Source organism: Crassostrea angulata, chromosome 2, assembly GCF_025612915.1.
Source record: "Crassostrea angulata isolate pt1a10 chromosome 2, ASM2561291v2, whole genome shotgun sequence".
Taxonomy (NCBI): domain Eukaryota; kingdom Metazoa; phylum Mollusca; class Bivalvia; order Ostreida; family Ostreidae; genus Magallana; species Magallana angulata.
In genome coordinates, this window is record NC_069112.1 from 2,295,794 (window position 1) to 2,544,344 (window position 248,551).

Below are 248,551 nucleotides of genomic sequence, written 5' to 3' on the forward strand. Positions count from 1 at the left end.
ATAATTCCCCAAATCATGGAAATCTTAATCTGTGGGGGAGGGGGGGGGATTATACCTATACTTCCAAAAAAAACAAATCTTACTTACCAAAATAAAAATTTTCCCCAAATCATGAACTCTAACTTCTCAATCTTTCAAGGAAAATGTCGGAACAATTATCTTTGATGCGAGAAAAAGGGGGGGGGGGGCTGAACCCTCTATGATGCTATGTCCCTAATGGTTAGATCTAACTTTGCAAAAAAAGGGGGGGGGGGGATAGCCCCCCCCCCCCCCAGCAAGCCCATACATACGGAGGAGCTGCAATTAATTCTCTATAATCGCAATTGCTCTGTCAGTATACTATGACGTCATAAAGGTGTAACGTTATATATACTTTTCCATGACGTTATAGATTTAAACCTCTATACGATACATCATGTGTTTTTCTCCAACTCCATTAAAATTGACGTATTTACATGTACTAATATTAAAACATGTTTTTGATAAAATTTTAAAGGAATTACTGTTATAACATATCATTGATTCTGTTAACAAATCTATGTGAATTAAAAAGATACATTACAGTCTGAATGTTTACTTTTGATGTAATAGCTAAATATCAAGGTCTAGGCTAATACAGGGTATTTGCGAGTGGTAAAATGCAGATATAAGAAATAAACAACGATTATTTAGTGAACATGGCGCGCATCATGGAATATGCCAACAGAGCAATTGCTATTCATAACGCCATGTTCACTAAATAGCGTTGTTTATTTCTTAAATAATTAGCAATGATACACAGATATAACGTCTGACAATAACAACAAAAAACATCAAACAATTTTATTATGGAACTTAGAACTAAGTTTGTGGAGATTGAGGTATGATCACCTTTTGACTGTTTGTAATCCGTCTCCAATTCAATCTTTTTCTTTCTCTTTCTCTTGAAGTAAATACATTCAAGAAATGATTCATTTCATTTAACATAAAAAATTTGGTAAAAAGAGCTGTGTGCTAAAATTAATGTTAAGATAATGAAATATTACATACATTTTGCAAAGTTTATATTCAGCAATTAAAAAAAAAAGAAAAAAAAATAACGTCAGAGGTTGATGTGTTTAAGTCAAAAAGTCATCAATGTCTTGTTGCTATTTTTAGCAAATTGAGGCCCAAGAGAGGATTTTGTTGTTGGAGAAGCAGCTTGAGGATGAGAGGCGCCTGAAGGAGAAACTGGCGGAGAAACGCGACCAGACGGCTGTCTAAATAACACAGTGTGACGGGGGCGAAACGGGGGCTCATCAACCCTTGTTCTTTTACCCTATAACAAAAAATATCTTTTACGTTTGTTGGGTAATTTTCTGGGCTGTAAAATTTTGTTTGAAAAAAAGTTCTTTTCTGTTTGGCGATAATTAGTATAGAATAAAGTAATGTATACTAGTCTAATGACATGGGGATTTTTTAAATCTAAAGACAGATTTTATAACCGTGTCCAAATTCCTCTGTCTCAGGGGTATTGAGCCCCCCCCCCCCCCCCTCGATTGTCACACTGTGTATTCTTGGACTGACTGCCTCGGTCTCTTTGCATGTTAGCGTATCATCCTCACCATTACCATCTCGTCTCTCATCTCCTCATATATAAACAACTTTTTTTTCTTTTCTCTAAAAAATTTACAGGAACTACAAATTCAAGAGGAGATGTTACGGAAGGAGAGAGAATGGATCGAAGCCAGAGAGAAGCTGGCCAAGTTCCGTAAACAGCGGTACAAGGACACGGGCCACGATAGCGACTCATCATCTGCCTTCTAATGCCGCACGCTCCAGCTTTAACTGTATAATGCGTATAGTGCCTGTCACGTGTCTTGTGATGTCATAATGGCTTCCATGTCAGCTGTCCTTGTGAAGGTCAAGGTGACAATCATCTAAGTGATTGAGAATTTGAAGGGAGTGATAGTGTTTGAGATCTGGGTTAGGGTTGCATTTCTGTGGGTGTGATTTTTCAAGATAGATGTGTAAGTTTTTATACTTAGAATGATTAATGATGATAATGTATTCAGAGGACAGAAATTTGGAATTGAGAAGAAAGAGACTCAGAAAGAAAGGACTCTCAATAATCATATCATATGTATATGTAGCTGCTGATTAACTGTTAAACCAGTTATGTCGCATATTGTACCGGATTTTACAGAATTGTTTACCAACCGTGCAAACATTTATCTATTTTGAATAGAAGCAGTTGTTATTCGACACTTGATTATTTTTGGATTTTTCTCTGCAAGCAGACTTGTTTTTTTTAGAATATAAACTTGAAGTTTTCCGAATCTGATAAATTAAATCTACACTGTTTTAAGGTAGCCAATTGTGATATGGTGTTACAAATGATAGATGATATGGTGTTACAAATGATAGATGATATGGTGTTACAAATGATAGATGATATGGTGTTACCAATGATAGATGATATGGTGTTACAAATGATAGATGATATGGTGTTACAAATGATAGATGATATGGTGTTACCAATGATAGATGATATGGTGTTACAAATGATAGATGATATGGTGTTACCAATGATAGATGATATGGTGTTACAAATGATAGATGATATGGTGTTACAAATGATAGATGATATGGTGTTACAAATGATAGATGATATGGTGTTACAAATGATAGATGATATGGTGTTACAAATGATAGATGATATGGTGTTACAAATGATAGATGATATGGTGTTACAAATGATAGATGATATGGTGTTACAAATGATAGATATGCAATACTTATATACAATATAAAGACTGATATAGCTTACTTATTCTTTGATATGTATATGTATTTGTACTATCCATGTACTGCAGATGTTGTATTCAAGTCCTGTTTTTATGTCGACTTAGAAATATGCTTTATCAGCACAGTTTGAGTGAAAATTAACCAGATTTCTTCCCCTGTCTGTTTTGTTGCTGTTTAGAGATTTCGATTCACGCTTGATTTTAGTCAGAGTTTTAATTGATAATTTCATGAGAAAAACGTTGATTTGATTTCTGTGTTTGATGCCAGGCTTCCACTAACCGAGTAAATCCGCGAGTATTTGGTGTGTACCACGCTAGTCCTACACATATACCCAGTGCTGCGTATTGAACTGTTTTATGTGTGTATTTTGTATTAGTCGTGTTTAGTTTTTGATAAAAGTGATATATATTTTATTCTGTTTAATATTATGATTATTGTATAATTATTATGATGACAACTGTGTAATTTTCTACATTCTCTATCATGCACAATATATGTAGTAAACTTTTGTTTCCTATATAGAATTGGTATATTGTATGTATACTGTCCATATATAACATGGCCATCCCCTCACCAGGTGTACACTACAGACCATATATAACATGGCCTCCCCCTCACCAGGGGTACACTACAGACCATATATAACATGGCCTCCCCCTCACCAGGTGTACACTACAGTCCATATATAACATGGCCTCCCCCTCACCAGGTGTACACTACAGACCATATATAACATGGTCTCCCCCTCACCAGGGGTACACTACAGATCATATATAACATGGCCTCCCCCTCACCAGGTGTACACTACAGACCATATATAACATGGCCTCCCCCCCCCCTCACCAGGGGTACACTACAGACCATATATAACATGGCCTCCCCCTCACCAGGTGTACACTACAGACCATATATAACATGGCCTCCCCCTCACCAGGTGTACACTACATACCATATATAACATGGTCTCCCCCTCACCAGGGGTACACTACAGATCATATATAACATGGCCTCCCCCTCACCAGGGGTACACTACTATATAAACAGTGCCTGTTTGGGAGGGTAACAGTTGAAATTGACACCCAAAGAAAACCACTGTCAACCGACGCGAAGCGGAGGTTGACAATGGTTAACTCGGGGTGTCAATTTCAACTGTTATCCTCCCAAACAGGCACTATTTATTTTGTTATACTGAATGTCTTAATTTTTAAGAAAATTTTACTGCTTTTATATAGGAATAACGTGAATTCTACAGCGAACCGTATGCGCATAATTTTCGTGCATGTAACATTTTTTATTGTTATATTCAGTAGTAAATTCTCACTATATAACTCTATATAGACGACTAGTCAATAACTATAATATTAGCTCGTCCAAAAAATATTGGCTAGGAATAATACCTTGAAAATATTCCCTCTATTTCAATTAATCGCTGCTGATTTGTTGATTCGTAAACGATGACGTAAATAACTCTTCGCGACTCCAAAACAAGGTGACGTCATAATAGACAGTCAGTCAAGGCAAGCAAACAACAGACGCGCAATGCGACGGTTTGCCTTCATTAGGGATATAAAGAATTTGCTAATAACTTTGAAGTAAAATCAGGTAGAACATCTGTATGTTTATTCTTACGGGCGGCGAAAAATCACCAGTGACCGTTCGATGCTGAGGATATTTTGGAGATGAAATTTGCACAAAATTGAATTCGTGAATTCTTTGTTGAGCTGAGAAAATCACGACGATCTGTTTTTAATTACTTTCTTAAATTTTGGTTTGTTTCTTCATATAACAAAACAAATGTTGACTGTGTTTTCGGGCAACATTGATTATATTAGCCCCCTTGGGACGAAAGGGTAATAGAAAAAATTATTAACTGCGTCTTAACAATCAGATTTCAGTATTTAACATGAAAGTATAACAAAGACCATATATAACATGCCCCCCCCCCCCCACCAGGGGTACACTACAGACCATATATAACATGGTCCCCCCCTCACCAGGTGTACACTACAGACCATATTTAACATGGCCTCCCCCTCACCAGGTGTACACTACAGACCATATATAACATGGCCTCCCCCTCACCAGGTGTACACTACAGACCATATATAACATGGCCTCCCCCTCACCAGGTGTACACTACAGACCATATATAACATGCCCCCCCCCCCCCTCACCAGGGGTACACTACAGACCATATATAACATGGCCTCCCCTCACCAGGTGTACACTATAGACCATATATAACATGGCCTCCCCCTCACCAGGTGTACACTACAGACCATATATAACATGGCCTCCCCCTCACCAGGTGTACACTACAGACCATATATAACATGGCCTCCCCCTCACCAGGTGTACACTACAGACCATATATAACATGGCCTCCCCCTCACCAGGGGTACACTACAGTCCATATATAACATGGCCCCCCCTCACCAGGGGTACACTATAGACCATATATAACATGGCCTCCCACTCACCAGGGGTACACTACAGACCATATATAACATGGCCTCCCCCTCACCAGGGGTACACTACAGACCATATATAACATGCCCCCCCTCACCAGGTGTACACTACAGACCATATATAACATGGCCTCCCCCTCACCAGGGGTACACTACAGACCATATATAACATGGCCTCCCCCTCACCAGGGGTACACTACAGTCCATATATAACATGCCCCCCCCCCCCTCACCAGGGGTACACTATAGACCATATATAACATGGCCTCCCCCTCACCAGGGGTACACTACAGACCATATATAACATGCCCCCCCCCCCTTCACCAGGTGTACACTACAGACCATATATAACATGGCCTCCCCCTCACCAGGGGTACACTACAGACCATATATAACATGGCCTCCCCCTCACCATGGGTACACTACAGTCCATATATAACATGGCCTCCCCCTCACCAGGGGTACACTACAGACCATATATAACATGGCTTCCCCCTCACCAGGGGTACACTACAGACCATATATAACATGGCCTCCCCCTCACCAGGGGTACACTACAGACCATATATAACATGGCCTCCCCCTCACCAGGTGTACAGTACAGACCATATATAACATGGTCTCCCCCTCACCAGGGGGTACACTACAGACCATATATAACATGGTCCCCCCCTCACCAGGTGTACACTACAGACCATATATAACATGGCCTCCCCCTCACCAGGGGGTACACTACAGACCATATATAACATGGTCCCCCCTCACCAGGTGTACACTACAGACCATATATAACATGGCCTCCCCCTCACCAGGTGTACAGTACAGACCATATATAACATGGCCTCCCCCTCACCAGGTGTACAGTACAGACCATATATAACATGGTCCCCCCTCACCAGCAGTACAGACCATATATAACATGGTCCCCCCCTCACCAGGTGTACAGTACAGACCATATATAACATGGCCTCCCCCTCACCAGGTGTACACTACAGACCATATATAACATGGCCTCCCCCTCACCAGGTGTACACTACAGATCATATATAACATGGCCTCCCCCTCACCAGGTGTACACTACAGACCATATATAACATGGCCTCCCCCTCACCAGGGGTACACTACAGATCATATATAACATGGCCTCCCCCTCACCAGGTGTACACTACAGACCATATATAACATGGCCTCCCCCTCACCAGGTGTACACTACAGACCATATATAACATGGCCTCCCCCTCACCAGGTGTACACTACAGATCCTGTTTGACTCCTGTATAACAAACCATTAAACCATACAACTACAGCATGTTCTGTACCCAGAGTTATCTCTCTTGTTTTATTCAACCAATTCAAACATCATCTTTATTCTGCCTTTGCCTACAGATAGTGAACCAACACAACAATCCAGTGCATCGAATTTATTGTGTATGCGGTAAAAAACTGAAACAAAAACAAAGTATGAATTACTCATACGTTCTCAAACAATGTACATGTAAAGACAAAATGCATATAATAATAGATTGTAATGAAAGAATAGAAATACAAATAACAGTATTAAGATAGGGTCCAAAACAATGAATTTTATCATAAATGGGTTTCCATAGAAAAATGTAACAAACGTACGTTTATTTACTTAGACTGACAATGACACTAATGGCGTTCCATACTTTTTAGAGATAATTAGAAATTTACTTATAAGCTGCATTTATATAAAATACAAAACAGTAAACACATAAATGAATAGCCGTGTATGTAATATAAATCAACAGAAAACTACTTACAGTGTGTGGCAGCATACGAATACAAAAAACATGTTGGATGGACTGAGTGTCCTTGTGTGGGTCACACAAACAACAAAACAGGAAGTCAACAATTAGGAAAAGTAACTCTAAATTATATAATGAAAGGATAACTCTAGGTTCAAAAAGGAAAGATAACTGCAGAAAATACATATCAAAATGATAATGGAAGATAACTCTAAATGTATTTAGATAATAATTAGACTTTAGCAAAATACACAATCACACAAAATCTTGTAAACAATACACTCCCCGTCTGATATCTTTAGATATCACTATCCAACATATTTACAAAATAACCAAAATATTCCAAACGAAATACCAAACAGTTCTGATTAACATGAAGCACTGTTACAAATATTTAAATTGCCATCAAGAGCACAGTCTCTGTAACCGGGCGCGTGTATAATGTGTTAACGCCATTCTTGTTCACACGAAGTTGTACTTTACGGACTCTCTTGTCTGATACGCTTGGGAACACTTGATCCACTACTGCCATCTTCCAGTCACAGCGATGGGCTGAACTGTCCTTCAATAAAACGACATCACCGACGGATAGGTTTCTTTGGTGCTGTGTCCACTTTTGTCGACTTTGAAGGGTGACTAAGTATTCCTTACGCCATCGTTTCCAGAAGAGGTCTGCGAGTAGTTGAACCCTTTTCCATTGCGCTTTGAAGGCATCTTTCTCGTCAAATGGTCCAGGCGGTTCTCCTCCTTTGTCCGTTTTCTGGGTCAGAAGGGTATATGGAGTGAGAATAAATGGGTACTCTGGATCAGTTGGAACTGGCACCAGTGGTCTTGAATTAATAATGGCACTAGCCTCAGCTAAGAACGTAACGAGGGTCTCGTGTGTCAACTTCTTTGCTGTACCAGTAATCAACAATGAATCTAGTATCCGTCTTGTAAGGCCTATCATCCTCTCCCATGCGCCACCCATGTGGGATGAGTGTGGTGAGTTGAATATCCATACTGTTCTGTTGTCAAGAAGAAACTTGTTGACAGGTCCATCTTCTACGTTTATAGCGTCAATTCCAAGACTTTCTGTTGAGCCAACGAAATTTGTGCCACGATCTGATCTAAACTCTTTAACACTTCCACGTATAGCGACAAATCTCCTAAGTGCATTAATGAAGGATGAGGAACTCATCTCTTCGATGACTTCAATGTGAACAGCTCGCGATGAAAGACATGAAAACATTACAGCCCAGCGTTTTGCATGAGCCAGTCCTCCTCTAGTTCGACGTGCAAGAACTTCCCAAGGTCCGAAGGTATCCACTCCTACACTTGAGAATGGAGGTCCTGGTGTTAATCGATCTTCAGGTAAGTCAGCCATGAATTGATGTTCTGGTTTTCTCCTCATCTTTCTGCAAGTCACACAGCTGTATATCATCGAGGATACGATACGCTTGGCTCCTGTTATCCAATATCCAGCAGATCTTATTGAGCCTTCTGTGAAGTGGCGTCCTTGATGTTTGGTAAGTTGATGATAATGGCGCACCAACAGTGTAGCTATGTGTTGTTTGCCAGGAATAATGACAGGATTTTTCTCAGTGACTTCCAACTCTAAATTCATCAATCGGCCTCCTACACGCAAAATACCATCATGGTCTAAAACTGGATTCAGCTTTACAAGTGAACTCTTCTTATTGAGAGCTCGGTTTTCTCTGATACTTCTGATCTCTTCTCGAAAAGATTCACCCTGGACCGCTCGAATGATGTGTTTTTCTGTTTCAAGATAAAGGTCAACATCTTTCGCTTTGTTGCAGAAATGCCATCCTCTGCATGGTTTTGTTCCACTCCAACATCTGGCAACATGTTTCAAGCGTGCAATACCTGAAACTAAACTACTCCAGGTTGAGTATTTGGTAAACCTTTCAGTTCCAATGGAGGGTTCTTTAACGTGCAATGTTTTAACAATTAGCGTAGGTCTAATCTCTCTGTCATTCTCTGAGTCTACGAGGTCATACTCTTGTGGCATCTGTTTGTCATGATCAGATATATCTGTTTTGCCTTGGTCTTTACTTTCAAGGAACCATCGTTTCGGACCACAAAGCCATGGGCTGTTTTTCATATTTTCAACTGCGATTGGTCTAGTTGATTGATCTGCAGGATTGTGTTCTGAAGGAACATAGCTCCATTGTTCTGGTGAGGAGACTTTGTGAATCTGCTGTACTCTGTTGCTTACGTAAGTATAGAAACGTTTGGTTCTGTTGTAGATGTAACCAAGGACAACTTTACTGTCTGTATGGTAATGAATGTCTTTAGGGTCAATATCCAATTGATGTTGAATGATTTGAGAGATCTCAACACCAAGCGCTGCAGCACATAACTCCAAACGAGGGATGGTTACTGCCTTCTTAGGTGCAACTTTTCCTTTCCCTACTATGAATCCTTGATGAAAGTTACCATCTTGATCCTCTGCTCTCAAAATAGCAACTGCAGCAATGGCCTCCTCGGACGCATCAGTGAATACATGGACGTGTTTCTGAAGGAGCTTCTCGGTAGGTACGGAAAGGTAAGTACGAGGAATTTCCAGGTTTTCTAAATACCATAGTTGTTCTTTCCACTTCTCCCATTCTTCTTGGTATTGGTCAGGTAAATGTTGATCCCAGTCTGTAGACTCTTCAGTAAATTTTCTAAGCAGTAACTTGCCTCTGATGAGAACTGGTGCAACAAATCCTAAGGGGTCATAAAAGCTATTCAGACAAGAAAGGACTCCACGGCGTGTATACGGTTTCTTGTCTAAGGAGAGTCTGAAGGTAAATGCATCAGATCGTAGATTCCAGCTTATTCCTAAGCTGCGTTGTATGGGAAGAATATCCTTCGATAGATCGAGAGACATCAAGTCCTTTGCTAGGTTATCAGTGGGAAAGTATTTCATGACATCACTGCTGTTGGATACAAACTTGTGAAGTCTAAGTCCTCCTTCTTGCAACAAAGCTTGTTGAGTTCTCTTCATCAGGCTAACGATCTCTTGTGTGGATGGCAACGAAATCAACCCATCATCAACGTAAAAGTTGCGTTCTACAAAACTTCGGACGTCACTTCCATAGGTTGATTCAGCATTCTCTGCAGTCCTCCTTAGCCCATATGTAGCGACTGCAGGTGATGGACTATTGCCGAAGACATGGACGCACATCCTGTATTCCACCAATTGCTTCTGAGGATCGTTATCTAAGTACCAGAAGAAACGTAAGTAGTTCCTATGATCTTCTCGCACTTTAAAGCAGTGAAACATTTGCTGAATGTCGGCCATAACTCCGATGTTATCAAGTCTGAATCGCATCAGAACACCAAGTAGACTGTTTGTCAGGTCAGGGCCAGATAGAAGCACGTTGTTCAATGACACCCCATTACACTGAGCTGATGAATCAAACACCATTCTGACTTGATCAGGTTTTTTTGGATGGTATACGCTGAAGATTGGTAAGAACCAGAACTCTTCATCTTTCTTTAATGGTGGTGCTAGTTCTGCGTGTTCTGCATCCAGAATGCGTTTCATGAAGGTCACTGCGTGTCCGCACTTGACTGGGTTCTTTCTAAGGTTAGTGTCTAAGATCATGGCTCTTCTCAGTGCTTGTTGTCTATTATCCGGAAGTTTACATCTAGGCTCTCGGAACGGTAATGGTGCAACCCACTGTCCACTATTGTCACGACAAAACTCCTTATCCATAATGGCTAGGAATTCTTTATCTTCTACAGACAGTCCTGGCTTGTCATCGTCAGGAGATGTCTGGAAAATGTTCTGTCCAATTGGTTCGTTTCGTTGTGGATGTTTAACCCTCTAGTGCCCAAACCCAATTATGTCAGTCAGAAAATTCTGACTTTTATAAATAAAACTTGCATCATCATTTTTAACAGGAAATCGGATAGTTTAACGCAATATCTCAATTTTTCTACATTTTACAGCTTGTAGCATATATGCTACATTTGGCATTACCACTTCATGTTGCATATATGATACAAATACTCGAATAATTCAAATTGAAAAAACATTTAATTTGCTAAAATATTTAAATAACTGACAACAATTATAAAACATAACAAAAAACAGACTTAAAATTTTTAAGTATAACCAGCAATAGGTCAAACTAGAATAACCAATTGTCAAATCTGAACAACTCATATATATGGCACTAATGGGGAAGCATTGTTGAATGTTTCATTTTCATGAAAAAGCTGTAAAACAGTTTCTGTCTTTGTTAGACAAAGATGAGCACACAGGCACCTGACCTTTTAAATTTTTGTCATAATAGAGATAAATACCCAAATAATAGTAATACACAAGGTACCCATCGCCGCCATCTTGGATTTATTTCAAACTGTCACATCAGGTAAAATTTCTACTTAAAACTCATTGGTTAATTATTTTTTGACCTTTTTAATCTCCCGATCTAAGCTTACAATTAATTAAACCAAAATGGTTCATTACACCTGACATTAATAAAAACCATCCTTCAACCTGCACCTACTGCCCTAGATATGAAACAAAAGGCTAAAGGGGGACGGAATTTTTCTGCATTGCGTCAGATATACTAGTATTTGAAATCGTATGGTCAGGAACCATGAGTTTGAAAATTGGAGTGGAGTAAGAAATCTATCAGGAGGAGCTTCCTCAGGTTTTCCCTTAAAATCAGTGTATGGGTCTTTGTACTGCTGGTTTGAGCAATTCCATTCCTGGTTTTGCAGCTGAGGTACATGTAGTACATCTAAATGGTCTGCATCTTCAGTTATTTCACATAAATTCAATTCCCTGAGAGGAGGATCACTATGATTTTTATACTATTTCTCTCCTTGGTGTAAGCTGCTTCCAAGGGCGGGGGGGGGGGGTGTAAATATTAGGAGTCAGAATCACATTCATGAACAGAGGAAGGCTTTTGATTTTTTTAGTTGATATAAAGTCTCAAAATCATGAGTCAGATGATTCACACTCACTGATAAGAAAAAAAATAAACATTAGAAATAAACATCCAAAGTAGAAATGAATGATTTATTTGCAAAATACAGAATTATTAATGCAAAACCTGTATATTGATATCAGGATAGTTTGTGTTTTATTTAACTGTAAAGCAAGTGTTTAATGCCCAATGTTTCATATGTGATACATAGATTTACCTTAATATTATTCATTGATAAGCAAAAAATAAAAACAATCTTTCGAAATAAATTGTGTAGTATTTACTGTACATAACAATACACATCACAAACAACTGTTTATTTTTCAATATTCAAGTTATTTGCAATGTGTAAAGTGCCCAAAATTTAAATGAGCTGTATTTTCTGTAAATGCCCGGTGTATCATATAATATACAAAAAAATAAATTCCCGATGTATCACATATGCAACACATCATTTCAAATAAATTTTTGCATTCAGTTATGTATTATTTTAGGGATTTTTCATACTCCATTCAATTATTTGATCCTTTTGAAAGATATTTTTTAAGTGTTCTTACAAATACTCACTATGTACTCTAGAAATTGACTGAGGAAACTCTGGCTCTGTACAGTGTTATGTTCTTCATAGAGGCAGCCATGTTTGATAGGGTAAACAAGTCATGTGACGTAGAGTTAGGTTAAAATCCAAAACTAAACTTTGCTAATATGATAGTGGAGAGTTCAAATCAAAGGGAGATAATTTATTATATACAATAATTATCATTAAGCATATTATCCAAGTCCATGTAGCATATATGCTACATGGGGCACTAGAGGGTTAAGGATTTCATCACACTGAATTTGTTTAGGTAGGGTCTCCTTGACAGTGATATTGTTTGGACAAGGGGCAGATAAGGTAGTTCTTCCATCAGACATAACTGCCACTTTGTTTGCCACTACGACATCTGGTCTGTGAGTCCTTCCAAGACAAACTTCGCCTACAATAACCCATCCGAGTTGAAGTTTCTGGGCGTATGGAGTATTTGGAGGTCCAATGCGTTGCTCAAGTATGTGATGTGCATCACCAAGATCACGTCCAATCAAGAGAAGAATGTTGATTTCTGAATCTAGTGGCATCAGGTGATCGGCTATTTCTCGTAGATGGAAATATTTTTCTGCTACTTCTGGGGTTGGTATCTCACCTCTGTTATCAGGAATTTCATCACATTCAATGACTGTTGGTAGGTTGAAGTGACAACTTCCATCAAGAGCTTCTACTACTAGTCCATTGACTCTTCTTCCACTACAAGTTGATTGTCCGCTGCACGAAAACAGTGTGTAGGATTCAGATTCACTCTGAATATTAAAAAAGTCAAATAATTGGGATCTTGCGAGTGTGCGATTGCTCTGTTCATCGATGACTGCATACACCTTAATAGCTTGCTCGCTGTTGAACGACGGATATACACGAACAGGAAGGACCTTTGCGCATGATCGACCACTGAAGGTAGTTCCACAAAGTTCAGTGCACTTGTTGGAAACTTCAGTTTTCCTTCCAGTTTTCTCCCCGCCGTCAGCAAATCTGGGGTTATTGTTTGCCTGAAAGTGTTCTTTATCCCATCTGCCAGCTGCTTTAGGCTCAGAATTTCTTTGTTCAATATGCAACGCTGTAGCGTGACGAGAGCTTCCACAAAGTTCACATTTGATGGTTGCAGTACAATTTCTCGACAAATGTTTTGATTCACAGCATTTATAACAGAAATCCATTTCTCGTAAGAGATCTTTCCTTTCTTGTAAGGATTTAGCTCTGAAGGATCTACAGTGGTTCAGCGAATGGTTTGCTTTATGAATTGGACATCTTGGTTGCCGTTCTTGTTGAGTTGCATCGTCCGTTGCTAGTTCGGTTTTTCTACTGTGAACAGGAAAAGTTCGTTTTTGTTCATTCGTTCTTTTCTCTGTTGTTAATGTCAGAGATCCATCAGTTTGGAAAGCTGGATCATTTTTCACAATGCTGAGTTCTCGAATGAATTTTACAAGGAAGCTGAACGGTGGAAATGGAACACAATAGTATCTCTTGTACTTGGACGCTTGAGACACCCACTTCTCTTGTAGACCTTGAGGCAGCTTACTGATGATAGGATTGACACCGGATGATGAGTCATAGTATGACAGCAGTGTTGCGTATTGCTCGTTCTCCTTTGCTGATTCTATCTCTGTTAAAATGTCAAGCAGATCGTAGAGCATTTTAGGATCTTTTATTGATATTTTGGGAAATCTGTTGAGCTTATCTTTCAACGCCGATTCTATCATTTCTGGTCTGCCATAGCGATCCTCCAAACGTTCCCAAATACGATACAGTCCTTTAACAGGGTCATTGATGTTAGATCCCCTTATGCTACTTGCGAACCTTTTTGATTCTGGACCAAGCCACTTAATGAGCAGATCCATTTCTTCAAATGCTGAAATGTTTAATTCTTTCACAATGTTTGTGAAGCTAGCTTTCCAGGTTTGGTAAGAGTCTGGTTTGTCGTTGAATGAGCTGAACCGTGACATTAGAAGGTCTTTTTTCAGGAGAAATTGTGTTAAGTTCTCTACCACATGGTCACTTGCGGCTACGGGTTCTCTTAACTTTCTGATGCTCTGAGGTGGTAAAGGATTGTCAGGTTTGTTGCTCTGCTCTTTGTCCCGATCACTCATCTTGTCCAGTTTGTCAAATGAAACATAATCACTCATTGCTCCTCGGATCGTGGAATGCTCACGTACATAGTTTTCTGTGTATTCACGTTTTATTTGTCCCAATGAATCATAACTACCAGGAGGATGTTGTTTCGGCAATGACAGACGAGAACTATGAATGTCGAGCTCTTCTATTTCTGCTTCTAACGTATCAATCTTCTTCTGGTGTTCTAAGAGCTCCATTTTGGCTTCTAGTAAGGCTTTCTGCTTGTGAAATTCTCTTTCTTTTTCAACGTACTGATGTCTTACTTTTTCCGTTTTAGGATTTTCAACTTTTTTCAAAGATCGATATGATTTACCAATGCTGTTCGATATAGATGCTTCAGATCTCGTTTCATACTTTTCAGAAAGTATTTCGGCAGCATCAATTAACAGGTCCTGAATCTGACGGTCGAAATTGTTCATAATGCTTAAACACTTTTGGTGCCTAATCATTTGATTGTCTAGTTCTAAATCACTTTCTTCTGTGCAGGTGCGGGTTAGAAAGGAAATGAGGGACTCATAACTATCTCTATATTCAAATTTCACCATCTCCAGATGACTTTCAACTTTCCGTAGATATTTGATATCCATGATGGAATCGTCAAATTCTGTCAGGATTCTTTCAAATTCCTTCCAATCTTTCTTGAGGTTATTCAAGTAGTAATCCAAATTGGACTGGAACATCTCTTGGCCTCTGGGCGTAAGTGTACGTATCCGCCTATCCATATTGTCTGTAGCTGCACACTTTTTTTACTATTCTGCCTTTGCCTACAGATAGTGAACCAACACAACAATCCAGTGCATCGAATTTATTGTGTATGCGGTAAAAAACTGAAACAAAAACAAAGTATGAATTACTCATACGTTCTCAAACAATGTACATGTAAAGACAAAATGCATATAATAATAGATTGTAATGAAAGAATAGAAATACAAATAACAGTATTAAGATAGGGTCCAAAACAATGAATTTTATCATAAATGGGTTTCCATAGAAAAATGTAACAAACGTACGTTTATTTACTTAGACTGACAATGACACTAATGGCGTTCCATACTTTTTAGAGATAATTAGAAATTTACTTATAAGCTGCATTTATATAAAATACAAAACAGTAAACACATAAATGAATAGCCGTGTATGTAATATAAATCAACAGAAAACTACTTACAGTGTGTGGCAGCATACGAATACAAAAAACATGTTGGATGGACTGAGTGTCCTTGTGTGGGTCACACAAACAACAAAACAGGAAGTCAACAATTAGGAAAAGTAACTCTAAATTATATAATGAAAGGATAACTCTAGGTTCAAAAAGGAAAGATAACTGCAGAAAATACATATCAAAATGATAATGGAAGATAACTCTAAATGTATTTAGATAATAATTAGACTTTAGCAAAATACACAATCACACAAAATCTTGTAAACAATACAATCTTATAGAATTTGAATTATCCGAGAAGAACATCTTATGGTCTATGAACTCGTATTTCATGATCAAAATATCTGTGTTATAGACTAGCATTATGGATTTTGTTATCAATATTTTGTCAAAGACTATAGAAATTTTTTAATTTTCTCAAAATGATTGATTATAGGGATTTTATTACCGCACTCAAATCCACTTGGATTAAAAGACTTATTAGGGCTGATACAAAATGGGTTAAGCTTCTAGAATCCATTCTGAAAATTAAAATCCCAGAAATATGGAGGAATGGCACAGATTATTCATATAGTTTATGTAAAACTTTGGGAAATTCATTCTGGAAAGAGGTGTTCATTAGCTGGTTAAAAATACAGGAGCAAAATGTATTAATAAGTAAACCCCAGGTTATAAATGATAATATATGGTACAATCCGAAAATCACAGTAGACAATAAATCAGTATTTTTTAAAAGCTTTGCCAATACAAGATTTATTTTTGTTAGTGATTTACTTAATATTAATGGAACTTTTATAAGCTTTGAAAAATTGAAACAAATAAATCCAATGACAAACTTTATTGAATATGCAAGTTTAAGAACTGTTGTAAGGACCAGACTGAATACACAAGATTTAAACATACCAAACTTACAAATAATAAAAGAATATGGACCTGTTATCCCTAATCATATCCTAATTTTTAATAATAATCGTAAAGGCTGCAAACTTATGTACAACTTATTATTAGATAAAAAGAGAGAAACATGTACATCTATACCAAAATGGAGAGAAAATGGTCATAACTATGCACAAGAAACCTGGCACAAAATTTTTGAACTCCCCTTTAAATCTACACAAGAATCAAAACTACATTGGTTACAGTTCCAAATTCTTCATAGGATTGTTCCGACAAATAAATATCTTTTCAAAATAAAAAAAGCAGAGTCTCCTGTATGTACTTTCTGTAAAAGAGATGAAGAGAGTATTGGACATTTATTCTATGAATGTACTATTGTAAAAGAATTATGGTCTGCTGTTGAAGACTGGATTTTGCGACAGTTTGATTTGTTAATAACATTTGATAAACAATCAGTTCTCTTTGGAAAATATAAAAATAGAGATATTTATAGATTTTTTAACTTGTTGGTTCTTATTGTGAAGCAATATATTTTTTCTTGTAAATACAAAAGTAATACAAATCCAAATATACATGGATTAAAAAATGTTGTAATAGAAAGGCTCTTGACTGAAAAATATATGCTAATGAAAAATTGTTGATATAAGGAGTATGAAAGCCATTGGCAAAATATATGTGATAAGCTATAGCACTGTACTATATATAGTTAAATTGTCTCTTTATGTGTCTCATCTCAATCTTGTTTTGAACTGTGATGTCCTTTTTTCGTGTTTTATCCTTTTTTCCTCCCTTAAGTATCCCTGTAGAACAGGGATCTATCACATGATTATGGTTTAAGTTTTATATTCATATATGAACAATGCCCCAAACCTTTTCCTTGCTCTCTCCCCTTCATTTACTCTCTCTCTCTCTCTCTCTCTCTATCTCTCTCTCAAAATTTACTTTCACTACATAAGAACTGTATAATATAGAATAATCATATACTTAGAAGCTTTTCAAGATAATTATATAAATACATGTACAAGATAAGTCATATATGTATGTATATATGTTGTGAAAGTGAAAAACTCAATAAAAAAAAAAAAAAAAAAAAAAATTTAATTTTGTATCAACAAAATTGTACATTTTGTAATTGCAAATTTGCCATAAATAAAATAACGACGAAAAATGATGCTGAGATGTAGACAATTAATATATTCACTCTGATCTTAGCTAACGGTAGCGATAATGAAAATATTCAGTCTGACCTTGGTTACAGCGGATGATAATATATTCACTGACCTACGTCACAGTTACGATTATTTATATATTCACTCTGACCTTAGCTAACAGTGACGATTATTAATATATTCACTCTGACCTTAGCTAACAGTGACGATTATTAATATATTCACTCTGACCTTAGCTAACAGTGACGATTATTTATATATTCACTCTGACCCTAGCTAACAGTGACGATTATTAATATATTCACGCTGGCCATAGCTAACAATGATGATTATTAATATATTCACTCTGACCTGTGACCTCTGCAGTGTGCATGTGTCGGCTTACTATACCATGTATATTACGTACTGTATTTTTCCATGTATTATACTGGATGTGTGTGATAGTCACATAAAATTTGCATATCAAGAGTTACTGATCATGACGCTTACAAATATGAAGTTTTAATAACAGGTTCAAATAAATATATGTACAAGACTTTGTTGTTTTGTTGTTTACTTATTTCAAGGAAAAGTGGGCGGATCCAGAATATTCCCTCGGGGAGGGGGAGGGGGAAGGGATAATTGTTTTGACCGTGGGGGGTCAAAGGCATAGATAAGAATTTTAAGATTACCAAGGAGAGAGGTTGTTCCAGGTCAAAATGTGACCCTGATTGATTTTTGGGGACAAATGTTAGCAATATCAGGAGTGTTTAGATCCATGGATGACGTCTATTTGTCACTCATTAGATAAAACTCTGCCAATCAGTTAACTTAGAGGTGTATCTAATGTTGTCACTAAAGAAATGTAGTTACTCCATATGGTCAAATGTCCAGAGATTTAAGTTCACGGAATGATCCAGGGTCATCAGTTCACTGGGTCAAATTGTCAATGTCTTATGACTGGTCTGTAAGTTCACGGAATGACCCAGGGTCATAGTTCACCGGGTCATCTTGTCAATGACATGTTTTACTTGATATTTATATTAACTATAAACAGAATCACGACCTTTATTTATTTTGGAGGAGCTGACATACTCCTTAACACATTGACATACCCCCACCCCAAAGATAAAAAAAAAACCCACTGTTTTTGACAAACTTCAATTCCTAATCCATTTGTGGGGGTGGGGGGGGGGGTAAGGAATATAAAAAGGACTTCTTTTTGGGGGTTACTTTCCGACCAATACATGTATCGTGTATTTTGAAGGAATCTGTAAACAATGAAAGCGTTAATTTGAGAGAGAGAGAGAGAGAGAGAGAGAGAGACAAGGGTGAATATGTTTAACAATTTTTGGTTAGTTAAAACGTCAAACAGACCTTAAACATCCTGACATTTTTTATGCAGAGCTCTTTTCGATATATATTTAAATGCTTATACATTTGGGTGTGAAACGGTATTAGCCAATTCTTTTTCTCTTCATTTTTTTTTGGGGGGGGAGGCTTTCATACATTCTCTCATTTCCTTGGGGGGGGGGGGGAGGAGGGGAGAGGTTTTCATACATTCTCTCATTCTTTTTTTTTGGGGGGGGGAGGCTTTCATACATTCTCTCATATCTTTGAGGGGAGGGGGGAGGCTTTCATACATTCTCTCATTTTTTTTTTGAGGAGGGGGGGGGGGGGCTTTCATACATTCTCTCATTTTTTTTTGGGGGGGGGAGGGGGAGGTTTTCATACATTCTCTCATTTCTTTTTGGGTCACTGCGGAGATCCTCACTTTGAGATGTTTTAACGACACAGGTGTCACAGAAAACAACCCATTGATCGGCAGTTATTATGAAAGCATGAAGTGTTTTACGTGTGTATAAACATAAAATCGCACATAGACAAGGTTAAGGTACAGATAAATTATTGAACAGTGAATTATACCATAAACACAATGAAAACACAAACAATATCCCTCTGTCCTGTTGAAAGAGGGCCATGCAAATACACAAACAATACACCGCCTGCATGTCTAAATCAGAATCTATACGATAGAAGCAATCCAGGAACTATTTTCCATACTGTAGTTCATGTAATCCAGTTTGGTAAAGAAACTGAATATTTTAAAATATAAAAAGGAGTTTTTCCTGCTGTTGGCATTTCAAGTGTTTAGAAAAATCATGTGAAGATGTAAAATATGAAAAATTCGGAAAATTTCAACCCAGGATTATGAATAACATTCACTGTTTCCTGTGCGAACAGAATTCAGTGCTTCCAGCTTTTGTGATATTTCTTTTGATTGTCTGCGCAAGAGTTGGATATTCCACTGAAGTGAATTTTCAGCCATATTGTAATTTATCACAATACAATGTACCACCGTCCTTTCTTGAATCATCGTATTCCTACAAGTGTGGTGGTGTTAATGTTGACACTTACACTTGTTATCCGGGGACTTCTCAATGCCTGGAGAGGGTGTGTCATACCATCAGTGAATGGGACAGACTGTTGCGTCATTCGTTTATTACGTCTACAGACTTTGGCGTCATTAACAGTCTTAACAGAAGGGCTTCCTGCATAGGTTGGTGCTGTAAAACTAAAGAATATTTCATGTTCTCAAAAGAATAAAATTTTAGTCTGTTCTCCAGTAGATTAAATAACAAAAACCACATTGTTTATATATAAATACATGCATACTAGTCAATTGTTGTATCAGAACTTTACAATAAATTTTTTTTTCAAGATTAAAGACTTTTGTATAATGATTTAAATATATCAAATGATGGGTTTTTGGTATTCTTTTGTTCAAAATATTCAGTTAAAAGTCTTCAAACAATCTTTTTTTCTGAATGTTAAAATTATAGGGGAGAATAATGCCAAAGCATTTTTCCATTTACACGTGAATACGACTATGTGGAAATAATTTTAATCAGAACATATGTATTTGTTTGATTTATAAACAAAATCTTACAAATAAAAATCAAAAATTGTCATAATGCGTATTTTTATTGTAATGATAAAAAAGTCAGGCGGTGGTAAAATATGTTAATTTGCAGAAACCTAACTTGAGGCCTGACAGGAATGTTTGACAGGAATCCGGTACTCTCAATACTTTGATGACAGTGCATTTTTGTTTTTCAGCTTTACATCAACTGGATGACAGTTTTGCCACAGAAGGTCAAATTACGTAAGTCTTCGATGACTATTATATAGGTCGTCTCTTCAGAAATCAGTAAAATAATAAATTTTTAAAACGATGACTATATATTTTGCACATGATGTACTTTTATCCATATTGAATCCAAAGTGTTCAATATCGATCATCATACAACTCAATAAATGTAATTAAATGCCATAACGTTTCATTCCGTTCGGGATTATCATCATAGCCATCACGTGCTTCATGATCTGTGTGTTATGTCGTCATACGTGACGCAACATGAAACATATGACCAACCATTTATCTTTAAGTCATTAAAATTCTTGAATCAACAATTGAAGTTAAGATGACCTGTAAAATAGTAGATGGTTTTATGTGTATAAGGCATACAAATTTGTGTCATTGTCATAAAAAGAATAAAATAAATACGCAGTCTTTTCTTTTTCTTTTCAGACATCGGACTCTTAATAATTTTAAAGTAAATAATTAAAGAGGCGCCCTGTGCGAATCTAATGGGGGTCCGGACCCCCACCTTGGAAAACTAAATGTATTTAATTCATGCAAACACAAGATTCGTATCCCTCTTTTAAAACACAATCATCCATCGGAACCCCACCGCATGAACTTTCTAGAAATATTTAGTTATTTTACCTTATACCATGCGAACGGAAACAGCTGCTTTGGATCACTGGAGATGTTAAACGTGCCTCTTGCAAAGCCTTGCTATGATTATAAAATGATACTGTTGTTTACTTATTTTCAATATAAAGTTGAAAATTAATATTTTCTTAAATAAAAAAAGTAACCACACACACAGACGAGTTCTTTTAAACTATAAACACGAGTTCTAATTATAAACTATACACACGTGTTCTTTTAAACTTTACACACGAGTTCTAATTATAAACTATACACACGAGTTCTTTTAAACTATACACACGAGTTTTAATTATAAACTATACACACGAGTTCTTTTAAACTATACACACGAGTTTTAATTATAAACTATACACACGAGTTCTTTTAAACTATACACACGAGTTTTAATTATAAACTATACACACGAGTTCTAATCATAAACTATACACACGAGTTCTAATCATAAACTATACACACGAGTTCTTATTTTAAACTATACAACACAACTAACCAATAGGATAATTCATACATGAGCAATGAATGTTTTTCTTGTTGCGGCAGCTGGGTATCAATGTGATAATTGTGGCAAAATTAATTCTAATGCTTTACCATAAACAACTGTTATTCACTAAAGAACAAGAAAAAAATAAAGTAACATCAATTTTATTAAGCAAAAATAAAAACGATTAAAACAGAGAGAGAGAGAGAGAGAGAGAGAGAGAGAGAGAGAGAGAGAGAGAGAGAGAGAGAGCTAAGAGTTTGCGGGTTTTCTATCAGGTCTAAATTGTACATTTCTACTTAGTTTTGAGACTGGATATAGAAGTTGAAAATTAAATGCCATGTTTTCTACAAATATTATTATAGGCTTTAAAAGTTGTACGAGAAAAATCTTACTCTATTCTAAACAAGAAAAATCAAAATAAGACAACCTTCATGAAATCATTTCTATATTATGACGTCACTGTGGTGATAATCTTTTGCACCCTTATTTTTGATATGATTCTAACTATCTTTCACCTTATTTTTAAAGCTCTTAAAAAACTTTAATTTTGGGGGCAAAAAATGCATAAAACCACACATAGTTTTTGACATGAATTAATAAAACAAAGCACAACTGACCAATAAATACACGTGAGTTGTTCTGGCAAACATTTCTGCGAAATATGTAGAAATACAGGATTACTTTAGAAGTCATCCGTGGTCTCAAATCCATTTTTACCTCCCCCCCCCCCAAAGCCCCCGTTTAGAAAAATATTTTCTTCGAGTATATATGTACGTTAAGTAATAATTAAGATGAAATTAAGTAATAATGAAAACTAAGTTGACCGATTAGTACATTAAAAACTAAATATTCGAACTGCTTTATCTAGTTTTGAAAATCGGTATATTCATTATCTGGGACCGAAACGACTCGGGTCGAAATTGCTGGGTGACGAAACGTCAAAGCATCGCTGTGACCATGGAGATGTATGTCAAACAGACGATAGAGGAAAGGAAAGTTTATTTCTATCCGTTTAGATAATTGTCCCCCGTGAAGCAAAAGGTTTGTCATATCATATATTCTACAATGTAGTGTACTTCTTCAACATATCATGCTAGTGACAATTTAGGTGAGATAAAACGCGATATTTTTAAAAATCAACTATACGTATATATATAGGGTAGAACAGGGTAATTTCGAAATTGAAATAAAATGGCTGACCCGGAAACAAACTTTCAAAATCGTGTCATTCATGTATATGTAAAGTTTTGAAGAAAAAAACTGTTGTAACTTAGTTCAAATAAGGGAGGAGGGGGTAAGTTGTTTCAATCCAACAGCTGTATGTTCTTGTGACAAGTCGTTTGTTCAGACACAGACCCCCCCCCCCCCCCCCCCGGCCCCCCCTTTAAAAAAAACATGTTCACTTAGAGTATATATACTTTTAATAAGTAATATAAAGATGGAATTAATTAATGATGAAAACTAAGTTGACCGATTAATACATTTAAAACTAAATATATGAATAGCTTTTTTTTGGGGGGGGGGGGGGGGGCATTTGTCTAAAAAAGTAAGTAACATTTTGTTTTCCTGTTGAAAGACCAACATTTTATGAGAAAACATTTATCAATGTCTTAATCGCTTACCAGAATTTGAAAAAAAATATATAGTTATTGCCACTTTAACATTTGTTACATGTAAGAATATCTATACTACCAGTACATTTTGTCAATTAACTAAAAAATGCCTGCACCAGAGTAACTGCTTACACTTTTGGTATTTTAACAAGTGTAATATGATGTCCATAAACTATAATTGAATTTTACCTGATAAGTAATTATTGTTGAATTAATTAAAACCTACTTTCATTTTCAATATTTTAAAACCAGCCTAAAATAGCAAAAATGAGAGCATGGTGGTGGACATGTTTTGGGGGATCCAAGTCAGTGGGAGTTGTATCAAGTTATATACTTGCAATGATATCGAATGATTAAATGTAAAGAGTGAATATATTTACTGGGAATTTACTTAGAGTATACATAGAAGGTAATACTTGATATTTATAGTTGCAAATATGTTTCCTTATATGAACCTGCAGAATAGCGAATCATTTCAATAATGTGTGAACTTTTTTCATGACATCACAATGATAAAGGCACGTGCTTATCGTTTCACAGTTGCATCGTTAGCATACACTAGTGTCTTTTAATTTCATACATTTTTATACCAGGAAAGATTAAGTAAACTTTTTACATGAATTTGTAAACAATGAACAGATTGTGTTCTACATTTATATGAATAAATCATGTGTACATCAAATAGGGAGGTTGAAAGGGGACTGGGCGATGAATGTTCATTAAAAATGTTTTGTTTTTCCTAAACCGTTTTCCTATACTACAAATGATACACATCAATAGTGATCATTAATAGAATGGTGAATATGGTAGGATGTTTTAATAAACTAATTTAATTAATTTAATACATTAATGTATTTGAATAAAACTGAGAAGGAGGGGGCGGAACAATTGAACATTGAAACAAATAATCGACATCATTCTAATTTGATAGAGAAAATTTGTAGGAATACAAAATTAAATGAATTGGCCTACTATGTGCTTTAATAAAAAATCATATATTTATGCATACATATAATATTCTTTAGATTGAAGTGTGAACCTAAACATTATTTTTGTTCCGTCGATTACTTGAGTAACAGAAAGGCATAAGGCCTAAAAAAAAAAATTGTTTGTTTCCGCTTTCCCGACCGACCCTAGCTATTACCCCCCGACTCAAAACTTTTTTTTTAAGGGTTTTTGATGATAAATCGTTTATTTTCGTTTTTATCCAATTTGGAAAAAAAAATTAATCAAAATTTTGGTCACAAAAATGCTTGAAGCAGTTACTCTTCTCAAATCAGTGTAACTTAAACGTTTTGTTTCAAAATGGCTGTATGTTTCCATGTGTTGTAGATTTTATTAATGCTCTCATCGTTGGCAGAGGAAGTATCTGATATATAATATCATTTTTCAAATTGTGTTTTCTTAAGACCAGCTTAATACCATTTATACCATACTAGTATCTAACCGGCATGTATGGATACTGCAATATAAAAGGGAAAAAAATATTTGAAAAAATAAAAAATTTCCGACCAACCGACCCTACTTTTTTTCATCATGAAAGAGTGAAAGCGGAAACAAACTATTTTTTTTTTGTTAGGCCTAAACCAGTGTTTTATTCAGAGCATTGTATACGTCGTATGCATGTATGTAAACCAAACCAGAATAGATTGTGGGACGTCAAAATAATTAATTTTCTTGGTTTTCAATACAAAAGAGTTCTACATTATGTCAGCCTCCCGTAAATACAATTTCTCACTTCAAACGTGCATTATAGCTTAATTATGTAGTTTATTTTCAAAACAGCATGACCATGTGTGATAATTTAAAACACTTTATTAATATAAATAAAATGTATTTTTGACTTTCCTTCCGCTTTAAGTATTGTACCTTGATATTTCAAATACTCGGATATCTCAAAGTTTTTAAACAGTCCCATCTAGTTCGAGATAATGAAGTTTGACTGTATTTTATACGAACTCTTTTTAAAACGGGCTAAAATACAGACGTTATCAGTTTCAGAGAGCAGTGATACGGAATCGGAAAACCACAGTGTGGTGATCCGGAAAATCAGACCAAACTCTGTAAAACTGACAGTATCAAGAAAGAAAAATTGATAGGTATATAATATGTATATATCATCCATTTTAGTTTAGATTTTTCATCCCTGCTCCTGTAAATATCCAGCCATGCAGTTGGTTTTTTATTTCAATTTTAAAGAAAAGGTTAAGAAAACAATTAAGAAAAACATCAGACAAAATATGTACAAAAATGAACCAAAAAATAATTTTTGAAATATTCAGCATTGTATCATATAAATGTGTATATTATTAAATCACGCACTTGTGCGGAACATCATCAAGTACTAGAATGTAACAGTTGATGGTCTCTTTACAGGTTCTCTGTGTCTGACTGTTGACTGATAGGTTATACCAGTCTGTAGTATGTAACAGTTGATGGTCTCTTTACAGGTTCTCTGTGTCTGACTGTTGACTGATAGGTTATACCAGTCTGTAGTATGTAACAGTTGATGGTCTCTTTACAGGTTCTCTGTGTCTGACTGTTGACTGATAGGTTATACCAGTCTGTAGTATGTAACAGTTGATGGTCTCTTTACAGGTTCTCTGTGTCTGACTGTTGACTGATAGGTTATACCAGTCTGTAGTATGTAACAGTTGATGGTCTCTTTACAGGTTCTCTGTGTCTGACTGTTGACTGATAGGTTATACCAGTCTGTAGTATGTAACAGTTGATGGTCTCTTTACAGGCTCTCTGTGACTGACTGTTGACTGATAGGTTATACCAGTCTGTAGTATGTAACAGTTGATGGTCTCTTTACAGGTTCTCTGTGTCTGACTGTTAACTGATAGGTTATACCAGTCTGTAGTATGTAACAGTTGATGGTCTCTTTACAGGTTCCAAGGCTGTGTCTGACTGTGCTGTGTACTGATAGATCAAAGAGAGAATATATGTGGTATAGTATTCATGTAATATCACCATGTTCATGTAGCTATACTCTGTATTTTTAGGTCACCTGAGTCACTCAGGAGACCCATTGCTATGTCACGTTTGTTGTCGTGTGTCATTCATAGACATTTTAGTATACATCTTTTAAATGGGTATGAGGGCAGTAGTCATTGAGTTAGTCCTTGGGTAAGAACTGTTGCCCGAGAGCATAGGGCGAGGTCAACATCAATTTCTTACCCAGGAACTGACAATATAACTATTGCCCACATACCCATTTGATGATTGATGTGTTAGATGAGGAGAAACATATCCTTGTCGAATGTCAGGGCTGGGGTATTGTCCAATTATCTGCCCGGGGGACAGTCAAACAATCAGCCAGGGATAGGGGAGATAACAAAGCATGGGCCATAAGCCGGTAATTAACATGTATACATTGGTGGGCTCCCATTTTGCACAAATTTGAGGACTAGGTGTGAATTGTATTTTGGGTAGTAATTACAGTCTGTTCTCTACATGGGATAATGACACAAATATACCTATGTTTTATAAACACATTATAAAAAGTTACATTCTGTATTTCATAGGTGAATTGTAAATAAGAATACACTGAAGATATGTGTCACATTTGAAAAACAGTGGTTCAATAGAATCAGACAGAAGGCAAATCCTGTGTCAGCCCTCATTTCTATAACTAAGTTATGGTGATCTGTGTGTAAAGAGAGAGAGAGAGAGAGAGAGAGAGAGAGAGAGAGAGAGAGAGAGAGAGAGAGAGAGAGAGAGAGAGAGAGAGGAGAGAGAGAAAATTAACATAGATTGAAAGTACATGTTTGAGAGTAAGCAGTAATTAATATAGTAAATGTAGATTTTTACGAGTTTGAGAAAAGGTTAATAAAGCAATTAAGAAATAAAATCGGACACTATATTTACATAAATAAACCAAAAAATATGGATCAACATATATGTACATGTAATTAAGCTTTGTGTCATATAAATTATTAAATCCCACACTTGTGCGGGATATCATCAAGTACTAGAATGTAACAGTTGATGGTCTCTTTACAGGTTCTCTGTGTCTGACTGTTGACTGATATACCAGTCTGTAGTATGTAACAGTTGATGGTCTCTTTACAGGTTCCAAGGCTGTGTTTGACTGTGCTGTGTACTGCGAGATCAAAGAGAGAATATATGTGGTATAGTATTCATGTAATATCACCATGTTCATGTAGCTATACTATGTATTTTTAGGGTCACCTGAGTCACTCAGGAGACCCATTGCTATCTCACGTTTGTCGTCGTGTGTCATTCATAGACATTTTACATTTTTAAATGGGTATGAGGGCAGTAGTCATTGTGTTAGTCCTGGGGTAAGAACTGTTGCCCGAGAGCATAGGCCGAGGTCAACATCAATTTCTTACCCAGGAACTGACAATATAACTATTGCCCACATTCCCATTTGATGATTGATGTGTTAGAGTAAAAAATCAGCCAGGTTAAGGGACATAAGCCGGTAATTAACATGTATACATTGGTGGGTTCCCATTTTGCACACATTTGATGATTAGGTGTGCATTGAATATTGATAGCAAGTACAAAATGTTCTCTACATGGGGTAATGTCACAGCTGCATTTTAAAGAAAGTAATAAAGAGAGAAAGAGAGATCGATTACATGTCTAAGAGAAATAGAAAGATGCATATGTTTAACAGAGAAAGTCAGAGAGAGAGAAAGAGAGAGAGAGCAAACAGACATGTTATACAGAGCAATAAGGAGTGATGGATGAGGAACAAAAAAGAATGAGATTAAGAGACCAAGTTTAGCTGAGTTCATCTGAAAAAAAGAGAGACAGACAGAGAGAAGAGAGGGATGATAGCAAGATTACATGTTAGGAAAGAGAGAGAGAGAGAGAGAGAGAGAGAGAGAGAGAGAGAGAGAGAGAGAGAGAGAGACGTTTGGCAGTGAAAGTGTTAGGGATAGAGAGAACAGTTAGAAAGCAAGAGAACAGATTTATTAGGAAATTATGTGGGACAGAGGCTTGGAGTAACAATGAGAGATAAGAAGTTCATGTTTAGCTGTAAAATCATGAGATAGTGAAAGAAAGTAATAATAAAGAAAGAAATTGATTACATGTCTGAGAGAAATAGAATGATGCATATGTTTGACAAAGTAAGTCAGAGAAGAGAGAGAGAGAGAGAGAGAGAGAGAGAGAGAGAGAGAGAGAGAGAATACGTCTGAGAAAAATAGTTAGATGCACATGTTAACAAGACTAAGTCAGTGAGTAAGAAACAGAGACTACATGTCTGAGAGAGTAAGATGCACATGTTTACATGTATAAGAGTAAGTCACAAGAGAGAGAGAGAGAGAGAGAGAGAGAGAGAGAGAGAGAGAGAGAGAGAGAGAGAGAGAGAGAGAGAGAGAGAGAGAGAGACTACATGTCTGAGAGAATAATATGCACATGTTTACATGTATAGGAGTAGGTCACAAGAGAGAGAGAGAGAGAGAGAGAGAGAGAGAGAGAGACTACATGTCTGAGAGAATAAGTAAGATGCACATGTTTACATGTATAAGAGGAAGTCACAAGAGAGAGAGAGAGAGAGAGACTACACTACAGCCAACGCGGTTTGCGTATTTACCGCAAGTCCTTGTGGTGTGAAATTGATCGCGGTTTAGCACAGGTAACTCAGGTAAAACCGCGCATCCTCGCAGTACAGCTTCTCACCTTGGCCACACCGTCGCGGTACTGTGAAACCAGTCCCAGGTAAAACTATTCTTGTTTTTAACGCGAGTTACCTCCCCCCATTTTTTCTCATACGGGAAATATGATTGAGATAATTAATGAATATTAATTCATATTCCTTTATTTTATGAAAGGAGTTGATTGTTACAATTTATTATTATTTTTAAAAAAGTGGTAGAAATTATGGAAGGTGTAATTATGCTAATACAGAATTTTGTATACTATTTTGTATACTCGATGGCGTTACAGATAAATTAATCTTGGCACATTCATCGCTGACAATTCTTGGTTATCAATGAATTTGATTGTAATTATATACCCGGTAATAAACACTTCACCAAAATATCTTATTTCGCCTCAAGAAAGGGATACTAATTAGCGTTTCATTTACAATCTTTCATATCTAAATCTTACCTTTAAAACATATCTTACACTTGGTCATTTCTCTTAAAAACATTTAAAGAACTCGTTTAATGAATAACAAAATACATGTAGATATAAAATGTTTTGAAGTATACTCGCTTATCACCGCTGCGACCCGAGTTCTATCCCCGTGATCTACATTAGTTGAATAGATATGCTGGTTGCCCGCTTGGACACGTGGGTTTTCTCAGGGCACTCAGGCTTTCTTCCATATCGATGACCCCCTCGCGCTAACATCCGTGCCAACGAAGGCTATTAATATAAGTTGTATAAATTGTGTACTAAATGTTTAAAAAAAGGATTCAATCAGTTTACGAAAATGCTAATGTTAAAATCGTGTGTATTTAAAAATTGATTTCCTATCCGGTCTAGCTAAAGTATGATGTTCAGTGGGTCGCCCAGTATTTATGTCTGTCGTTCAAAACCCGGGATTAAAAAATATGAATGAATTCCGGTTCCGGTCACGTAATGGAGTAGTACACGGTAGAATAAGCTCCGCAATATTTTTTGAATTATGTTCTAATTCTGACGTTTAAGCTGGTTTGGTGATATTTGCAAATTGTGTGTAACCTTTGCCTTGCATTAGGTCTGTTTATTGTGATCAATTGTTGTTCTACGAGGATTTTCGTAATTTTTGGATTCAAGTTTGGTTACCTGTTCGTGAGTACTCGTTCAAATGGCGGACAAACAAAAGACCGATAAAAGGACAGAGAAAAAACAACCAGAAAATCCAAAGAAAACGCCAGATAAGAAACTTGTGCAATTAAGTCTTCATAAGGTTCCGGACTCTATTAGAAATGCGTTAGTTTCAGATAAAACAGCACCGAAAAAACAGAAGAGAGTGGACAGCTCGGACAACGATTCCCCGTTGGGGGCCTCGCCAGGTGTGTCAGGTATTTCTGTCGACTTGAAATCTATTCACGATAGTCTGTCTGATATCAGTGAAAACATGGTCAAAAAGTCAGAAATGAAAGTTATGATTACTTCGATCTTAATAGAAGAAATGAAAAATGATATTAAAGAAGAAATTATAACGGACGTTAAAAAATCATTGCTTCAAGAAATCAAAGAAAAAACTACATTAGAGATCAAAACAGCCGTTAAAGAAGAATTCGAACAAAAAATTGAAACCAAAACAAACGAATATGAAAGCCATGTCAAAGATATTTCCGACGGTTTCAATCTCGACTTCGAAACTCTTAGGGAAAAGTTCAGCAACCAGGCACGAGAGCTGAGAAGCATGATGGACAATCTGAAATACATTCAACATACATCAGAAAATGCACTAACTTTAGCTAACCAAAATCAACAATACTCACAAAAAAATAATATCAAATTTCTGAAATGGGAAGAAAAGCAGACCGAAAACCTGCGAGATGACTTATGTCACATACTGAAATCAACCATCAACATTGATCTCGCACCTGCAGACGTCATTGCGATTCATAGGGTCCCAGGAGGTGCCAGGGACGGTCCAAGGCCAGTGATAGCGAAATTCCGCGACACGGAAACAAAGGTCAAGGTGATAAAGAACCGTTCGCAGGACAAGCTCAAAAAACATTTTATAATGTTTGATCATTTAACCCCGATGAACGCTAAGCTTATGCGCGACCTCAAAGACGACCCCAGGATCCACTCAGCATGGCACTTCAATGGTAAAGTGTTCGCTCTCGATAATGACGGCAAGAGACATAAATTCGACATCCTAGATAATGTCAGCGAGAAACTTAAGCACCGGCGCTAACCATGCTAACTTTTCAGTTTTGAACGCGGAGTAACTGTAAGGTTTTGACCTCGGGATCGGGATTCAACGATTGACATTCGGGTTCAATGTTTTGTGTTGTTTGTTTACATGCGTGGAAGTTATGTGAGTGTGAGAGAGAGTGTTCGTCCTTTACAATTAAATTACGTGTTTTTTGGATGCATCTAGTATTGGTAAGTGGCTGCGTAGATTGTTTTCAATATTTTGATCATTTCACTTTAGTTTATATTTTTCTGTTCACCTTTGATAATGGTTGACTCAATTAAAATAGCTACCGTTAACTGTCAAGGGATGGCTACAGTATCAAAACGCCAAGATGTTCTAAATTTCTATAAATCAAAAGGTTATTCTATTATATGTTTTCAAGATACACACTTTATTCCCGAAATTGAAGCACTTGTTGAAGCAGTGTGGGGTTACAGATGTTTTTTTAATTCATATAGATCAAATGCAAGAGGTGTCTCTATTTTTTTTAACAACAACTTTGAATATAAAGTTCATGAAATAAAAAGAGATGAAGGGGGAAACTTAATTGCATTGGATCTAACTATAGAAGACAATAGGGTTACTCTTATGAACATTTATGGTCCGAACACTGATAGTCCTGAGTTTTATGAGTATGTACGTGAAACATTTTTAGAATTAGATAACGATTATTATATACTTGCGGGAGATTTTAATCTTGCACTGAATCCTGTTATGGATACAATGAATTACAAGTCAGTTAATAACCCAAAAGCAAGGGAAAAAATATTAGAAGTTATGGATGACTTACATCTGCTGGATTATTTTAGAATTTTAAACCCTGATAAAAGGGCATATACTTGGCGTAAAAAAAAACCCTTAAAACAAGGGCGTTTAGACTATATTTTGATATCTGAAAGTCTATCAAATTCTGTGGAATCTTACTCAATTAAACCTGGTTATAGATCAGACCACTCCATTGTTACTACAGAATTGAAATTCAATACCTTTAAAAGGGGGCGTGGATTGTGGAAATTTAACAACAGTCTACTTTCAGACATGAATTATGTACAAAAGGTAAAAGAAACAATACAAGACATTTGCAAACAATATCTGGTAAGAGACACAGAGGATATAGATGATAGTTCATTTCTAGATGTTCTACTCATGGAAATTAGAGGTATTACTATTTCATATTCCACTTTTAAGAAAAAGGAAAGAGAAAATAAAGAAAAGTCATTACTCGAAGAAATAGATAAATTAGAGTCTGAGGAAAATATTAATTTACATGCAGTTGAAGAAAAGAGATTATTACTAGAAAACATTAGGAAAGAAAAGATGATAGGGCATATGATCAGAGGTAAAGCTAGATGGGTTGAGGAAGGAGAAAAGCCTACCAGATATTTTTGTAACTTGGAAAATCGTAATTATATTAATAAAACTATCAAAAAATTAGAATTAGAAGGAAGTGGTATGATCTATGACCAGGCAGAAATTCTTACTGAAGTTAAAACTTTTTACAAAAATCTCTATGCAAAAAGAGATTCTGAACTATTGGACCTAGACCTCGAAGATATTATTCAAATCCATATTCCAAAATTAGATACATGTCTCTCAGAATCATTGGACAGAAATATATCTGAAAATGAAATTTATGAAGTCTTAAAAAACATGAAAAACAATAAATCCCCAGGTAGCGATGGATATACTGTCGAGTTTTTTAAATTCTTTTGGGTTGACCTAAAGGAATTTATTCTGAAGTCAATAAATTGTATTTTCTCCAAAAAGGAACTTCCTATTTCTCAACGTTTGGGAATTATATCATGTTTGCCGAAGGGAGATAAACCTAGACAATTTTTAAAAAACTGGCGACCGATTACACTTTTGAATGTTATATATAAACTTATTTCAGGTTGTCTTAGTTCGAGAATTAAATCTACTTTAGATTATCTTATTTCTGACACTCAGTCAGGCTTTATTAAAGGAAGATACATTGGAGAAAATACCAGATTTATATATGACTTAATGCATTTTACTGAAGTTAAGAAAATACCAGGACTATTAGTGTTAATAGATTTTGAAAAAGCCTTCGATTCGATTTCTTGGTCTTTTATTTACAAAGTCTTAAAGTTTTTCGGATTTGGTGAATACATTATACAATGGGTTAAGATTCTTAACACTAATTTCAAGGCGGCTGTTTTACAAAGTGGTTTTTTATCAGACCAACTTTGTGTTGAGAGAGGATGTAGGCAAGGAGACCCTGTTGCACCTTATTTATTTCTTCTTTGTGCTGAGATTCTATCAGCCTTGATAAAGGAAAATAATGATATTAAGGGCATTCTGATACATGGTAAGGAACATAAAATAAGTCAATATGCTGATGATACATCTTTAATTCTTGATGGCTCACCAAATTCACTATTTACAGCTTTTGATACTTTAGAATTTTTTTCAAAACTATCTGGGTTGAAAGTAAATAGCTCTAAAACAAAAATAATTTGGATAGGATCAAAAAAATTTTCAAATCAGGTGTTTCATCACTCTAGATGGAAACTTGATTGGGGTTCAACAACATTTAACTTATTGGGTATCTGTTTTTCTGTTGATTTAGAACAAATTACTGACCTAAACTACTCTTTGCAGATTCCTAAAATAAAAAGTATGATACAACATTGGAATAGAAGAATTCTAACTCCAATTGGTCGTGTGACTGTAGTAAAGTCCTTAATCATTCCAAAAATCAACCACTTATTTATATCATTGCCGACACCCAGAAGGGAGACAATTTTATCTCTCAATAAAGACATTTTTGAATTTGTTTGGAATGCAAAGTGTGACAAAATAAAGCGTTCAGTTATAACTCAAGACTATCAACAAGGAGGGTTAAAAATGTTAGAAATGAACAAATTTATTATGTCATTGAAATGCTCATGGTTGAAAAGATTGATTAAAGGTAAAAAATCATGGATAGATATTTTTGAAGCTATTAATGGTGTACAAATTGTTAACAAATTACTTGATTTTGGTGATGCATTCATATCAGAATGTGTAATTCCAAAAAATAATGTTTTTTGGCAAGATGTTTTCAATTCTTTTCTCTGTGTTATAAAATCTTTTAATGGGAGTTTCGTCAAAGAAAACCTCCCTAGTATTCCTGTTTGGTATAACACAAACATTAAAGTGGGTATGAAAACACTATTTATAAAAAGCTGGTATGAAAAGGGTGTCAAAATAATCAGTGATTTTCTTGATGTGGATGGAAATCTTTTACCACATGATATTTTTCAATATAGATTCAATATGAATGTCTGCATTATGCAGTATAACAGTGTAGTAAGTGCCATATCAAGATATCTTAAATCTTTTCTTACAAAAAATTCATACCAAGGGTTTATTACTCCATACATTCCAATATATTATAAATCTTTGTTGTTGTATAATAAATGTACTAATGTAGTGTATAGACAATTAAACTCTTGTAATGTAATTCCTACTTCCATATCCAAGTGGGAATCAGAGTTAGTTCAATATGGAGCCAAAATATGTGTTAATGATGCTTTTAATGTATGCTTTAAAACAACCAAAGACACTCAGCTACAATGGTTACAATTTAGATTACTTCATAGAATTCTACCTGTGAATCATTACTTAAAAAAAATTAAGGTGGTGTCCTCTGACTGTTGCTCATTTTGTAAACATAAAGTTGAGACAATTCAGCATGTCTTCATAAACTGTGAAAAAGTATCCACAATATGGAGCAACCTAAGCTTGCATATTTACCATGCAACTTCCTTAAGACTTGGTTTTAATGTAGTTAATATTTTGTTTGGTGAACTTCCAATGTCTAAAAACAACAAAGTTATTAATTTAATTATTCTATGTTCGAAACAATATTTGTTTACTTGTTTAAAAAAAGGCAAACTACCATGCCTTTCTGGACTTTTATCTTATTTATTTAACAAATACAAGGTTGAAAAATATATAGCTTGTAAAAATTTTGAAATGCAAAAATTTGTCAATACCTGGCAACCCTGGTATTCTATCTTTGACACTATGATTCAATCTTAGTCATGTTATTGGGCTTAACTAACACTTTGTTCATTAATTACCAATTTATGTGCTTTCATCCGTTCTAATATTCTTACTCTTTATATTTACCATATGATTTTTTTGTTTTTGTTTTTCTTTTGTTTTTTGTTTTTGTTTTTGTTTTTTTTTTTTTTTTTTGGTTTAATTCTTTTGGTATTTTTTCAATTTAAGCAGCCTCTACCAATTAGATTGAGTGTGAGAGAGTGAGCATGCGTGAAAGAATATTTAAAAAAAAACTGTATTGAATTTATTTATTATGTTTCTTGAGAGTAAAATAAAAAAAAAAAAAAAAAAAAAAAAAAAAAAAAAAAAAAAAATATGAATGATCATTTATTCTGGGGTATCCAATTTCGCAGTGTCAGTTGACCAACAGAGGAAGGTGAATTGCGTAACATTACGTATACAGTATGTGTATACAGAATTTTGGATGTTGCCGTCAGGGTGGGTGACCTGCAGCAATAAGTGTGACTTGGGGTCCGCTAAATAGAAGTATATAGTCCGTTCTTTCGAACAGCAACATTTTCTTGATAGAATAATTTTAAATTAATTTCAAACAAATGAAAATTTGTTTTTCAATTTAAATTTAAGGAAATTATTCTGCGTATTCAGAACACAGTGTTTACAAAATACATCCATAAAATTACCTTTTAATGATATACTTTATACTCGATTGAAATACAATTAACAAACAGACTATAATCAGGGCTAATCAGGAATGGAGAGAGTAATTGAGAACACAGCTAAAGTAAATTATATATACACATCTAGTATTTGTACTTTTTAAAATGGTAAAAATGAGATTGTTTGAATGAATGTTAGTTTAGAATCATTATGGGAATCATATGAACAAAGATGTGTGTTTGTGTGCATAAGTAAAAAAAACTTCCTTACGCGATATGTGGTATATTATTTATTCCTCTAGCCATGTTAAAATTAAGAAAGTTTTAATTTTCTATTTTGTTAGAATTTTATTTATTTTGATTTTGGGGAGAGAGAGAGAGAGAGAGAGAGAGAGAGAGAGAGAGAGAGAGAGAGAGAGAGAGAGAGAGAGAGAGAGAGTTGTCTCAACATTTGATAAGATTTCTCACGGCACGTGGTCAGAGCACGGGTGCTGTCACAGACAGGAAGTGTTATGTAATAGTTATACACACCCGTAAACACAGGAATAACTTTTCTATAAATTGTGCCGAACTTATGATTTTCTATATACCTGTCTGATTCAGGCATTATTTTATCTTCATGCAGTAAAGATAGAAGGCGCGTATGATCAGGGACTTTTATATCTACGTCCCTGGTATGATTTTTCTGAAAACGCCCGTTACGAAAACATGTGTTATTATGTGCATTTCAATCAGAATGCTGTTACGGCTACATGTACTACTTTAGCAGTTCACATAAAATATTAGTTATTTGAAATGAGAGAGAGAGAGGGGAGAGAGAGTCTCGGCAATCAATAAAATACTTCACGGCACGTGGTCAGAGCACGGGTGCTGCCATGGTCAGGAAGTGTTATGTAATAGTTACACACCCGTAAACACAGGAATGACTGATTGTCAATGTACCTGTCTGAATTATTTCACTCGATGTGAGTCTCTGGTCCATATCCTCCACCCCCCCCCCCCAATATTACCAAGTAAATCTACTCTCTTGATCTCTCAAAACCCTTGATCCCTCGAAGTCAAACTGCAGTCCCGTTATTCATAATCTGTTGTTCTTTTACTCTCCATACTCCGAAGTGGAGTATATGCAAGCGTTACCTAATTTTAACACCTACTTTGTCATTTAAATGGCTCAAGGCATTAGACGCGGGACCCGTTACGGGGTTTTTTGCAGGTGACACTCGTCCTGCAAGGTGATAGGTGTTCCTTGATTGACCATACCGTTGCCTAGACTATAATTAATACCGATCGTCCTAAATGTACATATAATCTGATTTATTTAAAACGAGAGAGAGAGAGAGAGAGAGAGAGAGAGAGAGAGGCCGGAAAATATTTAATGAGTTAAACAAGAGTCATATTGAGGGGAAAACATACAAGATGAGTTGATGCCTACGGTAGCGACCTTATAATAGTACATCGCGGAATATTTGTCTTCTTTAAATCTGTGGCATAATTTCAACTTATCATATACAAAAAATAATACTTTAAAATATTACTAATTTTCAAGTACACGTATATGCATGATTTGCGTAAAACATTGCTATGTTTGGGACTCTTGAACAACATTAACAAAATTGATGCAGCAATAGTTTTTTAGAAGTTTTTGTTAAAAACAATTTAAAGAAAATAATGAATTTTTCTTCTAATATAATTTATATCTAAATTCTAACAATAATTAAAACAGCGCTTGTTTTCTCCTTCTTGGTTTAATCCCTGATACAGATAACACGCTTGTTACGGTGTCTTACACCATCGCGGTAAAATCGTGGCCCCGCGATCACCGCGATGACAATACCGCGACGGTGTATTGCGGAAAAGATTAAAACACCATCACGGTGTCGCGGGAAAATACGGGATCCGCGTTGGCTGTAGTGTACATATCTGAGAGAATAAGTAAGATGCACATGTTTACATAAAAGATAAAAAGTTTTTACCGGTACATGTTTATTCATGAAATATGAGGGACAGAGGCTTAGAGAAAGAATGAGAGATAAGAAGTACTTGCTTAGCTGTAAAATTTTGAGATAGTAAATGAAGGAGTTATAATGTGTGAGAGAGAGAGAGAGAGAGAGAGAGAGAGAGAGAGAGAGAGAGAGAGAGAGAGAGAGAGAGAGAGATTACATGTCTAAGAGAAATAGAAAGATGCATATGTTTAACAGAGAGTAACTCAGAGAGAAAAAGAGAGAGAGAGAGAAATTACAATAGTAAGATGCACATGTTTATAAGAATAGGTCAGAGAGAGAGAGAGAGAAAGAGAGAGAGAGAGATTACATCTTTGAGAGTAAGATATATTCAGTACATGTACATGTTTAATGGAGTTTGTCTGAAAGAGAGAAATAGATAGAAAGAGAGAGCAAAAATACATGTTTAGAAGAGAAATCTGAGGAGACAGAGAAAAAGCATGTGTTAGAAAAAAAATCAGAGAGAGAGGAGGAATAAGATCTAGAGAGAGAGTGAGAGAGAGAGAGAGAGGGCAAGAGTGCATGTTTAGTATTGAAATTGTGAGAAACAGAGATTGAGAGAAAGAAATAGAAAGAGCATGAGTATATGTTAGGTAAATCGAGACAGTAAATACCCGGTAATTGAATTGAACTAAATTGAGACGTTTACTCTACATCTTATTTTTTTTCCTCTCTCTGACTTTCTTTGCTAGATAATCATATAGTACACTTTCTCAATTATGTACACATCCAAGAGAGAGAAACAGAGAGAAAGAAATGTAGGGATAAAGAGAGAGAGAGAGAGAGAGAGAGAGAGAGAGAGAGAGAGAGAGAGAGAGAGAGAGAGAGAGCACCTCTTTCTCACTCAGCAATCTTATGTTGTATTTTTCTACTGGTTGAGTGTCTCTATAATCAGAACCAGAATGATAGACCGTCAATTACCCAAGTAGAGAAAATATATTAATCTTTAAAAAACCCAAATATATTTCTTTTAAAATTTGACATTGAATCTATAAAACAATAATAATCCTAAAACTCTTTATTTTCATTCAACAGGTTGTGACTCAGACCGCCCACATCATGGACACAGCAAGCTCCCAATACATCACAGCAAGCTCCCAATACATCACAGCAAGCTCCCCGTGCCAAGTACATCTGTGTTCTAAGTGTCCGGGGGACACAGCGTACTATTGTGTATCATGTCCATGTGATCTGTGTCCCCAGTGTAAAGAGAACCATGTAAAAGATCTCAAAACAATAGACCATGATGTTGTGTCACACCGTGATAAAATCAGCTACATCCCAACACAAGAGATCTGTGTGAGACATCCTCGCCATGTTTATACAAAGTACTGTGAACCTTGTCAAGTTCCCGCCTGTAATAATTGCCAAACACATAGAAAACACACTCAGATAGATGTTACAACAGCCTATAAAACAAAGCGACAACAACACAGAGGAACCATTCACACCATCAGGAGTGAGGCTCTCTTTTACAGACCTGTTCTCCTGACAGGAATCAAAGCTGATGTCAAAACCTGTCACACAGAATTCTCCCCCCTTCAATCAGAGATGTTAACAAAGGCCCAGAAACTGAAGGATCTCATTGACTATGTGGTATATGATCTATTGAACAATGTGTTATGTTACTTCAAACACAGATGTAAAAAACAAAAGATAAAAATGATCAGACATATTGTCAGACTAAGGAGATATGAACACAGATATGTACAGCCAGCATTCACATTCAGTGCGCTACAATTCCTCTCCTTCACAAAGACAGCCCTCCCCCAGATACATCTTACACTCCACACCAGCCAGCTCTCCATGACTGAGTCACTCAACAAGGAGGATGTGATGGAGTCACTGAGTGCAATCCAAATCACAGAGAGAGGAAACCGACGCGTAGGAAACCAGTGTCTGCTGAAACTGACGTCTGGTGCTGAGTTCCATCAATCTCTCACAGTGACAGGTGTTTATTGTTGTGATCACATTTCCTGTGTGACATCAGACCGGGTCTGGGTCAGTGGTATAAACAATCTCATGTTGACAGACACAACAGGTGTCCCTCTACATCGTGTGGAGGATTCATGTAGTTATATATCTGGATTACACACAGTGAACAGTGAGAGTGAACTGATTTATATAGATTGGAATTCTAACATCAACAAACTGTCAAAGGATATGAAAACAACCACCACATTTATAGAGAGAACAGACTCTACATGGGAACCACGGTGTGTGTACTGGTCCCCGTCCACTGGGGATCTACTGGTCGGGATGTATAACAGTGATACAAAGACAGGCAAGGTAACCCGGTACAACCAGAGTGGACAACTCACACAAACCATACAGAACGACAACACAGGACGGGGACTGTATAGATCACCTAACTATATAACAGAGAACAACAATGGGGATGTCGTGGTGTCTGACATTATAGACTTTGTGTCTGGTACTGTAGTGGTGACAGAGCGTGGAGGAAGACATCGTTTCTCCTACACAGGACATCCATCAGGATCACGACTATGGCCATGTGGAATCTGTACTGACGCGCTGTCACACATCCTGGTGTGTGATGGTAGAACCAAAACAGTACAGATGATAAATAAGGACGGTCAGTTCCTGTCACATCTACTGACAAAATCACAAGAGATGGGTGTACCATGGAGCCTGAGTTATGATGTCAACACTCACCGTCTCTGGGTCGGATACAACAACAACAAGGTGTGTGTCTACAGGTATATCACCAGACAGGACGCTCTGACAGGTAAGTCTGAGTCATTATCATTCACATTAATTAGATATAGATAACTAAGACACACAGTCCGTGTTAATTATCAGTCAATAAGATACATGTAAGACATGTTTATCTGTGTGATTGTTTGTCAATATAAACAACTCATTGTTACAGGGTTAGCTGTATCTACCAGTCATTGGGATTCAGTGTTTATCTAAAATAAACAGAAAGTAGATACATTATTTTATTAATTAAATGTACAGTTACATGTCATTGTATTTAGTGAATAGAATTAGCAGGTTGCTGTATTTAATAATGAAATATATAGAGTGACACATGTATTTGTAATCGGTTATTTTGTTACATGTTAATTGACTTAATTTAATTAATTAGACAAATAATAGACCAAGTATCATGGTAATCTGGTTAAAGTTTTAATTTGTAGATGTAGCTCTATCATTACATATACTATATGTATTAATTAACAGCTAATTAATGACTTGTTGTAGATAAACACAGACCCCGTCCTGATGAGGAGGCCATGTCCAGCTCAACACCAGCCGTATAATGGAGATAACTTGGATATTGACAGGTTGTAAATGTTTCTGTACAAATCTAGTCTGCTCTCAAAACCACACATGTTGTTTGTCACTTTGTTCAACATCTGCAGCTGAAATTGAGCTGTGTATAATTCACATGGACTGTAATACTGACTCCTGTTTATTTCACACTTTGTGATCATCCAAACATGGCTGTCTGTTGCTGAGTGAGAAACATCATGTTATACAAGTCTTATTTTCTGAATGTGGAATATTATAAAACAAATATCCACATGAAGTCTATAATGTTAAACTGAACAATTGAACATTGTAAATGTTGGATCTATATCAATTCCAAAATGTATCTTTGTTTTGCTAATTGTGCCATTATTATACCCCATGTAATGGAATTGTTAGAGAATAATGACTTCGACCTATCTCAGTCAGTCCTGGATTTTAAGCAAAACTTATATTCAACAGCTGCACAGAATTTTATCATGTTTAATATGAAATTTATGAAACTTTTAAGGTATTTAGGACACAACATGTAGATGTGCTAATTACTAGGAAGTTCTGATTCATTTATCTTTCTAGGAATTTTAGCCCCATTGAACTTAGAATTTTGTCCAAATGTTGAATTTAGCAATGATTTTTTTGTAGGTAGTTAGAACACAATGTGTTGATTTGCACATTTCTAGGAAATTTTAATTACAATGTTTTGTCTTCAAATTTTGAAGCATTAGAATTTAGTATGTTGCTGTTTAAGACAAATGATGAAATATGTGCATAATTGCAGAAAGTTTTGATCCGATAATGTTTTGCTAGTAATGCCCTTTATCATGTTTAGCTAACTGAGCTGAAAGCTCAAGTGAGCCTTTCTGATCACATTTTGTCTCTTGTCTGTCCGTCTGTTTGTTTGTCTGTCCTCTGTCCGTCAACTTTTCACATTTTCAACATCTCCCCCAGAACTACTGGGTCAATTTCAACCAAACTTGGCACAAAGCACCCTTGGGCAAAGAAGATTCAAAGTTGTGAAAATTAAGGAACGTGCCCCTTTTCAAGGGGAGATAATTAGGATTTATGTATCCCAACCTGAGAGAAATTCAAAGCCACCCTATCATCCCTTTAATTAAGGTGGTATGGAACATCTGTCAAAAATGATGTGAATTAAAGTACATTACTATTGAAATACTTTCATTGGTTTAGAATTTTCTTTCACAATATTTTACCATAAAATATGTTTTAGAAAATTTTGGAAAAGTAATAAATTTTTCAAACTGGACTCGAACTCGTGACTTACAGGTCCGTAGTGAGCGCTCTAACCCACTGCACTGCGCTGTAAGGTAACAATGATGGGAAAGAAACTATTTATAAAATTACACTTGATTTATTGTTTATTTCGATAAATAATATGACACAACATGAAGGTGTCCCATACCACCTTACATGTAAATAATGAATTTTAATCAAAATTTTGATTTATTCTATTCATTTAACAAATTTTTCAAAAGAGCGGTCCCCATACAATTCGCATCAGTTGCAATCAGCCAGTACCAGAATTACATGCTTCCAGATTTACTTTTTTGTGTACTGCGTCATCAGAAAGTGGTGTAGAATGCCACCTTAATGCATACTCGGCCATTCATGATGTGTATCGTTGTCAAGTAATGGGAGAACATGGGGTGTTTGAGTTTGCTCACTTTTTCTTTCCTTCTTGTCCAAGTATTTGGTATTAATCATTTAATACTATTATAAATTATTTTTTTTTATTTCTTGCAGACAAGCTGCTTTTTAAACGCCTTCAGGGGGAGACAGTAGAAAACCTTCCAGGATTATCCATAATTCCAATGGAGTTACAGAAGCCAAATAATTACCGGTCATCAACAGACTTTGTGTTCTGTGCGTGAACTCTACATAAACAACGTTTCATGAATGGACTCTGTATCTGTGTAGGTGAACAAAAATAACGCTTCATCAATGGACACTGTTGCTGTGTATGTGAACTCTGCACAAAAATAACGCGTCATCAATGGTCTCTGCGTTCTGTGTACATGAAATCTGCACAAAAATAATGTATCTGTGTGCGTGAACTCTGCATATATAACGCGCCATCGATGGACTCTGTATCCGTGTGCGTGAACTCTACATATATAACGCGCCATCGATGGACTCTGTATCCGTGTGCGTTAACTCTACATATATAACGCGTCATCGATGGACTCTGTTTCTGTATAGGTGAACTCTACATATATAACGCATCCTCAATAGACTCTGTGCTCTGTGTACCTAAACTCTTTATGAATAAGGCATCATCAATGGACTCTGTCTTTTGTGTACGTGAACTCTACTGTAATTTGTTATCATACGTTTTTTGTCAATTTTATCTAAGTGTAAATTTTGTCAGTATATATTATGTTTTACATATCTAAGCTCCTGAAATTTCTGGTATCATTCGGTGCTAGGACGGAGATGTCCATTACAATTGTAGCCAATGTCACATATTGTTTTCTTTGTAATTTTGATTTTTACACAAGAAATCTTGTATGTTTTAATAAACATTATATTCAAAGGGGAATAACTCAAAATGTGTATTTTTCAGTCAGGATGAAAAAACAGTTATTCCCCTTAGATAATTTTCATAAGATTAAGTTTTACTTAAAAATGAGAAATGAATTTGATGGTGTTTATCCGTGACAGTTTTATTGGTAGGATTGATCATTTGGAAAGAAGTGATCTGATAAGCTTTTGATAAGAATTTGATAAGTTTTCGATGGGTTTTTTTATACAATGTTATGTAGTAATTTAAATATATTAATAGTTGATGTTAGTTTTTAATTCATTAAGTTTGAGCTGTGCCTGTGTAACAATTGGTGCATCATATATTGCTTGTTATGCTCAGAAGGTAGGTCACAATGACCCAATTAGAATCATGGTAGTTTATAGTGAAACTATTTTAGAACATATCTATTTATTTGAAAAAATAAACTAACTTGTGTTTTAGAAATGATGTACCATTAATTATACCCCCGCAAACGAAGTTTAGGGGGGTATATTGGTTTCACCCTGTCCGTCTGTCTGTCTGTCTGTCTGTCTGTCCGTCTGTCTGTCTGTCCGTCTGTCCGTCTGTCTGTAGACGCAACTTTGTCCCCCCTATAGAATTTTTTATTACTGCATGGAACAGTTTGAAAATTTGTACATATGTTGAACACCATCTGAAGATGTGCACCTGCAATTTTTTTTAAGATCAGACAAGATTTAATGATTTTATGACAGTATTCATTTTCCTTATTCTATATATTGTACACAAATGTTGAAAAGTAAGGGAGGTAATCCTTACAGATTTTATCAATTAATTAATAGAAAACACTCTAAAATATATTTATATAAATACATCCAGATGGAGTTTTTTGTCTTTATGTCTTAATTAATAAAAAAAAATTATTTTTTATAAGTATTCTATCAACTGACAATGCAAAGTTTTTGTTTGTCATCAAAGACAAGTGTGGCTGAATTCATTTGTCCCAAGGGAGCCATTATCTGAGCCATGGCTCAGATGGAGCATGTGTTTAGGGGAAATTGATAATCTGTAAAATGGGTGATGGTTTTGGGGCTATTTTAAAACTGTTTCATGTAAACCAAAAGGTCTATCATTATAAGGAAATAAATAATATAATTATTAATAAAGAAGTTAAACTATTTTTAGAGTTTGTTTAAATTTATTTGTCAAGTAAATTGATGAAGTGACTCTATTGGGCATTAATTTAAATGAAATTCAAAATTACTGATATGATTGTAGTGTTTTGGCAATTTTAAAATTGTTTGTAATATTAAATTTTCTTTTTTTTTACATATTTTTACATAGTATGGTAATTATGGTAATGTTTTGGTAGTTTATTAAATTTAACAAGCTCATCAAAGAAAATCATAGTCCTATGGGATCAATTTTCTGATATGGAGTTCAATTGTGCCATAGGAGAGAGTGAGGAAAATTTGAAACAACTAATTGCATCTGTCAAGACTCTTATTAGAAAGATATTGAAAGTTTTATCAACAGAAGAGCATTGCTTGGCTACCGGTATTTCTATTCACTGCAAAGGGAGGGGTTATTGTCATTTTGTTGGTTTTTCTTTAAATCAATTAAATTAAAAAAATATATCATCAAATACATACATTTGTAAATGTATTACTGTTATAGATATGTATTTACAGTGAAATTCTGACAATTTTGATTTTAATTTTTCTTTGTTAACTATTGTTTTTTTTTTTTTTACAATTCTAGAATTTTTTTTTGTATGTGTTCCAAACCTTAATTATTATTCAATTCAATTATTTGTCCCATTTGAAATTAGCCTAGCGGGGGTATTAGTCCCATTAGGACAGTTCTAGTTATACCAGAAGTCATATACTCATGTATATATCAATTTGAAAGTAGGTCATGATGACCTCAATTTGTATTTAGCATGTTGTTAATCCTATGTGTTTGTTAATGGTGTGTAAGCACATTTCTCACACTCTGTATCTCTGTTGACCAGATAGATAGGACATCTCAAGTTAATGTCATTTATTTGGAGAAATATTGTACGCAAGTTTAAGCGAGATGATTTTTTTGGTGTTTACCCACACAATAAACCTGATGAAATACATTTATAACGTATATATATAGTATTATGTTTATTTTATTGTGTTTACTCTTACCATGAAAAACATAATACTTGTATACAAATGATGTTTGGGGAAATGTAGCGAGCTGTAGATAAAAGTCAATAAACTTGAAGTAACATGTCTATATTGTTTGTCTTTTTTCATAGTCAGGCAGTATTGTAATACATGGTACAAAATGAGGACACGGATTAATCAGACAGACTTCACCATTGTTAACAGTTCAACGTATTCAGACAATACTAGCGCATCATGGAAAATATGCCAGCAGAGCAATTGCTAATCCTAATGCCGTGTTCACTAAATAATCTTTGTTTATTACTTATATTTGCATTTTACCACTCGCAAATACCCTGTATTAGCCTAGACCTAGACATTTAGATATTGCATCAAAAATAAACATTCAGACTTTAATGTATCCTTTATGACGTCATAGTATACAGACAGAGCAATTGCGATTATAGAGAAATAATTGCAGTTCCTCTGTATAGGCTTACAGTGGGAAAGAACAATGGATATGCAAATATTTTATTATGGCAGCTTGGTTCATCCTTAAGCAGTATTATAAACTGTTAAAACACTGTTATTATACTGTAGTTTTTTAGCTCACCTGAACAAAAGGTTCGAGGGAGCTTTACTAATCACCTGTTGTCCGGCGTCTGTCCGTCTGTCTGTAAACTTTTTACATTTTTGACTTTTTCTTTAACACCACTGGGCCAAATTTAAGCAAACTTCTTATGGAAAGGGGATTTTAAATTATGAAAATAAAGGGCGCAGCCCTTTTCCAAAGGGAGATAATTGTGAAACAGTGAGTATAGGGTGTGTGTCTTTAAAATCTTCTTCTCAAGAACAACTGAACCAGAAATACCAAAATTCACACAAAAGCTTGCTTATATAGTGAAAATTCTAAATTATAAAAATCATGACCCTCAGACCTAAACTGGGGCTTCAGTCGCGTGTAGAAAAGATAATGTTTGAAAATCTTCATGAGAACCACTACAGCAGAAATGCCAAAATTTACACCAAAGATTGTTTCTATAGTAAAGATTCTAAAATATAAAAATCGTGACCCTCGAACCAAAACTGGAGCCGCAGGCGGGGTTCAAATTTTGATTTAGAAATACATAGGAAAAATGTAAAAATTGTCCTCTCAAGAACCATTGCACCAGAAGTGCCAATATTTACACCAAAGCTTGTTTTTATGGCGAATATTTTAAATTGTAAAAATCGAAACCATCGGACCAAAACTAGGCCTCCAGGTGGGGTTAAAAATTTAACATAGAAATACGTTGGACATTTTTAAAAATCTTCTCAAGAACCACTGCAGCAGAAATGCCAATATCTACTCAAAAGCTTGTTTATACATTGAAAAAATTGGGGTCTGACGCGAGGTTCAAAGTTTAACGAATATAGAAAAATATCATAAAAATCTTCTGATAAAGAACCACAATGCTTCAATTTGTGAGATTACTATGCAGGCATCCTTAAATAATGTAATAAATAAAGGCGTGACCACAGGACCAAGACTGGGGCCCAAAAAGACGTTCAAAGTTTAACATAGAAATATATATTATAAATCAAAGGCCTGAAGGCCTGAGCGGCGCATCGTATTGAAGGTAGCTAAAAACATCACTACAAGTTGTTTAATATCGCCATTCTACACATGGGGAAGGTGGCGCGCTTTTCCTCATTCAGTTGGACATCGTCTTATTCGTTTTATCAAGCGATAAAATACGAAATCTGTCCCTAGCTATAGGAAGACAGCAACTTACTCTCATTTTAATATAAATATTTTATATACGAAATTATTTCATTTTTTTACCTTCGATATTCGAACAATTAACGTCGCCGCTTTTAAATTGAAGTACGAACTGTTGTTATGCAAATTATCTCATCGGTTGACTGGTCCTCTGTCCCTATCGTACGTACATCGCATTGCAAGTCTATCGCATCTGCGTATTAATCTTTGTTTTGTTCTTTCATTGATGTTTTTTCAATGTGAAAGGAGATATCTGTTGTAATGATTTGTTGACATTTTTAAAATGAATACTGAATATATGTTCCTGGTTGAAAATACGTAACAATCAGAATGGCACTATATATATTTTGGCGCATTGATACTTGAGTTCTATGACGCCGCTTGTATATAAGCCGAGAGAAGTGGGCTGACAGCGATGAGGCTACATCACTGAAAGCGATGCGCCTTAAAAATGTTTAAAAATTTTCTTTATGAGAAATAAATAATCTACAGTTTGTGAGATTACCAAGCAAGCATTCTAAGATAATGTACAATCTAATTTGTTAAAGCTAACCAAAATTCACGGAAAAATACCAGGCCCCAAAAGGGTTCAAATTTTGATATAGAAATAGCATATGCTACGACATATAATGTTACAAGGAATTGTTGTTCAGATGAGCGATGTGGCCCATAGGCCTCTTATTTTCATAAGCATATAATAAGTCAATTGTTGTCATATGGTTGTGTAATAAATTTTGTTATAAACCTCGCTATACAAGAAAAAATACATGTACAAACTTTAAAAGCCAGGCACTTCAGCACATATAACGTTACACCGCAATCACGCACTTTACAGATGTATCTTTACCCTACAGCCACGCATTTATATACATATACTGTAAACACACGGATTTTGACCACAGGGGCTCGGTTGTCAGACACTGAACTTTATAACAATTTATTCCCGGATAAAAAAATATACATAAATGGTCATTCAATATATGTTCTATGGAATCGAATTAAAATCCACCGTTAAAATCGCCCTTTATCGTCGTTTTAAAAAATGTGTATTATGTGTACATTAACACATAAGTAATCACAGATTACAAAGCTCACCGAGACGAGACATCACCCTTATGAGACTTCACCTTAATGAGACCACCTTTATCATATTAAATGAAAATCATACTTTATGATCTTGGATATTCATGGATTCTGTTTTGACACAATATCGTATATCATCTGTTAAAAAATTGTATGATAATCATAGGTTCATATGTTAATCAATACAATAATATAAAATTAAATATTGTATCCTATCATATTTACAACATATGTCATATAATACAATAAAATACCATAATAAACAATGATGAGATATGATATTGTAACGTATGATATGACATTGTATTGGGTTATACGTTATTGTGTTTGATCAAATAATACAATATCATAATATATAAAACAATATACTAGTATTATATTACAATATCATATTACATAATACATCGTAACATTGAAACATATGATATTATATTGTATAATATAGTATGATATTGTATGATACTGTATCACTTTTGATACATAAAATGATCAAATTGTATCATATGATACAATATTATTTGATACTTCAACATTGTATCATATCAAATGTTACAATAGTATGTGATAAAGTTAAATATTATATATTGTTTTCCCTTGGACTGAAATGTCACATTTTCATTGGTTTAAACGTAGCACGTGATTGCCTCATATATCTCTATATTTGTTCTGTGAGAAATAATATTAGGCAATATGGCCGTCATTGGTCGACGCTTCGCTTACTCATTTCGACATTTCATAGTATTTAATACATAAACCGCATGCCGTAAGTTCTTAAAGTATTTGGAGTAGTTGCCCTTTGAAATTATTTAAAATTAGAGTAGTTGCCCTTAGAATATTGACGTCACATTGTTTTGTCTGGAGCAGAACAAAATGGCAGCGTCGAAATTTGCTCAAATCTCTGCAGAGGAAAGGGAGAAAACATTTAAAATTGAATAGCAACAAAACATTGTAAGTAAACATGGGTGAAGCAAGGATTTTTAAAGAATATTTGAAAGGTGAGATTGAAAATTTTGAAGAGTTTAAATGAGTTAAATTGGACGAGATGTTAGGCATCTTGTATACCAGTATACATGGCTTTACGTAGATCATCGCTATTTGTGAATAAATATGTCACTTGATAGTCCTCGGGAAAACAAAACACCTCTTAGGTTAGTTACTGACTCACTACGGAAATATATTGGGTTGATCAATCTCATAGACGGCTCGGCTTCGCCTCGCCATCTATGAGATTGATCAACCCAATATATTTCCGTAGTGAGTCAGTAACTAACCTAATAAGTAATAATACTGTATTATACTATACATATTGTATCATATGATACAATCATATATTTTACAATATCATACAATACAATTTCATGTGATGTGATAATATATCATATTATAAACCAATATCATATTATACAATATCGTATGATACGATATTATATAATATAACTGTATCATATTATACAATTTCATGTGATATAATTCTATTTACAGAAACTAATATCATATTATACAAAATCGTATGATACAATATTATAGAATATACAATATGGTTTCATAGGATACAATATTATATTTTGCAATATCTTATGTAATAGTGTCATGTGATTAAATAATAAATTAATAATCAATATAATATTATACAATATTGTATCATAATATACAATACTATACATAACGATATCATGATACGATATCATAACATAAAATATCAAAAAAATTTATACAATATCATATCGTATCATATAACTTTTTATAATATTACATATGATATAATATTGTATCATATTTAACAATATTGTTTCATACCATATAAATATTATATCATAGGAATCATGTTACATAATTTATCAACAAACACATCTATCTATCGAGCAGGTTTGAGTGAGGTAGGAGATTTCTTTAGCATCCTTGATAATGGAGATCAGGCTCTGCATCTGAAGCAACCTCTGCGTTTCATTTATAATATAGTTTAATCAACTATGCAAGCTATCATCTAAAAACATGTGACCTGTTAAAAAAAAACTAAACCTCATCCAGCATCCGAAACCTATGGCTCAGATTCAGCATTCAAGCCTGTCAGGTGCATCAGTATACATAAGATGCATCTCCATGCAAGTTTGGTGAAGTTAAGACCAGAAATAATAAAGATATCATCATCAGAGGGCACTAGCAATTAAAACCTTATCCTGCTCCAGCATCTGCAACCTATGGCTCAGATTCAACATCCATGCCTGTCAGGTGCATCTGTATCATAAGACACACCATCCATTCAAGTTTGGTGAAGTTCGGACCTGTAATAACTAAGATATATTTTTTAGCATCCTTGATAATGGAGATCAAGCTCTGCATCTGAAGCTTCCTCTGTGATTAATTCATACTACAGTTTAATCAACTATGCAAGTTTGAAAAAGTACTATTATCTATTAAACATGTGACCTGTTCCAAAAAACTTAACCATATCCAACATCTGAAACCTATGGCTCAGATTCAGCATTCAAACCTGTCTGGTGCATCAGTATCATAATACACACCATCCATGAAAGTTTGGTGAAGTACAGACCTGCAGTAACTTAGATATTGCTATCAAAGGGCACCTGCAACAAAAACTTAAACCTGGTCCAACAACCTTAACCTCCTCCAGCATCCGAAACCTATAGCTGAGATTCAGCACTCAAGCCTGTCTTGTGCATCAGTATCATAAGACACACCATCAATGCAAGTTTGGTGAAGTACGGACCTGCAGTAACTTAGATATTGCTATCAAAGGGCACCTGCAACAAAAACTTAAACCTGGTCCAACAACCTTAACCTCCTCCAGCATCTTGAATTTAGTACTCGGATTCAGCATCCAAGTCTTTCAAGTCCATAAGTAGGCCCAGATGCATCACACATGCAAGTTTGGTGAAGATAGGACAAGTAATAGCTTAGATACAGGACCTGCAACAAAAACTTTAACCAGGTCCTGACGCCGATGCCTACGCCGACGCCGAGGGTATAGCATAAGAATGCTGGAGAAAACGTACCCAGGAGAAAACGTACCCAGGAGAAAACGTACCCAATTTATAGGGTACGTTCTCTCCTGGAGAAAACGTACCCGGGTACGTTCTCTCCAAGAGAAAACGTACCCTATGAAAATAATAAATAATGGTTTTCATGGATATTCTTAAATGAAACAAAATAAAATATACAATGAACATTTGTAGCATTTGTTGCTGTTGTTTTTAAATGCATAGTCACGTACTTAAATTATTCAGACAATAATTTGTAACATACACATACACGAAGATGGCTTGAGCAGTTTAATTAGTAGACAATTAATACACCATAAACGAGACCGTGAAATAATTAGTTTTTATTGCAATCTCATTTGGAGAACTAAATGATGAGTATCTCAAGAAGTCGATATCGCGTTATTTTTTTTTTTTTTGCACTTTCTGAAATTTATCTATAAAACAAAGTTGCTTAATAAAACCAAGTTCACATGAAAACTACTACGAAATGTAACATTGAACAGTCAATTTGCTTCTGACGCCACTGACATGCTGCTCAGGTATTTAATTGATTATCACTATAATTAAAATCAGGGGATCTCGCATGGACAATGACAATGATGACAATGACAATTTCTTTATTCTCTGAACTGCATAAATTACAGTGTTGAGAAAAATCACAAAAAAATTTTGAACAATAATACATATAGTATATACATTGCATGCATTGGAGTTACAATACAAAAGTGGAAAAAAAAATGAAAAAGGGAAAAAAGTATGATAAACGATTAACCTAGAGAGCTAACTCTCTCAATTATAACTTTAATGAATTTACACAGATTAATCAACAATTTTTTATTACTAGTATTAAAGAGTTGTTGAAATTTGTAAACATTTGGTTGTGTGTAGAAACTCAAATCGGTAAGGCTACCGATAAATGGATAATTAGAAGAAGTAGTCAGATAACACTTTATGACAGGTCATTATTAAATTCGTACTAAAATAAAAGTTGCTACAATTATTATAAAGATATTATTCATAAAATGAATATATTTCTATACATCTATGCATTGAAATATGCATTAAAGTAGCATTTGAAAATTATTAATATGTCCAACCCCTTTAAAATCATAAAGTATTAAATTCATATATCTATAAAACTCATTTCTGTATATTTATTATGCAAAATAGTATTTAAAACTATTAAGTAGTATAATTATGATTTTCATAGGGTACGTTTTCTCCTGGAGAAAACGTATCCGGGTACGTTTTCTCCTGGAGAAAACGTACCCTAGAGATTGGGTACGTTTTCTCCTGGGTACGTTTTCTCTTGGGTACGTTTTCTCCTGATACCTAGCATAAGCTCCCCCTGACTTCGTCTCGGTGAGCTAAACAGGTAAAGGGACGACACTCGCCATCGGGGGAGGCCTCAATTCACAGTTTATTTTCAACAATTTATACCCTTTGTCTACCGGTTTCTGGCGAGAAGTAGGTCACAAAATGATCCGATGACTTCATCTTATACTTTATATAAGTATACATGCCGTTTTAACCACCCAGTGACCCGAAACGTCCTCGATACCATTCCATTTCATCGAAAGCAACGGAAGTTTGCATCGAGCAACGCGACGCTTAGCGGCGGCTCTCCATATAAAGTCAGAGATGTTTCGAATGCATACGGTAAGTCCAGAGAAATCGTAAGAACCCGCAAAAATAGATAGCGACCAGGAAAAATGTGTAAACATTGCGGAAAATGATAACAATATCTTGATAACAGGCCAAGCTGGAACAGGAATGACATTTACAGTAAAAAACATTGTCACATGGTCACCATCTGTACCAAGATGGGTAAGTCTAAGCAACATACAGCAACATAAAGTAACACACAGCAACATACAGCAACATAAAGTAACACACAGCAACATACAGCAACTCATAGCAACACACAAAAAAGAAGTTTTAGTAGGGCAGCTGATGGTCACCATCTGTACCAAGACGGGTAAGTCTAAGCAACATACAGCAACTTAAAGCAACATACAGCAACACACTGCATATAGCAACACACTGTAACTCTCAACACACAGAAACACAGAAGTTACAGTTGGATGACAGCTACACAGTGGGGCAACTGATGGTCACCATCTATATCAAGATAGGTACTGTGGAATCATTTAATTTGGTGGGGGTCAATTTTCGATGGACAGATGTTAGCACATACAGCACCAAATAATAACACACGCAACATGTAGCAACGCAAACACTGAAGTAAGTTGAATGACAGCCACACAGTAGGGCAACACAATTTGTACCAAGATGGGTAAGTGTTAGCAACATACAGCAACACCTATCAACATATTTTCTGTATTGTTGTGTAATCGTATAGTGGTTATAACTTTAATTTATACCTGTCCAGAAGTTCAATGATATTCTTAAGTCTCTATAGTCGCTTAAGTTAAGTCAGTCTCAAATCTGTCAGTTTTCTTAGTTTAAATCCAAAACTCCCTAATAATGTAAATGTTCTAGAAAGTTATATCAACGCTCAATCACTCTATTAAATATTTACGAGTATTTCAAAATCACACTAACTCTACTCCAAGTTCCAGCTACATGTAAATGAAAACACTTGTTATGGATCCATAGAATTATTAATGAACAAATGTTATATACACAAATATACAGTTATACAAACTTCCCGTTATCACCATCCTTACCAAGTTACAACGTAAATGTAAGCCTGCCTTAAAGTTAATTTAAAGTCCAAGTAACCCAAACCTAATGCCAACCCACTTAGCACGGACCAAACGCCTTGCATGCTGCACAATAGAAAATTTAAGGGACAATAAACAAAATGCTTGGCGAGGCAATTAATGAACGAGACGGGAAACGGAGACTGGGGCCCACCCTTCTACCCGGGGAAGTGAGTTGACTCGAACCTTAGAAAAGATTCCACGTCAACTGCTGGACTAAGTCAAATCCTGACTTTATATACACCGCGCTCTGGGGGTGTGTTTCTCTTAACCAATCAGAAAGACTATATGTATTAATAACTCGACCCAGCTTTTCCCCACATCATTATGAATAACACAGACATTTTCCGAATGATACTTAAACGAATATCGTTACGTTTTGCTTAAGCAATAGACGAACACGTGCTTGACATGTGACCATGCTAAATATAATCGTATCACAGTTGTATTATTCTCCAGGTATCTCTAACCATGAGGAATACTCCCTGGTCTGCGAGATGATGGACGACAAGAAAGAGAAGATGCTGACTCTCCGCCGAGACAAGTCCATCGCCAAGGACCAGAAGAAACTCGACGAGATGGGAAAGAAACTCCACACGGACGACGAACGTAGGCTCCGTTCATTGATACGTTTTGATTGGACATTTTCATAAAGTTTTGATCAAATGATTTTAATTGGAGTAGTTGATGAAATTTAGATTTAAAAAAATGTATTGAGTTTTGATTGGATGTTTTGTAAATGAGTTTTGATTGGATGTTTTGTAAATGAGTTTTGATTGGATGATTGTTCAGTGGAGTGGTTGGACCATTCACGGACCCTGAGGGAACAGGGGGTGTTGGACGTGGACACACTACTGCTGAGGAGGAAGTTCTTTTTCTCCGACCAAAATGTGGACCAGCGTGACCCTGTACAACTCAACCTGCTATACGTACAGGTAACTTAGAATTATTTATACAACCTGCTATATGTACAGGTAACCTAGAATTATACATACAACCTTCTATACATACAGGTAACCTAGAATTATACATACAACCTGCTATATGTACAGGTAACCTAGAATTATACATACAATCTGCTATACGTACAGGTAACCTTACAATTATACATACAACCTGCTATATGTACAGGTAACCTAGAATTATACATACAATCTGCTATATGTACAGGTAACCTAGAATTATACATACAACCTGCTATATGTACAGGTAACCTAGAATTATACATACAATCTGCTATATGTACAGGTAACATAGAATTATACATACAACCTGCTATATGTACAGGTAACCTAGAATTATACATACAACCTTCTATACATACAGGTAACCTAGAATTATTCATACAACCTGCTATATGTACAGGTAACCTAGAATTATACATACAATCTGCTATACATACAGGTAACATAGAATTATACATACAACCTGCTATACGTACAGGTAACCTAGAATTATACATACAATCTGCTATATGTACAGGTAACATAGAATTATACATACAATCTGCTATACATACAGGTAACATAGAATTATACATACAACCTGCTATATGTACAGGTAACATAGAATTATACATACAACCTGCTATACGTACAGGTAACATAGAATTATACATACAATCTGCTATATGTACAGGTAACATAGAATTATACATACAATCTGCTATACATACAGGTAACATAGAATTATACATACAACCTGCTATATGTAAACAGATAAGTGTGTTTACTGGATAAATCTAACCAGATACATGCTTTTATATAATTCCATTTATTTATATGTATACTCCGTGTGTTGACAGGGTAAATCTAACCTAATCACGGCAGGTAAGACGATCGGCGAGGCGTCACAGGAAGTGATGACAGGCATTGGAGAGACGGCTGACGACACGGACAGGATGTACCAGGTGAGGCGCTCTGATTAGTTGTCTTCGGCTAACTGTGTGATTTCTTTCTTAAAAATTGATATCATTAAGGTAACATCTCATAGAATTAACAATGAATGTCTACAGAAAGACGTTTTTCTTGTGTTTTAAAAACTGTAGATTTCTAATTAAACGCAAGGTATAAACATCACGTAAAATCACATGAAACTTTGGCGTAGCAATTTCATATACTCAAGATTTGATGCAGCTGAATCTTGAAATTTAAGACTTGCATGAAATAAGGAATGTACATTATCATTGTAAATGTACATGTATCATAAGGTTTGATATGAATGGTGTTGTATTTTTAAGAGACATTGCTAGCTCTTGCTAAGGCAGTGGCCAATGCGATGGCCCAGCTCGTCCTGAAGGCCAAGAATGTGGCCAGCACCACCGAGGACCAGGGGCTTCAGAACAAGGTCATCAGCTCGGCGACCAGCTGTGCCCTCGGGACGTCACAGCTCGTGGCCTGTACCAAGGTACGTCTGTTCATCTACTGTACACAGGGTTATTGTAGCCTTGTATTTCTTTCACCCTTCTACACTTGCAAATTTGTCCTGTCTTCAATTTGCCAAGATGTAGTTGTGTTAAAAGGGAGAAGATTGGAGACCTTTGATTTTTCTGAGTCTTAAATTCATCTGCTGACAATGAGGAGAAAAGTGGGCAAAAAAAAACCGGGGGCGAATATTTCCCTGTATACAGATAAACTTGAGGTGTGTAGTAAGATAAGTCGGAGTTTGTAGTTTATCCATGTACATCACAGAACAAACTCATCGACCTGGCGACGGTCTGTACCCTCGCCACATTTCAACTCGAAGCTTATAGCAAGGTACGAGTTATATATCATGGCTTGGAATAATGTATGATTTATCAGGCTTTGTCACAGCTCGCAGCTTGTTCTAAGTTAAAGGTAAATTGACTGACAGAGCTAATAGCTTGTACAAAGCTTTCAGATTGTCTCTGTATATCTCTGTAGCTCCATGACTTTGGTTCGGTAAGAAGCTATGCTGACTGGTAACACAATTTTATTTGGATAACCTTAGTTTGCTGTTAATTTGGATTTGATTTTTATGAAATCTGTTTTAAAGATTGAATATCAGAGTTTAATATTAGCACTAATATTGTAATATGAAATAGATGATATAAATTTTTTCATTTGAATTCTTTATGATTGATACTTATTGGTTGGACTAACCCATTGGTTTGGATCTGATTTTTTCGGGTTGATTCATGAGGTTCAGACTAATCCCTTTGCTTGACAAAATCTTCTGGAAATGATCTAATAGGTTAGAAATACTCAAAAGAATGCGGCAGATTCCTTGAATCGGGATTGATCAAATTGGATGGGATAGATCCTATAGGCTGAGATTGATCCTAAAGGCTGAGATAGATCCTATAGACTGAGATTGATCCTAAAGGCTGAGATAGATCCTATAGACAGAGATTGATCATAAAGGCTGAGATAGATCCTATAGACTGAGATTGATCATAAAGGCTGAGATTGATCCTAAAGGCTGAGATAGATCCTATAGACTGAGATTGATCATAAAGGCTGAGATAGATCCTATAGACTGAGATTGATCATAAAGGCTGAGATTGATCCTATTGGGTAGGATTGATCCAGTAGGATGGAAATCATTATATTTGTTGAGACCTTGGATTTTTATTGATCCTGTATGTTAAGTGCAAATACTGTCTTTGAGTGTGGTGTAGATGGTGGCTCTTATTGGTTGAATTAATCTATTTGTTACAATAAGTCCTATTGGTTGAATTTATCCATTTGTTACAATAAGTCCTATTGGTTGAATTTATCCATTTGTTACAGTAAGTCCTATTGGTTGGAATAATAATCTCTTAGGATGACATCTGCCTGTTGGTACTAACACCGTTTTATATTGTATCACTATATATGTTGTAGGTGGTGGCTCCGACCATCAGTAGCCCGGCCTGTCAGGAACAGCTGATACACGCCACAAAGGGTGTGGCTCACTCTGTTGAGGGAATCGTGGAGGCGGCCCAGCAGTCCCTCCGTGACGACAAGCTTCTGGCCGACCTAGGCACCGCAGCCACCGCGGTTACTCAGGCTCTTAACGACCTGCTACAGCACATCAAGAAGGGGGCAGGGTCGACAGTGGTAAGTGGGATAGTCACTGTTTTCTTTTTCTGTAGCTGTTTATTCTCTCTCTCTCTCTCTCTCTCTCTCTCTCTCTCTCTCTCTCTCTCTCTCTCTCTCTCTCTCTCTCTCTCTGAAATAGACCTGTTACACAACATTTACAAAAAATGAAGAAATTATTACACTGAATGTTTGGTTATAATGACAAACACATTTTAAGGATATTTTGATACAAAGCATTGAGCCTTTAATGATACCAAGATCATGTCATTGAACTCTTCTGTGCAGTGAGGTAGTAAATGTATGTTTTTGATATTCAGGCTGGGGAGTCCCACGAGGACGCAGTGGACACAATCCTGACTGTGACGAACAGACTGTTCAGTAGTGTGGGCGACGCCCACGAGATGGTGAGACAGGCCAGGCAGCTAGCTCAGGTAAGCTCGCAAATATTTCACACATCTTTCATAAGTTCAATTCTATAAAAGTCAATGCTAGATTGGGTTAGCACCTACATGGCTCAGAAATTTAACACTGTTGACTGTTTCAATATAATTACTTGTTTATGATATAATTTTTTTGACCTTGATATCTGTTGTTTTCAGGCGACCTCTTCATTGGTTGGGGCCATCAGGGGAGAAGCTGAGGGCCACTCTGACTCGGACATGCAGAAGCGGCTCCTGGCCGCCGGACTACTCGCTGATGCCACCGCGAACATGGTGGAAGCTGCCAAGGTAAGGAAAAGTTGTGTGCATTGAACAATGAGATGGGAAGTGTAATAGTATACTAGTATACTGTGTTTCTGGTTATGTAGACATTTATAGGCCGCAGAACATATGATGGTAAAGATAAAGCAGCTGACACTGTAGAATGCAATATCATGTTTAACATTTGTAAAGTCAAATGTTATATTTGATACAGAGTTGTATATCACAGTTGACAGCTATATTATGTTCAATCAATTTCAGTAAAGTGTTATATTCTAATATTACAGGGCTCTGCGTCGAGTCCGAACGACTCGGAGCAGCAGAAGAGACTACGAGGCGCTACAGAGGATCTCCGGGCTGCCACAAATATCGCTGCCAGCAACGCCCTCAAAAAGAAACTCATCAGGAGGCTAGAGGTCAGAGACTCATTAAGTGTCATTTAATAATCTTTAAAACCTGTAATTTAATTGCAATAAATGATATACGACATGATGGCTTTATATTACAATCATGTTTTGTGATGAGACTTTACTTGAGTCATTTAGGTGTATTATGGTTACAACTATGCTTTGAAATGTAATTGGATTGTAAAACGAGTATTTTACAATCGTACTGTAATATGCCATTGGACTGTAAGAGATTATATCTATGATTTGTAGAACGCCGCGCGTCGTACCGCCTCAGCCACCACACAGCTGATTAACGCCTCAAAGAATGCAACACCAACAAAACCTCGGAACATCAACTGACTCAACAGTGTCAGGTATGGATTCATAGTTATTTCATCACAACTTAACTTGCACGAAGGTGGAAACGCTTAATACATATCTGGGTCCTAGTTTATGGCCAGTCAGCAAAAGGTCACTGGATCAAATCCTGCATTAGCCACATTATGTTTTCAGCTGTTTCTTTAATTGTCATGGCATTGCCGTATCTTTGTTTCCCTTAAGTATGAAAGTATTATTAGAGTGCTATCTGAGAATATTGTACTGTGTCTCCCATGTTTTGCTCTATAACACTATTTTATTGGCTGGAAGGATGGTATCATGTCCTTCACAAATACTGTTAATGATTGGCTGAGAGAATGATAGTGTGTCCTCCTTGTATTGTTGTATTTTATTGGCTGAGACTATCACGTGTTGTTCTCCTTCTACAGATCATGAATGAACAGCTGCCTCTGTTGATCCAAGGATTTCGGGGATCTGAGACAAACCAGGACAGCGCTACAGCCCAGCTACAACTGATTAATGCCAGCAAGGAATTTATACAGGTATAAAGTACAAATTATAAGAGAGACCATTTGGCAAGAAAAAAATCAAACATTGATAGTACAATGTCTGTAAATCTCGCTGCAATGTTTGGGGGAGAAGTGAAAATGTCTTAAAACTAAGTTTTCTGTGCTATATTTAACTTATTTTGTTGTTAAAGATTATTTTATCAGAACAATATGTTGTGCACAGTCTATTATAATATACACTAGTTTCACATTTCGGTTCACTGGCTGCATTTCTCTTATGACAGCCTGCCAGTCAGCTGGTATCCGCCGCAAACGCCGCAGCCCCAACAGTTGGAGACCAAGCAGCGAGCATGAATATGAACAAGGCAGTGAAGATGATGACCACCGCGCTCACCGAGCTGAGAACCGCCTCTGGGAAGGCAGAGGAGATATGTATCTCACTGGAGGTGGACGCCGCGCTTGATCAGCTGACTGAACTCGACCGCGAGCTGGAGGAGTACCGCAGACCCGCCGACGGCGGTAACCTGGTGCCACTACCCGGTGAAACGGTAAGGCCAAGAGGAAAATGTCAGGGTGATTATATAGTCAGGTCAAGGGTTAAAGGTCATGAATACTCAATGATAGTAGCATGTGTATACATAGAGCATTTGTTAATTGGATTATATGTTAAGTGGATCATTCATATTATGTTCAGGCCAGGGGTTAAAGGTCATGAATATTTAGTGATCGTAGCATGTTTATAGTGAAAAGATCATCACTAGTCTAAATATGTAAGTAAAGGGTGTAAAGTGTCAAATATTTGTTGATTATTATATAAATGGGAGATTTGATATTTTACTTTGGCTTTCTATTGTAATATAGTGGAATGGAGTTGATACATGATACTGTTACGTATTTCAGGTGGAGGCGTCGGCCATGAAACTTGGCTCCACCTCTAAGAACGTGGGATCGGCGATGGCTCAGCTACTGACTGCTGCCCCACAGGTAAACACAGATGAATGTATAATGGAGACAGAAATTTTGTAGAATATATTTAGCATTTCATATATTCTGGTAATAGATATATGATGTAAAAAAAAAATAAGACATCACTAGAAATATGAGATGCAAAAATTGAAACAAGATGACTGATGCAAATGAAAAAGTAACATATTTACCCCCATTTTTGTAATTTTTGTGATATAAGAAAAAACGGAGTGAACAGTATGATATATATATGAGATGATTTTATTCTGTTGTGACTTTTCTTCACACATTCTTCCCTATGGTCATTTCTCAGGGACATGGATTTTATTTATCTAATATATTATATATTTTCACTATATGGTGATTTTTCAGGGCAATGAGAATTACGTGGGTGTAGCAGCCAGGGACACCGTGAACGCCCTCCGCATGCTGACAGAAGCCACACGCTTTGTCGCCTCAGAGACATCGAGGTCAGACGGCAGGTCATCGACAGCGCCCGCGACGTCATCGACAAGTAGACGCATCTACTGGAGGAGACCAAGCGAGCCATTAACGACCCAGAAAACCCTGAGAACCAGGCTCGACTTAACCAGGTGGCCAAGGCTGTGTCGAGTGCGCTCAACAACTGTGTGAACGCCCTGCCGGGACAGAGAGACGTGGATAACGCCATCAGACAGATCACAGACTCGAGCCAGGAGCTGGCGTCCACCAAGGTACGCAGATCTGTCTGTTCCGCAGACAAAGTCTATCTCAGAAATAGACAAAATTTAAGTCGGAAGCAGATTTGATCTCAGAATAAGTGGATATAGAGTCAAATGGCATCCACCGAGATAGTTACATCTATCTTAGAAATAGACGAATAGGCAACCTTATGTCAACAGTAAACAAACTTCATCTCAAATTTTAACTTGGCTCATAAAAAGTCACCTTTTTCACAGAAATAGTTCTCATTCTTTCAGAATTAAATTACTTCACATATGCATAGAAATCCCTATCTCATAAAAGTAATCTTAACAAATTTACTTCATCTATGCATCATTATTAGGAATTGATTGTGCATGAGAAGAAATCTATATCTCATAAAAAAAAATTCTCAAATTTAGATACCCCCTGGTAATCAAAAGATACATAATTGATAGAAATGAAGTTGATATAAATTTCCCCCAATTCTGTTGTTGTACTTTTATATCAGGGTGATATATTAAACATCATACCGCCTCAGCCACCACACAGCTGATTAACGCCTCAAAGAATGCAACACCAACAAAACCTCGGAACATCAACTGACTCAACAGTGTCAGGTATGGATTCATAGTTATTTCATCACAACTTAACTTGCACGAAGGTGGAAACGCTTAATACATATCTGGGTCCTAGTTTATGGCCAGTCAGCAAAAGGTCACTGGATCAAATCCTGCATTAGCCACATTATGTTTTCAGCTGTTTCTCTAATTGTCATGGCATTGCCGTATCTTTGTTCCCCTTAAGTATGAAAGTATTATTAGAGTGCTATCTGAGAATATTGTACTGTGTCTCCCATGTTTTGCTCTATAACACTATTTTATTGGCTGGAAGGATGGTATCATGTCCTTCACAAATACTGTTAATGATTGGCTGAGAGAATGATAGTGTGTCCTCCTTGTATTGTTGTATTTTATTGGCTGAGACTATCACGTGTTGTTCTCCTTCTACAGATCATGAATGAACAGCTGCCTCTGTTGATCCAAGGATTCCGGGGATCTGAGACAAACCAGGACAGCCCTACAGCCCAGCTACAACTGATCAATGCTAGCAAGGAATTTATACAGATATAAAGTACAAATTGTAAGAGAGACCATTTGGCAAGAAAAAAATCAAACATTTATAGTACAATGTCTGTAAATCTCGCTGCAATGTTTGGGGGAGAAGTGAAAATGTCTTAAAACTAAGTTTTCTGTGCTACATTTAACTTATTTTGTTGTTAAAGATTATTTTATCAGAACAATATGTTGTGCAAAGTCTATTATAATATACACTAGTTTCACATTTCGGTTCACTGGCTGCATTTCTCTTATGACAGCCTGCCAGTCAGCTGGTATCCGCCGCAAACGCCGCAGCCCCAACAGTTGGAGACCAAGCGGCGAGCATGAACATGAACCAGGCAGTGAAGACGATGACCACCGCGCTCGCCGAGCTGAGAACCGCTTCTGGGAAGGCAGAGGAGATGTGTATCTCACTGGAGGTGGACGCCGCGCTTGATCAGCTGACTGAACTCGACCGCGAGCTGGAGGAGTACCGCAGAGCCGCCGACGGTGGTAACCTGGTGCCACTACCCGGTGAAACGGTAAGGCCAAGAGGAAAATGTCAGGGTGATGATATTGTCAGGTCAAGGGTTAAAGGTCATGAATCCTCAATGATAGTAGCATGTGTATACATAGTGCATTTGTTAATTGGATTATATGTTAAGTGGATCATTCATATTATGTTCAGGCCAGGGGTTAAAGGTCATGAATATTTAGTGATCGTAGCATGTTTATAGTGAAAAGATCATCACTAAAAATGTAAGTAAAGGGTGTAAAGTATCAGATATTTTTTGATTATTATATAAATGGGAGATTTGATATTTTACTTTGGCTTTCTATTGTAATATGGTGGAATGGAGTTGATACATGATACTGTTACGTATTTCAGGTGGAGGCGTCGGCCATGAAACTTGGCTCCACCTCTAAGAACGTGGGATCGGCGATGGCTCAGCTACTGACTGCTGCCTCACAGGTAAACACTGATAAATGTATAATGGAGACAGAAATCTTGTAGAATATATTTAGCATTTCATATATTCTGGTAATAGATATATGATGTAAAAAAAAAATAAGACATCACTAGAAATATGAGATGCAAAAATTGAAACAAGATGACTGATGCAAATGAAAAAGTAACATATTTACCCCCGATTTGGTAATTTTTGTGATATGAGAAAAAATGGAGTGAACAGTATAATATATATATATGACATGATTTCATTCTGTTGTGACTTTTCTTCACACATTCTTCCCTATGGTCATTTCTCAGGGACATGGATTTTATTTATCTAATATATTATATATTTTCACTATATGGTGATTTTTCAGGGCAATGAGAATTACGTGGGTGTAGCAGCCAGGGACACCGTGAACGCCCTCCGCATGCTGACAGAAGCCACACGCGGTGTCGCCTCAACCTCAGAGACATCGAGGTCAGACGGCAGGTCATCGACAGCGCCCGTGACGTCATCGACAAGTCGACGCATCTACTGGAGGAGACGAAGCGAGCCATGAACGACCCAGAAAACCCTGAGAACCAGGCTCGACTTAACCAGGTGGCCAAGGCTGTGTCGAGTGCGCTCAACAACTGTGTGAACGCCCTTCCCAGACAGAGAGACGTGGATAACGCCATCAGACAGATCACAGACTCGAGCCAGGAGCTGGCGTCCACCAAGGTACGCAGATCTGTCTGTTCCGCAGACAAAGTCTATCTCCAAAATAGACAAAATTTAAGTCGGAAGCAGATTTGATCTCAGAATAAGTAGATAAAGAGTCAAATGGCATCCACCGAGATAGTTACATCTATCTTAGAAATAGACGAATAGGCAACCTTATGTCAACAGTAAACAAACTTCATCTCAAATTTTAACTTGGCTCATAAAAAGTCACCTTTTTCACAGAAATAGTTCTCATTCTTTCAGAATTAAATTACTTCACATATGCATAGAAATCCTTATCTCATAAAAAGTAATCTTAACAAATTTACTTCATCTATGCATCATTATTAGGAATTGATTTAATTTTTAGCTCACCGAGACGAAGTCAAGGAGAGCTTATGCTATACCCTCGGCGTCGGCGTCGGCGTCGGTGTCGGCGTCCGGACCTGGTTAAAGTTTTTGTTGCAGGTCCTGTATCCAAGCTATTACTTGTCCTATCTTCACCAAACTTGCATGGATGATGCATCTGGACCTACTTATGGAATTGAAAGACTTGGATGCTGAATCTGGGTCCTAAATTTTAGATGCTGGAGGAGTTTAAGGTTGTTGGACCAGGTTAAAGTTTTTGTTGCAGGTGCCCTTTGATAGCAATATCTAAGTTACTGCTGGTCCGTACTTCACCAAACTTGCATGGATGGTGTGCCTTATGATACTGATGCACCAGACAGGCTTGAGTGCTGAATCTCAGCTATAGGTTTCGGATGCTGGAGGAGGTTAAGATTTTTGGAGCAGGTTAAAGTTTTCGTTGCGGGTGCCCATTGATAGCAATATCTAAGTTACTTCTGGTCCTAACTTCACCAAACTTGTATGGATGATGCGTCTTATGATACTGATGCACCTGACAAGCTTGAATGCTGAATCTGATCAATAGGTTTCGGATGCTGGAAGAGGTTAAGGTTTTTAGAGCTGGTTACAGTTTTTGTTGCAGGTGCCCTCTGATGATTATATCTTAGTTACTACTGGTCCTAACTTCACCAAACTTGTATGGATGGTGCGTCTTATGATACTGATGCACCTGACAAGCTTGAATGCTGAATCTGAGCAATAGGTTTCGGATGCTGGAGGAGGTTAAGGTTTTAAGAGCTGGTTAAATAAAGTTTTTGAAACAGGTGCCCTCTGATGATGATATCTTAGTTATTACTTGTCCTAACTTCACCAGAACTTCCATGGATGGTGTGTCTTATGATACTGATGCACCTGACAGGCTTGAATGCTGAGTCTGGTTTCGGATGCTGGATAAAATTAAGTTTTTAGAAACAGGTCACATGTTTAATAGATGAAAGTACTATTTCAAACTTGCATAGTTGATTTAACTGTAATATGAATGAATTGCAGGAGGTAGCTTCAGATGCAGAGCTTGATCTCCATTATCAAGGATGCTAAAAAATAAATCTTAGTTATTACAGGTCCTAACTTCACCAAACTTGAATGGATGGTGTGTCTTATGATACAGATGCACCTGACAGGCATGGATGCTGAATCTGAGCCATAGGTTACGGATGCTGGGGGAAGTTAAGGTTTTAATTGCTAGTGCCCTCTGATGATGATATCTTAGTTATTACTGGTCCAAACTTGCATGGATGATGCGTCTTATGATACCAATGCACCTGATGGGCTTGAATGCTGAATCTGAGCCATAGGTTTCGGATGCTGGATGAGGTTTAGTTTTTTGGAACAGGTCACATGTTTTATAGATGATAGCTTGCATAGTTGATTTAACTTTATTATAAATCAAATGCAGAGGTTGCTTCAGATGCAGAGCCTGATCTCCATTATCAAGGATGCTAAAGAAATCTCCTACCTCACACAAACCAGCTCGATAGATAGATGTGTTTGTTGATAAATGATAAATTATGATTTCTATGATATAGTTTGTATGATATGAAACAATATTGTTTGATGTGATACAATATGATATCATATGTTATATTATAAAAGTTATACGATACGATATGATATTGTATCATTTTTTTTTTAATTTTATGATATTGTATCATGATATTGTTATGTATAGTATTGTATATTATGATACAATATTGTATAATATTATACTGTATTTTTAATTTATTATTTTATCACATGATACAATTACATAAGATATTGCAAAATATTATATTGTATCCTATGATACAATATTGTATATTATATAATATTGTATCATACAATATTGTATAATATGATATTAGTTACAGTAATATAGAATTATATCACATGAAATTGTATTATATGATATTGTAATATTATATAATATTGTATCATACGATATTGTATGATATGATATTGGTTTTTATGATATATTATCATATCACATGAAATTGTATTAAATGATATTGTAATATATTATTGTGTCATATGATACAATATGTATAATATAATAATGTATTTTATAATATTTTACTTTATCACATGATAGTGTATCATTTGATAAGATACAATGTTGGAATCAAATTATATTGTATTATATGATATAATATCATATAATGTATCAAATATGTTTCAGTGTCATTCAATACAATATCATACTATATTATACAATATAATATCATGTTTCAATGTTATGATGTATTAATAACAGTATCATGTAATATGATATTGTAATATAATACTATATGGTATAATATTTTATGATATTGTATTATGTGATCAAATACAATAAGGTATAACACAATACAATGTCATATTATACGTTACAATATCAAATCTCATCATTGTTTATTACAGTATTTTATTGTATTATATGATATATATTATAAATATGACATGATGCAATATTTAATTTTATATCATTGTATTGATTAACATATGAACATATGATTATCATAAAAAATTTTATCAGATGATATACGATATTTTGTCAAAACAGAATCCATGAATATCCAAGATCATAAAGTATGATTTTCATATAAAATGATAAAGGTGGTCTTATGTAGGTGATGTCTCATAAGGGTGATGCTCCGTCTCGGTTAGCTTAGTAATCTATGATTACCTATGTTTCATTCCTGTACATTGTAGTACCCGAGCACAGACCGCACGTTCCAGGAGATCCAGATCGAGATCAACAACGCCGCTGTCAATCTCAACCAGGCCGCCAGTGACATCGTCACCGCATCTCGTGGCACACCTAACCAACTCGCCGAGTCATCTCGCGAGTACAGGTCGTCTTATCATCAAATCTGGACTCACCATGGCAGGTCAGTGAGAGCGAGATTCCAACAAAATCAGATACTAAAAGTTTAAGGTTTGATCAAAACAGACGCGAGGCTTAAGGTGTGACATTACTGTAGAATGTAGGTACCTGTGATTGATTTTGATTGGTCGGTTTCCAGGTCTGTCCAAGGATGGAGACACACAGAACCAGATTGTGGGCGGACTGAAGAACGTCTCCATGGTTTCCAGTAAACTGCTGCTGGCCGCCAAGTCTGTGTCGGTCGATCCAAACGCTCCCAACACCAAGAATCTGCTCTCGCAGGCAGCCAGGTAAGCACTCAAATATTACCTTTATGTAATCCAATATTACATTGAGTTACTCTACATAGTCTAATCCTTAAAGGGGCATGGTCACGATTTTGGTCAAATTTTTTTTTTTCTATTTTATAATTTACAATGCTTCAGTAAGGCAGTTTAAATAGGCAACCAAAATTTGAGTGTCATTCGTTGAGTTATAAGTGAGTTACAGAGCTTACAATACTTTGCCATGTAAACAAAGCTTTTGTTTACATTTTGAATGTTGAAGTGAAATTTCCAGTTTTAGACCTAAAATAAATGTGTTAACCATTAGGAACTTTTAATTTATGCTTAGAATGAATAAGAAGATAGACAAATTAGCTAGAAAAAGATTTTTTACAGGTAAATTGAACCTATGTAAACAAAGACATGGCCCGAGCCTTGTTTACATGACATAGAACTGTGAGTCCTGTATCTTGCTTATAACTCAATGACTGACTCTCATATTTCATTTGATCATTAGAAATGCATTCCTGAAGCATTGTAAATAATAAAACAGAAAAATAAAATTTGACCAAAATCGTGACCATGCCCCTTTTAATGTGTTTGAGTTTTATCTTTAACTTTTTAGCTCACCGAGCTGAAAGCTCAAGTGAGCTATTCTGATCACATTTTGTATGTCGTCCGTCTGTCTGTCTGTCCGTCTGTCCGTCTGTCTTTTTTCACATTTTCAACATCTTCTCAAGAACCACTGGGCCAATTTTAACCAAACTTGGCACAAAGCATCCTTAGCCTAAGGGGATTCAAAGTTGTGAAAATTAAGGACCACGCCCTTTTGCAAAGGGAAAATCTTCTTCTCATGAACCATAAGACCAGGAAAGCTGAAACTTAAGTGAAAGCATCCTCAGGTAGTATAAATTCAAATTTGTGAAAATCATGACCCCGGGGGTAGGGTGGGGCCACAATGGGGGTCGAAGTTTAACACATGAATATATAGAGTAAATCTTTAAAAATCTTTTTTTCAGAAACTAATCAGCCAGGAAAGCTGACACTTGTGTGAAAGCATCCTCAGGTAGTGTAGATTCAAAGTTGTAAAATTCACGACCCCCGGGGATAGGGTGGGGCCACAATGGGGGGTTGAACTTTTACATAGGAATATACAGAGTAAATTTTTAAAAATCTTCTCATGAACCATAAGATCAGAAAAGCTGAAACTTGTGTGGAAGCATCCTCAGGTAGTGTAGATACAATGTTGTGAAAATCATGACCCCGGGGGTAGGATGGGGCCACAATGGGGGGGGGGGGGGGGTTCAAACAAACTTTTACATAGGAATATATAGAGTAAATCTTTAAAAATCTTCTTCTCAGAAACTAATCAGCCAGGAAAGCTGAAACCTGTGTGAAAGCATTTTCAGGTAGTATAGATACAAATTTGTGAAAATTATGTCCCCCGGGGGTAGGATGGGGCCACAATGGGGGGTTGAAGTTTAACATAGGAATAAATAGAGTTAATCTTTAAAAATCTTCTACTCAGACACTAATCAGCCAGGAAAGCTAACACTTGTGTGGAAGCATCCTCAGGTAGTGTAGATACAAAGTTGTGAAAATCATGACCCCCGGGGGTAGGGTGGGGCCACAATGGCGGGTTGAAATTAAACATATATTATATATAAAGAGTAATATAAATATAAAGAGTAAATCTTTAAAAATCTTCTTCTCAGAAACTAATCAGCCAGATGATTCTTTATAATTGTTAAGACTTTGGCCCCAGGACTGATTTTATTATACCTATTGTTCCTCAGGTGAGCAATGTGGCCCATGGGCCTCTTGTGTTAAGTTTATAGCCCCGGAGTCAATAACTATGTGTAGTTTTGTAAAGCATGAAATAATTAAATTGAGTAAGGATTTTAGGGGTTTTGTTTCAATTTTATTGTTTGATATTTTAAACTTTTACTACATTTTGTCTGACAGAGCGGTGACGGAGAGCATTAATCAGCTGATCAACGTCTGTACTGTGTCGGCTCCAGGACAGAAGGAGTGTGATAACGCCCTCAGACAGATACAGGTCAGTAACACCCTCCAATGTGTATGTAGTTTATATAACCAAGGGCAGAAGGAGTGTAATAACGCCCTCAGACAGATACAGGTCAGTAACACCCTCCCATATGTATGTAGTTTATATAACCAAGGGCAGAAGGAGTGTGATAACGCCCTCAGACAAATACAGGTCAGTAACACCCTCCAATGTGTATGTAGTTTAAATATAACCAAGGGCAGAAGGAGTGTGATAACGCCCTCAGACAGATACAGGTCAGTAACACCCTCCAATGTGTATGTAGTTTATATAACCAAGGGCAGAAGGAGTGTGATAACACCCTCAGACAGATACAGGTCAGTAACACCCTCCAATGTGTATGTAGTTTATATAACCAAGGGCAGAAGAAGTGTGATAACGCCCTCAGACAGATACAGGTCAGTAACACCCTCCAATGTGTATGTAGTTTATATAACCAAGGGCAGAAGGAGTGTGATAACACCCTCAGACAGATACAGGTCAGTAACACCCTCCAATGTGTATGTAGTTTATATAACCAAGGGCAGAAGGAGTGTGATAACGCCCTCAGACAGATACAGGTCAGTAACACCCTCCAATGTGTATGTAGTTTATATATAACCAAGGGCAGAAGGAGTGTGATAACGCCCTCAGACAGATACAGGTCAGTAACACCCTCCAATGTGTGTGTAGTTTATATATAATGAAGGGCAGAAGGAGTGTGATAATGCCCTCAGACAGATACAGGTCAGTAACAACCTCCAATGTGTATGTAGTTTATATAGCCAAGGACAGAAGGAGTGTGATAACGCCCTCAGACAAATACAGGTCAGTAACACCCTCCAATGTGTATTTAGTTTATATATAACGAAGGGCAGAAGGAGTGTGATAATGCCCTCAGACAAATACAGGTCAGTAACACCCTCCAATGTGTATGTAGTTTATATAACCAAGGACAGAAGGAGTAAGATAACGCCCTCAGACTATTATTACGATAAGAGTGAGAAAGAAGTTGTAGAGTATAGCTTTACGACACTGTTGTAAGTAAGATTCAGAAAACACATAACTTATCCTTAAAAGCCATCTTTTCATCCTTCTGATTTTACAGATGAATTACTCCTTCATCCTCATAGCAAAATAATTATTTATAGTGGATTCCTTAGATTTATACTCCTTTCCTCTTAAGCCCTTTCCCTCCAAACTGAAAATGAAAATGTTAAAGATATGTATTTTATTATAAAGATTTGAGCCGTGTAAGAATATATGCTGTACAATGCTTCTCTATGCTCAGTATGCTGTATTTTTTTTAATGCTGTGATGCTGTATTATTGCAGATGAAAAAATCTATGCTGGAGAGTGCCAATGAGCCAGTGACCGACCTGTCGTATTTCGAATGTCTGGACTCCGTCATGGAGAAATCTAAGGTAGGTAACTCATTCCTCGCCTGTATCACAATGTCTGTGGCGCGAAGAGTGAACTCTCAGAATGTATCCAAGAACTAAGTCGCATGATGGCTGACTGTCGGAGTAGAGTAGAAAGTAATGCTTTATCAGTTTTTGACTTTTTTGTGTAGAGAATGAATCTGTGAAAATCTCTTTGTCTTGTATATAGAATGAAGTTAAGGTTTGTTTTCATTCGTCTTCATGTTACTTACAAACCTTTGCAATAAAAATTCATATCTTTGTTAATGGCTGAATAATGTATAACTAGAATTTTCCCAAATCCTACTAGATTTATAATTAATTTTGTTTTTTTTAATTTAAATCTTTTAACATTTACAGCCATCTATATTATGAATTATTTATGAATGCCAATATCTGATTGGCTAATCATTTCTAAACTTTTTTGAATGCTATTGACTGATTGGCTGATTGTAAATCAATTGTTTTGAATGCTGTAAACTGATTGGCTGTTTGTATAATACTGTTTTGAATGCTATCGACTGATTGGCTGATTTTGTGAGGATTTTATCACAGGGCCAAGTCTGGGTAAATCTCACCTTCTCTTGTATCTCTTCTATTTTTGTTGTACCCAGAAAGCTTATAACAGACGTGCGCAACACCCCACCTCCACCCTCACCCCCATCCCCCACCCTCACAAAAAATCTTGGGTTGATCACATCGTTTTATATTTGCTCACAGAACACATAATCACAAACTATCCTAACCTCTGAACTTCACTTGTATTTCAAATGAAACACCCAACCTTCTCAAATGAACTTTTTTTTTTTTTTTTTTTTTTTTTTTTATTCAAACTTTCAGGTACAAGTTATTTACATCTTCTTATATGTTTAGTTTACAGTGCATACACATCACATATTCACTTCATTTGAGATTTAGAATATACGTATAATATAAACGCAGTCACATAAAAAAGCACACGTACAGACAGGTGTATACACCGACAGACAGACATATATATGCACAAACAATCTTGAAAAATTGCTTTTATCACCCATGAAAGTTGGAGTATTTTTAGTTATGAGGTGGGGGGGGGGGGTGAAAGAGGGTGGAGAAAGAGAGGGGAACACTATCTATCAAAAACATATGCAAGAGGATACATAAAAGTAGACTTATATTTTTTTTGTTAATATTTGCTTACAATTTCCTTGCAGCTATTATAAACACATTTTATAACAAATCGCAAATAGTTTGCCAATACTTTTCATACTCAGCAAATTTACAATTCTTCAACAACAGTAGTTTCTCAATATGTATTCTATCAGTGACTGTTTGTTTTAACATGAGCGTCAAGAGGTTTGGGACATTCTTATACTTACTGGCAAAAATAAATTGTTTTACTGTAAGAATCAATATGTTTTGAAGTCTATACATATTTCTGTTTTTGAATTTACCAAAAAGTATAGTTTTTTTTATCAAATGTCATTAAAAAATTAAACTTGCTTCTTAACCATTCTTCAAAGTAGAGCCATATTTCTTTGACATGAAAACAGTCCACAAATAAATGTTCTATAGTTTCTATATCTTGATTACAGAAAGAGCAGGCTGGTGAATCAATTATATTGAGTTTGAAAAGGTACTCATTTGTTGGCAAAATTCTATGTAAAAACTTGAATTGCAACCATTGAAATTTGGATTCTTTCGAGGTTTTAAATGGGAGTTCAAAAATATTATTCCATTCTATTTCTGTAAAAGCAAATCCACTTTCTGTCCACTTCTTTACTGAACGAATTGACTCTTTTTTGTTATCGATGAGTACATAATACATATCCTTACATCCTTTGCTTTGTTTGTAAAAAATACTGAGAGAATTTGGAATAAATGGTCCATATTCTACCTTATTATTATTTAAGGCTTTTAATCTTTCAAAAACTGCTCCTTTCAAACTCCTCTATTCTAGAAAATTGGTCTTAACATTTGAGTTTTCAAGAGTTTCAAGGCTTACAAAATTGCCTTCTTCTGTCATCAAATCTTTAATAAATTTATAACCACAGTTGAAATAATTCTTAATAAAAATTGATGAGTTATTAATTTTAATATTAGGATTAAACCATATATGTTCATTAAGTACTTTTATGTCATTTTGGCTATAGGACATAACAATTTTAACCCAATCTAATAAAACTTCTTTCCAAAACTTGTTACTTATCTTATTGCTAATATTGGTAATAAAGTCTGAACCTTTTTCCCATAGGGTTTCTATTTTTAATCCTATTTCTGATTCAAAAAGTTTTACCCACTTTGTATTAGAGTGGATAAGTCTTCTTATCCATGTAGATTTCAATGCACAAACAAATTCCATATAGTCTATCATTTTTAATCCCCCATATCTATAATCTTGAATTATAAAGTTTTTCTTTACCTTATGGACCTTGCCTCCCCATAAAAAAATGTAAATTTCTTTCTCAAACTGTTGAAGGTATTCTACACTAGGTATTGGTATAGTTAGGATTAAGTGGTTAAGTTTTGGTATTATCAGTTTTAATCACAGTCAATCTTCCAACTGTTGTAAGATTTCTTAATTTCTATTGCTTTATCAAACGGGTTACTTCCAAAAATTTTGATGGGTAATTTAGTTCTACCATTTCATTCAAATTAACAGAAAATTTAACACCGAGTAGATCAAAAGTGGGATTGTTCCAGTCAAGCTTCCATCGCGAGTGGTGAAAAACTTCTTTTGAAAATTTTTTACTTCCGATCCATACCATTTTAGTTTTGGAGAAATTAATTTTTAGACCAGATATGCATGCAAAATAATCAAGTTCTCTTAAAATACCATCCATGGACTGAGGTGATCCATCAAATATTATTGAAGTGTCGTCAGCATATTGCGAAAGTTTGTATTCTACACCATCAATTTCAATTCCACGGATTTCTTTATTATTTCGAATCAAAATCCCTAGAACCTCAGCACATAGCAGAAAAAGAAATGGGGAAATTGGGTCACCCTGTCTACATCCTCTTTGAGGAAAAAAATAATCAGAGGCGATTCCATTTTGTATAACACAAGATTTAATATCACTATAAAAAGTTTGGATCCAGTTTTTGATTGAAATCCCAAAATTAAAAAAAATCCAGTGTTTGGTATATAAATTTCCAAGAGATAGTATCAAAAGCTTTTTCAAAATCGATTAACATTAGAAGGCCAGGGATCTGATTTTGTTCAGTATATTGCATTATATCATATATCATTCTAATATTTTCTCCAATAAATCTACCTTTTAAAAACCCAGTTTGGTCTTCATTAATTAATTTATATAATACAGTTTTTATTCTCTTAGCAATGCAACCTGAAGCAATTTTATATAATACATTAAGAAGACTAATTGGGCGCCAGTTTTTTAAGAACTGTTTTGGTTTTCCTGCCTTTGGTAAACATGTTATTACACCTAGTTTATTTGATTCTGTAAAGTGTCCTAACTCGTAAGTATTGTTTATGGCTCTTGTTATAAAGCTGCCTAAGTCGTTCCAAAAGAATTTAAAAAATTCGCTTGTAAACCCATCAGGCCCTGGGCTTTTATCGTTTTTCATATTCTTCAAAAAGTTATAGACTTCCAATTTATTTAATGGGCCTTCAAGAAGATCAGATTCTTGTTTATTTAATTTGGGAATGTCATACAACTTTAATTTTTCGTAAATGTTTTCAGAGTCTATAGTTTCCCTCTTCTGATAAAGGTTATCGTAGAACATTCTTAATTCATTTAGTATTTCAAATTGATTAAAAACAGTGGAGCCATCTTCTTTTTCAACTTTTGGTATAATTTTGCTCGAAAAATTTCTCGATTCAAGGCTAATGAAATATTGTGATGGCTTTTCACCTTCCTCTATCCACTTTACTTTTGATCTAATACATTGACCTTGCAATCTGTTTTTTCTAATAAGTTCTAATTCTGTTTGTTTATTTGATAATTAATCTTTTGTTTCTACTGTAAAATTCTGTTCAAGAAGTAAAATCTCTTGCTCTAATTGTTTTTCTCGTTCTGTTGTTTTCTTTTTCTTATAAGTTGAATAGGATATTGATTTTCCTCTAATTTCCATTAGTAATGTGTCTAGGAATGATTGGTCACTTATAATAAATTGTATATTATCATCTATTGTTTCAATATTTTCTAAATTGTAAACTGGGCAGGCATACTGCTGTTTTACATTTTTTATTTTTTCTTTGATTAGATATACATATTCTTTGTCTTTAAGAAGAGAGTTGTTAAATTTCCAAAAACCCTTTCTTTTAAGAAATTCATTTGTTCTTACATACAAGACAACTGGGCAATGGTCAGAGCGGTAACTGTTTTCATATTTTACATAGAGAGATAAGTTAAGTAAAGATTCTGATATAAGAAAGAAATCAAGTCTAGCCTGTTTAATTGGGGTTTTTTCCTCCAAGTGAATTTTTTTTAGAGTTGGATTATGCTCGCGATATACATCTTTCAGAGTAAGTGTTTCCATAATTTTTAAGACTTCGAGTCTTGCTTTGGGATTATTTAAGTTCTTATAGTTCATGGAGTCTAAGTCCTTATCAAAAACTAAATTAAAATCACCACCAATAACTATATGCTGGTTAGAGTAAATATCTTGAATATTATTAAGGACGTTTATGTAAAAGGCTGGCGAGTCCGAATTTGGTCCATATATATTTATCAATAAAAATGGAAGACTTTCTATGGTAACATCTAATAAAAGAAAATTACCATCACTATCTTTATGTTCATTGAGTATTGTTATATCACAGTTATTATTGATTAGTATAGCTACTCCTCTAGAATTTGATTTATATGAGTTAAAGTAGGCTTTATAACCCCATAGTCCCTTTATCAAGCTTTCTTCCTTTTCAACAAAGTGAGTGTCTTGAAGAAAGTATATATTATAATTTTTTGATTTTAAGACTTTAAAAATGTCCCTCCTTTTATTGATATCACCTAAGCCTTGGCAATTTAATGTCAATATGCTTAGATAGCTTTGATGCACTTTATCATCCATGTCTATATAAATGCTTTATAAGGATTACGGTTCCCGAAAAGAATAGAAAGGGGGCAAATAAAAGGGAGAAAAAACAGTTAAAAGGCAAAGGTTTGGAATTGCGAAAGCACATCACGCTTGCTAATTTTACAAACACTAAAAAATAGTTGACTGCATGAAGTTGACCAAAAACAACCTTTTTTTTGTCAACTTAAAAAAAAAATCATACAATAGTATAAATAATTAGAATCGGTCGTGAGGAGTTTTATATGTATAACTTATTGTCTGTTTTTTTAAAAACCTTAAACCCTATGCTGCGCATACTATGTGTTTAAAAAAAAGTACCTTGATTTTCTGATGATTTGAGCTTGTTAATATGACAGCATATTATAAAAATCATACCAAAATTATGTGAGATATATTAATGTTCATGAAATACAATTATACACATGCACTCCCCCTTGCGTTGCGTTAACTATAGAATAAGAAAATAAACAACACTTACAATTACTAGTTGACATGTTTGTAAAGTAAAAAAACAAACCGGATATGATAACTATAAACAAAAATCCAAATAATTATGAACAGTCAGGACAAATCCGGAAAAACTCGTCATAGGTAAGTTATATAGCAAAAGTTAAACAAACTATATTTACAGTCTAAATGAAATGAAAAACGTGTAAAATATTTACAATAACAATAAATCGGTGAGTTTAGGCTTGTGAAATATAGATGTACTATCTATACTATCTTACAGTACAGCTTTTTCAGTAAAAATATTAATTAACAGTAATCGCGCATATCGTGGAAATATTAGTATATTATAATTGGATGCTACAGCGACTAAGGCCTGTACATGTATGTAAAATTTAAATAAACACAGTGATCCGATAGTTTGAATAACAAGAACAACACATACATTTGTTTTAAACTTTGACTATGTTGTCCGTCTCAATTGACTGGGGTTCAGGTAGAACCCGACATGTTTCTTGCGGCACTTAACCCGACTTCATTAATATGTTTGAAGCGTCTAGGTCCGATTTTGTTGCCGTACCATCGCGAAACGACCACTAATGTATTCTTTACGTCATTGTCGATGAGCGCTTTCAGCAACAGTCTCCCGACCCCGTGTTCCCCGTCATCATCGGATCCGTCGTGCGTTGTTCCGTCGTTACCCGTGAACCGGAACGCAAAGATATTATGACTAGCACTGGCGATACTGTCTGAGCGCATAACTTCAACAAAAGACCGTCTCACCTGTTTATAGGAGTCTACTGGTACCGCGTGGGCCGCAAACCGGTTCCCATTGTCCTCTGTTGTCTTACCCGGAGTGATCGCAATCTTGACCTCTTCTCCGTTGATGATCTCTTCAGCCGTTGGACGGGATCCAATTTTGTCTTTGTATACTAATTTACTCTTAGTAAAGATGAGTTTGGTACCTTTTAGCGTGGTTTCAATATTACGCTGTGCGTATTGTTTTTGGACTTTATATAAATGTTTTCTCCTTTCTCTAAGTTCCTCGGGCTGATGTTGAGAAACTCTGATTGGGGACTTTTTGTCCTTGAGGACTTTGATATGTCTCATGACGATTTCTTTATGTGCTCTATTCGCAAACTGAACACAGATAGGTCTTGGGAATTTTCTTTGCCTGTCATACTCCCCCATTCTGAACAGTTTATAGATCTGAAGGTTGTCAACTGTTTCTGCAGCTATATTCATCTCCGAGCTGAACACGTGACTTATCATCTTGGCAAGATTTTCTGATTTGCCCATCTCTGTTCTCGATTCCTCGACTCCGCTTATTATAATATTGTCTTCCATTGATCTGGCTTTAAGTTCGGTAATTTGGTCATTTTGAGTTTTAATACAGTACTCTAGTCGAACAACGTAGTCTTTCATTCTACTAAGCTCTCTTTCCGTTTTTTTCTGCAGATCATTGATGATGTACATTGTATCATTAGCTTGATGTTGAACATTTTCCAGCCTTTCTTCGATACCATGTTTTCCACTTATCTCATTTGTAACTGCGTCAAGCTGTCGTCCCTGTCCATCTATTCGCAATAATAGATTGGCCAGCGTATTCTGTATGTTAGATATTCCCTGCATCACATCTCTCATTTGGAAGTTTTCCATTTTATTTTCACCAGTTTTTTCTTCATTGCTGGATTGCCTGTCCACAGGGTCTATTTCTCCAAGGCCCCGCTTTTTTGAGTGGTTTGACGGGTTCGACATTCTTAACGGTACTTAACGGTACCACGGTTAAAGACACAATACACAAGACTCTAGTGTGATTATTATTCACCCGAAACTCACGCTCCTTGAAAACAAAAACTTTGTTTACCTTGTTCTATTTGTTTATCCAGTCTTTTATGAAACTCTCTGAACGCTAACACAAATTATAACACATAATATTCACTTTCCAGCATATTTCAGTTCACAGAAAATATTAATTTCCAAGTTTTTGGTCAAAACTTTGCAGTCGAAATAGACTAGCGTCTTACATGTTGCGCATGCGCTCTCTCTTCTCAAATGAACTTAATGAAACGTCATTTTGAATGTACATGTCACAGTTGATGGGCCAGTAATTAGTGTAAGGTCGTTATATTGACAATGTACATGTCACAGTTGATGGGCCAGTAATTAGTGTAAGGTCGTTATATTGACAATGTACATGTCACAGTTGATGGGTCAGTAATTAGTGTAAGGTCGTTATATTGACAATGTACATGTCACAGTTGATGGGCCAGTAATTAGTGTAAGGTCATTATATTGACAATGTACATGTGACAGTTGATGGGCAAGTAATTAGTTTAAGGTCGTTATATTGACAATGTACATGTCACAGTTGATGGGCCAGTAATTAGTTTAAGGTCGTTATATTGACAATGTTGAGCTTGTTCTGTGTTCCCACAAACTACAGGGTTTTTCAGGGTCAGGGTTCAGCCATGTGAAGGGGGGGGGGGGGGGGAACTGGTGCTTTTTCAATGTTATCTTGATTTAGACCTGTTTTTCTATGAACTATTTCTGGGGTTGTGGGTTTTTTTCCCACTTTTCTCTGTCAATTTCATCATCAGTTGCATGTTTGTTGTCATTTTTTTGTGTCAGCCTTTGTTGTTTTGATAATTGATTATAATCCCCCCCCCCCCCCCCAAAAAAAAAAAAAATTGTGGAAATGACTTCTATGTCATGTTTTGATAAAAAAAAATATATAGCTAGTGCTTTATGCATACACATATGTGAAAATAGAAAAATAATCTTGTATTTATTCATTAATTAGATAAGTAGAAAATAACCAAGCTAGTTACTGTACATGTACCTGGAAAAACTTTGTATTAAGCTTATTGTATATTTCTCTTTTTTATCTGTACTAAGTACATAGCTGGACAGCATACATGTGATATACAGAGAGAATTAACAGTGCAGCTATCATCTTACAAGTTCTAGATTGTTTGTTCTTCCTCTGGAAAAATTAAATGAAATATGTTGTTGGTTTAATTTTAAAATATCTTTAGAAACTTCATTTCATAGGATCTGAGGTTTCAAGGCTATGTGAATTCATGACAAATTTCATTTTATAGTATGGGTTCCCGTTGTGATAATCAGATATTAATATGATCATATATATTTTTTAAAATTCAGTTTCGGTAATTTTGCTAAGATAAGCATTTATAAAGAACAGATTTCTTCCCCAATGTACAATCCCAGAACCCAATAAAGAGAAAGCATGTATGTGTGTTAACATTAACCCCCCCCCCCTGTCTGTTGTCTGTCAACATTATGTTGTGTGTTGTTTTGTTGTTTGTTGCATGTTCAAGCCTGAAAACTCATTACAACAGTGTCTTCTCCAATACTATATGATGGTCCCCTAATAAGCCTAACTGTCAATCAGAGAATGAGCAAGTTGAGATTCTCTGGCCCTGAGCTTGGTTCCTCCGCCTGTCTGTGCCGAGTCTCTGGCCCTGAGCTTGGTTCCTTCGCCTGTCTGTGCCGAGTCTCTGGCCCTGAGCTTGGTTCCTCCGCCTGTCTGTGCCGAGTCTCTGGCCCTGAGCTTGGTTCCTTCGCCTGTCTGTGCGTACTACATGTAAATGTTTACAACTCCTCTCTCCTTGGTATTGTTTTCAATATGAAAAAACTCAGACAATTTGAGGCTTTAAATGTGAATTACATTTTTGGATGCATGTAATATTTGCTTTATTCTGATGATATTGATCTCCTATAAGTTGACCAGTATATGTATTGATGATATTGATCTCCTATAAGTTGACCAGTATATGTGTTGATGATATTGATCTCCTATAAGTTGACCAGTATATGTATTGATGATATTGATCTCCTATAAGTTGACCAGTATATGTATTGATGATATTGATCTCCTATAAGTTGACCAGTATATGTATTGATGATATTGATCTCCTATAAGTTGACCGGTATATGTATTGATGATATTGATCTCCTATAAGTTGACCAGTATATGTATTGATGATATCAGGCTTGGGGTAATGCTAAATGTAATGGTAATGCATTGCAATGCATTACATATTTTCAAAGTAATGCTAGTAATGTGTAATGCCACAATTTTAGCATTACAAGTAATGGTAATGTAATGCATTACTTCCAAAAATCTAGTGTAATGCTCGTATTACATGGCATTAATTTGCATTACTATGCTTTTCTATGCATGTTCATTTGTAAAATAGTAATGAATTGAATAACTGAAATTGTATTTGAATAAAAATTGTTTTAAAGAAGAAAAATAATTTTTGAGATAAAAATATTTTAGTTGTATGATTAAACGTTTGAAAAAAAAACCATTCTTAAATTGTCAGTATAACTGGCAGCAGGTACGCATGCGTGAAGAAGGGTGGCAGCTTTGAATTTTGAGAGAGGAATTTTCTACGTTTTTTTCTTAATTTATACCAATAATACTGTTTGGAATTTGTTATGTGTACCTGGATAAGTGTAAGTATGTGTTTCTTTGGAGTAAGAGTGTAAAATGGGACACACACGTAATAGGAAAAGGAAAAATAAGTCATCGAATGTTAGCGGGGAAAGGACACAAAAGGTTCACGTGAGTAATTCTCAACTATCAACGGTTCCAAGTTTACACGGTATGGAAACACAAACGATTAACAGCAATAGTAGCAACAGCACCTGTCATTATAATTCTAGTTCCCAAAATGCACAGCATTCCACACCCGGGACCCCCGTAAACAAATGCCAAGGAAACCTGTTCACCCCCTATGGACCCCAGGGACCACAAAGTCAATTCGCTGGTTATATTTCCCCCATACCAAACCAACAACATAGTCAACTACAACAACACCCCCAACCACATCACACTGATATCATGGAAGCTCTGAGAGTCATGTCAATAAACATAGAGCAAGTTTCTACAAAGCAAAATAAACTGGACCTTATTGAACACAGACTCAGTGAACTGGAAAAGAATGTCGGAAACGTAAACACAGAATTGAAAGACATGAAGGCCAAGGTCAACGGAGTTGAAGAAAGTGTGATATTTATCAACAAGCAGTATGAAGATCAAACAAAAGAAGTTTTGGCTGTTAAAAAATCTGTCTGTGAAATAACAAATGTTAACGAAAACATCCTCAAAGAGCTTAGCCTTGTGAAATCAGAGTTCGAGAATTTAAACGAACGCCACTTAGATCTTCAAACACGTTCAATGAGAGATAATCTTAACTTTGAAGGAATTGTCGAAACACAAGAGGAAAACACAGAGGAGGTCTTAAGAGAATTCTTAAAATCAGAAATGGACATAACAGAAGAGCCACAATTCCAAAGAGTGCATAGAATGGGGAAAAGAGTGCAGGGACGTCACCGGCCAATTATCACGAAATTCGTCCTATTCAAAGAGAGAGAAAAGGTCAGAAAAGCTGCTCCATCCAAACTTGTTGGAAAACCATTTGGAATTAATGAACAGTTCCCAAAGGAAATCAACGACCGCAGAAAACTGTTATACCCCCATTATAAACAAGCTAAACGTCTCGGGAAAAAGGCTGTGATGATAGCAGACAAACTGTTCGTGAATGGAGCAGAAATCCCCCTTTCCTCGATCCACAACCTAGCGTCAACACAGCGCACTGACCTGGATACCGCATACGGAGCACGCCAATCCGCAACGCGCAGCGTAAATCGACATGAAACCCGTTTTGCGACCACGCGCCGTTAGGGATACCAAAGAGAGCAACCGAGCGGAAACGTAAACAACGAAAACGAAACCACCGACTTCAACTCTCTCACATCTTCAGACACTTCTTCAATCGCAGCTTCTCGGGCCTTTCCGGCAGGCTAGGAAAAACACCTCGAATGTATTACCTAGGCGTCCATGACAACCCCCCTTTTTGTAAAACTTGATATAAATACACCACATTTTATGATCTGTCGAGTTGTAAGCTTGACTTCAATAAAGTAAATGATATACCCTAAAATATAACACAGAAGCGACTTATAAGGCTGTCTAGCCGATACTTATTTTAATGGGAAGCGACTCCATTTTGTATAAAATTCTAACATCTGGTAATGTTAATACATTCGAGGTGTTTTTCCGAGCCTGCCGGAAAGGCCCGAGAAGTTGCGATTGACACTTCTTATGCGAGGATTATTTCTATCAATGTTTGCGGTCTAGTGTCTAAGCTCCGAAATCCTGAATTTGTTGATGTTATTAGCAAATATGACATAATCTGCCTCACAGAGAAAAAACAGACAAAGCTGATAATATTGATATCCCAAATTTCAGTGTTTTCAGCAAACATAGATCAAATCTGTCATTTCGGAAGTCTGGTGGTATTGTAGTCTATATTAGAGATTCTTTATCCAAATTCTGTAGCATTATTAATAACACGAGTGACAATATATTATGGATTAGATTAGAAGGTAAAACATTTAGTACTAAGAAACATATTTTGATGGGAACTGTTTATATACCTCCATCAAACTCTAGATTTTCATCAGTTGAAATTTTTGACGATATTGAGAATGAGATCTTTAACTTATCCAAAGAAAATGATTGTATATGTTTATTAGGTGACTTTAATAGTAGAGTATCCACATTGAAAGATTTTATTGATGTTGATGATTCTCTATCACATTTTTGTAACATTGCTGAGAATAACAGTAATTTTGATTGGGCTGTCGATCAAATAGACTTAGAAGCTATTGAAAAATATGGTTTTTCCATAGAAAGGAAATCTAAAGATAAAATTGTTAACTGCTATGGAAAAAAACTTATTGATATGTGTAAACACTGTAACATTATAATACTTAATGGTAGATCCATGGGTGACCAAAATGGTGAGTTTACATGTGAACAATCAAGTGTTGTAGATTATTGTATTTCAAACACTGAGTTTTTAAGATATGTACACAATGTGAGAATATTACCTTTTTCTTCATTTTTATCTGATGTTCATAACACTATAGAAATATTATTGGCACTTGAAAGACAGCATAGCACTGAATCCATATATCAACAAAAGCAAACAAAAGAAATTGCTAAACAATGGAATCCTGAAAAAATTGAAGTATATCATATTTCTGTTGAAGATAAAGTAGATATTGTAAAATCATTAGAAAATGAACTAAGTAACACTATGTTTGAAAACATATCATTAGAATTTATTGATAATATTGTTGAAAAGATTAGTGATATACTGGTCGGAAGTGCCAAAAATGTATTCGGTAGAAAGCCAGTTTTTACAAATACAAATGAAACATCCAATGTCAAATATAAGAAACCATGGTTTACTCGGGATTGTAAGAATGCTAGACAGAATTATAGAAAAGAAAAAAGGTTGTACAAAAAATTTGGTGGAGATATTTTTAAAGGTGACTTGTATGAAAAAGAAAAATTGTATAAAAAAAGTTTAAAAAATGCAAATGTAACGCATAGAGTAGAAATGAAAAAAAACCTTTTTAGTTTAAGAACAAATAATCCTAGAGAATACTGGAAAATTTTGAATACAAACACAGATAAGAAGAGATGTAATGCAAATTTATATGACCTTTTTACTTTTTATCAGGATTGTTGTAACAAGAATTATAATGAACAAGAAGAACCAAATAAAAATGTATTTTCCCTTGATGAACTCAATATGTTATCTGATATTAATCTTAATAATGACATTAACCAACCAATAACTTATGAAGAAATACTTAAGGGTATCAATATGTTGAAAAATAACAAAGCGTGTGGCGATGATAGAATTTGTAATGAATATATCAAAAGTACCCAAGATTGTATGTTGAATTTATATACTGTATTGTTTAACAAAATATTTGATTCTGGTGTTATACCCACACAGTGGCTTAGTGGTAACATTATACCTGTTTATAAGAATAAAGGGGATAGTACAGAACCCCAAAATTATAGACCAATTACACTTTTGAGTTGTCTTGGAAAATTATTCACTGCTATCATTAATGAAAGGTTAAACAAATATGCTGATAATGTTCCACTCATTTTAGAGAACCAAGCAGGTTTTCGTAGATGTCATAGTACTATAGATCATATTTTTTCATTGTATTCTCTTATCGAGCTTTTCAAATTGCATAAGATGAAAATATATTGTGCTTTTATAGATTTTGAGAAAGCATTTGACTCTGTTTGGCATATTGGCTTATGGAACAAGGTGTTATCAAATAATATTGGTGGAAAATGTTTTAAAATTATCACTAATATGTACAAAGGTATTAAGTCAAAAGTTTTTTTTTTTTTTTGTTTTTTTTTTATTGAGTTTTTCACTTTCACAACATATATACTACATACATACATGACTTATCTTGTACATGTATTTATATAAATTTCTTGAAAAGCTTCTAAGTATATGATTATTCTATATTATACAGTTCTTATGTAGTGAAAGTAAATTTTGAGAGAGAGAGAGAGAGAGGGAGAGAGAGAGAGAGAGAGAGAGAGAGTAAATGAAGGAAAAGGTTTGGGGCATTGTTCATATATGAATATAAAACTTAAACCATAATCATGTGATAGATCCCTGTTCTACAGGGATACTTAAGGGAGGAAAAAAGGATAAAACACGAAAAAAGGACATCACAGTTCAAAACAAGATTGAGATGAGACACATAAAGAGACAATTTAACTATATATAGTACAGTGCTATAGCTTATCACATATATTTTGCCAATGGCTTTCATACTCCTTATATCTACAATTTTTCATTAGCATATATTTTTCAGTCAAGAGCCTTTCTATTACAACATTTTTTAATCCATGTATATTTGGATTTGTATTACTTTTGTATTTACAAGAAAAAATATATTGCTTCACAATAAGAACCAACAAGTTAAAAAATCTATAAATATCTCTATTTTAATATTTTCCAAAGAGAACTGATTGTTTATCAAATGTTATTAACAGATCAAACTGTCGCAAAATCCAGTCTTCAACAGCAGACCATAATTCTTTTACAATAGTACATTCATAGAATAAATGTCCAATACTCTCCTCATCTCTTTAACAGAAAGTACATACAGGAGACTCTGCTTTTTTTATTTTGAAAAGATATTTATTTGTCGGAACAATCCTATGAAGAATTTGGAACTGTAACCAATGTAGTTTTGTTTCTTGTGTAGATTTAAAGGGGAGTTCAAAAATTTTGTGCCAGGTTTCTTGTGCATAGTTATGACCATTTTCTCTCCATTTTGGTATAGATGTACATGTTTCTCTCTTTTTATCTAATAATAAGTTGTACATAAGTTTGCAGCCTTTACGGTTATTATTAAAAATTAGGATATGATTAGGGATAACAGGTCCATATTCTTTTATTATTTGTAAGTTTGGTATGTTTAAATCTTGTGTATTCAGTCTGGTCCTTACAGCAGTTCTTAAACTTGCATATTCAATAAAGTTTGTCATTGGATTTATTTGTTTCAATTTTTCAAAGCTTATAAAAGTTCCATTAATATTAAGTAAATCACTAACAAAAATAAATCTTGTATTGGCAAAGCTTTTAAAAAATACTGATTTATTGTCTACTGTGATTTTCGGATTGTACCATATATTATCATTTATAACCTTGGGTTTACTTATTAATACATTTTGCTCCTGTATTTTTAACCAGCTAATGAACACCTCTTTCCAGAATGAATTTCCCAAAGTTTTACATAAACTATATGAATAATCTGTACCATTCCTCCATATTTCTGGGATTTTAATTTTCAGAATGGATTCTAGAAGCTTTACCCATTTTGTATCAGCCCTAATAAGTCTTTTTATCCAAGTGGATTTGAGTGCGGTAATAAAATCCCTATAATCAATCATTTTGAGACCTCCATGGCAGTAATCTTGTACAATTATACTCTTCTTTACTCTATGCACTTTACCACCCCATAAAAATTGAAAAATATCATTTTCGAAGTTTTTCAAGTAATCAGTACTTGGGTTGGGTAATGTTAGTATTAAATTATTTAATTTTGGTATTAATAATGTCTTAATGACTCTGATTCGCCCAATAGGGGTTAATTTTCTTGATTTCCATTGATTTATTAATTTTCTTATTTCTGAGAGTTTTGGTAAGTAGTTTAAATCTTCCATTTCATCTAGTGTTAAGTCAAAAGTTTTGGTAAATGGATTAAGTTCTGAATTTTTCGAATGTACAGTTGGAGTAAGACAAGGGGAAAATTTATCACCTTTTTTATTTTAACTATATTTAAATGATTTTGAGGAGTATCTTTATACAAACAATGTCAGAGGTTTGTCACGCTTGTCTGAGAATATTAAGAAAGATCTTAATCTTTATTTAAATCTTTTTGTCTTATTGTATGCAGATGATACCATCTTATTGTCAGAAAACCCAGAAGATTTTCAACACTTACTCAATGTTTTTTCTAGATATTGTAAAGAGTGGCGTCTTAAGGTTAACAGTAAAAAAACTAAAGTTGTAATATTTGGTAGAGGTAATCAAACCAACTGTTTTACTTTTGAAGGTTCCCAATTAGAAATTGTTAACAACTTTAAATACCTGGATGTTACTTTTTGTAAAAGCAACTCTTTTAATCTTAATGTTAAAGAACTGTTTGACAAAGCTACAAAAGCAATGTATGATGTAATTGGGAAGTGCAGAACCCATAATCTAGCAATTGACTGTAAAATAGACATGTTCGATAAAATTATCAAACCAATATTATTATATGGATGTGAAGTTTGGGGTTTTCATAACACTAATCTCCTTGAGAAATTTCATTTAAAATTTTGTAAACATATATTGAACTTGAGAACCTCAACACCAAACTTTATGGTATATGGGGAACTTGGAAAATATCCCTTAACAATTAATGTTAAAGTTAGAATGATTTCCTTCTAGGGTAAATTAGTCAATTTCCAGAACTCAAAATTGTCAGCAAAACTTTTTAATGTATTGAAAAATTTTAATAACCCTTGGTGCACAGCCATTAAGAAAACTTTAAATCAATGTGGATTGACATATATATGGTATCAAAACACAATAAACATACCCTGGTTATCTTGGGTAAATTAGTCAATTTCCAGAACTCAAAATTGTCAGCAAAACTTTTTAATGTATTGAAAATTTTTAATAACCCTTGGTGCACAGCCATTAAGAAAACTTTAAATCAATGTGGATTGACATATATATGGTATCAAAACACAATAAACATACCCTGGTTAAAAACTAAAGTATACAATATTTTATTAGACCAATTTAAGCAATCATGGTATAGCAAAGTACATAATTCTCAAAAAGGTTTAAATTATAGGATTTTAAAAAAGTCACTGGATTTTGAAAAGTATTTATTGACTTTGCCAACAAAATTATGTAAGAAATATTTTAATTTCAGAACTGGTAATGCTAAATTACCTATTGAGACAGGTAGATGGTTTAATATTCCTAGAGAAAACAGAATTTGTAAATTATGTGCCTGCAATGAAATTGGGGATGAATTTCACTACCTTTTCAAATGTACTGACGTATATATATCCAATTCAAGGGTTATATGTTTACCAAATTATTTCATAATAAATCCAAATGTTGTAAAATTTGAAAAACTGTTTAATGTCACAAACATAAACCAACTTACCAATATTTGTAAACTATTAGATACTATATTTGAGAGAGTTAGCTCTCTTGGTTAAATTATATCTGTTATCCCTTCATCATGCCTGTACCAATGATTTTCATCTATTATATATACTGTAGTGTGTACATACTGTACATATGTATTTTCTCTACACTGTATATCCAGTTATGAGAATAAAGTTCATTGTCATTCATTGCCATTGTTACATGGTTATCGCACGTAACCATATAACAGATAGCGAGATAACAGTTCTAATTTTATTTAGATAGATGGGGTGGTTAGTGAAGGAAAGATCTTTTTATTTCCTAATGATTTTACAGTTTTCATCTTTTGTTTTTAATTAGTCGATATAGCGCATTAAGTTGATAGACTATTTTATCATAGATCTATAATTTTTTTTACATTTATTTTTAAAATATTTTTTACAGATCAAAAAATTCTTAACGACTATATCAGACATTACGAAGATCTGCATTATGACGTCACAGATCTCAATAACCAGCACCTCAGGGCAAAAAGATCCGCAGATAAATCCATCCAACTTAAATTCTCAGCCCTAGGGAGGTAATGCTTTCTGCATGCAATCTTTAGCGTATATTTTTGTAATGTAGTTTGGCATTTCAATATCATTTGATACATTTACGTAATTTACACTTATTTCTTTTCAGAAAATTTCACTTGGACCTCTACCCGTTTGACAGCGTGTTCGCGCATGATCACAAATCCCGCCAATCAGATGGCAAGGAGAGTCACATGGACACATCTTTTATATATGATGGCAAAATTCGAGGTGACTTTTTGAAATTTAAAACTCTGTTCATAACTAATAAACATATTTTAGTGTAAAACTTATCTTTAACCCCTGCCATCATTTAAAAACAATAACAATTTAAACTAGAGCAAAGATCGTTGCAGAGCAACGAGGGGGTCTTCCGTCACTGTCGAAAGTAAAGCTAGAAGTTCCTGTAAAAAGCAGGGTTCTTAAACCAACAAATATAAGAAACTAAGACGAAAAAATCGAATTATTCTTGGTACGAGTTACCAAAATCCGAATGATTCCACGTACGATTTAACAAAGCTTATCGATTTCGAGAACGACTTGGCAATTACAAATCCGAATGTGTAAAAGTACGATTCAACAATTATCGAATAATTTTAGGTACGAGTTAATTTAACTCTGAACATAAAACTATTTTCTTAACCAAGAATGTGGAATCAAAATTTTCGGAAAAATCTATTTTTAAACCCCTATATCTCTGTATTGCATCGTCCGATTTTAGAACGGATTTCAGTTTTGAATTATGAATATTAAGCTTTTATTTTCTTTTATTATGATTAATAACAAATTATCGCAAAAAATAAGTTATTATAAAAAGACTTCGTAGCCCTTTTGGCCCCTTATTTGAGGGGGCAGTCCTTTTTTCTTGATATCAAATGAAAGGTCTTGTAAATATAAACATATTTTGTTCAACAAGTATTCACGAATTGTTGACCGTTCTAGAGATATCTGAACAATTGTGTTTTAGGGGCCAACCCTTAAACTCCTTACCAGGGCCACCAACATAAATGTTTTAGATACCGTATCGTTAAGAACATTATTTTAAGCATTTTTTGTTCTATAATGCTTATCAAAATATTTCTCCTTTTCTGGATATTAATGATCAAAGTTTTGTACATCTGGCCCCTTGAAACCCCTAATTACGTATCATATGACATATGTATGGTACCGTGTAGATAAACAGATGTACAATAAACATTTTTGGTTCTATAATTGATAACAAATTATTTTTCAGTTAAGAGTTATTATAAAAAGACTTTACAGCCTTCTTGGCCCCTTATTTGAGGGGGCAGCCCCTCTTTCTTGATATCAAATAAAAGGTTTTTTAAATATAAACACAGTTTGTTCAACAAGTGTTCAGAAATTGTCGACCGTTCTAAAGATATCTGAACAAATGTGTTTTAGGGGCCGACCCTTAAAATCCTAACTGGGGCTACCAACAAAATTTTTTAGGGAGCATATTATTAAGAACATTATTTTAAGCATTTTTTGCTCTATAATGCTTATCAAAATATTTCTCTTTTTCTAGATATTTAAGATCAAAGTTTCGGACTTTTGGTCCCTTAAAGCTCCTAATTACGTAACATAAGACTTAGGCATAGTACTGAATAGATAAACAGATGTACAATGAACATTTTTGGTTCTAAAATTGATAACAAATTATTTTTCAGTAAAGAGTTATTGAAAAAATACTTTAGAGCACTCTTGGCCCCTTATTTGAGGGACCAGCCCCTTTTTCTTGTAAGCAAACGAAATATCTAGTTAATCTGAACAACTTTTGCATTACATGTCTTAACAAAATATTTACACATTCAAAGCTAGAGCCGAAAATGTGCGAAAATTTCGTGAAAAAAATTGGTGCCAATTTTCGAGCTCGGGCGAGCTTCGCCGCCTTGCGCATTTTTAAAAATAGCAAATAAATAGGATCATCTACAGACATTTATCTACTATCTCTGAAAGTTTTATGTTTCTATCGCAATTAGTTTTTGAGAAGTTTCGTGGACAAAATGGTCCTTAAAAATTCACTTAATCTTCAAAATCTCAAACCGGAAGTGACGTTATCAGCCAGAAATTTTATAATGTCAAGTACCTTTGATGTTTAATACGTCCTGTAAATTTCATGCAAATCGGTCAAGCAGTTCACGAAAAAAAGCGTTCGAAAAAAGTCAGAAAAAAAACAAAATAATAACTAGAGCAAAGCTCGTTGCAAAGCAACGAGTGGGTCTTCCGTTAATGTCAAGAGAAAAGCTAGAAGTACCTGTAAGAAGCAGAGTTCTTAAGCCAAGAACAAGAGTAACTAAAACAACTAGAGCAAAGCTCGTTGCAAAGCAACGAGTGGGTCTTCCGTTAATGTCGGAAGTAAAGCTGGAAGTTCCTGTAAGAAGCAGAGCTCTTGATCCAATAACAAGAGTAACTAAAATAAAAAGATGAAAAAATCGAATTATTCCTGGTACGACTTAACAAAATCCGAATGATTTTAAGTACGACTTAACAAAACCCTTCCTGATTTCAAGAACGACTTAACAAAAAAATCCGAATGTGTTTAAGTACGACTTAACAATTATTTTTGGTACGAGTTAACTTTACTTTGAACATTACGCTATCTTTTAAACCAAGGACGCGGAAACAAAATTTCCGGAAAAATCAATTTTTAAACCCCGATATCTCTTTAATGCATTGTCTGATTTTAAAACGACCCTTTAACTCCTTATCAGGGCCACCGACAAAACACTTTTAGTTGCCATATTGTTAAGAACATTATTCTTAACATTTTGTGTTCTACATTGCTTTTCAAAATATTTCTCCTTTTTCAGATATTAATAATCAAAGGTTTGAACTTCTGGCCCCTTGAAACCCCTAATTACGTAATAAATGACTTAGCTATGGAACTGTATAGATAAACGGTTGTACAATGAACATTTTTGCTTCTATGATTAATAACAAATTATTGTTCAGTAAAAAGTTATTGTAAGAAGACTTTAGAGCCCCCTGGCCCCTAATTGGAGGGGCCAGCCCCTTTTCCTTGATTTCAATTTAAAGGTCTTCCAAAAATAAACATATTTTGCTTTACATTATTTAACAAAATATGTATACATCAAAAGATATTTCAGAAAATGTTCAAAAATTTCGTGGAAAAATGTGGTTCTTATTTTCAGGTTCAGGCGAGCTTCGAAGCCTTGAACAATTTTCATAAGTGAAGGCAATGGGGTACATCTACATACATTTATCTACAATCCCTGAAAATTTCAGGCTTCTATCTTGATTAGTTTCGGAAGAGATGCGTGGACAAAATGACCCTTAAAAATTTACAAAATCGTCAGTTTCTGAAACCGGAAGTGACGTCATACGTTCAAATTTTAATAACCTCGAGTATTTACGATACCAAACAAGTTCTGAAAATTTCGTGGTAATCGGTTGAATAGTTTTTGAGATATGAGCCTAAAAAAAAGTCAGAGGAAGAATAATAATAATGAAAAAGAATCCGAAGAAAAACAATAGGGTCTTCCGTTGGAAACGGAGGACCCTAATAAAGAAAAAGAAACAATAGAATAACAAGAGGGTCTTTCGTTGGAAACGGAAGACCCTAATTAAATGCATCTACAATCTGGGGATAAAAAAAACGTTGTAATGGGGAAAACCAGAGCGTCAATGTTTGATTTCTTTTTGTATCACTTGACTAGGGGTCCCCGAGGGCAGCGTTCACGGGGCAGTCCTAGACGGGCTGTTCCAGGGGGTGGTGGTCGTCTCCCAGGACGAGATCTACTTCATCGAGCCGGGTAGCCGCTACTTCCGGGGTCACGACCCTCCCACGCATGCTCACTCCGTCATCTATCGAGAGGAGGACAGGAACCTTGACCCCTACAGGTAAACACAAACATGATGACCCCTACAGGTAAGCACAAACATGTTGACCCTTACAGGTAAACACAAACATGTTGACCCTTACACGTAAATACTGACATGTTGAACCTTACAGGTAAACACAATTAAGTTGACCCTTACAGGTAAACACAAACATGTTGACCCTTGCAGGTAAACAGTTACATGTTGACATTTACAGGTAAACACTGACATGTTGACATTTACAGGTAAATACTAACATGTTGACCCTTACAGGTAAACACAATTAAGTTGACCCTTACAGGTAAACACAAACATGTTGACCTTTAGAGGTAAACACTGACATGTTGACATTTTTAGGTAAACACTGACATGTTGACCTTTACAGGTAAACACAGACATGTTGACCCTTACACGTAAACAAAATCAAGTTAACCCTTACAGGTAAACACAAACATGTTGACACTTACATGTAAACACAATTATATTGAAACTTACAGGTAAACACAAAGATGTTGACCCTTGCAGGTAATAACAAACATGTTGACCCTTACAGGTAAACACAAACATGTTGACCCTTACAGGTAAACACTGACATGTTGACCTTACAGGTAAACACAAACATGTTGACCTTACTGGTAAACACACGCATGTTGACCCTTACAGGTAAACAGAAATATGAATTATATTGTTTTGAGTTTAATACCGGTATGACAATTTTGTTTAGTTCCTTTTGATTATGATACATAAGTGGATCTTCTGCAGCTTTCCTTTAAATAGTGTCCTTATATATAATGTACACGTGTATTTCTTTGTTTTGTCTAGACACAAAAGGGACCCTGTGTGACATCATGGGAGCTGTGGATTGGATAAATACAAAGAGTGGATGACAGCATCAGCTCAACCCGCCTCAAACGACGGCGTTCGTACACAATTATTTTCCTATTACCAAAAAACAGTTTTAAAAAAAATCAGTTTTTGTTTTGTTTGACAAAACTTCACGCAGAAGATTTAGTTTGCTTAATTAATTGGGTAAAAGAAAATTAACGATGTAAAATTACCTATTTTATCACAGATCGACGTCCATGATGACGTCACAATGGACAATATTTACAGTCGGGATTCAAATACAGAGTTTAACAGACACAAGAGAGCACCTGTCAGTTGTTATTCTAAAGAAGCGCGCACCTGTAACCTTTACTTGAGGGCGGACCCGGTCCTGTTCAACGAGACTAGGAACAGACTGGGGGTACGCATGCGTCCTGATTATTTCTCCCGATTCAAATGATAATCATTGTATGTTTCGAGGGCAGAGACATATAGAAAGGCAGGAAAATAAGGAGTTATCATTATAATTAAAAGCATATCTAGAAATTGGCGCAAGAACAGGATAGATTTTGTAATATTTCCATTTTTTCAAGAAGTCATCATTTATTAGTGCAACTAATATGTATCTGTAGAAGAATAACGTCATCGATTCACGTGATTTTCAATCTACTTTTAGAGTGTAGCGGCTGCCAACAATGAGATTATGGCCCTGTTTTCGACCCACGTGCTCGCCATTAACCAGATATACAAGAACACAAAATTCCAAACTTTTTTCCCTGCCACAACACTTAAAACGCCATGTTTTGAAGGAATCAATTTTAGAATTCTGCGAACAACCGTAAGTAAGGACGACAATTTCCAGGTATATAACGAAAATCAAACGTCTGAGATGCTGATTCGTATAACTTGTGTTGGTCATTTGTTTCTACTTAAATATCTTACAATGTCTTTAATACCATAACTTACAAATTACTGATTTGTAGGCATGAAAGGCAAAAGAAAGAGCATGAAACACATATTTAATGTCGTTTTATAATTTATGGTCAATGCAATGATCTAGGTACCCAAGGATTATAACCCTCACAGAGCCCAGATGCCGAGTAAAGTATTGTACCTTGAGGGGCCTTAATCGTTGTATTGACCAAAAACAGCAATAAAAATTCAATTATATGATTCAGTGGAAAATTTGTAGACACCTCACATTCTTTAAGTGAAAGTCATAGCGAAACATCAACTTTTATTGTTTATGATTACGACAAAAAGCGCATGTCGGGTGTGACCAGTCAGCAGAGAATGCTTACTCCTCAATGGCACCTGGTCCTACCTCTAATTATTGTAGAGGTCCATGTTTGATCTGCTCCAGAATAGTGATTTTCAATTGGAATTTTGATTGTGTACACTGTTTTTATCACCACATGTCATTGTTCAAAAATGATTACCATAACTAATAATAGCAATTAAAAATTCCTGATCTATTTTACTCTATTGTAGAAAAAATAAATAAATGATACGTTTACCTCATAGGTCATGTGAAAAAACTCATTTTTAAATTAATCTATTTCTAGAATGTTGGATACCAACCAATCAGAGAGCTATGTCATAATATTTGTTACGGATTCAGAGACTGGCTTTAAATTTTTTATAATGATACAAACATATTGTGTAAACAATTTACGAAGTGATCAATGATGCAGAACAGATTTGAACATTTTGCCCTACAGTGTAACACTGCGAACTCATCAACTAATGGAATACTGTACAGGGCGTACTCCTACTACTACAGTGTAACACTGCGAACTCATCAACTAATGGACTACTGTACAGGGCGTACTCCTATGCAATATTACAAATAACTCCAAATGCTTGCACTTTTACGTCTTCCAGATAATGACGGCGAGTGACTGAATTGTAACACTCGCCGTACTCGTGCACTTATTATCGTTTCAGATAATGACGGACGAATCACTGAACTGTAACACTTATCTCCGCACTAGTGCACTCAGCTTCTGTAACCCGAACATTGACGTCAGTAATTTCCTGAACCTGAACTCTTTGGAGAATCACGATGAGTTCTGTCTGGCCTTCGTGTTCACCTATCGGGACTTCTCGGGCGGCACCCTTGGACTAGCCTGGGTGGGATCACCCTCTGGTAATTCATAATTTAATAATTTCATATGGCCTTCTTTGCAAAATATTCTTATTTAAGTGAACTAGATCATTACTGAATCATGATTTTTGTGGAGTCACGACAGTATAACGTTTAACCTTAGAAACATAAGCTGTATAGCAAACTAATAGGGAAATATTCTCCGGATAACATTACACCTTCTTTATATTCCTTTGTAGATTGAAGTTCAAAACAATTAACTATTGAATTATATAAATCTCTATTAGGATGACAGAGATTCGTTAACTAAGCAGGGTTAAGGCGACATATTTTTGTTGTAATGTTACAAAATACCTACGGCTTTGTACGGTTTTGGTAACTGATCTCCTATGCAGTTACTCTGGCGAACCGAAAGTGAAACAGTGTTTGGACCTAAGCACAAATCACCGCTGCTGACAAGACTTAGTTCTTGAAAATAATAGAAAAATCCGATGAAACGTATGCTTAAGCATTGTTTTTCAAGGAAACTTATCTATAAACACTTTGAAAATAGTCAGATTTTATATAATACGAACATTTTAGACATTTTTGTAGTCTCATGTGTTCCTACGCCAGAGTGTAATAAAGTCTCGTTCAACCATACGCTCGGCTGTCTCCGTAAATTTCCGACAAGCAGAGAGGCTCTCTTGCTTGTCGGAGATTAACGGAGACAGCCGAGCGTTCGATATCAATAGTGCTTGGATCCATACGATTTTTAGAATTAATATTGTTTCGATTACTAGTACATAGTTTAAAATCTATCTTTAAATATTACACAACATGATTCATATGGGCTTTCTCGAAATTTTTGTCGGAAAAGTCTAAAAATTCATATAATAAAGAAGTGTGTAATTCAAATACAGACTAGAAACTAATTTGCCATGCAAGATAAGTTGCTTTTAAAATAAATGATGATCGATAAAATCAACTCCCCTCAGTACTTCAGTATTTTGATTTCAGGGTTGTAAAAACAGTTATAGAGACCAATGTCTGTCTGTATTGTAGGAGCCGCGGGCTTGGTGTGTGGCGGTACAAGACTTGTTTGCACACATTGTATAGTTATTGTGGTAACTGTTATAATCTACCTTGACTTATATTTTTACCAAACCCAAAACCGAACTTAGAACATTCTATAGTGTGTTAAGACATGACTTGTAAATAATAAAATAAAACTAACTTGTTCATTTGATGTATATTCTTATGTCAAATTAAATTTATGTCTAGAAGCGTTCTTAAATATCTTATGAACTTCTTTGCAAAAGTTTGTAATAAATTGAACTAGTTCATTGCTTAAACCTGATCTTTCTGTCGTATAACTTTTGAGGTGTGTTACGTTTGGCCTTAAAACACAGGTTGCAATGCTTATGATGGTCTAATTTTTGTATATGTGTCCGGATAACGTTAAAACTTGTGTATATTTATTTGTAGATTAAAGTTTAAAACAATAAGATATCAATTGGTACAAGACTTGTTGGTACACATTGTATAGTTATTGTGGTGACTTTCTGTATCGACGGAGCCGCGGGCGGGGTGTGTGAGCGGTACATGACCTGTTTGTTCACATTGTGTAGTAATTGTGGTGACTTTCTATATTGCAGGAGCCGTGGGCGGGGTGTGTGAGCGGTAAAGGCCTTGTTTGTACACATTGTATAGTATAAGACCTGTTTATATATATTGTGTAGTTATTGTGGTGACTTTCTGTATTGTAGGAGCTGCGGGCGGGGTGTGTGAGCGGTATAAGACCTGTTTGTACACATTGTGTAGTTATTGTGGTGACTTTCTGTATTACAGGAGCCGCGGGCGGGGTGTGTGAGCGGTATAAGCCTTGTTTATACACATTGTGTAGTAATTGTGGTGACTTTCTGTATTTTAGGTGCCGCGGGCGGGGTGTGTGAGCGGTATAAGACGATAAGAGAGCAGGGCCGCACTGTACAGAAGAGTCTAAACACCGGCATCGTCACACTGATCAACTACGCCCGCCGTGTCCCACCGCGGGTCTCACACCTTACCTTCGCTCACGAGGTTGGACACAACTTTGGATCACCGGTAAATCTGACTTATCTTAGGTCTTTCTTATTTTACTACTTTTCAATAAATCAATAAAATCAATTTGTGCTAATCAAAACGCTTTTAAGACATGGATCGTTAATCTGGACCGGTTGCCACTGGTCGACTTAAACTATTGGTTAAGTTAACCAGGACTTAAAGGCACTCAGTATCCAGTAACCAGTGTTTTGAGCAACTTGACCCTGGCGTCTTTTTATTCAAATTACAAGTGGGTTAACACATTTCTTATTCCACATATTCTGGCATATAAGTAACTGTTTTAACAAAGGAATCTTTGTAGTTGATTTCTGAAATCCAGTATCTTGATTAAGGTGTCATCCCGTCATTTTGCTAAATACTTCAGTATAAGGTTTTTTTTCTCAGCACGACAGCGGTTCTATCTGCGCTCCTGGTGGGGACGCCGGAAATTACATCATGTATCCAAGTGCTACCAAGGGCAACCTCCGTAACAACGAGCTTTTCTCGGAATGCAGTAGGGACAACATCACGCGGGTTTTAAACGCTGTAGTGAATCAGATTAATGGAAAAGTGAACTGTTTTACAGGTACGTGCTGAAACAGTTTTGATAAATGTGAACAAACATGTATTTTTTGCCGCAAAAATCTAAATCAGAAAATATATGACGTCTTATATTTGAATATTTAAACAAAGGATATATATTTGTTTTGGCGTTGGACCCAGCATTCATTGATAATGGAATCCTAAAATCTAGAAATGATAACAAACACCTGTTTTTGTTGCAGTAATTGCACGATTATTGTGACGTTGGACCTTGCTTTATGTAACATAGTTTTCAAGTATTCTTTTTTTTATGTAACAAATTCTACTTTATTCTAATTCAAATATATGTAATATTTTTGTTGCAGATTCGGACGCCGCGTTCTGTGGTAACGGTATACAGGAGGAGGGGGAGGAGTGTGACTGCGGGTACAGAGACGACTGTACAGATCAATGCTGTAACTCCAGGGACAACCTGAACCATAAACGCGGGTGTACATTGAAGGTCGATGGGACAGGACACAAAGTACAGTGTAGGTAAGAAGAGTACAGTTTTTGTTTAGATTTGTTTTCATGCAGTTTTAAAAAAAAAAAAAAAAATCATTATTATTAGCTCACCTGAGCTGAAAGCTCAAGTGAACTATTCTGATCACATTTTGTCCGCGTCGTCCGTCTGTGCGTCTGTCTGTCTGTCTGTCCGTCTGTTGGTCTGTAAACTTTTACATTTTGAACTTCTCTAAAACCGCTTGACCAATTCTAACCAAATTTCTTCAGAAAGCATGCTTATGGGAAGGCAAAGATAAATTGCAGAAATAAAAGACCGAGCTTTATTCAAAGCGGAGGAAACCTCGAAACAGAAAAAAAAGTGCGTGCATTTTTAAAAATCTTCTTCTCAAAAACTACTGAGTCAAATTCAACGTAATTTAGCATAAATAATCCTCATGGAGTGGAAAATATAAATTATAAAAATTATGGGCTAATTCTGTTTCAAAACTAAGTTTTTACGAAAATAATTCTAAAGAAAGTGCGTGTTTCAATCATTTTATAACTTCAGGTTCGGTATTTCATAGACGAGGTTCTTTGTTTGAGGCAGCCATGTTTGAGGGTTTAGCTATGCATTATATACAAGATACAAGGTTTTGCTCTCAATTCAGTGTTTGTACACAAATTAGAAAAGTCTCGTTAAACGTTAAAAACTTGTAAACAAAAAAAAAATAGATGATATGCTGTAACTTTTTTTGGGTTCCCGTCTTTATACGATGAATTATGCAAATTCTACACCAATTTCGATAGTTTTTCAGACACGAGTAAATAACGACACTGTTAAAACAGTTTCCATAGTTCTGACACATTTAGTTTCGGGGATAAAGGCATAAAGGTATTTCCGCTATTCCTAAGAAAATATTGCAGCGAAATTTTTGAATAATTTAAGGAATTGAGCTCATTGAGGCACAGTTTTATTTTCCACATCTGTAGGAATTTTTAAATAAAATACAATAACTACAATAGTGATCTTTTTAAAAAAGAAATACAATAACTAGTAAGTAGTTGAGAAAGAAAATGTACCTATATGCTCTCAAATATTTTGATCGCTATATAAATTGTGGGGGGGAGGGGGGGGTTGTTAGGAGGGGGAAATAATGGGAATGGTGAGTTAACAGTGTACCACTACCAAATCTTTAGTTTTATATCTTGCATAGGATTTTTTTTTTTGGTAATTTAAATGGTATTCCATAAAGGTACAATGTCAAAAATAAAGTGTATGCAAAAAAAGTGTAAAATTCGAATACTTTACAATATTTCTTTTTTTGTTATTTTACCGAGGGGCCATATGGTACAATATCCTTTTAACGCCCATATAAAGTCATTGTTGGTCAGGTGAGCGATGTGGCCCCAAGGGCCTCTTGTTTATTTAAGGTCAATCGCAACTTTTCGGACCTTTCCGGCAGGCTTGGAAAAACACGTCGAATGTATTAACATTACCGGATGTTACACTTTTATACAAAACGGAGTCGCTTCCCATTAAAATAAGTATCGGCTAGACAGCCTTATAAGTCGCTTCTGTGTTATATTTTAGGGTATATCATTTACTTTAATGAAGTCTATCTTACATCTCAAAAGATCGTTAAATGTGTTGTGTTTATATCAAGTTTTATAAAAAGGGGGGTTGTCATGGACGCCTAGGTAATACATTCGAGGTGATTTTCCGAGCCTGCCGGAAAGGCCCGAGAAGTTGCGATTGTATAAATTTAAGGTAGCATTGTATGCATTTATTCAAGATCCTGAGTCTTCTATTAACGTATTATACATATACATTAAATACACGTTTATTTTAGCCCCACCCAGGGACCATGTTGCAGTGAATCGTGTACATTCAAACCCGCCACCAACAGTTCCGTGTGCCGCCCCGCCACAGAATGCAGTGAGGAGGAGATTTGTAAATATCCTTTTGTTTAGTTATTATACGAAAATAAAGAAAATGTGTTTAATGAAACGGTGCCAGGTATTAGAGCCTTAATGTCTGCAAATACGATAAACTTCGTTTGATTGTAATATACTATTTAGTAATACTATTGCAGATGAGGTAATCATTTTTTATTAATTGGTTAATTAATGGTTTTCGTTAAAAAACAAGCAGTATTGTTAAGCATATGAATAATAGTAGTTCCATCTAGCGACCTAACACGTGACATCAGTTCGCTTTTTTAATCCTTGGCGGCAAGATTTAGATACACAACATAATAATAGACTTTTGAGGCTTAATTATACAATGCAATTTCTAACACGTTTGGATTATTTGTTTAGTTATATTTTTTCTTTGACTAAAATACTGGTGGAAATGCAACATGCCCAGGCATCACGATAAAACCGGATATGACGTATTGCAATGGTTATTCCCAAGTCTGTATCAAGGGGGTAAGCTTGAAACCATGCAGTGTCTGATTTGAAACATTAGTCATACGTTCATAGTCTAATTGCTTTCAAAAAGATATTAGAATTAAAATTGCGCAAACATTATTCTATGCTTCCCTCCAAGATGATTCCTATATATTACAGGTATGTGAGGGATCACTTTGTAAAAAGATAGGAAACAACTCTACATGGGACGAATGTTATATCAGCCATGACGGTTCTCTAAATGATAATCAAAAAATCTCGCCTGCAAAAGCACGTAACTGCAAACATATTTTTCTGATCCTATGGTTGTTTATTTACTGCCTAATGATTGTGAAAAAGATCAGTAGGCTCAATTTTGCTATTATATAAAAAATAATTGAAATGATATAATTTCTTTTTCAGATGAAAATGACATATGCTATGTTTCAGACGATAAACATATTCCGCACGAGTTTAAAATTGTTGTAGATGAAGTGAAAAATTACTCAAGATTGGATGCTAAGAAAGAAATCTCAGTAGCTGCAGGTATTTATTATGTTTAATTCGAGTCTTGTAGTTTTATACTCTTTAAATCAAGAAAGTATTGTTACCATTTATGGCCACCATTGACACATAATTACATTTCAGGCACACACAATTATCGTGGTTTTCATTTGGTATTATTTCATTTCAGGCCCGCCCTGTGACAGTTACCGCGGTTATTGTGACGTATTATAACATTTCAGGCACACCCTGTGACAGTTACCGTGGTATTCGTGACATATTATTACATTTCAGGCACACTCTGTGACAATTACCGCAGTATTATAATATTTCAGGCACACCCCGTGACAATAACTACGGTTATTGTGACGTATTATAACATTTCAGGCACACCTTGTTACAATTATCGCGGTTATTGTGACGTATTATTACATTTCAGGCACGCCCTGTGACAAATACCGCGGTTATTGTGACGTGTTATTACATATTAGGCAAGCCCTGTGACAATTACCGTTGTTATTGTGACGTATAAGTACATAACAGGCACACCCTGTGACTATTACTGCGGTTTTTGTGACGTAGTGTTACAATTCAGACACGACCTGTGACAATAACCGCTGTAATTGTGACGTTTTGTTACATTTCAGGCACTCCTTGTGACAATTATCGCGGTTATTGTGACGTATTTCACAGATGTCGTGGTGTCGACAATGACGGGCCCCTAGAAAGATTGAAGAACCTGATTTTTGGAGAAGAGACTCGTTCGTCTATCAAAGACTGGATTATTGTGAGTACATTTTTTCTCATTGAAATCTCCGTATTTTTGTGTTTGTCTTTCTTCAGAATGTATATCAAGTTATGATAAATATAAATAAATATAGTTTCATTTTTTTGACATAAGACCTGTTTTTGTCTAACTCTGAGTAACATCAGATGTGTTGTTTGTTTCAGGATCATTGTGATTGTGTTCTTATTTAAAACATATCTAATTTAAGGGGGATGTGCGGCCATTTTGTACATTTGAGAATAATAATGTAAACATTTCTTGAACTAGCTTGTTTCTGTCCAAAACTGGCCAAAAATGATGTCAACAGATATAAAGGAAATAATTATGAAGTCCTATATGTCATTTTGTTTAAAAAGTATGCACACAAGAAGAGGAAAATGCCTTTTTAATCACTCAAAACAGCTGTCGAACTGGACAGCTACAGACTTATTTTGAAGATTTAAAAATCGGAAAACTATGAAGGGGATTCATTATTGTCATTTCTACAACCATTTGTTGAGAAGAAGTTTGAATTTTGATCATTTAGGTTGTAACTTTGCCTCAGATAGAGTACCCTTATTTTATCAGTCGGCATGGGATCTATGTTAAGAACATAAACAAATCCAGTTTAAACTTAGAACTCCTGTGTCTATAGAGTCACATTGACGTTATATTTTCATAGAAAAAAAATAAATGCCAATTCAAAAAAATCCGTTTGGAATTTGATATGCATCTCTTTACCTGTCCCATATTTGTTTAAGGGGATGTTCTTTAAGAATAAATTGAAGTATATTCCTTGAAGAAATGGGAAAGTAGTCCAAATAGTGATTGCCTTCAATTTAAAAAAAGTATTCATCATATTTAAATGAAAATAAATCTGCAATTTACATCCATAGACAAAGACAAATATATCTTTTGGTTTTTGAGTCCATTTTAAGAATAGGATTTCTTACATTGAGACAAAGTTACAACTTAAATAAGCAAGCTTAGACATTTTTCTGAACAAATGGTTGTAGAGACAACACCAATGAACCCCCTTCATATTTTACAGATTTTTCAATCTTTAAAATAAGTCTGTACTTGCGCTTTTTGACATTTAAGTTATTAAAAATGCTGTTCTTATATGCATACTGTTTAAACAAAATAACACGTAGGACGTTATATTTATTGCTTTTATATCTTTTGGCATCATGTTTGACCAGTTGCGGGCTCCACCAATCCAGATCAAGAAATGCTTACATTCTTAAACTCAAATGTACAAAATGGCCGCGCATCCCTCTTAAGATATAACGGAAGTGTCTTACTAAGCCATCTGTCTTTATTTTTTCGGAGGGGAGGGGGTCGTTTAAAAAAAAAAGATTTATTTTTGGGGCGATGTTAATAATGATAAATTGATAATGTCTTTAAAATAAGTTGCTTTTTGCGCGGGTGGGATTTGTAATGAATTTCATGGATGTGTCTTAAAAATTGTTTGCAGGGAGTGGGGTGGGGGGGGGGGCGGTAACTGCATGAATAATTAATGGCCATGGTCATGTACAAGATTGCTTTGTTTCGAGGTACACTGATGGTGTGTAATGTTGTTTATAATGTATAAGTATGCTTTGTTTTCAGATACTCTCAGGTGTGTAATGTTGATTGTCATTGATAAGTACGTTTTGTTTACAGGTACAATGGTTGTATGTGATGTTCATTATCATGGATACGAATGCTTTGTTTACAGGTAGATTGGTTTGTTGCGATGTTGATTATCATGTATAAGTATGCTTTGTTTACAGGTAGATTGGTTTGTTGCGATGTTGATTATCATGTATAAGTATGCTTTGTTTACAGGTACATTGGTTGGATGTGATGTTGATTATCATGTATAAGTATGCTTTGTTAACAGGTTCATTGGTTTGATGCGCTGTTGATTATCATGTATAAGTATGCTTTGTTTACAGGAACATTGGTTGGATGTAATGTTGATTATCATGTATAAGTATGCTTTATTCACAGGTACATTGGTTTTATTGCGATGTTGATTATCATGTACAAGTATGCTTTGTTTACAGGAACATTGGTTGGATGTAATGTTGATTATCATGTATAAGTATGCTTTATTCACAGGTACATTGGTTTTATTGCGATGTTGATTATTATGTATAAGTATGCTTTTTATTACAGATACACTGGTGGGGTGTATTGCTGATAGCCGTGGGGGCGGTGGTTGTAATGGGTGTCTTCATCAAAGTCTGCTCTGTAAACACTCCTAGTGAAAACCCCAAACACAAAAAGATCAGAAAACAGGTGCGTGATTAACAAATCAATAAAACGGAACGTTCTATAGAATAGTCAGCTGTATAGTTATACATCAAAAATCAGGTGCGTGATTAACAAATCAACAAATCAGAACATTCTATAGAATAGTCAGCTGTATAGTTATACATCAGAAACCAGGTGCGTGATTAACAAATCAATAAAGCGGAACATTCTATAGAATAGTCAGCTATATAGTTATACATCAGAAATCAGGTGCGTGATTAACAAATCAATAAACCGGAACATTCTATAGAATAGTCAGCTATATAGTTATACATCAGAAATCCGGTGCGTGATTAACAAATCAATAAACCGGAACATTCTATAGAATAGTCAGCTGTATAGTTATACATCAGAAATCAGGTGCGTGATTAACAAATCAATAAAGCGGAACATTCTATAGAATAGTCAGCTATATAGTTATACATCAGAAATCAGGTGCGTAATTATATAAGGATTTTAAACGATTAAAACAGAGGAGTGCTCTGACGATGAAGGGTAAGTTGTACAGTAAACAAATAAGGACACGTGTACTTTTTCAAATCAAAGAAATAATTAATATATACATGTACAGAGAACATTATTCTTTTAAACTGATACAATAGATGCATGATATATATATGATCTGTTAAAGTGTAAAAAGTAAAACAACCCGCTAAAGATCGTGTAGTTATTTGGAGTTGTGTATGTTGAGAATGGTCAAAGAACAAACAAATCGATTAAAGCCTTGAAACTGAATAAGTGGTTCAACATAATTCTAATTTTCAAAATATCATAAACTGAATATCTTTGATTTACAGAATGATAAAAAGAGAGGGCCCGTGAAGAACCCTGGACCCTATTACATCACTGGTAAAAATAATCCCTGCGAGGGAAAAGACAGACCACGTGACCACAGAAACACAAGAAATGTCGAAATGGGCAATATATGACTCAAATATCACGTGACACTGTTACGTCATATCGTGCCAAATGTAATATGATCAAAAATTATTTTAACTTTTTATAGAGAAATCTTAAAGAGATCTTAAAGAGATCTGAAAAATAACAACAGAAATATTAATTTCTTTGTACAACGAAATAAAAATTTTAACATAGTTTTGAAAATATGTACGTTAAGATTGGAATTTTAACCAAGAATTTTGTGTTCGACATTTTCGGATTAGTTTCTTTGAAATCATTACATTTACGTCAAATCTGTAGAACATTAATTGTATGTCGTATCGTTTACATTTACGACAAATGTGTAGGTCATTATTGTATGTGGTAAAAGAGATTATAGCTACTACATGTTGTACAAAGTATTACACTTACGAAAAATCTGTAGAATATTAATTACACATGTATGTAATAACGTCAACATTTACGACAAATCTGTAGATCATTGATTGTATGTGATAACGTAATCTGTAGATCATTGATTGTCTTTTCTCTCTTTTTGTTAACTCAAAGATTATCTGATGTAAGCTTATGAATTCATTGACAAATGAGATTGATTAATTATGTTTATTTAGTCAACTATTTTTACGGTTTCTTCATGACCAGAATAAAACACTGCTTTGATGACGAGTCCCGCCTGTCCGCCTACTCTATCATTCCCGTTCATCATTTATGTTCACGTAGGCAAAAAGACAAGTTTCCTATGTCTATAATTATCATTTTACATGAAAATTAGTTACTAATTAAAATCATACCGTAAGAAACATTGATGTGTTTTGTTATACATAATCATTGCTTAATGATATGCTGTTTTAAATGAATGTTCAGTTCTTTAGATTTATCAAACACTTGTTGTTTTGCATGTCCTCTATGTGGTCATTTTCTGTGTCCAATTGTCTATTGTAATTTTAATGTGGAATAAATCATTGATGGTTTTGAGTTTTACAGTCCTTTTGATTTGATATTCCACAAACGTTTAAACGTTTTATTTTGAATCCTTTTCTGTAAGGAAAACAAAAATCGCAAAGAATAAATTTGTTTTTTTAAATACAACACTCTACCTTTGTATACAGTGATCAATTATATGTCGCATGAAATTAATTAAATCGTGATTTACTTACAATTACTAAGCACTGCTTGCACTGTGAAGCAAATATAAGAAGCTTCTCAAAGCTTATTAAAGATAACCAATTCTTTTCATTCACCGAAATAAACGCAAAGATATTGTAAATTATTTAATATACTATTGATACCTGAGCTTATCACTAGTCCCCGCCTGCCCTGATATGAGAGTACCTCTGTATATGTCCCGTTATCTGATCCCGGAAGTGGCCGAGACACCATTGTTAGACATTATGTTTTGGGTAAGTCGGTGACCATGAGGCTGTGTTTGGTTCTATCGGTACTGATTAACATCATACCGTACTCAATACTGACAGGTTTGTATTGTATACCTATATTAAACGTCCTACCGTACTCAATACTGACAGGTTTGTATTGTATGCCTATATTAAACGTCCTACCGTACTCAATACTGACAGGTTTGCATTGTATGCCTATATTAAACGTCCTACCGTACTCATTGCTATTGACAGGTTTGTATTGTATACCTATATTAAACGTCCTACCGTACTCAATACTGACAGGTTTGTATTGTATGCCTATATTAAACGTCCTACCGTACTCAATACTGACAGGTTTGTATTGTATGCCTATATTAAACGTCCTACCGTACTCAATACTGACAGGTTTGTATTGTATGCCTATATTAAACATCCTACCGTACTCAATACTGACAGGTTTGTATTGTATACCTATTTTAAACGTCCTACCGTACTCAATACTGACAGGTTTGTGTTGTATACCTATATTAAACGTCCTACTGTACTCAATACTGACAGGTTTGTATTGTATGCCTATATCAAACATCCTACCGTACTCAATACTGACAGGTTTGTATTGTATGCCTATATTAAACGTCCTACCGTACTCAATACTGACAGGTTTGTATTGTATACCTATATTAAACGTCCTACCGTACGCATTGCTATTGACAGGTTTGTATTGTATGCCTATTGGGATATGATCATTTCACATGTAAATACCGTCTATACAAGCTGTATATGGTCTATGGCGTTGTTCATTAAAACACTCTTGTATATACCTAACTTCAATGTTAATTGATAGAAAAAGGAAAGCAACAGTGTGTAACCCGCCTTATATCACTCATTCTTTACCCTTCTCAGATCAATTTTATACTATGTAGGTAATAGAGGGTATATTATACCTTAAACTTATGTGTGATCATTATGACTTAAATGAAGGCAAATGTCCTGATATAGAGAGCAAAAATGACAAACGTATATGATGAAAAGTCAATGTGTAAACCAATATAAAGGGGGCTGGATGATCAAGGCGTTAACCAATGGATCAGCCTTAAGTTTTAAGTCTTGACTTGTTTACATAAGAATTTTTATTTAGTAAAGAAACAAAATCAGTTATTTTACCTTTCCAATTAACTGTATTTTTCTATCCACTTATAAAAAAGCTCTTTTTCTAAAGGAGATCAGAATAGTCTAAAAATGGACACAACCACCGTGCTCTCTCAAAGATGAACAAAAAATATGTTCCTAATGAAATAAAATTTAAGTATCTTATACATATAAACTAAGTTATATAAGCAATGAAAAATGTTTGATAATAAATAAACCCAGTTCCCAAATAAAAAGCCCTAATCCATTTCAATTCATTTACATGTACTTCACAAACGGTAAACTTCGCTTTCTGCTGTACATTTACATTGTATATAGCAAGACCAACACACCGACAACCCTCTAGTAGCTCTCTTAATTCTTTGTAATAAGAGATACAATCCATACATGTAAAACATCAACAAAATCTATAATATTCAAGGTTTTTGTCTGTATTTCTTTCTTTCTTTCTTTCTTTTTTTCTTTCTTTCTTTCTTTCCTTTGAAATTATATCGTAGTTTTAACTTCTTCTCTACATTTAAATGCACAACAAATAAAAAAGTCCCTATTAACTGGTAATGTATAGCCCCTATTGGCCGGTAATGTATAGTCTCTATTGGCCGGTAATGTACAGTCCCTATTGGCCGGTAATGTATAGTCTCTTTTGGCCGGTAATGTATAGTCCCTATTGGCCGGTAATGTACAGTCTCTATTTGCCGGTAATGTACAGTCCCTATTGGCCGGTAATGTATAGTCCCTATTGACCGGTAATGTACAGTCCCTATTGACCGGTAATGTACAGTCCCTATTGGCCGGTAATGTACAGTCCCTACTGGCCGGTAATGTACAGTCCCTATTGACCGGTAATGTACAGTCCCTATTGGCCGGTAATGTATAGTCTCTATTGGCCGGTAATGTATAGTCTCTATTGGCCGGTAATGTACAGTCTCTATTAGCCGGTAATGTACAGTCCTTATTCGCCGGTAATGTATAGTCTCTATTGGCCGGTAATGTACAGTCCCTATTGGCCGGTAATGTATAGTCCCTATTGGCCGGTAATGTACAGTCCCTATTGGCCGGTAATGTATAGTCTCTATTGGCCGGTAATGTATAGTCGTTATTGGCCGGTAATGTACAGTCCCTATTGGCCGGTAATGTATAGTCCCTATTGACCGGTAATGTACAGTCCCTATTGACCGGTAATGTACAGCCCCTATTGGCCGGTAATGTACAGTCCCTACTGACCGGTAATGTACAGTCCCTATTGACCGGTAATGTACAGTCCCTATTGGCCGGTAATGTATAGTCTCTATTGGCCGGTAATGTATAGTCTCTATTGGCCGGTAATGTACAGTCTCTATTAGCCGGTAAGGTATAGTCTCTATTGGCCGGTAATGTATAGTCTCTATTGGCCGGTAATGTAAAGTCCCTATTCGCCGGTAATGTATAGTCTCTATTGGCCGGTAATGTACAGTCCCTATTGGCCGGTAATGTATAGTCTCTATTGGCCGGTAAAGTACAGCCCCTATTGGCTGGTAATGTATAGTCCCTATTGGCCGGTAATGTATAGTCTCTATTGGCCGGTAATGTATAGTCTCTATTGGCCGGTAATGTACACCCCCTATTAACTGGTAATGTACAGTCTCTATTGGTCGGTAATGTATAGTCTCTATTGGCCGGTAATGTAGATTCCCTATTGGCCGGTAATGTACATCCTCTATTCGCCGGTAACGAGCAATCCCTTTTGACTGGTAATCTACAGTCCCTCTTGAAGGTAATATACAGTCCGTATTCCCCGCTATTGATAAAAAAAAATAATAAATTCACGCTGCACTCTTGTATGCAAAGAACAAATTACGATGCATTGGAGTTATAATTTTTGAATTTCAATTAATGTTATTAAACACAAATCACGTTGAATAATTTATATTGTTGCGACAACTATTACAATAAAGTCAATGAGGTCTGTTTTTGAACAGGTTTATACCTGAATTGTAATATAATCCTTATCTATTGATTTAAAAGCCAAGCTCTTCGTCACAAAATCGCAAAAACAGCTTGTTACAAAGACATCTCTTGTTACTATCACACAATCGGTCGTGTCGTTCGGAGGGTGTTTAAACATCTTGTTACAAAGCATTTTTAATTTGTTACCCTCGCACTATCGTCCATGTCGGTGAGTCAATGTTAATTGTCATTGTCAGAGAGATCATAGACTTAGATTTGTTTGATTCTACTCATTGCACACATTGATGTTAGTGGTCCTCTGTACTGTGACTCAATAATTAAATGTAACGGTTATAAAGTTTAACCAACATTGACACGTGGCGATTCTTACGATAGTATGTGTATTCTAACGAAGAACTTTGGCGGCCTGGGACTTCCGTCTTTGTTCTCTGTCTACGGTTGGTTAGATATATGTAAGGGATATCAATTACATTCCTAATAAATACATCTAATTAAAACATTGTTGCGTCGTCAGTTTTTCTACTTATTAGACGACTACAGCCAACATACTGGACTGCTGCAGATAATTGGGATGAACACAAACTCACAGTAACACAACACAACTGGTAGTTCCTCCAACCTCACGGAAATTTACCATCTTCCACATACAAACTACACAGAGTATCCAAGACAAAATCAAAATAACCTATTGCACGAATTAACAAACAAAAAACAACATAAATTCGATTGATAAACGTCGTCCTTTTGTATATATTTGGATGATCGGAATTTTTTTTAGATGAAAACAGACATTCATATATCCACGTATTAATCCTTAACAAAATCAAAAGATCCTCTTCCAATGTTTGTACACACATGACCAATGGGCGGGATCGAACTATGCTTACCACTGAGCAGTAAGTAAATAAGTAAGTAAATATTTTATCATAGTGACATGTGTATGTCATAAGTATAGTACCATACAATGTTATACATTATCGAATTACACCCAGCCCATTGGACCTATATGTGACTTTGAAATCTTATAATATACAAATATAGTATATACATCTGATTGAGCGCATCAGTTTACTGTGATTTGTACAGATAACTTTGTCGGACTGAATAATTGAGCATGCATTTCATAATGCAATGTGAACAAAAGGACCACTGCAAAAACCAAAAAGTTTATTGTTTATCTAAGTAATGGTTATAAAATAAAAACTGTCTATTCTTTCAGATATTGAACAACCCGAGGCCCATCAGCCTAACCCTAACCTTGACCCTGATAGTTCAATGGGCAGTTCGCAATTGCAGTGAAGGTAAATAATCAGCGTCCATAGCTTCAGAGAAATATAGCGAGGATTACACAGTCAATTAAAATATAAGCAACTAAATAAAAACTAGCCAATGTGTCCATTTAATAAGAACCCAGTATTTAAGATACACGTGTAATTTTTATACGGATGTTTAATCAAACGTCACATTACAAAAAGAAATCAAATTTTCACGAATCTGCTGTGTGCATTTCCCTCCTCCTGTTTAAGAAGCGCAGGGGTGGGGTTGGGGTAGGGGGGGGGGGAGGGGAATGTAGCGAATATGTAGAATACGATGGATATTGGTAAAATACATAGTAAGTGTGTCAATATATGCCGGTAATGTGGTATTATCTTGTGTAACTGTTTAAATTAAAGACATACACATGTAGAAAGTGTGATAATGTATGCCGGTAATGTGGTATTATCTTGTGTAACTGTTTAAATTAAAAACATACACATGTAGAAAGTGTAATAATATATGCCGGTAATGTGGTATTATCTTCTGAAAGTCTTTTACTTACTATAGGTTAAAAACAGTAAGAAGAATCAGTTACAAATAAAACGGAATATTTGTCTCTTGGGTTTTTTCATAAAAATGAAATGTTCTAAAAACAACTATTAGTAGAATTGTTCATAGAACTGTCCTTTCTGATATATTTCATTTTATCAAATCAAATATACAACATGACAAAGTAGTCATGTTGTATATTTGATTTGATAAAATGAAATATATCAGAAAGGACAGAACAATAATGAGGTCTTTCTATCACGAATGGTTGATTTCGTTTTGTTCAAATATTTCAGGAAATCCGTTAGCAGGTTATGTTATTTTTTCTGCAATGATCGCTTCCTTCATATAATCATATTTAATAACAAAAGAAAGCATTTCATTGTCTTTAATTACCATCGTCTGGTCCTTAATGTGTCGGTAGTGGCTCATGAAAGTGTTCACGGCGACCTCGACTTCCAATTAAACAATTGATGCACATTCTCCTGTTGTTCTGTATTGCAATCAGTGATCAGAAATTGATTAAAGGCCGTGTATTTGTGGACTCGAAAATGAAAAGTTCCAAATCAGTGAAAGCCTGTCAAGTATTTCTGGAAAGCCTCAAAGAATAAACAGAGATAAGATATAAACAAAAATTAAAAAAAACGATCTGAAAATGAAGAGTTATCTTTCTCGGACTTCTTAGGTTTTTGATATAAATGCTAACAGAAACTTCTGAATACAAATATCAAGGCGTCGATTTTCCATTAGTAGGGACGATAGTTTGATTCAACGGCTTGTTATTTCTTTTAAGGTATTCCTATAGTTGGCTCTAATTGGGCTCAATCATGAAAAACCCAGTTTTAGATTATAGATATACATTCTAACAATACATATAAATAAGAAAAAGTTTACTTGCTAGTTGTTCAGGCACGTAGCATCGATGGGCGGGGGGGGGGGGGCAGGTTGGGCCCCACTTTTTTGTGCAACAAAGATTTTTCTTAAATTTACATACAAAAAATTGAATTAGGATGGAGTTGCCCCCTTCCCCCCCCCCCCCTACTTTCATGGGATCATGTAAAAATGAGAGTTAAAAGTAAGGAAATATTCTTGAAACTGAAGTTAAAGGTATACTACCCCCCCCCCCCCCCGACGGTTTAGGATTTTCCGGAATTTGGAAAGTTACCTTTTTATTTTTTGCTTTTTTTTAAATTGCTTGTCTCTGGATTTTTTCCTAAAATTAATCCTTAACTGTTGGTAAATTAAAAAAAAAGCATGTATAATATGGAGTATTAACATTTGTTTAAACAGTATCACATCAATATTGTTGCGCAAATTGTAAGTTTTTGTTTTTGTTATAAGTATCTCTGTGTTGTGTTTGCCTTTTTGAAGAGGTTGATAATCTGAGTTGTCTCCCTTCTAACACAGATTGAAGTGTATATAAAGACCTTTTCGTGAATAATTTACAACAAGAATATACAAAGAAATGATGATCAGATACACCAAGGAACTCTAGGATATATTACTTAGCATTGTTTCTGAAAGTGGAGGGGGCATGTGCTGATCCAAAAAACATCCCCGGGAGTGGGGGGGGGGGGTGGGGTCCGACGGATATTTGAGTTAGCCGGGGGGGGGGGGTTGAGACATATTTCTGGCAATTTCTTTAGTTAATTTAAAGAAATTTGAATTTTGCAAGGGCTGGAGGGGGGTCCGTACCACTGACCCCCTCTAGATTAGCGCATGGGGGGTGTATTTAACCATAATTTTAGAAAAATCAACTATCATATCTATTTCCTTGGTGGCTTAAACTTACAATAGGAAGTGAAGGACATGTCTTAGTAGGCGCTGGCACGATAAAGGTCCTCCAAAGCTCAAAGTCAGGAACTGACCTAGATCTTTAAATGATGGCATGGTTGAAGTAATCGATCATAATTTCAATATATCAATAAATATATGCACTTTATTCTACATAAGATGCAATGCAAGAAATAACGTATTGTCAGGGACACGTACACTTACATGCAGCAGGGTACAACTGTTTAAACACTTAATGTCCATTTTACTTTTTTTAAAGAATTCCTCATGTAATACATTTCATGCGCGGGTCTACAGGTGGAGTGGTTGCGTATCTTTCCCCTGAAAAAAAAACCCACTGAACCTTATTAAATAAGTAAAGCAAAGCTACCTCCACCCCGAGAAGGCATTGGATCCCCCACCCGCTAAACAAAATACCCCCTCACACATTTTTTTCGCTTATTTGACATATACGTACAGTTTATTTATCATCATATCTTTCGTAATTAAAAATTTACTTCTGATTTGAGTGACTTTTACCAGGTGGGGTAGTCCATCTAAGGACTTTGTTTCTTTGTTGTAAACGGCTTTTTCCTCGTCAATAACGAGCGCGGCCTTCGCTAAATTTCCCTCCTGAAACAGTTCTTCAAATTCAGCCAACTTTTGGGACCTCGCCACTCGTGCTTAAATTCAAATGCTGGTCCGGTCTCTGCCACATGCGCAGCACTGCTCACCGTGGTGGGTTTTTTGTTTTTTTTGCAAGTTTCTGAGTAAGGCACGTTATGTTTTTATGATTAAACAACTCTGAATTTATATCGCTTTGTTTAGTAAGGAAGTAAAATAATGAAACTGACTCTTCGTTCGATAGTCCTAAATCACCGTATTCCATTAGTAACGTGTTTGGGTCCGTAGATTTGGGTAGATCCGTAATCAAGACAATGATTTAAGAAAATGATTGTATGTTTATATATGTATATAAAAACCGATCAAGCAATAATTACTAAAATGATTTGTTAACAAGTACCAGTCAGTATATACAGATATTTAGTCTTAGGATTATCTATCCTTAATTTAAAAAGGCAAACAAATGTAATTTGGGCGACTGGGTATGTGTCCGGGCAGGTATGTATCCGTAGGCACCTGTCCTATGCAAGCGGGTCTCGGGTGTGTCCCGATCCAGAGATCTGTCCTGTACACAGACAGATCTCAATAGAAATTGTGGAAATAATATAATTAATTGAATTAAATACAATTCCCCTATTAACCAGTATACTAGACATCGTATACTTAATACCAGGGTAACTTTATAACCTCGCCGCTTCTGCTTCGATGTTCCCACTTGGAGCTTCCACTTCAAACTGTCGATTTTTAGCTAAGCAGCGCCTTATATACTAATACGCACCCGAACTACCCTCGGGAGCTATCATTATACATAACGATAAAGTCCGGTTTACGTAATAGCTTGATACATTTCGAGCCCGACTCTTCCGAACCCGATCTTTAATCGTCACATTACCCACGCCTCTATTACTCATGCGCCCTCGCAGGATAAAACAATCAAAAGCTGATGACATAGAATTTAATGAGGAGAAAACATGAAATATGAAAACAATTATGAAATGATAGATGCATGGATAAACTTATCTGAACCAAATGAAACTTTAACTAAGTTCACCCTTCCAGTCTTCAAAACATACAACAAATAACATAAGGTCAAGAAAAATCTTGAATTAAAGACTATCTGTCTGAACAGTTCTGTACAAAGTTTCAAAATTCAACTTTCTTACAAATTGTAAAACTCCTCTCTCTTTCCACAATGTTCTCTCTCTTTTTTTATGCAACAAGTTAAAACAATACAATAGCAGGACTACTGGCCCTATGATGGATATACATGCTCTGTGATCAAGAATTTATGACATATATAATTCTGAAATTCAGGATCTAGTCCTGCACATAATCTTGTAACCAAGTTGGAGTACGCCTTTCGTGTCTTGGTCGGCTCTCAGCAACCAACTCGTCTGTGACTTCAACATTTTTGTAGGATGAACCAAACTCATCATCCTGTCCTCCACATTTAGTTCAATATTTGGAGAGTCAATTGACTCTGGCTCGATATCCTCGCCTCTGAGTACTTGAGCTTTACAGAATTTCATCCTGTCGCAATGAACCATTTGTTCTTTTCCATTGCGCCCACAGTTGACCTTGTATAGGACTTCGGAGATCTTTGCCAGGACCTGGAATGGTCCTCGCCAATACGATGTCAACTTTGGTGAACAACCAGTTTTCCTTTGGGGAAAGTACACATAAACTAAGTCCCCATTTTTGAATTGTTCATAGGACATCTTCTTGTCCTGATAGTGTTTTTGTCGTAGAAACCGCTCCCTCCGAATGTCGCCTCACCAATAGGTGAGCCCGTTCCATCCGATCAAACAGAACCAAGACCCAGTCATGCTTTGGTACCTGTTTCCAAGATGAGGGCATATCATACACGATATCTAACGGGGTGGTAGACTCTCTACCCAGCATTAGCATGTTTGGTGTGAATCCTGTTGATTCATGCTGGAACGCTCTATATGCCATCATTACAAAAGGTATGCATTCATCCCAGTCCCGATGATTATCGTCCACATAGTTACTAAGCATGGTAGCTAAGGTTTTGTTGAACCTTTCTACCATACCATCAGACTGGGGATGGTATGGTGTGGTTCTTGTTTTTCGGATTTGCAAATGGTGGCACATCTCCCTGAATAAGAGACTCTCATACTGGCGGCCTTGGTCGGAGTGTATTAAGACAGGGACTCCAAACATACAAATTACTTCTTCTACAATTAGTCTTGCTACAGTTTGAGCCTCCATGTTCGGCATTGGGAAGGCCTCTGTCCATTTGGTGAAGTAATCTGACACCACCAGTATGTAGCGATTCCCTTTATCTGTGACTGGGAACTCCCCAAGGATATCTGTTGCTATCCTCTCCATTGGGTAACCAACTTGCAAAGGCTGCATTGGAGCTCTTTTTGTCTTGAGTGGAGCTTTTCTTCGTGCACATAGGTCACATCCAGCAACATAACTCCGGACATCGCTTTGCAACCCTGGCCAGTAATAAGCTTGCCTAATCTTGTTCAACGTCTTGGTCACCCCAAGATGACCAGAGGTCTTGGAATCGTGCATCTGCTGCAAGATAACTCTTCGCTGTGAGAGCGGCATAACAATTTGGTATGTCGTATTGTTGCTTTCTTCAACTTCCCACATACGACAAAGCAATTCATTCTTCAGGACCAATCTACTCCATTGAGCCCACAATGACTTGACCATGTAACTTTCAGCAGTGATTTAGCTGTAGTCTGGACGCTAACCATCCTCCATCCAATCCTTCACAAGTCTTATATCCCGACTCTCATCTTGCATTTCTAGAAGTGTTTTCGATTCAGCAGTGCTCGTGTTTTTGACTTCATGCTTTAATGTCCTGGCATAGTCCTCAGGCACATCTGCTTTCTCCCAATCATCAAAATATCCGCATTGGGTACAAGGAACTCTACTTAGCCCATCTGCATTTCCATGTAATCGCCCCGCTCGATGCTCGATTTCCATATCATATGGCGAAATCACCTCTAGCCATCGAGCCAATTGCCATTCCGGATCCTTAAACCTAAGCAACCACCGGAGAGAACTGTGATCCGTCCTAACAAGAAACTTGCATCCATACAAGAAATGCCTGAAATGTTTTATAAACGTCACTACTGCGAAGAGTTCCTTCCTAGTTACACAGTACCTTCTCTCCGTCTTGCTGAAGACCTTACTGGCATAAGCTACTACCCTCTCTTGTCCATTTTGGATCTGTGACAAGGCTGCACCGATCGCATTTTGGCTCGCATCGGTATCAAGGATGAAGGATTTACTGAAATCGGGATGAGTGAGGATAGGTGCTGAGGTAAGCTTTGCCTTCAATGCATCAAATGCTACCTTGCATTCATAAGTCCATTTGAAAGCAACTGATGCTTCTGTCAGTCGATGCAGAGGGCGAGCTATTTCAGCAAAGTTTGCAATGAACTTTCTATAATAGCTGCAAAGGCCAATAAAGGACCTTACTTGCGTCTTGTTTACTGGTTCTGGCCACTTCCTAACGGCTTCAACCTTTTCCACATCCGTCTCAACCCCTTCTTCAGATATAACATCTCCCAGGTATTTGACTTGTTTTGAAAACAGCGTGCATTTCCTGGCCTTTAGCTTCAAACCAGCTGCTCTTAGCTTCTCAAAGACCAGTTCTAGGTTATGTAACATTTCTTCAAATGTTTTCCCATACACAATGACATCATCCAAATAGATGAGGCATACTTGCCATTGTAAGCCTGACAACACCGTCTCCATCAGACGTTCGAATGTTGCCGGGGCATTGCAGAGCCCAAAAGGCATCACATTGAACTCAAACAAACCTTGCCGGGTCACGAAGGCTGTCTTAGGCTTATCATTTGGGTCCAGCTCAACTTGTCAGTACCCTGCGTTCAGATCGAAAGTACTGAACCACTTGGAACCATTTAACTGATTGAGTGACTCATCGATGCGGGGTAAGGGATAGGCGTCTTTCATCGTCACACTATTTAACCGCCTATAGTCTAAACAGAATCTTTTGGATCCGTCCTTCTTTTGTACCAAGACGATTGCTGACGACCAAGCGCTCGATGAAGGCTCAATGATACCCCCATAAACAGGATAAGTCCTATAGCCATCGGTAAGACAGCCCACCAATATTTTCTACAACATTACATCTTTATATTTATATATCATGTCATCAATAGATCAACCATCAATATACTAACCATATTGCTTATGACACAGAAGATAAACATTTTATCTTACAATAACTCAGTTTTTGATATTAGACATCATTTTATTTTACTGTTACGTATAATTGTCCAGTTCTTGTTCATATTATCCAGACATTTTTACTCAGTAGTATTGTTACTGACTGACTACAGAAATATATCGGGTTGATCAATCTCATAGGTGGTGAGGCGAAGCTAATTAGTGTCTTTTTTTCCCGCGGACTATTAAGTGACACATTTATTCACAATAACATTCTCACTATATTGCATTTGACACAGAAGATTAAGTTAACGTATTATCTTACAGTAATTCAGCTATTGATATTGGTCAGAATGGTTTTTTTCACTTTCTCCCTACAATTGTCTAGTTCTTGTGAATATTGGCCAGATATTTTTACTTACTTATTAGGTAATTTCTTGATTAACTACAAAAGAACTTACGATATGCGGTTTCTGTATTAGATAATATGAAATGTTCAAATGAGGAGGCTTAGCATCAGCAAATAACAGTCATATTGCCGAATATTAATTCTGATCAAACAAACATAGAGATATAAGAGGCAATCACGTGCTATATTTAAACCAATGAAAGTGTCACATTTCAGTCCGAGGGAAGGTAATTTTATTTAGTGTTACCATTCAAAAACTCAGTATGACGTACAATAATCCAAGATGACAAACAATAATCCAGCATGACTTACAATAGTCCAGCCTGACTTACAATAATCCAGTTTGAATTACAATAACCCAGAATGACTTACAATAATTCAGTTTGACTTGCAATAATCTAGCCTGACTTACAATAATCATGACTTACAATAATCCATTCTGACTTACAATAATTCAGCATGACTTACAATAATCATGACTTACAATAATCCAGCATGACTTACAATAATCCAGTCTGACTAAAATGAATACAGCATGGTTTACAATAATTCAGCATGACCTACAATAATCCAGTTCTTTATATTGGCCAGCGTTTGTTCGTTAAATTTCAAGATCTTCAGTCGTTGTAATGGTCCTTCAATATCAACGCCACGGCAACGGGAAAACATATCACAGTAACCTTGGTAATTGTTACAAGGGGAACCTAGGTTAATGAATCACACATTAGTTGTGGAATTTTAGGATAATTCAACAAGGGGCCCATGGGCCACATGACTCACCATAACAACAGTTTTTTGTATTATTCTATATCAGTTTCTCAACATTTTCCCAATATATTTCTACCAAGTTAGTTAAACTTTAAACTCTTTTTGAAGCCAAAATTTGGGTTCGGGTCACGATTCTAACAATTCAAAATCTACATTATTTTAAGATGCTTGCAAAGTAATCTCTTAAATTGTAACATTGTAGATCTTGAGAAGAAGATTATTTTTTTTTTTTTTACATTTTTTCTGTATATGTTTATGCTAACCTTGAATCCCTCTAGGGGCCCCATTATTGGTCCGGGGTCAGGATTTTAACAATTGAGAATCTCTATTATATGTACAAGTTTTATTGTAAATTTTGGCATTAAGGAAGAATGATTTCGTAAGACACTCATCCTAATTTCAATGTTTCGCAATTATTTCCCTTTTAAAAAGGGGTTTGATCTTTATTTTAACAATTTGGAATTTCTTTTCCATGAGGATACCTTGTACAAAGATTAGTTTAATACGGGCAAGTGGTTCTAGAGAAATAGTCAAAACTGTGAAAAGTTTAGAGACCGACGGACAGACCGACAGACGTGATCAGAAAATCTCACTTAAACCTTCGGTTCCTCTTCTTTGGCGGAACACAATAACAATGTTTGGTGTCCTAAAAAGCGCTTCCTTTAATTTTCACACCACGGTGGTCTCTGGTAAACTGTTTGTGAATCGATAATTCTATTAGTGTTCAAAACATCATCTAATTTGAATTTATTTTTTAAAACTTGAAACGAGTGCATACAAATGGTCAAAATGAAGGATCTAAGATTCTATTGATATTTGGTTTATATATTAACTATCAAAAAGTTTCTGTTTGATACGTCTTTCAATAGACATATTGTTAAATTAATTTCTTTATTCAAGAAATTTGTTAATTTTTTACGTATGCCCTCTCATCCGTAACGTGTGGAATTGACAATCATATCTGTATTTGGTACCAAGGGTTTAGGACATGATGTATCTATTTAGTTGTAGTTGTATCTTACTTTTTACTACATAACGGGAGAATTGACAATTACCTATGTCTGTGGTATCAATGGTTTAGGACATGATGTGTTTGTTTAGTTGTAGATGTATCTTACTTTTTACTACAGTGTTTACTACACACTGAATTAAAGCCATGGACATCGATGCCACGGACGTTAACTGTGTTGAAATTGATTTTAGTTGGCGACATTCAACGCTGGGTTTTTTAATTCACAGTAAATTTTAGGATTTATTTGTTTTGACTGAATAGATCTCTGTGTGTGATAAATGTTGTCTTATCCCCATAACAACATTAATATATTAAGGTCCATGGTACGTGTATTGTTGAAATACCTTTAAATCCCCATTCATTATCTACTCTTTTAGAGTGTTTAAGTCTCATTCAAAACAATGACGGTTCGCTCTGAATAAAACAGCTTGCAAGATATGAATGAAGCATAAAGAAGAAAATCACATTATGTTCTCCGCTTCGCTTAGTAACAACACGTGAGATAGTCATACCTTTTAGACAGTTCTTTTAGAACGTGATATCAAGACATGAAAATGAATTTAGGAAAGCTATAAGAAAGGTAAGACATGTATATTTTCTCATTTTTGCATACATTTCCCTATAAGACTGTAGATAATAGTCTAAAGGCATTCACTGAGAGTGTTTATTTCCTACTCAGTTGAAACTGTCTACAACAATTCAGTATGTACTGTAGAGTAGTAGATCCCTATATGTAAACATGTTCCCTGTGTCTACAACAATTCAGTACGTACTATAGAGTAGTCGATCCCTATATGTAAACAGGTTCCCTGTGTCTACAACAATTCAGTACGTACTATAGAGTAGTCGATCCCTATATGTAAACATATTCCCTATCTCTACAACCATTCAGTCCGTACTGTAGAGTAGTGATTCCCTATATGTAAACATGTTCCCTATGTCTACAACAATTCAGTACGTACTGTAGAGTAGTGTTTCCCTATGTTACAACATGTTCCCTATGTTACAACAATTCAGTACGTTCTGTAGAGCAGTGATTCCCTATATGTAAACATGTTCCCTATGTCTAAAACAATTCAGTCCGTACTGTAGAGTAGTGATTCCCTATATGTAAACATGTTCCCTATGTCTACAGCAATTCAGTACGTACTGTAGAGTAGTGTTTCCCTATGTTACAACATGTTCCCTATGTTACAACAATTCAGTACGTTCTGTAGAGCAGTGATTCCCTATATGTAAACATGTTCCCTATGTCTAAAACAATTCAGTCCGTACTGTAGAGTAGTGATTCCCTATATGTAAACATGTTCCCTGTGTGTACAACAATTCAGTCCGTACTGTAGAGTAGTGATTCACAATATGTAAACATGTTTCCTATATCTATAGCAATTCAGTACGTACTGTAGAGTAGTGATTCCTTATATTTAAACATGATCCCTAAGTCTAAAACAATTCAGTTCGTACTGTAGAGTAGTGATTCCCTATATGTAAAAATGTTCCTAAGTCTACAACAATTCAGTACGTACTGTAGAGAAGTGATTCTCTATATGCAAACATGTTCCCTAAGTCTAAAACAATTCAGTCCGTACTGTTGAGTAGTGATTCCCTGTATGTAAACATGTTCCCTATGTCTACAACAATTCAGTCCGTACTGTAGAGTAGTGATTCCCTATATGTAAACATGTTCCGTAAGTCTACAACAATTCAGTCCGTACTGTAGAGTAGTAATTCCCTATATGTTAACATGTTCCCTAAGTCTACAACACATCAGTACGTACTGTAGAGTAGTGATTCCTTATATGTAAACATGTTCACTAAGTCTACAACAATTCAGTACCTACTGTAGAGTAGTGTTTCCCTATATGTAAACATGTTCCCTATGTCTACAACACTTCAGTACGTACTGTAGAGTAGTGTTTCCCTATACGTAACAATGTTCACTATGTCTACAACAATTCAGTTTGCACTGTAGAGTAGTGATTCCCTTTATGTTAACATGTTCCCTATGTCTACAACAATTCAGTACATACTGTAGAGAAGTGATTCCCTATATGTCAACATGTTCCCTAAGTCTACAACAATTCAGTACTTACTGTAGAGTAGTGTTTCCCTATATGTAAACAGGTTCCCTGTGTCTACAACATTTCAGTTCCTACTGTAGAGTAGTGTTTCCCTATATGTTAACATGTTCCCTATGTCTACAACAATTCAGTACGTCCTGTTGAGTAGTGATTCCCTATATGTCAACATGTTCCCTAAGTCTACAACAATTCAGTACTTACTGTAGAGTAGTGATTCCCTATATGTAAACATGTTGCCTATGTCTACAACAATTCAGTACTTACTGTAGAGTAGTGATTCCCTATATGTAAACATGTTCCCTAAGTCTACAATAATTCAGTACGTACTGTAGAGTAGTGATTCCCTTTATGTAAACATATTCCCTAAGTCTAATACAATTCAGTGCGTACTGTAGAGTAGTGATTCTCTATATGTAAACATGTTACCTATGTCTATAACAATTCAGTACGTACTGTAGAGTAGTGATTCTATATATGTAAACATGTTGCCTATGTCTACAACAATTCAGTACTTACTGTAGAGTAGTGATTCCCTATATGTAAACATGTTGCCTATGTCTACAACAATTCAGTCTGTACTGTAGAGTAGTGATTCCCTTTATGTAAACATATTCCCTAAGTCTACAACACTTCAGTACGTACTGTAGAGTAGTGATTCCCTATATGTAAACATGTTACCTATGTCTATAACAATTCAGTACGTACTGTAGAGTAGTGAATCCCTATATGTAAACATGTTGCCTATGTCTACAACAATTCAGTACTTACTGTAGAGTAGTGATTCCCTATATGTAAACATGTTGCCTATGTCTACAACAATTCAGTCTGTACTGTAGAGTAGTGATTCCCTATATGTAAACATGTTCCCTAAGTCTACAACACTTCAGTACGTACTGTAGAGTAGTGATTCCCTATATGTAAACATGTTCACTAAGTCTACAACAATTCAGTACGTTCTGTAGAGCAGTGATTCCCTATATGTAAACATGTTGCCTATGTCTACAACAATTCAGTCTGTACTGTAGAGTAGTGATTCCCTATATGTAAACATGTTCCCTAAGTCTACAACACTTCAGTAGGTACTGTAGAGTCAACATTCCCTATATGTAAACATGTTCCCTAAGTCTACAATAATTCAGTACGTACTGTAGAGTAGTGATTTCCTGTATGTAAACATGTTCCCTATGTCTACAACAATTCAGTTCATACTGTAGAGTAGTGATTCTCTATATGTAGACATGTTCCCTAGGTCTACAACAATTCAGTTCCTACTGTAGAGTAGTGTTTCACTATATGTAAACATGTTCCCTATGTCTACAACAATTCAATACTTACTGTAGAGTAGTGAATCCCTATATGTAAACATGTTCCCTAAGTCTACAACAATTCAGTACGTACTGTAGGGTAGTGATTCCCTATATGTAATCATGTTTCCTAAGTCTACAACAATTCAGTACGTACAGTAGAGTAGTGATTCCCTATATGTTAACATGTTGCCTATGGAACAATACATCTTACATCCTACATGATTAAATCAGTTTAAAACAAAATAGAGAGGTTTAGCAAACCGACGTGTACGCGTACTTGTACGTGTAGCTTACAAGTTAGAATTACACGTACACGTTTTTTCTTTTTTTCTTGTTTAGCAATTGTAACGTGTACGTGTACGTGTAAGTATTTTACATGCAAACGTCTTTATGATTGGATAAATTTGAATGTGTTAGCCAATCATTTTTTAATAAACAATTTTGTTCAATATGGCGCTCAATTCAAAGACATTGGCAGCAATTTTAGATGATGACGATCTATTGCTACTGGACACAGTGCAATCCCAAAAATATCCATCAATTCTACAGTTAGAGGACATTTCAGATACTCAGTGTAAGCATTTATTTCGTTTTGATAAAGGAGGATTAAATGATTTGAGATGCATGCTGGAAATCCCACAGGTTTTTCGATGCAATAATCGCACAGTTTGTTCTGGAATGGAAGGGTTGTGCGTTGTAATTCGGCGGCTAGCATATCCAAATCGTCTCGATGATTTATCACCGCTATTTGGAAGAACAAAATTCGAACTGTCAAACATATTTAATACAAGTCTTGATTATATTTACGAGAACTATTCATATCTTCTCGATACATTGGACAGACCCTGGTTGTCACTTGATCAGCTCCAGGTCATGGCAACCGCTATTAAAAATAAAAACAGTCCTCTAGAAAATTGCTGGGGTTTTATCGATGGAACTGTGCGTCCAATATGTCGCCCAGCACATAATCAAAGAATTGTTTATTATGGTCACAAAAGGGTCCATGGCCTAAAATTTCAAAGTATCATGGCCCCAAATGGAATCATTGCCCACTTTTATGGACCAGTGGAGGGGAGACGACACGATGCTGGTCTGTTAAGAGAAAGTGGGGTAGAAATTGACATGCATCGACACATGACTACTCCGAACAACGAAGTCTACTGTGTATATGGAGATCCTGCATATCCCTTAACCCCGTACATCATTCCCCCATTTAAAGGTGCAGTTCTATCAGCTAACCAAGCGCGATTTAACAAGCGCATGTCAAGCGTCAGAATTTGTGTGGAGTGGGGTTTCGGAAAACTTTTGAATCTGTTTGCTTTTCTTGATTACAAAAAAAACCACAAACTCTATCTTCAACCCATCGGAAAATACTATAAAGTAGCCGCATTACTTGCAAATTGCCACACATGCTTATATGGGAGTGAAACTGGTTCCTTTTTCGGTTTAAATCCCCCATCCCTACAGGAATATCTGCATCGTTGACTTTTTACAAAAACGCTACATGTAATTCAGAGAGACAGGAGTATCTAATTTTATTCATGTTTTATTAATGTTATGTTAAATTTGATATTTATTAATAAACAATTTTATCTCATCATATTTGAAAATCATTTTTGATTCAATACTTTCTCGAGAAGTTGTAACATAAAAGCTTTTTCTTTTTTCTCAGTTTCTATTCTTTCCCTGCGTTCTTCTCTCTCTAACTCAAATCTTTCTCTTTCAAGTCTAAGCTCCTCGCTCCTTAACTTCAACTCTTCTCTCTTATTTTCGTTCTCAATGTTGACCTTTGTTTGTAAGTATTCCATGACATTAGTAGAAGATGTTCTTTTCTTTGGAGTTTGGTTTTCTTCTTCATCTAAAATAAACAAGTTGAAAAGTTTATCATACTGAAAGCAAGGAAACACAGAACATGTAAAACAGTTTTAGAACAGTGTTGGCATGAGAAAATTAATAATTAAATTCTATTCCAAGATCTAACTTAAGATTCGGTGTTATTTATCTCATTAAAATAAAGCTCAAGGTACGCCCATATTTTCTCTGTTTTATTTACCTTTGCTCAAATTTTCAAGAGCTCTTTTGCGTACATCCTTTCCTTTTTGATCATCCGCCGACTTCTTTTCTTTTTCAGTTTCCTTGACTTTCTCTTCCTCCTCTTTTAATTCTAAAATGTCGTCTAATAACGCCGTTTTCTCGTCATATTCTTCAACAACACCTGACCTAAATAGATCACATGTAATCTTTAGATTTTCTTGTAGGTTTGGTTTAATGAACGTATACATTTGGTTCATATAAACTTTTATAATTAAATTTTCCGTCAGTGTAATTACCCCTGCCTCCTCAACACATCTTAGATTAGTGCTTCATGCATATACATGTATTGTAATCATAACGGAATTTATTGTTAAGTTTTTAAACATTATGCGGCACCGAAGTCATGAAAATTAATTTACAGCTAAAATACAATTAAAATTATTTAGAAATTCATATTCATGAAATTAACTTGAGAACTCTTTAGTATAGTATAATTATAATAAGATTTAGCTACACTACATTGATATTCAATTAATTTTGTTTTTACTTTTTCTTGCTTTCGGCATTGCTCTTCTTATGATGGTCCAACATTAGATTCGTCCTTTCCCTGACCCATCTGCCATCCACAACAAAGCTACCCCTGCTGACCGTATCGCTAATTTCAGACCACTTCGTTCGGTCTTTAAATGGATTTTTTGCTAACACTTCTTTCAAAAGTGACAAATCATCATTCTCCGAAAATCGTATTTGCTTTTTACGCTCCAACATGTTTAACTGTAAAAAAAAAAAGAAGTGAAAACATAAACAGAGCATCTCTCTCTCTCTCTCTCTCTCTCTCTATCTCTCTCTCTCTCTCTCTCTCTCTCTCTCTCTCTCTCTTAAAAAGCTATGCTATTTTTATTTAGCATAACTTTATTTACATTTAATAACTCTTTTCTATAATTTGAAAAGTTAATTATACACGATTAGTCACAGCTCAGTGTGTTTTAGAAGCCTATAATTAAAGACGAGATAGGTGTTTTAAACACTCGATAAAAACAAAATTTTCAATGAAAGACATAAATTTTTTTGTAAAAAATCTCGTAATAAGTCTCCAAGTTTAGGGAAAACACACACTTTTATCACAATATATAATAATAAAGAAAATATAAGCTACAAGTTTGCACTTACGGGTACTCGCTGTTTCACACGTTTACAGCAACTTGTAGAATTTCGTCAATAGCAAAATTGATGACGTAATGCGCACATTTCCGGGGGGGAATCCCCTGCTACACGTACACGTACGCGTACACGTCGGTTTGCTAAACCTCTCTAATTTACTACCGTTTCACTTGTGACAATTATAGTTCTTTGTGTTCTTTAAGATACATTTATACCAAAGATTTAACTGCTTTTTATAGGTTGTTTTTTTTAACTTCTTGTCTACATTTAAATGTACAACAAATAAAAAAATCCCTATTAACTGGTAATGTATAGTCTCTATTGGCCGGTAATGTACAGTCTCTATTGGCCGGTAATGTACAGTCCCTAATGGCCGGTAACGTATAGTCTCTATTGGCCGGTAATGTACAGTCTCTATCGGCCGGTAATGTACAGTCTCTATTGTCCGGTAACGTATAGTCTCTATTGGCTGGTAATGTATAGTCTCTATTGGCCGGTAATGTACAGTCCCTAATAGCCGGTAACGTATAGTCTCTATTGGCCGGTAATGTACAGTCTCTATTGGCCGGTAATGTACAGTCCCTAATTGCCGGTAATGTATAGTCTCTATTGGCCGGTAATGTACAGTCTCTATTGTCCGGTAACGTATAGTCTCTATTGGCTGGTAATGTATAGTCTCTATTGGCCGGTAATGTACAGTCCCTAATGGCCGGTAACGTATAGTCTCTATTGGCCGGTAATATACAGTCTCTATTGGCCGGTAATGTACAGTCCCTAATTGCCGGTAATGTATAGTCTCTATTGGCCGGTAATGTATAGTCTCTATTGGCCGGTAATGTACAGTCCCTATTGGCCGATAATGTACAATCCCTATTGGCCGGTAATGTATAGTCTCTATTGGCCGGTAATGTATAGTCTCTATTGGCCGGTAATGAATAGCTATTGGCCGGTAATGTATACCCTCTATTTGCCGGTAATGTATAGTCTATATTGGCCGGTAATGTATAGTCTCAATTGGCCGGTAATGTACAGTCCCTATTGGCCGGTAATGTACAATCCCTATTGGCCGGTAATGTATAGTCTCTATTGGCCGGTAATGTATAGTCTCTATTGGCCGGTAATGAATAGCTATTGGCCGGTAATGTATACCCTCTATTGGCCGGTAATGTATAGTCTCTATTGGCCGGTAATGTATAGTCTCTATTGGCCGGTAATGTACAGTCCCTATTGGCCGATAATGTACAATCCCTATTGGCCGGTAATGTATAGTCTCTATTGGCCGGTAATGTATAGTCTCTATTGGCCGGTAATGAATAGCTATTGGCCGGTAATGTATAGTCTCTACTGCCCGGTAATGTACAGTCCCTATTGGCCGGTAATGTACAGTCCCTATTGACCGGTAATGTACAGTCCCTATTGACCGGTAATGTACAGTCCCTATTGGCCGGTAATGTACAGTCCCTATTGACCGGTAATGTACAGTTCCTATTGGCCGGTAATGTATAGTCCCTATTGGCCGGTAATGTATAGTCTCTATTGGCCGGTAATGTACAGTCCCTATTGGCCGGTAATGTACAGTCTCTATTGGCCGGTAATGTACAGTCCCTATTGGCCGGTAATGTATAGTCTCTATTGGCCGGTAATGTATAGTCTCTATTGGCCGGTAATGTATAGTTCCTATTGGCCGGTAATGTATAGTCCCTATTGGCCGGTAATGTATAGTCTCTATTGGCCGGTAATGTACAGTCCCTATTGGCCGGTAATGTACAGTCTCTATTGGCCGGTAATGTACAGTCCCTATTGGCCGGTAATGTATAGTCTCTATTGGCCGGTAATGTATAGTCTCTATTGGCCGGTAATGTATAGTCCTTATTGGCCGGTAATGTATACTCTCTATTGGCCGGTAATGTATAGTCTCTATTGACTGGTAATGTATAGTCTCTATTGGCCGGTTATGTATGGTCTCTATTGGCCGGTAATGTACATCCTCTATTCGCCGGTAACGAGCAATCCCTTTTGACTGGTAATCTACAGTCCCTCTTGAAGGTAATATACAGTCCGTATTCCCCGCTATTGATAAAAAAAAAATAATAAATTCACGCTGCACTCTTGTATGTAAAGAACAAATTACGATGCATTGGAGTTATAATTTTTGAATTTCAATTAATGTTATTAAACACAAATCACGTTGAATAATTTATGTTGTTGCGACAACTAATACAATAAAGTCAATGAGGTCTGTTTTTGAACAGGTTTATACCTGAATTGTAATATAATCCTTATCTATTGATTTAAAAGCCAAGCTCACAACATCGCAAAAACAGCTTGTTACAAAGACATCTCTTGTTACTATCACACAATCGGTCGTGTCGTTCGGAGGGTGTTTAAACATCTTGTTACAAAGCATTTTTAATTTGTTACCGTCGCACTATCGTCCGTGTCCGTGAGTCATTGTTAATTGTCATTGTCAGAGAGATCATAGACTTAGATTTGTTTGATTCTACTCATTGCACACATTAATGTTAAACGTCCTCTGTACTGTGACTCAATAGTTAAATGTACGGGTTTTTAAATTTAACCAACATTGACACGTGACGATTCTTACGATAGTATGTGTATTCTAAAGAAGAACTTTGGCGGCCTGGGACTCCCGTCTTTGTTCTCTGTCTACGGTTGGTTATGTAAGGGATATCAATTACATCCCTAATAAATACATCTAATTAAAACATTGTTGCGTCGTCAGTTTTTCTACTTATTAGACGACTACAGCCAACATACTGGACTGCTGCAGATAATTGGGATGAACACAAACTCACAGTAACACAACACAACTGCTAGTTCCTCCAACCTCACGGAAATTTACCATCTTCCACATACAAACTACACAGAGTATCCAAGACAAAATCAAAATAACCTATTGCACGAATTAACAAACAAAAAACAACATAAATTCGATTGATTAACGTCGTCCTTTTGTATAAATTTGGATGATCGGAATTTTTTTTAGATGAAAACAGACATTCATATATCCACGTGTTAACAGTTTAATCCTTAACAGAATCACACGATCCTCTTCCAATGTTTGTACACACATGACCAGTGGGCGGGATCGAACTATGCTTACCACTGAGCAGTAAGTAAATATTTTATCATAGTGACATGTGTATGTCATAAGTATTGAGCATGCATTTCATAATGCAATGTGGACAAAAGGACCACTGCTAAAACCAAGTAATGGTAATAAGATAAAAACTGTCCATTCTTTCAGATATTGTACAACCCGGGGCCCATCAGCCTAACCCTAACCTTGACCCTGATAGTTCAATGGACAGTTCGCAATTGCAGTGAAGGTAAATAATCAGCGTCCATAGCTTCAGAGAAATATGGCGAGGATTACAGAGTCAATTAAAATAAAAGCAACTAAATAAAAACTAGCCAGTGCGTCCATTTGATAAGAACCCAGTATATAAGATACACATGTAATTTTTATACGGATGTTTAATCAAACGTCACATTACAAAATGAAATCATATTTTCACGAACTGTTGTGTGCGTTTTCCTCCTCCTGTTTAAAAAGCGGGGGCGGGGGTGGGGGTGTTAAGTAAATGTAGAATACGATGTATATTGGTAAAATACATAGTAAGGGTGTCAATATATGCCGGTAATGTGGTATTATCTTGTGTAACTGTTTAAATTAAAGACATACACATGTCGAAAGTGTGATAATGTATGCCGGTAATGTGGTATTATCTTATGGAAATGTTTCACTTATTATAGGTTAATAACAGAAATGAAGAATCAGTTACAAATATTCCGGAAATATTTTTCTTTTGTTTTTTTTATAAAGACGAAATGTGATAATAAACTATTAGCAGAATTGTTCTTAGAACAGTTATGAGGTCTCTTTATTACCAATTTCCGGTTTTGTTTTGTTCAAATATTTCCGGAAATCCGTTTTTTTCTGCAATGATTGCTTACTTCATATAGCCCCTAATGAATAACAAAAGAAAGCATTTCATTGTCTTTAATTAACATCGCCCAGTCCTAAATGTGTCGGTAGCGGCTAATTTAAAGTGTTAACGGCGACCTGGACTTCCATTTAAACAATTGATCCACATTCTCCACTGATGCACATTCATCTGTTGTTCTGTGTTGCATGTGATCAGAAATTGATTAATGGCCGTGAATTTGTGGACTGAAAAACGAAAAGTTCTAAATCAGTGAAAGCCTGTCAAGCCTCAAAGAATAAACAGAGATAAAATATAAAAAAATAAAAAATAAAACGATCTGAAAATGAAGAGTTATCTTTGTCGGACTTCTTAGGTTTCTGATAAAAATGCTTACAGAACTTCTTTATACAAATATCAAGGCGTCGATTTTCCATTAGTAGGGACGATAATTTAATTCGGCTTGTTAATTCTCTTAAGGTTGTCCTATAGTTAGCACTAATTGGGCTCAATCATGGAAAACCCAGTTTAGATTATATATATATATACATCCTAACAATACATATAAATAAGAAAAAGTATATGTTTACTTGCTAGTTGTTTGTTATAACCTCTCAGAAATGGGTATCCCCTTGAAAACGTTTGTGAAAAACATGAAATTTGCAAAATGTCTGGATTTTTTTCTAAAATTAATTCCTTACTGGATGGTAAATTTAAAAAAAATCATGTAAAAATCGAGTATTAACATTTGTTTAAACCATGTCACATCAATATTTTGCGCAATTTGTTTTTTTTTTTTTTTGTTATAAGTATCTCTGTGTTGTGTGGGCCTATTTGAAGAGATTGATACTCCGAGTTATCTCCCTTCTAACACAGATTGAAGTGTATAAGACATCAAGGAACTCTAGGATATATTACTTAGCATTGTTTCTGAAAGTAGAGGGGGCATGTGCAGATCCAAAAAAAAATCCCCGGGAGGGGGGGGGGGGGGGGGTCCGACGGATATTTGAGTTTGCCCGGGGGGGGGGGGGGGGGCGGGGGTTGAGACATAATTCTGGCAATTTCTTTAGTTAATTTAAAGAAATTTGAATTTTGCAAGAGTTGGAGGGGGTTCGTACCCCTGACCCCTCTAGATTAGCGCATGGGGGAGTGGCATACTTAACCATAATTTTAGAAAAATCAACTATCATATCTATTTCCATGGTGGCTTACTATAGGAAGTGAAGGACATGTCTTGGTAGGCGCTGGCACGATAAGGGTCCTCCAAAGCTCAAAGTCAGGAACTGACCTAGATCTTTAAATGATGGCGTGGTTGAAGTACATGGATCATAATTTCAAAAATATCAATAAATATATGCACTTTATTCTACATGAAATGCAATGCACCAATATTTTATTTACTGAGAACAAATCAAGAAATAACGTATTGTCAGGGACACCTACACTTACATGCAGCAGGGTACACCTGTTTGAACATTTAATGTCCATTTTACTCTTAAAAGAATTCCTCATGTAATACATTTCATGCGCGGGTCTACAGGTGGAGTGGTTGCGTGTATTTCCCCTGAAAAAAAACTTACTAAATAAGTAAAGCAAAGCTTCCCCCAAAAAGCCATTGGATCCCCCACCCGCTAAACAAAATACCCCCTCCCACATTTGTTCGCTTTTTGGACATACGTACGGTTTATTTATCATCATATCTATCGTAATTAAATAATTTACCTTTAATTTTAGTGACTTTTACCAGGTGTGGTAGTCCACCTTAATGACTTTGTTTCTTTGTTGTGAACGGCTTTCTCCCCGTCAAAAACGAGCGCGGCCTTCGCTAAATTTCTATACTGAAACAGTTCTTCAAATTCAGCCAACTTTTGGGACTTCGCCCCTCGTGCTTGAACTCAAATGCTGGTCCGGTCTCTGCCTCATGCACAGCACTGCTCACCGTGATGGGGTTTTTGGAAGTTTCTGAGTAAGCCCCGTTATGTTTTTATGATTAAACAACTCTGTTTTTCTATCGCTTTCTTTATAGTAAGGAAGGAAAATAATGAAACTGTCTCATCGTTCGATAGTCCTATATCACTGCATTCCATTCTATCTGCCATTTTACCTCATTTAAAACACATACAACTAACGAGCAAGCTTAGAGTTCCACGCCACCGCATTGTTCTACTATTTATATTACCTGATCACGTGACTCGAAACCTATTCGAGTTCATGTATGTATGAAAACTCATCACGCTCATGATCTCAAATACAGTTGAACGAATGGCAGAGCTTTATCGCCGTGTTTTAATGATAAAAACATGCGAGGTGAAAGGTTGTGAATAATGCGTGGTGGGTGGATATGTGTAGAGGGACTGATTATCATGACAACACATTTAACTGAGAGAGAGAGAGAGAGAGAGAGAGAGAGAGAGAGAGAGAGAGAGAGAGAGAGAGAGGGTTAGTTATGCTGAAGAGGTTGATAATTTGAGTTATCTCCCTTATAACACCAAGTTATGACATATCCTGTAAATAATTTACAACAATTTTTTTTTCGAAATATCAAGACCATTAAGAATAATAAGAACCGATTTTGAAAGTTAACAAAAAGCAATCTTACTTGGAAATATAGAAAGTAATCAAAAATTAGCAGTAAGTAATACAAACGCATGTTAAAGGGCATTAGATGTAAACTTAAATGATTTTTCATCTTTTTTTTTATTTACAAGAAACAAATTTCGATGATACTGAAGTCAATGTGTATGATCGTTTGTTCCAATGTACAATGTATAGCCATAAAAAAAAAATCTTAGAATCGCGAAATTTATTAAAACTTCAGATTACCGCATGCATCTGCATGCACTCTATAAACGACTATTATTTAATTTTTTTTTTAATATATAATCACTTGGCCGATATTTGTATTCATTGTTCATTGAGAGAGAGAGAGAGAGAGAGAGAGAGAGAGAGAGAGAGAGAGAGAGAGAGAGAGAGAGAGAGAGAGAGAGAGAGAGAGAGAGAGAGAGAGAGATGTATTCATTCGTTGTGTAACATCGATAATATGAAAATTTTAGACACTATGTAAAAATCTTACTACTGACCGAGTATAAGCTACAACTATCGGCACTGTGCTATCGATTAGTGCCAAAAAATGGACATATTAACGCAGATGTCTTATTGAGAGTTACATGCAATCTTACATTTTGAAAAAAAAATATGTGAATAATGCTTATATATAGTTAATTATTTCAAAGATTATGGTTTATAAAAATCGCATCATAAAATACAACGGTGCGTGTGAACTTACTAAGCGATTTTAATGTGGTTTAGACACGTGTTTTTATAAGTGAAACTCAATTAAAAGCTGTGTTTGTCACTTTAATTTATGAAATTCCGAAAACATATTTTATAAACAATTTGTGGAAAGAATGGGCGAGCTTGAACAGATCTGGAAAGTCTAAAACATGCATACATGAAAGACGATGTCTTGATTGAATAGAAGTGTATAGGTTCAGCACGTGTGGTGGCTTTTGTATTTTGTTGGTCTGAGTATTTGATACACTTTATTTGGCGTGTACGATTATATTTCAACACAGATGAACTTTTGAGCAACAAAGACGATAAATCCAGTGTTATTGGGAAATTTATCAACAAACTGTGATTATCTCAAATGTTTTTGGAAAAGAGGGTAGGGAGCGTAGATATAAACAACTTTAAAAGGAACGAGGTAATTAACAGGCTGTAATCTCTCTCTCTCTCTCTCTCTCTCTCTCTCTCAGTGAGAAACACCACGTATTGTATCATTATAATCTGTGTGTACCTTTGTACAATGGTATTGAGATTGTAATACAATGAATGATAGAAGAACGTACTCCAAACCTTTTATAACCTTGGTTTAAGAGTCGTACTCAGTGGAGCGCGTACTCGGAGTACGAGTTTGAGTTTGAGAACGAGTATGTAAAAAGTTTTATAACCTCGGGGCCTGGTTTTCTTATAAAATTATCCCAGTAATTTATACATACTTCGAAAAAGTGCGTGTCTGTGACCGCTTTTAAAAAAGTGTGGGGGAGGGCAGGCCCCATCCACCACCCCCACCCCAATCCGCCCCCGATCCTGAAGCCTGTAAACATTTCTTTGTTTTGAAGTTGCCTAATTATAGGAAGTAAAAGACGTGTCATAATAAGCGCTGACGATTTTTAAACGATGGCGTGGTTTTAGTTTAAAAAAAAACAACTTATTAAAGCAGTGTAGTAAAGCTACCAAAAATAGACCTCATACCCCCTTTTCTCTGGGCATGGTGATTGCTGCATATTTATGTTTAATGTATGTTGTTTCTTAAAAAGATTGTGTCTATAATGCGAATAACATTTCTAGCTGTAATTCATAAAAATCCATTATGTCATACGATTCATACCGTATATATTTTGTTTTCATTCATTATTTTGTGCAAAAGTGCGTGTACCGAATGTCCTTGACATGTTGTTATGTGCTTGTGTTCAGTTCAACAAGTGTGATGTTTTGGCTGCTGAAATAAACACGATTTCCGGTGTCAGTCAGAATCAGACATTCTGTTATAAAACAAACACACTTCATTGTGACGGGACAGGAATGCTACAGATAGCAGGATTGTCGTCCAAAAGATAATTCTCAAATTTTATTTCACAAACGCATAATGAAATTTAACATGAATTAATAAAACAAAGCACATACAGTGAAACTGACCAGTAAATTCACTTGAATTGTTCTGGCAAACATTTCTGCAAAATATGTAGAAATACAGGATTGCTTTAGAAGTCATCCGTGGTCTCAAATCAATTTTTACCCCCACCCCCCCCCCCCCGATCCCTCCACCCACCCCCTTACTTTAAAAAATGTTTACTTCGAGTACATATACATTAATTAATATAAAGATGAAATAAAGTAATAATGAAAACTAAGTTGACCGATTATTACATTTAAAACTGAATATTCGAACAGCTTTTTTCTATTTTTGAAAACCGGTAAATTCCTTATCTGGGACCGAAACCATTTGGGGTCGAAATTGCTAGGTGGCGAAACGTCTAAGCATCGCTGTGACGTATGTCGACCAGACGATAGACCGATTTGGGAAGAGGAAAGGAAAGTTTATTTCTATCCGTTTAGATAATTGTTCCCCGTGAAAAAAGTTTGTCATATCATATATTCTACAATATAGTCTACTTCTTCCTTATATCTTGCCCGTGACAATTTAGGTGAGATAAAACGCGATAGTTTTAAAAGTCAACTATGTAAAATGGCTGACCCGAAAACAAACATGTCATTCGTGTATATGTAAAGTGTTGAAGAAAAAACTGTTGTAACTTAGTTCAGGTAAGGGAGGAGGGGGTAAGTTGTTTCAATCCAACAGCTCAATGGACCAGTCGTTTGTTCAGACACAGAATCCCCCCCCCCTTTTTTTTTAAATGTTTACTGGGAGTATATACGTTAAGTAATATAAAGATGAAATTAATTAATAATGAAAACTAAGTTGACCGATTAAAACATTAAAAACTAAATATATGAATAGCTTTTTTTTTGGGGGGGGGGGTGGCATTTGTCTAAAAAAGTAAGTAACATTTTGTTTTCCTGTTGAAAGACCAACATTTTATGAGAAAACATTTATCAATGTCTTAATCGCTTACCAGAATTTGAAAAAAAAAATATAGTTATTGACACTTTAACATTTGTTACATGTAAGAATATCTATACTACATTTTGTCAATTAACTAAAAAATGCCTGCACCAGAGTAACTGCTTACACTTTTGGTATTTTAACAAGTGTAATATGATGTCCATAAACTATAATTGAATTTTACCTGATAAGTAATTATTGTTGAATTAACTAAAACCTACTTTCATTTTCAATATTTTAAAACCAGCCTAAAGTAGCAAAAATGAGAGTATGGTGGTGGACATGTTTTGGGGGATCCAAGCCAGTGGGAGTTGTATCAAATTGTACACTTGCAATGATATCGAATGATTAAATGTAAAGAGTGAATATATTTACTGGGAATTTACTTAGAGTATACATAGAAGGTGATACTTGATATTTATAGTTGCAAATATGTTTCCTTATATGAACCTGCAGAATAGCAAATCATTTCAATAATGTGTGAACTTTTTTCATGACATCACAATGATAAAGGCCCGTGCTTATCGTTTCACAGCTGCATCGTTAGCATACACTAGTGTCTTTTAATTTCATACATTTTTATACCAGGAAAGATTAGTAGTTAACTTTTTGCATTAATTTGTAAACAATGAACAGATTGTGTTCTACGTCTATATGAATAAACAAGTTGCTGTCCTTTAAAAAAGGACTACAATACGTGGACCATTTGCATGTGTTTCCAACGAAAGCGTGAAAGCCTTTAGTTAAAATTATCAGAGATTCCACCGACTCTAGCCCTCTGCTTTTAACCACTAAATTTGTACGTTGCATTACGTATACATGTATGTATAGCCCTGACTTCTAAAATAATTATGATCTATATATGAATGAAGTTTGCATGTATAGTATCAGGCATTCGGTGAATTCTACTATTTGCGCACACATTACGATTCGCACTACTTTGTTAACTAACGTTATGCAGTGACAGCTTTGTGTAAATTAAACATTTCATATTTGGATGCATTTTTCTTGAAATTTAAACTTTTATACAGTGACATAATTATTCAATCATACTTAAATGCTTAAAAAAGTTTAATCGGGAAGTTCTCTAGCCTTGCCTACTATAAAAGTAAAGTTACATATGTGTATTCGGAAAACAACAAAACATTGCAAATTATGCTATTTGATGCATGTTGTAGTTTCGGCATAACATTAACTTATTTCATAATACTGATAGTTCATATCACATGCAAATCATTTCTTTAAAAGGAATACTTTGTTTCTGTACTGTTTACCGACAACTTTACAATTACAGCGCCTTTGAACTTATGTGTGCATATGGCACGGAATCCCGATCCCGATTCAGATAAACGTGTGCTAGCCTGGTTCCCTGAGCTACCCATTACCGACAGGAACCAGGCTAGCTCATGCGCAGGCTAAATTTTCCCCAGAGCATCCGGTTTAACCTCGTTTATATATTTTCTGCGTGGACCTCAGGGTCCACGCAATCATGTGTACATAAAATAGGGAGGTTGAAAAGGGACTGGGCGATGAATGGTCATAAAAATTGTTTTGTTTTTCCTATACTACAAATGATACACATCAATAGTGATCGTTAAAAGAATGGTGAATATCATGAATATGGTAGGATGTTTTAATAAACTAATTTAATTAATTTAATACATTAATGTATTTGAATATATAATACTGAGTAGGAGGGGGCGGAACAATTGAACATTGAAACAAATAATCGACATCATTCTAATTTTATTGAGAAAATTTGTAGGAATACAAAATTAAATGAATTGGCCTACTATGTGCTTTAATAAAAAATCATATATTTATGCATACATATAATATTCTTTAGATTGAAGTGTGAACCTAAACATTATTTTTGGTCAGTCGATTACTTGAGTAACAGAAAGGCATAAGGCCTAAAAAAAAAATTTAAAGATATCATCAAGTACTAGAATGTAACAGTTGATGGTCTCTTTACAGGTTCCCTGTGTCTGACTGTTGACTGATAGGTTATACCAGTCTGTAGTATGTAACAGTTGATGGTCTCTTTACAGGTTCTCTGTGTCTGACTGTTGACTGATAGGTTATACCAGTCTGTAGTATGTAACAGTTGATGGTCTCTTTACAGGTTCTCTGTGTCTGACTGTTGACTGATAGGTTATATCAGTCTGTAGTATGTAACAGTTGATGGTCTCTTTACAGGTTCCCAGGTTGTGTCTAACTGTGCTGTTGACTGAGAGGTCAAAGAGAATATATGTGGTATAGTATTCATGTAATATCACCATGTTCATGTAACTATTCTATGTATTTTTAGGTCACCTGAGTCACTCAGGAGACCCATTGCTATCTCACGTTTGTTGTCGTGTGTCATTTGTAGACATTTCAGTATACATCTTTTAAATGGGTATGAGGGCAGTAGTCATTGTGTTAGTCCTGGGGTAAGAACTGTTGCCCGAAACCATAGGCCGAGGTCAACGGAGGTGTGAATTGTATTTTGATAGCAATTATAGTCTGTTCTTTACATGGGGTAAAGACACAACTGCATTTTATCCATGTTTTATAAATTTTCTTTATATATTATAATTATACCCCCGCTCCAAAGGAGAGGGGGTATACTGTTTTACCCTTGTGTGTCTGTCCGTCTGTCTGTCTATCTGTCTGTCTGTCTCTCCGTCCGTAACAAAAATTTCTGTCACATTTATCTCAGCAACAATTTATCGCAGATGCTTGAAATTTTTACACAGTGTTTGTTCAGGCATGCCATATCACGGGATATATTTTTGTACCAATCGAACGTCAACTTCCTGTTAAATGACGACTTTGCTTATTTTTTAACCAAAATTTTCAAACAAATTTTCCTCAAAGATTTCTCAGCAACTATTTATCGCAGATGCTTGAAATTTTTACACAATGTTTGTTTAGGCATGCCATATTATGGGATATATTTTTGTACCAATCAGACGTCCACTTATTGTTAAATGACGACTTTGTTTATTTTTAGCCAAAATTTTCAAACAAATTTTCCTCAAAGATTTCTCAGCAGCTATTAATCGCAGATGCTTGAAATTTTAACACACTATTTGTTTAGGCATGCCATATTATGGGATATATTTCTGTACCAATCTGATGCCAGCTTTCTGTTAAATGTCGACTTTGCTTATTTTGCATATTTACATCAGAGCGGGGGTATCACTAGTGAGCATTGGCTCACAGATATCTTGTGAAGCATTGTATCATATAAATGTATGTAATATTAAATCCCGCAATTGTGCGGGATATCATCAAGTACTAGAATGTAACAGTTGATGGTCTCTTTACAGGTTCCCAGGCTGTGTTTGACTGTGCTGTTGACTGAAAGATCAAAGAGAGAATATATGTGGTATAGTATTCATGTAATATCACCATGTTTATGTAGCTATACTCTGTATTTTTAGGTCACCTGAGTCACTCAGGAGACCCATTGCTATCTCACGTTTGTCGTCGTGTGTCATTCATAGACATTTTACATGTAGTATACATCTTTTAAATGGGTATGAGGGCCGTGGTCATTGTGTTAGTACTGGGATAAGAACTGTTACTCGAGAGCATAGGCCGAGGTCAACATCAACTTCTTACCCAGGAACTGACAATATAACTATTGCCCACATTCCCATTTGATTATTGGTGTGTTAGACGAGGAGAAACATACCTTTGTGGTAGTATCAGGGCTAATTTATCTAAAGGGGGGGGGGGGCAGTCAAAAATCAACCAGGGTTAAAGGAATAGCAAAGCATGGGACATAAACCAGGAATTAACATGGTTACACTGGTGGGTTCCCATTTTGCACAAATTTGAGGATTAGGTGTGAATTGTATTTTGATAGCAATTAAAGAAAGTAATAATGAGAGAGAAAGAGAGAGAGAGAGAGAGAGAGAGAGAGATAACATGTCTAAGAAAAGAGAGAGATATTACATGTAAGATGTACATGTTTACATGTATAAGAGTAAGTATCTGTGAGAGAGAGATAGAAAGAAAGAGAGAGAGAAAGAGAGAGAGAAAGAGAGAGAGAGCAAACAGACATGTTATACAGAGCAAGACATATTAAATGATAGATATGGAACAACAAGAGTAAGGGAGTAAGAGACAAAGTTTAGTTGAGTTCATCTGTATGAGAGAGAGATAGATATAGAGAGAGAGAGGTTTGGTAGTGAAAGTGTGAGGGATAGAGAGAACAGTTAGAAAGCAAGAGAACAGATTTAATGAGAGACAAGAAGTACAGGTTTAGCTGTAAAATCATGAGATAGTGAGAGAAAGTAATAATAAAAGAATGAAATTGATTACATGTCTGAGAGAAATAGAATGATGCATATGTTTAACAGAGTAAGTCAGAGAAGAGAGAGATAGAGAGAGAGAGAGAGAGAGAGAGAGAGAGAGAGAATACATGTCAGAAAAATAGTTAGATGCACATGTTTACATACTAAGTCTGTGAGTAAGAAACAGAGACTACATGCCTGAGAGAATAAGATGCACATGTTTACATGTATAGGAGTAAGTCACAAGAGAAAGAGAGAGAGAGAGAGAGAGAGAGAGAGAGAGTACATGTCTGAGAGAATAAGATGCACGTGTTTACATGTATAAGAGTAAGTATCTGAGAGAGAGAGAGAGAGAGAGAGAGAGAGAGAGAGAGACTACAAGATGCACATGTTTACATGTATAAGAGTAAGTCACAAGAAAGAGAGAGAGAGAAAGAGAAAGACTACATGTCTGAGAGAATAAGTAAGATGCACATGTTTACATGTAAAAGAGTAAGCATCTGAGAGAGAAAGAGAGAGAGAGAGAGAGAGAGAGAGAGAGACTACATGTCTGAGAGAATAAGTAAGATGCACATGTTTACATAAAAGATAGAAAGTGTTTACATGTTTATTTATGAAATAATGAAAGACAGAGGCTTAGAGAAAGAATGAGAGATAAGAAGTACTTGTTTAGCTGTAAAATTAGAGATAGTGAATGAAGGGGTAATAATGTGTGAGAGAGAGAGAGACAGAGAGAGAGAGATAGAGAGAGAGAGAGATTACATGTCTAAGAGAAATAGAAAGATGCATATGTTTAACAGAGAGTAACTCAGAGAAAAAGAGAGAGAAACTAGAGCAAAGCTCGTTGCAAAGCAACGAGTGGGTCTTCCGTTAATGTCAAGAGTAAAGCTTGATGTTCCTGCAAGAAGCAGAGTGTTTAAATCAATAACGAGCAACTTAAAGTAAACGATAAAAATAAATACGAATGATACTATGTACGAATTAACAAAAACCTTAATGATTCTAAGAACGACTTAACAAAAAAATAATTCCGAAAGTGTCAAAGTACTTAACAAAATTCGAATTATTTTTGGTACGAGTTTGAACTTCACGCTATTTTTGAAACCAAAAAACGCAGAATCAAAATTTCTGAAAAATCAATTTTTAAACCCCGATATCTGTTATGCATCGTCCGATTTAAAAACGGATTTTAGTTTTGTACTCATCATGAAAATTACCGTAGGTTACATATGTTTAATTTTTAATATTGAAAAACAATGAAAAACTAAAACAAGAGGCAAATGGGCCACATCGCTCACCTGAGGAACAATAGGTATGATAAAATCAGCTTAATGGAGTCACAATGCAAACTACCTGGACAATGTACAATAATACATGTAGATCCTGTATAAATAAAATCCATTTTCCCCCCTAAATATTCTTAAGCTTATGTTTATAATCATTAGTTCCTTTTCTAAAAGGATGATTTTATACTGATTTTATAGTCATATCGCATGTTGAGTATTGCAGTTCTCAAAAAGATCCTTAACAATAGTTTATATATGAGATATAAACCTACATCAAACTCTGAACCTTCTTGTGAGGCCAAAGAACTGTCCTGGGGCCAAAGTCTTAACAATTATAAAGAACCATCTGGCTGATTAGTTTCTGAGAAGAAGATTTTTAAATATTTACTCTATATATTCCTATGTTAAACTTTGACCCCCCCCCACCCATTGTGGCCCAAACCTATCCCCGGGGTCATGATTTTCACAACTTTGTATCTACACTACCTGAGGATGCTTCCACATAAGTTTCAGCTTTCCTGGCTTATTAGTTTCTGAGAAGAAGATTTTTAAAGATTTTCTCTATATATTCCTATGTAAAAATCCATTCCCCCATTGTGACCCCACCATACCACCTGGGACTATGATTTTAACAAACTTGAATCTACACTACCTGAGGATGCTTCCACTTTAATTTGTGCTTTTCTGGCCTAATAAATTTTGAGAAGAAGATTTTCAAAGATTTTCTCTATATATTCCTATGTAAAACTTGATCCCCCTCTTGTGGCCCCTCCCTACCAACGGGGGCCATGATTTGAACAAACTTGAATCTACACTACCTGAGGATGCCTCCACACAAGTTTAAGCTTTTCAGGCCGAATAGTTTTTGAGAAAAAGATTTTTGAAAAATACCAACAAATTTTCAATAATTCTCAATTATCTCCCCTTTAAAGAGGGCGTGGCCCTTCATTTGAACAAACTTGAATCCCCTTCACCTAGTGGTGGTGCTTAGTGCCAAATGTGGTTGAAATCTGCCCAGTGGTTCTTGAAAAGAAGATGAAAATATTGTGATCAGAAAAGCTCACTTGAGCCTTTGGTTCAGGTGAGCTAAAAAAAAATAAAGGAAACATAATTGCATACTTTTATTGAAAAACAAATTTTCACAGCTAACAATTGTAAATTACTTAAAACAGCCATAATTTTGTTTGTTATAATTTCTTATCAAACACAAACCACAACAAGGCATGATGCTTTCTTAAAGTTCCATTACAGTAACTGTTCATGAATTATCCGATTTAATTTTTACTGGTAAATAGTCTGTAGAACACATTAAGGAATATGCATGTGGGTAGAGGTGACAGGTTAACCTCAAGAGCTGAAAAGAATCAACAGGTAAAAACCATGTGGCCACCAATAGCTGAAATTAAAAAAATCAATAAGCTGTGTTAATACATGTACCAGTATAAAGTTTACATTAACATATGCATAGTATTTCTTAAAAAAATACACTGACCATGCAGTGTAATTAGTCAATCGCAACTTCTCAGGCCTTTCCGGCAAGCTCGGAAAAACACCTCGAATGTATTAACATCACCGGATGTTAGAATTTTATACAAAATGGAGTCGCTTCCCATTAAATTAGTATCGGATAGAGAGTCTTGTATGTTGCTTCTGTGTTATATTTTAGTGTATATCGTTTACTTTAATGAAGTATAGCTCATATCTCAACAGATCGTAAAATGCGTTCTATTTATATCAAGTTTTACAAAAAGGGGGGTTGTCATGGACGCCTAGGTAATACATTCGAGGTGTTTTTCCGAGCTTGCCGTAAAGGCCCGAGAAGTTGCGATTGTGTAATTAGTATGACATATCCCGATACGTGACATAAGATGGCACAGGACAGTTTTTTTGATACATTTCATCGTAGCCTGGGGACGTGTGTCTTCGGAACCATGTAACTAGAATTTCCTCCGTTCCCATTCAGCACATATACCTTTAATTCACTCTTTATAAGGCCAAACACCAATTTCTGAAGAAAATTTCTAGTCAAAATCTGTAAAATTTTCTACATACTGGTTTTTATGAGATTTTGATCCTTCCATATTTTGCTAATTTTTCATGATTTTTCAGCTTTTTAGACCTCCCCCAGCCAATTCCCTGCAAAGGGTTGACCTTCCGTACCATGTGCATGTTGCACCATCACATGTCAGAAACTTACCGGTGTATAGTTTATAATGCCCCATCCAACTACTTTTCGTGTTATTTACCTTCCCGTCTGTAACTTGCATTTTCACGGTCTAAAGTCAACACAACAGTCATTATAAGCCGCAGGTTTCCCATTTTACTTCTGAATCTCATGTACCTATACATATGAGGCCTACATATTGAATATCAACTTCAACAAGAGACATCCCTATAAGTAATGATAATCATTAAAAATCGTTTCATGAATTTTAGCAACACTCATAAGCCTTTAAGTACAGCAACTCTCAATTTTACAAAAATATTGACGGGTACTTTATCCGAAACTGTCCCTTGCTACCTTTAACTTACACTAACATTCTCTGAAAAGTCATCTTGTCTTAAACTTACAAATCTTATGCTATTCTGAGAAAAAGTATACCTCATTTTGCCAATTCCATTAAGGATTAAGAAAAATATGGCCATTTCAGTGAACCCAGCATTTCCACTTTCCTCTATTTAACACAGATTCATAGGGCTCTCCATAAATAAAGCATCTTTACCTAATCTTATAGAAGTCAACTGTTGTTCAACCTCCCTAAATAAGAAACCTTATTCAAAACTACATACATATACATGATATTATCATGACAAAAGCATCACATCACTTAGAAATACCCTTACATGTATACCCTCCCCCTATTTTTTGATTTTCCTAAGAAGCATTAGTTTGAACACTTTAACCTAATATTATGAAACTCGTGGCAATTCCCTTAAGTCATTTCTCACACATACTTAAAAACAACCATCACTGATATTGAAAATTGATCTTTTCTTGGTAAATGGATGAAATGTAACATTTTTTTTCACAAAAAGACATGCCGCCATACATGTGATTTCTTGTTTTCATGAAACAGTAAGCTTATAATCATATTTAGTGAATATCTTATCTATTCTTGTTTCTAGTCTCCTTTTAACTTTGCTAAAATAGTAAGACCTACCAGTGTGATGTCTGCTCTCAATTAAAATGAAATTCAAACATAACCGGGTACCTGGGGACGGATGAGAATTCCATGATAAATGTTCAAATTTTACATGTTTTTCCTACATTTTTGATGCCTATATACAATAAAAGGGTAAACATTTGTTGTTTCTTGTTCATTTCGAGAGTAATTATTATAGCAGATGTTATTTCAAGGTCAAATGTACATTTACATATCCAACATGTAATGGTAATGGAGACAATTGGAAAGAGGGGGTGGCTTTTTGAATTCTGTAAATATATCTAAAATATCACTTTTGGATAGGAAGGAGCAAAAACTTGAGTTTTTTTACATATTGTTTACTTTGATAACTGCATTTGTCTACATGTGAATTTTATTTGAAAGAAAAATATGCTGTTTTAAAAAAATTGAGTTATATAAGTCAGGTTGCTTAATGTTATTTCATGAAATCAGACAGCAAAATTGCTGCAAATTTATAATTTAAATAATTCAATTGATCAAAACTCTTTTACTGTGCAGTATTAATTCTTATCTTGGTAATTAACTTAAGCCTATTAATTGTCATCAGAATAGGAAATACCTACTTTCTAAGCCAATTTACTCTAGTGGTGGTCATTCTACACATTTAAAAAGGGATTTACTTCCCTTGTATATTATAGCTAATAAATCATGTAATGACATATATAACCAACAAAATCATCCATTTTCCCAAAATAGACTACTTTTGGTACAAAATCCACTCAAAATTACAGTTAAATGAGAAATCTGAAAATACCATGTAGTCTTGAAACTTACACTAACATTCTCTGAAAAGTCATCTTGTCTTAAACTTACAAAGCTTATGCTATTCTGAGAAAAAGTATACCTCATTTTGCCAATTCCATTAAGGATTAAGAAAAATATGGCCATTTCAGTGAACCCAGCATTTCCACTTTCCTCTATTAAACACAGATTTATAGGGCTCTCCATAAATAAAGCATCTTTACCTAATCTTTTAGAGGTCAACTGTTGTTCAACCTCCCTAAATAAGAAACCTTATTCAAAACTACATACATATACATGATGTTATCATGACAAAAGCATCACATCACTTAGAAATACCCTTACATGTATACCATCCCCCTGTTTTTTGATTTTCCTAAGAAGCATTAGGTTGAACACTTTAACCAAATATTATGAAATTTAAATGCTTCTATTCTGATCAATTGAATTTTTAAGCAGCGTGAAATTAAAACCATCGAAATTGATACTTTAGTTAAAATCATGAAATTTTAACACGGTGGAATTAAAACGACTTACAGTATTTCATCCGAACAGCCTCAAAGTATAATTTTCTGCTATACCATTTTTTTAAAATGAATTCTGCTGGGTTTTTTTTTGCTAATAAATTTAGCGAGGATTTTTTTATCTTTTCTAATTAATGACAGGTTTTAAAAACAATATTATGTTTAGTATGTATAAAATTCCATAAACAATTTTACAAAGCTTTGGATTTTAATTGCACAATGAAAAAATGAGGGATTGCATGATAATACATGCTCATTTTGAAATTTAAAGCATTGTTGATTTCTTTTCCTAGATAGAGATATGCACAAAATGATGTTGCTCTGTGATGCTTTGCCAAGATTAAAAGCATGAGAGAGAGAGAGAGAGATAGAGAGAGAGAGAGAGACCTGAGGCTATTGTAGTAAAAATTATTACATACATTTGTCTTACTGTAAAAATTGTTTACAATGTAGATGTGTTCTGCATGTAAAGTTTACCTAAAATGAATCAATAAAATTCAATATATATAAAAGATAAACTAATCTCAAAGAATTTCTGTGTTCTGTGAAATAATCAAATCTTGAGAAGAATGTTTTATAGATATCAGGGAACATTAACCTAAAATCTGAACTTAAAGTTCTTTTCATCTTGCACTCTGTTTTACATGCTCTTTCACAGGCGGTTATCATATATAACGGCGAGCCAGACAAAAGTTCTAATTTTATTTAGACTGAATATTTACCATGTCAAATATATTTATTTAATTAAGCACAAGCCTGTCTGAGTTCTTTAATTCATTAATTAAGTGGAGGTGCTATTTTCAAATATTTAGGGTAAAGTTATCATCATGCAAACATGCACTCTAATTACAACATTCTACTCTTGTGTGCCTTTGGACCCCCACCCCTTTTAATTGCACTGTTTTACAGTGTGTGGTGTGTTGTTCAATACAAAATAAGACATACATATACATAATAATAAATAGAAATTCAAAAGAGTAGTGTGCAAAACATACACGTGAAAATACATTGGACAGATGATATCCCGAGATTTCTCTGACTCAAATGCCCGCTTTTATATTGTTACGCACGTCAAAAGCGGAGGTTAGAGTCAGAGGAATGTCGGATTAGATTGAAAAGTGCACAAACACTTTGAAGAGAAAAAGTCAATACGACATATCCTGTATTGAAACATACCTTTATAATCTGTCATACGTTAGTTGAGCTGAAATTTTCACTATCGCCGTCTTGCAGGCCATTCTTCTGACACACCGCTATCAGCTGTTGCTCGCATTCAAAACATGGCGAGTTGACATGGTGAATCGTACGATAATTATTTCGATTAAAACTAATAAGACTAATAAAAACTAACAACGTAATTACCGATCGAATTAACGAAATTGTTTCAATAAACACTCTGATTAACTATATAAAAAAGGAGTTCGGTTTTATGACCTGTACGAAATCTTTTCAGCAGGAGTTACTTTAAGTGTGAATTTTGCACTATTTTTTAAACCAATAACGAGGAATCAACATTTCCGGAAAAATCAATATTTAAATCCCGATATCTCTGCAATGCAGTATCCGATTTTAAAACGAATTGAAGTTTTGTATTTAGCTTTGCAAACTATATAATATGCATATAATTTTATGTTTTTTAAAAAGTTTTATGATCAGTACGAATTGTTACAGTAGAAGTTACTTTCAGTGTGAATTTTGCACTATTTTTGAAACCAAGAAAGCGGCATCAAAATTTCCGGGAAAATCAGTTTTTAAACCTCGATATCTCTGTAATGCATCCTCCGAATTTTAAACGGTTTTCAGCATTAGACTCAGCTTATTAAGCTCTACAAAATACGTATACGTTTTTTGTTTGATCAAAAAATTCATTTTTTCAAAAAATTTGATTCGCTTCCAGTTTCGACCGGAAGTGACAGATTTTTATTATATAGCTTCATTACAGAGGTAAATTGACCAAATAATAACCATTGAAAATTTCAAGCCTCTATCTTAAAGCGTTTTTGAGAAAAGTCCCGGACAAAATGACTTTTCTAAAATTTTTAAAATGACGTCACGTCAAAACGGAAGTGACGTTGTCTTTAAAACTTTAACATCTGTGAGGGACGATAACTTGCTAAAATCTCTGCAAGTTTCATTGAAATCGGTTGAAAACTTTTTGAGTTATGAAGCAAAAAAGGAGTCAGAAAAAAAAGAAAAAGTATAATAATAACTAGAGCAAAGCTCGTTGCAAAGCAACGAGTGGGTCTTCCGTTAATGTCAAGAGTAAAGCTTGATGTTCCTGCAAGAAGCAGAGTGTTTAAATCAATAACGAGGAACTTAAAGTAAAAGATAAAAATAAATACGAATGATACTATGTACGAATTAACAAAATCCTTAACGATTCTAAGAACGACTTAACAAAAAAATAATTCCGAAGGTGTCAAAGTTCTTAACAAACTTCGAATTATTTTTGGTACGAGTTTGAACTTCACGCTATTTTTGAAACCAAAAACGCAGAATCAAAATTTCTGAAAAAGCAATTTTTAAACCCCGATATCTGTTATGCATCGTCCGATTTAAAAACGGATTTAAGTTTTGTACTCATCATGAAAATTACCGTAGGTTACATATGTTTAATTTTTAATATTGAAAAACAATGAAAAACTAAAACAAGAGGCAAATTGGCCACATCGCTCACAAACAATAGGTATGATAAAATCAGCTTAATGGAGTCACAATGCAAACTACCTGGACAATGTACATTAATACATGTAGATCCTGTATAAATAAAACCCATTTCCCCCCATAAATATTCTTGTTTATAATCATTAGTTCCTTTTCTAAAAGGATGATTTTATATTGATTTTATAGTTATATCGCATGTTGAGTATTGCAGTTCTCAAAAAAAGATCCTTAACAATAGTTTATACATGGGATATAAACCTACATCAAACTCTGAACCTTCTTGTGAGGCCAAAGAACTGTACTGGGGCCAAAGTCTTAACAATTATAAATAATCATCTGGCTGATTAGTTTGTGAGAAGAAGATTTTTAAATATTTACTCTATATATTCCAATGTTAAACTTTGACCACCCCCCCCCCCCCACCCATTGTGGCCCAAACCTATCCCCGGGGTCATGATTTTCACAACTTTGTATCTACAGTACCTGAGGATGCTTCCACATAAGTTTCAGCTTTCCTGGCTTATTAGTTTCTGAGAAAAAGATTTTTAAAGATTTTCTCTATATATTCCTATGTAAAAATCAATTCCCCCATTGTGACCCAAATACCACCTAGGACTATGATTTTAACAAACTTGAATCTACACTACCTGAGGATGCTTCCACTTTAATTTGTGCTTTTCTGGCCTAATAGTTTTTGAGAAGAAGATTTTCAAAGATTTTCTCTATATATTCCTATGTAAAACTTGATCCCCCTCTTATGGCCCCTCTCTACCCCCGGGAACATGATTTGAACAAACTTGAATCTACACTACCTGAGGATGCCTCCACACAAGTTAAAGCTTTTCAGGCCGAATAGTTTTTGAGAAGAAGATTTTTGAAAAATACCATCAAATTTTCAATAATTCTCAATTATCTCCCCTTTAAAGAGGGCGTGGCCCTTCATTTGAACAAACTTGAATCCCCTTCACCTAGCGGTGGTGCTTAGTGCCAAATTTGGTTGAAATCTGCCCAGTGGTTCTTGAAAAGAAGATGAAAATATGAAAAGTTTACAACAACGACAAATTGTGATCAGAAAAGCTCACTTGAGCCTTTGGCTCAGGTGAGCTAAAAACAAAATAAAAGAAACATAATTGCATACTTTTATTGAAAAACAAATTTTCACAGCTAACAATTGTAAATTACTTTAAACAGCCAAATTTTCACAGCTAACAATTGTAAATTACTTTAAACAGCCATAATTTTGTTTGTTATAATTTCTTATCAAACACAAACCACAACAAGGCATGATGCTTTCTTAAAGTTCCATTACAGTAACTGTTCATGAATTATCCGATTTAATTTTTACTGGTAAATAGTCTGTAGAACACATTAAGGAATATGCATGTGGGTAGAGATGACAGGTTAACCTCAAGAGCTGAAAAGAATCAACAGGTAAAAACCATGTGGCCACCAATAGCTGAAATTAAAAAAATCAATAAGCTGTGTTAATACATGTACCGGTACTAATAATAGCTGTGTTTACATTAACATATGCATAGTATTTCTGAAAAAAAATACACTGACCATGAAATGTAATTAGTATGACATATCCCGATACGTGACATTAGATGGCACAGGACAGTTTTTGTGATACGTTTCATTGTAGCCTGGGGACGTGTGTCTTCGGAACCCTGTAACTAGAATTTCCTCAGTTCCCATTCAGCACAAATACCTTTAATTCACTTTTTATAAGGCCAAACACCAATTTCTGAAGAAAATTACTAGTCAAAACCTGTAAAATTTTCTACATACTGGTTTTATGAGATTTTGACCCTTCCATATTTTGCTAATTTTTCATGATTTTTCAGCTTTTTAGACCTCCCCCAGCCAATTCCCTGCAAAGGGTTGACCTTCCGTACCATGTGCATGTTGCACCATCACATGTCAGAAACTTACCGGTGTATAGTTTATAATGCCCCATCCACCTACTTTTCGTGTTATTTACCCTCCCGTCTGTAACTTGCATGTTCACTGTCTAAAGTCAACACAACAGTCATATTAGCCGCAGGTTTCACATTTTATTTCTGAATCTCATGTACCTAACATATGGGGCCTACATATTGAATATCAATTTCAACAAGAGACATCCCTCTAAGTAATGATAATCATTAAAAACCATTTCATGAATTTTAGCTACACTCATAAGCCTTTAAGTACAGCAACTCTCAATTTTACAAAAATATTGACGGGTACTTTATCCGAAACTGTCCCTTGCTACCTTTAACTTACACTAACATTCTCTGAAAAGTCATCTTGTCTTAAACTTACAAAGCTTATGCTATTCTGAGAAAAAGTATACCTCATTTTGCCAATTCCATTAAGGATTAAGAAAAATATGGCAATTTAAGTGAACCCAGCATTTCCACTTTCCTCTATTTAACACAGATTCATAGGGCTCTCCATAAATAAAGCATCTTTACATCATCTTATAGAGGTCAACTATTTTTAACCTCCCTAAATAAGAAACCTTATTCAAAACTACATACATATACATGATATTATCATGACAAAAGCATCACATCACTTAGAAATACCCTTACATGTATACCCTCCCCCTATTTTTTGATTTTCCTAAGAAGCATTAGTTTGAACACTTTAACCTTAATATTATGAAACTTGTGGCAATTCCCTTAAGTCATTTCTCACACATATTTAAAAACAACCATCACTGATATTGAAAATTGATATTTTCTTGTTAAATGGATGTAATGTAACATTTTTTTTCACAAAAAGACATGCCGCCATACATGTGATTTCTTGTTTTCATGAAACAGTAAGCTTATAATCATATTTAGTGAATATTTTATTTATTCTTGTTTCTAGTCTCCTTTTAACCTTGCTAAAATAGTAATTTAAGACCTACCAGTGTGATGTCTGCTCTTAATTAAAATGAAATTCAAACACAACCGGGTACCTGGGGACGGATGAGAATTCCATGATAAATGTTCAAGTTTTACATGTTTTCCTACATTTTTGATGCATATACACAATAAAAGGGTAAATATTTGTTGCTTCTTGATCATTTCGAGAGTAATTATCATAGCAGATGTTATTTCAAGGTCAAATGTACATTTACATATCCAACATGTAATGGTAATGGAGACAATTGGAAAGAGGGGGGCCATGGCTTTTTGAATTCTGTAAAATTAATATATCTAAAATATCACTTTTGGATAGGAAGGAGGAAAAACTTGAGTTTTTTGACATATTGTATACTTTGATAACTGCATTTGTCTACATGTGAATTTTATTTGAAAGAAAAATATGCTGTTTTAAAAAAATTAAGATATATAAGTCAGGTTGCTTAATGTTATTTCATGAAATCAGACAGCAAAATTGCTGCAAATTTATAATTTAGATAATTCAATTGATCAAAACTCTTTTACTGTGCAGTATTAATTCTTATCTCGGTAATTAACTTAAGCCTTTTAATTGTCATAAGGATAGGAAATACCTACTTTCTAAGCCAATTTACTTTAGTGGTGGTCATTCTACACATTTAAAAGGCATTTACTTCCCTTGTATATTATAGCTAATAAATCATGTAATGACATATACATGTACAATGTATAACCAACAAAATCATCCATTTTCCCAAAATAGACTACTTTTGGTAAAAATCCACTCAAAATTACAGTTAAATGAGAAATCTGAAAATACCATGTAGTCTTGAAACTTACACTAACATTCTCTGAAAAGTCATCTTGTCTTAAACTTACAAAGCTTATGCTATTCTGAGAAAAAGTATACCTCATTTTGCCAAATCCATTAAGGATTAAGAAAAATATGGCAATTTAAGTGAACCCAGCATTTCCACTTTCTTCTATTTAACACAGATTTATAGGGCTCTCCATAAATAAAGCATCTTTACCTGATCTTTTAGAGGTCAACTGTTGTTCAACCTCCCTAAATAAGAAACCTTATTCAAAACTACATACATATACATGATATTATCATGACAAAAGCATCACATCACTTAGAAATACCCTTACATGTATACCCTCCCCCTATTTTTTGATTTTCCTAAGAAGCATAAGTTTGAACACTTTAACCAAATATTATGAAATTTAAATGCTTCTATTCTGATCAATTGAATTTTTAAGCAGCGTGAAATTAAAACCATCGCAATTGATACTTTAGTAAAAATCATGAAAATTTAACATGGTGGAATTAAAACGACTTACAGTATTTCATCCAAACAGCCTCAAAGTATAATTTTCTGCTATACCATTTTTTTAAAATGAATTCTACTGGGTTTTTTTTTGAAAATAAATTTAGCGTTTTTATTTTTACTAAATTTTAGTTGCACAATGAAAAAATGAGGGATTGCACGATAATACATGCTCATTTTGAAATTTAAAGCATTGTTGATTTCTTTTCCTAGATAGAGATATGCACAAAATGATGTTGCTCTGTGATGCTTTGCCAAGATTAAAAGCATGAGAGAGATCGAGAGAGAGAGAGAGAGAGAGAGAGAGAGAGAGAGAGAGAGAGAGAGAGAGAGAGAGATCTGAGGCACATGAAGTAAAAATTATTACATACATTTGTCTTACTGTAAAAACTGTTTACCATGTAGATGTGTTCTGCATGTAAAGTTTACCTAAAATGAATCAATAAAATTCAATATATATAAAAGATAAACTAATCTCAAAGAATTTACAATGTTCTGTGAAATAATCAAATCTTGAGAAGAATGTTTTATAGATATCAGGGAACATTAACCTAAAATCTGAACTTAAAGTTCTTTTCATCTTGCACTCTGATTTACATGCTCTTTCACAGGCGATAATCATATACGGTATAACGACGAGCCAGACAAAAGTTCTAATTTTAATTAGACTGAATATTTACCATGTCAAATTTATTTATTTAATTAAGCACATGCAAGCCTGTCTGAGTTCTTTAATTCATTAATTAAGTGGAGGTGATATGATAAAGATCTGCTATTTTCAAATATTTAGGGTAAAGTTATCATCATGCAAACATGCACTCTAATTACAACATTCTACTCTTGTGTGCCTTTGGACCCCCACCCCTTTTAATTGCACTGTTATACAGTGTGTGGTGTGTTGTTCAATACAAAATAAGACATACATATACATAATAATAAATAGAAATTCAAACGAGTAGTGTGCAAAACATACACGTGAAAATACATTGGACAGATAATATCCCGAGATTTCTCTGACTCAAATGCCCGCTTTTATATTGTTACGCACGTCAAAAGCGAAGGTTAGAGTCAGCGGAATGTCGGATTAGATTGAAAAGTGCACAAACACTTTGAAAAGAAAAAGTCAATACGACATATCCTGTATTGAAACATACCTTTATAATCTGTCATACGTTAGTTGAGCTGAAATTTCCACTATCGCCGTCTTGCAGGCCATTCTTCTGACACACCGCTATCAGCTGTTGTTCGCAGTCGAAACATGGCGAGTTGACATGGTGAATCGTACGATAATTATTTCGATTAAAACTAATCAGACTAATAAAAACTAACAACGTAATTATCGACCGAATTAACGAAATTGTTTCAATAAACACTCTGATTAACTATATAAAAAAGGAGTTCGGTTTTATGACCTGTACGAAATCTTTTCAGCAGGAGTTACTTTTAGTGTGAATTTTGCACTATTTTTTAAACCAATAACGAGGAATCAACATTTCCGGAAAAATCAATATTTAAACCCTGATAACTCCGCAATGCAGTATCCGATTTTAAAACGAATTGAAGTTTTGTATTTATCTTTACAAACTATACAATATGCATATAATTTTATGTTTTTTATAAAGTTTTATGATCAGTACGAATTGTTACAGTAGAAGTTACTTTCAGTGTGAATTTTGCACTATTTTTGAAACCAAGAACGCGGCATCAAAATTTCCGAGAAAATCAGTTTTTAAACCCCGATATCTCTGTTATGCATCCTCCGAATTTCAAACGGTTTTCAGCATTAGACTCAGCTTAAAAAGCTCTACAAAATAAGTATACGTTTTTTGTTTGATCAAAAAATTCATTTTTTCAAAAAATTTGATTCGCTTCCAGTTTCGACCGCAAGTGACAGATTTTTATTATATAGCTTCATTACAGAGGTAAATTGACCAAATCATAACAATTGAAAATGTCAAGCCTCTATCTTAAAGCGTTTTTTAGAAAAGTCCCGGACAAAATGACTTTTTTTAAATTTTAAAAATGACGTCACGCCAAAACGGAAGTGATGTTGTCTTTAAAACTTTAACATCTTTGAGGGACGATAACTTGCTAAAATCTCTGGAAGTTTCATTGAAATCGGTTGAAAACTTTTTGAGTTATGAAGCAAAAAAGGAGTCAGAAAAAAAAGAAAAAGTATAATAATAATAAAAAGAAACCGAAGAAAAACAAAAGGGTCTTCCGTTGGAAAACGGAAGACCCTAATAAAAAGAAACCGAAGAAAAACAAAAGGGTCTTCCGTTGGAAAACGGAAGACCCTAATTACAATAGTAAGATGCACATGTTCATAAGAATAGGTCAGAGAGAGAGAGAGAGAGATTACATCTTTGAGAGTAAGATATATTTAGTACATGTACATGTTTAATGGAATTTGTCTGAAAGAGAGAAATAGATAGAAAGAGAGAGCAAAAATACATGTTTAGAAGAGAAATCTGAGGAGACAGAGAAAAAGCATGTGTTAGAAAAAAATCAGAGAGAGAGGAGGAATAAGATCGAGAGAGAGAGAGAGAGAGAGAGAGAGAGAGAAATAGAAAGAGCAGGAGTACATGTTAGGTAAATTGAGACAGTTAATACCCGGTAATTGAATTAACTTAATTGTGATGTGTACTTTACATCTTATTTTTTTTTTCTCTCTGACTTTCTCTGCTAGATAATCATATAGTACACTTTCTCAATCATGTACACATCCAAGAGAGGGAAACAGAGAGAAAGAAATGTAGGGATAAAGAGAGAGAGAGAGAGAGGAGAGAGCACCTCTTTCTCACTCAGCAATCTTATGTTGTATTTTTCTACTGGTTGAGTGACTCTATAATCAGAACCAGAATAATAGACCATCAATTATCCAAGTAGAGAAAATATATTAATCTTTAAAAAACCCAAATATATTTCTTTTAAAATTTGACATTGAATGTTTATACAAACAATAATAATCCTAAAACTCTTTATTTTCATTGAACAGGTTATGACCCAGACTTCCCACATCATGGACACAGCAAGCTCCCAATACATCACAGCAAGCTTCTCATTTAGACTACATCAATGTTCTAAGTGTCCGGGGGACACAGCGTACTATTGTGTATCGTGTCCATGTGATCTGTGTCCCCAGTGTAAAGAGAACCACGTAAAAGATCTCCAAACAATAGACCATGATGTTGTGTCACACCGTGATAAACTCAACTACATCCCAACACAAGAGATCTGTGTGAGACATCCTAGCCATGTTTATACAAAGTACTGTGAACCTTGTCAAGTTCCTGCCTGTAATAATTGCCAAACACATAGAAAACACACTCAGATAGATGTTATAACAGCCTATAAAACAAAGCGACAACAACACAGAGGAACCATTCACACCATCAGAAGTGAGGCTCTCTTTTACAGACCTGTTCTCCTGACAGAAATCAAAGCTGATGTCAAAACCTGTCACACAGAATTCTCCCCCCTTCAATCAGAGATGTTAACAAAGGCCCAGAGACTGAAGGATCTCATTGACTATGTGGTATATGATCTATTGAACAATGTGTTATGTTACTTTGATTTTAAACACAGATGTAAAAAACAAAAGATAGAAATGATCAGACATATTGTCAGACTAAGGAGATATGAACACAGATATGTACAGCCAGCATTCACATTCAGTGCGCTACAATTCCTCTCCTTCACAAAGGCAGCCCTCCCCCAGATACATCTTACACTCCACACCAGCCAGCTCTCCATGACTGAGTCACTCAACAAGGAGGATGTGATGGAGTCACTGAGTGCAATGCAAATCACAGAGAGAGGAAACCGACGCGTAGGAAACCAGTGTCTGCTGAAACTGACGTCTGGTGCTGAGTTCCATCAATCTCTCACAGTGCCAGGTGTTGATTGTTGTCGTCACATTTCCTGTGTGACATCAGACCGGGTCTGGGTCAGTGATTTTAACAATTTCATGTTGACAGACACAACAGGTGTCCCTCTACATCGTGTGGAGGATTCATTGAGTGGTGATGGAGGATCACACACAGTGAACAGTGAGAGTGAACTGATTTATATAGATGAGGATTATAACATCAACAAACTGTCAAAGGATATGAAAACAACCACCACATTTATAGAGACAACAGACTCTACATGGAGACCACGGTGTGTGTACTGGTCCCCGTCCACTGGGGATCTACTGGTTGCGATGTTTAACAGTGATACATACACAGGCAAGGTAACCCGGTACAACCAGAGTGGACAACTCACACAAACCATACAGTACCACAACACAGGACGGGGACTGTATAGATTACCTCGCTATATAACAGAGAACAACAATGGGGATGTCGTGGTGTCTGACTTTGAGTTTCGTGCTGTAGTGGTGACAGAGCGTGGAGGAAGACATCGTTTCTCCCACACAGGACATCCATCAGGATCAGGACTACAGCCATGGGGAATCTGTACTGACGCGCTGTCACACATCCTGGTGTGTGATGGTAGAACCGACACAGTACAGATGATAAATAAGGACGGTCAGTTCCTGTCACATCTACTGACAAAATCACAAGAGATGGGTAGACCATGGGGCCTGGGTTATGATGTCAACACTCACCGTCTCTGGGTCGGATCACCGTGGAACAACAAGGTGTGTGTCTACAGGTATATCACCAGACAGGACGCTCTGACAGGTAAGTCTGAGTCATTATCATTCACATTAATTAGATATAGATAACTAAGACACACAGTCCGTGTTAATTATCAGTCAATAAGATACATGTAAGACATGTTTATCTGTGTGATTGTTTGTCAATATAAACAACTCATTGTTACAGGGTTAGCTGTGTCTACCAGTCATTGGGATTCAGTGTTTATCTAAAATAAACAGAAATAAGATACATTATTTTATTAATTAAATGTACAGTTACATGTCATTGTATTTAGTGAATAGAAATAGCAGGTTGTTGTATTTAATTATGAAATATATAGAGTGACTCATGTATTTGTAATCAGTTATTTTGTGACATGTTAATTGACTTAATTCAATTATTTAGATAAATATTAAAGAAAGTGTCATGGTAATCAGGTTAAAGTTTTAATTGGTAGATGTAGCTCTATCATTACATATACTGTATGTATTAATTAACAGCTAATTAATGCCATGTTGTAGATGAACACAGACCCCGTCCTGATGAAGACACCTGATACACGACACCTCGTCACAACAACTCATCAACTAAACGAAGGTAAAACTCACTGACGCATGTATTTGTAATCAGTTGTTTTGTTACATGTTAATTGACCTAATTTAATTAATTAGACAAATAATAGACCAAGTGTCATGGTAATCCGTTTGAAGTTTTAATTTGTAGATGTAGCTCTGTCATTACATATAATGTATGGAATTGATTAATTAACAGCTAATTAATGCCTCGTTGTAGATGAACACAGACCCCGTACTGATGAGGACGCCATGTCCAGCTCAACACCAGCCGTATAATGGAGATAGCTGGGATATTGACAGGTTGTAAATGTTTCTGTACAAATCTAGTCTGCTCTCCAAACCACACATGTTGTTTATCACTTTGTTCAACATCTGCAGCTGACATTGAGCTGTGTATAATTCACATGGACTGTAATACTGACTCCTGTTTATTTCACACTTTGTGATCATCCAAACATGGCTGTCTGTTGCTGAGTGAGAAACATCATGTTATACAAGTTTTATTTTCTGAATGTGGAATATTATAAAACAAATATCCACATGAAGTCTATAATATTAAACTGAACAATTATAAATTGTAAATGTCAGATCATTATCAATTCCAAAATGTATCTTTGTTTTGCTAATTGTGCCATTATTATACCCCATGTAATGGAATTGTTAGAGAATAATGACTTCGACCTAAGAATTTTATCATGTTTAATATGAAACTTTTAAGGTATTTAGGACACAACATGTAGATGTGCTAATTACTAGGAAGTTCCAATTCATTTATCTTTCTAGGAATTTTAGCCCCATTGAACTTAGAATATTGGCCATATGTTGAATTTAGCAATGATTTTTTTTGTAGGTAGTTAGAACACAATGTGTTGATTTGCACATTTCTAGGAAATTTTAATTACAATGTTTTGTCTTCAAATTTTGAACCATTAGAATTTAGTATGTTGTTGTTTAAGACAAATGATTAAATATATGCATAATTGCAGAAAGTTTTGATCTGATGATGTTTTGCTAGTAATGCCCTTTATCATTTTTAGCTAACTGAGCTGAAAGCTCAAGTGAGCCTTTCTGATCACATTTTGTATGTCGTCTGTCCGTCTGTTTGTTTGTCTGTCCTCTGTCCGTCAACTTTTCACATTTTCAACATCTCCCCCAGAACTACTGGGTCAATTTCAACCAAACTTGGCACAAAGCACCCTTGGGCAAAGAAGATTCAAAGTTGTGAAAATTAAGGAACGTGCCCCTTTTCAAGGGGAGATAATTAGGATTTATGTATCCCAACCTGAGAGAAATTCAAAGCCACCCTCCCATCCCTTTAATTAAGGTGGTATGGAACATCTGTCAATAATGATGTGAATTAAAGTACATTACTACTGAAATACTTTCATTGGTTTAGAATTTTCTTTCACAATATTTTACCAAAAATGTGTTTTAGAAAATTTTGGAAAAGTAATAAATTTTTCAAACCCGACTCGAACTCGTGACTTACAGGTCCGTAGTGAGCGCTCTAACCCACTGCACTGCGCTGTAAGGTAACAATGATGGGAAAGAAACTATTTATAAAATTACACTTGATTTACCGGTATTGTTTATTTCGATAAATAATATGACACAACATAAAGGTGTCCCATACCACCTTACATGTAAAGAATGAATTTTAATCAAAATGTTGATTTATTCTACTAATTTAACAAATTTTTCAAAAGAGCGGTCCCCATACAATTCGCCTCAGTTGCAATCAGCCGGTACCAGAATTACATGCTTCCAGGTTTACTTTTTTGCGTACTGCGTCATCAGAAAGCGGTGTAGAATGCCACCTTAATGCATACTCTGCCATTCATGATGTGTAGCATTGTCAAGTAATGGGAGAACATGGGGTGTCTGAGCTTTCTCACTCTTTCCTTCTTGTCCAAGTATTTGATATTAATTAATCATTTAATACTATTATAAATTTTTTTTTTTATTTCTTGCAGACAAGCTGCTTTTTAAACACCTTCAGGGGGAGACATTAGAAAACCTTCCCGGATTATCCATAATTCCAATGGAGTTACAGAAGCCAAATAATTACCGGTCATCAACGGACTTTGTGTTCTGTGCGTGAACTCTACATAAACGTTTCATGAATGGACTCTGTATCTGTGTAGGTGAACAAAAATAACGCGTCATCAATGGACACTGTTGCTGTGTATGTGAACTCTGCACAAAAATAACGCGTCATCAATGGTCTCTGCGTTCTGTGTACATGAAATCTGCACAAAAATAATGTATCTGTCTGCCTGAACTCTACATATATAACGCGCCATCAATGGACTCTGTATCCGTGTGCGTGAACTCTACATATATAACGCGCCATCGATGGACTCTGTATCCGTGTGCGTGAACTCTACATATATAACGCGCCATCGATGGACTCTGTATCCGTGTGCGTGAACTCTACATATATAACGCGCCATCGATGGACTCTGTTTCTGTATAGGTGAACTCTACATATATAACGCATCCTCAATAGACTCTGTGCTCTGTGTACCTAAACTCTTTATGAATAAGGCATCATCAATGGACTCTGTCTTTTGTGTACGTGAACTGTACTGTAATTTGTTATCATACGTTTTTTGTCAATTTTATCTAAGTGTAAATTTTGTCAGTATATAATATGTTTTACATATCTAAGCTCCTGAAATTTCTGGTATCATTCGGTGCTAGGACGGAGATGTCCATTACAATTGTAGCCAATGTGTCACATATTGTTTTTTTTGTAATTTTGATTTTTACACAAGAAATCTTGTATGTTGTAATAAACATTATATTCAAAGGGGAATAACTCAAAATGTGTATTTTTCAGTCAGGATGAAAAAACAGTTATTCCCCTTATATAATTTTCATAAGATGGAAGTTTTACTTAAAAATGAGAAATGAATTTGATGGTGTTTATCCGTGACAGTTTTATTGGTAGGATTGATCATTTGGAAAGAAGTGATCTGATAAGCTTTTGATAAGAATTTGATAAGTTTTCGTTGGGTTTTTTTATACAATGTTATGTAGTTTTAATTTCAATATATTAATAGTTGATGTTAGTTTTTAATTGATTAAGTTTGAGCTGTGCCTGTGTAACAATTGGTGCATCATATATTGCTTGTTATGCTCAAAAGGTAGGTCACAGTGACCCAATTAGAATTATGGTAGTTTATAGTGAAACTATTTTAGAACATATCTATTTATTTGAAAAAATAAACTAACTTGTGTTTTAGAAATGATGTACCATTAATTATACCAGAAGTCATATACTCATGTATATATCAATTTGAAAGTAGGTCTTGATGACCTCAATTTGTATTTAGCATGTTGTTAATCCTATGTGTTTGTTAATGGTGTTTAAGCACATTTCTCACACTCTGTATCTCTGTTGACCAGATAGATAGGACAACTCAAGTTAATGTCATTTATTTGGAGAAATATTGTACGCAAGTTTAAGCGAGATGATTTTTTTGTGTTTACCCACACAATAAACCTGATGAAATACATTTATAACATATATATATAGTATTATGTTTATTTTTATTGTGTTTACTCTTACCATGAAAAACATAATACTTGTATACAAATGATGTTTGGGGAAATGTAGCGAGCTGTAGATAAAAGTCAATAAACTTAAAGTGACATGTCTATATTGTTTGTCTTTTTTCATAGTCAGGCAGTACTGTAATACATGGTACAAAATGAGGACACGGATTAATCAGACTTCACCATTGTTAATATATATATTTGCATTTTACCACTCGCAAATACCCTTTATTGGCCTAGACCTAGACATTTAGATATTGCATCAAAAATAAACATTCCGACTTTAATGTATCCTTTATGACGTCATAGTATACAGACAGAGCAGTTGCGATTATAGAAAAATAATTGCAGTTCCTCTGTATAGGCTTACAGTGGGAAAGAACAATGGATATGCAAATATTTTATTATGGCAGCTTGGTTCATCCTTAAGCAGTATTATAAACTGCTAAAACACTGTTATTATACTGTAGTTTTTTAGCTCACCTGAACAAAAGGTTCGAGGGAGCTTTACTAATCACCTGTTGTCCGGCGTCTGTCTGTAAACTTTTTACATTTTTGACTTTTTCTTTAACACCACTGGGCCAAATTTAACCAAACTTCTTATGGAAAGGGGATTTTAAATTATGAAAATAAAGCGCGCAGCCCTCTTCCAACGAGGGATTATTAAGAAACAGTGAGGATATTTTTTTCTCTAAAACCACTGGGCCAAATTTAAACAAACTTAATAAAAAGTATTCTTATGGAAAGGAGATTTTAAATTGTGAAAATAAAGCGCGCAGCCCTCTTCCAAAGAGGGATAATTAAGAAACAGTGAGTATAGGGTGTGTGTCCTTAAAAATCTACTTCTCAAGAACAACTGAACCAGAAATACCAAAATTCACACAAAAGCTTGCTTATATAGTAAAAATTCTAAATTATAAAAATCATGACCCTCAGACCTAAACTGGGGCTTCAGTCGCGTGTAGAAAAGATAATGTTTAAAAATCTTCATGAGAACCACTACAGCAGAAATGCCAAAATTTACACCAAAGATTGTTTCTATAGTAAAGATTCTAAAATATAAAAATCGTGACCCTCGAACCAAAACTGGAGCCGCAGGCGGGGTTCAAATTTTGATTTAGAAATACATAGGAAAAATGTAAAAATTGTCCTCTCAAGAACCATTGCACCAGAAGTGCCAATATTTACACCAAAGCTTGTTTTTATGGTGAATATTTTAAATTGTAAAAATCGAAACCATCGGACCAAAACTAGGCCTCCAGGCGGGGTTAAAAATTTAACATAGAAATACGTTGGAAATTTTTAAAAATCTTCTCAAGAACCACTGCAGCAGAAATGCCAATATCTACTCAAAAGCTTGTTTATACAGTGAAAAAATTGGGGTCTGACGCGAGGTTCAAAGTTTAACGAATATAGAAAAATATCATAAAAATCTTCTGATAAAGAACCACAATGCTTCAATTTGTGAGATTACTATGCAGGCATCCTTAAATAATGTAATAAATAAAGGCGTGACCACAGGACCAAGACTGGGGCCCAAAAAGACGTTTAAAGTTTAACATAGAAATATATATTATAAATCAAAGGCCTGAAGGCCTGAGCGGCGCATCGCATTGAAGGTAGCTAAAAACATCACTACAAGTTGTTTAATATCGCCATTCTACACATGGGGAAGGTGGCGCGCTTTTCCTCATTCAGTTGGACATCGTCTTATTTGTTTTATCAAGTGATAAAATACGAAATCTGTCCCTAGCTATAGAAAGACAGCAACTTACTCTCATTTTAATATAAATATTTTATATACGAAATTATTTCATTTTTTTACCTTCGATATTCAAACAATTAACGTCGCCGCTTTTAAATTGAAGTATGAACTGTTGTTATGCAAATTATCTCATCGGTTGACTGGTCCTCTGTCCCTATCGTACGTACATCGTATTGCAAGTCTATCTCATCTGCGTATTAATCTTTGTTTTGCTCTTTCATTGATGTTTTTTCAATGTGTAAAGGAGATATCTGTTGTGATGATTTGTTGACATTTTTAAAATGAATACTGAATATATGTTCCTGGTTGAAAATACGTAACAATCAGAATGGCACTATATATTTTTTGGCGCATTGATACTTGAGTTCTATGACGCCGCTTGTATATAAGCCGAGAGAAGTGGGCTGACAGCGATGAGGCTACATCACTGAAAGCGATGCGCCTTAAAAATGTTTAAAAATTTTCTTTATGAGAAATAAATAATCTACAGTTTGTGAGATTACTAAGCAAGCATTCTAAGATAGTGTACATTCTAATTTGTTAAAGCTAACCAAAATTCACGGAAAAATACCAGGCCCCAAAAGGGTTCAAAGTTTGATATAGAAATAGCATATGCTACGACATATAATGTTACAAGGAATTGTTGTTCAGATGAGCGATGAGGCCCATAGGCCTCTTGTTTTCATAAGCATATAATAAGTCAATTGTTGTCATATGGTTGTGTTATAAATTTTGTTATAAACCTCGCTATACAAGAAAAAATACATGTACAAACTTTAAAAGCCAGGCACTTCAGCACATATAACGTTACACCGCCATCACGCACTTTACAGATGTATCTTTACCCTACAGCCACGCATTTATATACATATACTGTAAACACACGGATTTTGACCACAGGGGCTCGGTTGTCAGACACTGAACTTTATAACAATTTATTCCCGGATAAAAAAATATACATAAATGGTCATTCAATATATCTTCTATGGAATCGAATTAAAATCTGCCGTTAAAATCGCCCTTTATCGTCGTTTTAAGAAATGTGTATTATGTTTACATTAAAACATACGTAATCACAGATTACAAAGCTCACCGAGACGAGACATCACCCTTATGAGACTTCACCTTAATGAGACCACCTTTATCATATTAAATGAAAATCATACTTTATGATCTTGGATATTCATGGATTCTGTTTTGACACAATATCGTATATCATCTGTTAAAAAATTGTATGATAATCATAGGTTCATATGTTAATAAATACAATAATATAAAATTAAATATTGTATCCTATCATATTTACAACATATGTCATATAATACAATAAAATACCATAATAAACAATGATGAGATATGATATTGTAACGTATGATATGACGTTGTATTGGGTTATACGTTATTGTGTTTGATCAAATAATACAATATCATAATATATAAAACAATATACTAGTATTATATTACAATATCATATTACATAATACATCATAACATTGAAACATATGATATTATATTGTATAATATAGTATGATATTGTATGATACTGTATCACTTTTGATACATAAAATGATCAAATTGTATCATATGAAAACAGATACAATATTATTTGATACTTCAACATTGTATCCTATCAAATGTTACAATATTATGTGATAAAGTTAAATATTATATATTGTTTTCCCTTGGACTGAAATGTCATATTTTCATTGGTTTAAACATAGCACGTGATTGCCTCATATATCTCTATATTTGTTCCGTGAGAAATAATATTAAGCAATATGGCCGTCATTGGTCGACGCTTCGCTGACTCATTTCGACATTTCATAGTATTTTATACATAAACTGCATGCTGTAAGTTCTTAAAGTATTTGGAGTTGTTGCCCTTTGAAATTCTTTAAAATTAGAGTAGTTGCCCTTAGAATATTGACGTCACATTGTTTTGTCTGGAGCAGAACAAAATGGCAGCGACGAAATTTGCTCAAATCTCTGCAGAGGAAAGGGAGAAAACGTTTGAAATTAAATAGCAACAAAACATTGTAAGTAAACATGGGTAAAGCAACGATTTTGAAAGAGTATTTGAAAGGTGAGATGAAAATTTTGAAGAGTTTAAATGAGTTAAATTGGACGAGATGTAAGGCATCTTGTACATGGCTTTGCGTAGATCATCGCTATTTGTGAATAAATATGTCGCTTGATAGTCCTCGAGAAAACAAAACACTTATTAGGTTAGTTACTGACTCACTACGGAAATATATTGGGTTGATCAATCTCATAGAAGGCTCGGCTTTCAGTACATATTGTATCATATGATACAATCATATATTTTACAATATCATACAATACAATTTCATGTGATGTGATAATATATCATATTATAAACCAATATCATATTATACAATATCGTATGATACGATATTATATAATATAACTGTATCATATTATACAATTTCATGTGATATAATTCTATTTACAGAAACTAATATCATATTATACAAAATCGTATGATACAATATTATAGAATATACAATATGGTATCATAGGATACAATATTATATTTTGCAATATCTTATGTAATAGTGTCATGTGATTAAATAATAAATTAATAATCAATTTAATATTATACAATATTGTATCATAATATACAATACTATACATAACGATATCATGATACAATATCATAACATAAAATATCAAAAATGTTTATACAATATCATATCGTATCATATAACTTTTTATAATATTACATATGATATAATATTGTATCATATTAAACAATATTGTTTCATACCATACAATACTATATCATAGGAATCATGTTACATAATTTATCAACAAACACATCTATCTATCGAGCAGGTTTGAGTGAGGTAGGAGATTTCTTTAATTTAGCATCCTTGATAATGGAGATCAGGCTCTGCATCTGAAGCAACCTCTGCGTTTCATTTATAATATAGTTTAATCAACTATGCAAGCTATCATCTAAAAACATGTGACCTGTTCAAAAAAAACTAAACCTCATTCAGCATCCGAAACCTATGGCTCAGATTCAGCATTCAAGCCTGTCAGGTGCATCAGTATACATAAGATGCATCTCCATGCAAGTTTGGTGAAGTTAAGACCAGAAATAATAAAGATATCATCATCAGAGGGCACTAGCAATTAAAACCTTATCCTGCTCCAGCATCTGCAACCTATGGCTCAGATTCAACATCCATGCCTGTCAGGTGCATCTGTATCATAAGACACAGCATCCATTCAAGTTTGGTGAAGTGTGGATCTGTAATAACTAAGATATATTTTTTAGCATCCTTAATAATGGAGATCAAGCTCTGCATCTGAAGCTTCCTCTGTGATTAATTCATACTACAGTTTAATCAACTATGCAAGTTTGAAAAAGTACTATTATCTTTTAAGCATGTGACCTGTTCCAAAAAACTTAACCATATCCAACATCTGAAACCTATGGCTCAGATTCAGCATTCAAACCTGTCTGGTGCATCAGTATCATAATACACACCATCCATGAAAGTTTGGTGAAGTACAGACCTGCAGTAACTTAGATATTGCTATCAAAGGGCACCTGCAACAAAAACTTAAACCTGGTCCAACAACCTTAACCTCCTCCAGCATCCGAAACCTATAGCTGAGATTCAGCACTCAAGCCTGTCTTGTGCATCAGTATCATAAGACACACCGTCAATGCAAGTTTGGTGAAGTACGGACCTGCAGTAACTTAGATATTGCTATCAAAGGGCACCTGCAACAAAAACTTAAACCTGGTCCAACAACCTTAACCTCCTCCAGCATCTGGAATTTAGGACTCGGATTCAGCATCCAAGTCTTTCAAGTCCATAAGTAGGCCCAGATGCTTCACACATGCAAGTTTGGTGAAGATAGGACAAGTAATAGCTTAGATACAGGACCTGCAACAAAAACTTTAACCAGGTCCTGACGCCGATGCCTACGCCGACGCCGAGGGTATAGCATAAGAATGCTCGAGAAAACGTACCCAGGAGAAAACGTACCCAATTTATAGGGTACGTTTTCTCCTGGAGAAAACGTACCCGGGTACGTTCTCTCCAAGAGAAAACGTACCCTATGAAAATAATAAATAATGGTTTTCATGGATATTCTTAAATGAAACAAAATAAAATATACAATGAACATTTGTAGCATTTGTTGCTGTTGTTTTTAAATGCATAGTCACGTACTTAAATTATTCAGACAATAATTTGTAACATACACATACACGAAGATGGCCTGAGCAGTTTAATTAGTCGACAATTAATACACCATAAACGAGACCGTGAAATAATTAGTTTTTATTGCAATCTCATTTGGAGAACTAAATGATGAGTATCTCAAGAAGTCGATATCGCGTTATTTTTTATTTTGCACTTTTTGAAATTTATCTATAAAACAAAGTTGCTTAATAAAACCAAGTTCACATGGAAACTACTACGAAATGTAACATTGAACAGTCAATTTGCTTCTGACGCCACTGACATGCTGCTCAGGTATTTAATTGATTATCACTATAATTAAAATCAGGGGATCTCGCATGGAGAAACTCAAATCGGTAAGGCTACCGATAAATGGATAATTAGAAGAAGTAGTCAGATAACACTTTATGACAGGTCATTATTAAATTCGTACTAAAATAAAAGTTGCTACAATTATTATAAAGATATTATTCATAAAATGAATATATTTCTATACATCTATGCATTGAAATATGCATTAAAGTAGCATTTGAAAATTATTAATATGTCCAACCCCTTTAAAATCATAAAGTATTAAATTCAACAAAAACTTAAAAGGTGTAAAGGTCATCAATGACTTTCTAGATGATAATGGAAATTTTTTGTCACATGTAAGTTTTCAAAAAAAATTTGATTTGCATATTTGTACAATGCAATACAACAGTATAGTTAGTGCTATATCAACATATCTAAGATCCTCTCTTCAAGTACATATCAAATGTTTATTTAAGAGATCCTTTACTCCATATATTCCATTATATTACAAACCTTTTCTTTTGCAAGATAAATGTACAAAACCAATTTATAAACAGTTAATTGCCTGTAAAATAACCCCAACTGCAATACCAAAGTGGAATTCAGAATTGGTACAATATGGGGTAGAAATTTGTGTTTCTGATGCTTTTAATGTATGTTTTAAGACAACCAATGATTCATCTATTCAATGGTTACAATACAGATTACTTCATAGAATTCTTCCTGTAAATTACTATTTGAAAAAAATCAATGCTGTATCTTCTGATTGCTGTTCCTTCTGTGAACGTGATGTTGAGACAATCCAACATGTTTTTGTAAGCTGTGAAAAAATATCAACAATTTGGAGCAACCTAAGCATGCATATTTACCAATATACTTCTATACGAATTGGTTTCAATGTTATCAATATTTTATTGGGTGAACTCCCATTGTCAAAAGACAATAAAGTTGTAAACTTTATAATTTTGTACACAAAACAATATTTATTTTGCTGTCTTAAAAAAGATATACTGCCTAGTCTACTAGGGCTGCTATTTTATCTATATAACAAATACAAAGTTGAAAAATATATTTCATGTCAAAAATTTCAAATGCAAAAGTTTACTAACAACTGGCATGTATGGAAACATATATTTGATACAATTCAGTAATTTTTTATTTTTTGTTTCTTCTTTGTTTATTATTAATATTAAGCGTTTGCCTTTGTTAAATAAGCAACCACTGCCAAATCTGGATGAATGTGAGCACGAATGTGTGAGTGGATGAATAAAAAATGGCTTTGAATTATATTATTAAAATGTTTGTATGCATATGAAAAAATAATAAATAAAAAAAAAAAAAAAGTATTAAATTCATATATCTATAAAACTCATTTCTGTATATTTATTATGCAAAATAGTATTTAAAACTATTAAGTAGTATAATTATGATTTTCATAGGGTACGTTTTCTCCTGGAGAAAACGTATCCGGGTACGTTTTCTCCTGGAGAAAACGTACCCTAGAGATTGGGTACGTTTTCTCCTGGGTACGTTTTCTCTTGGGTACGTTTTCTCCTGATACCTAGCATAAGCTCCCCCTGACTTCGTCTCGGTGAGCTAAAAAGGTAAAGGGACGACACTCGCCATCGGGGGAGGCCTCAATTCACAGTTTATTTTCAACAATTTATACCCTTTGTCTACCGGTTTCTGGCGAGAAGTAGGTCACAAAATGATCTAATGACTTCTTCTTATACTTTATATAAGTATACATGCCGTTTTAACAACCCAGTGACCCGAAACGTCCTCGATACCATTCCATTTCATCGAAAGCAACGGGAGTGTGCATCGAGCAACGCGACGCCTAGCGGCGGCTCTCCATATAAAGTCAGAGATGTTTCGAATGCATAGGGTAAGTCCAGAGAAATCGTAAGAACCCGCGAAAATAGATAGCGACCAGGAAAAATGTGTAAACATTGCGGAAAATGATAACAATATCTTGATAACAGGCCAAGCTGGAACAGGAAAGACATTTACAGTAAAAAACAAATAATTGTCACATGGTCACCATCTGTACCAAGATGGGTAAGTCTAAGCAACATACAGCAACATAAAGTAACACACAGCAACATACAGCAACTCATAGCAACACACAAAAAAAGAATGTAATGAGTTCTTTTTGGATTTTGTCAGCTGAATGAACAATAAGATTTTGTAAAGAAAATAAACAAGTTTAATTTGAAAAAAAAATTAATAAACAAAACAAATCATTATTCTCACTCCCCCTTTCACACCACTCTCATTCGAACATAACAAAAAAAAAGAATAATAATTCAATTAAACAAATGAACAAATATCTGATACTATCAAGTAAATTCAAGATTAAATCACACTGTATCAGATATAAAATGGAAGTAAACTACAAAATGTTGTTAAGAAGCTATTTCAACCAATAAAACTCTTGTTGAAAAATTTACTCAAAAAAAATATTAAAGTTCAATAATTCAAAATACCGTGAATTTACAATTACTTTAAATTTCAGCTCAAAAGCATGTATATGAAAATAAGCCTGTAATAACAGTCGCTTTTTTAAACTTAAAACCTCTCTGAAAATGAACTCAAGGTCACTATGCACTCGAGACGCTCCTGCCCTCGTCAAATTTCTTGTCCCTCTTGTCGCTATCCTAACCGAAAGCCCCGGACTCGCAGGTCTCTCGCTTCCAGTCTACGACACTGCCCGGATAGAAAGCCACGCCCCACTCAGCATAGAATGCGTCCCCGACCTTCGTCAATTGTCTCCACGACCTTCCATAGGAAAATTTCCGTCTAGCACACCAGTCTGTATTTCAGGTAATTGTATCAAACACCCTTACGCACTGAAAAAAACATACTGTGACTAATAAAGTCCCGATAAACATACAAACATACTACCAATTACACTAAGAACTAAATTACCAGCGAAATGTACAAAATAACAACAAAACAACCTTACCGGCTAGGAAAACATGTGCCCGCCTAACAGAATCCAAAATTTCAATGGCTACCCATTTCTCCTTAGTATTAAGCTAACTTGAGATATTCACCATATCTTGAAACAGGAGCTGCAAAACGTGGCACCCGGCTGATGTCGTTACCGGACCCTCTACTGACCACTACACCCAAACCGGTCACTTTAAATATTCGATCTAAAAATAGCACACTCACCCGACACTCGTCACTCACATACGGTAACCCATTCATAACAAAATTAAAGAAGAACACAAATATAAACACCAGTGTATACAAAACTGAATCAACTTTATTACATACGCCCCCATTTATTTACCAATGTCCATTGTAAATAAATAACAGATAAAGTTGACAAGACTTATGTCGACCGCGACAAGAGGTCTGCCATCTTGTTGTTTGCCCCAGGGATATGCTTAACAGTAAACCTATATACCTGCAATACCAAACTCCATCGTAAGAGTCTTGGATTCTGTGATTTCATTGTCTTAAGCCACTGTAACGCACGATGGTCTGTCTCTATGATAAATTCTCTCCCATACAGATACTTTTGCAGACGCTGCACCGCCCACACAATTGCGTAGCACTCTTTCTCAACCGTAGCAAAGTTCTGCTCTCTAGGTAGGAGCTTTTTACTGAGATAGACTAACGGATGATACTCACCATTTTTTTCCTGCAATAATAACGCCCCCAGACCTCTGTCACTTGCGTCTGTCTGTAACGTTAATGTTAATGCAAAATGCGGATTCCATAGAACCGGGGCACTAACTAAGTCTGACTTCAATTGTCTAAATGATCTATCATGTTCATCTGTCCACACAATCTTATTCGGGCTTGACTTTCTAGTGAGATCTGACAAACTAGCTGACTTTTTCGAAAAATTTTCTATAAACTTTCTGTAGAAATTTATAGAGCCCAGAAATGATCTTACCTCCTTTTTCTTCGTGGGAACAGGGATATTCAAAATAGCCTGTACTTTGTCTGAGGTTGGTTTTACCTGACCAATTCCGACTAAATGACCTAGAAATTCCAATTCTCTAGCCGCAAACTCACATTTCTTTGGATTTGCTGTAAGACCTGCGTTCTGAATAGATGTAAGACCTGCTTTTACATGACCCACATGACTGTTCCAGTCTTTACTGAAAATGATAATGTCATCAATAAAAGCATCTGAATACTCTTCATGACCCATTAAGATCTTTCTTACCAATCTGTTGAAAGTAGCTGCTGAATTCATCATACCAAATGGCATCACAGTAAACTGATAATGGCCAAATGGTGTGATTTTTCCTTTGCTTCATTGTCCAGTAAAATTTGCCAGTATCCTTTAGTGAGATCTAACTTACTAAGATACTTAGCTTCTCCCAATCTGTCAATGATTTCCTCTATCTGCGCATTAGGCTCTGGATCAAATTGAGTTACAGCGTTTAGTCTACGGTAATCTACACAAAACCTAATAGATTGGTCTTTCTTGGGAATGATTACCACAGGTGAGGCATATGGACTTACCGACTGCTCTACTATACCTGCCTCCAACATTACTGATAACTCTCTTTTGACCTCATCCCTCAATGCATGTGGTATCTGATAAGGTTTCTGAAAAACTGGTATTTCACTTGTAGTTACCACACGATGCTTCAACAGACTAGTTCGACCTGGAACATTGGACAAAACAGAACTAAATTGATCTAAGCAATCTTGTAACTCACCTTTTTGTTTCTGCGTCAGCCTTTGAGAAATTGTTACATCGTTAACCGTATCTCTAACATGCAAAAGCGGATTCCCGATCCACTCATCATCATCATCTGAAGAGTCTGCGTGACAGACCGCAGTCATTACTTTCTCATCACTTACAACGTTGTCATCATCCCTCTCTATCCACCGTTTCAACATGTTGATGTGGTACACCTTTCTGACACCGTTATCATACTGAACCCTATAATCGACTGGACTTACTTTCTCTGTAACAGACACTGGTCCCTTCCACTGAGCTAATAACTTCTTTGTACTTGTAGGTAATAAAACCAGTACCTTGTCACCAACTTCAAAAGATCGATGCCTTGCTTTCCGATCGTAGTATCTTTTCTGTTCAATTTTACTTACTTCTTCATTTTCTGACACAATGTCCGCCATCTTTGCCAGCTTTTCCCTGGTTTCAAGAATATAACTCAGTACTGATGGCTGTAATTGACTATCCGCCTCATCTTCCTCCAAACTGTCTCTAAGTATTCCTAGAGGACCTCTCACATACCTTCCGTAAAGTAGTTCAAAAGGAGAAAATCCAGTTGTCTCTTGGGGAACCTCTCTGTATGCGAACAACAAATAAGGTAACAATTTGTCCCACTTACCTGGTTCGTCTTGAGCATAAATCTGAAGCATTCTCTTAAGCGTTCCATTGAACCTTTCAACGAGACCGTTGGCTTGTGGATGGTACGGAGTTGTGTTGAGTTTGCGTATGCTTAACAATTTACAAAGCTCTGTAATTAATGAGGACATAAAGTTGGTACCTTGGTCAGATATTATCTCTTTGGGAACACCAAGTCTCGTAAAAACTTCCATCATAGCTTCCGCTACAACTTCTGCATCTTGACTTCTGAGGGGTATTGCTTCAGGATACTTAGTGGCGTAATCACACATCACTAAAATGTACTGATTACCTCGTTTCGTTTTTGGCAAAGGTCCAACCATGTCAATCGCCACACGCTGGAATGGATAATCAACTGAAGGAATTTTAACAAGAGGTACCTTACTTACCCTCGACTTTGACGTTCCTTTCTGACATTTTGGGCAAGATTGACAGTATTGTCACGTTGCTTCGCCACGTGACCTACCTGAGGAATGGCCACGTAAATTTGACCGGACAAATTTTAGCCGAAAAAGTGTGATTTCCAGTGGCAATTTACTTGGGATTTTACAGAATTCCTATTCGTAAGTTATGAACATCTTCGGATAAAGTTTTTGACAATTTTGAATATTGAAAAGACGTTTATTTGTGAAAATGTCAACAAACCAACAACAACAAAGGGTCACTAAAAAATCCGAACAGTGTTCACTGAGTTCATCGAGCCAGGTAAACAAAGATGTAAACAAAAGTATTCAGGAGTTACAAACTTCGATAAACAATTTAAAGCACAAACTCTTTAGGTATGAATCTTTGGTTGACGATGTTACCAAAATAAAATCTATAATCGAAGATGAGGATTCTGGGGTAGTCAAATCACTAAAATATGTGTCCGAACAATCGGAATGCAATTACGATGAGATTCACTCTATTCGTTCTGAAAATGCGCAACTTCGAGGTGAAGTCGATTTATTACGTGCGATGATTATCAAGATGGATCGAAAGATGGGCCACCTCGAACATGAAGTAACAGATTTACGTTCTCGTTCAATGCGAGATAACATTTTGATTCATAATTTTGCTTACACCCCCGGCGAGAACTTATCAGAAAGCATTCCTCAGTTAATTCATGAAGTTTTAGGGGTGCATGTCTCGTTTGTTCGTATTCACAGGAACAGTGTAAAGGGCATGATGAACTCCAGACCAGTGTCAATAACCGCAAAATTGGTAGACAGAAGCAAGAAAGACGAGATTCTGCAAGCACAGAAAGCTAAGAAACTACAAAGGGTTAAATTACCATTCTTTATAACATCCCAAGACCCACCTGTAGTGCTTGAAGAGCGCAAAAGGTTATATGCCATCTCAGATTCTCTCCGGGAGCAAAAAATTAAGTCAAAGGTGGAACGAGGGCGGTTGATCCTACCCAGTGGGGAATATTACCGAGATCCTGTTCCAAAGATTGAGACGGCGGATGCCTTGCAGCTAACACCAGACGCGATTGATGCCCTACAACTACCCACACATTCAACGCAGCCTACTAAACTTAAGGGTTCCGAAATTTTGGCAACGGGTGTAAAAGTTAGCTCGGTGGAAGAGGTCCAGGACCTGTACAGAAAGGTGTGTGTTGATCCATATTCTGCGGCGGCGGATCACCGTATTCTGGTCTATAGGTTTGTGGATTCTGCGGGGAAAAATCATGAAAGTTTCTGGGATGACGGGGAGCACGGTGCCGGCCGACGCCTTCTACAATACATGAAAACAAATCAAATAAACAACGTGGGTGTGGTCATTACGCGCTGGAGTGGCCCCAGACACCTTGGTCCGGACCGCTGGCGAATCATGGAGGAACACTTGTGTGAGGTAGCCAATACTCTGGATGGGTGAACTTGTTATTTCATATGGTTAAAATACAACCCAACCAATACAATGACAAGGAATAACTATTACATATATGTAATTTGTAAATATCGTTAAATTTAAGAGTTTTTTCATTGTTTCCTTAAACTCCTTTTTTCATTTATTTATTTATATATTTATTAATTATTTTTTTTATTTATTTATTTATTTTCATAATTATTTATTTTTTTCATCTACCTTAGTATTATTTATTAATTTATTTTCTTTTTTATTTATCTTTTTATGCTACCTTTAGTACGCCGGAAATATTTTGTCTATTGTCGTCAACTTTCATTTTATATTTCCCTTCTCTTTGTATAATTACCCGGTGTTATTTTTTTTTTCTTTATAAAGTTCGAATTAAAACATTTTCTGAAGTAATTCGCATACATCTCAGCAATTCTATTTACCTATTTATTTTTTAAAATATATTAATTATTTATTTATATCTCTTTTTGTGTTACCTAAGTACGCCGGAAATATTCTGTCTACTATCGTCAATTTAATATTCTGTATTTTCCTTTTCGTTACAATTGTCCGGTGTAGTGTCGCTGAGTGATATGGTCGAGGTATTTTGGCGTGTTTTTTCTTTTTCGGCTAAAAAATACCAAATACTATATAGAATATGCACTCATATCCTCAGAAACTAATCATACTCTTCTCTTTCCTCTCTTTCTTTCCCTCTCTTTCTTTTCATGTTACTGAAATGAGACTAATCCTGGAAAATATACACCTAGGAAAGGCAGATCTACGAGCCGATAATTTGCATATATATTTGCCCAGTCTGTGTTTACAGATCTTAATGAAATATACTAATAAACCTGTAATTAATAATGGCTGAAATTAAAATCATTTCGGTTAATTGTCAAGGATTAAATGATGCTAAGAAAAGAAAAGATATTTTTCAATTCTATAGACAACAAAAATGTAATATCTTATGTTTAGTAGACACACATTTTACTGAGGAGATGGAACAAGATATTAGAAACGAATGGGGTTATGAGGCTTGTTTTAATTCCTTTTCTTCGAAATCGAGAGGAGTTGCTATTCTCTTTAATAACAATTTTGATTTCAAAATACATGAGCAAATCAAAGTAGAGAATACAGGGAATTTTTTGGCACTTAGTATCTCAATAGAGAATAAAAAGTTAAGCTTAGTATGTTTGTATGGACCTAATGAGGATTCTCCAGAATTTTACCAGAATTTGAGCAATATTGTTAACAAATTACAAAACGATGAGATGATTATTGTTGGAGATTTTAATTTGGTATTAGATACAAGTCAAGATTATTATAATTACTTACATGTTAATAATCCGAAAGCGAGGGAAATGGTCTTAGAGCATATGATGTCTTACAGTTTAGTAGATATATATAGAGAATTTCATCCATATGACAAGAGGTATACTTGGAGAAAACCTACACCTCTGAAACAAGCACGTCTAGACTTTTTTCTTATTTCAGCTTCACTTATAAAAGAAGTTAGAAATAGTGATATCATGATAAGCTATAGATCAGATCATTCTCCTGTTTTTATCTCTTTAAAGTTTAATGATTTTAAACATGGTAGTGGCCTTTGGAAATTTAACAACTCCCTTTTAAAAGATTTAGAGTATGTGCAAAGTATTAACTGTCATATTAATCAAATTAAAATCCAATATGCAGTTCCAGTGTACAAAAAAGAGTCTATTCTAGATATTCCAGATTCTGAAATCCAATTTACAATTAACGACCAGCTTTTTTTGGAGACACTGTTGATGGAAATTAGATCAAAAACTATCTCATATGCAAGCTATTTAAAAAAGCAAAGGACAGAAAAGGAAAAGGGGTTACTAGAAGAGCTTTTAGAATTGGAAAAGGAATATGAAAAACATATAGATAAAATAAATGAAAAGAAAAAAGAATTAGAAAATATAAGAAACTATAAGGTCATGGGTAGTTTGGTGCGTTCACGCTCTAAATGGATAAATGAGGGAGAAAAACCAAATTATTATTTTCTAAATTTAGAAAATCGTCACTATACTAGTAAAATTATTCCAAAGATAATACTAACAGAAAATAATGAACAGATAGAAATAGTTAAACAAGAGGAGATTTTAAATGAACTGGAAAATTTTTATAAAAACTTGTATGCAAATAATTTGACGATAACAGAAAGTACAGATATTTCACTAAGTGACATTCTAAAAGATTATTCTGTCCCTAAATTATCTGACAATGAAAGAAAATCAATTGAAGGATATATAACATATAAGGAAGCTTCTTCGGTTTTAAATAGTATGTCAAACAATAAAAGTCCAGGCAGTGATGGGTTCACAGTTGAATTTTTAAAAATGTTTTGGAATAAATTAGGCTCCTTTGTTGTTAGATCTTTAAATTATGGATATAAAGTAGGAGAATTATCATCTACTCAGAAACAAGGAATTATAACTTGTATACCCAAGGAGGGAAAGAGTAAATTCTCCCTTGGTAACTGGAGACCTATCTCATTGCTCAATGTTATATACAAAATTGGGTCAGGTTGTATAGCAAGCAGGATAAAAACTGTTCTAAATAAAATTATCAGTAATGACCAAACTGGCTTCATCTCTGGAAGATATATAGGGGAAAATATTAGATTGATTTATGATCTGATGAACTATACAGAAAATAATTATATTCCAGGGGTATTAGTTATGATTGATTTTGAGAAAGCATTTGATTCTGTTGCTTGGGAATTTATACAAAATACACTCAATTATTTTAATTTTGGCCCATTTATCTGTAACTGGATTAAAACTTTTCAATGTAATGTTATGTCCTGTGTGTCCCAGGCAGGCATTTTATCAAACTTTTTTAAACTTGGACGAGGCTGCAGACAAGGTGATCCAATATCGCCTTACATTTTTTTATTATGTGCGGAAATATTGTCAATTAAAATTAAAAATAATGAAGATATTACAGGAATCAAAATTAATAACACCCAATATTTAATATCACAATATGCAGATGATACATCAATAATCCTTGATGGAACTGAGAAATCATTAAGGGCAACCATGAAAGAAATAGATGACTATTATAAATTATCTGGTCTTAAAATAAACCAAGAAAAAACTCAGATTGTGTGGATAGGAAGTAAAAAATATTCTGAAGAAAAAATCTGTTCAGAAATGAATTTTCAATGGACAACTCAATTCAAACTTTTGGGCATATATTATGATGTAGATTTAGATAAAATTGTAAAACTTAATTATGACAAGAAACTTGTTAGGATAAAATCTGTAATCGAACAATGGAGCAAACGACACTTGACTCCAATTGGAAGGATAACACTGGTTAAGTCTCTTTTAATTTCACAATTAAACCACTTATTTATAGCCTTACCAAACCCTCAGAGTAAAACATTAAAAGAATTAAACAATATTCTATTCAATTTTATTTGGAATTCAAAATGTGATAAAATTAAAAGACAAGTATGTACTCAGAAGTATGAACATGGTGGGTTAAGGATGGTTGATATAAATTCCTATATTAAAGGATTAAAGTCTACTTGGATTAGGAGATTAATTAAGGATAATAATTCAAAATGGAAAACACTGCTGGAGAATTCTATTAATTTAGAAAAGCTATTAAATACAGGTTCAGATCATATTATGCAAATGCAAGAATCGTTAAAAAATGATTTTTGGAAGGAAGTTACCATAGCTTTTAAAGAAATCCAAGATAACTTAAATGTAAAATCATGGCAGGATTATTGTTGCCAGCCATTGTGGAACAATAATAAATTTAAGATAGGAAATCAGTCTTTTTTTTATAAATCATGGTATGCTAAAGGAGTTAGATGTGTAATTGACTTGTTTGATGAAAATGAAAACTTTTTAGATTTTGAAATGTTGAAAAGAAAATTTAATATTCAAATGAATTATTTAACATATATGGGAGTAAGACAAGCTCTACTTTCAGATCTAAGGAAATACAACTTCATTAGAAATGAAGTTTTCAAACCTTTTATACCATTTAATATTAAAACCTTTGTATTAACAAAAAAAGGTTCAAAGCCAATGTATGATATATTAAATCAGACAAATGTAACACCAGTGGGAAAAGAAAAATGGAGTAGACATTTTGTTTTTACAGAAAAACAATGGATTTCAATATTTCATTTACCTTTTATTATTACCTCAGACTCTAAATTTCAATGGTTGCAGTACAGAATAAACCATTATATATTAACTACAAACAGTTTTATGTATAAAATTGGTAAAGTGGATACTAATCTATGTACCTTTTGTGAAGATGCTGAGGAAACAATATATCACTTATTATGGGAATGTCCAAGGGTACAACATTTATTAGCAGAATTTGTTAGAGTTTGCAACTCTAAAGGAATTAGAATAGTCCTTGATAATAAAACTTTTATTTTTGGTGTCTTAGATGATGTGAAGTCAAAAGCGTTCAATATTGTACTCATATTGATAAAAAAATACATATACAGAAGTAGATGCCAGAAAAACCAATTAACAATAAATGCCCTTATGAATGATTTGAAACAGTTATATAAAGTATTCCAAGTCTGTGCAAAAGAAAGAAGTGAAATGGATAAGTTCAATACAGACTGGGAAATTTGGACCCCTGTGATTAACTCACTCTAAGTGCTCTCTCTCTCTCTCTCTCTCTCTCTCTCTCTCTCTCTCTCTCAATAAAAAAGGTGCTCAATATGTATTTTTTTTTCTCTCTTAGTAAACGTTCATTATATATGCATTATTGATGTAATTGTTTTCGTTGCTTTCTTAAACATACTTTGTGTCCTTGAAAATTTCTGATGTATGTACGTGATGTATGTAGAAGCAGTTGGCTTACTAATAAACACTTCATCAAAAAAAAAAAAAAAATAAAAAAAAAAAAAAAAAAAAGATTGACAGTATTTTTTTGTATCCTCAAAAATACCTGGCCAAAAGAAATTCCTTAGAATTCTTTCCCTTGTCTTCTTAATCCCCATGTGACCTGCTAAAGGGATATCATGACTCAACGACAATATTTGCTTTCTGAACTTACTTGGTACAATTACTTGCTTTAGAACCTCGTCAGTAACTGTCGTAAATACTCTATACATCATTCTGTTTTCCTTCATGATATAACTTCTACCATTCTCCGTTCCTTCAGATACTTCTTTGTTTCTACACTGTTCCAAAGTAGGATCCTTACCTTGTTCCTCTATCCACTCCTTTCTGGAGACTATGTCGTGTACCACAGATCTATCCCCAATACCTTCATCTTTATCTTGTGATACCTTCTTTGCTGAAGCTCTAGTTTCCACTGCCTGACACATTTCATCATCTGGCTTAACAGGGCTTGTAGATCTCTCCACTGGAATATCTACCCTAGTAAAGTTACCAACAATCAAATCAGCAAATGGAGAGTTCATCACCAAAGCAACAACCTTACCTTTCACATAAGGCGTGTCTACCTGTATCCAGACCTCTGGACATCTTTGTGAACTTCCGTTTGCCAGGGTAACATCACTTGTCACCCCTGTCTTGTCATCATCACTAACAAATCTGTCAGATACTAAAATCGCAGTGCACCCGGTATCTCTGAGTACTGATGCACTCTTACCGTTCACTGTACCTGTTTCGATTCTAAGTCCACTCTGACAAATAACTGACTCAATGACAGACTTCTTCTCATCTACTATAACCGGAAGCTCCACTGCCACTCCCTTTCTCGATATAGTAGGAGAATGAATCAAACCTGCTTTATCCTTACCAGTATATCCCTGAGATGGTTGACCTTTATCATTAAAGCCAGGACTAGAATTCTTGGGTACCTGTTTCCGTAGAGGACAGTTGTTCATAAAGTGACCTACTCTACGACACTGAAAACATTTTTTCTCTTCCCTGTTTTGACCGACCATAGGATTGTTATTGCTTTTAACACCATTACCTTGGTTTCTTACCTTTCTCTGCGGCACAGGTCCTTTGTTCATTACCTGGTTACCTTTATGTGCGTTCTGGTAAGCCTCTGCCAATTCTATCATCTCCTCTACAGACTTAGGTTGTCTCTCTTTCAACCATATCTGAAGATCTCTAGAAGAACTATTTGTAAGCTGTTCACGCATCAGAACATCTACCAGATTATCATGATTTTTGTTTACCTTTTCCATCTGACACCAATGGTCAAAATAATTTGTAGCTCGACTACTAAACTCCCTAAAAGTTTCACTGGAAAATTGCTTACACCCTCTGAACTTATCTCTGTACGTGCTAGCTGTAAGATTGTACCGCTTCAGAATAGCATTCTTTATGACATCGTAGTCATTTGCTTCAACTTCTCCTAACCGTGCATATGTATCTAACGCCTTACCTGTCAGTTGTGGTATCAGTCTGAGAGCCCACTCTGCTTTCTGCCACTTGTGAAGAGTTGCTAAACGCTCAAAAGATCTTAAGAAAACATCTATGTCTTCACCTTCAACATATTTTGGTAAGATAAACTTAACCTCGTGTTTCGCTTCTCTCTCTACCATTGCTACTGGATTAGTCTCCCGCTCTCTCATCTCTCTTTCTTGTAGTTCTAACTCTTTCATTCTCACCTCTAACATTTTCTCTTCAAGATCTTTATCATGCAGACGTTTTCTCTCTTTTTCATCATTCTCCATTTTTATTCTCTGCATTTCTAACTCATCTTTCTCTTTCTCTCGTCTTGCCTGTCGTTCTTCCCGCTCCACTGCACACGCATGTTTCCACATCTCCATACAAGTAGACAAATCTTGACCCTCCTCCACAGCCTTCTTAACCCAACCAGGTAACGACATCGTACAACTCTAGACCACAAAACCAACAGACTATCAAAGACCGAATTCTCTTTCAGGTGGGACTGAGCTGCAATAAACTTTAATAAGAAATTAAACAATTATTGAACTTTTCTTCAAAAATCAAAAAATGTTTCAATCACAACGGATATGAATTTCTCAATTCAAACAAACATGAAAAATTCAATACAAAAAAAAATCACTCAGCCTAAATGACAAAATCCCACCGCTGCCACCATATGTAATGAGTTCTTTTTGGATTTTGTCAGCTGAATGAACAATAAGATTTTGTAAAGAAAATAAACAAGTTTAATTTGAAAAAAAAATTAATTAACAAAACAAATCATTATTCTCACTCCCCCTTTCACACCACTCTCATTCGAACATAACAAAAAAAAAGAATAATAATTCAATTAAACAAATGAACAAATATCTGATACTATCAAGTAAATTCAAGATTAAATCACACTGTATCAGATATAAAATGGAAGTAAACTACAAAATGTTGTTAAGAAGCTATTTCAACCAATAAAACTCTTGTTGAAAAATTTACTCAAAAAAAATATTAAAGTTCAATAATTCAAAATACCGTGAATTTACAATTACTTTAAATTTCAGCTCAAAAGCATGTATATGAAAATAAGCCTGTAATAACAGTCGCTTTTTTAAACTTAAAACCTCTCTGAAAATGAACTCAAGGTCACTATGCACTCGAGACGCTCCTGCCCTCGTCAAATTTCCTGTCCCTCTTGTCGCTATCCTAACCGAAAGCCCCGGACTCGCAGGTCTCTCGCTTCCAGTCTACGACACTGCCCAGATAGAAAGCCACGCCCCACTCAGCATAGAATGCGTCCCCGACCTTCGTCAATTGTCTCCACGACCTTCCATAGGAAAATTTCCGTCTAGCACACCAGTCTGTATTTCAGGTAATTGTATCAAACACCCTTACGCACTGAAAAAAACATACTGTGACTAATAAAGTCCCGATAAACATACAAACATACTACCAATTACACTAAGAACTAAATTACCAGCGAAATGTACAAAATAACAACAAAACAACCTTACCGGCTAGGAAAACATGTGCCCGCCTAACAGAATCCAAAATTTCAATGGCTACCCATTTCTCCTTAGTATTAAGCTAACTTGAGATATTCACCATATCTTGAAACAGGAGCTGCAAAACGTGGCACCCGGCTGATGTCGTTACCGGACCCTCTACTGACCACTACACCCAAACCGGTCACTTTAAATACTCGATCTAAAAATAGCACACTCACCCGACACTCGTCACTCACATACGGTAACCCATTCATAACAAAATTAAAGAAGAACACAAATATAAACACCAGTGTATACAAAACTGAATCAACTTTATTACAAAGAAGTTATAGTAGGGCAGCTGATGGTCACCATCTGTACCAAGACGGGTAAGTCTAAGCAACATACAGCAACTTAAAGCAACATACAGCAACACACTGCATATAGCAACACATTGTAACTCTCAACACACAGAAACACAGAAGTTACAGTTGGATGACAGCTACACAGTGGGGCAACTGATGGTCACCATCTATATCAAGATAGGTACTGTGGAATCATTTAATTTGGTGGGGGTCAATTTTCGATGTACAGATGTTAGCACATACAGCACCAAATAATAACACACGCAACATGTAGCAACGCAAACACTGAAGTAAGGTGAATGATCAACAGTCACACAGTTGGGCAACACAATTTGTACCAAGATGGGTAAGTGTTAGCAACATACAGCAACACTTATCAACATATTTTCTGTATTGTTGTGTAATCGTATAGTGGTTATAACTTTAATTTATACCTGTCCAGAAGTTCCATGATATTCTTAAGTCTCTATAGTCGCTTAAGTTAAGTCAGTCTCAAATCTGTCAGTTTTCTTAAATCCAAAACTCCGTAATAATGTAAATGATCTAGAAAGTTATATCAACGCTCATTCACTCTATTAAATATTTACGAGTATTTCAAAATCACACTAACTCTACTCCAAGTTCCAGCTACATGTAAATGAAAACACTTGTTATGGATCCATAGAATTATAATTAATGAACAAATGTTATATACACAAATATACAGTTATACAAACTTCCCGTTATCACCATCCTTACCAAGTTACAACGTAAATGTAAGCCTGCCTTAAAGTTAATTTAAAGTCCAAGTAACCCAAACCTAATGCCAACCCACTTAGCACGGACCAAACGCCTTGCTTGCTGCACAATGGAAAATTTAAGGGACAATAAACAAAATGCTTAGCGAGGCAATTAATGAACGAGACGGGAAACGGAGACTGGGGCCCACCCTTCTACCCGGTGAAGTGAGTTGACTCGAACCTTAGAAAAGATTCCACGTCAACTGCTGGACTAAGTCAAATCCTGACTTTATATACACCGCGCTCTGGGGGTGTGTTTCTCTTAACCAATCAGAAAGACTATATGTATTTATAACTCGACCCAGCTTTTCCCCACATCATTATGAATAACACAGACATTTTCCGAATGATACTTAAACGAATATCGTTACGTTTTACTTAAGCAATAGACGAACACGTGCTTGACATGTGACCATGCTAAATATAATCCTATCACAGTTGTATTATTCTCCAGGTATCTCTAACCATGAGGAATACTCCCTGGTCTGCGAGATGATGGACGACAAGAAAGAGAAGACGCTGACTCTCCGCCGAGACAAGTCCATCGCCAAGGACCAGAAGAAACTCGACGAGATGAGAAAGAAACTCCACACGGACGACGAACGTAGGCTACGTTCATTGATACGTTTTGATTGGACATTTTCATAAAGTTTTGATCAAATGATTTTAAGTGGAGTAGTTGATGAAATTTAGATTTAAAAAAATGTATTGAGTTTTGATTGGATGTTTTGTAAATGAGTTTTGATTGGATGTTTTGTAAATGAGTTTTGATTGGATGATTTTTCAGTGGAGTGGTTGGACCATTCACGGACCCTGAGGGAACAGGGGGTGTTGGACGTGGACACACTACTGCTGAGGAGGAAGTTCTTTTTCTCCGACCAAAATGTGGACCAGCGTGATCCTGTACAACTCAACCTGCTATATGTACAGGTAACCTAGAATTATACATACAATCTGCTATATGTACAGGTAACCTAGAATTATACATACAACCTGTTATACATACAGGTAACATAGAATTATACATACAACCTGTTATACATACAGGTAACATAGAATTATACATAAATCCTGCTATATGTACAGGTAACATAGAATTATACATACAATCTGCTATATGTACAGGTAACATAGAATTATACATACAATCTGCTATACGTACAGGTAACATAGAATTATACATACAACCTGCTATATGTAAACAGATAAGTGTGTTTACTGGATAAATCTAACCAGATACGTGCTTATATAATTCCATTTATTTATATGTATACTCCGTGTGTTGACAGGGTAAATCTAACCTAATCACGGCAGGTAAGATGGTCGGCGAGGCGTCACAGGAAGTGATGACAGGCATTGGAGAGACGGCTGACGACATGGACAGGATGTACCAGGTGAGGCGCTCTGATTAGTTGTCTTCGGCTAACTGTGTGATTTCTTTCTTAAAAATTGATATCATTAAGGTAACATCTCATAGAATTAACAATGAATGTCTACAGAAAGACGTATTTCTTGTGTTTTAAAAACTGTAGATTCCTAATTAAACGCAAGGTATAAACATCACGTAAAATCACATGAAACTTTGGCGTAGCAATTTCATATACTCAAGATTTGATGCAGCTGAATCTTGAAATTTAACGAGGCCGGGTCTAATTTGTTCTGCCCTAGATTTTTGGATGAAACTTTTTACATGAATTTCTACTGATATAATTATTATTTTAAGATTAAAAAATAAGACATTTACCACACCGTTTGTTTAGGGAGTCATCTCAAAGTTTGTTAATCTTTAACATAGGACCCTATGGGATTTTGCCTAAAATGTATCAATTTTGCACATTTTTTATATTTTTTCAAAACTTCTGCCCTAGAGATTTCTTTTTCTGTTCTACATATTAAAGTGATTGCTAAAAGGCATCAAATGGACAAATAAAAAAAACCTTTTACCTCCTGGTTTGTTCCAGGGGTCTTATCAAAGTTGATTTTATGTGCCCAATTTCCCAGATTTGTCAGATAATCGCTATTTTTTATTTGACAAAGGCGGAAAGGGTGATCTATATAGTATTATTAAAACATTCAGACATATTTAAGTAATAGAAAATATATAACATCACATATTAAGGGTCATTAATATAAAATACATGGTTACTGTCTTGAAACATATGAATTAAGCTTTATTTAGGCGGGTTTAGAAAACGTGACAGAGGGCTAGGCTTGCTGAACCCTCTTCACGTTTTTGACCCGAGCCCAAATATAGCTTATAATTCGAGACATTTATGTTTATTCCACAATATAACATTAAATTTACGCATCAAACGAGCTTTTTTCAACAATTTTCGCTGAATATCTGCAGTTGAAACTATCACGCCATTGCGTCAACCAAGCAAAAAGATGACGTCACAATACAAATGAAACGCTGCGCGAAAGCGTGCGTACTCGTTCTGTACTCGGCCTCGTTAAGACTTGCATGAAATAAGGAATGTACATTATCATTGTAAAAATTACATGTATCATAAGGTTTGATATGAATGGTGTTGTATTTTTAGGAGACATTGCTAGCTCTTGCTAAGGCAGTGGCCAATGCGATGGCCGAGCTCGTCCTGAAGGCCAAGAGTGTGGCCAGCACCACCGAGGACCAGGGGCTTCAGAACAAGGTCATCAGCTCGGCGACCAGCTGTGCCCTCGCGACGTCACAGCTCGTGGCCTGTACCAAGGTACGTCTGTTCATCTACTGTACACAGGGTTATTGTAGCCTTGTATTTCTTTCACCCTTCTACACTTGCAAATTTGTCCTGTCTTCAATTTGCCAAGATGTATTTGTGTTAAAAGGGAGAAGATTGGAGACCTTTGATTTTTCTGAGTCTTAAATTCATCTGCTGACAATGAGGAGAAAAGTGGGCAAAAAAAAACCGGGGGCGAATATTTCCCTGTATACAGATAAACTTGAGGTGTGTAGTAAGATAAGTCGGAGTTTGTAGTTTATCCATGTACATCACAGAACAAACTCATCGACCGGGCGACGGTCTGTACCCTCGCCACATTTCAACTCGAAGCTTATAGCAAGGTACGAGTTATATATCATGGCTTGGAATAATGTATGATTTATCAGGCTTTGTCACAGCTCGCAGCTTGTTCTAAGTTAAAGGTAAATTGACTGACAGAGCTAATAGCTTGTACAAAGCTTTCAGATTGTCTCTGTATATCTCTGTAGCTCCATGACTTTGGTTCGGTAAGAAGCTATGCTGACTGGTAAGACAATTTTATTTGGATAACCTTAGTTTGCTGTTAATTTGGATTTGATTTTTATGAAATCTGTTTTAAAGATTGAATATCAGAGTTTAATATTAGCACTAATATTGTAATATGAAATAGATGATATAAATTTTTTCATTTGAATTCTTTATGATTGATACTTATTGGTTGGACTAACCCATTGGTTTGGATCTGATTTTTTCGGGTTGATTCATGAGGTTCGGACTAATCCCTTTGCTTGACAAAATCTTCTGGAAATGATCTTATAGGTTAGAAATACTCATAAGAATGCGGCCGATTTCTTGAATCGGGATTGATCAAATTGGATGTGATAGATCCTATAGGCTGAGATTGATCCTAAAGGCTGAGATAGATCCTATAGACTGAGATTGATCCTAAAGGCTGAGATTGATCCTAAAGGCTGAGATAGATCCTATAGACTGAGATTGATCATAAAGGCTGAGATAGATCCTATAGACTGAGATTGATCATAAAGGCTGAGATTGATCCTATTGGGTAGGATTGATCAAGTAGAATGGAAATCATTATATTTGTTGAGACCTTGGATTTTTATTGATCCTGTATGTTAAGTGCAAATACTGTCTTTGAGTGTGGTGTAGATGGTGGCTCTTATTGGTTGAATTAATCTATTTGTTACAGTAAGTCCTATTGGTTGGAATAATAATCTCTTAGGATGACATCTGCCTGTTGGTACTAACACCGTTTTATATTGTATCACTATATATGTTGTAGGTGGTGGCTCCGACCATCAGTAGCCGGGCCTGTCAGGAACAGCTGATACACGCCACAAAGGGTGTGGCTCACTCTGTTGAGGGAATCGTGGAGGCGGCCCAGCAGTCCTGCCGTGACGACAAGCTTCTGGCCGACCTAGGCACCGCAGCCACCGCGGTTACTCAGGCTCTTAACGACCTGCTACAGCACATCAAGAAGGGGGCAGGGCCCACTGCGGTAAGTGGGATAGTCACTGTTTTCTTTTTCTGTAGCTTTTTATTCTCTCTCTCTCTCTCTCTCTCTCTCTCTCTCTCTCTCTCTCTCTCTCTCTCTCTCTCTCTCTCTCTCTCTGAAATAGACCTGTTACACAACATTTAGAAAACATGAAGAAATTATTACACTGAATTTTTGGTTATAATGACAAACACATTTTAAGGATATTTTGATATAAAGCATTGAGCCTTTAATGATACCAAGATCATGTCATTGAACTCTTCTGTGCAGTGAGGTAGTAAATGTATGTTTTTGATATTCAGGCTGGGGAGTCCCACGAGGACGCAGTGGACACAATCCTGACTGTGACGGACAGACTGTTCAGTAGTGTGGGCGACGCCCACGAGATGGTGAGACAGGCCAGGCAGCTAGCTCAGGTAAGCTCGCAAATATCTCACACATCTTTCATAAGTTCAATTCTATAAAAGTCAATGCTAGATTGGGTTAGCACCTACATGGCTCAGAAGTTTAACACTGTTGACTGTTTCAATATAATTACTTGTTTATGATATAATTTTTTTGACCTTGATATCTGTTGTTTTCAGGCGACCTCTTCATTGGTTGGGGCCATCAGGGGAGAAGCTGAGGGCCACTCTGACTCGGACATGCAGAAGCGGCTCCTGGCCGCCGCCAGACTACTCGCTAATGCCACCGCGAACATGGTGGAAGCTGCCAAGGTAAGGAAAAGTTGTGTGCATTGAACAATGAGATGGGAAGTGTAATAGTATACTAGTATACTGTGTTTCTGGTTATGTAGACATTTGTAGGCCGCAGAACATATGATGATAAAGATAAAGCAGCTGAAACTGTAGAATGCAATATCATGTTTAACATTTGTAAAGTCAAATGTTATATTTGTTACAGAGTTGTATATTACAGTGAACAGCTATATCATGTTTAACATTTGTAAAGTCAAATGTTATATTTGATACAGAGTTGTATATCACAGTTGACAGCTATATTATGTTCAATCAATTTCAGTAAAGTGTTATATTCTAATATTACAGGGCTGTGCGTCGAGTCCGAACGACTCGGAGCAGCAGAAGAGACTACGAGGCGCTACAGAGGATCTCCGGGCTGCCACAAATATCGCTGCCAGCAACGCCCTCAAAAAGAAACTCATCAGGAGGCTAGAGGTCAGAGACTCATTAAGTGTCATTTAATAATCTTTAAAACCTGTAATTTAATTGCAATAAATGATATACGACATGATGGCTTTATATTACAATCATGTTTTGTGATGAGACTTTACTTGAGTCATTTAGGTGTATTATGGTTACAACTATGCTTTGAAATGTAATTGGAATGTAAAACAAGTATTTTACAATCGTACTTTAATATGTCATTGGACTGTAAGAGATTATATCTATGATTTGTAGAACGCCGCGCGTCGTACCGCCTCAGCCACCACACAGCTGATTAACGCCTCAAAGAATGCAACACCAACAAAACCTCGGAACATCAACTGACTCAACAGTGTCAGGTATGGATTCATAGTTATTTCATCACAACTTAACTTGCACGAAGGTGGAAACGCTTAATACATATCTGGGTCCTAGTTTATGGCCAGTCAGCAAAAGGTCACTGGATCAAATCCTGCATTAGCCACATTATGTTTTCAGCTGTTTCTTTAATTGTCATGGCACTGCCGTATCTTTGTTTCCCTTAAGTATGAAAGTATTATTAGAGTGCTATCTGAGAATATTGTACTGTGTCTTCCATGTTTTGCTCTATAACACTATTTTATTGGCTGGAAGGATGGTATCATGTGCTTCACAAATACTGTTAATGATTGGCTGAGAGAATGATAGTGTGTCCTCCTTGTATTGTTGTATTTTATTGGCTGAGACTATCACGTGTTGTTCTCCTTCTACAGATCATGAATGAACAGCTGCCTCTGTTGATCCAAGGATTCTGTGGATCTGAGACAAACCAGGACAGCCCTACAGCCCAGCTACAACTGATTAATGCCAGCAAGGAGTTTATACAGGTATAAAGTACAAATTGTAAGGGAGACCATTTGGCAAGAAAAAAAATCAAACATTGATAGTACAATGTCTGTAAATCTCGCTGCAATGTGTGGGGGAGAAGGGAAAATGTCTTAAAACTAAGTTTTCTGTGCTATATTTAACTTATTTTGTTGTTAAAGATTATTTTATCAGAACAATTTGTTGTGCACAGTCTATTATAATATACACTAGTTTTACATTTCGGTTCACTGGCTGCATTTCTCTTATGACAGCCTGCCAGTCAGCTGGTATCCGCAGCAAACGCCGCAGCCCCAACAGTTGGAGACCAAGCAGCGAGCATGAATATGAACCAGGCAGTGAAGACGATGACCACCGCGCTCGCTGAGCTGAGAACCGCCTCTGGGAAGGCAGAGGAGATGTGTATCTCACTGGAGGTGGACGCCGCGCTTGATCAGCTGACTGAACTCGACCGCGAGCTGGAGGAGTACCGCAGAGCCGCCGACGGCGGTAACCTGGTGCCACTACCCGGTGAAACGGTAAGGCCAAGAGGAAAATGTCATGGTGATGATATTGTCAGGTCAAGGGTTAAAGGTCATGAATCCTCAATGATAGTAGCATGTGTATACATAGTGCATTTGTTAATTGGATTATATGTAAAGTGGATCATTCATATTATGTTCAGGCCAGGGGTTAAAGGTCATGAATATTTAGTGATCGTAGCATGTTTATAGTGAAAAGATCATCACTAAAAATGTAAGTAAAGGGTGTAAAGTATCAGATATTTTTTGATTATTATATAAATGGGAGATTTGATATTTTACTTTGGCCTTCTATTGTAATATGGTGGAATGGAGTTGATACATGATACTGTTACGTATTTCAGGTGGAGGCGTCGGCCATGAAACTTGGCTCCACCTCTAAGAACGTGGGATCGGCGATGGCTCAGCTACTGACTGCTGCCTCACAGGTAAACACAGATAAATGTATAATGGAGACAGAAATTTTGTAGAATATATTTAGCATTTCATATATTCTGGTAATAGATATATGATGTAAAACAAAAAAATAAGACATCACTAGAAATATGAGATGCAAAAATTGAAACAAGATGACTGATGCAAATGAAAAAGTAACATATTTACCCCCGATTTTGTAATTTTTGTGATATGAGAAAAAATGGAGTGAACAGTATAATATATATATATGACATGATTTTATTCTGTTGTGACTTTTCTTCACACATTCTTCCCTGTGGTCATTTCTCAGGGAATTGGATTTTATTTATCTATATATTTATCTATATAATATATTTCCACTATATGGTGATTTTTCAGGGCAATGAGAATTACGTGGGTGTAGCAGCCAGGGACACCGTGAACGCCCTCCGCATGCTGACAGAAGCCACACGCTTTGTCGCCTCAACCTCAGAGACATCGAGGTCAGACGGCAGGTCATCGACAGCGCCTGCGACGTCATCGACAAGTAGACGCATCTACTGGAGGAGACCAAGCAAGCCATGAACGACCCAGAAAACCCTGAGAACCAGGCTCGACTTAACCAGGTGGCCAAGGCTGTGTCGAGTGCGCTCAACAACTGTGTGAACGCCCTGCCTGGACAGAGAGACGTGGATAACGCCATCAGACAGATCACAGACTCGAGCCAGGAGCTGGCGTCCACCAAGGTACGCAGATCTGTCTGTTCAGCAGACAAAGTCTATCTCAGAAATAGACAAAATTTAAGTCGGAAGCAGATTTGATCTCAGAATAAGTAGATAAAGAGTCAAATGGCATCCACCGAGATAGTTACATCTATCTTAGAAATAGACGAATAGGCAACCTTATGTCAACAGTAAACAAACTTCATCTCAAATTTTAACTTGGCTCATAAAAAGTCACCTTTTTCACAGAAATAGTTCTCATTCTTTCAGAATTAAATTTCTTCACAGAGCATAGAAATCGTTATCTCATAAAAAGTAATCTTAAAAAATTTACTTCATCTATGCATCATTATTAGGAATTGATTTAATTTTTCATACCTGTACATTGTAGTACCCGAGCACAGACCGCACGTTCCAGGAGATCCAGATCGAGATCAACAACGCCGCTGTCAATCTCAACCAGGCCGCCAGTGACATCGTCGCCGCATCTCGTGGCACACCTAAACAACTCGCCGAGTCATCTCGCGAGTACAGCTTGTCTTACTCAGAGTTCATCAAATCTGGACTCACCATGACAGGTCAGTGAGAGCGAGATTCCAACAAAATCAGATACTAAAAGTTTAAGGTTTGATCAAAACAGACGCGAGGCTTAAGGTGTGTATACATTACTGTAGAATGTAGGTACCTGTGATTGCTTTTGATTGGTCGGTTTCCAGGTCTGTCCAAGGATTGAGACACACAGAACCAGATTGTGGGCGGACTGAAGAACGTCTCCATGGTTTCCAGTAAACTGCTGCTGGCCGCCAGGTCTGTGTCGGCCGATCCAAACGCTCCCAACACCAAGAATCTGCTCTCGCAGGCCGCCAGGTAAGCACTCAAATATTACCTTTATATAATCCAATATTACATTGAGTTACTCTACATAGTCTAATCCTTAAAGGGGCATGGTCACGATTTTGGTCAAATATTTTTTTTTCTATTTTATAATTTACAATGCTTCAGTAAGGCAGTTTAAATAGGCAACCAAAATTTGAGTGTCATTCGTTGAGTTATAAGCGAGTTACAGAGCTTACAATACTTTGCCATGTAAACAAAGCTTTTGTTTACATTTTGAATGTTGAAGTGAAATTTCCAGTTTTAGACCTAAAAAAAATGTGTTAACCATTAGGAACTTTTAATTTATGCTTAGAATGAATAAGAAGATAGACAAATTAGCTTGAAAAAGATTTTTTTACAGGTAAATTGAACCTATGTAAACAAAGACAGGGCCCGAGCCTTGTTTACATGACATAGAACTGTGAGTCCTGTATCTTGCTTATAACTCAATGACTGACTCTCATATTTCATTTGATCATTAGAAATGCATTCCTGAAGCATTGTAAATAATAAAACAGAAAAATAAAATTTGACCAAAATCGTGACCATGCCCCTTTTAATGTGTTTGAGTTTTATCTTTAACTTTTTAGCTCACCGAGCTGAAAGCTCAAGTGAGCTATTCTGATCACATTTTGTATGTCGTCCGTCTGTCTGTCTGTCCGTCTGTCCGTCTGTCTTTTTTCACATTTTCAACATCTTCTCAAGAACCACTGGGCCAATTTTAACCAAACTTGGCACAAAGCATCCTTAGCCTAAGGGGATTCAAAGTTGTGAAAATTAAGGACCACGCCCTTTTGCAAAGGGAAAATCTCCTTCTCATGATCCATAAGACCAGGAAAGCTGAAACTTAAGTGAAAGCATCCTCAGGTAGTATAAATTCAAATTTGTGAAAATCATGACCCCTTGGGGTAGGGTGGGGCCACAATGGGGGGTCGAAGTTTAACACATGAATATATAGAGTAAATCTTTAAAAATCTTTTTCTCAGAAACTAATCAGCCAGGAAAGCTGAAACTTGTGTGGAAGCATCCTCAGGTAATGTAGATTCAAAGTTGTGAAAATCATGACCCCCGGGGGTAGGGTGGGGCCACAATGGGAGGTTGAAGTTTAACATAGGAATATATAGAGTAAATCTTTAAAAATCTTCTTCTCAAATACTAATCAGCCAGGAAAGCTGACACTTGTGTGAAAGCATCCTCAGGTAGTGTAAATTCAAAGTTGTAAAATTCACGACCCCCGGGGATAGGGTGGGGCCACAAGGGGGGGTTGAACTTTTACATAGGAATATACAGAGTAAATCTTTAAAAATCTTCTCAAGGATCAGAAAAGCTGACACTTGTGTGGAAGCATCCTCAGGTAGTGTAGATACAATGTTGTGAAAATCATGACCCCGGGGGTAGGATTGGGCCACAATGGGGGGGGGGGGGGGGGTCAAACAAACTTTTACATAGGAATATATAGAGTAAATCTTTAAAAATCTTCTTCTCAGAAACTAATCAGCCAGGATGGGGATTTGAAGTTTAAAATAGGAATATATAGAGTTAATTTTTAAAAATCTTCTTCTCAGAAACTAATCAGCCAGGATGGGGATTTGAAGTTTAAAATAGGAATATATAGAGTTAAACTTTAAAAATCTTCTTCTCAGACACTAATCAGCCAGGAAAGCTTACACTTGTGTGGAAGCATCCTCAGGTAGTGTAGATACAAAGTTGTGAAAATCATGACCCCCGGGGGTAGGGTGGGGCCACAATGGGGGGTCGAAGTTTAACATATGAATATGTAGAGTAAATCTTTAAAAAATCTTCTTCTCAGAAACTAATCAGCCAGGAAAGCTGAAACTTGTGTGGAAGCATCCTCAGGTAGTGTAGATTCAAAGTTGTGAAAATCATGACCCCCCGGGGTAGGGTGAGGCCACAATGGGGGGTTGAAATTAAACATAGGAATATAAAGAGTAAATCTTTAAAAATCTTCTTCTCAGAAACTAATCAGCCAGATGATTCTTTATAATTGTTAAGACTTTAGCCCCAGGACTGATTTTATTATACCTATTGTTCCTCAGGTGAGCAACGTGGCCCATGGGCCTCTTGTGTTAAGTTTATAGCCCCGTAGTCAATAATTATGTGTAGTTTTGTAAAGCATGAAATAATTAAATTGAGTAAGGATTTTAGGGGTTTTGTTTCAATTTCATTGTTTGATATTTTAAACTTTTACTACATTTTGTCTGACAGAGCGGTGACGGAGAGCATTAATCAGCTGATCAACGTCTGTACTGTGTGATAACGCCCTCAGACAGATACAGGTCAGTAACACCCTCCAATGTGTATGTAGTTTATATAACCAAAGGCAGAAGGAGTGTGACAACGCCCTCAGACAGATACAGGTCAGTAACACCCTCCAATGTGTATGTAGTTTATATAACCAAGGGCAGAAGGAGTGTGATAACGCCCTCAGACAGATACAGGTCAGTAACACCCTCCAATTTGTATGTAGTTTATATAACCAAGGGCAGAAGGAGTGTGATAACGCCCTCAGACAGATACAGGTCAGTAACACCCTCCAATGTGTATGTAGTTTATATAACCAAGGACAGAAGGAGTGTGATAACGCCCTCAGACAGATACAGGTCAGTAACACCCTCCAATGTGTATGTAGTTTATATAACCAAGGACAGAAGGAGTGTGATAACACCCTCAGACAGATACAGGTCAGTAACACCCTCCAATGTGTATGTAGTATATATAACCAAGGGCAGAAGGAGTGTGATAACGCCCTCAGACAAATACAGGTCAGTAACACCCTCCAATGTGTATGTAGTTTATATATAACCAAGGGCAGAAGGAGTGTGATAACGCCCTCAGACAAATACAGGTCAGTAACACCCTCCAATGTGTATGTAGTTTATATAACCAAGGACAGAAGGAGTGTGATAACGCCCTCAGACAGATACAGGTCAGTAACACCCTCCAATATGTATGTAGTTTATATAACCAAGGGCAGAAGGAGTGCGATAACGCCCTCAGACAGATACAGGTCAGTAACACCCTCCAATGTGTATGTAGTATATATAACCAAGGGCAGAAGGAGTGTGATAACGCCCTCAGACAGATACAGGTCAGTAACACCCTCCAATGTGTATGTAGTATATATAACCAAGGGCAGAAGGAGTGCGATAACGCCCTCAGACAGATACAGGTCAGTAACACCCTCCAATGTGTATGTAGTATATATAACCAAGGGCAGAAGGAGTGTGATAACACCCACAGACAGATACAGGTCAGTAACACCCTCCAATGTGTATGTAGCTTATATATAACCAAGGGCAGAAGGAGTGTGATAACGCCCTCAGACAGATACAGGTCAGTAACACCCTCCAATGTGTATGTAGTATATATAACCAAGGACAGAAGGAGTGTGATAACGCCCTCAGACAAATACAGGTCAGTAACACCCTCCAATGTGTATGTAGTTTATATATAACCAAGGGCAGAAGGAGTGCGATAACGCCCTCAAACAGATACAGGTCAGTAACACCCTCTAATGTGTATGTAGTTTATATAACCAAGGGCAGAAGGAGTGTGATAACGCCCTCAGAATATTATTACGATAAGGGTGAGAAAGAAGTTGTAGAGTATGGCTTTATGACACTGTTGTAAGTATGATTCAGAAATCACATAACTTATCCTTAAAAGCCATCGCTTCATCCTTCTGATTTTACAGATGAATTACTCCTTCATCCTCATAGCAAAATCATTATTTGTAGTGGATTCCTTAGGTTTATACTCCTTTCCTCTTAAGCCCTTTCCCTCCAAACTGAAAATGAAAATGTTAAAGATATGTATTTTATTATAAAGATTTGAGCCGTGTAAGAATCTATGCTGTACAATGCTTCTCTATGCTCAGTATGCTGTATTTTTTTAATGCTGTGATGCTGTATTATTGTAGATGATGAAATCTATGCTGGAGAGTGCCAATGAGCCAGTGACCGACCTGTCGTATTTCGAATGTCTGGACTCCGTCATGGAGAAATCTAAGGTAGGTGACTCATTCCTCGCCTGTATCACAATGTCTGTGGCGCGAAGAGTGAACTCTCAGAATGTATCCAAGAACTAAGTCGCATGATGGCTGACTGTCTGAGTAGAAAGTGATGCTTTATCAGTTTTTGACTTTTTTGTGTAGAGAATGAATCTGTGAAAATCTCTTTGTCTTGTATTTAGAATGAAGTTAAGGTTTGTTTTCATTCGTCTTCATGTTACTTACAAACCCTTGCAATAAAAATTCATATCTTTGTTAATAGCTGAAAAATGTATAACTAGAATTTTCCCAAATCCTACTAGATTAATATTTATTTTTTTTAAATTTAAATCATGAATTATTTATGAATGCCAATATCTGATTGGCTAATCATTTCTAAACTTTTTTGATTGCTATTGACTGATTGGCTGATTGTAAATTAACTGTTTTGAATGCTGTAAACTGATTGGCTGATTGTATAATACTGTTTTGAATGCTATCGACTGATTGGCTGATTTTGTGAGGATTTTATCACAGGGCCAAGTCTGGGTAAATCTCACCTTCTTCTTGTATCTCTTTTATTTTTGTTGTACCCAGAAAGCTTATAACAGACATGCTCAACACCCCACCTCCACCCTCACCCCCACCCTTACAAAAAATCTTGGGTTGATCACATCGTTTTATATTTGCTCAAAGAACACATAATCACACACTATCCTAACCTCTAAACTTCACTTGTATTTCAAATGAAACACCCAACCTTCTCAAATGAACTTAATGAAACTTCGAGTAAATGAAAAAAACCCAGTCATTTTAAATGTACATGTCACAGTTTATGGGCCAGTAATTAGTTTAAGGTCGTTATATTGACAATGTTGAGCTTGTTCTGTGTTCCCACAATCTATTTTCAGGGTCAGGGTTCAGGCATGTGAAGGGGGAGGGAAAACTGGTGCTTTTTCAGTGTTATCTTGATTTAGACTTGTTTTTCTATGAACTATTTCTGGGGTTTATTTTCCACTTTGTCTCTGTCAATTTCATCATTAGTTGCATGTTTGTTGTCATTTTTTAGCTCACCGAGACGAAGTCAAGGAGAGCTTATGCTATACCCTCGGCGTCGGCGGTGGCGTCGGCGTCCGGACCTGGTTAAAGTTTTTGTTGCAGGTCCTGTATCTAAGCTATTACTTGTCTTATCTTCACCAAACTTGCATGGATGATGCATCTGGACCTACTTATGGACTTGAAAGACTTGGATGCTGAATCTGGGTCCTAAATTTCAGATGCTGGAGGAGGTTAAGGTTGTTGGACCAGGTTAAAGTTTTTGTTGCAGGTGCCCTTTGATAGCAGTATCTTAGTTACTGCTGGTCTGTACTTCACCAAACTTGCATGGATGGTGTGCCTTATGATACTGATGCACCAGACAGGCTTGAGTGCTGAATCTGAGCTATAGGTTTCGGATGCTGGAGGAGGTTAAGGTTTTTGGAGCAGGTTAAAGTTTTTGTTGCGGGTGCCCATTGATAGCAATATCTAAGTTACTACTGGTCCTAACTTCACCAAACTTGTATGGATGATGCGTCTTATGATACTGATGCACCTGACAAGCTTGAATGCTGAATCTGAGCAATAGGTTTCGGATGCTGGAAGAGGTTAAGGTTTTTAGAGCTGGTTAAAGTTTTTGTTGCAGGTGCCCTCTGATGATTAATCTTAGTTACTACTGGTCCTAACTTCACCAAACTTGTATGGATGCTGCGTCTAATGATACTGATGCACCTGACAAGCTTGAATGCTGAATCTGAGCAATAGGTTTCGGATGCTGGAAGAGGTTAAGGTTTTTAGAGCTGGTTAAGTTTTTGTTGCAGGTGCCCTCTGATGATTATATCTTAGTTACTACTGGTCCTAACTTCACCAAACTTGTATGGATGGTGCGTCTTATGATACTGATGCACCTGACAAGCTTGAATGCTGAATCTGAGCAATAGGTTTCGGATGCTGGAGGAGGTTAAGGTTTTAAGAGCTGGTTAGATAAAGTTTTTGAAACAGGTGCCCTCTGATGATGATATCTTAGTTATTACTTGTCCTTACTTCACCAGACTTCCATGGATGGTGTGTCTTATGATACTGATGCACCTGACAGGCTTGAATGCATAGTCTGGTTTCGGATGCTGGATAAAGTTAAGTTTCGGATGCTGGAGGAGGTTAAGGTTTTTGGAGCAGGTTAAAGTTTTTGTTGCGGGTGCCCATTGATAGCAATATCTAAGTTACTACTGGTCCTAACTTCACCAAACTTGTATGGATGATGCGTCTTATGATACTGATGCACCTGACAAGCTTGAATGCTGAATCTGAGCAATAGGTTTCGGATGCTGGAAGAGGTTAAGGTTTTTAGAGCTGGTTAAAGTTTTTGTTGCAGGTGCCCTCTGATGATTAATCTTAGTTACTACTGGTCCTAACTTCACCAAACTTGTATGGATGGTGCGTCTTATGATACTGATGCACCTGACAAGCTTGAATGCTGAATCTGAGCAATAGGTTTCGGATGCTGGAGGAGGTTAAGGTTTTAAGAGCTGGTTAGATAAAGTTTTTGAAACAGGTGCCCTCTGATGATGATATCTTAGTTATTACTTGTCCTTACTTCACCAGACTTCCATGGATGGTGTGTCTTATGATACTGATGCACCTGACAGGCTTGAATGCATAGTCTGGTTTCGGATGCTGGATAAAGTTAAGTTTTTAGGAACAGGTCACATGTTTAATAGATGATAGTACTATTTCAAACTTGCATAGTTGATTTAACTGTAATATGAATGAATCGCAGAGGTAGCTTCAGATGCAGAGCTTGATCTCCATTATCAAGGATGCTAAAAAATAAATCTAAGTTATTACTGGTCCTAACTTCACCAAACTTGAATGGATGGTGTGTCTTATGATACAGATGCACCTGACAGGCATGGATGCTGAATCTGAGCCATAGGTTGCGGATGCTGGAGGAAGTTAAGGTTTTAATTGCTAGTGCCCTCTGATGATGATATCTTAGTTATTACTGGTCCAAACTTCACCAAAATTGCGTGGATGATGTGTCTTATGATACAAATGCACCTGATGGGCTTGAATGCTGAATCTGAGCCATAGGTTTCGGATGCTGGATGAGGTTTAGTTTTTTGGAACAGGTCACATGTTTTATAGATGATAGCTTGCATTGTTGATTTAACTTTATTATAAATTAAATGCAGAGGTTGCTTCAGAAGCAAAGCCTGATCTCCATTATCAAGGATGCTAAAGAAATCTCCTACCTCACTCAAACCAGCTCGATAGATGGATGTGTTTGTTGATAAATGATATAACATGATTCCTATGATAAAGTATTGTATGATATGAAACAATATTGTTTGATATGATACAATATGATATCATATGTTATATTATAAAAAGTTATACGATACGATATGATATTGTATCAATTTTGTTGATATTTTATGATATGATTATGTATCATGATATTGTTATGTATAGTATTGTATATTATGATACAATATTGTATAATATTATATTGTATTTTTAATTTATTATTTTATCACATGATACAATTACATAAGATATTGCAAAATATTATATTGTATCCTATGATACAATATTGTATATTCTATAATATTGTATCATACAATATTGTATAATATAATATTGGTTTCAGTAATATAGAATTATACCACATGAAATTGTATTATATGATATTGTAATATTATATAATATTGTATCATACGATATTGTATGATATGATATTGGTTTATATGATATATTATCATATCACATGAAATTGTATTATATGATATTGTAATATATTTTATTGTGTCATATGATGCAATATGTATAATTGAATAATGTATTTTATAATATTTTACCATATCACATAATATTGTATCATTTGATAAGATACAATGTTGGAATCAAATTATATTGTATTATATGATATAATATCATATAATGTATCAAATATGTTTCAGTGTCATTCAATACAATATCATTCTATATTATACAATATAATATCATGTTTCAGTGTTATGATGTATTATGTAATATGATATTGTAATGTGATACTATATTGTATTATATTTTATGATATTGTATTATGTGATCAAATACAATAAGGTATAACACAATACAATGTCATATCATACGTTACAATATCAAATCTCATTATTGTTTATTACGGTATTTTACTTATTATATGATATATATTATATTAGAAATATGACATGATGCAATATTTAATTTTATATCATTGTATTGATTAACATATTAACATATGATTATCATAAAAAAAATTTATCAGACGATATACGATATTTTGTCAAAACAGAATCCATGAATATCCAAGATCATAAAGTATGATTATCATATAAAATGATAAAGGTGGTCTTATGAAGGTGATGTCTCATAAGGGTGATGCTCCGTCTCGGTGAGCTTAGTAATCTATGATTACCTATGTTTTATGTCAGCCTTTGTTGTTGAGAAAATTTATGACCCCCCACCCCCCCCCCCCCCAAAAAAAAAATGAGGAAATAATGACTTCAATGCTATGTTTTGATTTTTAAAAAAATGGCTAGTGCTATATGCATACATGTACAAATGTCAAAATGGTAAAAATAATCTTGTATTTTTCATTAATTAGATAAGTAGAAAATAGTTAAGCTAGTTACTGTCAAATGTACCTGGAAAAACTGTATATTACACTTATTGCATATTTCTCTCTTCTATCTGTAATATGTTTTACGGTGCGACCGTTGGGGCGAGCACAGCATGTGATCAAACAATGAATTATTATAAAATGATAAAATAAAATTAACAACGTGAAATTTGAATGCCAAAAAATAAAACATACCTATGTTTCAGTAAATTTTCATTATTCATAGTTTATAAGATTTGTTATAATTTATTTATTTATATGTAGAACAATAGTTTAATCTCAGATACAATGTTGTTAAATAATAAAGATTTTAATATATAAATATTCATTGCACTGCATCTCCTCTTTTAAAGTGATTGTGATTATGATTGATTGATTGATTTTCCCCTTTTTTTTTGCAGTAGACATTTTTTCTTAAACTTACATATAAAACTTGACTCATCATAGAGCTCCCCCCATGCTAAATTTTTTCTCATTTTTGTCAATTTATACATAGAAAATCGACTTACCATGGATTTGCCCCTCCACTTAAAAAAAATAATTAATGTTTAATTTTATGTTTAATTTACGCTTAAAAATACTTGCTTATCATGTTAAAAGAACATGATGTTGTCCCCCCCCCCCCCCTGCATGTAATAAATGGAAGTGAAAATAAAGAAACCATTGAACTGCTAAAGAGCTGAAGGATTAGAATTTTCATGATTTATTTTTCTTTTTGCTTGGAAAGATTTTTTGGATGAGGCTGCCATCCACCCACCCACCCCCTTTAAAAAAGGCACTGCTACGTATAACGTTACGTTTCAGGAAATTACCGTAATTATAGTGAATAAAATATTTGTGAGCATTAATCCAAATTAGTGCAATTTACAACCGTTTCCTGTATCTGAAGAAATGTCCTTATTCGTCAGCTGTTCTTTATCTTAGCCTTTGCAAGATTTTAAGAGGATTTTGGTCATTTCAGCAGATTTACAATAACTTCAATTAGAGTAATTTCCCCTTATCAGTGCTTATTGTGACGTCAAAGCTGACGTTGGTTAAGTGTCGTCTTACTCTTTAAAACTCGCCATAGAAATAAAAGTATGCGAAGTATACTGTTTTATTTACTTAAAAAGCATGATGTTCTTAAAATTACACATCTTATAAGCTTTTCAAAGGTTTTACTTTGATTCTCGGGAGAACGTGATGTTAGAACGTGAGGTTGGAAACCATTGGTACTATGAATTGTGGGTCAAAATTTACTGACTCCGAAAAAATATATCGGATCAATGTGTAAACGTTTGTGACGTCACACGATTATTTTTGATTGAAAGTGTACTGAGGTGAACTTTAGAGGTAACATTGACTGTATGTCGCTTACATCGTTATTGTTTTTACTGTCTAAATTTGTCTTGCTGATTCTCGTGAGAGTGTGAAGTGATAAAAATTGCCATGACTACAGGGAACTACTGGGACGATTAAAACGATGCATTACTGGTCCGATTTACTGACGCCAAAAAAATCCGTTGAATGAATGTGCAACTATAGTTTGTCCCAAGATATTTATGCTGCATATTTGAACGATTTTTAATAAAAATACACATACCTGTGACTGAACTGCAATTAAAATCGATGAAAGGGAAAATTCCCAAGATAACTTCATTCACACATTATCATTTTTCCCTCGTAAAAATTCACAGGAACGAAAACAGATTTCCTACGGAGATTTATAATGGGGAATGTTGACATCTTTTCTCCATTCGGAAATACTCAGGACCCCTCGCGCAATTTTTCAACGTTATCATCCGGGCGTCTTCATCTCCCTGGCAATGGAAAAACCTCGTAGACTTTTTATTTTTAGCCGTGTACTGATACCCGACAAGCTAGAGGGGGCGTTTCAAAGGGGAAATATCTTGGGATTTTTTCATACTATTGAATGAACATCGTCTGAACCAAGAGGTATTTATAAATATTGAATAATTTAAGAAAATATGCGGCAAAAATATCTTGGGACAGACTATAGTCCGAATTTTCTATTCACACACGCCTTGCCGGTAGAGCTCGCTTCGCGCCGGCGCTACGCGCCGGCGAGCTGCGCTCGCTAATAAGTACTAGCTAAGTTTGACAGCATACGTGTGATATACAGAGAGACTTTACAATGCAGCACAAGTTCTAGATTGTTTGTTCTTCTTCTGGAAAAATTAAATGAAATATGTTGTCGGTTTAATTTTAGACAGAGAACAAAATATCTTAAGAATCTTGATTCATTAAGGATCTGATGTTCCAAGGCTTTGTGAATTCATGACAAATTTGATTTTATAGTATAACTTGTCATTTGTGATAACCAGAATACTAATATCACAATATAATTTTACTTCAATTTGCTAAGCATGTAAAATGAACAGAACAGATTTCTTCCCCAATGTACAGTCCCAGAACACGATATAGAGAAAGCATGTGTGTGTGTGTAAACATTAACCCCCCCCCCCCCCCTGTCTGTTGTCTGTAAAAATTATGTTGTGTGTTGTTTTGTTGTTTCTTGCATGTTCAAGCCTGAAAACTCATTAGAACAGTGTCTTCTCAAATACTATATGATGGTCCGCTAATAAGCCTGACTGTCAATCAGAGAGTTGGCCTTAATGTCAATGTTTGAAAAATGACAGTAACAAACTGTCAACCATCTCATAAATCCATAAAACGAAATACAAATTCAAAGCAGTGCAACACGGACCTCCAAATATATAGAGGTAGTCGATGATTTGTCAGATGATGGCTCTGTGGCCATAAAACTTTGACGAGCTCACTTTCGGTCTCAATCTCTTTTTTCTCACATTTCTTTTGTAACTAAATCTCACTTCTCCACTTTTGTAAATGTGAGACTGAGATCAGAAGTGAACGAGTCTAGATTCTTTGGCCCTGAGCTTGGTCCCTCCGCATGTATGTGCCCACTCCATGTACCGGTAAATGTATTCTGTTTACAACTCCCTTCTTCTTGGTTACAATGGTATTGTTTTCAATATAAAACAAATTCAGTCAATTTGAGGCTTTAATTGTGAATTACATTTTTGCATGCATGTAATATTTTGCTTTATATTGATGATATGTATCTCCTTAATGTTGACCAGTGAATATATATATTTATAGTGTGTTTGATGAACCATTAAGCCAACTGTATATCACTCATTATGAATTATACTGACATTAACCTGTTGTACTGCTTCAGATTTAATAATATTTTGAATGGTTAGTTAATATCAGGATCAGTTAATTAGTTAATTACTGGATTAACTAACTGGCTCCTCTTTCTGTCCTGCAGCTGTTGGGAGACTCTATGACTGGGATCACGGACCACGCCAAGAAGGGTGACCTGGAGAACTTCTGTGACTCCGTGGGGAACTTCTCAACATCTGTTGGTGGACTCACTGAGGCCGCCTCACAGGTAAGGGACCATCTCAAAAGTCTTCAGATAGAGTAACAGTCTCAAAAGTTTTTGTATTCAGGGATTGACTCCTATGAGTTGCTATTTTTTTCCAAAATGGCACAAACAACTTATTTTGAGACCACAGAATTTTAATTAGGAAATAGAGTTACAGAGGAACTGTCTCAAAACATTCTACAGAAAGTAACTGACTCAAAACTCTACATCAACATTCTGTCAAGATTGACATAGCTGATGGAGTGTAGGAGATGGAGCAGCAGAACGTCCTAATATCTATGATGAATGAATAATAACATTTGTTTTTTCCTTAAAATTACTAACCCTAACCCCTGAATGAGCTTATTGAGCTGACTGGTGTTACATCATTATTTGTTGCAGTAATTGCACGATTATTGTGACGCTGTGACGCTGGACCTTGCTTTATGTAACATAGTTTTCAACTATTCTTTTTTTTATGTAACAAATTTTACTTTATTCTAATTCAAATATATGTAATATGTTTGTTGCAGCTTCGGACGCCGCGTTCTGTGGTAACGGTATAAAGGAAGAGGGGGAGGAGTGTGACTGTGGGTACAGAGACGACTGTACAGATCAATGCTGTAACTCCAGGGACAACCTGAACCATAAACGCGGGTGTACATTGAAGGTCAATGGGACAGGACACAAAGTACAGTGTAGGTCCGTCTGTGCGTCTGTCTGTCTGTCCGTCCGTTGGTCTGTAAACGTTTTACATTTTGAACTTCTCTAAAACCGCTTGACCAATATCACCCAAATTTCTTCACAAAGCAAGCTTATGAGAAGGCAAAGATAAATTGCAGAAATAAAAGACCGATCTTTATTCAAAGCGGAGGAAACCTCGAAACAGAAAAAAAGTGCGTGCATTTTTAAAAATCTTCTTCTCAAAAGCTACTGAGTCAAATTCTACGTAATTTAGCATAAATAATCCTCATGGAGTGGAAAATATAAATTACAAAAATTATGGGCTAATTCTGTTTCAAAACTGAGTTTTTACAAAAATAATTCTAAAGAAAGTGCGTGTTTAAATCATTTTATAACTTCGGGTTCGGTATTTCATAGACGAGGTTCTTTGTTTGAGGCAGCCATGTTTGAGGGTTTAGCTTTGCTTTATATGCAAGGTACAAGGTTTTGCTCTCAATTCAGTGTTTGTACACAAATAAGAAAAGTCTCGTTAAACGTTAAATACTTGTAAACAAAAAAAAAAAATAGATGATATGCTGTAACTTTTTTTGGGTTCCCGTCTTTATACGACGAATTATGTGAATTCTACACCAATGTCGATAGTTTTTTAGACACGAGTAAATAACGACACTGTTAAAACAGTTTCCATAGTTCTGACACATTTAGTTTCGGGGATAAAGGCATAAAGGTATTACCGCTATTCCTAAGAAAATATTGCAGCGAAAATCATCCTGGTTTATAGCCATTTGTTTGTTTTTGAATAAAATGAACAAAACGGGTGGGTCTTAGTAAAATAGAGTGATATGCCTGTCAATATATTGACTATAATAAGCTATTTGACATGTCATGTGGCAACATGTTTCATTGGAATGCGTTTAGCAGTCAAGTGAGTAAGCTTAAAAAGTCACAAGAGTTTACGCCGGGTAAAGAACAGCCGTTTATAATGGGGAAGACCAATGAAATTTTTGAATAATTTAAGGAATTGAGCTCATTGAGGCACAGTTTTATTTTCCACATCTGTAGGAATTTTTAAATAAAATACAATAACTACAATAATGATCTTTTTAAAAAAGAAATACAATAACTAGTAAGTAGTGGAGAAAGAAAATGTACCTATATGCTCTCAAATATTTTGATCGCAATATAAATTATGTGTGGGGGGGGGGGGGGGGGGGTTAGGAGAGGGAAATAATGGGAATGGTGAGTTAACAGTGTACCACTACCAAATGTTTAGTTTTATATCTTGCATAGGATTTTATTTTATTTTGGTAATTCAAATGGTATTCCATTAAGGTACAATGTCAAAAATAAAGTGTATGCAAAAAATAAGTGTAAAATTGGAATACTTTACAATATTTCTTTTTTTGTTATTCTACCGAGGGGCCATATGGTACAATATCCTTTTAACGTCATATAAAGTCATTGTTGGTCAGGTGAGTGAGGTGGCCCCACGGGCCTCTTGTTTATTTAAGGTCAATCGCAACTTTTCGGACCTTTCCGGCAGGCTCGGAAAAACACCTCGAATGTATTAACATTACCGGATGTTAGAATTTTATATAAAATGGAGTCACTTCCCATTAAAATAAGTATCGGCTAGACAGCCTTATAAGTCGCTTCTGTGTTATATTTTAGGGTATATCATTTACTTTGATGAAGTTTATCTATCATCTCAAAAGATCGTAAAATGTTTTGTGTTTATATCAAGTTTTATAAAAAGGGGGGTTGTCATGGACGCCTAGGAAATACATTCGAAGTGTTTTTCCGAGCCTGCCGGAAAGGCCCGAGAAGTTGCGATTGTATTTAAGGTAGCATTGTATGCATTTATTCAAGATCCTGAAAGAGTTTTCTATTAACGTATAATACACATATATCAAATACACGTTAATTTTAGCCCCACCCAGGGACCATGTTGCAGTGAATCGTGTACATTCAAACCCGCCACCAACAGTTCCGTGTGCCGCCCCGCCACAGAATGCAGTGAGGAGGAGATCTGTGAATATCCTTTTGTTTAGTTATTATTATTATAAGAAAATGTGTTTAATGAAACGGTGCCAGATATTAGAGCCTAATGTCTGCAAATACGGCAAACTTCGTTTGATTGTAATATACTATTTTGTAATACTATTGCAGATGAGATAATCATTTTTTTTTAATTTATTGGTTAATTTATGGTTTTCGTTAAAAGATTGAACAAGCAGTATTGTAAAGCATATGAATAACAACAGTTCCATCTTGCGACCTAACACGCGACATCAGTTCGCTTTTTACCAGTTTGTCTTGGCGCCAAGATTTAGATACACAACAAGTCATAATTATCAATAGACTTTTGAGGCTTAATTATACAATGCAATTTCAAAGACTTTTGGATTATTTGTTTAGTTATATTTTTTCTTTGACTAAAATACTGGTGTAAATGCAACATGCCCAGGCATCATGATAAAACTAGATATGACGTATTGCAATGGTTATTCCCAAGTCTGTATCCAAGGGGTAAGCTTGAAACCATGCAGTGTCTGATTTGAAACATTAGTCATACGTTGATAGTCTAATTGCTTTTAAAAAGATATTCAAATTATAATTGCGCAAACATTATTCTATGCTTCCCTCCAAGATGATTCCTATATATTACAGGTATGTGAGGGATCACTTTGTAAAAAAATAGGAAACAACTCTACATGGGACGAATGTTATATCAGCCATGACGGTTCTCTAAATGATGACCAAAAGCTAAGACTCTGCTACCTCGCCTGCAAAAGCACGTAACTGCAAACATTTTATTCTTTTATCCTATGGTTGTTTATTTACTGCCTAATGATTGTTATAAAGATCAGTAGGCTCAATTTTGCTATTATATAAAAATAATATTGAAATGATTTAATTTCTTTTTCAGATGAAAATGATACATGCTATGTTTCAGACTATAAACATATTCCGCACGAGTTTAAAATTGTTGTAGATGAAGTGAAAAATTACTCAAGATTGGATGCTGAGAAAGAAATCTCAGTAGCTGCAGGTATTTATTATGTTTTATTCGAGTCTTGTAGTTTTATACTCTTTAAATCAAGAAAGTATTTTTTGTGATACATTTCTCCTTTATTTTTCCAACTTTTGTATATATTTGTTAAATTGTTTCAATCATTTATTTGCATTTATGTGATAAATATAAAAACATATTTTCATTGCAAGGTTCCTAATTAAAGGCACGCTCTGCAGGCGCCCTATAGTGATTAGTCTGCCCGTCTTTAAATATAAAACATATTTTCATTGCAAGGTTCCTAATTAAAGCCACGCTCTGCTGGCGCCCTATAGTGATTAGTCTGCCCGTCTTTTCCTCCAAGATTACTTTTCCAAAACATATCTTTTCTTTCCTTTGACACAATCTGGCTTAAACTTTACGGTTTTAAGGTCAAAGATTAAGGCCATAGAATAATCAGATTTTTTTTTAAAATCTTTGTCAGGATCATATATTCTCTCCCCTCAGTCCAATCTGGCTTACAATACACCAAGAGATTGCCCTTTGGGTCAAGGGTCAAGGTAATATCAGACCACTCAAAAACGTTCCATAGCATGATTACCATATATACTCTCTCTTTACATCTAAACATCGACAAAATCAACTCCCGTCAGTTCTTCAGTACTTTGATTACCATATATACTCTCTCTTTAGACCTATATGACTCATACTTCACGTAAACTGAACATACGGGTAAAGGGTGTACAGCGACCTTAAGCCAAGTTGCAAGGATAGATGTTAAGGTCATAACAGATCTCCAGTTTTAGACAATGAATTATTTCCCATTGTCATAATCTTGCTTAAATTAAACAAAAACGAGGTATTGAGCTTGAGGTAAAGTTCTATGTCAAACAGAAAATTTGTAAGTCATAGGTCAATGTCAAACAAAATCATCTGAAATGATTTTATCCTATTTTCCATTATTTAATCCATCATCTCATTGATGTAAAGGTAATGAAATATAACTTGTATTGTTTTAGTGCTTACTTCATCATAGCAGAGTTTAACCAGGCAGTTTCAATAACTATTCGATAATAATGATGGTATGTCAGCATAACCATGCATAGCGTACGATACACATAACTTTAAAATCTCTAGCTTATCCTTTGTTGTTTAAAAAATAAATTGTGCATTGTTACCATTTATGGCCACCATTGACACATAATTACATTTCAGGCACACACATTTATCGTGGTTTTCGTTAGGTATTATTTCATTTCAGGCACACCCTGTGACAATTACCGTGGTATTCGTGACATATTATTACATTTCAGGCACACTCTGTGACAATTACCGCAGTATTATAATATTTCAGGCACACCCCGTGACAATAACTACGGTTATTGTTACGTATTATTATATTTCAGGCACGCCCTGTGACAAATACCGCGGTTATTGTGACGTGTTATTACATATCAGGCAAGCCCTGTGAGAATTACCGTTGTTATTGTGACGTATAACTACATTACAGGCACACCCTGTGACTATTACTGCGGTTTTTGTGACGTATTGTTACAATTCAGATACGACCTGTGACAATTACCGCTGTAATTGTGACGTTTTGTTACATTTCAGGCACTCCGTGTGACAATTACCGCGGTTATTGTGACGTATTTCACAGATGTCGTGGTGTCGACAATGACGGGCCCTTAGAAAGATTGAAAAACCTTATTTTTGGAGAAGAGACTCGTTCGTCTATCAAAGACTGGATTATTGTGAGTAGATGTTTTCTCATTGAAATCTCCGTATTTTTTTGTTTGTCTTTCTTCAGAATGTTTATCAATATATGATAAATATAAATAAATTTAGTTTCATTTTCTTAACATAAGACCTGTTTTTGTCTAACTTTGAGTAACATCAGGATTCGGTTGCACGAACGTTAGTTAAATTATTTTTTAATGGCAAGTTACATAACTAAGAGTTAATTTTGGGTTGCTCGATATATTGTTAAGTCTCTATTAGCTAACTAGGATTTAACAGAGCGAACTTAGTTTTAAACTCATCGTTAAAGCCGTCTGCGCGCGCGTTTACCCTACCGTCTGACAGTGACAATGGCGACTAAGCGAGAAAGAAGCAGTAATTGGTCACTGTCAGAAATCAGTATTTTGACTGAATTCTTTGAGAAAAATGAAGATGTTTTGAAGGCAAAGCAAAGCAATTTGATTACTAATTCGCGGAAGAATGCAAAATGGGCAGAGGTGACCGAAATAATAAATGCAGTGGGTATTCAGCGGCGCACGGTTGACCGGGTAAAATTCAAGTGGGGTAACTTACAGCAAAGTGCCAAGAAAAGTTTCAGCGCTGCACGGAAACAGGCTAAACTCACTGGCGGAGGCCCTCCACCAAAGCCCCCAACAGCGGCTGAAGAGAAAATCATCGATATGATGAAAGATCGACCTAATTTCAGCGGCATAGTTGGGGGCTTCGAGTCCTCAATGCCCGTCACAACAGGTATGACACAATGTGGGTTTTTGACCGATAAATCAATAAATCAATAAATTAATGCAAGTCCTTGAAATAAAACAATTATCAATTTTACTGGAAAATTTCACCTATGACTGAGATTGTATGGTTTGTTTACATTGTCGTCTGACAAACACCTCACAAATTGATGACGTCAATTATGGGTACACATTGAAATTACAGGGGATTCCCCGAATGCAGACAAGCTTAAAACTTGTGATTAATACATATATCATTACTTACCTTATATTAAGTACTTGTACAAGGATGATACTTATATACTGTAACATGTTTCTTTCACCACAATGATATTCAAAGCTATCGTGTCCATATTCGCTTTTCTGTGCAAAAACACCTAACGTTATAACAAGCAATAACATAATCTATGACTTGTTATTTTAAGTTTGGATTTCACAAATGTCAATCCAACATATCCTTCATTAAATCGCATAAAAACTATAATAACTCTATACATACATTACGTTTCTTTTACATACAAAAGTTGATACTCACATCACGCACCATTCATTAAAACCATCTGGGTTAGCCCCCCTACTTCATTTAAGAAAATGACGTCAATATTGGAGTGCAAAATAGGTTGTTTTTATATTTTATACATTATGCATTATTCTTTTTTTGGCCTTCATTTAAAGTAAAAACACACGTATCATCGTTTTTGAAAGTGTGGGGGGGGGGGGGGGGAGGGGCGAGAGGACTTTTCCAAAAATCTTGAAAAGCAAACAAAAAAAAAGGGAAAAAGATAACTTTACAAAATCCTGAAAACTCATATCCGTGGAAGGGGAGGGGGAGGGCAAGTTTACCTTTATCTTCAATTTCAGTGTGTATTTCCTTATTATCATTTCAATATTTTACATGGTCCCATAAAAATGGGGGGGGGGGGGGGGGGCAACTCCATGTTAAATCAGTTTTTTGTATCAAAAATGTAAACCCCCCCCGCCTCCCCGATGCTAGGTGCCTGCAAAATCTTTCATCAGTTTTATCAATTTATTTATCAATAATTTTATCAATCGGTAACTGTGTTTGAAAATTGATCACTTACCGTCTCGTACACTAAACTTAAAAAAGTTTAAAAAGTTAAATAAAGTGTTTTATATTTTGTATATTATTAAGGGTTATATGTCTGATTATATTAATTATGAACAGTTTTTTTCTTACTCTTAAAGTTGTAGCATTACTCTATTATTATAATTTTATAAATTTCTTTCTGTAGGGGTTTTAAAGGATGCTGAGTTAGATGCTACCGGTACCTCTTCCTCTGTGGAATACGAAGAAAGTCCGCAGGCAACTGAAACCGAAGATGTTGAAGCCGTTCCTGAAGTCGAAAATTTCGAGTGTGTTTCACGATTTTTTTATTTACTATTTTTCATTTCACGTTATTGGAATTTTTTGTTGAAAAAATATATTGTTTGGCACAAAGAATCGAAACGTTCTTCATTGATTGATTGTGAAAGATGAATTGTGCATATTTGACAAAATTAAACCCCTTATATAAAATACATACAAATGATTATAGTTGATGGAAAAAATGATTTTTTCATGTTTTGATATATATTATGATATTTTATTCGTACGTTTTAAAAAAAAATTGAAACATTTTTAGTGTTTGCGCCATATATCTGTTTTCTTTTTGTATTTAATAGCAATACCGATCAAATTGTAATACTTCCTTTTATGTACAATGCGGAAAAGGAATCAGAGTTGGGGACCAAGGCCTTCACTTTAAATGATCCCTCAGTATCGGATTCTCGACCCATGAAACGAAAGAAAATTTCAATTGATGAATTGCAAAGAATGCAGTATGAGGTAACAATTGCATAACATATCAAAGGAATCAACAATTTCGTTGGTGGATTCAAAGAATATCATAATAGTTTCCTACACAGACAAATACCGGCATGTTCTACGCAGGTTTAATATTGATTTAATTTATTTAAGGTTTTATGTTGTCAAAAGACACACATCGGACTCAAGAATGTGAAGATTCAGAAGGGCATTGAGCGGTCAGAACTTGAAACTGAAAACTTGAGGCTGCGGAATGCCAAGTTGACCCATGAAATTGAGCTCTTAAAACAAAATCTTGCGCAAAATGAAAATGCCTTGCTTGCATTGCAAGCTTTATCTGATGAGTAAATAAATTATGAATTAAATAAGTACACGGGTCATGTGTTAAAATGTAATTGTTTGTAGGTTTTCATTTTTATTTGTTACGTTAGAAATATGTTCTTGTTATGAAGTTCCTGACTGCCCTGCCATCCTCCGGTCCTTGATAATTTAATTGCCAAGCGGCATTATCCTGTTGAGGATTACCATCCTCCATCTCTGCCTTTAAACTCAGTGCAATGTTGTGTAGAATTGCACAAGCGCCAATGATTCTACAGACATTCATTCTAATCTCACTATGCAACACATGAAATTTTCGTTTCCACCAACCAAACACCCTCTCGATCGTGTTGCGCGTGCGACAATGGGCCGAGTTATAGCCCTCCTGAGAGGCGTTCGATGGATGAAGATACGGTGTTAACAGAAATCTGGAACAAGCATACCCGCTGTCACCTAGCAAATACTCATCGTCTACACCTAGATGATGATTTTCGAGGTATGCGCTGACTTCTGACGCCCGAAAAATGTGGCTGTCATGCGTACTACCAGGCCAGTGGGCATCAACATTAATGAATTTCCCTAAAGTACACAATGAAAATACACAATCTAATATCTTACAAAGTCATATTATAATATACTGACTTTTTCCATATAATATTGTTTCGTTAAAAACAGTTCAGAATTAAGCTTCAGTAATTAGTGGAAATATATACATGCACTAGACTATAATCAAAATTAAAAATTTTAAAGTAAATTACTATTCTACATACATCTTGTTGTCTTTAATTGTCGTTAAATAAGAATTTATTTATGACAAAATGAATATAAATTCCATGCAGTGTACACTCAAATTAACACACCGTCATGAGAGCAGATTGCTTGCACATTTATGGAGTGCCTTCCTTTCCTGTTCACGTAAGTTGGTTCGTTGTCTGATGGTGCTTGTATTTTCACATGTGTACCATCGATACACCCAAAGACATCCGGGAACCCACCAGGCAAATAGAAGTTCTCCTTTGATTTTTTAATTTCCTCTTGCGTAGGCCATTTTAAAAATTGGTCTTTCTTGGTAAGCAGTGCATTTGTTACGTTCTCCACGGCTCGGCTCACCGTACTTTTATCATAGCCCATGGTGTCCCCTATCACTTCCATATATCTCCCAGAAGCAAAGAAACGAAGTGCAAGCATCACCTGTAAGATGATCATGGTAATCTTTCTTCACACAGAATAAAAATATGCTTTTGTAGAAAAAACTTGAGCAATTCCAAAATTGAAGATCGATGTGTTAAGTTTCCGCACATTACATTGTTAGACTAATACTACCAATTATATCTGAAAGTTTACCGCAGATCTTTTTATTATTGTCAGTCGAGAAATACGAATTTTAAAAATAAATTTGTAGAGACGAATGGACTGCATAATCCGTGATATATTGCGCATATTCGGAAAATTAAACAAGAAAAAAGCGTGTTACAGCTCATTTTTTTTTATATTTAAAATCAATTGAAAGGGGGGGGGGCATGCCCCAAGTGTCTATGATTTAAGAGGACTCGATGGTCGTGGCCAGTTAAAGAAGAACTCTATAAAAAATATAGGGAAATACACAACTTTATAAGGTGAATTATACGGATAATTTCTTTACTTAATAGTTAAAATCTTAAATAAATTTAGGTAAATTTCGGTATATCTTAATTTAAGACCGCCCAGCCACCTTAATATTTAATTGTGTGTAGATCTTATTTTTTTTTCGTTTTGTACTCAACTAAAGCTAGTGGAATGCAATACTATGGTTGATAAACAATCATAAGAAATCAGTTAATATAAATACATAGTACACAACATGATTCATATGAGGTTTTCTGTCTGTAGTTCGAAAAGCCCTATGTTCAGCCCAATTTTCATATAAGAAAAAAATAAGCGTAATTATTCAAGTTCATCTAAGAAACTACTCGAACAGTTTGCCATGCGAAATTACATATCCTGGAGGAGTTTAAAATGATAACTAATCGTTAATATCAATTCCCGTTCATACTTCATTATTTTGATTTTTAATGATCGGCATAACACATGTACATAAACATTACTTATCACGTTTTATACCAATATTTTCTACAACTTTTTTTCCAGGAGATTTCAGAATATTACAAAAAATATATAGTAAAAATGCACAGGCGTTATATGTATTTTTCTAGTAATAAAAATGAACACCCTCTATCTATCAGGTAAATGGTATGAATTTCTACCTTATATTTACATGGTTTTGAAAATTTGAGAAAACGTATAATATCAGGATCCCGTGAAAAAAATAAAGGGCACTTAAAGTAAGGTTTCCGGTTACAGGGAGATAACTCACACATTTTCATTGTGACGTAACACCAACTACCCTTTATTTCAGTTATGACGTCAAAATTTATATGACTTCATAATTGATTTCATTTTTTTTTTAATTTCGCGGGGTTTTTTTCGATTCAATGAAAAAATAAGAGGACACAAGCATTTTATCAGTTTCCACGAAAAAACGAAATCCGCATCATATGGTTTTTAATAGTGTTTTAGAAACATCAGATTACACATATTCTAAGATACGTTTTTCCTGAAATCGGTGGACTTGGAAAGGTTTTAGATAAGATGTTTTCGTTTACATAATAGTAGTCCAAAATTAAGACTTTTGTTGCATTTTATTCTATTTTTAGATAGTTCATCAGAAATTAATAAAAGTGAATCATGATATTATTAGTGATATTATTTTCGAACATTTTAAGCATAAATAACCCCCATAAAAGTCACATATAAAATGTACATATTTTCACGAAATTGTTTACATTTCATCAAAATGAAAATTGGAAATCATCATGAACTTTGAGCTTTTGGAACGGGCAACATTCATTTGAATTTCATGAGAAAAAAGACTTTAGTATAGTGAACAAAATGGTATGTAACTTTGGTACAACCTCTAAAAAATGCAAGCCGCAAACCTTACCTTAATTTATGACGTCAAAGTAAAAATGACGTCATATTCGACGTTCGTTTAGAGAAAAAAAGTAAAACAAAATCAAAATAGCATACATACATGCAAATACATCCTATATATATATATATATATATATATATATATATATATATATATATATATATATATATATATATATATATATAATTATATCGATTGCAAGTCAAGTAATGTTGTTTATGGGGTGTTTTGTAAAAAGTGTAACAAAATTGTATATGTTGGGGAAACGGGGGTGACTTTATATCAAAGACATGTTTTAAATTTGTCACTGATCAGGAGAGAAACTAACGACCCTGTAGCAATGCATTTTTATACTGACGAACACACAGTTGAGGATTATTCTGTAATAGGTATCGAAAAATTGTACAAAGATGAAACTTACAGAAAATTCAGAGAAAATTTGTGGAAGAAAAAATTAAATACTTATATGCCTTTTGGTATAAACAAAAGGGAACATTATTGTCTTTAGACTACATTATTACTAGTTTGTATAGACATTTCCTTTTTTTATGTCCCGTTATCTATACATTTTTCATATATTACTTGTTTATGTACTAATGACGGCTATCAATGTGCTTTCTATAGACTCTCACCTATATTTCATATGTTTTTGGCGCAATATTGTTGTATGACGTCACTTGCCAGACTGTATTCATATTGTGACGTCATAGTATATGTTCTACGTTGTGTTGCTAAGACAATAAACACCGACTGATGAAGAACGGTAACACGGTCGAAATATTTTGAAACAGTGTTTTAAAAGTTTTTTATTATTCATTGAAAAAGAGACTTTGGATATATATATATATATATATATATATATATATATATATATATATATATTATATATATATATATATATATATATATATATATATATATATATATATATATATATATATATATATATATATGCATTACTTGTAGCTCTCTAAAACAATTTGTAAGACATACAGTTTGTACTTTTTTAATTCAATGAGAGAAAGAGAGAGAGTGGGAGGGGGTATTTCGTAAACATGTAACGTGTTATGATTACTAAGCCTATTTATGAAATAAAAATACAATAAAATAGATATACCCGTATGACATACCTGCGTTTCCACGGCAATTGACTGACTTCTTTTAGAAGCCCTTTGTAGGTCATCACGCAGCAGGTTTGCAATAAACAGAATTGATTCTCGTTTGAAACGAAACCTGGATCGGATTTGATCGTCACTTAAATCGTTCATCTCTATTCTCTGCCTGTATACTCTCTCTTTTCTTCCAGCAAACAAATTACCAAACAACAACGTTCGCCATTTTGATTTTAAAGCTTAGTTAAATATTTAATGTACCTATGTAACCAGATTTAAATCTGTAAGTTAAATTAGATACTTAACTAAGCTTTAACAGCTTGTTAACTTTTGAGCAACCCGTTTAACTCGCCGTTAATTTTAACGCCACGTTAACGTCAAGTTAACGGCTAGTTAAATTTAACTGACGTTCGTGCAACCGAATCCTGATGTGTTGTTTGTTTCAGGATCATTGTGATTGTGTTTTTTTTTAAAAGATATCTAATTTAAGGGGGGTGTGCGGCCATTTTGTACATTTGAGAATAATAATGTAAACATTTCTTGAACTAGCTTGTTTCTGTCCAAAACTGGCCAAAAATGTTGTCAAAAGATATAAAGGAAATAATTATTAAGTCCTATATGTCATTTTGTTTAAAAAGTATGCACACAAGAAGACCAAAATGCCTTTTTAATCACTCAAAACAGCTGTCGAACTGGACAGCTACAGACTTATTTTGAAGATCTAAAAATCGGAAAACTATGATTCATTATTGTCATTTCTACAACCATTTGTTGAGAAGAAGTTTGAATTTTGATCATTTAGGTTGAAACTTTGCCTCAGATAGAGTACCCTTATTTTATCAGTCGGCATGGGATCTATTTTAAGAACATAAAAAATCCAGTTTATACTTAGAACTCCTGTGTCTGTGGAGTCACATTGACGTTATATTTTCATAGAAAAAATAAATAAATGCCAATTCAAAAAAAATCCGTTTGGAATTTGATATGCATCTCTTTACCTGTCCCATATTTGTTTAAGGGGATGTTCTTTAAAAATAAATTGAAGTATATTCCTTGAAGAAATGGGAAAGTAGTCCAGAAAGTGATTGCCTTCAATTAAAAAAAAGTATTCATCATATTTAAATGAAAATAAATCTGCAATTTACATCCACAGACAAAGACAAATATATCTTGTGGTTGTTGAGAATAGGATTTCTTTCTTTGAGACAAAGTTACAACTTAAATAAGCATGCTTAGACATTTTTAGCTCACCTGAACCGAAGGTTCAAGTGAGCTTTTCTGATCACCCGTTGTCCGTCGTCCGTCCGTCCGTCCGTCCGTCCGTCTGTCTGTCCGTCCGTCTGTAAACTTTTCACATTTTCAACTTCTTCTCAAAAACCACTGGGCCAAATTTAACCAAATTTGGTACAAAGCATCCTTATGGAAAGGGGATTATAAATTGTTAAAATAAAGGGCACAGCCCTTTTCAAAAGGGAGATAATTGCAAAACAGTAAGTATAGGGTGCATGTCTTTAAAAATCTTCTTCTCAAGAACCACTGCACCAGAAATGCCAATATTTACACAAAAGCTTGTATATATAGTGAAGATTCTAAATTGTAAAAATCGTGACCCTCGGACCAAAACTGGGGCCCCAGGCGGGGTTCAAAGTTTAACATAGAACTACAATGGAAAATGTTTTAAAAATCTTCTTCTCAAGAACCACTGCACCAGAAATGCCAATATTTACACAAAAGCTTGTATATATAGTGAAGATTCTAAATTGTAAAAATCGTGACCCTCGGACCAAAACTGGGGCCCCAGGCGGGGTTCAAAGTTTAACATAGAAATACATAGGAAAATGTTTAAAAAATCTTCTTCTCAAGAACCACTGCACCAGAAATGCCAATATTTACACAAAAGCTTGTATACATAGTGAAGATTTTAAATTGTAAAAATCGTGACCCTCGGACCAAAACTGGGGCCCCAGGCGGGGTTCAAAGTTTAACATAGAAATACATAGGAAAATGTTTAAAAAGTCTTCTTCTCAAGAACCACTGCACCAGAAATGCCAATATTTATACCAAAGCTTGTATACATAGTGAAGATTCTAAATTGTAAAATTTGTGACCCTCGGACCAAAACTGGGGCCCCAGGCGGGGTTCAAAGTTTAACATAGAAATACATAGGAAAATGTTTAAAAAATCTTCTTCTCAAGAACCACTGCACCAGAAATGCCAATATTTACACAAAAGCTTGTATATATAGTGAATATTCTAAATTGTAAAAATCGTGACCCTCGGACCAAAACTGGGGCCCCAGGCGGGGTTCAAAGTTTAACATAGAAATACATAGGAAAAGGTCTAAAAAGTCTTCTTCTCAAAAACCACTGCACCAGAAATGCCAATATTTACACAAAAGCTTGTATGTATAATGAAGATTCTAAATTGTAGAAATCGTGACCTTCAGACCAAAACTGCAGCCCCAGGCGGGGTTCAAAGTTTTACATAGAACTACATATGAAAAATGTTTAAAAATTTTCTTCTCAAGAACCACTTCACCAAAAATGCCAATACATACACAAAAGGTTGTATATATAGTGAAGATTGTAAAAATCGTGACCCCCGAACAAAAAGTGGGGCCCCAGTAGGGGTTTAGATTTTAACATATATAGGAAAATGTTTTTAAATCATCGTCTCAAGAACTATAGTGCAACTGTTTGGGATATTACTATGCATACATGTACATCCTTAAATAATGTAGATTCAAAAAATTGTAACTCCCGGACTATTGATGGGCACCAAGAGGGGTTCAAAATTTAAACATTTTAAAAAACATAAAGGAAAAGTTTAAAAATTTTCTTCTCAAGAACTACAATGTTTTAGTTTGTGGAATTTCTATGCATGCATCCTTCGCTTATGTAGATTCCTAATTGGTAAAATCGTGACCCCGGGACCAATACTGGGGCCCCAAGATGGGGTCAAAGTTTATTATAGAAATATAAAGGTAACATGTTAAAAAATCTTCTTCTCGAGAACTACAATGCTTCAATTTGTGAGATTACTATCATGCATACAACCTTGGATAATGAAGGTTCTACAGTTTTAAAATAGTGACCCCTGGACAAATACTAGGGACCCAAGATGGGTTTAAAGTTAAATGTAGAAGTACCGGTATATATGGAAAATGTTTAAAAATCTTCTTTTCGAGAACTACAATGCATCAATTTGTCAGATAACTACATAAGCACCCTCAAATAGTGTAGATTCGAAATTATAAAAGCCGTGACCTCAATCTAATACTGGGGCCCCAAGAGGTGTTCAAAGTTAGCATAGAAATATAAAGGGAAAATGTTGAAAAATCTTTTTCTAGGGAACAATAATGCTTCAGCTTGTGAGATAACTATGCAAGCATCCTCAAATAATGTAGATTCCAAATAATTAAAACTTTAGCACTGGACTAATACTGTGGCCCCAAGAGTGGTTCAAAGTTTAACATAGAAAGATATATTGAAAATGTTTTTAAAAAGTTTTTCTCGAGAACTATAATGCTACAGTTTGTGAGATTACTATGCAAGGATCCTCATATTGTGTAAACTCTAATGTAGTGGAACCAAGAGTTATCTTTCTTGATGTTCTGTACAGTCTGAGAGTTATTCCTCTTGAAGTGGAACTCTTCTACATTCAGTTTTTCAGGTTGTGTACGTGCGGTCCCACCGCAGTGCTACGCATTTTCATTCCTATGCTACTATTTATGTTGTTCAAGCCAACCATAAACCTCGGACCACAACTGGGTCCCCAGAAAGGGGTTCAATGTTTATAAAATAGAAAAAGCATATGCTACGAAATGTAATGTTACAAGGAACTGCTGTTCAGGTGAGCGATGTGGCCCATGGGCCTCTTGTTCTGAACAAATGGTTGTAGAGAGAACACAAATGAACCCCTTTCATATTTTACAGATTTTTCAATCTTTAAAATAAGTCTGTACTTGCGCATTTTGACATTTAAGTGATTAAAAAGGCATTTTCTGTTCTTGTATGCATACTGTTTAAACAAAATAACACGTAGGACTTTATATATAATGCTTTTATATCTTTTGGCATCATGTTTGACCAGTTTCGGGCTGCACCAATCCAGATCAAGAAATGCTTACATTCTTAAACTCAAATGTACAAAATGGCCGCACGTCCCTCTTAAGATATAACGGAAGTGTCTTACTAAGGCATCTGTCTTTATTTTTTCGGAGGGGAGGGGGTCGTTTAAAAGAAAAATAGATTTATTTTTGGGGCGATGTTAATAATGATATATTGATAATGTCTTTGAAATAAGTTGCTTTTTTGCGCGGGTGGGATTTGTAATGAATTTCATGGATGTGTCTTAAAAATTGTTTGCAGGGAGTGGGGGGGGGGGGTAACTGCATTAATAATTAATGGCCGTGGTCACGTACAAGATTGTTTTGTTTCGAGGTACACTGATGGTGTGTAATGTTGTTTATAATGTATAAGTATGCTTTGTTTTCAGATACTCTCAGTTGTGTAATGTTGATTGTCATTGATAAGTACGTTTTGTTTACAGGTACAATGGTTGTATGTGATGTTCATTATCATGGATACGAATGCTTTGTTTACAGGTTCATTGGTTGCATGTGATGTTCATTATCATGTATAAGTATGCTTTGTTTATAGGTTCATTGGTTTAATGCGATGTTGATTATCATGTATAAGTATGCTTTGTTTACAGGTTCATTGGTTTAATGCGATGTTGATTATCATGTATAAGTATGCTTTGTTTACAGGTTCATTGGTTAAATGCGATGTTGATTATCATGTATAAGTATGCGTTGTTTACAGGTTCATTGGTTTGATGCGATGTTGATTATCATGTATAGGTATGCTTTGGTTACAGGTACATTGGTTGGATGTGATGTTGATTATTATGTATAAGAATGCTTTGTTTACAGGTATATTGGTTGGATATGATGTTGATTATCATGTATAAGTATGCTTTGTTTACAGGTTCATTGGTTTAATACGATGTTGATTATCGTGGATAAGAATGCTTTGTTTACAGGTAGATTGGTTGGATGTGATGTTGATTATCATGTATAGGTATGCTTTGTTTACAGGTAGATTGGTTGGATGTGATGTTGATTATCATGTATAAATATGCTTTGTTTATAGGTTCATTGGTTGTATGTGATGTTGATTATCATGTATAAGTATGCTTTGTTTACAGGTTCATTGGTTGGATGTAATGTTGATTATCATGTATAAGTATGCTTTATTCACAGGTACATTGGTTTTATTGCGATGTTGATTATCATGTATAAGTATGCTTTTTATTACAGATACACTGGTGGGGTGTATTGCTGATAGCCGTGGGGGCGGTGGTTGTAATGGGTGTCTTCATCAAAGTCTGCTCTGTAAACACTCCTAGTGAAAACCCCAAACCATAAAAGATCAGAAAACAGGTGCGTGATTAACAAATCAATAAAACGGAACGTTCTATAGAATAGTCAGCTGTATAGTTATACATCAAAAATCAGGTGCGTGATTAACAAATCAACAAATCAGAACATTCTATAGAATAGTCAGCTGTATAGTTATACATCAAAAATCAGGTGCGTGATTAACAAATCAACAAATCAGAACATTCTATAGAATAGTCAGCTGTATAGTTATACATCAGAAACCAGGTGCGTGATTAACAAATCAATAAAGCGGAACATTCTATAGAATAGTCAGCTATATAGTTATACATCAGAAATCAGGTGCGTGATTAACAAATCAATAAAGTGGAACATTCTATAGAATAGTCAGCTGTATAGTTATACATCAGAAATCAGGTGCGTGATTAACAAATCAATAAAGCGGAACATTCTATAGAATAGTCAGCTATATAGTTATACATCAGAAATCAGGTGCGTAATTATATAAGGATTTTAAACGATTAAAACAGAGGAGTGCTCTGACGATGAAGGGTAAGTTGTACAGTAAACAAATAAGGACACTTTTACTTTTTTCAAATCAAAGAAAGAATTAATATATACATGTACAGAGAATATTATTCTTTTAAACTGATACAATAGATGCATGCTATATATATGATCTGTTAAAGTGTAAATAAGTAAAACAACCCGCTAAAGATCGTGTAGTTATTTGGAGTTGTGTATGTTGAGAATGGTCAAAGTACAAACAAATCGATTAAAGCCTTGAAACTGAATAAGTGGTTCAACATAATTCTAATTTTCAAAATATCATAAACTGAATATCTTTGATTTACAGAATGATAAAAAGAGAGGGCCCGTGAAGAACCCTGGACCCTATTACATCACTGGTAAAAATAATCCCCGCGAGGGAAAAGACAGACCACGTGACCACAGAGCTACAAGGAATGTCGAAATGGGCAATATATGACTCAAATATTACGTGACACTGTTACGTCATATCGTGCCAAATGTAATATGATCAAATATTATTTTAACTTTTTATAGATACTCATAAAGAGGTTTTTAAAATAACAACAGAAATATCAATTTCTTTGTACAACGAAATAAAAAAATTAAGTTTTGAAAATATGTACGTTAAGATTGGAATTTTAACCAAGACTTTTGTGTTTGACATGTTCGGATTTGTTGCTTTGAAATCATTAAATTTACGGCAAATCTGTAGAACATTAATTGTATGTGGTATCGGTTTACATTTACGGCAAATGTGTAGGTCATTATGTATGTGGTAAAGAGATTATAGCTACTACTTGTTGTACAAAGTATTACACTTACGAAAAATCTGTAGAATATTAATTACACATGTAATATGTAACACATGTAATAATGTTATAACGTTAACATTTACGACAAATCTGTAGATCATTGATTGTATGTGATAACGTAATCTGTGGATCATTGATTGTCTTTTCTCTATTTTTGTAAACTAAAAGATAATCAGATGTAAGGTTATGAATTCATTGACAAATGAGATTGATTAATTATGTTTATTTAGTCAACTATCTTTACGGTTGCTTTCATTACAAGAACATCATACACATGTACACAGTTTTGATGACAATATAGTCCCTCCTGTCCGCTTACTCTATCATTCGCGTACATTATTTGTGTTCACGTAGGCAAAAAGACGAGTTTCCCTTGTTAAGGTCTTCCGTTTCCAACGGAAGACCTTGTACTGATTCTGATGGTTCTTCTTCATTATTATTTTTCTTCTTCTAGACGTTTTTAAATCCTCAATAACTTTTTTGTTTGTCATTTGATTTCATACAAATTTTCACGGTATATTGTAAATTGAATTAGGTTTCTAGAGCACCAAAAAAATTGAAATCGCAACTTCCGGTTTTGAGTTATTCCCCTTTTTCTAAAATTTTAGGGGCGTTAGTTTCCAGACAAAGGCTCCGAAATGGTCCGTAGCAAATAATTTATAGTTAAAAATCTCTATTATTGACACTTTGAATATTGTCCTCTGATTTTTAGATTTTAGTTTCTTCCAATTATTCCACTTGAATTAATCAATCGAAATCTATGTTTTAAAAATAGCAAATTTTTCTCATGTTTTAGCTTCGTAACTTTTTAGTTTGAAATATTTCCTAAATACATATAGAACAAAAGTTGTGCATAATGTTAAGGGCTTTCATTTGACACCAATAAAAAAGGGCTGGCCCCTTAAATTAAGGGCCAGTAGCCCTCAAAAGATTTTGCTTAATAACTCAAAAATGGTTAGGATTTCGATATTGCTGTCGTTGAGAAAGTTGTTTGTTGGGATCTCATAAAGGTCGTTACAATGTTATTTTGTAAGTGATTTGTGTAGTATGAGTGTAAAAAGCTTTACATGTTAACATGAACCTGCTTTCATTTGGCAAGTTAACGAAAGTCTTTGCGCGTAAAACTGGCAAAAAGTTACCACAGAAAGTATGATGGTTTATACAGGAGGCTCTAATTCATGAGAAAAAAATTAGAACACATGCTTCTTTTTTTTATAGAAGTTAAAGTCATTGTCGTTTAGTTCTTATAGTGCACAATCCTTAAAGACGAGAATCGAAACATTCTTTTTCTTTTCTAGTAAAACACAAAATACTTATTGAAAAAAAATTCTATGCATTACATTTTAGTTATCATACTCCATGCATTTAAAATCCACCTTGAATCAGAGATGTGTATTAATACGTAAGCTATCCCTCGCCAACGGCCGAGAAAATCTGTCACCATGGTCGCGGCTGGACTACCTAGCGGTCAGCGGTTATCTAATACACGAGAGTTGCGTCTCTCATATATGAGTTAAGTTAGCTGCGAACTGAAGAATTATTTCAGTTTTGATTACACAAAAAAGGTTTATTCTTCAATTGGATTAAACGATAGGGTGTCAATTAAGAAATCGTTCAGTTAATTAATAAAAGCAATGCCATTCTCAATCTAATGCAATATCAGAGTTATATCAATGGTGGGTTTTAAGTAAAAAAAGAATTTCTATTTGATAGAATTAAGTCATTAATTTGCAAACTTTTCAAATCTTCCTAGGTTCTTAGCTGTGCGTGTGTATGCGTTAAACCTTTATGTAATCTATCCTTCGCCCGCGGCCGAGGAAATCATCCACGGCTGCACTAGTTATCTAATACACAAGATTCGCACCCGCACACTTACATGAATATGAACGTGTTTGAGTTTATATAGCCGTTAATACACTGTACACTGCTTTAATTTTATGTTATAAAAGTTTGTTCATTTTGTATTTAGTTAAATTAAAAAATGGAGAGTAAATTAAAAAGTCGTTCTGAAAATTAATAAAAGCGATATTACTCCAAATCGGAAATACTCGTGAGACATATTTGAATGGTTGGTTTGTAAGTCTTAAATGTTTTAAAAACTGTACAAATAATGTTTTCAATCATATTAAAACCTTTAAATGATGATCATCCCTAGCTCGCACATGGCCGAGGAGATCCCGCGCAAGTGACCTCTACATGTACATATGTACCTTATCACGCGTGCATGTTTGGTATTTTGTACGAACACAACTATTTTTATTATGTTTTAAACTATTATATTGGTTTAAGATGAACAGAAAAATTAATTTTACTCGTACAGTTGATTTAGCATTGATTTATACGACAGCGTACAAGGTAATTTAAAAAAATCAAATCAAATTATGATCAAAGTGTCATGTTTGCGGTAGGTGCTGACACGATAAAAGAATGCCCTGAATTAAGGCATACGGTGATTATTTTAAAGAATATTCACATGAGTTTTGAAACAAGTTTTGTTTAGATTCTATCGGTCACATATTAATAACTTCTGTAGTGTTTCTACATGCATGGTCGTTAGTTTCATTGTGAAAACGAACTTATTTCTGTGTTGCCCACCCACCGCCCCGCTGCCAAGTGCTTTTTTTTTTTTAATTCCAGATCTGTCGAAAATCATTTGATAGTGACGTCTTCTTATGTGTAACATTTTCTCCTGAGCGTGTTTCTCTTTCCCACCCGTTTTTTTATTCGGTCAGTCTTTGTAAATTTCAACTTTCTTTATTGCGTAAATTCAATCGCCACGTGCTATCGAAAATCTTGTGTCACTTTGAACAGCGCAATAATCTCAGAACATATATAGCCCCAGCTTATTTATGGCTGCAGATCATCAATTGTTATGTAATTAATCAACAGTTCGAAGGGTGCTTTCTTCAAAGTGGTCAATTATCAAACAACAAGACTTTCATTTTCACATTAAAGGTGCGAGATCGTAATCTGAGAACGTGGCTATAATAAATTAACATGTCGAACACGCTAAACTTCTATTATATATAGTTATGAACAGAATAATGTATATTATAATTAAACGTTTTAAGTCAAATGTAATTTTTTCTTGGGATAAGATGTTATGAAATACGACTACATTATGCTATGCAGGTGGTCGCCATAGAAATCATCAAAGTATTGCAAGTTAGGACAGATTAGTTTACTTGACTTACAGACTATAATATAGCGACATATCTGCCCCCAAAAAATATATGTGCTTCTCAAAGTTACACTTCAGTGAGATGGACATGTGTTCTTGGGGATTTTCTTTATTGCTAATTATATGAAAATTGAATTAAAAAAAAGTTGTATTGAAGTTGTGTGCTATGAGGATGTCATGCAACTTAATTTACTTACAAGGTTAGCTACAGCCAGTGGAATACTAATTTTAGTTCAACAATGATTACCCAATCTATTAAAATACAAGATAAATAGAGAAGGCAAATATTGCTTGTGACATGTACGTAGTTTTTTGATATATCTTTATGATAAAGCAGAGAGAAACAAAAAAAATTAAAAAATAAAAACCACAAAAAACAAACATGGAACTTGCATCAAATTTACTTCATGTACATGTTTCCAAAAATCCGACCGAATATGCGCCTTTGTCACATTTAATTTAATTAACTGAAAATAAAAACCGTAACACCATTATTTTTATTGAAGTGTCCCCCCTTTTTTTTAATAGATACATACGTAAACTTTCTCCGAGAGAAAAACTGTTGATCCGATAAAGGAGAAAAAAACTGAATATTATTGCATCGTAGAGAGAAGTAATATTCATTTCTGTAAATAATGTTATTAAATTTTACGGTACATAGCGGTGTCTGTATATCAGGAGTAAAATTTAGACGCTCACTTATGCATAAATTCTCCCGATAATCTTTAATAGCTGATTATTATTTTAAATGTTCAAGTCTACTCGTATTATCAAATAATATCAGCCCTGAATAAATTTTCAGAGATGCCATCAATTTTGGCTATTTACCAAATTTTGACAGCACGAAACAAATTTAAACTTGCACATAGTCTTCAAAAAATTAGAAAGATTTATTTACAGAAGTTACGTGTTTTTTATGCACGTTTTTACGTACATTTCCTTACATGAATCATGAGTACATGTAATGTATAACAATCCATGCTACCCTAAAAAATTTAACTCGCCATTAAACTTCTCATTGTTTAAACCCCTGTCACACTGGAGCTGCGTCCTCACAGCGATCCCGCTTCGTAATTGAATAATGTTAAACGCCATGGTAAACAAATTAGAGTCTTCTACAGCGCCGTAACAACTCTACGGCATCTTCGTTCGCCGCGGTGGGATATCCTAGCCTAGAACATTTTAGAACGCCATGCGACGGCGCGCACTTTGAACATGCACAAAGTACGCGCCGTGGCTCTGCGTTCCGATAAACACGCCGTAGAAGTGGAGTAAGGTCGCCATGACAGCGCCGTTAAGTCTCCAACAGCGCATGTACACGCAGTCAGCGCACAGAGCACGCTGTGGATGCGCGGTAAAAACTCCTAGCACGTCATGAGCGCTCGGCGGATACCCAGCGAGAGGGCAGTCAATCGCCAAGTAGAACTCTGTGGAAACGTAGTTGGGAGCTCTGTAAGAACGCCTTTCTGAATTTTCCTTGTGATCCTACGGCGATTCCATGAATTTTACAACGCCGTGACCACGCCACGGGAACGCAACTTTTCAAAAAGTTTTCAAAACAATTAATATTACACAAACTGTGTTCGACAAATAGTTTTCCTAAAACATTTTCTTCCTGTCTTTATACAGGGTTTTAATCACAGCACGTTTTTATAACAAAAGCAGAAGTGAAATTTTAGTCATTAGTCATTATAATCGTTTGACACCAAATCACATAAATTTTCATCTCGCAGCAACAACGGAAGACCTACTCGTGGCTTTGCCACGAGCTCTGCTCTAGTTTATGATTATCATTTTAAATAAACTTTACTCAGAACTCTACCACCACAGAAGAAGAAACTCTGGCCAGATCATTTATCTGATGTAACTTTTGCGTACAATGTGTCTCCAAATTCCAGTACTGGTTACAGTCCTTTCTATTTATTTTTCGGTCGTAAACCTAAAATTCCAGTCGATTTTATTGTGTCGTCAACAGTGTCGAATTCTGTTTCGGATAATGATGTGAATTACGATGAATTCATTCAAGAGCACAGAAATAATGCTAGTGAATTATTCCAGCATGCTAAAAGAAACCTGGAAAAAAATGCATCACAGAGAAAAGATCGCTTCGACGCAAAAATGGTGGATCATCCGATTAGTGTGGGTGACGAAGTTTTCATAAGAAACAGAGGTTTTACAGGAAGACACAAACTTCAAGACCTTTGGAGTACAACAAGATACCGTGTTCAAACAGCCAAAGACAGTGTGTATACAGTTGTTTCAGACACTGGACAGCAGCGTACCCTTAATAGACGTGATATCAAACGCGTACCGCCGAAATATATAAGCAGTGACAATTGCCATGAACGTGACGTTAAGCCATCCTTACCTCTTCGTCGGAGTTTGCGATTACGCGATAAACAGAAGAGTATGTGGGATTAAGAATCATAGACTGTGAATGTGATACGTATATTGAACATTTGATTTATATATGATATTATGTTGATTAGTGTGTGTTTGAATTTTGATTTTTATCGAGACGATAAAATTCAAAGCAGGAGAGTATGTGGGCAGATTTAAAGTTTACAATATCTAATTATTTACCAAGTGACGCTTGTTCTTGTGCGCAGGTGGATTGAGTTGGTGAACACTTTCTTTACTTTCCTATTGGCCGTTGTTCCCATTGGCTAGTATTATCGAATCAGATCATTTCTATTATTATAAATCCCGGTTACTTTTGATTTTGTTTCACTGTGGGTCCGGCGATTTTGTACACCAACACCTCGCACAAGGTATTTATTGTATTAATTTATATAACATAACTTTTCTTAGTATCTACATAAAGTAAACTAAGATTATAATAAAGTTTAAAGCTTTATTTAAACCGTAACGAATTATTGTGTATAAATTGTATATATATTTATATGTGTTTATACTTATTTACAGAATCACCTTTTTGTACATATAAAACATCCTGAACACAGAACCGTGTCTTTATTATTTACTCGGTCACATTAGTTTCTAATTAAAAAAAATACCGTGAGAAACATGGATGCGTGTGTTGTTATACAAAACTATTGCTTAATGATATGCTGTTTTAAATGAATGTTCAGTTCTTTAGTTTTACCAAAGAATAGGCGGCACACATAGAACAGTCTCCGTCATAACATGCAACAGTTGCCTCCAGGACTTTGGGTAAGAAACTGCTCATTTTCTCCAGGTCTCTGTCATACTTGGTGAGTGGAATAATCATTGATGGTTTGGAGTTTTACAGTTCTTTTGATTTGATATTTCACAAACGTTTAAACTTTTTATTCTGAATCCATTTCTGTAAAAAAAAAAAAGAATCGCAAAGAAGAAATCTTTTCTTTAAAACACAACACTCTACATTTCTAGATCGTGTTCGATGGTATGTCGCATGGAATTAAATGAATCGTGATTTATTAACAATTACCAAGCACTGCTTGCACTGTAAGTCTACATAAGAAGAAGCTTCTCAAAGTTTATTAAAGATTACCAATTCTTTTGATTCACCAACATAAATGCAAAGATATTGTGAATTATACAACATGTTAGTGTACTGTGGTTTCATCAATATTCGTTAAATACCAATTTTCGTGGATTTCGTTTTTAAGTTGATACATGAAATATAATCTTTATTGAAATGAAATTTGTATTAACCTTTTGTATTGATGGGGTCATTGGCCACGAATTTACATATCCTTGAAACTGTGATTTTCACTTTATCCATGAACATTGATACCCTTGAATTTTAATGAATCCACAGTATACCTTTAGGGCGGTTGGCCCAATTCCCTTCTTAATAGTGATTTGTATGAAAATGTATATGAGTTAGAGTATGAATCATTATCAATTAAGACGATGGCGTATCATGGACTTTGTTTTTACGGGAGCACAAGCTAGAATGAGGAATGTCGTTATATTATGTCGTTATATTATGTCGTTATGTCGTTATATTATTACAAATTGTCATTAGGGGTACTTCTCAAACACTGAGAAAAAGGCTATGTACATCCTGTCAGGGTTGCTTTATGAAATAAAAAAATAACTAGAACACTGACCAGTCAGGAAAGGCCCCGCTAGGACAATTAATATGGAAAAGTAAAAAAAAACTTTGAATTCCATCCTCTTTATATTAACAATGATGAAAAAAAATGCCCGGCATAAGATGTAAAGAACTGCAATATATATAAGGTGGTAAAAACAAATATGAAAATTATAAGAAACAAATGTATTTTTAGAATTTCAAAATAATTCCTGAATGTCCAAAAACTCTAAATAGTAACCTTGTATTTGCATAAAATAGGGATAACCTCATGTCTTATAAGAAAACTAAATTAAATGTGTATTTGAACAAGATTTAAACAGGTGTTATATAAAATGCAAGCCTTCAGTGAATGCAAATACATTGTATCACCGAGGGTTGACCTCAACTTCAAAACAAATATCAGTTGCAGACAAAGGTGTTCATTAATCTTCATATGACATATAGAGATAAGCCTCTTAATTTTCTGCAGAAGGCAAGATAATTAATCCCAGGGGATTAATTGTTCTGCTTTCTCATCCTTTTCTTCTAAATTTACAATTTGATTTTTTTTTTCCAGAAATAGCAAATGGGGTTATTATCTGATTACCTGTTAAAATTGCATTAAGGCAGAAAAAAATAAAATAAATAATTTAAAAATAAAATAGTGAAAAAGGATATCTTGATATATATCTTGATTTTAGAATTTAATAAAATTATCATAAATCATTGTGTTCGGTATTTTAACCAAAATAAATTATGAATATTATATTTTAAATCCATATTTCAAAGAATGTACACAGTACTACACATCATTCAAAATTGACCTTCACTTCAAAAGAAAGTTCATTTGCAGACACAGGCTGTGCAGTAATTAATCACAATGGGACAGATAAAGATAAAGCTTAGGATTTTCTTCCTGTGGAAGGTTATTTAATCCCAAAGGACAAATATTGCACAGCCTTCCAAGTATACAATGGTAGCATTCTCAGCAGTTATCTATCTTTGCCCATTCATTCTTATGCATAGTTAAGGAATCTACCCCACCACCCAACTCCAAACCAGAAGACATAGGGAACCAAACTTAGCATCAAAATATGTATTTCTGCCTACTGAACTATCATACCAAATTTGAACTTTATTGGGCAACCATAAAAAAAGTTATAAGAAAGAAAAAAATTTTGGACAGACAGACGGACGGACAGACAGAGTGATTACTAAAATCATTATCAATTAAGACGATGGTCATATCGTGTTTTTACGGGAGCACAAGCTAGAGTGTGGCATGTCGTTATATTATGTCGTTATGTCGCTATATTATTTGAAATTTTCATGAGGGATCCTTCGCAAACACTGAGAAAAAGGTTATGTACATCCTTCCTAGGTTGCTTTATGAAATAAACATTATAAAATAATAATCAAGGTATGTTAAACATTTTTAAAATAATAAAATATTTCAAAACTTAAACACAGGAGTTGTTTCATTTTAATGTTAATACGTGTCTTCTACAGTGATAACATACAAAATAATATTCAATTTTCGATTTCAAACATACGATTTTTTGTTAAAAAAATTATAATTCATAATCAACCAAATAGGAATTACCACATTCAGGTTGACCACTATTTTTGGTCTGTGATGTTATGTATTTCGATTGAATACATGTAGTTGTACAATGAGAAGGTGCAGATTACGACAGAAAACACACGGCGGTTGTGACCGGTCAGCAGAGGATGCTCACTCCTCCTCGGCACCTGATCCTACCTCTATCTTTTTGGAGGTATGTGTTGCTCTGCTTTGAATTTGTATTTTTTGAGATAGTTGACGGTTTGTTATTGTCATTTTTACAATCAGTGTGCAAGAAGAAGATAAAACAAACAAAAAAAAAACAAAAACAAATATGAACATGATCCACTGTTTGTCATCCTATGTTGTTGAATGTATTTACTTCTCAATGAAGTAATGCCAATGCGTATTGTTTACTTTTCAATGAGAATTGTTCTGTAGTTGCAATTTTAATCAAAACTTTTTAAAAGTAAATGATAAAGAGTAAACAGCTATTTCGTTTCATTAGAGTCAAACATTATCCGACTGGTCTTTTTGCCATGATACCAGCTTGTTATGCAATCCATACTCTACTTGTACCTGTTCATTACCTTTGTGTAAAACAATCTGTCGCAGCTGGTAAGTACAGGTCTATTTAAAAGTTGACAAAGCTTTTGAGAATAATTTGAATTATTTATGAATGATCATTAAGAAATTAAATGTCTCGATTTCCTTTTTGATTGTCATAATACAGAGTAATGTTTCATTATCATACACTGGACACGCAGTAGGTCCCACATAACACAGGAATATGAACAAGGTTCCTAATTGTTAGTTTTCCACTCCCTGGTAAGCTAAAGTATTCACCACTCAAACACTGGTAGGTCAAAGTATTTACCACTAAATCACTGTATTCCACTCGCTGGTTGGTTAAAGTATTTACCACTAACACACTGGTAGGTTAAAGCATTCACCACTCAAACACTAAAAGGTTAAAATATTCAACACTTAAACACTGGTAGGTTAAAGCATTCCCCACTCAAACACTAGTAGGTTAAAGCATTCAACACTCAAACATTAGTAGGTTAAAGTATTTACCACTAAAACACTAGTAGGTTAAAGTATTTACCACTAAAACACTGTATTCCACTCAATGGTTGGTTAAAGTATTCACCACTCAAACACTGGTAGGTTAAAGTATTTACCACTCAAACACTGGTAGGTTAAAGGATTTACCACTAAAACACTGGTAGGTTAAAGCATCCACCACTCAAACACTAGTAGGTTAAAGTATTCAACACTAAAGCACTGGTAGGTTAAAGTATTCAACACTCAAACACTGGTAGGTTAAAGCATTCACCACTCAAACACTGGTAGGTTAAAGTATTCAACACTTAAACACTGGTAGGTTAAAGTATTCACCACTCAAACACTGGTAGGTTGAGGTATTAACCACCTAAATATTGGTAGGTTAAAGTAGAAATTCGACCAAAACGTTGGTAATTGTGTTAGCTAATTGTGAAGAAGCTATTCAGATTGGTTAATTAAATGATTTCATCCGTATTTTCAATAATCACTTTTTTTGTTAATTGTAATGATAATTAATGTTTGCAAATTTTTGTAAAAGTGTACCTAAAACCAACAAATGTCGCATTGATGTTTTAGTTCATGTATTATTTTCTACTAGAATATAAATCGAATTAACCCATTATTTGTTATCATTGGTTAAAAGGATATCTGAAAGTTTGCTCTTTTTTTGTTTGAACAAACCAAGAGTATTCACAATCTTCAAGATGCTGAATAACACATATTGGCTGTTAATTGGGGCAGTGTCGTTTCTGATTGGTTGCAATGAACAGGCCCAGTCCTTGAACCCGTGACATGCGACATATTTACTAGAAGTCTTTATGGTGGCTGTTTCTATTGGAATTGTTGCGCTTGCAAGTTAAATTTCTATGTAATGATATATAAAGCAACACCCACCAATCTATTCTTCTTTTGATCACAACTTGAAATTTTGATTTTGTTACAGATGCTGTCACACTGACCGTCATGTCTAGTCTACAGATATCAAAGGATTGTTATTGTAAGAAAAAAAAAAACCAAAAATATGAAGAATAGTAATAGTCGGGCAAGGATTGAAGCAAAAATAGAAAGATGGGAGGAAGAGAGAGAACTAAAACTTGTTTCATTGGTTGATCTGCAGTTTTGTTGTCCAGGTCGGTGTATCGACCATATACCGAAATGATGACTTCAATTGAAAATGTTGATAATCTAATTTTTATCAATTTATTTGTCAGTAGCTTGCCCCGTTTAAAAAATTATATTTATTAAATTTAGAAAATTTAAGATTTAGAAAACACGTACCTTTAAAAAAAAAATTAGAGGCCAGATCAGGTGCCATGAAGGAGTGAGCATTCTCTACCGACCGACAACACACGTCGTGTGCTTTTTGATGTAATCGGGAACACGGAACAATCCGTAGTAAACTCAGTGCCTGTCACATGACCGGCGTAGAACGATGATTCGGCAAATTAAGTAAACCGGCGAAAAACAAAAATGGAGGAACATATTAATCAAACAGTTGTTGGTGTAACCATGTCAACAGATGTAATAATTTAGTAAGAATAGTAAAAAATATTAACATTTCTCATCTGAAACCTCTAGCCTATCAGATTTCACAACATGGTTAAAAATATGATGTCTACGTGGATTACGTATTGCAACAGATAAGGATGATAACGTTTGAAAAATGTGCGAGGTTATCCGATTGACTTCCAAATGCAGAATGGACGTCAACATTCCCCGTTATAAATCTCCGTAAGAAATCATTGTTTGTTCCTGTGAATGTTTCCTAGTGAAAAAAAAATGATAATGAGGGAATGAAGTAATCTTGGATAATTTTCTGTACATACATTTCAACTGCACTGCACTTCTCTTACACATAACTGTATTTTTTAACATTGAAAATCGCCCAAATGTGCTAAGTAAATTTCTTGTAACAGACTACAGGTTACTCCACTTATATTGAAGTCGCTTATTTTGAAATACGCTTATTTTGAAATAAATTAAATTCCCAGTTTTAGCTTCTGATTTTCTTTACATTAAAATAACGGTTACTATGAAATCGGATATTTTGAAATATCGCTTATATTGAAGCCACTGATTGGTCTCTAGAGGTGATAATGAGTTGTTTTTATAACGGTTATATTGAAGTGCTCCTTGGCGGTTGGTGACAGTAATTATGCCTAACTGACCTGTTGATATAGAAAGGTTTGAATTGATAAGTTTTCACCTTATGTGTTTTATACTGCTTTTACAAAATAAAATTTATTCACTGTTGAATTCTTATTTTCCACGGACGTACTGAGGTTAGACTTAATTCAAATGGAAACCCCACAAAAAAGAACAACTTTACTTTTGGACACTAAATACGAACTAGTTATAGCTATTGGATGAAAGTAAAGCTTAAATCTGAAATAGCAAAGGATTTTAGGATTAACCCAAGTACGCTGACAATTATTTACAAGCAGCAGTCAGTAGTGATTGAAGCATTTGAGTCCGGTGATTATTCCTCAAAACGTAAAAGAATGCGATCACGGAATTACAATGAGGTGGAAGATTGTCTTTTACTTTCTCAAATAAACTTTCAAAAACTATTATTCCATGTTTAATACATGTATCCATTATATAAACGACGATAAAATTAAATTGTTCGGGTTTGTTCTTCTTTATTTAAGATCGGGATTGAACTTTTTAGAAATAGCAGCTTCATGTTAGTCGTTTTCGCTTATATTGAATAACGGTTATATTGAAATAATTTGAATGGTCGCCTGAATTTTAATATATCCGGAGTAGGCTGTATATATGTGTATAAGTATTGTGTTAATGCTTTGTTTTGATGTAATCATTTGATATCAAAAAGTGATCTAAACATCCAGAGGTACGTGTTTTTTTTAGTTGAAATGCAATGTCATTGTGGTAAGTCAAAAAGTTTATCACATATTTGTACTGTCATTGTAGTTAGTCAAAACGTTTATCACGTATTTGCACTGTCATTGCGGTGAGTAAAAAGGTTTATCACATATTTGCACTGTCATTGTGGAAAGTCAAAAAGTTTAACACGTATTTGCAATGTCATTTGCAGTGTCATTGTGGTAAGTCAATAAGTTTATCACATATTTGCAATGTCATTCTGGTAAGTCAAAAAATTTATCACATATTGCAATGTCATTGTGGTAAGTCAAATAGTTTATCACATTTTTGCAATGTCATTGTGGTAAGTCAAATAGTTTATCACATTTTTGCAATGTCATTGTGGTAAGTCAAATAATTTATCACATATTTGCCCTGTAATTGTGGTAAGTCAAATAGTTAATCACATATTTGCAATGTCATTCTGGTAAGTCAAAACGTTTATCACATATTGCAATGTCATTGTGGTAAGTCAAATAGTTTATCACATATTTGCAATGTCATTGTGGTAAGTCAAAAAGTTTATCACATTTTTGCAATGTCATTGTGGTAAGTCAAATAGTTTATCACGTATTTGCCCTGTAATTGTGGTAAGTCAAATAGTTTATTACATACTTGCAATGTCATTGTGGTAAGTCAAAAAGTTACCACGTATTTTCAAACTTTGTTGAAACAATGCACAATGCCATCTTAATTTCGACCTGAATCTAATTCCAAAGAAAACTTATCAAATATATTGCACGAAACTATTCACCAATCATTGATTAAATTTAAATTAGTCGACTACTTGAAATAAACTACAGTTTTTTATGGTAAAATAAGTGTATATAATGTCTTAACTTACTAGTATTCATTATGTTGATTTAAATTTTAGCCAAACATAAAAGCCTTATATAATTAGCAGTCATTAGACAAAACTTTAGCCTTATATTGGTGAAAATCTGTATTTGGTGGAATACAATGAAATTTGTTTAGTGTATTAATAAACAGTGCTTCATTTTCTCAGCACATTTGCCACTGGTTTTGAAGCGATAATTCTATTAGTGTTTAATACCTTATATAATTTAAATATATAAGTTCTTGACAGGAGATATGACCCAAGCATGAAAAGAACGATCGTAAACTATTTCGTTTTATTATTATTCGAACTGAAAAAAAGATATAAAGTTTTCGCATTACATAAAAATTGTCTCCAGTACCTGTTTGTTTACATGTATAACACGGTGACTGACTTGATACGTGACTCAATGTTTAGATGTATAACATGGTGACTGACTCGATGCGTGACTCAATGTTTAGATGTATAACATGGTGACTGACTCGATACGTGACTCAATGTTTACATGTATAACATGGTGACTGACTCGATACGTGACTCAATGTTTACATGTATAACATGGTGACTGACTTGATACGTGACTCAATGTTTAGATGTATAACATGGTGACTGACTCGATACGTGACTCAATGTTTACATGTATAACATGGTGACTGACTTGATACGTGACTCAATGTTTACACGTATAACATGGTGACTGACTTGATACGTGACTCAATGTTTACACGTATAACATGGTGACTGACTCGATACGTGACTCAATGTTTTCATGTATAACATGGTGACTGACTCGATACGTGACTCAATGTTTACACGTATAACATGGTGACTGACTCGATGCGTGACTCAATATTTAGATGTATAACATGGTGACTGACTCGATGCGTGACTCAATGTTTACACGTATAACATGGTGACTGACTCGATACGTGACTCAATGTTTACATGTATAACATGGTGACTGACTTGATACGTGACTAAATGTTTACATGTATAACATGGTGACTGACTTGATGCGTGACTCAATGTTTACACGTATACCATGGTGACTGACTCGATGCGTGACTCAATGTTTACATGTATAACATGGTGACTGACTCGATGCGTGACTCAATGTTTACACGTATAACATGGTGACTGACTTGATACGTGACTCAATGTTTAGATGTATAACATGGTGACTGACTCGATACGTGACTCAATGTTGACATGTATAACATGGTGACTGACTCGATGCGTGACTCAATGTTGACATGTATAACATGGTGACTGACTTGATACGTGACTCAATATTTACATGTATAACATGGTGACTGACTCGATACGTGACTCAATGTTTACATGTATAACATGATGACTGACTTGATACGTGACTCAAAAAGAGAAACTGCAATCTATTGAGCTTAATTCTTTAACATATTGGTGAAAATCCTCGTGTTTGACAGAACGCAATGAAATTGATGTGTTTGTTTAGTTGTTGATGTATCTTACTGTATACTACATAACGGGAGAATTGACAATCACCTCTGTCTGTGGTACCAAGGGTTTAGGACATGGTGTGTTTGTTTAGTTGTTGATGTATCTTACTGTATACTACATAACGGGAGAATTGACAATCACCTCTGTCTGTGGTACCAAGGGTTTAGGACCTGATGTGTTTGTTTAGTTGTAGATGTATCTTACTTTACACTACATAACGGGAGAATTGACAATGTGTGTGGTACCAAGGGTTTAGGACATGGTGTGTTTGTTTAGTCGAACATGTAGATGTATTTTACTTTACATTACATAACGGGAGAATTGACAATCATCTCTATATTTCGTACCAAGGGTTTAGGACATGGTGTGTTCGTTTAGTTGTAGCAGTATCTTAATTTATACTACATAACGGGAGAATTGACAATCACCTCTGTCTGTGGTACCAATGGTTTAGGACATGATGTGTTTGTTTAGTTGTTGATGTATCTTACTGTATACTACATAACGGGAGAATTGACAATCACCTATGTGTGTGGTACCAATGGTTTAGGACATGGTGTGTTTGTTTAGTTGTAGTTGTATCTTACTGTATACTACATAACGGGAGAATTGACAATCACCTCTGTCTGTGGTACCAAGGGTTTAGGGCCTGATGTGTTTGTTTAGTTGTAGCAGTATCTTAATTTATACTACATAACGGGAGAATTGACAATCACCTCTGTCTGTGGTACCAAGGGTTTAGGACATGGTGTGTTTGTTTAGTTGTTGATGTATCTTACTGTATACTACATAACGGGAGAATTGACAATCACCTCTGTCTGTGGTACCAAGGGTTTAGGACCTGATGTGTTTGTTTAGTTGTAGATGCATCTTAATTTATACTACATAACGGGAGAATTGACAATCACCTCTGTCTGTGGTACCAAGGGTTTAGGACATGGTGTGTTTGTTTAGTTGTTGATGTATCTTACTGTATACTACATAACGGGAGAATTGACAATCACCTCTGTCTGTGGTACCAAGGGTTTAGGACCTGATGTGTTTGTTTAGTTGTAGTTGTATCTTACTTTATACTACATAACGGGAGAATTGACAATCACCTCTGTCTTTGGTACCAATGGTTTAGGACATGGTGTGTTTGTTTAGTTGTAGTTGTATCTTACTGTATACTACATAACGGGAGAATTGACAATCACCTCTGTCTGTGGTACCAAGGGTTTAGGACCTGATGTGTTTGTTTAGTTGTAGATGCATCTTAATTTATACTACATAACGGGAGAATTGACAATCACCTCTGTCTGTGGTACCAAGGGTTTAGGACATGGTGTGTTTGTTTAGTTGTAGTTGTATCTTACTGTATACTACATAACGGGAGAATTGACAATCACCTCTGTCTGTGGTACCAAGGGTTTAGGACATGGTGTGTTTGTTTAGTTGTAGTTGTATCTTACTATAAACTACATAACGGGAGAATTGACAATCACCTCTGTGTGAAGTACCAAGGGTTTAGGACATGGTGTTTTTGTTTAGTTGTAGATGTAGCTTATGTTTTACTACATAACGGGAGAATTGACAATCATCTCTGTATTTGGTACCAATGGTTTAGGACAAGATGCGTTTGTTTAGTTGTTGATGTATATTAATTTATACTACATAACGGGAGAATTGACAATCACCGCTGTCTGTGGTACCAAGGGTTTACGACATGATGTGTTTGTTTAGTTGTAGATGTATCTTACATATTAAATACATTGTACACTACACAACAAATTAAAGCCATTGACATCGATGTCACCTACGTTAACTGTGTTGGATTTGATTTTGTTGGCGACATTCAACGCTTGATCTTTATTCACGATAAGTCTGATGATCCATTTTTCTGATTGAAAAAAAATCTGTGTCTGGGATAATTGTTGTCATATTACATATCAGCATCAATCTTTCAATGCCCATGGTACGTGCATTGTTGAAATACCTTTAAATCATCATTCATTATATACTCTTTTAAAGGGTTTAAATCTCTAAAGAACAATGACAGTTCGCTCTTAATAAAATGGCTTGCAAGATTTGTATGAGACATTTAGAAGAAAATTATGTTCTCGGCTCCACTTAGTAACAACACGTGATGTGTCATACTTTTAAGACAGTTATATATTTCAGTACTTGATATCAAGCGATTAAAATGATTTTAGGAATGCTATAAGAAAGGTAAGCTGTGTACAATTTCTCATCTTAATATAAATTGGATCTATGATATTTCAGGTAGTTGTCTAAGTATTCACAGAGAGTGTTTTTTACCTTCTCAGTTATAACTAAGTATTCACAGAATGTTTTGACTTTCTAAATTGTAACTGTTTACAACAGTACGTTCAGTGGTGTAGTGTTTCACTATATGTAAAGTTGAACGACATGTTTTTCAGTCGCATTATATTATTTTAATACAACTCTTTCTTTGTATACGTGTTAATGCTCTTTGAAGATCCCTACTCAGTAGTCAGTATTATGGAGAAGAAGAAGATTACATTTAATGATTACGTTAAACTAGACAAGGAGTTTACGAACGGCTTTCCCCAAATTTATTTTAAAATTACAGATTCAAAATATTCTATACTTTGTAAAAATACAGTACTTTTTTAATTATTTTACATCAAACTGATCATGTTGATTGCTTCTAGCTATCAATATATCATTATTGCCGATCATTCCTTTAAAAGGAATACTTGTTTTTTTAAATTCCCGATAAGTCTATGGACTCATCTCAATGCAGAACATCTGCTGATAAATAGATATGTGTGTATGTGGGGGATAATTGTTGTCATAGATCACGATTTTTCATAACTATGAATCTACACTATCTGTGAATGCTTCGACACAAGTGTCAGCTTTCCTGGCTGATTGGTTTCTGAGAAGAAGATATAGAAGATATGTTCCCATGTTAAACTTCGACCCCCCATTGTGGCCCCACCCGACCTCTGGGGATCACGATTTCTAACAACTATGAATCTAAATTATCTGAAAATGCTTCAACACAAGTGTTAGCTTTCCTGGCTGATTAGTTTCTGAGAAGAAGATTTTTAAAGATCTACTTTATATATTAATATGTTAAACTTCACCCTCCCCCCCCCCCCCCCATTGTAGCCCCATCCTACCCCTGGGGGTCATACTTTTCAGATTTTTGAATCTACACTCTCTGAGGATTCTTCCACACAAGTGTCACCTTTCATGGCTGATTAGTTTCTGAGAAAAATATTTTTAATTATTTACTCTATATGTTCCTATGTTAAATTTTGACCCCTTATTAAGGCCCCACCCGACAACTGGGGATCACGATTTTCACAACTTTGAATCTACACCATCTGTGAATGCTTCCACACAAGTGTCAGCTTTCCTGGCTGATTAGTTTCTGAGAAAAAGATTTTTAAAGATCTACTTCATGACGTCAGGCATATCTAAGGTTTAAAAGTTGCAATCTCCGAAACAGTGCAGACAATGGGACAATCAATATCATGATATTTCACAAAAAGATTAACCGATGCATGTTTAAGATGTCAGCATTTACGTTCATAATTGATGAAAATGTTATATGGCATGTAATAATAACAGCGAGCAAGAGTTTTCAAGTAAAAGGGACGGTCACCATGCAGAGCACGTGTGTAATCCTGATTTAAAAATAGATCAGCATTCCACCATATTTGAACGGTAAAAAAGGGGGAGGGGGTCATCGCAACAAGTTGTAACATATTGTCTATTACGGTACAATGTAAGTAATAGTTGGTGTTGGATTATCATTATTACACGAGTGTCATCAGTTTGGATTAAAACAAATATATAATTATACAACTGGAATGTTTACTGGAGGAACTAAATCGCCAAAGTACGAAAGCCGAGAAGGATCATTCGAGATTCGAGATTCAAAATACGAGATTCGAAATACGAGATTCGAGATTCGAAATTCGAGATTCAATATCTAAATTAACCAATCAAATCATGGATCTGTATCCTAGCAACATCAAAATGTTCTAAATAAAGATCATTCGTACATGCTCTTTCCTACAAATGAATGTCTTAATAGCTCTTATGTAATGGTTATAAAATGGTTAAATTAACATTAATGAATTAACCTCACACAATATAAACAATTAAATGAGTGATAACACTGTTGGGTTTGCGAATCTATGTGATTTTGTTTGTCCTGTATGTATTTTCCCCATTTTAACCCGTAGTGTATTCGCCCCAACTGTGTAAAAATCGGCTCGCGAAAAAAGATCTGTTTGATCTAAATAAATAAAACTGAGTGTGGTTTTAGCTATGAAACAAAATTCAATGAAATAATCGACATGTCAAAATAAAGGTTATGATAAAGTTTTAAACCATAGGAGAAATAATGATTTACAACCTCAACGACAACAATCCAGATAGGAATAGTGTATTGTAGGGTATCAATGTCATTGTCAATATGAGAGAGAGAGAGAGAGAGAGAGAGAGAGAGAGAGAGAGAGAGAGAGAGAGAGAGAGTTTGTTTTGTAGTGTCATATTCAATTTTGATTTAGAATTTGAAATTGTTTGATTTGATACAAGCATATACAGACAGTTAAGCCACTCAAAGGAGAAAAGAGAGTAGGTAGCTAGGATAGGGCAGACCAACTAGCAAGCTTTAATTTGAACGGTGTTAACGCACGTGTGATTTACATCGACTCTCTCTCTCTCTCTCTCTCTCTCTCTCTCTCTCTCTCATCACCTAGCATTTCCTTTTCCGTGGAGGGGTTTGGGGTAATTGTGATTTCTTACATTAACTAGCAAAAATGATAAAACAAAAAAACCTTGGAATTTTCTTTAAATTGTGTGCGGATGTTGTACTCAATAATCTGTTTTCAGTATATAAATTTCGGGGGGGGGGGGGGGGGGGCTATATAGTCCTAATTTAATTTGTAAGTTATTCTGTCCCCACTTTGTTCTCTCTTCGTTTTCCAGGCTTTTTTTTTTTATTTGGCTCGGCAAATTATATCCGTACTTAATTAAATTTGACTCTTATAATCGGATTTAATGTTCCAATAAATATAGGGTAGGAAAGAGAAGACAGGACTTTTTTGCGCATATCCTACTGTACCATTCATTCAACACAGGTATTAGCACTCATCGAGTTCGACTTTCATTTTTTTATCCACTGGTTTTAAAACTATTAATTTTTGAAAATATTTCGAATTTATGGCCTGATTATATATAAATTAGAGCTGCGCTGGTGCATCTATTTACCCAAATGTACCAAAATATAACTAAATGAATCTAAAAATGTTTACAAAATTAGTTTTAACCGACTCATTTTTCAATTCTAATCGGGTATGTCCTTTAGAAAAATCTTGAACCACACACATGTTTAGCAAATAAAACGACAATTGTTTCATTTTTTTATGGGGAGGGGGTGGTGCCGGTAAAAGACATGTATTGTTTGTGGCAGTTGGGCTATACTCTCATTTGTTATAATAGGTATTACTACATATTGATATAAAATGAAAGTTTCCAATTACACTGTACATAGCTTCTATCATGCATTTTGACCCGCACAATACTTTAAGACAATTTTCAAAGCCTTTAATGTAATTCAACTGATCATTTTTAGAGAAAAAAAAATCCGGATCCCCGCCTGATACGTCCGCCTCCATGTACATTAGAATTACATGTACGTTGACCATTATATGTAAACATTAACTTAATCGGCTATGTTATGTGACGATAACGTTTTTTATCAATGTATTTGCAGGATAGGTAACAAATAATAGCCTATTTGTTGATTTTCGCACTGGTTATTTGAGATAATTTGCCGCCATCTTCTATGCATTCCCCACACCACACACAGTTTCTTTATTTGGTGTTCTGTGTGTATGGCGACAAATTGGTAAATTTGCACGTCTCGCCCCTTGTAGCTATCACCCTGATTACATTTTATCTGGCTAAGTGTAATGTAGTAGTATATTAAGTACACACATCTTTGCAGTGCTTATTTACATCTTTAGAGAGTTACTTACATACAAAGTAAACTTTTGTATGATTTATCTGAAATTATTGTCAATTTTGATGCGTTGAAGGGGGGGGGGGGGGTAGGAAACTACAGAGACACTCAACTTGGGTGTGATACATATGCCTGTCTATACCTCCTATTCTTTCTTGTTGATATATCAATAAATGAATTATAACAAACTACAACAATAGATTTTAAAAAATTCATGCATAATCAAATTCTTAAAATTTTACTGTTCTCTGCACAAGAAATCGGCAATGTGAACAAATTGGCACCCTATTATCCCTACCTTTAATTGTACAGAATATGTATCCTTCTATATTGAAAACAATGCTAAAAGTAAGACTCATAAGAGGTTGTTTACTCAAGAAAAGGGAAAACAATTGTATATATATTAATAATTCCGTATGATGTGATAATATGACCGCGTAGATTTTACGGTGCTAAGGTATTCTTCTGGATCTGCATCGGTCGTGTGCAGTACAAACCGGGTGAGGGAATGTTGGCGTAAAAGGAACAAGTTATAAGGTTGAGGCGCGCTGTGGGCCGTAAGTTAAAAACGAAGATTATGTATGCCGTATTCCCAAGGGTCCACCAATATGCAATTCCAGAGAAGTAAAACCAAGTGATGAAAGATTCCGTATTTATTATCAATCGAGTTTAAAAGATGAACAATAACAAACAAATAAGCGACACAGACGGAAGTGGCCGGTAATGCGTCAGGCCTCCGAACTAAAGATTGACAAATACAATTCAGTATATATAAGAATCTAAACAATGAGTAAAAGTGACAATTTGATGACATCAAATGAATTGAGTGAAAGATTCACAGGTATTATGTAATAAGATTAACTCAATGAGTCTTTAATGGCCCGGAGATAAAAGGCATATAATTACGCAATGTTGTTTCAAGAGATTAGTAGTTCTTGGGAGAAACATCTGTCTGATTTGTAATTACAATTATTAAAGAGTCTTTCAGGTGTCAATGGCTAATTCACTTTGTTAACACTAAATTCCAAGAATATATGACAACACAAAAGTTGTATTTGAAAAGTAAAGTACGAAATAAAGATATTTATAGAACAGTCAATTTTGCACTGTGATAATAATATTTCAATGATTAGTTTATAATCATAGTACTAGTGTATGCCTGTATACATAAAAAACGATAACTAATGCTTATATTTATTTGTGAAACCTGGACTGATTATTTATATTTAGATTAAAACGTATTTTAGATACTAATCTTCATGCGCGGAGGAGGTCTATAAAGGAGGGGGTCAGGGGGTCTGGACTTTCCTCGGAAAAATTGAAGCTTAATATACATAGTAACATTATTGAAAATTTGCCTAGGACCCCCCCTACCAAAAAACAATTGGCTCCGCTTATAAATGAAGCTTTCTACCATAACCGCATTTGTACACAAAAAGGGTGAATAAAGCCGGGGTTTAAACTATTGGTGGTGAAATACCCCAGGGTTCAAACGCATCAGGTGGAAATGCACAAGGGCAAACAAAATCACATAGATCTGCGAAACACACTGCATTATTACTATTCTACTTGAATATTCTGTGTAAAAATAAATACAAACAATTATTTAGTTAGCTAGGGAGAAGTGAACATAGCAGTTATTTGTATATAAGAGCATGTACTAATAATCTTTATTTAG

At 35.2% G+C, this 248,551-nt stretch overlaps 10 protein-coding genes, 1 long non-coding RNA gene and 5 pseudogenes across 12 annotated transcripts in view; 11 read left to right on the top strand and 5 right to left on the bottom strand.

Annotated features, from left to right (window-relative positions):
• Positions 1–3,760, top strand: part of LOC128171424 (talin-1-like) — a 13,031-nt gene extending 9,271 nt beyond the window's left edge. Inside the window, exon 4 of the mRNA XM_052837220.1 lies at positions 1,654–3,760. Within this exon, the coding sequence (XP_052693180.1) occupies positions 1,654–1,785 (132 nt within the window). The 3' untranslated portion in view covers positions 1,786–3,760. The remainder of the gene's footprint in view (positions 1–1,653) is intronic.
• Positions 3,761–6,609: 2,849 nt separating this feature from the next.
• LOC128171907 (uncharacterized) lies at positions 6,610–16,055 on the bottom strand. The gene is made up of 4 exons (XM_052837674.1): positions 15,804–16,055; positions 12,736–15,462; positions 7,019–10,820; positions 6,610–6,677 (listed from the first exon to the last, which is right to left on the bottom strand). The coding sequence occupies exons 2-3, from the start codon at positions 15,355–15,357 to the stop codon at positions 7,398–7,400; spliced, it is 6,045 nt and encodes a 2,014-aa protein (XP_052693634.1). The 5' UTR covers positions 15,358–15,462; positions 15,804–16,055; the 3' UTR covers positions 6,610–6,677; positions 7,019–7,397.
• A 3,976-nt stretch (positions 16,056–20,031) lies between these two features.
• On the top strand, positions 20,032–21,254 carry LOC128171414 (uncharacterized; annotated as a pseudogene).
• Positions 21,255–26,650: 5,396 nt separating this feature from the next.
• LOC128171447 (uncharacterized) lies at positions 26,651–163,464 on the top strand. Its single transcript, XM_052837236.1, has 5 exons — positions 26,651–26,688; positions 27,813–27,871; positions 39,308–41,021; positions 41,501–43,528; positions 161,946–163,464. The coding sequence occupies exons 3-4, from the start codon at positions 39,332–39,334 to the stop codon at positions 41,557–41,559; spliced, it is 1,749 nt and encodes a 582-aa protein (XP_052693196.1). The 5' UTR covers positions 26,651–26,688; positions 27,813–27,871; positions 39,308–39,331; the 3' UTR covers positions 41,560–43,528; positions 161,946–163,464.
• Positions 53,519–55,703, top strand: LOC128171420 (talin-1-like). Its single transcript, XM_052837218.1, has 3 exons — positions 53,519–53,692; positions 55,219–55,368; positions 55,552–55,703. The coding sequence occupies exons 1-3, from the start codon at positions 53,521–53,523 to the stop codon at positions 55,701–55,703; spliced, it is 474 nt and encodes a 157-aa protein (XP_052693178.1). The 5' UTR covers positions 53,519–53,520.
• LOC128171908 (talin-1-like) lies at positions 57,037–72,421 on the top strand (annotated as a pseudogene).
• LOC128171389 (protein IMPACT homolog) lies at positions 76,832–79,635 on the bottom strand. The gene has a single exon (XM_052837183.1). The coding sequence runs from the start codon at positions 79,348–79,350 to the stop codon at positions 78,085–78,087; it is 1,266 nt and encodes a 421-aa protein (XP_052693143.1). The 5' UTR covers positions 79,351–79,635; the 3' UTR covers positions 76,832–78,084.
• On the top strand, positions 94,413–107,452 carry LOC128171453 (disintegrin and metalloproteinase domain-containing protein 10-like; annotated as a pseudogene).
• LOC128171413 (chromatin assembly factor 1 subunit A-A-like) lies at positions 126,509–127,410 on the bottom strand. The gene is made up of 2 exons (XM_052837211.1): positions 126,961–127,410; positions 126,509–126,765 (listed from the first exon to the last, which is right to left on the bottom strand). The coding sequence occupies exons 1-2, from the start codon at positions 127,196–127,198 to the stop codon at positions 126,518–126,520; spliced, it is 486 nt and encodes a 161-aa protein (XP_052693171.1). The 5' UTR covers positions 127,199–127,410; the 3' UTR covers positions 126,509–126,517.
• LOC128171467 (uncharacterized) lies at positions 144,362–149,294 on the bottom strand. The gene is made up of 2 exons (XR_008242084.1): positions 148,880–149,294; positions 144,362–144,649 (listed from the first exon to the last, which is right to left on the bottom strand). It is a non-coding gene; the product is annotated as an uncharacterized LOC128171467 (long non-coding RNA).
• Positions 157,328–163,464, top strand: LOC128171380 (uncharacterized). Of its 2 annotated transcripts, XR_008242069.1 has the most exons (4): positions 157,328–159,268; positions 159,748–159,823; positions 160,019–160,101; positions 161,775–163,464. XR_008242069.1 is itself a non-coding variant. In XM_052837167.1 (3 exons), the coding sequence occupies exons 1-2, from the start codon at positions 157,525–157,527 to the stop codon at positions 160,075–160,077; spliced, it is 1,803 nt and encodes a 600-aa protein (XP_052693127.1). In that variant the 5' UTR covers positions 157,328–157,524; the 3' UTR covers positions 160,078–160,101; positions 161,775–163,464. The 2 variants fall into 2 exon arrangements, 1 of the variants encoding a protein (XP_052693127.1); XM_052837167.1 differs by lacking the exon at positions 159,748–159,823.
• A 7,610-nt stretch (positions 163,465–171,074) lies between these two features.
• On the top strand, positions 171,075–189,863 carry LOC128171456 (talin-1-like; annotated as a pseudogene).
• Positions 175,463–178,840, top strand: LOC128171391 (uncharacterized). The gene has a single exon (XM_052837185.1). It carries the CDS (start codon positions 175,625–175,627, stop codon positions 176,849–176,851), a length of 1,227 nt encoding a protein of 408 aa, XP_052693145.1. The 5' UTR covers positions 175,463–175,624; the 3' UTR covers positions 176,852–178,840.
• A 471-nt stretch (positions 189,864–190,334) lies between the features above and the next one.
• On the top strand, positions 190,335–209,392 carry LOC128171956 (talin-2-like; annotated as a pseudogene).
• Positions 209,393–209,857: 465 nt separating this feature from the next.
• Positions 209,858–215,023, top strand: LOC128171957 (myb/SANT-like DNA-binding domain-containing protein 4). The gene is made up of 5 exons (XM_052837735.1): positions 209,858–209,886; positions 212,421–212,860; positions 214,104–214,224; positions 214,534–214,696; positions 214,829–215,023. Exons 1-5 carry the CDS (start codon positions 209,858–209,860, stop codon positions 215,021–215,023), a joined length of 948 nt encoding a protein of 315 aa, XP_052693695.1.
• A 79-nt stretch (positions 215,024–215,102) lies between these two features.
• On the bottom strand, positions 215,103–216,331 carry LOC128171403 (putative nuclease HARBI1). Its single transcript, XM_052837200.1, has 2 exons — positions 215,854–216,331; positions 215,103–215,572 (listed from the first exon to the last, which is right to left on the bottom strand). The coding sequence occupies exons 1-2, from the start codon at positions 216,197–216,199 to the stop codon at positions 215,103–215,105; spliced, it is 816 nt and encodes a 271-aa protein (XP_052693160.1). The 5' UTR covers positions 216,200–216,331.
• Positions 216,332–248,551: the final 32,220 nt, after the last annotated feature.

What these genes read in the sequence shown, in the direction of transcription:
- LOC128171907 (XM_052837674.1), bottom strand. Translation starts at nt 15,357, where the DNA reads ATGGATAGGCGGATACGTACACTTACGCCCAGAGGCCAAGAGATGTTC. An exon ending in TTAACCCTCTAGTGCCCCAT is followed by an intron (nt 10,821 to 12,735) that starts GTAGCATATATG and finishes TTTGGGCACTAG; the next exon opens with AGGGTTAAACATCCACAACG.
- LOC128171447 (XM_052837236.1), top strand. Translation starts at nt 39,332, where the DNA reads ATGGACACAGCAAGCTCCCAATACATCACAGCAAGCTCCCAATACATC. An exon ending in CAGACAGGACGCTCTGACAG is followed by an intron (nt 41,022 to 41,500) that starts GTAAGTCTGAGT and finishes GACTTGTTGTAG; the next exon opens with ATAAACACAGACCCCGTCCT.
- LOC128171420 (XM_052837218.1), top strand. Translation starts at nt 53,521, where the DNA reads ATGACTTCATCTTATACTTTATATAAGTATACATGCCGTTTTAACCAC. An exon ending in AGATGTTTCGAATGCATACG is followed by an intron (nt 53,693 to 55,218) that starts GTAAGTCCAGAG and finishes ATTATTCTCCAG; the next exon opens with GTATCTCTAACCATGAGGAA. An exon ending in ACTCCACACGGACGACGAAC is followed by an intron (nt 55,369 to 55,551) that starts GTAGGCTCCGTT and finishes ATGATTGTTCAG; the next exon opens with TGGAGTGGTTGGACCATTCA.
- LOC128171389 (XM_052837183.1), bottom strand. Translation starts at nt 79,350, where the DNA reads ATGTCGAACCCGTCAAACCACTCAAAAAAGCGGGGCCTTGGAGAAATA.
- LOC128171413 (XM_052837211.1), bottom strand. Translation starts at nt 127,198, where the DNA reads ATGAACCAAATGTATACGTTCATTAAACCAAACCTACAAGAAAATCTA. An exon ending in TCTTGAAAATTTGAGCAAAG is followed by an intron (nt 126,766 to 126,960) that starts GTAAATAAAACA and finishes TGTTTATTTTAG; the next exon opens with ATGAAGAAGAAAACCAAACT.
- LOC128171380 (XM_052837167.1), top strand. Translation starts at nt 157,525, where the DNA reads ATGTTTATACAAACAATAATAATCCTAAAACTCTTTATTTTCATTGAA. An exon ending in CAGACAGGACGCTCTGACAG is followed by an intron (nt 159,269 to 160,018) that starts GTAAGTCTGAGT and finishes GCCTCGTTGTAG; the next exon opens with ATGAACACAGACCCCGTACT.
- LOC128171391 (XM_052837185.1), top strand. Translation starts at nt 175,625, where the DNA reads ATGTCAACAAACCAACAACAACAAAGGGTCACTAAAAAATCCGAACAG.
- LOC128171957 (XM_052837735.1), top strand. Translation starts at nt 209,858, where the DNA reads ATGGTTATTCCCAAGTCTGTATCCAAGGG. An exon ending in CCCAAGTCTGTATCCAAGGG is followed by an intron (nt 209,887 to 212,420) that starts GTAAGCTTGAAA and finishes TCATCGTTAAAG; the next exon opens with CCGTCTGCGCGCGCGTTTAC. An exon ending in CCTGAAGTCGAAAATTTCGA is followed by an intron (nt 214,225 to 214,533) that starts GTGTGTTTCACG and finishes TGTATTTAATAG; the next exon opens with CAATACCGATCAAATTGTAA.
- LOC128171403 (XM_052837200.1), bottom strand. Translation starts at nt 216,199, where the DNA reads ATGATCATCTTACAGGTGATGCTTGCACTTCGTTTCTTTGCTTCTGGG. An exon ending in AGCAATCTGCTCTCATGACG is followed by an intron (nt 215,573 to 215,853) that starts GTGTGTTAATTT and finishes TGTGTACTTTAG; the next exon opens with GGAAATTCATTAATGTTGAT.